This window comes from Rhinichthys klamathensis, unplaced genomic scaffold, assembly GCF_029890125.1.
Source record: "Rhinichthys klamathensis goyatoka isolate OS25496 unplaced genomic scaffold, OSU_Roscu_1.1 h1tg000011l_1, whole genome shotgun sequence".
In the NCBI taxonomy this organism is placed as follows: domain Eukaryota; kingdom Metazoa; phylum Chordata; class Actinopteri; order Cypriniformes; family Leuciscidae; genus Rhinichthys; species Rhinichthys klamathensis.
In genome coordinates, this window is record NW_026606564.1 from 17,227,144 (window position 1) to 17,515,501 (window position 288,358).

General features: G+C 40.3%; 5 protein-coding genes across 5 annotated transcripts; 2 read left to right on the forward strand and 3 right to left on the reverse strand.

Moving 5' to 3' along the window:
- The first annotated feature begins 16,265 nt into the window (after positions 1-16,265).
- On the forward strand, positions 16,266-21,508 carry LOC130100367 (uncharacterized). Its single transcript, XM_056265800.1, has one exon. The coding sequence runs from the start codon at positions 16,330-16,332 to the stop codon at positions 21,400-21,402; it is 5,073 nt and encodes a 1,690-aa protein (XP_056121775.1). The 5' UTR covers positions 16,266-16,329; the 3' UTR covers positions 21,403-21,508.
- Positions 21,509-42,254: 20,746 nt separating this feature from the next.
- gpaa1 (glycosylphosphatidylinositol anchor attachment 1) lies at positions 42,255-61,957 on the reverse strand. The gene is made up of 12 exons (XM_056265813.1): positions 61,835-61,957; positions 61,507-61,686; positions 61,164-61,275; positions 60,599-60,746; positions 58,640-58,741; positions 54,674-54,870; positions 53,504-53,700; positions 52,405-52,558; positions 48,475-48,546; positions 46,826-47,022; positions 45,144-45,314; positions 42,255-42,570 (listed from the first exon to the last, which is right to left on the reverse strand). Exons 1-12 carry the CDS (start codon positions 61,906-61,908, stop codon positions 42,327-42,329), a joined length of 1,848 nt encoding a protein of 615 aa, XP_056121788.1. The 5' UTR covers positions 61,909-61,957; the 3' UTR covers positions 42,255-42,326.
- A 2,123-nt stretch (positions 61,958-64,080) lies between these two features.
- Positions 64,081-95,435, reverse strand: si:ch211-188c16.1 (uncharacterized protein LOC562677 homolog). Its single transcript, XM_056262800.1, has 16 exons — positions 95,366-95,435; positions 93,963-94,755; positions 92,651-92,815; positions 91,008-91,332; positions 90,024-90,139; positions 89,926-89,951; positions 89,639-89,679; positions 89,013-89,057; positions 86,068-86,200; positions 85,732-85,891; positions 84,545-84,668; positions 68,436-68,470; positions 64,989-65,052; positions 64,860-64,894; positions 64,727-64,790; positions 64,081-64,165 (listed from the first exon to the last, which is right to left on the reverse strand). The coding sequence occupies exons 1-16, from the start codon at positions 95,372-95,374 to the stop codon at positions 64,093-64,095; spliced, it is 2,208 nt and encodes a 735-aa protein (XP_056118775.1). The 5' UTR covers positions 95,375-95,435; the 3' UTR covers positions 64,081-64,092.
- Positions 95,436-96,462: 1,027 nt separating this feature from the next.
- c8a (complement component 8, alpha polypeptide) lies at positions 96,463-120,452 on the forward strand. Its single transcript, XM_056265825.1, has 11 exons — positions 96,463-96,587; positions 96,657-96,768; positions 97,078-97,225; positions 100,923-101,070; positions 101,324-101,513; positions 102,495-102,677; positions 108,203-108,443; positions 108,590-108,709; positions 108,802-108,959; positions 114,365-114,590; positions 120,266-120,452. Exons 1-11 carry the CDS (start codon positions 96,487-96,489, stop codon positions 120,412-120,414), a joined length of 1,776 nt encoding a protein of 591 aa, XP_056121800.1. The 5' UTR covers positions 96,463-96,486; the 3' UTR covers positions 120,415-120,452.
- A 1,954-nt stretch (positions 120,453-122,406) lies between these two features.
- On the reverse strand, positions 122,407-220,055 carry c8b (complement component 8, beta polypeptide). Its single transcript, XM_056265837.1, is given in 25 exon segments — positions 122,407-122,562; positions 123,357-123,425; positions 125,776-125,926; positions 128,462-128,625; positions 130,337-130,465; positions 130,573-130,813; positions 131,611-131,808; positions 137,547-137,679; positions 138,143-138,284; positions 143,422-143,572; positions 164,885-164,999; positions 175,949-175,967; positions 175,970-176,051; positions 176,330-176,424; positions 176,509-177,030; positions 177,160-177,259; positions 179,488-179,544; positions 180,790-180,849; positions 181,062-181,121; positions 182,286-182,324; positions 183,745-183,864; positions 183,945-184,076; positions 192,270-192,368; positions 192,872-193,011; positions 219,825-220,055. Coding segments are annotated over 25 exon segments (3,240 nt in total). The 5' UTR covers positions 219,892-220,055; the 3' UTR covers position 122,407.
- Between the last annotated feature and the right edge of the window lie 68,303 nt (positions 220,056-288,358).

Sequence of the window (288,358 nt, forward strand, 5' to 3'; positions counted from 1 at the left end):
TCTAGCACTCGCAATGGTCTCCTGAACGTCAGTTGGGAGACCAGAGCTTAATGCTGACGGCCTCTGATCGGCCAAACATACAGCTTCCACATGTCTGGGCGAGGATGCCATATCCTGCCCTGTAGCTGGGACAGCAGATCTTCCCTGACCGGGATCCTCCAGGGGGAAGGTTCCAGTAGAGGAATTAGCTCCGAAAACCATGGCTGAGATGGCCAGAACGGAGCTACCAGGAGGAGGCGGACTCCGCTCTCTCTCACTCTGGCCAAGACCGCCTGGATCAGTTTGATGGGCGGGAAGGCATAGAGTTTCTGCGTTGGCCAAGGGTGAGCGAACGCATCTATCCCCAATGGGGCCGGGGGACTCAGGGAGAACCAAAGCGGGCATTGGGACGACTCTTGAGATGCAAAGAGGTCCACCTCCGCCTCTCCAAAAACCTCCCAGATCAGAGCCATCGTCTGGCGGTTCAACATCCATTCCCCCGATCTGAGTTTCTGTCTCGACAGAAAATCTGCCGCGAGGTTCAGAACCCCTGGGACATGAACCGCTCTTAGAGATAGGAATCTGCTCTGAGACCACAGGAGAAGGTGACGCGCATGCCTGTCTAGGGTGCGCGACCGAGAACCTCCCTGCCGGTTCACATGAGACACCACTGCTATGTTGTCTGTTCTGACAATGACATGGTGACCCTCCAGAAGAGGGAGGAAATTATGCAGAGCCAGAAAAACGGCTCTTAACTCCAGGCAATTTATGTGCCAAGAGAGAGCCTCTCCGGTCCAGACCCCACACGCTGGTCTGCCCTCGAAAACCGCTCCCCAGCCGGTGAAAGAGGCATCCGTCGTAATCATCTGGCGTAATCATCTGGCGCACCCATGCTGACCCCTTTCCGAAGAAAAAGAGGGTCCCGCCAAACTGACAGGGCTCGAAAGCAACTGCGCGAGACCTTCAGTAGGCGAAGGGTTGACCCGGAGGGTCGAACCCCTGAGAGTTTCACCCACCACATGAAGGGTCTCATGTGGAGTAGGCCCAGCGGTAGCACGGAGGAGGCCGCGGCCATAAGGCCCAGCATCCTGCGGCAGGTGCCCACAGACACATAATGGCCTAGCAAAAAACGAGCCAAGCATGTCATCAGGCTGAAAATCCGTGCAGGGGCCAAGCGGGCCTGCATGAGAACGGAATCCATGTTCACCCCCAAGAAAACGGTGCTTTGAGCCGGAGCAAGAACACTCTTCTCCGAGTTCAACCTCAAACCGAGAGACTGGATATGACTCAGAACGATGTCTCTGTGGTGGGCCACTAGCTTCCTGGACTGGGCTAAAATGAGCCAATCGTCTAGGTAATTTAGAACACGGATGCCCTGGAGCCGCAATGGGGCCAGAGCTGCATCCATGCACTTTGTGAATGTCCTCGGGGCCAGAGATAGGCCGAAGGGAAGGACCCTGTACTGGAACGCCCTTCCTCCAACGGCGAACCTGAGGAACTGCCTGTGTTGCTGTACAACCTGGATGTGAAAATAAGCATCCTTTAGGTCTATCGTCACGAACCAATCCCCTGGCCGAATCTGAGATATGATAGCTTTCAGCGTCAACATTTTGAATTTCCCTTTGTAAAGGGCGAAGTTCAGTCGGCGGAGGTCCAGTATGGGACGCAAACCGCTGCCCTTCTTCGGGACCAGGAAGTAACGGCTGTAAAAGCCCCGCTCTGGGCCGCCGGAGCAGTCGGTTTGTTGGACCGCCTCAACTGGAGGCGCTTGTGAGGCCGTTGACGGGGAAACGGGCGACCGCGGGCTCCCCAAACCGTGGTAGGTGGGAGATGCCCTGGTTCGCTTCTTCTGGAAGAGAAATCCGGTCTATGAGAGGGACGTTCTCTGGGTCGCACCGGGGCGGGAGCAGAAGGTTCCCTAGCCCTCCTGGGCATGAACTGTCTGAACGCGGCCGATTGGGATTTGGAGGAGCGGAATTTCTCAACCACTGTGTTGACCGCCTCACCAAACAACCCCGTTTGAGAAATGGGGGCGTCCAAGAGGAAAACCTTCTCTTTGTCACGGATCTCCGTGAGATTAAGCCACAAGTGGTGCTCCACCGCAACAGAACCAGCCATAGAGCGACCTATAGCGCGTGCGGTATGCTTGGTGGCTCTTAAGGCTAAATCCGTAGCCTTACTAAGCTCCTTGACCGCTTCAGGAGTCACGCCGTCGCCCTCGTCCATTTCCTTCAGGACGTCCGCCTGGTAGGCCTGAAGAATGGGCATAGTGTGCAGGGTCATGCCTGCCTGCCCAGCCGCCATGTAGGATTTCCCAATGAGAGAGGAAGTAGTCCTACATGCTTTAGAAGGGAAGAGGGGGCGCGACTTCCAGGACGGCGCAGACGACGGAGCAAGATGGTCGGCTAAAGTTTCCTCAATCGCCGGAATGGCGGAATAGCCCTGTTCCACAGAGCCTACCAGGTTGGTGAAATCAGCAGCAGCCGCATTAGTGAGGCGCGAAGAGAAAGGCTGCTTCCAGGATCTGGAGATCTCATGATGCAGATCACTGAAAAATGTCAGCTTCCTCCGTTGAGGCCTAGAATTAGGGCCACTGAGAAGCCTTTCGTCGAGTTTCGACGACTGAGACTCACGTGGCTCGTCGGGCCAATCAATAGTGAGCTTCTCCGTAGCGCGCGAAAGCACGTCAACGAGCTCCGCATAGGCCGCAGTAGGCCGGGCTTCCTGGCCGCTCGGCGGGATAACCTCGTCGGCGAGAGTAGGCCCAAAATCCTCGGAGTCGGAAGCCTCGGTAAAAAGTATATCCTCCAGCCCGAAAGAAACCGCCTCGCGTGCTCCCGGGCTGGGGCGCAAATAATTGTGTGAAAATTCGACTGGCATGCCTCGCGCGTGCCGGAGGGAGAGAAAGAGCGGGGCTCGTCTGCTCGAACTCCACATCCTCAAGCTCTACATCCGAACCCCATGTCGCGGATCCTCGAGAGGCCTCGGGAGCGCGACGGGGAGACGAATGATTCCCTCTCAAAGACCGCGAGCCGCGATTTGAGGGTTTTGAGCAACAAATTTTCACAGAATTTGCATTTAGACGATCATATAACTGCCTCACGTGCATGTGAAAAACCCAAACACTTAACGCACTTACTGTGTGGGTCGTCGTTAGCGATGTAACGAGCACATGGCGGAGTACAGCGTCTGTAATCCATGGCAACTTCACCGTAAGGAGAAACAAGAGTTCCGCTTGAACAGTCGCAGAAGCGCCGAGAATAATCCAGATGTATTTGTAGCTCAGAAAAATCACGAGCGAAGGGCAACGTGAACGCTTCGCTCTGAAGGTAGAGAAATCTGAGGAGCAGATGGCGCGCACGCGAATATGTAATGATGCAACGTAAGAGCATCGGGGCGGAGCCATATCGCGCGGACGCCATCAGCCAATGAATTGGTGTGATTCTATAAGGCTTCAGACAATCGGCACATTCAGAGAATATCCCACTGCGCTTTCCGCAGCGTTGAGTGAACCTATGAAAGAGAACAGATTTTAACACCGGTAACAGTCAGATCTCTCTAGATGGAAGGTTTAATGTATTGTAACTGCAACGTTTACAGAATGACTGTAGGGTAAAACTGCCTGGGCTATTCTTACTTCTCCCACTTCTCCATTAAAACTCAGATGATCAGAACAGAGGAAGTTAAAATCCACAGGAGGGGCTGATGATGTTTAAAGGAAGAGCTGTAACTATATAATGAAAAGAAAGACTGTCAGACACAGAATGATCAGTTCCAGCAGACATGGATCACACTTATCAGACATTTTCTTAGTTTTTTGAAAACGGTTTATTCAGCATCACAAACTACAATACCATACAAACTGCATGGTGCTTTAAGCAGTTCTTTCAGGCCAAAAGTGCTGGATCCAGGTAAGAGGGATGCCGACACTCGCATGATTCCAGAGGTATCTTCTTGAAACTGATTGCTCAGCTCTGCCATCATCATTGCTTTTGACAACGGATATTTTCCCTAGTGTTGCGGTTACGACAGACTCGATTGAATTTAGCAGGCAGCTTGCGCTCACGAGAAGTAACGTCCCAGTTTGCTATGTCATGCTTGGCCATTAACTCCTCCGTTAGTCTGAGCACTTCATCAAAGTCAAAATTTGAATCATCCCGGAGAGCTGCAAAAGTAGCTTTCAGTGTTTCAAATAGACTTCATTGTCAAAAAGGCCCAGCAGAGACTGTGCTTCCCATCTTCGAAGTTCAACCTGCCACTGGAGCTGCTGACACAATTCTACTCTGATACAATTTCTTCTTCTATTTATAGTATCTGTGTCCTGTCACTGTCATTCTGTTAGTGCGTCTGTCACCAAAACAAATTCCTTGTATGTGCAAACATACCTGGCAGTAAAGCTCTTTCTGATTCTGATTCATTTATTTGTACCATATTAACACAAGTAATAAGATTTTCCTGTTGTTGCTGCAGCTAGCTTTGTTGTGGTAACATTCAACATGAAGCTAATGAGGAAATTACTTAGTCTTTTATTGCTTCCTTTGCCAAGTGCGTTCCATTTGGCTTCATCATGACACACAAGTGCCCTGCTCCCTCCAAAGTCCCCACCTCAAGGGCTCTGCCATGGGAGTAGGGCATAGGGATGCTCACTTCTGATAGGGATTTGCCCCAAGCGTGCTACACATGTCCTGGAAGGTGAGGTCAAATTTTGATCGCCCCCTGGTGGCTGAATGCAGTTTGGTAAACCCTGCCCTCTCCATGTAAACAAATGGGAGCCAAACTAAAATATGTAATTACATATTTTAGTTTGGTTAAACTAAACACCTCCAGGTGTCGAAGTCAGGCTCGTTGTTTGGACGAGGGCTCCTCCCAGAGAAAGCTTTCAGGCGGAATGAATGATCACTATTCTCTGGATGCCTGAAGGGTTCATAGCAGACATGGGATGCTTCACTGATATTGTCTCAGCAGAGTTGGCATCTGCATCGTTCGAAAAGTGAGGCGACGTTCCGCCTATGCTCACCTTGACTGGGTTTTCAGGCTCTATTCTCAGTTCAGAGGGTGACTTGAATCATTCCAACCGTGAAGGAGTGCTAGTCGCTAGTCGCACAAGGGGCTTCTTTCTAGAGGGCCTTGCTCTTGCCCAGGTCCTGCTCTACGTGGCGCATTAGCTTGAGCTTTCACTCCACTAACCTTCATCAATTCTCATTGGAGAACATCTCGTAGGGTTTCCCCATTGGCGCTTGCTATTGCTTGTAGTTTCTCCAAGCACTCAGCGGTGGCGCTACTAGTGGTGGGGGTGTAAACCGTACCAGAGCACGCACATGGAACACAGTGTCTGCATCAGTAGGGCTCACTAAGATTAGAGGCAGCTGGGGCTCAAGATCGCACATGGCTGAACTGTGCGTGAACTCCACTACTGCATTACGATGAAACTCAGATCGTGGATCGTCAATCAGTAGATTGCGTCATATGGAGCCAAATCTCAAGAGGCATGTCTTTAGTGCTTGATCTGATTCAGTCAGTGTTATGCCACTAACGATTACTGCATTTTGCACATTAACGCCTTCCCGTTCCACAACATCCATTTCTGTCAGATTCTCTGTACGTACTTGTATCGATGATTATTCACCTCAGTCGCTGCTGCGCCCTCTCTCCTGGCTGGCTCGCCAAGGTTGTAACGTGGTCAGGTGCCAGGTCTGATGTGTCACTTGTATAGGGTTCAATATGGTTCGATATGGGCCAACTGATAAGAGGGTAAGGAGCGCCTATTGGAGAGAAGGAAGCAACACAGCAGGTAGGTGAAAACCAAGAACTTCGTTTACTGGTTGGAATCTTGCATTCATTGAAGAAATTCTTAATTGCTATTTGTCTGGAGCATGTAAATCTCAATTCGGTCATTTAACAACATACAATTGCATAGTGTGCGTGTCACAGACCTAGCATGTCTGCTGGCCACTCTTTTGTATTTGGTATTTCTTTTTTACACTCTGGGTTATATCTATAAATTTTCATTTTTGTTTCTCCCTTACTTTGATTTGGTAAAATTGCCTCTGTCGATTCTTCCTCGTGGGCTCGTTTGGGTTTGCGTGGATCACTTGAAAATAGAGCTTAATTTTCTCGTCAACAAGCAGCTGCGTAGAAATTATTGAAATGGAGTTGGACAAAAGGACTCAATGCAGCCGGGACACAAGTTTTAATAACACAATAGACTACAACTAGTAAGTATAATAGCAGTGTGCCATCAATCTCACACGCAAACAAGCACAATCACTTCACACTATTACCCCTTATTTACACTGCACACGTCTGTGGCGCATTACGGCTCGACAAGACTTCATTCCGTCCTTCACGCGGTGCCAACTCACACCAGGAGCATTTCAGAAGCGAAGCGACTGGATGCGCGAGACCACGTGATTTGCCTGTCCGACGTGGTTTTTCTTGATTTTTGGGTTTCTACCTTACAGTCTATGGTTTCTACCAAGGATATATTGGTGTGCAATACAATTGGGAGTCTGCAAAGGGTGTTTATTTTGAAATTGACAGTGTTTTTTTACTTTTATTTTGTATTTACTGTGAGGCTTGGAGGTGGTGTCTGTCGAAAAGAGACTCGGTGCCTTTAGCGAAGTGTCGCGGAGAGTCGCTTCTGGGACGCTTCTGAAACTCGCCATGTTGCGGCTGATGTAAACACAAGCATTGACTAGATTGGCCGCGATCAGCTCCGGTAGCCGTGTCGCAGCAGTAATGTGCCACAGACGTGTGCAGTGTAAATAAGAGGTACATTTATTCATCGCACAGACCAATTTTTTTTGTAGCATGTGCGACATATACATATTAACGCAATCGGACCAAGACTGAAAGAAAGGGTGTATGGAAGTAAAATAATGCCAAATGTTTTTGAAACAAAAATGCCTGTTGAATTGCACTACTTGGAAAAATATGCATTGCATTAACCATGCATTGTGTTTTTAGGGCTTGCATTTTTATGGGCTGAAATTCAGCATGGTTGAATATTTAAGCTGTGAATATTTCAATTCAAAACATTTCAAACACATTTTCATTATTAAAAATTCAATAATCCATATTCACCTTTCATATTTCACTTCCAAAATATTCAAACTGTTTAAAAGTACAACCTATAATATTCAACAGGCAATTTTCGGTCCATTTAATTTCGCTTTGCAAATTCGCTTCCACAAATTCAGTGGTTGAAATTCGACAGTAAATTCAACGTTGACATCCAGGAACTGCAGGAAAAGCAGTAGATTACCGAGCATAATCTCCATCTGCTGTTAGTTTACCTCACCAGCAGGGGGTGCAAGCGTGTGTTGTTGATGAAGACCAGAGCAACAGTTAGAGCAAGCCATTCATTCATAAAAACTCATTTACCGAGTGGTTAGTGGTGTTCGTTGATGTTCCAAAACAAGTAGCGTAGCGGAATACAGTGGGTGCTTCTCAATTCTTATTTGTGCATCCTCGTTTCCTTTCCTCGCTTCCTTTCCTCGCGTCTCAGCTCCACCCCCTGCAGGATGCGAGGGAAGGCTGCAAGGAAAGAGAATAAGGACAGAGGAATCAAATGAAAGTTTTTTTTATACTTTGGAATGCTTGACCACTCGAGCGTCACTTCACTGCGCCATCAGCAGCGCTCAAAGGATCTGCCCTTAAGTTGTTGAAGTTTGGTTATTTAAGAAATTAGTAATAAATAATAATAAAGCAAGATACCCTGTTGAAATATGTGAGATGTGTGGTTTATATAAACGGCAAAGGTAAAGTATAATTTAAAATGATTGTGACCGACGTGAAGGGGGAGGAGAATGTATACGTGCGTCATGTTTAGTCGATAAAACACTTCCACAAAGCATACAACTGTGCATCCTCGCTCATAGCTCCTCTGGAAGCCTCCTCACTCCTCACTCCTCGATCCTCGCGGTGCAATTAGAGAATTGAGATGTCCTTCAAGATGGCTGAGCTCGATCGGTTTCCGGGTCATAGGATGGAGGACGGAGGAGCGAGGAGACGAGGAGGGATATTGAGAAGCACCCAGTTTCTGTCGTGTTTTATTTTGCATTTTGTAACATCGCATTGATTTATGTTGGAGGATTCGTTGCTCGTTGATATTACTGCGCTACCATCAAGTGGTCGGGAGTGTGCTAACGCTTCAGACTCAAATATCGAGCGGAAGTTTATATGCGGTTGTGAGGTATCTGAAAAAATAGTTCCACTATAGCAAATAAGACGGATTGAAATCATACATTGCGCCGATATATTTGTTTTTAATCATCAACGAACACCACTAATCACTCGGTGAGTTGCACAGTTTTGAAAACTAACGTTAAGGGTTGTTTTAAGGTCATGTTTGTGCATACCCGTAGACAGCCACTCTGAAGCGGTCAAAGGCGATTCTAAAAGAGAGTCAAAAAGTCGAGACAGGACCCATCGTCAAAATTTCTGTGTCCACCACTCTAGTTCATCCAAAACAAACTAGAAAATAGACTCAAAGTGCTAAATACCGGAACTGTCCTTTAAATAGCAAACAGAAATAAGATAAGATAATTAATCAGACACGGCTGGGACAAATTAACTCATAATAACAGTAACGATAGAAACAAAGCAGAAAAAGGACAAAGGAAAACAGGAACCAATCAAAATACAAACTGAAAATCCAAACATAAACTGAAACGTGACGCCACCCTCTTCGCATACATGCAACTAGCACAACCTGGAATTATACAGGAAGTACAGGCAGAAGTATATGGGGTAAGAATTCGTTCACAATTCTGCGCGCACAAGATCACATTTTGAGCGCGCAAAATGACATTTCGCACGCGCGTGAACTGAGTTTTGAGGAGAAATGTTCGTCTCGCAGATAAGAAAATATTTCGAGCGAACGAAAATCAATTTTGCATTTAAAATAAGTATTTGGATGTGCGCAGACGTTCTCTTTCGCATGTGCAAAGTTTCACTTTCTTGCTCCTCTCATACCAGCCATAAGCGCTCTCGAAGCGCAGACGGCTCGCGTGCTCAACACAACCCAGCGTTACAATATGCCATAATTCCAGCCAATCAGAGATGAGGCTGCTAAATTCTGATTGGCTGGCTTGAAAACCAATCACAAGACTCCCTGCAGCTGTGGACTAGGAAAAATACATGGTGGAAGATATTTATGTTTAATTTGTTTAATGGATTGAACACTTCAATTTAAGTTCAAGTAAACAAAAACATTAACAGCAGAGATGTTCTGGAAAAAGAACTATCTTACTAAAAAAATATACTGTATTTTTATACTATTTTAGGATGGATAGTGTGCACATTGGGATGCAGGCTTGTTCCCCTCACTGCAAAAAAAAAATAAAGAAAGACATGGGTAAAAATGCAAACATATATGCAAATATAACTGTAAGTGAAAACTTGGATGTGTGACCCACAAGACTTCTATATAATTACTCGCATAATTAGATTTTTTTTTTTTTTTGCAGTGAGGGGAACAAGCCTGCATCCCAATGTGCACACTATCCATCTTAAAATTGTATATAAGAAAATACAGTATATTTTTTTTAGTATGATAGTTGTTTTTACATGACGTGAATGTTTTTGTTTAAATAATTCCAAGGATATGAAGTAGATTGATTATTATTTTAACGTTATTACATTGCATTTCTACGTTTATTTGATGGCTTATTTTTTATTCTGATGTGAGTGATGTACCGTTTTTACACACTTATTTCATTAAAAGGGGAAAAGTCTCTTCATTTCTGAAAATGTGTAACATTTGAGACCCCAGCTCGGTCACATTCATATTTCACTAATGTTAATTACATTAGAAGTTAGAACTACCTCTTGAGGTGTAGCAAACACTGGGGCATGCCATTATGTACAGTAATAGTACGATTTGATTTTGATTAAAAATAAGCTAAAGAAAATTAGCTTAAAATAAGCTAAAAAATAAACTGTGATCGTCGAGTGGTAGACAATAATGAACTTAAATAGAAGTGTGCAAGCTAAACATAAACATATTCCACCATGTATTTTTCCTCGTTCACACTCGGTGATGCAGGGAGTCTTGTGATTGGTTTTCAATCCAGCCAATCAGAATTTAGCAGCCTCATCTCTGATTGGCTGGAATTATGGCATATTGTAACGCTGGGTTGTGTTGAGCACGCGAGCCGTCTGCGCTTCGAGAGCGCTTATGGCTGGTATGAGAGGAGCAAGAAAGTGAAACTTTGCACATGCGAAAGAGAACGTCTGTGCACATCCAAATACTTATTTTAAATGCAAAATTGATTTTCGTTCGCTCGAAATATTTTCTTATCTGCGAGACGAACATTTCTCTGCAAAACTCAGTTCACGCGCGTGCGAAATGCCCTTTTGCGCGCTCAAAATGTGATTTTGCGCGCGCAGAATTGTGACCGAAATCTAATCCCATAGAAGTAAAGCCAGGCAGACCCAATAGACAACGAAATAAGTTATTGGTTTGGTCATACAAGAGAGTATCCTTTGAATTAAAAATATTTATAATTTTGATAACTGATCACTTTCAAGGAAGCAATAGCAGTGTCTTTTCTTCTAGCCTGGCCTGAAACTTCAGATCATGAAGGATAAGCTTGCATTAATAAAGGGTAAACAACCTTAAAAAAACAGCCTTGGCAGATGTGCAAACTCTGGTCAATCATAAATGATTTTTACACTGAGCATGACTGAGTGCATAAATATTTTTTTTTGGTCACACTTCATCTTTATATCAAGGTTGTGGTTCGTTCACACCTTTTTTCACTTCCACCTTCGCACATACATAGTTTATAAGCTGAATGCTTCCAATAAAGATTTGACTTTGAGTGAACTACACTTCTGTGTCTGTGACATTCTTGGTCCCTGATATCAGTGTCACTCACTGTATCTTTAATTCGACAAGGAAGATCCATAATTATTTATCTAACACATACATACATGCATGCATGCATAGATAGATGCACACTTTGTGGATAATTGTCATAAAAAGAAATGTTCCAATGTTTAGTTTAATGTACAGTTCAAATAATTGTTCAGTTGCTTTATTGACTGCTGTCATTAAAATAACCACACCATGATTCCTTTAGGTGTTACATAATAAAACAAACAAAACAAAACGTAAAAAACAGACCTGGGGGCTGGGGTGCTTCTCAATTCTTATTTGTGCATCATCGTTTCCTTTCCTCGCATCTCAGCTCCACCACCTGTTAGTGGTGTTACATTAGACACTGAAGCTTCAAAGCACGTATCGAGTATGCGGTGCAATTTCTCATGAAGCTCCATGCAGGAGCGTGTATTGTTTTCAGAGAAACAAGTGGTCAACGAGAAATGAAACCTCACTTTCTTTCCAGTCACGTGAATGCTTCACTTTGCGTGTCGGAGTGTTTGAACCCAGACCACTACTCTACAGGTTTGTGGAAGTTTAAGTCCATTTACTATTTTTTTTAAAAAATATATATAATAAACATATACAGTATATAAATAAGCCTATAGCCTATGTTACATGATCATATATTCTGACACATAAACAGCATAGAAACCATAAAATAATTAGACCAACATTTACTTGCATCAAGCAACTCTGTTGGTATTTTTATAATTAGTCAAATATAATTGTTACATTTATTTTATTGCCACACTTTAATATGTGAATTATCAGAATTATCAGAAAACTGAACATTTAGCGTTGTCAGGCTTTTGTTAGCGCTTAATGGATAAAACAATGGCCCTGTGCACTCAGCTGCTCATAAACATGGCTGCTATAAATTTTCAACACTCTTGATGCTTCGAATCTTTTCCCGAAACATTCAGGGGAAAGCCTCAGTGCTTCATGACGCTTCATTTGCCCATCCCTACCCCCTGTCGGATGCGGGTCTAATAGAGTCCACTGGAGGCAAGCTGAAGTGAGAACCCAAGTGCAGCTTTAATTCCAAAACATGATCAAACATAAAATAAAGGCGTGGCATGGAACTCAAAACATGAACTTACAGGAAACAATACTTGACCAAGACACATGGCAAACATGAGGGCTTAAAAACACCAGACTAATGACTAGACAAGGGACACCTGCTTCCTCACTCCTCGTTCCTCGCGGTGAAATTTGAGATGTCCTTCAAGAGGGCTGAGCTCGATCGGTTTCCGGGTCATAGGATGGAGGAGCGAGGAAACGAGGAGGGATATTGAGAAGCACCCCTGGTCCTTTAATGTTGTCGCTCCTCCTTTTACGCTTCTGAAGCTCCTCCGTGAGAGATACGAGACCGGTGCTGCGCGGAGGTGGCGCTTATCAGTAAAAAAGTGAAACCACCCTCCACGAACGCCACCGGCCTCGTGACGTTCTCTCACGGCCCTCGGCCTGCTTGCCACATATTAAAAAAAGCAATTCAGGCTATGTTTACACGGAAACGATCTGAAGAGAAAACGCAAAAGTGGCGTTGCGTTATCACTTTTTTATTCTGCGTTTAGACGAGTGTTATGGGTGGGAAATCCGCGTGCATATGGTGACGTAAAGGTGTGTGAAATTTGATGTAGTACTCCAGGCGGCAATGTGAAGCACTGCCACACAACAACACCAAGTCCATGCTCCTGCGTACATCCAGATCTGTGCCTTCACTGTCTAGCAGACTTTTGCGTTTTTACCCTTTAGACGGGAACGCGATGGTGGAGCGTTTTTAAGATTTCCACTCTGGATGAAAAAAACGAAAATTTCCCCCCTATGCTGGGTCACATTTGTAGGCTGCATACGTCACCAAGGATGTCTTATTTAAAGGGATAGTTCGGCCAAAAATGATATTTAACCCATGCATTACTCGCCCTCAAGCCGTTCGAGATGCATATGTCAATCTTGTTTCAGACGAACACATTTTCAGTTATTTTAGAAAATGTCTTAGACCCTTCAGTGGATATAATGTGAAGCAATGGGGTCCACCTCCTTCAAGTCCCAAAATGTGCATATATCCTTCACAGAAGTAATCCATCCGGCTCCAGGGGGATAAACAAAGGCCTTATGAGGGTAATCCGTGCGGTTTTGTCGTAAAAATATACATATTTAAAACTTTATAAATGAAAATATCTGACTTCCGGCAACGATCGACGCGCGTCCACGGGTGATGGAAGTCGGCGTACGAGGTAGGACGTAGCGTCGTGACGTAGAACGAACGCGCCCGCGCAGCCAGAGAGCAGAGCAAAACATCACCCGTGAACGTGCGTCGATCGTTGCCGGAAGTCAGATATTTTCATTTATAAAGTTTTAAATATGTATATTTTTACGACAAAACCGCACGGATAAGGCCTTCGTTTATCCCCCTGGAGCCGGATGGATTACTTCTGTGAAGGATATATGCACATTTTGGGACTTGAAGGAGGTGGACCCCATTGCTTCACATTATATCCACTGAAGGGTCTAAGACATTTTCTAAAATAACTGAAAATGTTTTAGTCTGAAACAAGATTGACATAATGCACTATCCCTTTAAGAAAAGTAACCATAATAAAATGTACTGTTAATCTTTGTGAGGTGCAAAGTACTGTAAAAAAAAAAAAAAAATTCTTTAATTTTCTTTAATGAGACCACATAGACATGGCTATTGAGAACATGAATGCAGTCAATAAGAGGTGTTTAAAAAAGCCAAAGAAAATTATTCAGTTAAAAAATCAATTCTGACTAATTTAAGCAGCCTGAAAACTTTGTTTAAAATGATCCTTGGTGAATTATTATAATTTATAATAAATAAAATGTCACCTTTGTAGCTACTCATCTATGGAAAGTCTGCTGGGACAAACCAAGGTCTCAACCCCCGGGTTGCTGGCATGGGAGGCAGGTGCGCTAACAAGGATGCTAAAGACTGCAGTCTCTAGTGTCAGTCGCTAGTGCGCCTCCTGAGGTCAGGGAGTGAAGTTTACCAAAGTCCTTTTAGGCAAGTCGTGCCACTCGGCCGCCATCTTGGTAACGCCTCCGGGCAGCTATTTCGGACTAACAAGACCAGGCTCCTATCTAAATGAATGGGCAGAGAGTCAGAACTGCATTTTCACTGGTCACCGGGACATAAAAACTGCATGTATAGAAACAGCAGTAAAATATGATAAAAATCGCTGAAAAAGTTTGATGACTTTGCCCCAAAATAAGGTTTAAAAGGCCTTTATACTTTATACTTGTACTGCGTATGCGCATCCAGAATGCCGGTGTTGTGCTCTACAGCACATACTTAGAATGTAAGGAAACATATTTGTGGTCGATATAAAATGCTTTAACTACTAACAAGGTTCAGATGTTATGGAAAGAAGGAGGCGGGAACCGGCGAACACTCAACCATTTTAATAAATAAACAAATACAAAAATGGAAGTATGTCAGCAGCCCTTCACGGACGACTGCTGGCCACACAAAACAGAAACAAAACACAATGTATGAGCCATATTCATTCTGTATTATTTTATGTAATTTTGTCCTGTGCCACTAGGGGGCTGTATGTGCTTTGTGGCTCAGCTGATCTCGGGTCAGCCGGTTAGGCCATTTAACTTGGAGGAAACTCAGACACAGGTGTTGCTGATTTGGGAAGCAAACAGTTTTCGAATGTGCCTAGTGTCTTGCCTTTGTGGTGATCAATACGGTTTGTTGTTTTTGTATGTATGTATTATGAGTTAAGATATTGCCGCTGTATTATATATGGAGGAAAATAAACTTACTAGATAATAGTAACATAACTGAACTCTGCGTTTGATTTATGTAAGACAGCACGGGCACACGTCTAAACTTAATTCGTTGTATTAGCAACCAGTACTAGACTTCGTTTAGGACTTAGTCAGTACATAAGGTCGAAAACTGCTTCAATTTGGATATTCGTTTATCGTGAGGACGCGGACCTGTTATACTGTGGATTTAACGGTGTTCGTTTGGAAACCACGCACGGATGTGAGGTGGGCAAATGTTTGGAGTTGCCGATTGCTGAAAGGAGCTGCACTGGAGCGAGCTAAAGGAATCGGGAATACCAGCATCATCACTTCACATCGGAATATCATTCATCAAGCCGGCCAACGCTCTATTGGGGTATGTGGTGATCAGCGCTGATATTATGAATGGCCATGGTAATTTGTGTGCACACATTCGCGTAAAACCAATGCATTGGTAGTAACTCGCAACCGTCTAAAAATAACTTTGCGCGTCTAGACGAATGTTGTTGCGCAACACAAAACTATTTTGCGGGCTTATTGATTAATAAGCCAATTCGCTTCGTGTGGTCATTATGGCTGAAAAGGAAACAGGCCAGCTTGGCCTTGAGACTGAACTTTGTGTGGGTGTAGGGGAAAAATCTGTAACTGAAAAACGTGTGGTTAAATTAACACCCAAAGCTCTGTTGGAAAAAATAAGCTCTTTAGAAAAGGAAAGAAAGTCTAAATTTAGTAAACTGTCAAACGCAAAAAATTATATTGCTAAATTGATTGGTGATAAAGAGCATGTAAGTGAGGTTGAAAATGAATTTAACACGTTCAATAAGTTGTGTGATGAAATACAGCATGTACATAGATCTTTATTGGGTTTTTTGCCTGCTGATGAAGCAAACAAGCATGAAATATGGTACCAAGCTAAAATGTTGAATTTCAATGAGTTTTTAATGGGTACAAATCAATGGTTGTATGACACTAAAGCTTCTTCAGTTACTAAAGTGGATGATGATCATGATGATTTGCCGGTTCAAATTGAAACTCAAACTGTTGATGTCAATGCTGAAAATGGAAATGAGATTGATGCCAGCAATGGAAGAACTGCTGGTGGAAAGGATGAGGAAGAGGAGGATCAGATTCAACCTCAAGACAGCATTTCAAACGTGCAGTCAAGGCACCGTGGCTCAAGTAGCGGATCCTCCAGTAGCAGATCCTCCACTTCTTCAGCCAGACGCAGGGCGAGGGCGGAACAGGCCGCGCTCTTGGCTCGAGCTGCTGCCTTAAAGGACAAACATGCATTGGAGGAGCAGGAGCTCATCTTGAGGAGAAAGAAGGAGCAGCTTGAGCTGGACACTGAGATAGCTGCCACTTCTGCTAAGTTAGCAGTGCTACAGGTTGGTAGTAGCGTCCATTCAAGACAATCTGATGGAATGGCTTCCTATATCAGGAAAGGGGCTCGATCTAAGCTCCCACCCACCTCTCTCAATCCACAGGCCTCAGTATTTCTGCCTCTGCCCTCACAGCAACATGCATCTCTACCACTACAAAGCAATGCTTCACCATTAGCCAAGCCATCTATCTTGCCAAAGCCAACTGTCATTCAAAGCTTTCAACCCCTGCATGACCAACATCAGACAGCAGGTCTCTACAATTTGCTGCAACAACAGAATGATATAACAGCTCTCCTTGTTAAAATGCAAACTTTACAACTGCTGCCGCGCCGAGAAATTCCAATTTATGATGGAGATCCTCTAAGGTTCAACACATTTATGAAGGCGTTTGAACACTGTGTGGAGGCAAAGACCAGCTGTAAAGGAGACTGTTTGTACTATCTTGAGCAATTTACTAGGGGGCAGCCAAGGGATATTGTGCGCAGCTGCCTTCATATGACTGCAGATAAAGGATTCACTGTTGCCAAAAAATTGCTCAAGGAGCACTTTGGAAATGAGTTTAAGATAACAGATGCCTACATGGAAAAGGTTACAGGATGGCCAAGTATCAAAGCTGAGGACCCCAAAGCGCTCAAAGCTTATGGACTCTTCCTCCGTGAGTGTTCCAACGCTATGGATGATCTTCAGTACTTAGAGGAACTTAACATGCCAGCAAACATAAAGATTCTGAGTCAAAAGCTTCCGTATAAACTCAGAGACAAGTGGAGAGCAAGGGCATGTGACATACTGGAGAAAACTGGGCGAAGAGCACGATTCTTAGACATTGTGGAGTACATCGAGCGCCAGGTCAGAATCATTTCAGATCCAGTCTTTGGTGACATACAGGACAATTTACCTGTTATCAAGGGAGCTACAAAAGCAAACAAGTTACAAGTAAAACCTCAGTTTGGAAGAAACAGCTTTGCAACACAGGTGATCATTGAGGATGGATACAGCAAACCAGATAGTAAAGAGAAGGAAAAGGCTCACAACAAAGTGACATCCTTTACCAAGACTGATTCTATTTCCTGCCTGTATTGTGCTGCTGGTAATCATGTTTTGGAACAATGTTTTAAACTGGGAAAAAAGACACACAGGGAGAAACTGGACTATCTAAAGGAGAAAGGTCTGTGTTTCAGTTGCTTTTGCACAGGACACTTGAGTAAGAATTGCGACAGGCGCATCATTTGCAACAAGTGTAACCGAACGCACCCCAGTGTTTTGCACATAGGTGAGAAGGAAAGGGTTTTTCCAAAGAATCAGAAGGATGGTGAGCAGAAAATTACTGAGCAGTCAAATACTTCCGACAGCTGTACAACATCCTCCGCTTGTTGTCTTACAGGGGCTGGCCACTGCAATGGAATTCTTCCCATTTTGCCTGTTAAGGTGAAGTGCTTAAAAGGAAACAAGGTTATTGAAACCTATGCTTTTCTGGACCCAGGGAGTACAGGAACTTTCTGCACCAAGAAGCTTATTGACAAGTTGAACATGGAAGGACGCAAATGCAAAATTCATATCCGCACCTTGGGCCATAATAACGCAGTAGAAAGCTCCGTTGTTGACGGTCTGGAAATTTCAGGAGTTTCTGGTGAGTGCTTCTATCCACTTTCCAAAGTGTGTACCCAGAAAGAGATGCCTGTCTCTACAGCCAACATAATCAGCGAAAGGGAGCTGAGAAAATGGCCTTATTTAGAGGATGTAAAGATTCCCCATATAAATGCTGATGTTGACTTATTAATTGGCACAAACGCCTCCAAGTTGATGGAGCCTTGGGAGGTGATTAACAGTCGTGAAGGTGAAGGACCCTACGCGATCAGAACCCTACTGGGATGGGTAATAAATGGTCCGTTACGGGGAAGTAGCGACTGTGGAAGTGACCACCCTTTAGTTTATGCCAACAGAATTGCCATTGACAGAATTGAAGAACTGTTAACCAGCCAGTACAACTACGACTTCAATGAGCAAGCTTCTGCAGAACAGGAAGAAATGTCAAAGGAAGAAAAGAAGTTTGTGGAGATAATGGAAAGCTCTGCTCAGTTTAAAAATGGACATTACACGTTTCAAATGCCTTTCAAAGTGAAAGATGTTTCGATGCCGAACAACCTCAGCGTTGCCATGCAACGTGTTCATGGTCTAAAAAGAAGACTTCAAAAAGACGCAAGCTTTCATGAAGAGTACAACAACTTTCTTGCTGATGTTATTAGCAATGGCTATGCCGAAGAAGTGCCGCAGCATCAGTTGGAAACGCCAACAGGGAAGGTGTGGTATATCCCGCACCACGGCGTGTACCATCCACGGAAAAGAAAGCTACGAGTGGTGTTTGACTGTGGAGCAGAGTACAAAGGGATCTCGCTCAACAGTCAGCTTTTACAAGGACCGAACCTCACCAACTCGTTAGTTGGAGTTCTTATGAGGTTCAGACAGGAACAAGTGGCAATAATGGCGGACATAAAGGCTATGTTCCACCAGGTTCAGGTGGCAGAGAAACACCGGGACTACTTAAGATTCTTATGGTGGCCTCAAGGTAATCTGGAGCAAGGTCTTGTAGAGCATCGCATGACTGTCCATTTATTTGGAGCGGTTTCATCACCAAGTGTCGCCTGCCTTGCTCTTAGAAAAACCGCTGAAGACAATCAGGCTAACTTTCCAACAGAAGTGATTGAAACGGTCAACCGAAACTTCTATATGGATGACCTACTGAAGAGTCTGCCCTCTGAAGAGGATGCAGTCACCATGGTTAAGAACCTTATAGCCATTTGCAGCAGAGGAGGGTTTACCCTCACTCAATGGATTAGTAATAGTCGAGAAGTGCTTCAAAGCCTCCCAGAGGATCTCAAGTCCAAGAACCTGCATGAGCTTGATCTGGACAGGGATAAGCTGCCATTGGACAGAGCTTTGGGTTTGCAGTGGTGTATCGAGACGGATACTTTCAAATTCAAGCTGAAAGTCAAGAAGAAGCCGGCAACCAAGCGAGGCATGCTATCCATCATCAGTTCCGTCTACGATCCATTGGGGTTCCTGGCACCTCTTGTTCTCCCGGCCAAGCTGCTGTTGCAGGGGTTATGCAGGACGAAGTGTGATTGGGACGATCCAATACCTCCAGCTTTCCAGCAAAAGTGGAACAAATGGCTGACAGATCTTGAGAAGGTGGCATATTTTAAGATCCACAGATGTGTGAAGCCTGCAGGATTTGGAAGGACTGTCAGCGCCCAATTGCATCACTTCGCCGACGCGAGCGAGAATGGCTATGGTACGGCTACTTACCTGAGGATGCAGAACATGGAGGAGAGGGTTCATGTTGCTTTCTTATTTGGCAAAGCCCGAGTGGCCCCCCTGAAGACTGTCACCATTCCCCGTTTAGAGCTCACCGCTGCCGTTGTTGCAGTACGAGTGGACAAGATGCTTCAATCGGAGCTCCAGTTTCCACTAAAGAAGACTTGCTTTTGGACTGACAGCACATCAGTTCTTAAGTACATAAAGAATGAGGACCGAAGATTTCAAACCTTTGTAGCAAACAGGGTAACCACCATCAGGGTCAACTCGGAAATTGAGCAGTGGAGATACGTTCCCACATCCCTGAACCCTGCAGACGATGCTTCACGTGGATTGAAGGCAGAAGATCTTGTGAAGCAAAGATGGATAGAAGGCCCGAAATTCCTGCGAGAACCTGAAGAAATGTGGCCAACATTTCCTGTGGATACAAGTGTCACTGCCGACGACCCAGAAGTAAAGAGAAGTCTAACGGTCAATGCGATACTTGTTGACATCAACGCAACATCGCAACTGATGTGCCATTTCTCTGATTGGCAAAGATTGAAAGTTGCAGTTGCGTGGCTCATTAAGCTGAAAGGAACTCTGCTCAAACTGAAAGAAAAAAGAAAAGAGTTGGAGCGTGAAAATATCAGTGCTATTGGAACAGCAAGGTTGGATGTGCAAAAGCAGATGCAAGCTTTCTCAACATCGCTTGGGAATCAGAAGGTGACGCTGGAAGATCTCTTGGAGGCTGAGACCTCCATAATCGCTTTTTGCCAGCAAGAGAGATTCCCCACTGAATTTGCTGCGCTAACCTCTGGCAAGCCACAAGTGCCTAGAAGTAGCAGCCTCCTCAAATTGGATCCGGTTCTAGAAGGAAGACTTCTACGAGTTGGGGGACGGCTGAAAAAGGCAGCAATCCCTGAGGACATTAAACACCCCCTCATCTTGTCAAAGGACCAACATATTTCCGATCTTATCCTCCGTCATGTCCATTTACAGCTTGGACATGGAGGTAGAAATCATGTTCTTTCCGCTACAAGGAGAAAATACTGGATCACAAGTGGACCTACTGCGGTGAGGAAGATCATATCAAGATGCCTCATTTGCAAGCTTCATAGTGGAAAACCTGGTGAGCAAAAAATGGCAGACCTGCCAGAGGAGAGAGTGGTTCCTGATCTACCGCCGTTCACTAACGTTGGCGTAGATTACTTTGGGCCAGTTGACGTTAAAAGAGGGCGTAGCATCGTGAAAAGATATGGAGTAGTATTCACTTGCATGACAAGCAGGGCCGTGCACCTGGAAGTGGCCTATTCTCTTGACACAGACTCGTGCATCAACGCGTTGCGAAGGTTCATCTGTCGAAGAGGACAAATCTCGCACTTGAGATCTGACAATGGCACCAACTTTGTGGGTGCAGAAAGGGAGTTGCGAGAAGCCTTGGCCTCTTTGAATCATGACCGCATTGAAAGAGCCTTGTCCAAAAAGGGAATCAAGTGGAGCTTTAACCCTCCAACTGGGTCACATCACGGTGGCGCATGGGAGCGCATGATACGGATGATCAGGAAGATCTTGTGCTCTGTGCTCCGTCAGCAAACCTTGGATGATGAAGGGTTCCATACCGTGCTCTGTGAGGCTGAAGCTATGCTTAACGATCGCCCCATCACAAGACTGTCAGAGGATCCCAATGATCTTGAGGCGTTGACGCCAAACCATCTGCTACTCCTCAAAGGAAAACCAGTTCTCCCACCAGGACTGTTCAACAAAGGGGATGTTTATGCAAGGAGAAGGTGGAAACAAACCCAGTACATTTCGGATCTCTTTTGGAAGAGGTGGATCCGCGAGTACTTACCGCTTTTACAGGAGCGTCAAAAATGGAACCAGGAGAAGAGGAGTTTTGTTCCTGGAGACCTGGTCATGGTTGCGGACTCCACAGCACCACGTGGGTCATGGATGCTAGGAAGAGTCCTGGAAACCTTCCCTGATAAGAGAGGTCTGGTACGTGTGGTTCGTTTGAAGACCAAGACAAACATCATTGAACGACCCATAACTAAATTATGCTTGCTTAATGAAGCTAAAGAGTAATTGGTTCCCATGGGGTATATTTTCGGTATTTATGGCTCTTTTGAATTTGGTGTAATTGCACTGGCAGACGCAATTAGGGGCTGGAGTGTATGAGCCATATTCATTCTGTATTATTTTATGTAATTTTGTCCTGTGCCACTAGGGGGCTGTATGTGCTTTGTGGCTCAGCTGATCTCGGGTCAGCCGGTTAGGCCATTTAACTTGGAGGAAACTCAGACACAGGTGTTGCTGATTTGGGAAGCAAACAGTTTTCGAATGTGCCTAGTGTCTTGCCTTTGTGGTGATCAATACGGTTTGTTGTTTTTGTATGTATGTATTATGAGTTAAGATATTGCCGCTGTATTATATATGGAGGAAAATAAACTTACTAGATAATAGTAACATAACTGAACTCTGCGTTTGATTTATGTAAGACAGCACGGGCACACGTCTAAACTTAATTCGTTGTATTAGCAACCAGTACTAGACTTCGTTTAGGACTTAGTCAGTACACACAATATAAAATCAGGCCTGTTCCTCTCTCGATCTCCACTGTCGTCGCTCCTCCTTTTATGCTTCCGCTTATGTCGCTCATCAGTAATCACGCCACCGGCCTCGCGCCGCTCTCTCACGGCCCTCGTCCTCGTCCTGCTCGCCACAACTACAGTACCTTGGTAGTCCGGTGCCTTCGCGTTGTTATCACCCTCTTCCATCTGATCTTGCACACAACACAACTCGCTGTCGCCAAATCGTCAGTGGAACCAGACGATAGGCTTAAATGTTTCCCGGCTTGACTGTTAAAAGCAGACGATTGGCTTTCCAGCGGGAGGGGCGGGACATGTGCATACAACCGCCATATTTGGTGTTACAGGTTTTCCCTATATAGTTGTATTGAGGATTGAGGAAGTGGCATGTCTCTATATAAATTGTCTCTGGGTTTACTCACACAGCTCTTTACCAGCTGGCCTCCGTTACTCTCGTTTTTTTTTTACTCTCAAAGTGGCAAAACCCATTGACTTCCATTTTAATGAATCAACAAGGACCAGGTTTCAGCTAAAAATCTTCTTTACTGTTCTACTGAAGAAACAAAAAATCAGATGACCTGAGGGTTAATAGATCAACAGTAAATTCTCGTTTTTGGATGAACTATCCCTTTAAAAAAACTTTTTTATGTTTTATGTTACCCGAGGTAAATAGCGTTCGTCAGCTCCAGTTTGTATCCAGCCTCTCACGGAGATTTCAGATGCCCCAACACCTGTGAAGAGACGACTCAACGCCGGCGATATTTTATGCCCTAAATTAATACATGATTAACTAACTGTATTTTTCTATGTACATTTGTGAAATGCACTTTCTGTAAAGCTGCTTTGAAACAATATGTATTGTGAAAAGCGCTATACAAATAAATTTGAATTGAATGTTGCTGGGTTTACATGTAAACCAGTAATGCGGGATATTTCAATGAACTGATTTGTGTCAGCGTATTGCTGTGTATGAAAACATACTGTAAATATCCAATCCAAAAACCAAAATGGTTCTTTAATGAAAACAAACTAAGGTAATCCACAACGACAAAGAGAAAGTAACAGCGTGTGTAACATGCACACAAACAACAACTGACGAACACAGAGTGAAGGTGAGGAACTTTGGGTAAGTTTCCGTTTGAGTTTTCCACGTAGAGACGACACAATTGTCAAAACGATCCCCATTAACATGGATCCACGAAAATCACTGTATTCTGCTGCCAGGCCATTAGATGGCGATGAAACACTGTAGACTGAACACGTAATACGCGTGTGCATCACGTCATCGTCTTCAGAGATTAGCTTTTTTGTTGTTTACGTTTGCCCTTTTCAAATATTTGCGCTTTGAAACACGTTTTCAAAAGTTTCAGTTCAGGCACCCAAAACACTGTTGTCGTGTACACCAACCGCCAAAACACATTAAAAGGTATACGTTTTTAGTTGAAAATGGTGTCGTGTAAACAGACCCATAAATACACCGTGATAATGAGGAGATGATGAACAGGTGTGATGATCTGATGAGTGTCCATGGCAACTGATTAGTGGTGGAAAAATCAAACAGTCCATGAAAGAGAAACTAAAGATGAATAAGTCCAGATAACTGTGAGAGTAAGTACGGCAGTGGTAGCTGATTTTAACCCTGGTTGTATTGAAACAGCCGTTGTCATGACACTCGTTAACGGTAGATGATCTCTGCGTTGCGTCTCTCACTCAGTCTGCAACTCAAGCGAACCTAGAATTTGTGAAATAGTGGAACAAACAATGGCAAATGTAATTGTAAAAAGAAAAGTCGAAACTATGTTTTGGTCTGTACAGTAATTATTTCATTCACAGATATACAAAGCTTAAAGGCGCTCTAAGCGATGTCACGCGTTTTTCGGCCAAAACATTTTTTGTCACATACAGCAAACATCTCCTCACTATCCGCTGGCTGCCTGTCCCCTGAACACACTGTAAAGAAACGCGATCTCTGTAGACAGCCCAGGCTCCACAAACAGCAACAATAACAAACTGGGCTTACCCGCTCCACGAAACATGACAAACTGTTCCAGCCAATCACCGACAAGAAGGACTTGGGGGTGGGGTTTGGGGGGTTAGTGTGCGGATGAGGAGGAGGGAGGGTCTAGCTAGCCTCCGTTTTGTTTGACAATACTTTAAACGTCAACAAGAAGTGACGTCACCCGACATCGCTTAGAGAACCTTTAAAGTTATTCAAGAATGTAATGAATGTTCTATTGGGTATCATCGTTTTTGTGATAAGCCTGCCACCTTGTGGTGACCTATAGGCTATAGTGATGTATTGAGAATTGAGCTCAGTTCAATAAAAGAATAACGTGAGTTGCACAGCAGACGATTGTGTTGCGTTATTATTTATCTGCCAGCATGACAACGAAGATCACCTCAGGAAGTTTTCCCTCAGGACAGAAGACAAAATGACTGTTACCAGTCCAGTTTATTCCAGTTTGGCAAATCACCAGCAGTTGGTTACTACCCAGCTGTGTAGTTTATGAGGGGGTGCATCGTTTCTACTGAAATTTAGTACAATTTAGTAAATTTAGAAACTTAGTACATCGCGCAGGAATGAGAGTATAGTTCCTAGCCATATCAGCCTAGAAAATCGCAACTTTACATTTTCCGTCGGTCTTAGTGCACTACAGAAGAGTCAAATTTTAAATAGGAAAAATATCGAAACTCTTTGGTCATTTTTTTATGAGAAATGCTAATGGTCTTGTCCACTTCAATGATGTATGCTAAGCTATGCTAAAAGTGGTACCACCAGAACCGGAGATCGGCTGAATGGATTCAAAAACGGTAAAACTCAACAGTTTAACTCTGGGGGAGTTGTAAATTGAGCCTATTTCCCAAAAAAGTGGAGTATCCCTTTAACCCAACAAAATGACTCAACAGACCCAGCAGTCTGGTTAAGAAAATAACCCAGCACATTTTAGAGTGAGAGGAGACAGAAAGCTGATATCTTCTAACAAAGCAAACGTGAATGGTGTCGTCTGTTGAATAGACAGTTCTTTTCTTCCCACAGATGCCAGAGGCACACAGAGTTTGCTCCTTTTGCTGTCACTTAAAGAGCATATTGCAGGTTAAAAAAAAATCTAAATTAATATCTAACCTTGTATGAAAATACAATATGAAAAGGTAATGCAGGATTTAAAATGTTTTAAAACGACATAAGGGCACACATTTAGTAGATAAAGTGAGCGTTTTTTTGACTGCTTGTAAAAACCGGTTTTTTTCAGCATCGCGTCATTTTACGTCACCAGAGGGAGGGAGCCTCAGCAGCGCAGATAGGTTTGTATGTACGAGCGGGTAAATTTGCTTTTTTATACTCAGAATGACAATTTGGAATGTAAAGAACAACATATTATACAGTTATTCGTTTTATTAGGAAAATACTATATACATAAAAAGAATTGGGCTTTTTTCACGTTTTATAAATGACTTCACATTATATGTACATCTTTTGGAACAAACAAACTAAAAACAAAAAAGAAATGAAAACATGTAATGCTTTGAAACCACAGGATTTTATGTAAAACTTTTTTTTGTATTTTTTATTTCCTGGCAGCTAATGTTAATGTGATATTGTGAATATGTAAAACCTCTTGTTCTTGTGGCATCGAATTAAAAAAAAAAGTCAATAAGAGCGGTCGTGAATCAGTGTTTTCGGTAGTTTTTATATTTTAATTTATCATCGTCATCATTGTAAATTATTGTGTTTGTGGAGGTTGCAAAAACTCTGGCCTGTCAGGACATCGTCCACAGGTTTCCTAACAAGAAAAGGGACGGTGCTGTCTATCGTGCCTGTGTGCGGTGTGTGCAGCTGCGAGACAGGATTTCACTTCTGCATCGGCTTCGAAAAACGCGGTCGTGTGTAGCGTACACCAGATCGGAGGAACAAAAACGTGTATATCAGGAATAAAAATATCTATCTGTCTCTCGATGAGCTAAGTTATATTACGTAACGTAAGTCTGGACGGATATTAATGAGCATGACATACGCGCCTGATCAAAGCTTATATAGTTTATTCTGTTATTGGTAAAATCCAATACTCCTAGATGACCAATAATAGCTTTGCTATTAACTGATACGATGGTAATAATCGATATACACCTCACATTTTACCAAACAGAATGAACGATGCACTATTAACTCTATTACACTATTAATTAAAACTCACAGTGAACAGCATTAAATATAAAAACACATATGCCTTACCTTTTTATTGCAGTGGTATAATGTTTTGCCGACAGCACTACAGTCCTCATTTTTTTATTGCTGCTTCCATTCTCCTGATTGCTATTATTTAATTTCTTCGTTAAAAAAACATCCAGGGAAGATTGAATAGGCCTGTTCTTTTAATGTTTACTCAGTATCTGACAGCTAGGCTAATCAAAAATACGCGTGATGAAGTGATGCAATAAACTGCGGCTGCGCACACTCACTCCACGCAAGTTTTTTTTATAATAATACTTTTGCAATAATGTGTGTCTCCTCTGACCGTTGTTCTGTCTAACATTAATCCTGGCCTGTCCCTGCTCTCTCAGCAGCATAGCAGGCTCATAATTGTAAGGCTGTCGTCCGTGGTCTGTCATAGGAGTAAGTCCGAAATGTCATTGCGATCCATTGTTTTCCTGTTGTTTGAATGGTTTGAATCGACCGCTCTCCCGCCCGTTACGTCACGCCCGTCACGCCCATTTTCAGATGCGGAAGTGAAATTATCTCACAAAAACGACTCCAGAAGCCAATGTAACGTATTTATAAGTATATTTTAAAGAAAATCTAATTACTACATTGTTTTTCTATACATTTACTCGTTGGGTCCTCTAACCTGCAATATGCCCTTTAAATGTTTTATGATGCTGTTAGTGTACTTGCCGTTAAATACAATTATTTGATTTAGACTGTTTAATGCCCGTTCACTTCCTAAATTACCAATATATATAATTAAATAATTTATATAGCCTAAATAAAATATATAAATTACATTTCCTTGAAATGGAAATAACTCATATTGAGCTAAAATTAGCCCAGCGTTTAGTCGTAGTGCAAAATATGGGTTGTTTTGATCTGTAGAATGGGTTTGCCAAAATTATTTCTTGTTACACTATAATTGATTTATCTCAAACGATAACCTCAATGTAAAACATTTGTGTGAGCATATTCAGATTTACTTTTCTTAGTAACTGTCATAGTGCCTAGGGGACGTCACAAAGAGTCCTAAACCCACCCCTTTCTGAACAGACATAAAAGAAACTGAAGCATTACTTCTGTTCAGTCATTCAGCTCCTGACACAAGATGAATCTGCAGGTCTCCATCGTTCTTCTTTTCATTTCTCTCACTGGAGGTACAGAAAACAGCAAGAATTGAAATGTATTATTTGCTGATCACACTGTAGAGCGCTAACTCAATCTCTCTCTCTGTCTGTAAGGTTATTCTCTCAAGTGTTACTCCTGCACATCTCTGACGGGTTCCTGTGAAGTAAAAGAAGAGACATGTCCAGAAGGAGTTGCTAAATGTTCAATCACTACAGTTGGTAAGTCCAGTATAATGTGGAAATCTGCTGTATAAGTGATACCGCTGGAGAGAACGTTTCCACTTGTTAATCCTGGAATTGGTTTATTATCTTATTATATGGACATTTATGTCTTTTTTACAGGTTCCTCTAAGGTGTCTACCATAAATAAAGGGTGCGCAGCTCAATGTGAACCAGCGACAACAACGGTACTAGGAGTGAAAACGACTACGAGCTGCTGTAACACTGATCTATGCAATGCTGCAGGTATTGGCCTTTGTTTGATCATGCGCTAGCAGTTTGATTTCATCCACAGTAACTTAAAATGAGGAAATTATAAAAAACAATAATTCAATATGAACTAGTGATTGTTAATAAGCAGCACAATATCAAAAGTAATCAAAAATAGTGTAAAGCTATAGCAACATGAAAAGGAGAAGCTTATGAATTAGTCTAGCACTTTCTGAGATTTTATTGTTTTTTAAAAAAATGTGAGAAATTGATCAACAATGAACATGCAGTTTTCATAACTATTATTATTATAAGTATTATCAGTGGAGTGTTATACTAATGTCCTTCCTGTCTTGATTAGATGGAGTGTATAAGGGAAGCTTCCTCTTGCTGGTGTCTCCTCTGCTCTTCTACTTCCTGTTTCAGTGAGTTCAGCTGAACTTCAGATTCTTCAGCAAAGACCATCAAACAAACTCAATATGAGACACAATCTGAATAAAGCTTGTTTGTTGCTCTGCTGTTCTTTGGTTTAAGGAACTGAAAATATGTACTTTTTTAAATAAAAAAAAATACTGCATTAGAACTACCACATTCATTTTCTTTGCATAAAGGAAAAGTTCTTATATAATGTAATTATGATGTTGGAAGGGTGAAGGGAATGAACCCAATCGCAGACAGTAGTCACAGCACACAGTTTATTATGAACAAAAAGGGAAAACAAAACCCACGAGGGGGCGAAACACGGACAGGACAAGGACTCTTAGGCTGACAAGACTAAACTAGGACTTCACAATAAACAGACAATAATTCTCATGAATGCTCACAATGACAATAATCTCCACAAGGTACTCACAGGTAACATCAGGCAATGAACCGACACAAGACAGCAAACACAAGGGGATTAAATAAGGAGACTAATCAAGACATGACAGGTGACACGGGTAAAGCAATGATGACTGAATCAGGATAACAAGGGGGCGGGTCTAAGAGACGAGACAACACAAGCACATGACCAAAACACAAGGCCATGTGCTTGCACACAGAACATGGGTCTGTCATGATCCTGCCGCAATACTAAGAGAATCACGGACATGATGGCAGAATCATGACAGTAATAAAGAATTAAAGAAAAAAGTTGCCGTTTTAAAAAGTGTGATGAACGTCTGTAATAAAATATTTACTTATGTGTAAAAAACATCTCTCTCAGTGAGTGACTGGAAATTTGTTTAACTTTTGTTTCAATAAGTAAGTGTCATGGGAGGTAGTATATAAGTCTGTATATACCTCTATGTAGACCTCCGGAGTATATAAGTACAGCACGAAGACAAAGACAGCAAGAACACAAGCCCTGTGTTAGACCTGCTGCTACTGTGATTTACAAGCTTAGATGTGGGCCAAGGAAGGATGTCGAAACTCATGAGCTGAATAGGTTAACATTACCAGCTACCTCTGCCTTGATGATTGAAATAGAAAACATCTGTTTATCCAATTTAATTTTTGTAAACATATACAGAACTTCATATACAGATACAGAATATATATAAAAACTGTGTTCAATATATTATATATAATGTGTATATATATACAGTGGGCAGAACAAGTATTTGATACACTGCCGGTTTTGCAGATTTTCCCACTTACAAAGCATGTAGAAGTCTGTAATTTTTATCATAGGCACTCTTCAAGAGTGACAGAATATATTAAACACAACTCCAATGCAGCAATTCACAAAAAAATGTCACATAAAATTTTTATCAGACATCAATTTTAACTTAAGAAATCTACACAGACAAAGAAATATAATAAAAAAAATAATAATAATTTTACAATCCTTAAAAAAGTTATGTGAAATAAAGTGAAATGACTCAGGAAAAAACTTTCAGGCACACAAAACGCTGTTGTCACAAAACGAACGGCCAAACCGCATATAAAGTTTTACGTTTTTTGTTGAAAACGGTGTTGTGTAAACAGTCCCTTCGTTGGACTACTTTAACTACTGGCTACCCAACCTGTTTATGCAGTGCGCACACAAGTCTGTAGTTATACAATATTCTATGAAAGTACTGCAGTAGGTACAGAAATATTGTTTTATTTTGAAATGCATTCCAGTGTATACTGTCCATGTACTGAACAAACTACAAAAACAACTATCCTTATTTATGTACATGCAAGAGCATTGTTTTACTGTAAAATTAAATAACATTTTTGACAGGTCCTTTGTCAGTAGAGCATAAACAGTCCACATCTGGATCAGTGAACCACAAGGTGAAAGGGACAAGACGTAGCAATCGTTGTTGTGTCTGATGGCGCTCTCAACATGTATCTTCAAGAGGGCAGTCTCTGTCTGTGTGATTTCATCTAATCGTGGTCATGCGTCCTCCTCCTCTTGTTTCTCTTCTTCTTTTTCATTCTTTCCACTGATGGGGAATCCCATGTCTTTTACTATTCTGTATTAAAATAAAATAAAAACACAGTACACCGCCAACTGTCACCAGCGCGTACATGAGAGTCGAGTTCACTTTGACCTATTGTGAAGCACAAAGTGAAGTGAGACGTGAGCGGATGTCAAACTCGTGCAAGAACCGGCGTGTCTGTCTTGTTGTTTCTCATTGTTATTATCTGTTACTGTTTGTATTATGTTGTGAGCATAAATTTTAATTAATTTTAAAACAATAATATCTTAGTAAAAAACTTAAGTAATATTGACAAACTACAGTATATATCATTTGAAAGCTTACAATCTCTAGTTTCCATATTTGGTGACTGATTTTCCAAATAAATTACAGAGGAGCCGTAATTTATCAATTTGCAACAAGAATATTTTCATACTCCTAAGGCGTGTTCAGACCTTTATTTTAAAATAGCAATGGTAGCAAAAAAATGGTAGTAACCTCAGTTTGTTTTCATGCCAAAAGTTTAAAAGATAGCATCCATTCAACTATTTTAGACAAAAAGCTCTGAAAATGTTTTAAATATAAAGAAAAAAATAATAAATTCACCATTTGTGATGTGGCAGCGAGCTATAACGCACATACGTGTTCTTTGTATGTGTTTCTTAGAGATTGAATTCATGTCAAAATCTGCCAAACTTCCCATACTACTTCTGAATAGGATGTCTACTTCATAAATTGTATGAAAATTGTGGAAATAATGGTTCAGATCACTCAAAACACATATGGAAATGGCCAATCACCGACAGGGGGCGGGTGTGAGGTTTTGCGCTCGTGCACGGCTGCACGCGAAGGCGGAGCTGAAGAAGAAGACAGCGTTGGTGATTGGTTGGAACACTGTTTATTTTGGTTTTGGTGGTTGGTGAACCCCATTGTTTTTGTGTGCAGATCCCAGAGCCTAGGCTGCCTACAGAGACACGGTTTTTGGACGGCCTGCTTATGGGGTGGCCAGCTAGCGGATCGTTAGGAAAAATTAGATGAATGTGATAATTTATGTTTTGGCCTTTTTTGGGCCTGAAATCACTGATAGCACCTTTAAAAAGGAGTATTAATGAAAAACAAACAAACTGATGTTTCTCTGAGTTTTTCGGCGCACTTCAAGTCATGTCAATGTCACACTTACCCTGTAACTACACGGAACAAGAGTATATTTCCCCAGTATAAAAAAAAAAGTTGCAATAGGGTTAGTTTCACTAAACACAGCCCACACTAAAACAGCTGCACTTTTGCTATCAAAACAAATTACTGTATGCACTAATATGTACAATTTGTCATTTAAAAAAAAAATAGCCTTTATGTATTTGTACACTATTATTACAAAAAGCTACACAGTGTATGTTCTCGCTAAATTGCTCCCAAATGTAAGATTGTTGCCTTTCATAATAGTATAATAACTACCCCTTAGTTCTAAAATAATTACAGTATAAATAATTTGTTAATTCTCCTGGTTGTTACCCCTTCATTCCCTAAACTTTACATATTGTTCCCGTAAACCTACACAAAGTACTTTATAGGTACACTATAATTACCGAAAGTTACGCTGTAAATTCGTTTTACTTAAAGCTCCAGTAGGGAGTTTTGAGAAAACGTTGACTTAGCCTGAAAATTTGAACAAGCACAACTTACAGGTCCCACCCCCTTGCTCTCTGCTGCGCTACAGCCCTCCCTCCACAGCGGAGCCTGTCGTGAACGCGCAGGCTAGTAAACAGGGCCACTCATAACGGCGGATAAAAAGTTATATGGCACATTCACTAATAGGGACTAAACGTCAAAAATATGCTTTACATTGACTATGGCCTGCCCATACTTTGACTACTAACTTGGTCCTCAAATCATTATGTATTTTCCAACAGCCTAATGTAACTTTATAACGTTGCACTCTTTCTATAAGTTATAAATAGCTAGTAAGATAACGTTAATATAACAGTAACTAACGTTACAGTATGTAAGTAATTATTCTAGCGATATATAATGCTAGATAAGGTGTGCTAGTACATTATTTCAGTAACATGACAAGCCAGTGAATTAGCAGGTTTCAATTGTTGCTTAGCAGAGTGCGTGACATTTTATCTACATGTTATGCGCTAGAGTTTTGACACCGAGTCAATGGGCTCTGTGTAATTCTTTCTTTTTCGCTTGTTTATCGTCATCAGTCTTTTTCCTTTTACCTCTTTGTTTTATGAGCAGGTGTCACTCGAGAATTGGCAGTTTAGGTTGTTTCTCCGTCATAAGCACAGCTGCAGCACGCCGGCAATCTTGAGTTTGAACGACAGCTCGCGCTCGCGCTGTGCAAGAGAGGGGTGTGATCAGCGCGTACACGAGTGTGATTGACACTGCTAAGACATTCCTCCTGGCTCTGATTGGTTGTTTCTGACCGGGAGCGTGTATTTCTTGCAAATGGCAATTGGACCACTGGGAGGAGCCAGAGGAGCTTGATTTTTACACAGATTATCTGTCTCATATTCTACTGTCAGGACATAATGACAGTATTAACAAATACATGTTTTCAAAAGTTACCTACAGGAGCTTTAAACAGTACTTTCTGGGCTGTAATCTAAAGCGTTACCAGAAAATCCCCAACCAGAGTGGATTATATGTGCAAAAGTACTCTCTCATGCATGAAACCAGCATTTTTGCGCAGGCATTCAGATAGAGTTTTTTGAAAGACAATTAAAGCAACTCGGAAGTAGCAAGGCCCTTTTACCAGCGTCAGAAAACCTTAATAAGAAGGATCTGGAAGCATCCTACATGCTGAGTTACAGAGTGGCTAAGACGGTCAAACCTCATACTATTGTGCAGAAGTAAAAAAACAAAACAAAAAAACATAAAGATGATGCCATCATCAAACAGCACTGTTTCACGTCGCATCGCTGATATGGCAGAAGACATTTTAAAACTATTGCTTTGCATAAAAGCCCGAGAATTCAATGCTTTACAAATTGATGAATGAACGGATGTAGCTGGTTTAGCTCAACTGTTGGTATATACATTTATAAAGTTACAAATATGAAAGATGTACTTTTCTGCAAACCATTGGATGGCGGGTCAACTGGGGAGGAGATTTTCAAAGTCTTAGATGGCTTTGTAACGTCACATAGGCTTCTGTGGACAAAATGTGTGGGCATCTGTACTGATGGAGCAAAAGCTATGACAGGAGAGCATAGAGGAGTGGTAACATGCGTGCAAGCAGTGCGACCTGTGTGGCTTGGGTACATTGGGTACATTAACCAGAGAGGCGTTGTCCACCAAGGGAATGCCAGGCCGTCTGAAGGAGGTTTTGGACGATGCTGTGAGAATAGTAAACTTTGTTAAAGCAAGGCCTTTAAATTCCTGTGTGTTGTCTACATTGCGCAATGAAATGGGCAGCAACCAAGTCACACAGTTACTCCATACTGATGTCCAGGAGAAAGGTACTGTTTGAATTGAGGGATGAATTAAAAGCTGTTTTTCTTCCGTCCTTTTGAATTGTGTCACCGCATGCACGACGAAGAGTGGCCCACAATACTGGCCTATCTGGGTGATGTTTTTCCCCGTCTGAATGAGCTTAACCTCGGCTTACAAGGGTAGCTATTAACAATTTTCAACGTCCAAGAATGTAACCCCCAGGGTGCGCTCTTAAGCGCACAATTTGAATACATAAGCTAGACTAAGCTAGAAAAACCAAACAGCTATCTATAATCTATAAGCTATCTAGGCAGGTTATGTCCAATGAAGGAACAGAAATGGGACTGATGTACTCAAACATATAATATATAACATATTAAACATTTAATTTTATTAAACACCAGACAATAATATACTGGTTTGCAATCAGAGCAAGCAAATGTCCCCCATAGGTAACAGTGGACCAAATTCTACAATTAAAAGTCACAGTGTATAAAGTCTCATAGTAGATGAGTTACAGTGTATAAAGTCTCATAATACATAATCTCCGTCAGCGTCACCGGTTGCGGATGTGATTTCATGTCAAGTCCAGTCATCTTCATTTATATAGCGCTTTTAACAATGTAGATTGGTTCAAAGCTGCTTTACAGTGATCATAGTAAATTAAAGTAACAGAGATTGTTTTGGCTTCATGACAGCTCTGGAATAAAGTTATTTTCCAGCTAAAGTTAGTTTTTATTGATTCACTTCCGTCACAATGATCATTAGTTATTAACTTAGGGGCCGCTAACACGACACCGTTTTAACAGAAAACTCTCAAGTTCTCTCTACGCAAACTTTAAAAACGCGAACCTGTGAGAACGCTGATGGCGTACACATGCGTATTAAGAGTTCATTCCATATGCGCATTTGAATATATGTGCGCAGGCATGTAGTCCTTCCCTAAAAAACCAACCCTCAACAAACTACTTGTCTGGCCTTAAAATTTATAATACAGAATTATATCGCTTCGGTGTAGCCACGTGAACCGGCATTATCCCGACAATGATTATCTGTACAGAGGTAAAGGGAAGGAGGCCTTCACAGTGAGGGACTAGTGACACTTCAGGACTGCTTTGTCGTCGCGTCCAGGCGCGGCCTGGATCCGGTGGACTGCGATAAACCTCGGGATAAACAGAGAGACTAATATTAGCGTAGATGCCATTCTTCTTATGATGTAGCGAGTACATCAGGATTTATGGGAATTGTACCCGGTTCCGGCTGACCTAATCTATGCAGCCTAACATTGAATTATAGAAGTCTATAGTGTGTTATGTGTATGCAAGGTCAAAGAGATGTGTTTTTAGTCTAGATTTAAACTGATAGAGTGTGTCCGCTTCCCGGACAATGTTAGGAAGACTGTTCCAAAGTTTTGGTGCTAAATAGGAAAAGGATCTACCGCCTGCAGTCGATTTTGATGTTCTCGGTATTATCAACTGGCCAGAATTTTGAGATCGCAATAGACGTGAAGGAGGAGCTAAACCTTTTAGTGCTTTGTAGGTAGTCAGCAATATTTAAAAATGTATACGATGTTTAATAGGGAGCCAATGCAGTGTTGCCAGAACCGGGCTAATATGGTCATACTTCCTGGTTCTGGTAAGAACTCGAGCTGCTGCGTTTTGGACCAGCTGTAGTTTGTTTATTAAGCGTGCAGGGCAACCACCCAATAGAGAATTACAATAATCTAGCCTTGATGTCATGAACGCATGAACTACCTGTTCTGCATTTTTCATTAAAAGCATATGTTGTAATTTAGATACATTTTTAAGATGGAAGAATGTGGTTTTACAGATGCTAGAAACGTGACTTTTAAATGAAAGATTGGTATCAAAGAGCACACCCAGGTTCCTAATCAGACATAGTAACAGCTTTCTCAGGTTGTGGTCTGATCTGTCTGACCCCAGCGCAACTCACGGATGTGGTGATCACCTTTCTGATATTATTGATTTTCTCAGAGAAGAAAGAAGCAAACTCACTGCACTTGCTGTCTGAGAGCATTTCACTGGGAATCTGGCTTGGGGGGTTTGTCAGTCTCTCTACAGTAGCAAAAAGAGTGCTTGTGTTGTTTAAGTTGCTGTTATAATATTCGAGAAGAAAGTCTGTCTAGCTTTGCCTAGTTCCATATTGAAAGCATGGATGCTGTCTTTGTAGATGTTATAATGGACTACAAGTTTTGTCTTCCGCCACATGCACTGCATTCACTGCATTGTCTTTTCATATTTTACACTGCTGTTGAGTTTTTCCAAGGTGCTTTTGGCTACCATGGTTGATGGAATATTTGTAAATCAGTTGCGCCCCTTCTTGGAACGTAGTTGGATGTCCCACAAACTGTCAGATAGTTTATATTAATTTCATTGTATTCTTTAACAATTATTACAAATTGGATCCTGTATGTTCATGTTCCAATGATACATGATGTCTCTCCACACCTCATAACCTACCTCTGTTTGCAAGAGTGGAAACGCTAATCTGACTTGTCACATGACATCAGATACTCGGTTATTTTGTCATGATCAGATCAGTTACACTGCTGATAACTGTCCCGTTCCCATGCAAATCATGTTATTTTTAAACAAATTCATATGAATATTGCTTGCTATTAAAGACATACTTTTATTCATAGAAATGCCGTAGTATTAGTAAACTTATTGCACAAAAATGCATTTAACATTTAATTATGCAACACTCTTTACAGTTCTATATAAACTTTCTACTTGCATGTAATAAATTTACCTTCCTTTCTGTCTTGCAGGATTACAACATCAAACTCAACAGCTCTTTTAACAACCCTCACAAGAGTTACAAGTGAGTCGCAGTGAATCTTGCCGTGATCAGCCCTTACCAGGTAAAGTTTCTACAATATTTCAATCAGTATTTACTCATCAAATGCTCTCTCCTGAATCGTATGGTAAATTAACTTATTTATAACTGTCTTAATTTATATTTCAAGAACAATAGTAATTATACATAGAGTAAGTAGAGACTTTCTTGTTTTACAGCAGAGAAGGAAGACCAGTCCTTATATCAACGCAAGCTAATCGAATAAGTCCTTTGTTTAGGGCAAGGAAGAAATATCTGGTGCCCAAATAAGACAGAAATGTGCGCAAGTCCATTGGTATGTCTTGTATTGAAACAATGTTTTAATATGTAGTACATAATTTGATGTTGACAATTTTACATTGTACAGGATATCACTTGGTTTTTGACCAAGTGAAGCTCTTGAAACAAGTGTCAGAAGAGTATGTTGTCTTGAAAGAAATCAAGCATCATTGGTGAAGGCTCAAAAGAGACCATGCCTTTCTAAAAGATCTTTTAAAATAGGTTGCTGTTGATATGGGTAACTTAGCTTATATTATGTGCTAAAATATTATATATATAATACTTCAATGTGTATGTTATATGATGTACTGACTGCTGATTTGTACATTTAAATCAGGAACGGGCAACTCTGGCCCTTTTGCATTCTCCTTTTTGAGGTGGAGAGTTTACCTCCAACCCCAATTGAGCACATCTGATAATGTTATTTTAACCAAAGTCTTCAGGTTTCATCTAAATCTGCAGGACAGTGGACTCTTAGAGCCAGAGTAACCCATCGCTGCTTTAAATCATGCAGAACATAAGCTGACCTGACTCTCCATTAAACAACTTCATTTGAGTTGTTTGTGTTTTTTGCTTTACTTTCAGACCAGGACTGGAGAACGTCTTACAATGGGATGTTGACACTTCTTCCTCTGGTTGAGAAAAGGCTACACCACATCAGTGACCACATCCTCTGTTTATCAGGTGTATTGTTCGGTACAACTGAAAAAACTGTTTAGACGAGGAAGAAGAACATGAACATAGAAACGTACAGGGAAGAGCAAGAAACCTGTTTAGCTGTGATAATGAATCATTATTTTCCAACACAATATCAAATCTGTTTTCTGTATTGGTGACTGGACAGGATTCACGTGGCAGTCATTTTTATTGCTTCAGCAGCTGCGAATGGATTAATATGATGCTTATTTATTATGTAGACACATTTTATTTATCTTGAATCTCATTTGTCTTTATGCTACTTTATCGACTTTATGTTGTGTCCTCCAATAAAGTGTTGTGTAATAAAGTATGGTGACCATTGTGTATTCAAAGTGGTGTTTGGTACAGCAAATATACAATTTTATTGTTTAGTTAATTTAAAAACAACTACATATAATTAATTACCATGATTCTTTTACTTAGGACATAAACATTTTTGATCTGGTTAATGATATTTGGGACAGAAATGCACCAAAAGTTGCACATACTTGGATGTTGTGAGAAGTATGCCAGTGTTCAGTGAAATAAAGGGAAGGTGTGTGAGTAGTACATCTAGTACTGCATTTAAAATGAAAGCATGGATATTACTGATGTCAGGCATATAAGAAGCAAAAAAGAGGGGGTGAAAAGGAAATGTTGGCACTGTTTGTTTGTTGTTTTACTGAATGGTGCATTATCCTTGTGTAATAGTGAAGTGTAAATATATAAATTGATTTTTGTTTACTGCCAACACTGTAAATTGGAAAATGGCAAGTTGTTGCAGATTCATCCATTATATTTATTGGTGTAAGAAATAATAATAATAATTATTGTTATACATTACAGCATTCTTTAAAATATTCATATCAGATGGTCTCACAATACCCATCAAAACTAATACAAGCATGATGTTAGAATAGAAAAGGGGGGAAAAGTCTGGTTAGTGTATCAAAGAACAAATATGCAGGATAACTGCTTATGCTATGTTTACTAAACAATGTTGGGCAGTTTTCAGACATATATGGAAAGCTGGCATAAAGGTTTTTTTTTTTAAAGTGCTCACAGTAAAATATCAAATTTCAGGCTGTCGATCATATATGTCATAAAGGTTTGCACAATGAACATATTTAGATATCCAGTCGTCCATTAAATATATTATTTATTTAACATGTATTGTTTCATTGCTAAACGTTTTAAACTACATTACCCACATATCGCTGTCATAATGAATGCACACAATTTTGAAAGCATGTTCCAATATTTAATGTCAAACTGTTTAAAGACAAATGTGTAAAAATCAGTTAATTATATAAAAATATAGCCATATACAGAGGCAATCTATTATAGTGACACAGTAACGTTAAAAAAAAATCACTATGATGAAGTAATAATATTTCTTACAAAACAAGAGATGACATTCAACTTTATGTGGAAATATATTTGTTTCTTCCTCCCTTTAAAGAACAAGGCAAAACCTTAAGCACGACATTATTCTCAACTTTCATTTAGTTTCAATAAAAGTGAACAATAATCACAATGATATAGAATTAAAGGAAACTTAAAATAGTTAGATTATAAATGTCAGCAAGAAAATGCTTCTATAAAATACATTTACATTAACCATGCAGTGATATAATGATACCAGATGTAGTTATGGTGGACATTTACTATAGTGACCACTGTAATGAAAGGTTTAATGAAGCTAAATGCAAGACATTAAGTCCATCTAAATGTAAAGGTTCTTTTTTTTAACCTTTGGTTTTGTTTTCAAAGAAAAGAAACGGAAACACACTTGCGTCTGTCTGCCGCAAAAGTCAAGGTGAGTGTACACACACACACACACACACACACACGCACTGATGACTGTCCTGTCGACCACATTATACATTATACTTCATCAATAGCGGTTCACTTCGGCGATTTGGTACAATTGCGTTCATATCTGCAGCGAACCGGCGATATGTTATGCCCTAAATTAATACATGATTAAATAACTGTATATTTCTATGTACATTTCTGAAATGCACTTTCTGTAAAGCTGCTTTGAAACAATATGTATTGTGAAAAGCGCTATACAAATAAATTTGAATTGAACCGTACTGGAGTTCACATAAACCGTACCACAGACCAGCCTTTTTAAGTGCGATTGTACAAAATTGTTTTCAACACTGATAATAATCATAAATGTTTCTTGAGCACTAAATCATCATATTAGAGTGATTTCTGAAGGATCATGTGACACTGAAGACTGGAGTAATGATGCTGAAAATTCAGCTTTGATCACAGGAATAAATTACACTTTACTATATATTCACATAGAAAACAGCTGCTCCTTTTCCTTCTTCAGGGTAGTCTAATGGCACTATCCACCCGCCATACTGGGCGACGCTGGTAAGATGACGCCTCCCTCTTGTTCACTGGTCCTCTACCTGATATCTGCTCCTCTCATAATAATAGCTTTGTAGGACTATATTTTGATAAAAGGTCAAAAAATAAATCTGTTAAATCTGATTCTGCTGCATAGAACCAAATGAAGGATAATATATTGATATATTGATATTCATATATTGGTATTTAATATTATTTTAACATTTTCTGTCCAATTTTGGTGTGTTACTTTAAATAAAAGTGGTTATTTAATTTTTTGGCTTGTATTTTATAAATTATTATATTTTATAAATGACAGACTCTGAATTTGACAGACTCTGGACTCAGTCCGTTTTGATTTATTCATAAGTTTTGGTTTTGGCCCAAAATTTTAATTTTGGTGCATCCCTAGTTTAAATGACCCTCTCATTAAGACAACTCCACCTACTGGCGGTTTAATCTCATGTTTAATAGTAGGCAATCATTCTTTCCAACTTTTCTTATTTGTATATTCAATATATTTTTGTATATATTTAAAAAAAATCTCACAACATTATTCAATGCAGGTAATTTTTCAGTCTAAATTATTTAATTTGATTGGTAAAAGTCCTCTGGTGTCTTATTATTGTAATTGAATTTGATTAAATGTATGCTTCATCTCTCATTTTAAATTCTTTAATTTAATCAGATTAGGGGGGGAAAATTCACTTTTTTTTTTTTTTTTTTTTTTATTCCAGAAAAGCAACTTGTTTTACTCGTCATGAGCTTGTAAATCGGTCATTCACATGTCCAAGGCTTAAAGTCGAGCCCTGAGTTTCCCCAAAACCTTAACACTGTCTCCTCAATCCACACCTTTAAGACTGAACTCAAAACTCAGTAATTTACAATATGTTTCATTAACTGATTATTATACATTTTTCGGCTTGTCTTGTATGTTACATGATCTCCGTCTGACTAACTGTTCACTTCGTGTTCCCTGATTTTACATCTGTGTTTGTGTTATTTAAAGGCACTAATAAAACATTAACTAAAGCTTTTATTCATTATACTGCTTTAACTTATACTGTGCGTACAGTTTAGTACTGTACGAGAGTTAATGTGTGTATGTTAGAATAGTTTAAGTGTTTAGTGTAGTTAATAAAGTCTTAATTGTATCACACACAATGATGTTAGTTTATGCTCATAAACTGCAGATATTAATCATGCTAACTACTATTACATGCTCTTAAAAAGGTCTTGGATCAGTATTGCGGTATTATTTACGGCCAAGAGAGTAACATCTCGTTAAACATCTGCTGGATTTGATCAGTTATTGATCCAAATGTTTTTATTGTTTGTGCTAATATTTCCACCTGACACCTCGTAACACAACTACTGCCAGAATTCAGAATATCTCCCATCCGTCCTATGCGTCACAAAGCTGTTCATATTCATCACATCAGTTTATTGAAATCACAACTTAATCCAATGAATGCTTTCTGATTTTTCTCAATTCAAACGGTTGTTTTATTAATATTACCACTTGAGACATGGGAAACTTGATTTATATATAAATGAACAAATAATTAGGATGCAGTCACTCTGACATTTTGTTTAAAGTAATTTTATTCAACTTTAATAATCAAAAAAGATCCATGCCATGTGCATAATTTACTGGAGGATATGAAGACAGAGTTTCCTGGCACACATGAAATAAACTCGTAATGCATTAAAGACGAGGGTCACAATCCTGTTGCAAACTTTATGAGTATCATATCATAGTAATAAGAAGATTCCAGCACCCATGAGTTCAAAACTATGTAAAACCTTTTCTATAATGAGATAATGCTAACACTTTACAATAAGGTTCATTAGTTAATATTAGCTAATAATGAACAATACTTCTACAGCATTTATTAATCTTTGTTAATTTCAACATTTACTAATACGTTATTAAAATCTTGTTAACATTAGTTAGTGCACTGTGAACTAACATGACCTAACAATGAACAGCTGGATTTATTAACAAAGATTAACTAATAATGTAACATGTATTGCTCATGGTTAGTTCACACATTATCTAATGTTACCTAATGAACCTTATTGTAAAGTGGGTTACACTTTATTTTAAGATGTCATTGTTACAGTGTAATTATATATTAGTACTGAGTAATATTAATTAACTACATGTACTTACTGTAAGATTAGGGTTTGGTTGAGTGTCAGATGCATGTAATTATGCATAATTTACTGTTATTACTACGGTAACATATGTAACAAGGACACTGTAAAAAAAAAGTGTTACCGAGATAATTAATTAACCAATATGTCCACTCATCTAGTACAATATTGCAATGTTTCTGCATTTGCTTCATTCATTCTGTCCTACTTATGTCTTCATGCCATATTTTGTGAATTGGTTTACAACGTTGGGCAAGAAATAAATCCCTATATTCCCCCAAACACACTCAATACTTGAACCAAAGAACTCTCACCGTTGAAGTCACACCATTAAACTCTTTATTCGTACTTTCTCAGCGCCTGACATCCGCCTAGATCTTCCTCCCGCCAACCAATGACAGCAGACAATGCCCACAGACGGACAGCGAATCCTTGCGATTGGCACAACGTGTGATTGTTCTGAAACCGCTCCAGCACAAGCTGGTTACTTCCAGAAGAGGATGTTCCAGAACATCAGCCAGCAGGGGTACACGAACAGGGCCAGCAGCGGGTACACGAGCGAGCCGTACAGCGCGTGGTCCAGAATGCCCTGCGAGATGACCGAGAGGAACAGCATCCAGCCCTCGTTGATGCTGACGGGCTCCTCGATGAGCTCCTGGTAGATGAAGACGCAGTAGAGGATGGTGAAGGCAGGACTGAGCAGCACCATCACCACAGCACTCAGAGCTCTACACACACCAAACACAGCATTAGAGGACAACAGGCACAGGACCAGGAACACAGGAAACACTCAATAGCACATTCGAGATGTAGAATTTGGTTATATCTTAACACGATATGCTTAAAACGGAGATGTTTTTCCTTTGAGTTTTCCGCGTACAGTGAATCCTCATTCACACGGATCCGCGATAACGGCTAAAAACGCTGTATTCTGCTGCCAGGCCACTAGATGGCGATGAAACACTATAGACTGAACACGTCATACGCATGAACATGACGTCATCGTCTTCACCATAGACAGTATAAGAAGTGGACAGAGCCATCTCATTGGAACTCAGTTGAGACAGTTGAAGCCCATTTTTAGCGATTTCTGAGCACTTCCGTTCCTGACGCGCAGACTCAAACCGACTCAAACTAAGCTTGATGACGTGAGCAACCTGTCTGACAGACGTTAATCTTCTAGTAGCTGTGCGTGAAAATTGCCAACGTTAATCTTGCAGAGACGGGGAACTTGAGCAAAGAGTTCTTTGGCGTGAGTGAGCAGGAGTAAGTATTCCGTTGCTTTTATGGACTCATTATCTATGGGCTTCTCCCTTGACGGGACGTCCCCCCGATTGCCTGCGAGCTTCTCCTCCTGTCTGTACGGTAATTTCTGTACAGCGCGACAGAGAGTCGAGTGGTTATGACGCAATCGTTAGCCTATTTTTACTAAATCTGTTTCTACGGGGCCATAATGTAACATAGAAGGTAATGGAGCCCTTTATACATTGTCGTGTTTCTTTAGAAATAAATAATGGACAAATGGAGTCTTTAAACGCCTCAGATGTAAAGTTATTCGCTGTCAAAGTGACGCCAAAATGAATGGGAGTCAATGGAAATGCTAACGCAAGTGAAGTTCTGCTACAAGATGGCGGCACCCGGCCAGCTTCAACTTCCGGTCGATGGATTACCCCCTTGGGCTCGTCACACTACAGACCTTATACGCCAGAGAAACGAGGGCGCAGCCATCTTTAGAATATTGTCTTTGAACGTCCGTTTTTGCGGTCGCTCTATGGCATCGCTGTCCAGGAGTAATTAGCTTTTGAAGTGGATTTACTTAATGTAAAAGTTAACGAAAGTTTTCACGAGGATTGTACTGTTTAAAGCAGATGTCTTAACAAATGTCAGTCGACCGGGAAGATTTTAAAACGAGCCGTTCATTCATAAATACGCAAGATCGCTGTGAAAATACAGACCGGAAGATAAAAGACAACGAGCGCAGCGCTGAAAAGGGGCGGGGCCACATAAGGTCTATAGACTGAACACGTGATACGCATGTGCATGACATCATCATCTTCACAGATTCACGTTTTTGTGGTTTACACGGAGACCGTTTTCAAAAACTTGCACTTTGAAACCCGTTTTAAAAACTTTGCGTTTTCAGGCTCCCAAAACAGTGTTGTCGTGTAAACGAACGGCCAAAACGCATTTAAAGTTTTACGCTTTTAGTAGACGGTGTCGTGTAAACAGCCTCTAAACTTGTAGAGTATTTTCAGCAGTTATCGGTATCGCTGACCACAGACTGATGAGGCAATGAAATCAACATGTAACGTTAATACTGCAGTCTGTGAGACTGACAGCTAGTGGTGGAAATCGGTACTGCAGTCCAAATTCAAGATATCGGAGAGAGTCGTTTCCCCGCCTCCTCAAACTCGACGCTCACACGGGTTGCAAGATTGAGACACGCAACAGGAACGAGCGCAATTGACAATGAAAGCCAAGGACACTTACAGACTAAGTTAATGAGTTGATTTATCCGCTCTCGTTCATAGAGATTTTCAGATGGATACCGAGGCTTTTTATGTTGGTTAGAATCTGCGATCTCTGACCCGGTTTGTTTGCTGGCTGCAATACGCTGTGTTTCTGCTGGCAACCCGGGGTGTGGAAATACTATTGGGTGAACTGGCAGTGAGCGAGATCACACAGACCAAATCAAAAACAGACTTTACGACACGGAACGCACATTTCAGAGTAACATAACGGGCTGTCGAAGAGTTTTTCAGAGAAACGAGTATGTGAACTCAGCATGTTTCCTAAATATCATTATGGTATTTGTATGCTTTACAATATTTAGACTTGCAAAAGTTTTGTGCAAATCTGTAAAGGAAACGCGCCTAGTGATAGACGACGCACGTTAAACTGGTTAAAACTGCTTATTTCTCTGGATTTAAACATTCTTAGAAACATTTGACAACACAACAAAATATATAACATTGTTCTAGGGGTTTTCAGATATTTTGATCCAAAAACTACTAGCCTAACTAATTAAACACAATCTGTTATAAGCCGTTTCATATACTCGCCTTCAATGCCGAATTTTACTTGCGTTTGGCGAGTGTTGATTTTAGGCTCTATATAACAAGGGAATGTTTTTCAATTTGATGTTCATTATAATGGCCAGTGGGTCTTAATCTAAGCAAAAAAAGATTTGCTTATACCGTCATTTCAACAAATTCCGTCAGATTTCACCTAAATTGCTTCAGATTATCTTCAGAGCATTCTTGACAAATATAAAAGAGTGTTTGCTGAAACTGTTTTGTACTTGGGCATGTGTGGCGTGATGCTGGCGGTGATGGGCACCAGTGTGACAGCCAAGATGAAGCCCAGAGAGAAGTTGATGAGGGCCGTGCAGCCCAACAGCGCTGCTAGATAGAGCAAAGCGGTCAGTTTCAGCACTTTCCAGCCCTGCTCGGTTCCCTCTCCAGACAACAACCTGTCAGACACAAGAAAACACACCATCAGGGTTGGGGAATAAACATCTGGCACAGTGGAGAGAGCATTAAGGCCCGGGTATACTTCATTTTCCGTGCTTCGCTCAGCTTTCAAAGTATACTCAACCGTGGATGGATGAGTTCAACACATGTGCAGTTATATTTATTTTCTGTACTCTACCAGACGCCAGCACTGAGTCACATCACTTACAGGACCGCAAGCATAGAAGAAGAAAAGTAGCGGATCCGCCATTACATCCAACGTTTAGAACAAGAACCGAAACAAAAACGATGGAGAATGATCCGCTGCTTTGTGTTGTTTTGTATAGAGAGAGAGCTGCTGTATGACAGGGTGTACAGCAAACAAGCTAAAATAACTCAGAACTAAGTTTTTATAAGCTACCGAACCGTAAAAACGAGCCTTTAAGGACACAAAAGTGGATACAGGCAGTAAGACGTGAAGCATCAGCAGGGAGAATAGGTTAATTGTGGGATCCTGACACTCAGTGTGCACTAAAAATACACCACACTTGCAGTAAACATTGTCACTGGTAGGTCAAACATCCAAATGTCAGTTTTATATATATTATATTTCTGTAAGCTAAGCTATCCTGTCGCCGATTACGATCCCCTCCAGGGTGCGTGAGTTAGTTCTCAGAGTAATATGACACGTTGCGCTCCACTTTAGTGTCCATAAACGCTCGGTTTTTGGGTCGACAGCTTATAAAAATTTAGTTCTGGGTTTTTTAGCTTGTTTGCTGTACACCCCGTCACACAGCAGCTTTTAGACATTTTGTTATAAGTAAGAAGAGACAAGGAGGCAGCTTCTCGCAATACAAAGTCAATGGAGAGGGTTGACGGTCGCTTTCAGATTATGCCGCTATATGTGAACGCTAAGCGCACCGGGACTACTTTTGAACCAAGCGAACTGAACTTCAAGTGTGAACACACCCTAAAACTTTACATTTAGGACTATATCTTGAGGAATTTGTATAAAACAGTTTGAAAACATGCTATCAAAACAGTGTCTATCACAAACGTAGTCTCAGACGTCACGAACCGTTGGCTGAACGTCTGATGCACACGGTACACTTTTCTGGAAACACTTCAGGAGTTTCGAAGGCGCGATCTGATTGGTTGAACTCTACAGGAAGTCCGGGAGACGTGCGTGTCGCGTTCTTTACCGGTCCGCCTGGAAACAAATGCTGTGACGCCAAAACCCCTCGTGGAAGAAGAAAGCCGTTGTGTTTACAACCGTGACAATGAGCGCTTACCAGGATCAACTAAACGCTGGATTTTCAAACGTATGTGAAGTTCACGGCTCCATTGTTGCAGGAAACTAGCACGACGTTCTTGAATGAATAATTTAAACATGATGCAGAACAAAACTAACTGTGATTGGCTGTTACATGTCAGTCAAACGTCCATCCATGTGGACCCTCCTGATGGCGGAAACTAGGTCACGCGGACAGTGCAGTGTACTTCGGGCTTTAAGAGGAGTCAGTGTGTGTACCGTTGTGTGTTGTGTGGCAGGGCTAGGCCTGCGGTATAGATGGCAATAGCAGTGAGCACCACAGCTTCGGTCTCAGACACAGGGAAGTGCTCGACAGCGATCTCCTGCAGATGAACAGGTAGCAGGTACAGCGCCACACCGGTCAGGTGACTTATCACCACTGGGGTCAACACTGACAACACGCCCGGACCCGGCGGCTAAAGAGAAACACAGGAAACAAGCGTCTCGCTACGAGCAACTGGGAATCCATCACTGACACATTAAACATTAAAAGTGAAAGTCAACACCCAGACAGTGACCGTGTCGGCCCAGATCCGGGATGTGTGGATCCACGTGTGCCAGATGTGGGCCGGATCTGGGCCGACTCTATGTTGCTGTTTTGGCATGTAACAATTGTAGTGAAGCAGAATGAGAAAAACTAAAAGCCGAGGCAGAATTGTATTCATCTGGAACTGACTGGATCGTGAAAAATGGAGCGAGACCTCAGTGTAAGAAACTTGACTGTAAACTCCTCACCGACCAGTGTTATTTTAGTTTTATTAAGATTTTGAATTAGTTTTTATTGTTACATTTTTAGCTTTCATGTTAATTTTAGTTTAATTCGTAGTAATTTCGTTATGAGCTTTTGTCATTTTATTCGTTTTTTTGTAATATTGCCATTTAGCTTTAATTTATTTTTATTTAATTTATTTCTATGTGATAAGTTTGAACTTGAACTCAGTTTATTGCCAAGACAACATTTCTAATTTTCGTTTAAAGTTTTAGAACTAATATTTATAATTTATTTTATATTGAATTTATATTTTATTTCAAAAAAGTTAACGATAATAACCGTGTCACCAACACATACTCCAATCCAAACCTTCTTTTTTCAAACGGTCATCATTATTTTTGTATTAATGCCATAGGCTTTATTACATAAACATTATACATTATTATTTACTGTGTAAGATCTTGGCAACGTTTTAGAAGAGCATCATATGTAATGTATAAAAATAATGTAGACTGGATTTTTGTATTCTCTCATGTTGTACTTCTAGAGACTGATGCATTTACAATTAATACAGATTTGTGCAAATAATATCTCATGTATAGCCTGAGTTATTTCAGCAATGCGTGATTCTCAAGCCCAAAAGACAGAAGAGACCTACTGTACTGAAGTGATCAACAAGAGGAGATATTATTCAGTTTGTCTACAAATATGAAAGATTGCAGACGCTAAAAACAAGATTTCATCAAGATTTTGAGAAGTCATATTCGTATGATATAGATGCTTTCTTGTTATTGATGATGAATAGATGAATGAACTTTACAGTTATTGAACCAAACTGAATCAACACTGATTTCACCAGAATAATGACTATTTACTATTGTCTTTTAGAGTTTGCATCACTAATTGTTTTCCTCTTTAACACTGTAAAGCTGCATCTGTATTGTATAAAGTGCCATATAAATAAAGGTGACTTAACTTGTAATTTTACTTTCTTTGCTTAGACTTTCGAGAAGTTAAGAGAGTGCAGAAACTTATCCCACTGTCCTCATCAACATATTTGTCAATTATCAACATTTAAATTCTATTAATTTCTTTAGGTGTAAAACTAAGTGGGAAACAAATGACTCTGTGTACCTTAAAATAACAGGAGACTTACTCGCTCTGCTTCACTGACTCCATCGACCGCGGCCAGATCCGGCGTTCCCAGATGAACCCAGAGATCCAGCGCCTGAGGGCAAGTTAAGGATTCGCACAAACACATCATCCTATTCTGGTGAAAAATAGTGTTCGGTCCTGAATTATGCCCCATTGGCTTTGTTCAGAAAAAAATCTTAAAAAGTTGCACCACAATAATTATCACACAAGCAAATTTCCAAAGGTCCCTTGTGTAATTGTTAATAGTGTAGAGGATCATGAAGCCGGCTCACACTGAAGTCCATTACAAACCAGGCAGCTATTGTCAACATGGCGAATCCGCGGGACCAACGTTCGCCCTCGCCCAATCATGTTGATTCCTATTGAACTGACTAGACAAAATACAAAACCAAAATGCTGGATTTTGGTCAGCATAGATAATTCTGAATGGCTTCTAATAGAGAAAATTTAATTATATCCGCACTGATTTGATTGAACTGTACATTCAATTCAATGATTCGTTCATCATAATTGCTCAATGTTTGTTTACATGGCCATTTATCAGTAAGAGTTTCTTGCCTTCCTCGTGTTCATTTAGTGGAGTCTTCGAAAAGTAGAAAACAGGCCGTTTTTCCTGTATTTGAGAGGCTTTTTACATGACACCGTGCAAAGTGCGCGTTTTTGAAAACGGTCTCCGTGAAAACAACAAAACCGTGAATGTCATCGTGAAAGACGATGACGTCATACACATGCGTATGACGTGTTCAGTCTACAGTGTTTCATCGCCATCTAGTGGCCCGGCAGCAGAATACAGCGTTTTTTTGTCAGATCCGTGTGAATGAGGATTGTTTTGACAATGGTGTCATATGAAACAATGTGCTCTATACACAAACAACACCAGACATAGAACAGAGCAAACCGAGGGCAATAATTACACAGCAAACTGATGAACCAAACAAGGAGCAGGTGACGGAAATCAATCAAACAATGAGTAACTATGACAACGAGCATAGAACATATTTAGAAACCAAGACAACTGAAAGGAAACACAGAAAACAATATGAGTAAAACTAAAGGGCTGTTCACACGACACGGTTTTCATGCTAAAAACTAGGGATGTCCCGATCCGATCACGCGATTGGAAATTGGGCCCGATCACGTGGTTTCAGACTCGATATATGTAAATTAGGGGTGTAACGGTATTCGTAATAATTGAACCGTTTTGGTACGAGGCTTCCGGTTCGGTACGCATACAAACCAAACGATTCCTTGGACCATTTTTCCTGCAGACAAAATCCGCGCTGGCGCGATCACCACAACGTTGCGCATCATCAAATGGCAAACGTAATGAAAGCGGAACGAAGCTGCGCTAGTCATCATATTGTGCTTAACGGACCATTTATCAGTTCGGACCAGCAGCATCTGTGCAGCGCGAGATCAAGCGACACTGCTAAGAGATCCAGTGAAGAAAACATTTGAATCCGCCACTGAAGTAATAACATCGCTGCGAGATTTAGTGAGAAGCGTTCACATTTCTCCGTTATTAACCGTAGATCTCTATTAGATCAAACAGCGCTGACGTGGACACCAGGAGGAACATTGTGAACATGGATTTAATGTTGCACATCAAAACTCAAATATTATATAAATATATATTTAATTATATTTAATTAATGATTACCAAAACATTATTTGTTCATCCTTCAAAGATTACCCACATTTTTAAACCTGAAAGTTTCAAGATGTAGGAAAACTCAAACTTATTTAAAAATAGTTTTCTTTTAATAAATAGGAAATTTCTCTTGCATTTCTTTCTTTTTGCTGTATCGTATCGAACAGAACCGCACATTTTGTGAACTGTTACACCCTTAATGTATATATATATATATATATATACACTCACCGGCCACTTTATTAGGTACCCCATGCTAGTAACGGGTTGGACCCCCTTTTGCCTTCAGAACTGCCTCAATTCTTCGTGGCATAGATTCAACAAGGTGCTGGAAGCATTCCTCAGGGAGTTTGGTCCATATTGACATGATGGCATCACACAGTTGCCGCAGATTTGTCGGCTGCACATCCATGATGCGAATCTCCCGTTCCACCACATCCCAAAGATGCTCTATTGGATTGAGATCTGGTGACTGTGGAGGCCATTTGAGTACAGCGAACTCATTGTCATGTTCAAGAAACCAGTCTGAGATGATTCCAGCTTTATGACATGGCGCATTATCCTGCTGGAAGTAGCCATCAGAGGATGGGTACATGGTGGCCATAAAGGGATGGACATGGTCAGAAACAATGCTCAGGTAGGCCGTGGCATTTAAACGATGCCCAATTGGCACTAAGGGGCCTAAAGTGTGCCAAAAAAACATCCCCCACACCATTACACCACCACCACCAGCCTGCACAGTGGTAACAAGGCATGATGGATTCATGTTCTCATTCTGTTTATGCTAAATTCTGACTCTACCATCTGAATGTCTCAACAGAAATCGAGACTCATCAGACCAGGCAACATTTTTCCAGTCTTCAACTGTCCAATTTTGATGAGCTCTTGCAAATTGTAGCCTCTTTTTCCTATTTGTAGTGGAGATGAGTGGTACCCGGTGGGGTCTTCTGCTGTTGTAGCCCATCCGCCTCAAGGTTGTGTGTGTTGTGGCTTCACAAATGCTTTGCTGCATACCTCGGTTGTAACGAGTGGTTATTTCAGTCAAAGTTGCTCTTCTATCAGCTTGAATCAGTCGGCCCATTCTCCTCTGACCTCTGGCATCAACAAGGCATTTACGCCCACAGAACTGCCGCTCACTGGATGTTTTTTCTTTTTCGGACCATTCTCTGTAAACCCTAGAGATGGTTGTGCGTGAAAATCCCAGTAGATTAGCAGTTTCTGAAATACTCAGACCAGCCCTTCTGGCACCAACAATCATGCCACGTTCAAAGTCACTCAAATCAACTTTCTTCCCCATACTGATGCTCGGTTTGAACTGCAGGAGATTGTCTTGACCATGTCTACATGCCTAAATGCACTGAGTTGCCGCCATGTGATTGGCTGCTTAGAAATTAAGTGTTAACGAGCAGTTGGACAGGTGTACCTAATAAAGTGGCCGGTGAGTGTATATTCTCATTATTTTTTTTATACACTTTTAAAACATTTTTATTTTTTGTTTACATGCCTGCTGGGTATTTTAAGTTGAGGTGCTATTTGTTTTTATATTAGACTTTTTCTATATTAACTGTTGCACTAAAGTCCAAAAGTGAAGATTTTATTACTTGATTGTTCAAGCTGTTTGTTAACAGAGTTGTTGAATGTTAAAATAAGGTGAATTAAATAAAAAATAAGGAACATCCTGGATCTGTTTTTTCTCTCTTCTTTATTCTTTTTTTATGTATTATATAAGTATCGGATCGGGACTCGGTATCGGTAGATACTCAAAATCAAATGACTCGGACTCGAGGGCAAAAAAACCTGATCGGGACATCCCTACTAAAAACGTAAAACTTTTTATGTGTTTTGGCCGTTCGTTTACACGACAACGCCGTTTTGGGAGCCTGAAAACGCAAACTTTTGAAAACGGGTTTCAAAGTGCAATTTTTTGAAAATGGTCTCCGTGTGAACAGCAAAATCGTGAATCTCTGTAGACGATGACGTCATGCACATGCGTATGACGTGTTCAGTCTATAGTGTTTCATCGCCATCTATTGTCCGGGCAGCAGAATACAGCGTTTTTAGCCCTTTTTGACAATGGTGTCGTCTCTACGTGGAAAACTCAAAGGAAAAACTTATCCGTTTTAAGCATATCGTTGTCGTGTAAAAGTACCCTTAGTTGCTGCTGTCGAAGGGATTTAAGGCTGTTTGGCGTTTAAGGCTGTTTTGGTTATTCATCATAATAACTGGACCCAGACCTTACAGACGGTTAAAAGCAAGCACACAGACTTAAAAAAAGGATACTCGAAGCAGTAAGATGACAGCCAGGAGGCCAAACGCCGGCATATAGTAGCCAATGGACACAAACCGAGAGAGAGAAGGCAAGAGGTAGAAGAAATATGACTGATGAAGACGCTCCAGGAGATTGTTCAGTTTACGGGCCATTCCCTCCAACAATCTGAGGAGGTGAAAGAGAAGAACAACAGATCAGGATGGATGGTCAATTTATCTGATTTCCCCAATACTGGCTTCAACCCTGATCCTAAAGTAAGAACAATTGCCATAAAACCGTGTTTGACTGCTTAGCATGGGCCATGGCTCTCAAAGGTAAAACGGTTGTGACATCAATAGAGGGAATGCATTTACGTCACTTCCCCGCCGGAACACGCCCCCCTCAGCCGGACTGAGTGGCAGAAGAGCTGCTGCGTGACTGGAGTTAATAGGGGAAACTGCATTAACGCGAGTAAAACAAACTATTATCAGTTTAAACTAAAAGTTGGACTCGATATAGTGTTCCTTACAACTTATCAAAGATCCAGTGATCCATGGATATTGACATGCAGCCAGGAATCGTGTTTCCTGACATTTATATGTGCCTGATTTCGACGCCGGGGAAATAAATGAAGACATTTTGCCTGTAAACGTTTTATATAAATACAATATAGATAGGTCTAAATCCGTGTGATCACTTACATTAATGTTATACTGTATATCATCATATCGTCCAGCCCTAAAACTTGTATAGTTTTTTGTCAGTGTTTATTTAAAAACATCCAATTATGCAGAATATAGTCTGTTCTGTAGCTTTTTGCAGTCTGTAAAAATATACAGTACCTCAGATTTCTGGTCAAATCTAGTTGTACAGTCAATCGCAAAGCTCTTTCCCGTTTTAGATGTGTTTTGTGTGATTTTCACGGCATTCACGCTGAAAACAAATGCTGCTGCTCAGTCTTTTTGCCACTTGTGGGCGTGACCGCATTCACTCCGGCCGACGGTGACGTCATGCGCATACCCTCTATTGCGAATTTCTTGTGTAATACAAACTAGGGGTGTGCAATTCAAATATTTGATCTGTAATTATTAGTCGTCATTATTCGACTTATATGAGCCCGAATTTCCCAACCTGCCAATGGTGGTGGCATCCATCTTGTAGTGTCTGAAACTGTTGATGCCCCGGATAGAGGCGGCTTCGATGTGGTATCGCAGGAAGAGGCCGTGATCGCCCCACGAGCGTCCACACGCCTGCTTCAGCACCATCAGCATCATGGTCTGAGCCGCGTGCGTGTAGCCCTCCGCCGTGTCCCAGTCGTTCCTCTGGAGCTGTGGAGACACGAGCAACAGCGATCCTGACGTGTTCAGCAATATGTGTTATGTTGTGTGTTTTTACACGAGATTAACATAGGCAGAGTGATTTTTGTAGAGTAGAGCCTGTGGTCGGGTTAAAGATGGGCTGTAAAACCTTAACCGTTTCAGGGCAGTGTATAGTGATAAGGTGCGTCCCAAATCACATACCTGTTCACTATTCTACGCCATTTTATAGTATAAATAGTGCGAGTGGTGCGTTCAAATCCCAAAAGAAAAAGTGCTCTTTAAATACCCGGATGATGCACTTATTTAACCGGAAAAAAAACGACGTGTGGAACATTAGACACAGTCACAGCTTTAATTACGTATGGAGGGGGAGGGGCATCAGACTCCGATGTTGAAAGACAAAATAAACGTATAAAGTTCATACACTACACGGTTGAGTACATAGTGTATTAGCATATACAAGCGTCCTATTGCTAGCTAACCGTTTACAACACATATAACTAGGGATGCACGATATTTCGGCCACCATATTGTTATCGGCTGATATATGTTCATCTTTAATGTTATATTTATGGGCCTGATCAAATTTGGCCGATATATTAAAGATAAATAATGTATTATTTCCTCCAGCTGAGACACTTCAGATGCGCACTGTTCAACATGATGGGTTTAAATTGGTTGAAATATGATTGAAATCACTTCAAAAAAGAAAATACAGTTAAGGGAAACATTTGCTGTCATATAGGGTACATACACTTATGAGAACATCATTATAATTGTGTGTTTGGGACACGGCTTCTACTGTTTATAGCCTCCAACACGCAGCGTTTCTGTAACTCTCCAAAGCACGTGGATATGAGGCACACGATTGCTAAGCATCTAGCCTTAACATTGTAACGCCACATCCTTAATTATGAATATAAGTTCTATCTAACATAGTGACAGTGTAATGGAAGACGTGGGCTTCCCCAGTGTGTCCCACCTTCCCCTGGATGGTGCAGAGCACTCCCAGCTTCTGGCAGAAGGCGTAGAAGAGGTTGGCCAGGTCCAGGTTGGGCAGCTGCCCGTTGAGCCCCTCCAGGACCAGGTCCAGGCTGGTGATGACGTCACTGCTGAGCTCCAGCGAGAGGGCGGCTTGAATCGACCCGGCGCGGCCCTGCAGGGGCGAGTACTCCATCCCTGAAGCAGAGAGAGAGCCGGGACAATGACCACAGACACAGCGGCCGATTCACTCCTTGAAACGGCTAGAATGAGTGCAACTGTGAGATTAGTAGGGGTGAGACAAGATCTCGCGAGACCAAACGCGACGAGAGTGAAAAGCTGATTCGCGATATCGCCATGACGGAGCGCGAGGGTGAAATTAGCATCGATTATGCCACCGCTACATTCACATTACACTGACGCTTTGATTACAAATAAAGACCATTGTAAACTATGGTAAACATCTGCTCTGCTCATCCAGCATGAGCTGGAGTCGCACACAGCGCAGCAGGAACCACAGGTCACCGATCGCATCGAGTACCTGCAATCGCGAATCCGAAAGTGAAAGTAAAACTGATGCGCGCAAAATTATGCTGCATGCAATAGCCTATCTCTGGACTGTGTGCTTGTGGATCTGGTCTCTGTTTGCACTTTCTGAGAGAGTACTTATGGTTTTTATGGATTATGGTTGCACTATAATATTTATACCCTAGCGCGTCTACTCGTCGACATCGGCTGTGTCTATACTCCTGCGAGTCTCCAGTCGACTACAGTTCCCTACCTATACTCAAACTTACTTGCTTACTAACTCACTTGCTTCCCTAAACTGTCCTACGGCGCAGCAGTAATAACAGACAGATCTCAGCAGACGTCCTCCAAATGCTTTAAGGCCAGGAGATCTTCCCGAGCAGTTCTCAGGAAATCTCCCAAAAAGAAACAAGGCCGGTGGATCTCAGACAAAACTAGGGCTGGGCAAAAAAAATCGATTTTTCGATTAATCATTTTTTTAAATGTGGTCGATTCAAAATCGATTCTCAATGGCCACGAATCGATTTTTTCCATATTCAGGGCTCGCGGTGCTGCGTCTTCTCACTCTGCACAAGGCAAGCGTCAAGCGCTGCAGGCGTCGATACACACTCGTGTTTAGGAGTCGGGACATGATTCACTTGCACAATCGGGCCAGCAGTGCATCGTAACTAACGTATCATTTTCACGTCTTTTTTAAGTTTTACCAGTTTAAACATTCAAGCAATTTTAAACTATCCTGTGCTCGCGCACTCGCGAGTGTTTTTCACTGCGTGCTCATACAGTAAAGCCTAAATCCGCCTCACAAACAGCTCGCCAGTAACAAAAGTTATTTTTCGTGGATTATATCGCTTTAACAGTTAAAAACACACAAAATGATGTCAAAACTCTGGTCTTGGTGAGTAACCTCGTAAAGACAGTCGGTTATGTCTTAAATATGCATAAGACGCGTGTGACAGACAGTATAATGAAACAGTTATGGATCCGTACACTAGTTCTTAAAGTGAACGCAGCCATATGTGTCTGTCATTAATTTTGTTGTCAAAACAACATAATATAGCATTAATTGTAAGGAATCAGCATTAACAGCCTATGTATTTAATTCAGTCAGGACTAAAAGAGTATCCAGTGTTGTTTTACATTGGATTACTTTATTCAGTTTCTGTAGTATTTCTGACCTACCCAAAAACTTTTCTTTTTATGTCTCTTTATTTGTGTCTTTATTCTATTGTATTTATTTGTGCTACTTTTTTCAATTTAATTCAAAGATTGAAATCAAGCTTCCATGTGTTGCATAAACTCTTAACAAAAAAATTACCCCATTGTAAAAACAAACATTTAGGTGAGATCAATGTAATAATAAATTGTCTAAAAAATGATAACTGATATTTAGACTGAGATTTGTATTACATCTATATTCATTATAGTCTAATCGAGAATCGAAATCGAATCGAAAATCGAATCGAACTGTGAGCTTGTGAATCGAAATCGAATCGAATTTGAACATCTGAATCGATACCCAGCCCTAGACAAAACCCATTGAGAATCCCTCCAGTAAACATGAACACAACAGTTTTTTTAGAATAGGGGTATGGCAAAATGACACACCTTGATTGGCTCTTCATAGACAAGCCCTCTTGTAACCAGGTAACCAAAAGGTTTCAAGGTTGGACATCGGTCTAGTTACATTTCCCATATTTGTAATTTTTACAACCAAAGTCATGAGTTTTCACTAGTTTCGAAAACTACATTTTGTTCAAATGTTAGGATGCCTAAAAGGGAAGTAAGGTAAGATTTGGTCATAATATTATACCCAAAGGGGAAGTAGGGTGAAAGTTTATCATAAGGTTAGATCATCTAAAGGTCAGATTTTTAGAGTCAGAAACAATATTAGTTCTGAAGATAGTTTACTATCTTATCTATTAAACATCCTCCATAAGACTCATGTTAAATCATACAGGAGAAAAGCCAGTCAGTAGGGTTTGTGGCAAAGCCTTTTACAGTGCTTGTATATTGTTGTCTTTCAATGCATTTGATAATTCTGAACTGAAATGAGCAGGGCCGTAGCTAGAGGATTCGGGGCCCCCTGAAAAAATATTGACGTGGGCCCCCACCACCCTCCACCAATATCATATACTGTACAATAGATGAACATGGAGGCCCACATAACAGAAGATGGTGATGTTGTTGTAAAACCTTTATTTTAAAAGTTAAATGTTTATATAAAAATTACAACTAATAAAAACTAACAAAAAAGCAAGAAATTGTTAAATAATAATAAAACCAATTTTTAAAAAGTAATAATTTTTTCCCCATCAGTCTGTTATAATTCATAAATCAAAAAGTAAACATTTAAAAAATTGACAAGAATGCAGTCTAATTAAAAAAATAAAAGCATTCATTGTCTTATTTTTTAATAAAGATAATATGGAACTGGTAATATTATTAAATAAAGCGAATACATTTATTCATCCAAGTGCAGTGTGTTGTATTCGTGTTTTCTCGATGTTTTAAATATCATCACCCGGCAGGTCAGATGCATAATGCAATGCGTCGTGACTCGTGTAATTTTTTTTAAAACTCTAGTTACAATAGTGTAAAAAGACAGGAATTTAGACCAGGTAATCATTCGGTCGATTGTGGCGCGCACCGATAATAAAAAATGGCTGTACACGGCAGACTTTAGACACAAGTTTTCTAATTCCCAGCGAAATAACAATATAAAACCGGTCTTTAAGAACGTCTTGATCGACTGGGATACAACCACTCTCCTTGCCTCCCTCTCCGTCCTTTCCTGGCATTTCTGGTTCCCTGATTTATGTTTTCTTTTCCCCAACATTTTTCAGTCAGTCAGTCTCCTGCTCTTCCACCAAGTTCATCGTTAACTTCAGGCTGCCGCCTCAACTCTGATTGGTTCTGTTCACGAGCTGGGGCGGGACTTACAATTTTATTGGGTCCATCTGATGTTTGTCACTGACTCTGACTGAATAATTAATACATACTTTAGGTCGGACTAAACCATTTTTATGGAGGTAAGAGAAGCAGATATTTGGAAAAATATTTACCCAAATTGCACGTTTTTGTGGTTTTCATTTAAATCTCAGGCATACAACTAATATAAAAATTAGAATTATTCATACTACAGGGGCCTAAATAGTATAACTGCTGGATTTTGGGGGGCCCCCTGGGCAGCGGGGGCCCCTATAATTGTCACCACCTTTCACCCCACTAGCGACGGCCCTGGAAATGACATTCATTACACGATTATTAGTTAAAAAATTTCAAAATCCACATGCAGACAATTCCAGTTATGAATTTTGTCATTGAGGATTTCTATAATTCTGTGCAAAAATCTCGTCTCGTTCTCATGAGGATAAGCGTTTCGTCACACCCCTATAAAAGAGGTAATGTTTCATGAGATGAAGCCTGTGTCTGTGCACACCTGTAATGTTGGTGTGGTGGTATCCCTCCAGCCAGGCCTGCATGCCGATCAGATCGTGCTCGTTCACCAGGAAGATGATGTCTTTGGCCCAGTAAACCTGGTCTTTGGGGAAGAAGTGGATCAGTCAATTATTTAAAAAAGAAGATCAATCTCGTCATTGCAGAACATTGTGATTTTAACAGGGGGTGTTACACCTAAAGCAAACTTACTTCTAGTCTAAATCTCTCTCTCAGAATTCACTTCCATCTAGGGAAAACCAACCATATATATAGGCAAAAAAAAGTCCTAGAACGGTTGCCCAATCAAAGCTTATTAATCCTATTATTAATCATGCTGAACTGTAATTATTGTAGATATTTTGACAATTTTTAGTTTATCAATGCAAACGCAACATTATTTTGCAGGGCTTTGCCACTTAGTGGCACAATCACAAACATAAATAGGAACCACAATTATTTATAATTTTCTTGATTTATTTTTTGCAGAACAAGTGCGGGGAGATTTTTGGAGACCGTATTTACCAAAAACATCAAACTTTGAATTCCCCAGTAAATGGCCTAATTCCTTTATATTATATCTTGAACAAAATGCCCTATTTTCTAAATACTGTGTAAGAAGTGATTCATGTAAAAACTGGTGCCAATCAAACACCAGGTGGTGCAATAAATCTGATAAACACACCATTCTCAAAGTTAAGCACATGTTTCAGTGTCTCTTTTTTAATGCATCACAGAAATGTGGATATTTTAGGGCCGATCGCAGTCGTTTTATTCTTGACAGTCTACGTCTAAAACTAAAAGCTTTTAATATATTGATGCTTTTCATTAGATTAAGGGAAACATGTGCAGTCAGTCAGTCAGAAATCAGAGCTTTCTCAACTAAAATACTATATAATACTACATCATGCACATTATCTACTACTCGATGTGTATTTAAATGTTATAAACCTTGTACAATATGATACATTTCTCCGTCTCACTCTCTCGAAGAGCCGACATTTATGTATCCTTTTTTAACTGTTCAGATTTGCATTTACATGTATAGTAAAGATGGTTTTAGCTGAATATGTCCATGTTCTCTGATCAGCTATTGTACATCAAGTCCTCTTATTTAAGGCGGTAATTCAAAGTTCCAATTAAAAGGAAAGATTTTGATCCCCTTTTTATATAACATTTCATATTATTGTTTAAATTAGAAGATATTTAAAGAAATATAATAATTTAAAAATGTTATTTATTATTTTATTTAGTTATTAAAGGCATACTTGTTAAATGTAAACTATGGAGGGAAGAGGATTACATTTACAACTGGTTTCTCATGTAATTCGATGGGCTTTCGTCTTAAGCCCCGCCCACTTCCGGCTGCGCCCGAATACACATACAGGCCCCGCCCACTTTCCCAGCGGCATTGAGATCAGCACAGACACTCAGGCTCTGTTTACAGCTGGTGTTAGGATGCGTTTCAGTCAATCGGATCACTAGTGGACGACACTAAACACAGCTGTAAACGGGGTTTACATGTTTTGAGCTTGTCCACTTCCGACCCAAGTTTGGTTTGAAGATGAAAAACGTCCCAAACACAATGTTTCTCACCATTCCTGATCTCTAACACACACTCACAGCGTTCGGCTGGTCTTGAGACTATCAGAGCAGAAACTAAAGCTGAAGCTCTGTGTGTGTTTCTGTCGTCTACGGTCGTGTTCATGTGTGAATTGTCGAGCTTATTTCGTCCATTAGACTGATAAATCTGAAGAAACCCACACATTTACCCGCCAATAGACCCTCCCCTCGAAGAAATCAGGAGAGAAGTGGGTGAAAGTGGACAAAAGAGATGGATTTAAACACCAGGTGTGAACGGGAACGTGTCTCTCGTCTACTTGTGATCCGATCCACCAAAACGCATCTAAATAGCGAGTGTAACCAGGGCCTGAGATATCTCCCAGTGTGAGCGGTGTCTTACTCCTGAAGTACTGCGCGAGCGCCAGCAGGAGGCCGACCGCCTGGTTGTTGCTGTGTCCGGGACTGCAGGGGGCGCTGATGACGAGCGCCTCTGTGCGAGGAGCTCGAGGAGCGCGCAGGATCCCGTACACATTCGTGCCTCGAACCATCTGGACAAAACACACAGGAAAACAGCTTATATTCCCTTATACCTCATTACTGAATCATTCGTGTGACTCTAAACATGAAAGCAATGCCAGTCTTGCCTTTTGTTATGTAAAAAAAAACAAAAGTAACAAAATTATTGGTAACACTTTATATTAATGTGTCCTTGTTAAAAACGTTACATGTAATTGCTATAGTAATAACTATAACCCAGGCATAATTACATGCAACTAACTCTATAGGAAGTACATGGATTTAATTATTATTACTCAGTTCTTACATCTATAATTACACTGTAACAGGGACACATTAAAAGAAATGTAACCGAATTATTTAATGCATAATATTCCCCAAATAAACCCCAGCTTAGAGTCAGTACAGGTATTTTGCATGATTTAGGGTTAAGCCCGTGATAGACTCACATATCTTTCCTTGTTCTCGTCGGGGAACGGCAGCTTGCGGGAGAAGCTCTGGGTGAACACCTCCAGTCCTCGAGCCTGCATCGTCTTCACTAACCAGTCCACCGGCATCCCTCTGCACACACACACACACACCAGTTACGCCCACTCACTACACACACATCGGCTCATTTAGAGTCCGCGTCAAATCAACAATGGTCAGTTCTTGCTCTGAAACTCTGCAACCTTTTACAGTCACAAACAGCACTATTACACACTGCACGAAAGGAGACATCCAAAAAAGCATAATTATACAGCAAGCACTGGTGTTGCTCAGACACTGCGATGGTCTCCATGATCGACTCACCCTGCCTTCCTCTTGTGAGCGCCGAACTCCTTGGCAGTGGCCAGCGCTCGCTCCCCAGCGGAGAAGCGCTCCTCCACCATGGTGGAGCCCATGGCGTTCTCCGACATGTACGTGCGCAGCGTGAAGGGCTCGAACGCCAGGCCCATGAACCACACTATGGCCGCCAGGTAGCACACCATACTGAATAAACACAGCGAAGAGAACCACATGTGGGACAGGAAGTGATGACATAGCATTTCAAAGGCAAATCAACACAGAAACTCAATGAAACAAGAATTTTACTTTCGTAATACCATATTATACATTCGTCTGGCTGGCAGACACGTACCATATGGGTGTGTTGAGGCGGGTCAAGAGGTTGGTCAGGGCTTTTCTGCGATTCGGGTCAGACAACAGACCCATGGTGATGATCTACTGCTCTGCTTCAATACACACCTAATGAATGCGAAACAAATATCTCCATCTTAAAGAATATGGAAACACAGTATAATAGCCTTTACAGTGTCTTCAACAGAAGGTGTTTATTCACCTTTATTGCCCAGGAAATAAAAGACATCTTCGCATGGCAATGTTTTATAGCAAACAATATGTTGAAATAGGACATTTAGTTTAAAGGACAGAATTCATTAAGGTGTTTAAAACCATTATATTTCCACGTGTTTAAAACCAACACACAAAACCACTGAGGGGAAAACAAGCAATTTGACTCGAAAAGCTGCAGTCCAATGTTTCCACATAGTGAACCAATGCTTTAAAGAAAGAAAAACACACATTAATAATAATAATAATAATCGTGTTCTGCAGATTTGATTCATATGGTCTCAGTTTCAGGAGTTACAGCTCTGTAACTGACCCATATGTCCGTGTAATGCTTACAATAATGTTTTTGATTGAAGTTATTATTATAACGTATTAATAAATCTATTAAATGACGATGTCAAAGCTAATAATGAAAGGGAGTCGATTAGGCAACTAAAACACCAGCAGGAGACATCCACAGCAAATGCATTGAAATGAAGACATTATTGCGATTAAAATGACCAGAATGTTCTCGTTATTAAGGTAAATTACCTGAAGTATCAGTGGGATTTATTCATATGCTGTATGAATGCAGACACTGGCTCATCCCCTGCGAACATACATTTTAAAAGCCTTTAGGACAATCACAAAATTTGTGTTGGCTTTCAGATTACCTAAATAATGTTAACGTTCCTTTATATCGTGTCCTTACCTTGCAATATAAAACATTACAGTTCAGTTTCATCTGCAGCTGCAGTAATTCATTTACTCACACTGTTGTTCCGTGTTTCTGCCGGAAGTAATACGGTGCGCACCAACTTCCTGCGAGCGATCCTAATGGGCGGGGCTTAGAAAATCGGAAGATTCTCGGTTAGTTTTGTTTGTTTATTTTTTCATGTTCCAGTGTGTCAAAAATTATCATTATTATTATGGTGCATATGGGTTTAAAAACAGTGCCGCCCTAAAAATTAATAAAGTCATCAAATGAGAGTATTTAAAACGGCGAAATTTATAAATAGAGGGAATATTTATGATAATAAATATTTTTACAATGTTACAATGGGCAATTATATTTTAACTTTTAATCTACTTTTAAGGGATAGTTCAGCCAAAAATGAAAATTGTGTCGTCATTTACTCACACACGTGGTTTTCCTTCATTTTATTAGCTTATTTCATTCCTCAAATCAAGCCTCAAAATTGCAGACATTTCCTTCGATAAAAGAGGAAAATTTCTCTCTTGGTTTTATTTGGGAAATCTTCAATATGTTCTATCAAAAACTAAACCAATTTCATTAATGAAATGTATTTATTTTTAATCATCAAATACATTAATGAAAATTATAAGACTCATTTTTTAAAGTGAAGTACAGAATAATTTTAGTATAATTATAGTAGACTATCACACTTCATAATGCAGTTTTATCACAGATTCATTCCAACCATCATTCAATAGAAAAAGGAAAAAAAAGAAGTCAGAATCACTGCTGGATCCATTTATTTCACGCCAACATTTACAAGTTATGTTTTAATTTATAAACAAACATGTAATCAAACCACCAACTTCCAAAGTTCCCACACAATGAGATGCACAACGACAAAAGCAAAGTAAAGGTGTATTAATCGATAACATGCACAAGTTACTCTCAATCCTTTTGCAATTCATTCAATAGTTCATATGACAAAGTGCCACACCCTCGTTTCATTAAAACCCCTAAACTGCCATTGTGTTATCCGTCCTCGATCGAGCCCTCGTCGCTCAGTGCCAACGTTTCAAACCTCAAGTGTTCACTTTCATTAAATGCCACAGTTTTTCTCTTTGCATTTGTAATGTTAAACCGAGTCTTCAGACACAGGACTGACGAACTGTAAAACTGAAGCCCAGAGCCTAACGCCAGCTTCCATGGTCATGATCGAGGTGTGAAATCAACATCACTGTGGAAGCAAGAAAAAATTATGTCAGAGACTTGCGTATTTCTAAAATGTTAGATACGCAACTCAATTTTTTGATGGTTCAGTGGCTGACAGGAATATCCCATCAAATGATCAGATAAAACTCACCACAGGCTCAGAGAGAGTCGGCGTAAAGTGCCGGAGGAGGCAGAAGATCAACGTCTGCAAACTGGAAGTGTTCTGCCTCTCTGTCACGAACACAGAGAGACGGGGCATTATCACACACACACACTGCATTTCTTTAAAAGATATCAAGCTCAGATTCAAACACAGAATAGCGATAGCATGAGTATCATTACTAGCAAGGAATCGATGGGACAAGAAATAGTTACTATCACTTACTTAGATCATCAGTGCTGACAAAAAAGTTGCAAATGTTCAAAGAAAGAAATATACTATACATGATTTGCAATAAAACGTATAACTATGAATAAAATAACACCTTATATTGATAGTCCACTTTAAAGATACTAGTAAATGTCAACTTATTCCACTAACCTGAACCTAGACTTGTAGTTACTTATAGCTAGTGGAATGTGAAAAGGGAACTATCGAATTCCCGATAAAAGCATATAACTTTGGGAGAGTCTTTTTGAGCTTCATGTCTAACGTATGACCTTTCCAGATTAATGAACACTACAACACTTAATCACTACTGGATATTTGTGTCCTCAATCAATCCTGTGGACCGACCGGAGAGTAACACATGATTCTACAGCTGTAGTATATCCCTGTGGTGTGGAGCTCACTGTGTGTGGACGTCTTCAATGCTCCAGTCACTGAACGTCTGATGAGCAGAGGAGGTGCTATCGACTGAGGAGAGAAGAAACAAACATAAAGTACATAAAGCTCAAGGCTGAGACAGCAGAAGTGCACACTTACAGATCTCAGGCATAGAGGCCGCTTTAACCTGACTCCTGCAGATAAAGAGAGAGAGAGACACGAGTGTAGAGATCTGTGTAAAGTTCAGGTGAACTGAGGCCATGTTTATGAAACGTAGTTCAGGCTCACGCGTTTTCAGCAGAGAGAGACAAGGAGTCATCCTCATACATCCACTCTTCACTGTCATCCGTGACTGGAGGAAGTCAAACACAAAGAAACAAAATGTAATACACACCATTTTACTTTTCATTGACATGCGTCTACAATAACGGCCCGAAATATTGGCAGCCTTGCACTTTTTTTCAAATCATCCACAGTCTCTTCCAGAAACTGCTATCCACATGTTTCTTCTGTGTGCAACTGAACAAAAACTATCACAAATAAATCATAATTTCACAGAAAATGCTAAAATGGCCCAGACTATGTTATTAGCACCTTCTTAAGGTACCCAAATCCATTACATTTTTAAAACAGTAATATCCTATACTAAACCTAAACTAATCTTGACAAACTATATATCATTTGAAAGCTTACAATCTCTAGTTTCCATATGTGGTGATTGATATTCAGAGGAGCTGTAATTTATCAATTTGCAGCAAGAATATTTTCATACTCCTAAGGCGTGTTCAGACCTTTATTTTGAAATAGGGATGAACATGAAAAATCATGAAAGAAGGGTAGAAACCTCAGTTTGTTTTCATGCCAAGAGTTCAAAAGATAGCATCCATTCAATTATTTTAGAAAAAAAAAAGGTCTGAAATTTTTTTTAATATAAAGAAAGAAATGATAGATTCACCATTTGTGATGTGGCAGCGAGTTATAACGCACATACTTGTTCTTTTTATGCGTTTCTTAGAGGTTGAATTCATATCAAAATCTGCCAAACTTCCCATACTACTTCTGAATAGGATGTCTACTTCATAAATTGCATGAAAATTGTGGAAATAATGATTCAGATCACTCAAAACACATGGAAATGGAGGCGCCCTTATATGGGCAGTAATGGAGTCTGGCTGTGCCCTAGTGGAAGCGTTCGGTACTGCGCCCAAACACACTCTCACTGAAAGCTCATTTTTTGAGATATCAACCTAAAATTTTTAACAACTTGTTCCGATTTTTGGCTTTGGTTTTTTGCAGTTTTAGAGTCGCCCAGGTTTTGAAAATATATATTTTATATAAAATGAATAATTTTTTTTTTTTACATTGTACACTTTCATAAACTCAAACTTCTATAACTTTATTTCTGTTTCTACAAAAATCTGCCAAATGTCTTTAAAACGAGACCAATCTTAGATCTATATTCCAAAGCATTCTTGAATTACAACCATTTAAGTTCGAAATGTGCATTTTCATGTATATAAAAAAAAAAGGGGGGGGGGGGGGGGTGACACTTAACAGGTTAAAAAAGTAGTTAACCCTTTGATGCACAAGCTATGGATACCCCCTCAAATGCACAACATGGGTCTAAAAAGACCCGTATTCATTTCCTATGTTATTTCATGCATGGCTCTGCATTTTTTTGTTTCACCTTTTGAAAACACCTTATTTGAGCATTTTATATTTCATGATCTATAAATTTCATGATTTATGAATATTCAAAATATCTTGTTTTCAATTATCACAAATTCATATTTTAATATTTCCTAGGTTTTGTTTAAATACATCAAGTTTACACACATGGGTCTAAAATGACCCATCTATGCAAGCTGGATAAAACAAAAGAATAAAGAGAACTTTGTTAAAATAACCAATGTCACAGTTGTTTAGATCAACACATTTACTGTAACACTTGAAATATGTTTATTGGCCACTTTGTCACGCATAACACACATATAACCGATAACACTGAAATTGAACTGTAGTGTAGTGCAACTGTAGGGGGATCTACCCACCACCAATGATCTCCCCACCACCAATGTGCAGCATCCACCCGGATGATGCGACAGCAGCCATAGTGCACCAGAACACCACCACACGCCGGCTTGTGTGACCGATAGCATTGATTTATGACCACAAATAAAAATTAATATGGAGGTACAAGGTTTCTGCCGAACAGCGACAATATATACTTGTATATATATAACTTTCTATTGCAACTTTTATTTTGTTGACCTAGCTAACATTAGATAAAATAAAATATGTCGACCGCAAGCTAGCTAATAGTATTGGACATGTTTCTCTTTTGCACTAGTAATGGATTTCAAGGTCAAGGTAACCTTAGCCTAAACGTTCAAATTTTAGGCTATATCTAGATGTCTTTCAGAAAATATCAAATATTTTCTGTGACAAAAAATGTATTAAATAAAACTTACATGCATGAAATATACAAAAGCAGCCGTGTTGAGAAATGTGTGGCAGGTGAATAGTTTTCTGCAGTAAATATATTTATACTATTTATAAATATCAAAGGTTCCTATATGGGTCATTTTTGACCCATGTGTGTAAAAGTGATGTAGAAATACAAAAAACGTGTTTGTTTATAAAGTAAGAAAAGGAAAAATAAAAATAGTGATTTGTGGAAATCAAAAACAAGATATTTAATGAATACCTGGATTAATAAATGATAAAATAAAATAATGATAAAATTTCTTTCAAATATTCAGCAAAGAAACATGAATACGGGTCTTTTTAGACCCATGTTGCGCATCAGAAGGGTAGTGAAACAAAAACTATTTTTATTCGAAAAGTAAGAAAGGAAAAATTTAAATAAGGATTTGTAATGATCTAAAACAAGTTAATTGAGGAATACCTGGAATACTGAATGATGAAATTAATTTCTTGCAAAGATATAGAAAATGAAAACTCAGTCGGGTCTATTTAGACCCAAGTTGTGGATCAAAGGGTTAAAATAGATTGAGCAAGTACAGTGGGAGGTTTTGAGTCTTATTTACTTGTTCAACCAGTTTGAGAGCATGAACAAAAGAAAGAAAACTAGAGAAATTGTCTGAGACGTCGTCAGACAAATAATTAATAGTATTATCAAGAAACTCAAGGCTGTCAAGGCTCATATCTGCCTTTGTTCTCCTGGGTTTTGCCCTTTGATTATGGTTTGACTTTTTGCCTTCCTGTCACCACTTTTCCCTATTAAACATGAGGCTGCGACTGGATCATGACTTTGATTACGGTTTGACTTTGACGGATGTCATAGAAATGAATAAGTAGTGCTGTAAACCGAGTTCTACCTGCCGCTAAGTTGTCTCGCTTCCCTTGTGAAACAATTATTTTTCAGTGTAAACTTCCTAAAAAGTCCATCCAAAACTAATGTTAAATGGCGAACATGTTGAAGATTCCCTGATAATCACTCACACTCTTGGATTTATTATGCTCCTCTGATGGGAACTCACTCACATACAGTACATACTGCAACTTGTTATTCATTGTTGCATATTCGTTTGTTTTGTCGTCTATGGACCTAATAAAATGAACTATTATTGAAATGTAGTTTTAAAAAGTTTGAACCCGACCCAAGCCGATCTGAGAAAGCACACAGGATTATTTCACCACCGGGTGTTAAAGAAAGTGCCAGGCTGCCAACACACTTACCCACAGCAGGATAAAGAGAAACAGAAGACTTACAGCTACTGGTGAACACCGGATTCTGATGAGACGACCTGCAAACATCAGACCGCTTACAGTGATTACTCTGACAAGCTGTAGATACAGTGTTTAAAGCGTGTACTGGATTGCAGTACGTGTTTTGAGTCTATGATACGAGTAGGTGTTTTGGGTCTATGATACGAGTAGGTGTTTTGAGTCTATGATACGAGTACGTGTTTTGAGTCTATGATACGAGTAGGTGTTTTGAGTCTATGATACGGGTACGTGTTTTGAGTCTATGATACGAGTACGTGTTTTGAGTCTATGATACGAGTACGTGTTTTGAGTCTATGATACGAGTACGTGTTTTGAGTCTATGATACGAGTACGTGTTTTGAGTCTATGATACGAGTACGTGTTTTGAGTCTATGATACGAGTAGGTGTTTTGGGTCTATGATACGAGTAGGTGTTTTGAGTCTATGATACGAGTACGTGTTTTGAGTCTATGATACGGGTACGTGTTTTGAGTCTTTGATACGAGTAGGTGTTTTGAGTCTGTGATACGAGTACGTGTTTTGAGTCTATGATACGAGTACGTGTTTTGAGTCTATGATACGAGTACGTGTTTTGAGTCTATGATACGAGTACGTGTTTTGAGTCTATGATACGAGTACGTGTTTTGAGTCTATGATACGAGTACGTGTTTTGAGTCTATGATACGAGTAGGTGTTTTGGGTCTATGATACGAGTACGTGTTTTGAGTCTGTGATACGGGTACGTGTTTTGAGTCTATGATACGAGTAGGTGTTTTGAGTCTGTGATACGAGTACGTGTTTTGAGTCTATGATACGAGTACGTGTTTTGAGTCTATGATACGAGTACGTGTTTTGAGTCTATGATACGAGTAGGTGTTTTGAGTCTATGATACGAGTAGGTGTTTTGAGTCTATGATACGAGTACGTGTTTTGAGTCTGTGATACGGGTACGTGTTTTGAGTCTATGATACGAGTAGGTGTTTTGGGTCTATGATACGAGTAGGTGTTTTGAGTCTATGATACGAGTACGTGTTTTGAGTCTATGATACGGGTACGTGTTTTGAGTCTTTGATACGAGTAGGTGTTTTGAGTCTGTGATACGAGTACGTGTTTTGAGTCTATGATACGAGTACGTGTTTTGAGTCTATGATACGAGTAGGTGTTTTGAGTCTATGATACGAGTACGTGTTTTGAGTCTATGATACGAGTACGTGTTTTGAGTCTATGATACGAGTACGTGTTTTGAGTCTATGATACGAGTAGGTGTTTTGGGTCTATGATACGAGTACGTGTTTTGAGTCTGTGATACGGGTACGTGTTTTGAGTCTATGATACGAGTAGGTGTTTTGAGTCTGTGATACGAGTACGTGTTTTGAGTCTATGATACGAGTACGTGTTTTGAGTCTATGATACGAGTACGTGTTTTGAGTCTATGATACGAGTAGGTGTTTTGAGTCTATGATACGAGTAGGTGTTTTGAGTCTATGATACGAGTACGTGTTTTGAGTCTGTGATACGGGTACGTGTTTTGAGTCTATGATACGAGTAGGTGTTTTGGGTCTATGATACGAGTAGGTGTTTTGAGTCTATGATACGAGTACGTGTTTTGAGTCTATGATACGGGTACGTGTTTTGAGTCTTTGATACGAGTAGGTGTTTTGAGTCTGTGATACGAGTACGTGTTTTGAGTCTATGATACGAGTACGTGTTTTGAGTCTATGATACGAGTAGGTGTTTTGAGTCTATGATACGAGTACGTGTTTTGAGTCTATGATACGAGTACGTGTTTTGAGTCTATGATACGAGTACGTGTTTTGAGTCTATGATACGAGTACGTGTTTTGAGTCTATGATACGAGTAGGTGTTTTGGGTCTATGATACGAGTAGGTGTTTTGAGTCTATGATACGAGTACGTGTTTTGAGTCTATGATACGGGTACGTGTTTTGAGTCTTTGATACGAGTAGGTGTTTTGAGTCTGTGATACGAGTACGTGTTTTGAGTCTATGATACGAGTACGTGTTTTGAGTCTATGATACGAGTACGTGTTTTGAGTCTATGATACGAGTACGTGTTTTGAGTCTATGATACGAGTACGTGTTTTGAGTCTATGATACGAGTACGTGTTTTGAGTCTATGATACGAGTACGTGTTTTGAGTCTATGATACGAGTAGGTGTTTTGGGTCTATGATACGAGTACGTGTTTTGAGTCTGTGATACGGGTACGTGTTTTGAGTCTATGATACGAGTAGGTGTTTTGAGTCTGTGATACGAGTACGTGTTTTGAGTCTATGATACGAGTACGTGTTTTGAGTCTGTGATACGAGTACGTGTTTTGAGTCTATGATACGAGTACGTGTTTTGAGTCTGTGATACGGGTACGTGTTTTGAGTCTATGATACGAGTAGGTGTTTTGAGTCTGTGATACGAGTACGTGTTTTGAGTCTATGATACGAGTAGGTGTTTTGAGTCTGTGATACGAGTACGTGTTTTGAGTCTATGATACGAGTACGTGTTTTGAGTCTGTGATACGAGTACGTGTTTTGAGTCTGTGATACGAGTACGTGTTTTGAGTCTATGATACGAGTACGTGTTTTGAGTCTATGATACGAGTAGGTGTTTTGAGTCTGTGATACGGGTACGTGTTTTGAGTCTATGATACGAGTACGTGTTTTGAGTCTATGATACGAGTAGGTGTTTTGAGTCTGTGATACGAGTACGTGTTTTGAGTCTATGATACGAGTACGTGTTTTGAGTCTATGATACGAGTAGGTGTTTTGAGTCTGTGATACGGGTACGTGTTTTGAGTCTATGATACGGGTACGTGTTTTGAGTCTATGATACGAGTACGTGTTTTGAGTCTATGATACGAGTAGGTGTTTTGAGTCTATGATACGAGTACGTGTTTTGAGTCTATGATACGAGTACGTGTTTTGAGTCTGTGATACGAGTACGTGTTTTGAGTCTATGATACGAGTACGTGTTTTGAGTCTATGATACGAGTAGGTGTTTTGAGTCTGTGATACGGGTACGTGTTTTGAGTCTATGATACGGGTACGTGTTTTGAGTCTATGATACGAGTACGTGTTTTGAGTCTATGATACGAGTAGGTGTTTTGGGTCTATGATACGAGTACGTGTTTTGAGTCTATGATACGAGTACGTGTTTTGAGTCTATGATACGAGTAGGTGTTTTGGGTCTATGATACGAGTAGGTGTTTTGAGTCTATGATACGAGTAGGTGTTTTGAGTCTATGATACGAGTGCGTGTTTTGAGTCTATGATACGAGTAGGTGTTTTGGGTCTATGATACGAGTAGGTGTTTTGGGTCTATGATACGAGTAGGTGTTTTGGGTCTATGATACGAGTACGTGTTTTGAGTCTATGATACGAGTAGGTGTTTTGAGTCTGTGATACGAGTACGTGTTTTGAGTCTATGATACGAGTACGTGTTTTGAGTCTATGATACGAGTAGGTGTTTTGGGTCTATGATACGACTACGTGTTTTGAGTCTGTGATACGGGTACGTGTTTTGATTCTATGATACGAGTAGGTGTTTTGAGTCTGTGATACGAGTACGTGTTTTGAGTCTATGATACGAGTACGTGTTTTGAGTCTATGATACGAGTACGTGTTTTGAGTCTATGATACGAGTAGGTGTTTTGAGTCTGTGATACGAGTACGTGTTTTGAGTCTATGATACGAGTACGTGTTTTGAGTCTATGATACGAGTAGGTGTTTTGAGTCTGTGATACGGGTACGTGTTTTGAGTCTATGATACGGGTACGTGTTTTGAGTCTATGATACGAGTACGTGTTTTGAGTCTATGATACGAGTAGGTGTTTTGAGTCTATGATACGAGTACGTGTTTTGAGTCTATGATACGGGTACGTGTTTTGAGTCTATGATACGGGTACGTGTTTTGAGTCTATGATACGAGTAAGTGTTTTGAGTCTATGATACGAGTGCGTGTTTTGAGTCTATGATACGAGTGCGTGTTTTGAGTCTATGATACGAGTGCGTGTTTTGAGTCTATGATACGAGTGCGTGTTTTGAGTCTACGATACAGGTACGTGTTTTGAGTCTACGATACGAGTACGTGTTTTGAGTCTATGATACGAGTGCGTGTTTTGAGTATGATACGAGTGCGTGTTTTGAGTCTATGATACGAGTAGGTGTTTTGAGTCTATGATACGAGTACGTGTTTTGAGTCTATGATACGAGTAGGTGTTTTGAGTCTATGATACGAGTACGTGTTTTGAGTCTATGATACGAGTACGTGTTTTGAGTCTATGATACGAGTACGTGTTTTGAGTCTATGATACGAGTAGGTGTTTTGGGTCTATGATACGAGTAGGTGTTTTGGGTCTATGATACGAGTAGGTGTTTTGGGTCTATGATACGAGTGCGTGTTTTGAGTCTATGATACGAGTACGTGTTTTGAGTCTATGATACGAGTGCGTGTTTTGAGTCTATGATACGAGTAAGTGTTTTGAGTCTATGATACGAGTGCGTGTTTTGAGTCTATGATACGAGTGCGTGTTTTGAGTCTATGATACGAGTGCGTGTTTTGAGTCTATGATACGAGTGCGTGTTTTGAGTCTACGATACAGGTACGTGTTTTGAGTCTACGATACGAGTACGTGTTTTGAGTCTATGATACGAGTGCGTGTTTTGAGTATGATACGAGTGCGTGTTTTGAGTCTATGATACGAGTAGGTGTTTTGAGTCTATGATACGAGTACGTGTTTTGAGTCTATGATACGAGTAGGTGTTTTGAGTCTATGATACGAGTACGTGTTTTGAGTCTATGATACGAGTACGTGTTTTGAGTCTATGATACGAGTACGTGTTTTGAGTCTATGATACGAGTAGGTGTTTTGGGTCTATGATACGAGTAGGTGTTTTGGGTCTATGATACGAGTAGGTGTTTTGGGTCTATGATACGAGTGCGTGTTTTGAGTCTATGATACGAGTACGTGTTTTGAGTCTATGATACGAGTGCGTGTTTTGAGTCTATGATACGAGTGCGTGTTTTGAGTCTATGATACGAGTGCGTGTTTTGAGTCTATGATACGAGTACGTGTTTTGAGTCTATGATACGAGTGCGTGTTTTGAGTATGAAACGAGTGCGTGTTTTGAGTCTATGATACGAGTACGTGTTTTGAGTCTATGATACGAGTACGTGTTTTGAGTCTATGATACGAGTAGGTGTTTTGAGTCTATGATAGCGTGTTTTGAGTCTATGATACGAGTGCGTGTTTTGAGTATGATACGAGTGCGTGTTTTGAGTCTATGATACGAGTACGTGTTTTGAGTCTATGATACGAGTACGTGTTTTGAGTCTATGATACGAGTACGTGTTTTGAGTCTATGATACGAGTACGTGTTTTGGGTCTATGATACGAGTGCGTGTTTTGAGTATGATACGAGTAGGTGTTTTGAGTCTATGATACGAGTACGTGTTTTGAGTCTATGATACGAGTAGGTGTTTTGAGTCTATGATACGAGTACGTGTTTTGAGTCTATGATACGAGTACGTGTTTTGAGTCTATGATACGAGTACGTGTTTTGAGTCTATGATACGAGTAGGTGTTTTGGGTCTATGATACGAGTAGGTGTTTTGGGTCTATGATACGAGTAGGTGTTTTGGGTCTATGATACGAGTGCGTGTTTTGAGTCTATGATACGAGTACGTGTTTTGAGTCTATGATACGAGTGCGTGTTTTGAGTCTATGATACGAGTGCGTGTTTTGAGTCTATGATACGAGTGCGTGTTTTGAGTCTATGATACGAGTACGTGTTTTGAGTCTATGATACGAGTGCGTGTTTTGAGTATGAAACGAGTGCGTGTTTTGAGTCTATGATACGAGTACGTGTTTTGAGTCTATGATACGAGTACGTGTTTTGAGTCTATGATACGAGTAGGTGTTTTGAGTCTATGATAGCGTGTTTTGAGTCTATGATACGAGTGCGTGTTTTGAGTATGATACGAGTGCGTGTTTTGAGTATGATACGAGTGCGTGTTTTGAGTCTATGATACGAGTACGTGTTTTGAGTCTATGATACGAGTACGTGTTTTGAGTCTATGATACGAGTACGTGTTTTGAGTCTATGATACGAGTACGTGTTTTGAGTCTATGATACGAGTACGTGTTTTGAGTCTATGATACGAGTACGTGTTTTGAGTCTATGATACGAGTACGTGTTTTGAGTCTATGATACGAGTACGTGTTTTGAGTCTATGATACGAGTACGTGTTTTGAGTCTATGATACGAGTAGGTGTTTTGGGTCTATGATACGAGTAGGTGTTTTGGGTCTATGATACGAGTGCGTGTTTTGAGTCTATGATACGAGTACGTGTTTTGAGTCTATGATACGAGTGCGTGTTTTGAGTATGATACGAGTGCGTGTTTTGAGTATGAAACGAGTGCGTGTTTTGAGTCTATAATACGAGTACGTGTTTTGAGTCTATGATACGAGTGCGTGTTTTGAGTATGAAACGAGTGCGTGTTTTGAGTCTATGATACGAGTAGGTGTTTTGAGTCTATGATACGAGTGCGTGTTTTGAGTCTATGATACGAGTACGTGTTTTGAGTCTATGATACGAGTGCGTGTTTTGAGTCTATGATACGAGTAGGTGTTTTGAGTCTATGATACGAGTGCGTGTTTTGAGTATGAAACGAGTGCGTGTTTTGAGTCTATGATACGAGTACGTGTTTTGAGTATGATACGAGTGCGTGTTTTGAGTCTATGATACGAGTGCGTGTTTTGAGTCTATGATACGAGTGCGTGTTTTGAGTCTATGATACGAGTGCGTGTTTTGAGTCTATGATACGAGTGCGTGTTTTGAGTCTATGATACGAGTACGTGTTTTGAGTCTATGATACGAGTACGTGTTTTGAGTCTATGATACGAGTACGTGTTTTGAGTCTATGATACGAGTACGTGTTTTGAGTCTATGATACGAGTACGTGTTTTGAGTCTATGATACGAGTACGTGTTTTGAGTCTATGATACGAGTACGTGTTTTGAGTCTATGATACGAGTAGGTGTTTTGGGTCTATGATACGAGTAGGTGTTTTGTGTCTATGATACGAGTAGGTGTTTTGTGTCTATGATACGAGTGCGTGTTTTGAGTCTATGATACGAGTATGTGTTTTGAGTCTATGATACGAGTGCGTGTTTTGAGTCTATGATACGAGTACGTGTTTATGATACGAGTGCGTGTTTTGAGTCTATGATACGAGTACGTGTTTATGATACGAGTGCGTGTTTTGAGTCTATGATACGAGTACGTGTTTATGATACGAGTGCGTGTTTTGAGTCTATGATACGAGTGCGTGTTTTGAGTCTATGATACGAGTAGGTGTTTTGAGTCTATGATACGAGTAGGTGTTTTGAATCTATGATACGAGTAGGTGTTTTGAGTCTATGATACGAGTAGGTGTTTTGAGTCTATGATACGAGTAGGTGTTTTGAGTCTATGATACGAGTAGGTGTTTTGAGTCTGTGATACGAGTAGGTGTTTTGAGTCTGTGATACGATACGAGTAGGTGTTTTGAGTGTGATACGAGTACGTGTTTTGAGTCTATGATACGAGTACGTGTTTTGAGTCTATGATACGAGTAGGTGTTTTGAGTCTATGATACGAGTAGGTGTTTTGAGTCTATGATACGAGTAGGTGTTTTGAGTCTATGATACGAGTAGGTGTTTTGAGTCTATGATACGAGTAGGTGTTTTGAGTCTATGATACGAGTAGGTGTTTTGAGTCTATGATACGAGTACGTGTTTTGAGTCTATGATACGAGTACGTGTTTTGAGTCTATGATACGAGTAGGTGTTTTGAGTCTATGATACGAGTACGTGATTTGAGTCTGTGATACGAGTAGGTGTTTTGAGTCTATGATACGAGTACGTGTTTTGAGTCTATGATACGAGTAGGTGTTTTGAGTCTGTGATACGAGTAGGTGTTTTGAATCTATGATACGAGTAGGTGTTTTGAGTCTATGATACGAGTAGGTGTTTTGAGTCTATGATACGAGTAGGTGTTTTGAGTCTGTGATACGAGTACGTGTTTTGAGTCTGTGATACGATACGAGTAGGTGTTTTGAGTGTGATACGAGTACGTGTTTTGAGTCTATGATACGAGTAGGTGTTTTGAGTCTATGATACGAGTAGGTGTTTTGAGTCTATGATACAAGTACGTGTTTTGAGTCTATGATACGAGTACGTGTTTTGAGTCTATGATAGGAGTAGGTGTTTTGAGTCTATGATACGAGTAGGTGTTTTGAGTCTATGATACGAGTAGGTGTTTTGAGTCTATGATACGAGTAGGTGTTTTGAGTCTGTGATACGAGTACGTGTTTTGAGTCTATGATACGAGTACGTGTTTTGAGTCTGTGATACGAGTAGGTGTTTTGAGTCTGTGATACGAGTAGGTGTTTTGAGTCTATGATACGAGTACGTGTTTTGAGTCTATGATACGAGTACGTGTTTTGAGTCTATGATACGAGTAGGTGTTTTGAGTCTGTGATACGAGTACGTGTTTTGAGTCTATGATACGAGTACGTGTTTTGAGTCTGTGATACGAGTAGGTGTTTTGAGTCTGTGATACGAGTAGGTGTTTTGAGTCTATGATACGAGTACGTGTTTTGAGTCTATGATACGAGTACGTGTTTTGAGTCTATGATACGAGTAGGTGTTTTGAGTGTGATACGAGTACGTGTTTTGAGTCTATGATACGAGTACGTGTTTTGAGTCTATGATACGAGTACGTGTTTTGAGTCTATGATACGAGTACGTGTTTTGAGTGTGATACGAGTAGGTGTTTTGAGTCTATGATACGAGTACGTGTTTTGAGTCTGTGATACGAGTAGGTGTTTTGAGTCTGTGATACGAGTAGGTGTTTTGAGTCTGATACGAGTAGGTGTTTTGAGTCTGTGATACGAGTAGGTGTTTTGAGTCTGTGATACGAGTAGGTGTTTTGAGTCTATGATACGAGTACGTGTTTATGATACGAGTGCGTGTTTTGAGTCTATGATACGAGTACGTGTTTTGAGTCTGTGATACGAGTAGGTGTTTTGAGTCTGTGATACGAGTAGGTGTTTTGAGTATGATACGAGTAGGTGTTTTGAGTCTGTGATACGAGTAGGTGTTTTGAGTATGATACGAGTACGTGTTTTGAGTCTATGATACGAGTAGGTGTTTTGAGTCTGTGATACGAGTACATGTTTTGAGTCTATGATACGAGTAGGTGTTTTGAGTCTGTGATACGAGTACATGTTTTGAGTCTATGATACGAGTACGTGTTTTGAGTCTATGATACGAGTACGTGTTTTGAGTCTATGATACGAGTAGGTGTTGAGTCTATGATACGAGTACGTGTTTTGAGTCTATGATACGAGTACGTGTTTTGAGTCTATGATACGAGTACGTGTTGAGTCTATGATACGAGTAGGTGTTGAGTCTATGATACGAGTACGTGTTTTGAGTCTGTGATACGAGTACGTGTTTTGAGTCTGTGATACGAGTACGTGTTTTGAGTCTGTGATACGAGTACGTGTTTTGAGTCTGTGATACGAGTACGTGTTTTGAGTCTGTGATACGAGTACGTGTTTTGAGTCTATGATACGAGTAGGTGTTTTGAGTCTGTGATACGAGTACGTGTTTTGAGTCTGTGATACGAGTACGTGTTTTGAGTCTGTGATACGAGTACGTGTTTTGAGTCTGTGATACGATACGAGTAGGTGTTTTGAGTCTGTGATACGATACGAGTAGGTGTTTTGAGTCTGTGATACGAGTACGTGTTTTGAGTCTGTGATACGATACGAGTAGGTGTTTTGAGTCTGTGATACGATACGAGTAGGTGTTTTGAGTCTGTGATACGAGTAGGTGTTTTGAGTCTGTGATACGAGTACGTGTTTTGAGTCTGTGATACGAGTACGTGTTTTGAGTCTATGATACGAGTAGGTGTTTTGAGTCTATGATACGAGTAGGTGTTTTGAGTCTATGATACGAGTACATGTTTTGAGTCTATGATACGAGTACGTGTTTTGAGTCTATGATACGAGTAGGTGTTTTGAGTCTGTGATACGAGTACATGTTTTGAGTCTATGATACGAGTAGGTGTTTTGAGTCTGTGATACGAGTACATGTTTTGAGTCTATGATACGAGTACGTGTTTTGAGTCTATGATACGAGTACGTGTTTTGAGTCTATGATACGAGTAGGTGTTGAGTCTATGATACGAGTACGTGTTTTGAGTCTATGATACGAGTACGTGTTTTGAGTCTATGATACGAGTACGTGTTGAGTCTATGATACGAGTAGGTGTTGAGTCTATGATACGAGTACGTGTTTTGAGTCTGTGATACGAGTACGTGTTTTGAGTCTGTGATACGAGTACGTGTTTTGAGTCTGTGATACGAGTACGTGTTTTGAGTCTGTGATACGAGTACGTGTTTTGAGTCTGTGATACGATACGAGTAGGTGTTTTGAGTCTGTGATACGATACGAGTAGGTGTTTTGAGTCTGTGATACGAGTACGTGTTTTGAGTCTGTGATACGATACGAGTAGGTGTTTTGAGTCTGTGATACGATACGAGTAGGTGTTTTGAGTCTGTGATACGAGTAGGTGTTTTGAGTCTGTGATACGAGTACGTGTTTTGAGTCTGTGATACGAGTACGTGTTTTGAGTCTATGATACGAGTAGGTGTTTTGAGTCTATGATACGAGTAGGTGTTTTGAGTCTATGATACGAGTACATGTTTTGAGTCTATGATACGAGTACGTGTTTTGAGTCTATGATACGAGTAGGTGTTTTGAGTCTATGATACGAGTACGTGATTTGAGTCTGTGATACGAGTAGGTGTTTTGAGTCTATGATACGAGTACGTGTTTTGAGTCTATGATACGAGTAGGTGTTGAGTCTATGATACGAGTACGTGTTTTGAGTCTGTGATACGAGTACGTGTTTTGAGTCTATGATACGAGTACGTGTTTTGAGTCTGTGATACGAGTACGTGTTTTGAGTCTGTGATACGAGTAGGTGTTTTGAGTCTGATACGAGTAGGTGTTTTGAGTCTGTGATACGAGTAGGTGTTTTGAGTCTATGATACGAGTAGGTGTTTATGATACGAGTAGGTGTTTATGATACGAGTGCGTGTTTTGAGTCTATGATACGAGTACGTGTTTTGAGTCTGTGATACGAGTAGGTGTTTTGAGTCTGTGATACGAGTAGGTGTTTTGAGTCTGTGATACGAGTAGGTGTTTTGAGTCTATGATACGAGTACGTGTTTTGAGTCTATGATATGAGTAGGTGTTTTGAGTCTGTGATACGAGTACATGTTTTGAGTCTATGATACGAGTAGGTGTTTTGAGTCTATGATACGAGTAGGTGTTTTGAGTCTGTGATACGAGTACGTGTTTTGAGTCTGTGATACGAGTAGGTGTTTTGAGTCTGTGATACGAGTAGGTGTTTTGAGTCTGTGATACGAGTAGGTGTTTTGAGTCTGTGATACGAGTACGTGTTTTGAGTCTATGATACGAGTAGGTGTTTTGAGTCTATGATACGAGTACGTGTTTTGAGTCTATGATACGAGTACGTGTTTTGAGTCTATGATACGAGTAGGTGTTTTGAGTCTATGATACGAGTACGTGATTTGAGTCTGTGATACGAGTAGGTGTTTTGAGTCTGTGATACGAGTACGTGTTTTGAGTCTGTGATACGAGTAGGTGTTTTGAGTCTGTGATACGAGTAGGTGTTTTGAGTCTGTGATACGAGTACGTGTTTTGAGTCTATGATACGAGTAGGTGTTTTGAGTCTATGATACGAGTACGTGTTTTGAGTCTATGATACGAGTACGTGTTTTGAGTCTATGATACTAGTAGGTGTTTTGAGTCTATGATACGAGTAGGTGTTTTGAGTCTATGATACGAGTACGTGTTTTGAGTCTATGATACGAGTAGGTGTTTTGAGTATGATACGAGTAGGTGTTTTGAGTCTGTGATACGAGTAGGTGTTTTGAGTCTATGATACGAGTAGGTGTTTTGAGTCTATGATACGAGTAGGTGTTTTGAGTCTATGATACGAGTAGGTGTTTTGAGTCTGTGATACGAGTAGGTGTTTTGAGTATATGATACGAGTAGGTGTTTTGAGTCTATGATACGAGTACGTGTTTTGAGTGTGATACGAGTACGTGTTTTGAGTCTATGATACGAGTAGGTGTTTTGAGTCTGTGATACGAGTACGTGTTTTGAGTCTATGATACGAGTACGTGTTTTGAGTCTGTGATACGAGTAGGTGTTTTGAGTCTGTGATACGAGTAGGTGTTTTGAGTCTATGATACGAGTAGGTGTTTTGAGTCTATGATACGAGTAGGTGTTTTGAGTCTGTGATACGAGTACGTGTTTTGAGTCTGTGATACGAGTAGTTGTTTTGAGTCTATGATACGAGTACGTGTTTTGAGTGTGATACGAGTACGTGTTTTGAGTCTATGATACGAGTAGGTGTTTTGAGTCTATGATACGAGTACGTGTTTTGAGTCTGTGATACGAGTACGTGTTTTGAGTGTGATACGAGTACGTGTTTTGAGTCTATGATACGAGTACGTGTTTTGAGTGTGATACGAGTAGGTGTTTTGAGTCTATGATACGAGTAGGTGTTTTGAGTCTATGATACGAGTAGGTGTTTTGAGTCTGTGATACGAGTAGGTGTTTTGAGTATATGATACGAGTAGGTGTTTTGAGTCTGTGATACGAGTAGGTGTTTTGAGTCTATGATACGAGTACGTGTTTTGAGTGTGATACGAGTACGTGTTTTGAGTCTATGATACGAGTAGGTGTTTTGAGTCTGTGATACGAGTACGTGTTTTGAGTCTATGATACGAGTACGTGTTTTGAGTCTGTGATACGAGTAGGTGTTTTGAGTCTGTGATACGAGTAGGTGTTTTGAGTCTATGATACGAGTAGGTGTTTTGAGTCTATGATACGAGTAGGTGTTTTGAGTCTGTGATACGAGTACGTGTTTTGAGTCTGTGATACGAGTAGTTGTTTTGAGTCTATGATACGAGTACGTGTTTTGAGTGTGATACGAGTACGTGTTTTGAGTCTATGATACGAGTAGGTGTTTTGAGTCTATGATACGAGTACGTGTTTTGAGTCTGTGATACGAGTACGTGTTTTGAGTGTGATACGAGTACGTGTTTTGAGTGTATGATACGAGTACGTGTTTTGAGTGTGATACGAGTACGTGTTTTGAGTCTATGATACAAGTAGGTGTTTTGAGTCTGTGATACGAGTAGGTGTTTTGAGTCTGTGATACGAGTAGGTGTTTTGAGTCTGTGATACGAGTACGTGTTTTGAGTGTGATACGAGTACGTGTTTTGAGTCTATGATACGAGTACGTGTTTTGAGTGTGATACGAGTACGTGTTTTGAGTCTATAATACGAGTACGTGATTTGAGTCTATAATACGAGTACGTGATTTGAGTCTATAATACGAGTATGTCTTTTGAGTCTATAATACGAGTACGTGATTTGAGTCTATAATACGAGTATGTCTTTTGAGTCTATGATACGAGTACGTGTTTTGAGTGTGATACGAGTACGTGTTTTGAGTCTGTGATACGAGTACGTGTTTTGAGTCTATGATACGAGTACGTGTTTTGAGTCTATGATACGAGTACGTGTGTTGAGTCTATGATACGAGTACGTGTTTTGAGTGTGATACGAGTACGTGTTTTGAGTCTATGATACGAGTAGGTGTTTTGAGTCTGTGATACGAGTAGGTGTTTTGAGTCTGTGATACGAGTAGGTGTTTTGAGTCTATGATACGAGTACGTGTTTTGAGTCTATGATACGAGTAGGTGTTTTGAGTCTATGATACGAGTAGGTCTTTTGAGTCTATGATACGAGTAGGTCTTTTGAGTCTATGATACGAGTCTGTTTTGAGCTTTATATTACTATCATGAGATTTAAAACAGCACTTCAGTTCGGTGACAAACGTGAAGCTGAACGCTCAGACCGCAACATCTACGGACACAGAATTACTTTTGAATGTTGACTTTTTTCATTCGCTATAATGATTATACATAATAGCCACAAATGTAAACCTATATATATGCATGATGTGCATATCTTAGAGAGCAGGTCGATGGCTGATGTGTGTGATAAACAATTTAACAATGGGAATTAATACATGCACAGCGTTGCTGCAATCAAATAAATATAATTTACTAAAATTATTTGAAAAAAATGAATCAGTGTTGATAAAATAATGAAATCATTTGTTTATAATTTGTATATTAGTGAATATGAGATTAACATGACACAGCAACTAGACAAAGCGTTTGAATCCTAGAATTTAAAGTTTCTCTTTCATATCCACCCAGTGAGAGCAGAATATTCATCTTGCTTCACGGGATATTCATCTTGCAGTTATTCTTCTATTCTACTATTCCTCAGGTGTCAATTAATACAGATTTACAACACAAGGTTGCCAACAGGGGTGTAAATCGAACGCTTGTAGCGATACGATACAAAATCGATTCTCTTAGCCAGCTATTCAATATGTGCCAACAGCTTAACTGTGCGTTCACACCGGACGCGAATAGCGCGTCAAATTCGCGTCTAGTTTGACGCTTGACCACTTTGTGTTAATTCGCGCGTCAAGAGTGAAACTGACGCGCGTACATTTTTCTTCAAACTTTTGTTTTTACGCGCGTCAGTTTCACTCTTGACGCGCGAATTAACACAAAGTGGTCAAGCGTCAAACTAGACGCGAATTTGACGCGCTATTCGTCGGATTCGAAACCCTTGGCGGCCATTTTTATTTTTATTTTGATCGAGCATTCATCGGGAGAGTCACCGCTCTGTATTTGCTCTGGAGAGCAGAACAGCGGCGTAGGGGTCATCGTCGCCGTATTTGTGTCCACCAGACCCTTCGGAGGCGAACCCAGTTTGGCGAGTTTCACCATTTGCTCGCTCCAGGAGCTGCGTCTGGATGACAGCCGCTTTCAGCGGTACTTCCGCCTGTCCTGCGCCCAGTTTGAGAACCTGTTGTCCCGCATCGGAGCGAGGATCACCCTCGCCCTCACACACCTAATATGTAATTTATTTTTGTGTTGATGATAAATGGAGCCAGCCTCCAAAAGTGATTAACCCCCCTGTGATTTTTTCTCTCTCACACAACACTGTCCAGACACGAATGCACTATATTATGTTGGTTGTCTTTACATTATAATAATATTTCATATAATCTAGATATGGAATAAATAGCATTCAATACAAAATGAATGTCTCATATATTGAAATCAAGTTTTATGTGATAAAATATTTGCTTTGTTGTGCATTAGAACCACACCAGGCATTTAGTCATATTACAACATAATTTATTGAAGCATCCAGATACTTCACCATGTGACAGCAGAAAGCAGCTAGGCTCCTGATTGGTTAACGCGGCGCGAATTGACGCCAAAGTTTAGATTTTTCAACTCTGGCGGCAGACGCGAATTCGCGTCAAACGCATGAATGCACAAAAAGCACTTAATAAAATAATTTGCGCATAACGCGCGAGACACTCAAATCGCACGAACTTGACGCGAGAATGAGGCGTATTCGCGTCTACCGCACCGCGCTCTACGCCTCATTCGTGAATCGTGCCGCAGGAATTTTTTACACGCGTAAAGCCCAATTTATACTTCTGCGTCGAACGCACGCCGTAGCTACGTCGTAGGCTGTGTAGCGCTTCAGCGTACCCTGACGTGCACCTCTCCAAAATTGTAACAACGCGTCAATTCTACGCGAACCGCAAGCGCTGTGATTGGTCGCTGTGAAAAAATCGTGCATATTTGTGCGTTTACATGTGAGCAACAAACTCCGATGTGTCAGATGTGTGTAAAAAATAGGATTTTTTTGTGCCAGTGTAAACACAGCCAGAGACGCCGAGCGTCAGAATAAAGGTGTTGCATCAATACATCGTATCATTAGTCTTTGATCGTAACACCCCTAGTTGCCAATCCATGGTTAACTGAGCTTTATTTCATATGCATGATGTCATCGAGTGTGTCTGGGTATGGATATGCTGTCCGCCGAGAGCTTGTTTCCTCTTACCTGCTGCTGAAGCTGAGGTTATCTCCATCGGCCTGGCCTCGTCCGGCGGCCTGCGACGCCTTCTTCCCCAGCTCCAGCATCTCCTTAATGTTCAACTCCACATTCATCACGGAGATGTAGCCGTCTGCACACACCACAGCAGAAGGAAGACCGTCTCCTGTCAAAGCCTCAGAAACTACAGCGCTTTCACAGTAAATCCTGAAGGAGATTTTCTAGGACACTGGGATGACTTTCAGAAAGTGGTCAACTTTACTTTAATTTATCATTAAGGGGTGGTTGATTATGAGTTCACTTTTCTAACTTTAGTTAGTGTGTAATGTTGCTGTTTGAGCATAAACATCTGCAAAGTCACGACACACAAAGTTCAGAGCAAAGGGAGATATTTGCTTTTACAGAAATCTCTTTATAAGGACTACAACAAACGGCTGGTAGGGACTACACGAGCTTCCTCCCGGGTTAGTGACATCACCAACTGCAAAATTTACTTATAAAACGGTTAGTTCCAGTCCTTGATTCTGATTGGTCAATAGCTGTGTTTTATTCATGATAAAACACAGCTATAACCGCTTCACCCAACGGCTCTATGCATCACTACACAACACCCCTAGCAACCACTCTTGGCAACGTAAACATATGTTTGTTCTCATTGATATTGCTTAGATAATCCCCGACCCCGGGAACACGACTCATAGATAACCATGACAGAATATGCTAATCAATGACTAGAAGACTGTTAACTCCACATCAGCAACTAACCATTCAGAAACGTCCTTCTTGAGTCTCTTCATTTTTGTCCGACTCCGGTTTAAACATAAAAGGCTAAAAGTTTTTGATATTTTCAGTGCGTGTGTGTGTGAGGTAGTCGGAGCTACTAACACACACACACACAAGCTCTTGAAGCTCCGCCCTCTGTCCCGGGAGCAGCAGCTCATTTGCATTTAAAGGGACAGACACGAAAACACCACGTTTTTGCTCACCCTCAAAAAGTGACCATTTTAACATGCTATAAAAAAATTATCTGTGGGGTATTTTGAGCTAAAACTTCACATACACACTCTAGGGACATCAGAGACTTATTTTACATCTTGTGAAAGGGCATTACAGGACCCCTTTAAGGAGTGGGGAGGGAAAAGAATACACATCCAGTTTCTGCTACAGTATAAGCCATGACGAGAAGATGTTCTCACATTTGTTGTTGGCGTCTCTGGCCAGCCATTTGCCCTTGGGGCAGTTGACCGTTCGGATGATGCTGATGAGATCCCCACTTTTGACGGGCAGGTCGTATTTGCGGAGTTTGCTGGCCGCCAGCACTCGGGCGCGATACATGGGCTCTTCCAGTCCGGTGATCTATTGGGGAACATGGGAAATATATCAGGACCTGGAGAAGTTACACTAATGTACGTCACTACATTAAAGATCAAAGCAAACGCCATCTAGAGAAGTGAGCGTGTGCGATCCATCTTTAAAGTAAACACCAGTCAGTTTGAAACTATATCTATATTAAGTTATGCATCTGAATTCACTTTAAATTTCTTGTGCAACATGTTTCTCTTTTTGTCCTTCTCTTTCTGCTCTTTCTTCTCCTTCTCCAGACGCTGCTTCTCCTTCTTCTTCAGCTCTTTATCCTCCTGGTGTTCAGGGCTCAGCATCTTCTTTCTGAAACAAACACACATTTTATTAGCAGGTCAGTTTCTATGAGGAACAAGCTTTGCTCAGTCTCAATTGGTAAATATGGTGGCTGTGTTTTTAGCAATGAAACATTTACATGTTACAAGTTACGCATAGAAGCGTAAATCTCATGTCCAAGTGAAAAAACTCCCAATAATGAGAAATTATAAGATATAAAATAATCATATTTAATATAATTGAAATTAATCCAGTTATTTTAAAGTAATAATTATATATTTTTCTTTGCTCAGACAACATTTTCACTGGCCTCAACACAAAAGCCTGATATTTTATTATTAAGATTAAGATATTTATATTTTTACTCCAATAACTTCAATTCATAAACACACTTTTGCTGGAAAATGATGGAAAACAAGGCAAAACATTGCTGACTGATACATATTAAAACACATTCTTACCGAATCTTGCGAGACTATAACAAGTAGTTTTTGCAAATTCAGCAATACTCCTAGATAATATCGTTGTGACAAATCAACAGAATTTGAAACAATGAAAAAAAGTGTGTCACAGAAAACTAAACCTGATGTACAAGACCAATGAATCTAATGGCATTGCATGGCTAGGCCGAAGGCCATGTGACCGTACTATAACCAGTCCCGATGAGCTATTGTCATGACTATAGTGTGCACTAGCGCCCGCTTTTTTAGCGGCGCTGGTTACGGAAGTATTTTCTTCATTTATTTCTCCCATAGGGATTTTTTTTAAAGTCTTCGCTAAAGCGTTATAAGCCATGAACCAAACCAACCAGCTTCGAGAATCACATTACAAACTTTCATTTGAAGCAAAAACACTAAGTACAAAAAGTACAAGACCGTGAACTTAACGGCTTCAGTGAGAAAGAACTACAATCCCATGAAGCATTGCAGACAGCATAACTGAATTAATATTAAATTAATATAAAACTACTTTCAAATATTGTGAAAAAAATACTCACACACCATGTATTTTAAGTTTATTGCAAAATGCGCATGTATATTGGAATATATAAATATCTTAATAGCGTAGGAACTCGATGCTTCATAGAACTGGCCGGATCCTTTGGTGAGTTTTGCTTGTTTCGAGCCTTTTTTTTTTTTTTACAGTCTATGGTTTCGAGACTCTGATTGGTGTAATTTTCTGCACAGCATCATGGGTAATGTAGTTTTCACCACCATACAATCTTAAAAATAAGCTGAAATAATGTGGACTGACGGCTTCAACAGAAGCAAATACCATCGATTAACAACCCCGTAACTCACAGCAGGGCTGAATTTAAAGCTTTATAAGCTATCATTAAAAATCTATTTCCCTATGGAGAAAATGGATAGAGTTTTTGCTTGGGAAACCCGACTGTTGAGCTCTATAGTGACAATATACACTCACCGGCCACTTTATTAGGTACCCCATGCTAGTAACGGGTTGGACCCCCTTTTGCCTTCAGAACTGCCTCAATTCTTCGTGGCATAGATTCAACAAGGTGCTGGAAGCATTCCTCAGGGAGTTTGGTCCATATTGACATGATGGCATCACACAGTTGCCGCAGATTTGTCGGCTGCACATCCATGATGCGAATCTCCCGTTCCACCACATCCCAAAGATGCTCTATTGGGTTGAGATCTGGTGACTGTGGAGGCCATTTTAGTACAGTGAACTCATTGTCATGTTCAAGAAACCAATTTGAAATGATTAGAGCTTTGTGACATGGTGGAAGTAGCCATCAGAGGATGGGTACATGGTGGCCATAAAGGGATGGACATGGTCAGAAACAATGCTCAGGTAGGTCGTGGCATTTAAACGATGCCCAATTGGCACTAAGGGGCCTAAAGTGTGCCAGGAAAACATCCCCCACACCATTACACCACCACCACCAGCCTGCACAGTGGTAACAAGGCATGATGGTTCCATGTTCTCATTCTGTTTACGCCAAATTCTGACTCTAACATCTGAATGTCTCAACAGAAATCGAGACTCATCAGACCAGGCAACATTTTTCCAGTCTTCACTACCCTAGAGATGGTTGTGCGTGAAAATCCCAGTAGATTAGCAGTTTCTGAAATACTCAGACCAGCCCTTCTGGCACCAACAATCATGCCACGTTCAAAGTCACTCAAATCACCTTTCTTCCCCATACTGATGCTCGGTTTGAACTGCAGGAGATTGTCTTGACCATGTCTACATGCCTAAATGCACTGAGTTGCCGCCATGTGATTGGCTGCTTAGAAATTAAGTGTTAACGAGCAGTTGGACAGGTGTACCTAATAAAGTGGCCGGTGAGTGTATATATAAAACAAAAAACTATAGTACAACTGTGACTACTTCTGCTTCTGTGACAAGGGTTCATATAATGTAGGGGTGTAACAATATGTCCTGTCAAAATATATCGCGATACAAAAATCCAACAATATGTATCGTGGATAGTGACAATGTGTTGTTTAGTTAATAGTAAAATTTACCGTGTGAGAAAAAAACAAAATCACGTTCCTCGTAGCTCACAGCAGGGCTGAATTTAAAGGTTTATAAGGTTTCTGTAAAAATCATTCATCATTTGGAGAAAATGAATACTAGTTCTTACTTGAGGAACCCATAAAGCATGTTTTCTCATAATTTACATCAACACGTTGTTCTCAAATTTAAACCTAGCTAAATTTAAGTCTCCATTTCTTCACAATCTTGTCCTCCCTCATGTGTTTTTGAGTTTATCATTAGATTCTTTGATGGCATTTCTTCCCAATGAGATTTAGTTTTCACAGATTACAGTAGAGTAAATGAACCTTCAGTCAGAAAACAGATATCATGATACCTTTCGTGATGACTGTGGCCGTTGTGATCTTCAGCTGCATTAGACCTTCACACCGTGAGGGGGAAAACAACACAAACTAAAGTCTGCACTGCAAAAAAATACTTTTCTCACTCTGTATTTTTGTCTTGTTTCCAGTCCAAATATAAAAAAAGATCTTAATTCACGAGGCATTTACTAAAGTAGTGAAATGCAGTAAGATATTATATCTTATTTTCTGGGGAAATAATCAAAATCAAGTGAGTTTTTGTTTAAAACAAGCAAAATTATCTGCCAAAGGGGTAAGAAAAAATAATCTAGTTTCTGTTTGAATTAAGATTATTTTTCTGACCCCATTGGCAGATAACTTAGCTTGTTTTAAGCAAAAACTCACTTGATTTGGATTATTTCCCCAGAAAATAAGACACAATACAGTATTTTCTGCCATTTTAGTCATCTAGTAATACCTACAGTAAATGGGGTGCATTTACCAGATGAGTAGTACATTTGGACTGGTATATTTTTAGGCATATTTGGACTGGAAACAATACTAAGAAAAGCATTTTTTGCAGTGTAGTCTTTACAGCATTTGAAAACAACATTTATCATGAGTTTCTTGACAACAGCAGAGAAAACAAGTGCTGACAAACCACTGAGGGACATGCCATATATTCTTCCAAGTCTCTTCTTTCTGTCAAACAAATCAAGAGATCAATATAAATAATGTACATCATTATTAGCATTGCTCAATCTGGCAAAGACACATTCACAGCATTAGCACTTCGTCCAGGATTCCCAGAACAGGCTTTCCATGAACACCAGTTTAAGGATGTTTCCGAGTATCTTTTCAAGTACCTATCATGATATATCAGACATAATCTTTCACGTAAATTAGCAATTCTTAAATAAATGGCAATTATAAGAAAGAATCGCTCACCACATGGCCGTTATCCGCATATGGGTCTGAAGGAGAAAGCGCATCAGTCATTGTCCTCCACCCATTGACTAGAGATGCACTGCTAGCATAATACTCACTTTTAGGAGCTGCTTTACTCTTGAACGAGTTTTGAGCAAAAGAAAATTTGGGAACAGTCTCCACATCCTCGTAAACATTGTCAAATGTCCCATGCAAACGCCTTTCCTTGGAAAAACTGAGGGCAAAAGAAGAACATATTGATGAGATGAAGTCTGATCTATCGCATTATAGAGAAAATTACATGGCGATATTAAAGATACAAGTTTAAACCGAACTCTCATCCTTCCCTCGGGTCATTCTGACCCGAAAGTTTTTTTTTTTGAGTGTTCATGAGAGGGGTCTAAGACCCCAGGACTTTTGTCGCACTTGATCCATGAATACACACACACAAAATTATGGATTTGAGGAGTTTTGTGGTTAAAAAAAAATAAAAGTCACAATCCTTCGCTCACGGCTCAATTTGACCCCCATAGGAATGAATGCGAGGAATGCTTCAGTACACATAGAAAAATGCTAAAAATGCTAAAACTTTACCAAAAAAATTAATGTATAATGTCTACATGTGTATCTGAATGCACACTGAAGAGAAACTGACTGTAGGACCCAGAGGAACAGCTCATTTGCTCCATTTAGAGATACAAGGCCCTCTAGTGGCAAGAGTCATAAAATATCAGGTTACATTATTATATTATATTATTAGGTAGGCAAAGACATCCAATAAAAAGATATTTTGAGCTGAATTAAAAGGGTTATGCATGAAATTGTGAGTTATTTTGAATTTAAGTTGAAAGAATGTGAGGAATGTGCTAAAATTAGTATTTATTTATTGATCAAAGTGATTTAAAGGTAAATAAAATAGAAAATAAGAAAAATAAAAAATAATATCACAATGAAATAAAATAAGCTTTCTGGACAAAAAACTAAATAAATAGTATAATTTTAGGGCTTCAGCTCATTTTGACCCGTGAGGGAAGGATACAATTTACCATTTTTAATTCATATTTCCAGAAGATCCCACATAATGAGACAAATGAAAGGTTTACACTGGTTGCTGGTGTTCAGTGTGTGATCCGTTCATCTTGAGGTCAGAGGTGGCCAAGACGGCTGCGCTGGTGGCCTGAGCGAGAGCGTCTCCTGACGGCGTGTCCTGTGCGCCGGCGTCCCCGGGGGAAAATGTGACCGGGCCGTTGTGTTCCTCTGGCAAGGAGTCGGGGAACTCTGTGGCCTCCAGCTCCAGGGCTGCCAGGTCGATGGCGTCGCTGTCTGCCGCTTCTGCCGCAAACACGTCAAAATCGGGGAATTCGGGAGGAGGTAAACTCGTGTCCTCTAGTGGCGCATCAGCGGGGGCAGAAACCTCAGGCTCCGGTTCTGGGAAAACAGAGAACAAGACTGAAACCAGCTCCCGAACGGACATCATTCTGGGTGGATGAGCTGCAATAAGAATTCTTTTAAAAGTATTTAAAATCGTACCGACCCCAAACTTTTGAACGGTAGTGTATATATATATATATACACTACCGTTCAAAAGTTTGGGGTCGGTACGATTTTAAATACTTTTAAAAGAATTCTCTTCTGCTAACCATGGCTGCGCTTATTTGATTAAAAATACAACAAAAATCAGTTATAGTATTAAATATTATTCCAGTGTAAATCAGCTGTTTTCTGTGTGAATATATAGTAAAGTGTAATTTATTCCTGTGATCAAAGCTGAATTTTCAGCATCACCAGTGTCAGTGTCTTCAGTGTCAAATGATCCTTCACAAATCAGTATAATATGAGGATTTGATGCTCAAGAAACATTTATTATTATTATCAATGTTGAAACAGTTGTTGGTCTGTCAGTTGTACAGTTTTTTTTTTTTTTTTTTTTTTTGGATTCTTTGATTAATAGGGTTAGGGTTAGAATCTTTTGTAACATTATAAATGTCTTTACTGTCACTTTCGATCAAATTAATTATTCCTTGATAAATAAAAGTATTGATTTCTTTCCTCCAAAAAATAAAAATAAAATTCTCACTGACCCCAAACTTTTGAACGGTAGTGTATATACACACACACACAGACATATAGACTACCAGTCAGTTATCAGTTAAGGAGTTTTTTTATGTTTTTGAAAGCCTGCATTTATTTGATCAAAAATACAGTAAAAACAGCAATATTGTGAAATTATATTACAATTTAAAATAATTTTTCTATATCTAAAATTTAATTTATTCCTGTGATCAAAGCAGAATATAAACATATTTTTTTTTTAAACTTAATTTTTTTCTGATTAATTGCAATTAAGAACAATTAACTTTTTATACGTTTTTTATATATTTTATTATGCAATAATTAATCTCCAAATAAATGTAGAAACAACACACAGTATATTTTAAATACTTGTGTAATGACGTATTTTTAAGAATGAAGGCCAGTATCACTGATAGTATATACACACACACATATATATATATATATATAAATATATAAATAAAAGGAAAAAAGACTTTCAAAAACATTTTAAAAACCTGAATAATTCCTCTTAGTCAGAGCGCTTCATCATGAATATGAATGAATATCCCCTAATTTTACTTCTCATAGCTTTAACCATGTTATTGTTGTACTGAGGTAAATTGCTATATGCACAAAAATCAACTCTAAAAAGCTCAAAAGTAGTGATGTGTGTGAAAGAAGTTGTACAAACCAGCAGTGAGCGCTCCAGTGCCGTGTCGTGCAGCCTTGTGCCTGTGGAGGTCCACACGCGGGGGTCGCGGCGGCTTCGAGGGCCCCGGCCCGAGGGACGCGGGGTCAGGGAGAGGTTTGCGTGGTCTTCCGGTCTGCAGGACTGAGCCGAGCTCCATCACAGCGGCTACGGCACACACAGGCATGTGTCAATCACAGATGCACTCACGAACTAACAGGACAGCCTCCACAGGACCAATACAGCCTTAACTTCACAGCTCGTATCATGCACAGTGAAACTGTTGAGTTCATACAGTACAGGTCAAAAGTTTGGAAACATTACTATTATTAATGCTTTTGAAAAAGAGTCTCTGCATTTATTTGATCAAAAATACAGAAAAAAAAACATAATATTATTACAATTTCGAATAATGGTTTTCTATTTTAATATACTTTTTAATATAATTTATTCCTGTCATCAAAGCTGTATTTTCAGCATCATTACTCCAGTCTTCAGTGTCACATGATCCTTCAGAAATCACTCTAATATGAGGATTTATCATCGATGTTGGAAACATTGTGCTGCTTAATATTTTTTCTTTATAACTGTGATACTTTTTTCAGGATTCATTGATGAATAAAAAGTTCAAAAGAACAGCATTTATTCAAAATAGACAATATAAATCTTTACTTTTGATCAATTTAACATCCGTGCTGAATAAAAGTATTAATTTCTTTCAAAAAAAGAAAAAGACTAAAGCGTAATGATGCTGAAAACTCATCTTTGATCACCAAAATAACATATTTAAGTCTTCATGCCTTAAAATATCTTGAATGTAACTCGACACCCTTGCCTCATTTAGTATGCGCGGTTCTATGCATATGCAAATGAGCCCCGCCTCCACTCACTCGCTCAGCTCAGAGATCCACTGGTTGACGATCACACGTTGATCTGATTGGTTACAAGGTCGTTTGTGACGTCAGAAACACCAGCGATTTCACACCGTGTTTTTTGAGACTGTCTTTGGTTTTAAGCAGAAAATACTCAGCAATGCTGTCGACTTATGAATTTAGTACACATGGCTTGTCTTAAAGCGTATTAAAAACACCACATAGACACATAAACAACATTAAAAGCTGGATTTTCACCACAATAGTATATTAAAATAGAAAACCATTATTTTAAATTGTAATAATATTTCACAATATTACCGTTTTTTCTGTACTTTGATCAAATAAATGCAGGCTTGATGAGTATACGCCATTTAGAAACAGTATAGTTTGGACCGGTGCCGTATGCATCCGTGTGAAAGACTGCAGAGTTTGCGACTCACTGTGTGCCGCTCTGCTGCTCTTCAGAGGAGAGGAGGTCTCTGGACGGTCAGCGGGAGATGGAGGACTCTCGGGGGGTCTACTGATGTAGAAGCCCTTGGGTCGGCCACACACCAGCAGGCTCTTGTGGGACAGCTTCCTCTTGGCTTTCTCTAGCGTGCTCAACACATGCTGGTCAAAGAAGTGGCTAACACTCCCCGTCCCAGAAGACGAGTCCGTCAGGGACGATCCGTCGCTCGGGGAAGGAGTAGCAGAGCGCTCGAGACTCGCACACGGGTTTGACTCTCCGGTCTCAACACTACTAAGAGTACTTTTAAGACCATTTTTACCCATTTCTTTGCCACACGCTGAAACTTTGGTCAAGCTGAAAGGTGTAGGGAATTGCTTCCGGATGCATTTGAGAGGTGATGTGATTCCCTTTGAACAAGGAGCTGAGGAATCACGCGTTGGCTCGTTTGAAAGCGGCAACACGAGGGGCAAATGCCGAACTTTGAGCGACTGCCTGTTGTGCCCATCCTCACCAGACCTGCTGACTTCAGATGTTGTGTTGGGAAAGCTTGGGAAAGATACAGGCCGTCTTCCTGAGGCTGTTTTCAGGTCTTCTCTGAAAATGGCCCGGGGTAGACTAGGGGTCTTGGTTTCCACAGCTGAACTCCAGCTCATGGTTATCGGACCAGAGCGGCCCACGCCGGCTGTTGGGAGGCGTCTGGGTTTCTCGGGAAGCACAGGTCTGTTCCTCACCTGGAGCTCTTCCTGAAACTTGGCCCTTATGGATCTGAAATTGCTGCAGGCTTCCTATAGTCGACATGAAACGCAAACGGTAACAGATTTAATCGGTTAGTTGTCATACGTATGCATGTAAGCACCCACATATCAACACATTTCAAGAGATAGTGTAATATTCAAGTAGGCAAACACATCCCTTATGAAAATTAACCATGGTTTTACTAGTACAAATAAAACCAAAACAACATGGATACTGTAGTTAAACCACGGTTTCACAAAAAATAAAACCAAAAAAACATGGTTAGTATAGTTAAACCTTGATAACCACAAATTAATTATGGTTGTACTACAAATAATAATAATAATAAAACATGGTTAAGTGTAATTAAACCATGGTAACCACACATTAATCATAGTTTTGCTACACTAACCATAGTTTAACCATTAGGCTACTAACGTTACACTTTTACTAATTACAACCCACGTTTAATTTCATAAGGGATTGATTGAAATAGCGTATATCAGTATAAAACATCAACTCCATAAACAAAATACACGTAGGCTATTTGTGATTAAACTACGCATACTTTTTGACCCATTTAAACCCATCTATCTATTTGACAAAATAGGATCTGCTTGGCGTTTTTATTTTGTTTGTTATCCCAAACAATTTATTTACCTGTTCCATCGTCGTTCAGTCTCCTTCTTGGGCAAGAGCAGATTATATAAGCATTATAATATCTTGAAAATAATCGCAAAACACGTTTAGGCAGCGGGGCATTGTTCTTATTGATTGATCAAACCGACTCTGTTGAAGGATTGGCTCATGAATATTAATCACGTTGCGTGTGGGTTGCACACCTGATTGGCTGAAATTAAGTAGCGGGCAAATGAAAGAATCCTACATTTACTTGACGACGTTCGAGGAGAAACGAAGCTTTTCTGAACTTTGAATCAACTGAACCAATGGCTTGATTCCCTGTTTGGACGCGCTGGAAACGCCACACCCTGGAGACCCCTGCTGGACAGAACAGTGTAAATGCAGACCAAACATGCATAACAACCAGACGTTTATTATGTAGCTTATGCAATCAAGAAACCATCAAATACGATTAAATGTCAAGTGTTTTTATAATATGAGTTATTTTATTAACTTGATTTGTTTTCATTTTAGAGAGCTTGCTTAATCAGGCTTTCAGCCACAAATAAAATCCTTATTTTTATTATAAAAAGGTGTCATTAAATATTTACAAATTTATAAGACTGATCCGAGATCAGGTAAAAATCGCATATAGACACTGGTTCATGGGTTAATAGAGATGGCGTCTATAGCGGGGAACCATTTAAAACATTTTTTTTTTTTGCGAACCATTGACATTTGTGACTCACCGTTTTGAAACAAATTAATCGGAAATGTTTCGAAAGCGCCCATTACTAGGCTACATCTAGGCTATAATTTGCTGGTATAAGACTTTAGATTTGTAAATGTGTGCTGTGGTAAAAGCCTTAGGGTTAAAGAGTTATTCGTTTTTCTACAGATTTTTTATGTGTGAAAAGTGACATAATAATGGCCAGAAAACATGGAATGCAATCCGGTAATAATTACTGTTTATTTTCACTCAATGCCAGTCAACCCTAATTCTCCATGTAGAGCTTGTCATGTATTTGCTTAGAGGTGGAGCATTCGGGGCAAAAGTGACTAGAGTTTTTCCCCCCCAAATCCTGTCAATCATTAATAATACTGACAAACAGTATGTAGACTGGACCCAGGTCTCAGATCAATCTCTAACCATCTCAGCTATGTGCCGATTTTTGTTTTCTGTTTGCACATTTGGACTTTTTTTTGAATGTTTCAGTCACCATGTTTCTGCCAGATTTACTGATGAATCATCAAGCAACAGGTAATAATAGATACTGTACTTTTAGGAGATTTTTTCATGTTGTACTCTTCACATATTGTGTCTCTTCAGGGCTAATGCATCTTCGAGACACACCAGAGGAGTCGATACCCCCTCTCCTATCGACTGTAAACTCAAGAGCTGGACGGCCTGGTCACCCTGTAACTCATGTAGCGACAGGATGGTAAAAACATAATTTAGACACTCATACAAACCAACAAATTTGGAAAAGAAAGTCTGTTTTTGTTCATTGTAATGAGGTTAAAATAAATAAAAAATATCTGTCCACTCTAGTGGACTTCATGCATTATAGGATTATTATTATTGCATTATTGATGCATTATTATTTGCTGGGCAACAAACAAGTGTAGCTCTAATGCAAACATAAGCAACATTTTGAGGTGATCTAATTGCGATTGTTACATAGCTGATGTGCATTGAACATAAACATTTAAAATGTGTTTAACATAAATATGTTTGTGATGTTTCACAGTTTCGCTTCCAGTACTTGGAACGGCCGTCTCAGTTTGGTGGTCAGCAGTGTGTTCACAGTCAGTGGGACGAAAGACTATGTCCACAAGAGGACGAGTGCCAACTCCAAGAGGACCACTGTGGGGACATGTTTGCTTGTGGGCCCGCTGGTAAATATTTCTGTCTGCCTTCTTTTCTACACTTTTGTCTGTGTGTATGTTAAAGGGGACCTATTATGCTCCTTTATACAAGATGTCTCGGGTGTCCTCAGAGCCCATTTTTGAGTGGAAGGAAAAACATGCTGTTTTCGTGCATGTATCTTTAAATGCAAATTAGCTTTTGAGTCCCCGCCCCCCTTTCCAGAAGAGGGCGGAGCCTCGGATACTCTGCCAAAAAGCTGAAAAAGCCGGCTTCTACAGCCCGTACTTCATTGTCCCGAAGAAAACCGGTGGGTTACGGCCAATCCTAGACCTGCGCGTGCTGAACCGCTCCCTTCACAGGATGCCGTTCAAGATGCTCACCGCCAAACGCATTTTCGAATGTGTGCGGCCCCAGGATTGGTTTGCAGGGATCGACCTGAAGGACGCCTACTTCCATGTCTCCATTTTCCCTCGACACAGACCGTTCCTACGGTTTGCTTTCGAGAGGCAGGCATACCAGTATCGCTGTACGTCTTGCTCTGCGCCGATTCCAGGCCGTGCTCAAGAATCAACACGTACTAGTCCGATCAGACAATACCGCCACTGTAGCATACATCAACCGTCAAGGTGGTCTACGCTCCCGCCGTATGTCGCAACTCGCCCGCCACCTCCTCATATGGAGTCAGAAGCATCTGAGGTCGCTTCGTGCCATTTCTATCCCCGGAGCCCTGAACTGTGCAGCCGACGAGCTCTCACGGCTTCAGCCCCTCCCGGGAGATTGGCGACTCCATCCCCAGTCGGTTCAGCTGATTTGGGACCAGTTCGGGGACGCACAGATAGATCTGTTTGCCTCTCACGACTCGACCCATTGCGCCCTGTATTATTCCCTGACCGAGGGCACGCTCGGCACAGATGCACTGGCGCACAGCTGGCCGCAGGGCCGCAAATATGCGTTTCCCCCAGTGAGCCTTCTTGCGCAGACCCTGCGCAAGGTCAGGGAGGACGAGGAGCAGGTCATTCTGGTCGCGCCGTACTGGCCCACCCGGACCTGGTTCTCAGAACTTGTACTCCTCGCGACAGCACCTCCTTGGGCGATTCCCCTGAGGAAGGACCTCCTTTCTCAGGGACGGGGCAGGTTTGAGTACCCTACCACCAGCGGTGGTGGCTACCATCACTTCCGCTAGAGCGTCGTCCACGAGACACGTCTACGCGTTGAAGTGGAACCTCTTCGTCAACTGGTGCTCTTCTCACCGAGAAGACCCCCGGAGATGTTTGATCAGTGTCGTGCTTTCCTTTCTTCAAGATGGGTTGGAGCGAAGGCTGTCTCCCTCCACCCTCAAGGTCTATGTTGCCGCTATTGCCGCACACCATGACCCAGTCGAAGGTAAGTCTGTGGGGAAACACGACCTGATCGTCAGGTTCCTGAGAGGAGCGAGGAGACTGAATCCTCCTCGCCCTCCTCTCGTTCCCTCTTGGGACCTCGCTGTGGTTCTAACTGCCCTGCAGAGTGCTCCCTTTGAGCCTTTGCAATCAGTGGAGCTTAAGTTCCTGTCTATGAAGACAGTGCTCCTGGTTGCATTGGCCTCCATCAAGAGGGTAGGGGACCTGCACGCATTCTCCATTGACGAAGCGTGCCTGGAATTCGGGCCGGCCTACTCTCACGTGATCCTGAGACCCCGGCTTGGATATGTGCCCAAGGTTCCTACCACTCCCTTCCGGGACCAGGTGGTGAACCTGCAAGCGCTGCCCCTGGAGGAGGCAGACACAGCCTTGGCACTGCTCTGTCCAGTACGTGCTCTCCGCGCCTAGACAGAACGCAGTGTTTCAGGACCTCAGACCAGCTCTTTGTCTGTTATGGTGGGAAGCTGAAGGGAAAGGCTCTCTCCAAGCAAAGGCTGTCTCACTGGATAGTGGACCCCATTGCTTTGGCATACCAGCAGCAAGGTCAACCGTGCCCCCTTGGTGTGACTGCCCAATCCACCCAGAGTGTGGCGTCCTCTTGGGCTCTAGCGCATGGTGCCTCGCTAACAGACATCTGCAGAGCTGCAGGCTGGGCGACACCCAACACATTCGCCAGATTCTACAATCTCCGAGTGGAGCCAGTGTCCTCTCATGTACTCGCTTCAACCAGCTAGTACTGGACCCACTCAGGTGTCTTCGCTTGCTCGACTCTTCCACTCACATTCCACTCTTCGGACTGGATACGTGCAATATTCTCCTCAGGTGAGCTTCTCCGTAAGCCCTGAGTTCCTCCAGCACTCCTGACGTCGGCGCCAGTGTCAATTGCCTGTGCGTCGGCTAGGTGCCTCCCGTGTGCATGGTCCCTCCTCTGAGCGACCCCCACATGTGTATTTCCACTGTAAGCCTCTCTGAGCATGTGTCTTTCCCTTGGCAAGCCACCTTGCCACCCCTGGGGTTGAAATATTCCACCTTCGGCTGGACACCCTAGTGTTCTCCATATGCATCCCTCCGGGACATATGTGTATTCTCTAAGTCCCCCCCCCCCTCTGGGTTGGCAGTAATTGCATATTCTTCTAAGCTATGGGATATGCTCCCCAGTGTACCTTGGTATTCCTGTGCTAAATAGGAGTCCTTCGTCCGTGCCAGTCTCACGACAGGGATCTCAGATTTACGCAGGGCACTGGAAGAGAGCCAAGAAGGTGGCGTGATTAGACTGGTATCCCCATTCGTCGTCATCCGACGGCACTCGGAGTGACAACGAAAGGGAACGTCTCGGTTACGAATGTAACCCTCGTTCCCTGAGTAGGGAACGGAGAGGTTCGTCTTCCTGCCACTTTCCGCTGTACCGCGGGGATCGCCTGAGCTCAGTCTTGGCTCCTCAGCGAAGAAACATATCTGCATTCTGCCTGGCTTCCTCCTTTTATACCCACGAGGTGGCATTTCTTTGTCATTGGCTCGTTTTGTAAGACTCGAAGTTGATAGGCTTTCTAAGCGAAACCCCATTCGTCGCCATCGACAGAACGCCTCCGTTCCCTACTCAGGGAACGAGGGTTACATCCGTAACCGAGACGTTCTTCATCATGATGTAAGTTTATTATCAGCATGTGTTTTATCAGTGTAAACTTCTGATATATGGTTTTCTGAGTGCACAGAAAGCTGAATGTCATTACTGTCACTAAGTTCTCTCTCACTATCCACATACACACAAGGCTGTCAAAAACACACAAAGTTTATATAAACAGTCGGTTATGTCTGTGAACGTCAACAGCAGGTAAAAGAAATCGCATGTGAATATTAGATCTGTGTATTAAAGTGACAGCAGAGTAATATACAGGACCTACTGCTATAAATGCTGTTAATATGAATCAAACAACAAGAGAAAAACAGAAAATCACTCACTGCTTTTGACTGAATAACTTTAGTAGCTATAATAAGAATACATTTCTTGCTTGAATGCTGCTCTTAAATGCTCTGGCGTGGAGGTAAACATGGCGGACTGTGTACAGCTCACTGATGGGCGGAGCCTATGCAAATGGGGCGGAGTCTGTCAGCGGTTGTGGGCGGGGCCTAAGCATGTGTGACTCACATTGCATAGAAACTGAAAATGGCTTAATCTCAGACATTGTTTATTATTTATGAGTGGGTGGATTTTTAGCATTGTTGGGTGGTTGTGTACACACACTGATTCAACACACGTTCAAACACCATGTAAAAGTGGATTTTGCATAATAGGTCCCCTTCAAATGTGTTGTCTGTGTTCTCACAGGACGTTGTATTGGACAGCCGCTCCGTTGCAATGATGAAATAGACTGTGTAAATCAGAAAGATGAGATTGACTGTGAAGTGTTGAATAAAAGAGAAACCAAGTGTACCGACATGTTGATCATACCAGGAGCAGATAAAGCCACTCGAGGGTAAGAATCAGCAAACCCATGTAGAAATGCATCGGTCTGCACATGAATGAGAGTCAATGATCTCCAATACGGTTTGGTTAACAACATTCTTCAAAATATCTACAGATATTTGGAACCACAAAATAGTATGCGTTTAATGCTAAATATCAGAAAATTACATTTTTGGCAGATAATCTAGCTTTACATTTCACTATATTTTAACAAGTTCAACATGTATCCAAATCCTGAATTATTTTTTGTTTAATTCCCTCAGATATAATGCTTTAACGGGAGATTTTATGAATCATGTTCTGGACCCGAGATACTTTGGAGGTGTTTGTGAATACATCTATAATGGAGAGTGGCGGAAACTCACGTATGATCCTTTCTGTGAACACCTCAGTTATGATGATGCTGAAAAATATTACCGGAAACCATACAACTTCCTCACATATCAGATAATGGTGAGCGCTGATATCTCCGGCTCTTTAATTAGAACTTCATTACTTTCAATGTTTATTATGCTGCACATGATTGTGTGTGAAAATTACGTTTGAACATTCAAGAAATCATATTTTCTGTATGAAAACAAAGGTTAATACAAACCTGTTCCTCACATCTATGCAATGGCTTTAAGAGGCTTACAATACCAATCATGAAGCATTTATGGACTAATATGGACATTTGGATAATTTATACTAAACTTGGCTTTATTAAGCAAAATGCAACCTCTTACAATAAATAATCAGAATGGACACTATTTTGACATATTTATTTAGGGATATTGTAACTGAAAGCAACAAAGACACTCAACTTCTTTCATATGTTATTGTCATATTTTGTGCGTTAAGGCCACCAACTTGGTTCAGACTGCAATTTTCATGTTTTTAAACACTGATTATTCTCTAGATTATTGCTCAACCAATATGGGTTTTTCCAATGACTGATTCTTAAACTAGTAACCCGATTCTTAAATATGTGGTTAGAACAGTTAGGTCAATTTGTGTTTAGTTAGGATGTTGGAGTACATTTTACAATTTTTTACATTTGAGTTTACATTTTTTTTAACATGTCCATTCATTTCCAGAATCTAATCCATGCTCTTTTGTTTGTAGCATAATTCTATTATTAGTAAGTTTTGGGGACACACATAGTGCATAAATGGCATCGTTTGCTGAGAATGACTAACATTTTATGCTACCAAACAAACAATCCTTAAATATTAATGTTAGTGAACACAGATGAACATTTCTGAATTCTTTTTAAAGAATTTGAATTTCACATATTGGGTGCTTCTCAATCAGAAGGCTGTCTCCTATAAGGCCCATGCGGACTCATTCTTCTGTGTAATGCTGAGTAGGACTGGGTGAAGAAGGACACAGCCTAACTAGGATGCAACCTTACGATTGAGACGCATCCGCTGACTGTGCTTTTGTCCTCGCCAGGCACAAGCAACTACTGAGGAAGCCTCAGAATATTTTGAGGATGCTGTCAGCTTTCTCAGAGCAAGCCAGAAAGAAGGATCCTTCAACTTGGGTATAACACTGAGAGTCTCTTTTGTGGAAGTTGGTCTGGAAGGTAGTGACCATCACAAGTTTCTCAGCAACATATCACAATACAATAACAAGGTAAAGCAATACATTTGGATATCTACTCAACTCTCTTTATTGTCACCATGTACTAGTGTTGCCAAGTCTGCTTATTATATACTGCTTTTTTTCTTCTTCAAGAAGTCACTTATATAGGCAGTGGCTGGTTGGGGGGGGGCTTATTTCCAGAAGAACAGTTGCATATTTGGGCTTGTTTGAAGTGTAAGGCTCCAGCTTAAGATTCTCCCAGCCACTAGCTGTATTGTACACTTCGGTCTTGTAATGTCTCTCCTGGCCACTGAGAATGCTGTAGAATTTAAGAGTGCTCTGATTGATTGTGCGTTGATTGTTAACAGCCAATAATAGCTTTACATAGTTGATCGGTCTCTATGATGCAACCCTACAGCAAGCAATTAGAACTGTGTGATTTTATTGGATTTCTATCCTTCACAGCGGTGAGCTTTTGTTCACCCCCTTGCGAAAAAGAAGTTCATTTTATGTATACTTTATGTAGTAAGTATACTAATATCAGTTTACTAGTAGTAAATTGTAAGTGTCCTATTTCAATACTGCATGGGACTAAATTAGCCCACCTAGTAGTATATAAAGTATACATTTAGGTGTACTATAACTGTAATAGTAGTAAACTTTAAGTGCACAACTACGTTTCTCATTTGTACTGCATCTGTACTACAAGTGAACTTATAAGTATACTAGTAGTTTACTATTTTAATACTTGTAGTAAATGTTTTAGTTTATAAAAGTACACTTTTAAAGTATATTCTCAATAAACTAGTTTAGTAGTTTTATACTGCAATTGTTCTTGTAAGCATTCTTTAAGTGAACATAACATCATACTTATAGTTTACTATTCAAATGTTTGTTTGCACTTTTAGTATTCTACTATGTTCTTATTTAGGTTTTAATTTTTTATACTTTAAATACACATTTAACTATACTTTAACTTCCCATTTTGAAATAAATTTATTTTAGTTTCATGCATCCTTTTTATCAACACCTGAATGAGGGTAAGTGTCACTAAAAAAAGGAACATTTTAAAAAAAAGCTGAGAAAATTGCATTTTAATTTATTTATATGTATGTAAAACTATATGAAGAATATATTTAATAGGCTACTCAACCAAAAGATTAAACAACTACAAGCCAAGTACAGTATACTTAGAATACTTTATTAAACTTTAAAGTATTTTGATCAAAAGATTGAGTACATTATAATCCAAAAATACATACACACCTTTCTGTCAGTATTAGTCAAGTATACTTAAGTGCATTTTTAAGTCTGAGAAGTACATAAAAAGTAGACTGAAAGTAAACTTTCTTATTATTTAGTTTAAAAGAAGTTACTAATAACATACTTGAATAAACGTATTTTTCGTAAGGGTATAGATTGATGTGTGGGGAAAAAAAACATTTAATAGTTTTAGCATACGGCTGCAGCAGTCTGAATACTTTCTGAATACACTGTGACCATTTTTATGTTCCATTGATTACCCTGAAAAATGTAAACAATTCAATTCAATTGAATTCACATTTATTTGTGTAGCGCTTTTCACAATACAAAGCAGCTTTACAGAAAATGCATGTGTCTACATTACATTGATGGATTGTAGGCCGATAGAAGATCAGTTAAATACACAGATGCTAAACCATTTAGGGCCTTATAGGTCAGTAGCAATACTTTGTAATTGAGACAGAACTTAATAGGTAACCAGTGTAGAGATGATAAAATTGGTGTTATTTGTATAGCAGCTGCATTTTGGACTTGTTTATTGAGGATGAAGGACAACCAGCTAGTAATGCATTACAGTAATCTAGTCTAGAGAAATATAGCGCATAATATACGATCTAAACCACCTGAATGCCTGTCCCTGAATACCCGTGTAATTTTGTAATCGATCTAAGAGTATTTCATGATCTATAGTGTTGAACGCAGCACTAAGATCAAGTAAAACTAGTATTGAGATACAGCCTTGGTCAGAAGCTAGAAGTAAGTCATTTGTGATTTTAACGAGTGCAGTTTCTGTGCTATGATGTGGCCCAAATCCAGACTGAAATTTTTCATAGATATCATTATTTAGCAAAAAAGAGCACAATTGAGCTGACACGGCTTTTTCTTATATTTAAGACTGAATATTTAAAGATTTGAAAAGGGGTCTGTAATTTGCCAATTCACTTGGATCTAATTGTGATTTCTTTATGAGAGAGAGAGACTTAATAACTGCCAGCTTGAACGATCTTGAAACATAACCTAGAGATAAAGACGAGCTAATAATATTGAGAAGAGACTCTTCTTCTACAGGTAACACTTCTTTCAGTAGTTTAGTGGGTATTGTATCTAATAAACATGTTGTTGGTTTAGATGCAAAGATAAGTTTATTTAGCTCTTCCAGTCCTATAGTTGTAAAGCACTGCAATGGTTCTTGAGGGGCGATAATTGAGGTGAATCATAAAACACTGTCAAAGATTGTACATTTGCTTTCAATTTTCTCATTGAAGAAATTCATAAAGTCATTATTACTAAACTGTAATGGAATAGTTCAGGTGATGTCTGTTTATTTGACCTTGGATTGTTTTGGTTATTTTCTATTAGTTTGCGGAGATGCTCGGCTGCTTTTATAACGGGGAATGCTGTCTTTCCACGCGACTCTAAAGACCTCTTGATGAGTTTGTTTCCACTTATGCTTTTTTACCTTTTTAAATCTGATGGGTGCAACAGTTTCTAACGTACTAGAGAAAATGGTGCAAATACTGCTAGTCATTTCCTCTAGTTCATTTGTGTGTTTGGGTTCACTGAGCGGCTGAGACAGATCAGGCAGGTTATTTGTGAATCTATCGATAATATTTGGGAGAATTGTTCTACCTTGCCGCTAACACAGGACATTAATATTATAAATTATATTAATAATATTAATAAAATTACAAAGAAGGAGTGTAAATCTGTTCAAAATTGGGTAATAAACGAACAATCAAAAGTAATAGAAGATAAAGGAAAAATAGCTACGATCTTTAATTCATTCTTTGTAGACTCAGTACAGTGTCTGGTCAAGAATTTTGGTATAAGACCAAGAGTACTTGAATTGGCAAATACTGACTTCCCTGTTTTCACAATCAAAAATGTCTCGGAATATACAGTGATGAAAACACTCGATTGTTTAAAAGGGTCCAAGTCTAAGGATGTTTTTGATTTTGATGCAAAATTCTTAAAAAATTACAAATTAATACTATGTAAGCCTTTAACTTACCTGATAAATTTGTCAATAACACAATCCTATTTTCCCTCATCCTGGAAGGCTGCAGTAGTGACCCCTATCTTAAAATCCGGTGATAGAACAAACAAATCCAACTATAGGCCCATTAGTATACTCCCAATAGTTTCTAAAATTACAGAAAGGGTCGTTTGTGACCAGTTAGTCTCTCATCTAAATGAAGGTGAATTTACTTTGCACCCGATGCAGTTTGGCTTCCGAAAGCATCACTCGACAGAAACAGCAAATTGTTTTTTTGTGGAACAAATCAAAAGTCAACTTGATAAAGGCGGTGTCGTCGGAGCTGTGTTTTTAGATTTTAAGAAGGCATTTGATACCGTTAATCATAACGTTTTACTTTTGAAACTTTCTAAATTTAATTTATCTGCTAATACCATGACCTGGATGGAATCTTATTTGAATAACAGAAAACAATGCACAAGAGTGGGTGATAAGTGTTCCTCATTTGCTAACTGTATTTCAGGGGTCCCTCAAGGGTCTATTTTAGGACCTCTTTTATTTAGTATATATATAAATGACCTCCCTCAAGCATGTCCGGATGTTAACATCCAAATGTATGCTGATGACATTGTGATTTTTACCCATGCAAGATCTAAAGAATACGTTGCAGCCAAACTGACAGCCTCGATGAATAAGGTATCGGATTGGCTGGCAAATTCATGTTTGACCCTTAATTTAAGTAAAACAGTTTGTATGTATTTTACAGCCAGGATCAATAATTCAGTTAATCCTGATATTTTAATTAACGATGAAGTTATTACATCCGTGACACATGTTAAATATTTGGGCATTATAATTGATGCAAATCTGACTTTCAAAAAACAACTTAGTAAGGTAATCAAGACTGTTAAATTTAATCTGAACAACTTTAAGAGTATCAGACATCATTTGTCACTGTCTGCTGCAAAACTTTTTGTACACACAATGATTTTTCCCCATTTGTCTTACTGCATAACAACCTGGTCACAGGCAGGTGTGACTACGCTCAAGCCCATGTATTCACTTTACAAACCAATTTTAAAAGTATTAGACAAAAAACATAAGGATTATCATCATTGTAATATTTTGAAAAAATATAATCTTCTCAATTTTGAATTTTTTTTATTTTATTCAGACACATGTCTAATGTTTAAAGTTGTTCATGAACTTGCACCCCCTCCTCTTAGAGGATGCATAGTTTTTTCAGGCAGTGGCAGAGCCGGTAGAACTAGAGCATCAACTAGGGGTGATTTGGTGCCGCATTTTAGAAAGTCAACCTTTGGTCAATCCGCCTACTCCGTTAAAGTAGTGGGGAAGTGGAATTCAATACCCACCAACATTAGAAACTCAGGAAGTTTTGCAGTATTTAAAGCTAGCCTCAAAATTTATCTAAAATCAGCACAAGAGTGTCGCCATTAATTGTTGCATTGCATTTTCTATATTCTGTATCTGGTGTATTTATCAAATTATTTTTTTTATCAATTTTAAATTGATGGATAAAATGTCATTTGTAAATTGATGTAGTGCATTTGTTGTTTAGTGGTTGCTTTGTCTTTTGTTATGTTTTGTCTACCTGCCTAGAGACAACAGATGCAAATTAGCTGTTAGCTAACTCTGGTGCAATTGTTTTAAATTGTGCGCTGTCCCTGTCAAATAAAAACAGAAATAAAATAAAACACGATAATCAAGTGTATGATTTCGACGATGAGTGGGTTTAGTGACGTTTTGCTTGACCCAAAAGGAGTTTAGTAAATCTTTAAATGCAGCCCCCAACGCATCAATTGTATCATCTACAGAGAGAGCCCGCACATGCGCTCTTCTGATTGGCTGTGATTTTTGGTTGATTTTGTCAAATTGCTGGAAATCTTAAAGCATCACGTCTGGTTAAGACACGGCGTTAGGCTGTTTAAATTTGCTTTTCAAAGTGCCAATTTCTGCCAAAGGCAAACTCAAGCAAGAGAATTAACGAGCAGCATAAATGCCATACTCTGCCATATGTAAACGCCGCCCATGAACAATAACTCTTTTTGGAAATCAATGTAGGGCCCTGGAGGTCTATAAGCAAAAGCAAGAGATAGTATGGATTTTCATTTTCTTATGAAAGTGTAACATTTAGCACAAGCATTTCAAATTATTTAATCCTGGGTCCTGTTTTCTGAGTAACATTAAGAATATCTCTATAGATTGTAGCAACACTGCCGCTACAGTTAATCAGACGGGGCTCGTGCTTATATCCATTGGCCCTTGCCAATTATGGCCTCCTAATAACCCCCATCCATTGTTTCCTTTTCATGTTCAGGAGATGGGTTTTGTCAGGCTGCTGTCAACAGTGCAAACGGCTCAGTTTAAGATGAGAAGCAGAGACTTGACTCTGGATGAGGACATGCTCTGGGCTCTGGGGGATCTGCCAGATCAGTACAGTTTTGGTGCATATTCCGATTTCTTCAATCAATTTGGTACACACTATGTCACAGAGGGAACCATGGGTGGGGTCGTTGATTATGTTGCTGTTGTGAACAAGAATGCCATGGAAAGAAATGGTAAGTAAATTACATACACAACCCAAATAAAGTATCTAAAATAAATGACTCAACTGTATTTAGCTAACTTTATTCAAGTTAGAAAATCTAATTGGTACTTGTGCCATTTCCCACAAAAAAATTTTGAAATTTCTTTTCACTATTAGAAAAATCTGGGCAAGAGATTGGAGGGTGCATTGGTGGTTCTTTGGGCCTGACATTGAACAAAAAGGTCAAAATTAAAGCAAAAGCAAAATCATGTCAAAAAGATGCAACAATGGATGAGAGTACGTAACTTGGAGTCCCATGCATTTTCTTTTCTTCTTTTGGTTTTATACTTGTTAAAATTCAACACTTATTATTATTTTATTTTCAACAGTTCGTGATCAGTCCAACGGTGCTATTCAGGATGTCTTGGGCTTTGTGAAGGGTGGAGACACAGGCTCCAGCAGTGGAAGTTTGGGTATCAGAGATGCCAAAAGTTATAAGCATTGGGGGAAGAGTCTCAAATATAACCCTGCGCTAATTGAGTTTGAGGTGCATTGGCCTTACTAACTTAACCTGCTCTTCGCAGGTCGGTCAAAAAGTACAGATTTTTTTTTATTAAACGATTGTACTATATTTTAGTTTGATAAAGTTTTTATTTAATATTTTGTATTTTTAGTGGATTTTTTATACTAAATTAGTATTAATACTGTATTTATAATCCATTTATTCACTTTTTGAGTATAGACCTGACAATTAAATGTCCAACTTAAACTGTCATAAATCTTGAATGGTTTTTAGAGCGACAGACTGAAGTTTGATCTCTTTTCAAAGACGACACTTGGCAGATTATTGCTGAAGTGAAAAAAGTTTTAAAAAGTGAACTTTACGTGTATTGTTATGGAAAATGCACAAAAATACACTTTACATTTTTTAAATGAAATATATATTTTCAAAATCACGTTTTACTCTAAAGCTGCAAGAAAATCAAAGCTAAATATAAAATCGAAACAAGTTGTGTTCCACATTTGAGCTTGATATCTCAAAAAATGAGCTTTCAGTAAGATTTTGTTTGGCCACAGTATCAAAAGTTTCCACAAGATGAAATTCGTCTCCCATTCATTTCCAATGAAATTTCCAAATTTTTCGGTCAAAAATGACAGAAGAGCACCAGAGGATACTTAGCTGTTTCAAACTTAAGTTTCATCAACTCTGGCCCTTGAGGTCCACTTTTCTGCAGAGTTTAGTGTAATTTAAATGTAACTTGACGGTAAGCTATAAATATATGCTTTAGGTAAATAATTTTCCGTCATGTTCTAGGAAATTTGATTAGGAAGGAATACAAATGCAGGGTTAAAAACAACACAATTTTGGTCATTTGGCAACCCAGCGCTGGGTTGAAAAGGGACAAACACAGCACTTGGTTGTTTTAACCCTGGGTTAAATGTAGTTTGACTCAACATGCTGAATTGGTTTTTTTAACAATTCAAACAGTTTTAAAAAAAATGTCTAAAACAAACTCTAAATAGGTTGTAAATGAAAATCACTCTAATACTCACAGAATGACTACAGGAACACAGGCAACAGGAATAATCAAAAGGTGAAAAATATTATTGACAGACAAAATAAATAAAGGCAACAGTTTTAAATGAGAAAAAGTGCAGAAAACAATGGCAACTTAACAGTTAAACAGCTTATACAGGTAGACAAAATTGCTTTATAAAATATTAATATTGAATAACTTACATTTAAAAAAAAAATTCAAAAGTTATTTAGTGTTTCTTCTATCATTGAAAATAATACCACTAACCAATGAAACCATCCGACTGAGTGCTGAAGAAACACACAGACTGAGAACCTAAATGTCAGGAATAAAATAAAATATTATTGATTATTAACCCTTTGAGCGCCAAAGTCGCAAAATTGCGACAAGACGTCATACTTAATAAAACAGGCTGTAGCTCCTAATATGGTGTAATATCTATCTTTTTCTCCCTACCACTAGATGGCAGACATGTAATACTTCGATTCAAGATCAAAATGACGGGTTTTTTTGAGAAATGAAGAAGTGTATCAGGACTGGATCAAACACTTTGATGAGCCTGTTGGTTATCTAGGAGAGAAAGATTTTACCAGTGCTGCACCCTTAGACTTTCTGTCCCTTTTTCTGACTGATGACTTCTGGAACCTCATTACAAATGAAACCAATAGATATGCTCATCAGTTTCTAAACTCCCAGCAGCTGAAACCCAATTCCAGATTTCATAATTGGTATGTGTCTGTCTCAGAGATGAAGGCCTTCCTAGCACTGCATTTGTGTATGGGGCTGGTAGAGAAGGCAGAAATTGAGGATTACTGGGCAGAATTTTGGCCAACTTACAAACCTGGGTTTGGCAAAGTAATGTCTAGGAACAGATTTGAGATCATTCTGTCTTTCCTTCATTTCACAAACAACAGTGAGTATGTGGGGAGGGGTCAGCCAGGTCATGACAGGCTGTTCAAGGTGCGTCCAGTAATTGAGCTGATAATTCCGCTTTTCTCCGCAGTTTATGGTCCACTCAAGGAGCTTTCTCTTGATGAAATGACCATAGCATTCAAGGGAAAGTCCACCTTGAAACAATACAACCCTAAAAAACCTGACAAGTATGGCTACAAGGTGTATGTTTTGAGTGAGGCCAGCTCAGGTTATGTTTTGCAGTGGTCCATGTACACTGGCCAAAATGCTAATGCTGATGCTGATGCTGATTTAGGTGCCACCCATCTAATTGTTCGTCTGCTGATGGCCCAATACACAGGGAAAGGGCATGAGGTTTACATGGATAGTTACTACATATCACCAGCCATAGCAAATGAGCTGGCACATAATGACACTGGTATGTGTGGGACAGTGAACTGCAAAAGGCGTGGTATGCCGAGGTGTCTGAGACAAACTGAGTTGCCTTTGAGGAAAGGAGATGACCCAGTGTTCATGAGAAATGGCAAACTGTTAGCTTGTGCATGGCATGACACAAAGCGTCTCACTATGCTCTCGTCTCTTCATGGGAACTCATGTGTTCGGAAACGTATCAGGTCAAAGCAAAGCGACACAGGTTTTCGTGAGATAAACAGACCTGTGTGCGTTGACAGGTACAACACCTCCATGGGAGGAGTAGACACCTCTGATCAGAGGATGAAAACCTACCTCTTTCCACACCGTTCAAGAAAATGGTACAATCGCATCTTCAATGCGATTCTGAGCATCAGTGTAGTGAACTCCCATATAATTTACTCCAAGTGTGCACCTGGTCCGCACAAGCCACTGAAGGCCTTCGTCCAGGACATTATTACTGCTTTGCTTGAGGGCTATTCCAAGAGGGAAAGCAAAAAACCAGGAAGGCCTTCAGTGGAGGGGGGGGGGAAATGCCACAGAGGCTCCCTGAGCGCCACTGGCTCCGCGTTGCAGATGATCGGCCAGATTGTGTCGTTTGTTCTGATCGCACACGCTCTAAGGGCCGCCGGCAGACAAAGTACAGGTGCAGTCAGTGTGGTGTAGGTCTTTGCGCTGTGCCATGCAATGAGAGGTACCATACTCTCAAAAACTATAAACTGTGTCACCTAGATACCTGATTTAGCAGATAGCTGGTCAACTGATCAAAAAATAGGCACATGCATTTTACTGCTACTGTTCACATGTGTTTTACTAAAGTATTGTAATATAGTAATAATTTAGTACTTTCTCCTATTTTATTGTTGGTTTCCTCTTTTCCGATCATTTGGAATGAGGATTTAAAAAAAAAGCAAAAAAAAGCATGTAAATAAATTCCAAAATCAATTCAATATCTACTATTTCCTGAATATTACTGATGAACTGATCAAAAAGTAGGCTACTGTTCACATGCGTTTTACTACTATATAGTATAGTAATAATTTAGTACTTTCTCCTGTTATTGTTGGTTTCCTCTTTTCTCATCATTTGGAATGAGGATAAAAAATAAAAAATGTAAAAAAACATGCAAATAAGTTCAAACATCAGTTCAATATCTAGTATTTTCTGAATATTATGAAATTCAAGAGGGCCGCCCCCTGATGATGTCATAATATGCAAATTAGATGAGTATATTTACACCCCACATAAACTTTCAGTCATCCCCAACATTTTTCTAATTCACAGTAGATCTCTATCTTTAATCCCTTTCAAGCCACAAGCTTTTGAAATTTTGATGTCAAAATCCACCATTTTTTTCAAAAAAACCTTGGCGCCTAAAGGGTTAAAGCAAATCGACAGGATTTTACTCTCTCCATTTAATGCCTGGTACACATTGTATGATTTTGGGCTGTCCCAGATGAAAGATGACCAATCGTGGAGATTTCTATGGTCGTGGCTCCTAAACTCTGGCCCTACGTCCCACAGTGAGAGAGGTTCAAAGACGGCCGTTCTCACGGTCTTGCAACCAAAGATAGTCTGCGATAATTTTCTGACAGTTATAAACTCAGCATGATCATCTCACAGTGTGTTTGCTTCTATGACCTGCGTCTACTGACTAGCCAATACAAATGCAGCATGAAATGGCGTATTGATCAACACGACATGCCGCTAAAAATTAAACGTACTTACCTCAAGCTGCAGAATTGTCATGCCAAGTTGTCCTCTTTTCCCAAGCTATGACCACGTCCATATTCTCCTCTTTTGCTTCCTCTTTTTTTCATCTCATTTTGAAAATCGCACCAGAACTGAATGTGGACGTGGGCACCCTATGATCTGCGCTGCAAGAAGCTCGTCAGCTTTGGTTAAAAGCATTATTGTAATGTGTGAACACACTGGCAATGCGAGTTGCTTGTTATTTTTATGTTTTAGTCAAAAAGTTAGAAGTGTATCTGTCGCATTAACCGCTCAATCGCCATTTTGAGTTCTTTGCACGCACATGCTTAATGTGTGACACGATGCAGTACATGTGAAACGGTGTATGATAAATTACGTTATTAATGTTCTAAACGCAGCAGTAGTTTATGTATTTCTCTTGTGTGTATTTGAGCGACACATTATTTCCGTACGTTTGCTCTTTCCACTTTGTTAATGGCAGACCCGCTGAAGATCATCCCTTTAATATTTGCCCACTTCTTAATGATAAACATGTTACAGCCACTGTAATTTCTTGAACAATAACATGTGGACATCAAAACACGCAGACTCATGAGGGTTTAAACTTTAATTTTGAAATCGCGATGAATGAACAGTTTGCATATTTAGAAACATATTGATGGATCCTCCTGTGTTGGCGTATGTTTATAGATAATTTACGTTACAAATCTGGTGAAATGGCGCACATTGAGAAAGACCCGTCCACTCCGAGTCACAACAAAAATGATGGATATATTGAATAAATGTTCTCATAAGATGTCAGGCCACTTCTTCATTACATCCCCCACTGTGTTATACACCACGTTTAATACTATGTTTAATAGTGTTTTGTGCGTGCTCCCATAACATGGCTTCTTCCCCACCGGCTAGCGAAGCATAAGTCTAACACATTAAAAGAAAGTATTTCATTGTATTTACTTACGCGTTGCAAAATAAGCGTTTTTAATCACTCCGGTCAAGCGCTATTCCAGCTTCTTTAGTCTCTGTTCACCAGTCAATGCTTGAGTGATTTGTGTGAGAAAACACAACCCTCCAGTTAAAAAAAGTATCAAAGTTGAAACTCTCTAAACGCTCTTATTAGTTTTCTTCTATTTTCCGGACATATTCCTTTAATTAGCACCACTAACACCGATAGGAAAAGAGGTATGGACACAGAAATTGCGTGACATGCATGCTGTCCTTCCTTCCTAACCCAGCACCATTGGGTTACTCATTATGAACGATTATCAACCCAAATTTTGATCTCTGTCAAAATTCTATGTTTGAAATGTTCAATTTAAGCAATATACTATTTATAGTTATTTCTTCTCTATTTCTGGTCATTGTGGTCCTGTCATAGATTGCACCGATATACGAGTTGGTCCGCTTAAGCACATCAGCCGAGCAGCTGCGCACGAAGTTGCCCCACCTGAAGATGGCGTGGGAAGAGTATATGGAGAACTTCAACCCATGTCACTGTGCCCCCTGCATGAATAATGGCGTCCCCATGCTCTCCAGGACAGCGTGCAGTTGTATATGTAAAAGTGGATACAGAGGTAATGCCTGTGAGGAGACTGAAAGAAAAGGTAATGTACTTTGCCAAAGTATAACTCTTTTTTTTTACAAATGTATGTGGTTTGAGTCCTGGCAGTGTGTCAGAAGAGGCGAACCTCTATTCGAAATAAAAATAACTGCTGCGTCTGAAACCTGAAAAATGGTGCCTTCACAGTTTAGTTCCAACATACACACCTGTAGTTTTCACATAAGCCTGAAGAGCTGGATAAGGTGTGTTAAATATGGGTTGAAGCTAAACTCTGCAGGGCTGTGGCTTAAGCTTTCAGACGCAGCCAACATCTAAAGCAGTGCTTCTGAACCCTGTTACTGGAAGCCCCTGCCACTGCTCTGAGACAAGAAGGTTGAGGATCCAAACGCAGTATTTATTGAACAGGGTAGTCCAAAGACATAATCCAAATCCAGGCAAGGGTCATACACAAACAAGCAATCCTAACAATAACAGAAAAGGACTGAGGCAAGGAAAGAAATCCAAGAGAACAGGCAGAAAATCAAGGAAACCAGGACACAAACACACTCATAATTGCAGTACTAACACTAAACAAGGCTTCGCAGATAATGAATGAGAAATCCAGGCTTATATGAGGTGAGCTAAACAGGCAGTGAGTTATGGGAGATGTAGTTCGTGAGGGAATGACAATAGTCTGATAGTCTTCAACAAATTGAAGAGAGACATACAGTAGTCCAGGGGTTCTCAACTGCAGAGGTTTGCTCCAATCTTGATCAAACTCACCTGCCTGCAACTTTCTGGTAACGCTGGCTACACAATTTAAGCCCGATTTTGAGCCCAATTCGATCTGACCACTTCGAGGCTTGTCTTTCTGGTAAGGCTGGCTACACACTTGGAGATTTTAAGCCCGATTTGCACAGGGCTTAAACGCGATCTGACCAATTCCAGGCTTGTCGCAAATGACTTTTTGTCCAAAAATCCTCAATCGTTTGGTGTCATTATGATTATTTTACTGCTCCGGATGGCTTCGGAGCCCGCACTATCCCAAATCGAACATGTATGATATTAATGACTCTTGATCTGGTGCCTCTGACGTATGATCAGGGCCGGCGCTCCGCACACGCACATCACGCGCTGCGCGTAGGGCACCAAGTGCTTGGGGGGGCACCAAAAAATCTGGGTCGTGAAAAATCATCACAATAGGCTACTAGTATAAATAACAAATAAAATATGTCTAAAGCATGTTAATATACAAAAGCAATACAAAAGTAATATAGGCCTAGACCAAATTAGTCGAGAAAAAGGTGAATCTCATTTTTCGTCTCCCTCTGGTGCCCCCCCCCTTCCCCACCTCCCAGTGGTCTGTTCGATTATGCCTCAATCAATGTCAAATTTGGCAGACACCGACCTCAGACATGGCCTCGGAAAGGCACCAAGAGTCGGGGGCGGAAAAAGGAAAAAGAAGAGACAGCGGGATGATACTCGCGCGTCGCTTTGCAGGTAAGACAATGTTTTAAATAAAAATGTTAGTTTTGTAGCGCGGGCGCCCTTGCGTCGTGTATGCATGTCCAGGGGGGCGTCGCCAGTAGTGCAAATGAAATGATCCGTGGCTTTTTTAGCCCTGCATGTTGAATCTTTTATTTTAACGGGGGTCCGGGGCTTTCTCCCCCAGACATTTTTTAAACTTGGGCTGTTTAAGATGCAGTTAGTTTGTTTGAGAAGAAAAGGAAGACCGCTTAGATACGTTTTTTCGTTGTTGTTTTATGCGGATAATGCGTTCATTTTCAAGAGGTTCATAGGCCAAGGCCCAAGGGCGACATCTGTTGGTGAAACTGCAATTAGAAAAAAAAAAAACCCCACAATCTCAGTGTTTGTATATTTTCATATTCACAGAGTTGTCAAATTATTAGGGCTGGGAAAAGATTAATCGCATACAAAATAAAAGTTTGTGTCTACATGATATGTGTGTATACTGTGTATAATTATTTTGTATATATAAATACACACACATATGCACGTATATGTTTAAGAAATATTTGCATGTATATACTGTATATATTTATATATAATTTATATTATATATAAATTTAAATATTTTATATATAAATAACAAATATTTCTTAAATACATACATGCAAATGTGTATTTATATACACTACCGTTCAAAAGTTTGGGGTCAGTGAGAATTTTAATTTTATTTTTTGGAGGAAAGAAATCAATACTTTTATTTATCAAGGAATAGTTAATTTGATTGAAAGTGACAGTAAAGACATTTATAATGTTACAAAAGTCTTTTGAACTTCCTATTCATCAAAGAATCCTAAAAAAAAAAAAAAAAACTGTACAACTGACAGACCAACAACTGTTTCAACATTTGATAATAATAATAAATGTTTCTTGAGCATCAAATCCTCATATTATACTGATTTGTGAAGGATCATTTGACACTGAAGACACTGACACTGGTGATGCTGAAAATTCAGCTTTGATCACAGGAATAAATTACACTTTACTATATATTCACACAGAAAACAGCTGATTTACACTGGAATAATATTTAATACTATAACTGATTTTTGTTGTATTTTTAATCAAATAAGCGCAGCCATGGTTAGCAGAAGATAATTCTTTTAAAAGTATTTAAAATCGTACCGACCCCAAACTTTTGAACGGTAGTGTATATACAAAATAATTATACACAGTACACACACATATATCATTCATGTAGACACAAACTTTTATTTTGGATGCGATTAATCGCGATTAATCTTTTCCCAGCCCTACAAATTATGTACAGAATTATTATATTGTGCTTCATCAGACTAAGAAATTCTGAATGGTTGTTATTCCTTGGGTGGGTGAGGGGGTGAGTGGGGTGGGGGGGCACCACCAAGCATTTGTGCTTAGGGCACCCAAATGGCTAGCGCCGGCCCTACGTATGATAGCCAAGGAGAGCGAGCGAGCTTCACCAACCAGATGTTGCGAGCTTCTATAGACAAAACTTGGCTGCCACAAACACGCCACGAAAGTGTAGTATTGAAAGAGAAGATCACACACATCCTTTTTTCCTCCGTTGTTTAACAAAACTCACGCCAGGAGAACCAGCTGACGACGTCGATATTCCTCCTGTACGAAATCAAATCTGATCATTTAATAAATGTAAATTAAATTTAAAATGTTCGGGCACCAGACAAGTCAAAACTTGTCAAGTTAAAAAAATATATGTAATGATGTTCAGTTTCCCAGAAAATAGCTCAAACCATGCACCGATACACAAAATGAATGCCTTCCAATACCCACAATAACATAGAATAGGGGCTTAAATGACACACATTCACATTGAAGGGTTAGAGTCAAAAATTGTTATTTAGGAAAATATTTTTCACACAAAAAACATACACAAAGTTCAATTTTCACACAGATTTTTTCTTTTCTTTGCCTCACATGACAAATGTCAAAAGAATTAATGAAAACAAACAGTAAGGAGATTGCTGTCCAAGTTCAGTTCAAGTAGATTTCACCGAATAAAGTAGATTACATCCTCCAGTCTCCATGAGATCGCGTCTCACTGTGGAAATGTTACTACAATCGACAGGTGTGTGGTCTCAGACATAACTCCCCTTATGTCTGTTGCCTCCCACAGTTTTAAAATCTTCTATTGTGTCCCAGGCCTAATCCTAAAGACTTTGATTATTTTTCAGGTGTGTTTAATCTTTAATCTGCAGAAAAGTGGACTTGTTGAAAGTGTAAAGTTGAGAATCCCTGCAGTAGAGGGTGATGTAACTTCTGTGAATACAACAAATGACAATATAGCTGTTGTAGGGCTGCATGATTAACTGCAGTTAACATGAAATCGAGCTTAAACCATTTTGGCTTAGTGCGATTATGAAATGGCAAAGGCTGTGATAATGTTTTCTGTGCAGCTTGTCAGTGAAGTACGGCTCAGTGATCAGTAGTAAACGCTGCTTCATCTGAAAGCATGAGTTTGAGTCGCTTATAACGTCCTTTTGAAAAATCAACACGCGTCAAACATCTTTCCAAACATGAGAAGCATTTCTGAACCTCTTGTCCAACACAAGACAACATTTAATAACATGCTTTTACTCCAAACTCACTTCATAACGACAGCTGAGCTCATCCTTCTGGGAGATGATGTGCTTCTTACACAGAATAAGGCAGTTGTGTGTTTATTAGTCATGTTTAATCAATCAAAGCGTTTCAATCTTCTGTTCATTCAGCTACAGATAGTATGATGCCCATAGGGATTTCCTGGAATGAATCGTGCAGCCCTTATCAGTTGTGAGGGTCCAAGTTATGCTCAACCATAATGCAAAGTTACTCTATTACAGTGTTTCTCAGCTCTGGTCCTGGATCTGCCCTAAAAAACATTTAAGGAAACTTATGGCTGTTTTGTAGGTGGAAGTGATGTGCCCATTTACATGTGAATGATTTTAGGATGATTTGTGATTTATAAAAATGCACTTAGAAACATTTGTTTCATGTATATTAACAAAAATACATGGTAAAAAATCATAATGTGTTGAAGCAATCTTCCCCAGTGAAGCCCTGGTTTACTTTGATTTTAGAAGAGCTCATAATTTGTTGAAAGCAAATAATAACGTTTCTGCCCAGTGATGTAGTTCTTCAGCGATGTTTAGCCGTATATAGTCTGCCAAATTCAAGTAAAAAGTAGAAGTAAAAGTGGGATCGGGACATTAGCGCTTTGGGTATGAGAAAAGCACATAATACATAGTGTATTATTATTATTATTATTATTATTATGACTAATCAGACTCGACCTTGGGTTTCCCAGTGTTTCCTAACTCTGTGCTTCCAGGAACAGGGTTGGGAAACACTGTGGTTCACATTTATAAAATATGCATTTGCACAGATTTGAACTGTAATTGAATCCTAACCAACGTTTATATATATCATTTTTTTGACGTGGAAAAGTGCGTCAGGATCTAAGCAGATGTACAGACATTTCCTTGTGGCAGAGAGACGAAGAACTGCAGGTATTTGGAAATCTGAGCAATTTTTACCGCTGGCCGTTCTTAAGTAAAGTGTTTAGAAGTTGACTGATGCTCTTTTATAACTTAATGACATTTATTAGGCAGCGTTTACAAGGCGGAGATCTATAAACCATTCAGCATTTGCGATTTATAACTTCACATCCGAAAGAGATTTTTTTTTTTTTTTTTGCGTATGTTCGTTCTCTGAATCGTACTGTACATTTAAGAAATTATGTTAATATCAATGTAGGACAGTTTCTTTGCCACATCTTATAAATGAGGCGTGTTCCAATAGCCACGCTTGTGGTCTTTGCACTTGACTACTTGTCTATTTACATGTCTACTTGATATTCACTACTTTGCACTTTAAAAAAAACATCTTAATGTCTGTTCAGTAGTTACTTTGCAACACAACTAATTGAATTGTGGTTTATCTAATTAAGTGGTAAAAAGCAGTTACACATACTCATCTCTGTACCAATAAAATTTGTAACACTTTATGTTTTACAAACCAATTATATGTAATCTAGCTAATTTGACTTGCACTGTAAGGTTTTCTTGTGCACTTTCTGTCATTCGCACACACTCTCGAGTGGCCAAGAACGCAAGTGTTGGGACAGGCCCACTGCACTACACACTTGAAATGCCTTTCACATTGGTTTTATTGGTGTATATGATCTGTCCCACCTGAGCACGATGTTCACAGAGCACACACTCCCTCTGACAGGTCCCACACATGGAGTCTGGAGCTGCTGGAGCCCCTGGTCCCCGTGTGTGTCGGGAGCAAAGACACGGACACGAGAGTGCAACAATCCCCCGCCTAAAGACGGTGGTCTGGCTTGTCAAGGAAGCAGTAATCAGAAGAGAAGTTGTTAAGAATCTGACAGTTTTCTTACACAATACCACTTCTGTCTGCATAAAAGATGGAGTCTGCCATTGATGTTCATTTTGGTTGCAAGACAAGCACTAATTTGAATGACTAATTTGGATTTACCTTTAATTTTTAGTTCAAAAATGTTACTTTTTTTGTCAGATGAATGATTTTGAGTGCCGGCTTGTGGCCCATCATGTTCCCCTTTCTCCTCTTCTATTGTTTATCACTATACTGTCCTATCAACATAAGGCAGACAACTTTTTTTTTTTTTTTATTGTTACATTTTAGGGAAAAGTTGACCTAAAAATGGTATGGGATCAGTTGTAATAAGGTTTGTGAGAAGTGTTTATGAGATTTGAAAGCAAGATATATATATATATATATCTTGCTTTCAAATCTCATAAACACTTCTCACAAACCTTATTTTTTTTCATCTTGCATTTCAAAATTTCGATAATGATCAAATTCAAACATACAAAGAACACAAATGACATCAGTTAAATTTGACTAAAACATCATGTCTGTGTTTAATGTTTCATGAATGTAGGAAACATAATAAATTCAGTCGAATGTGTCCAAACCTCTGACTCGTATGTTGGTTATTTATCATTCAGTTATAATATATTATTCATATTATTATCTTAAAATTAGAAACAACAGACCAGAATATTCGCTAGTAGCAACCACAGTAAGATCATTCTGATGGCATGTACACTTGGCTATTCATACTGTATATGCAGAGAAAGCCACAAAATACATATTTCATGTATGCAGGTATGCTTTAATTTTGTGTACAGTCCTTCGTGTTGTGTTTGTTCCATTTTGTGTTATGTTAGCTTTATAGTAAGCAGGTTAACTCAATGTGCGTTCATATATAAAATATCTCGCTCAGTTCAGAGGTTGTCTCGTGGCTCAACAAGCCATCGAATGGTACTATATGCAGAGAAAGTCACAAAATACATGTTTGCAACTTATATTTCACAATTATGCAGAAAATAAAAACAGTGCTGAACAGCAAGAGGGTTGAAGTTTCTTTATTCAGTCCATCAACACACGCAACCCTGGACCGTTACACTGGCTAATTTCAATGTGCGCAAGTGTGAATACTTATGTGCATGAGATTTTTTCATTTTTAATTTGCAAAGATTTCAAACAACTTCTTTCGCATTGTAATTATGGGGTATTGTTTGTAGAATTTAGAGGAAAATAATGATTTTACTCTGGAATAAGGTTGTAACATAACAAAATGTGGCAAAAGTGAAGCGCTGTGAATACTTTCCAGATGCACTAGACCAGCAAAAGTGCTTCACAAAATGTAAAGTACCACTTTTTTGTGTGTTTTTGTATTAACATTAATCTCTTAACACTAAATTTCCCCCAAAGCAAAACATCTGAAAAATTACAATAATGAGAATATACTTAATTGTCATGACAAAACTCACAATTTTGGGGAATAATACAGACATATTTTCATGTTTCACACATATAGAGAATATCAGTGAAAGAATGACTTTTTTCAAGCAATTATTACAGCTCTGGTCAAAGGAATTGATTTATTGACGTAGGCTCACCATATTCGGCAGAAAGGAATGTTTTTACAACAATGTGTAAGTAATTGTTTTTATGTTAAGTCTTTTTAATACTATGGATCCTTTTCACAGACTGTGATAACGCCTTTCCACTTATCAACATTGCAAATGTTATTTTTGCTTTAAAAAAAATGTAATACACATTTATAATGCTGTATTGTGTTATATTACCTTGGCAGTAAATGAAAACGAAAATGCTGCGAATGCTGTAATCAGTAAAAGCATGGAAACACTACCACAGATTTTTTTTTCATTCTTTTGCTATTAAAGCAAATACAAAAATGATATTTGCTGTCATCTCCTGTTCAGCACTATAGACGTTTACCCAACTATCCGCTTCTGATAACCCTGGAAATGTAAAACGATCTCATTGTGTGTGAACTCGAGAGATAGAGAGATACAGATGTTAGAGGCAGACGGCTGACTCCTCCTGGGACCCGAGGCACGCTGCTCCTCCGTTCTGCGGGGCTGGATTGTCACACTGGCGGGTGCGGAGCTGGCTCCTCCTTGAGCAGGCGGACCATGAAGACCAGCAGCTCCAGCTGCCGTCCACTGCAGATGCTGTGCGTGTGCGGATAACAGGACACATGCATGAGTTAGGTGTGTGTGTGTGTGTGTTTTCAGTTAGCACAGCTTTAGTCCTCCAAAGTCACTTACAAATGAAAAAAAATAAATAAATAACATGCAATTTGTCATAAGAGCCAACAATATTCATATTACGCAATGCCAAGTTTACACTAAACTAGCTTAATACGCAAACTATAGAGCAGAGGTGAAATGCAGAAGAGAAATAGAAGACAAATTGTTCTCTTTTTTGCATATATATTCTGTTATGTAAGAGTCTATATTCATTTTTAATCTGTTAAAAACAATGTTTAATATTTTTAAAACGTAGTAGCTGCAGAGATGCAATGACTTTATCAATCAGCGGCTCTTTTATTTAGAAGGCTGGACTTACTCTGCTATATTGTGTGTTGCACTTTCTCCCATTCATTGTAATATGAGTGTATCGGTTTTGTATATCTAAAGACTTTGATAGTAACTCTATTGCACACGGTGCCTGAAACACCAATTTTAACATGGCCTCTAGTACCTTTTCTCTTAAATTTGATATAGTGGTCAGTTGACTGTCACTATCAAATGCTAATAAAGTACTTTAAAAACTGAATTTGAATATATTTTTGAGTACAATTTCTATTAAGGAAAACGTCATACTCTGGCATTAATACAAGCCCAATCAGAACCTCTAAATCACAAATGAACAAATGGGAAAGTTCTTGAAACGAATGGGCCTCCACATCAAGTGCAGCGTTTGAGACAGGGCCAAAGCTTAGCTTTCTTATAGATAGACAAACCTTTTCGTTGGGTGATCTCACAGCTCACTCCTCTGAAACCAGCTGGACAAATACAAATACACCTGGTGCCTGTCGAGAGAAACAGTTATTACACATCTCATACGGATCAAAGGAACTACATACATATGTAATATTTAGAATATTTACAAATTATGTGAAAACAATAATTACCTCTCATTACCTCTCAATTGTGTTTCAATAATTCAACAATCCAGAGTCAGTTTTTGCATTTGTATTCCTCGTTACCACAACAAGACATATTCTGTCATAGTTGTTTCCCATAACACATTCGAGCCCGTTCTCATCCCAAGGCGTAATATACTGACTCTTTTTCCAAAGCGTCTATATCCAACGCACATGGCACCCTTTAGCGTCAGTATGAGACGCAGATATATGGCGCCTCCTAGTGGTCTAACCCTAACACTACCCCAGACCTAAACCTACCCAAAACCGAAGCGTGTTATATTGACGCTAAAGGGTGCCATATGCGTTGGATATAGACGCTTTGGCAAAAGAGTCAAAATATTACGCTTTGGGATGAGAATGCGTTGCACATTCTTGTGTGTAGAACTACTACTGTAGAAATAAATTGGAAGTGCTCCAAACTAGCACATATGAGACTGTAATGTCCTGCACGCTTCAGCATACTGACTTCATTCCCCGTCGAAACGAGTGTGACGCTTATTTCAAGTCTATACACCGGCCGAAAGGCTCAGACCTCGAGCCGCGAGGCGTTACAGAAGTGGACATTTGGTCTTTTAAGACTTAAGACTCCAGCATTGATATTTGACCACTGATTTAAATCTGGGTTCACACCAAGGGCGTAGCCAGAATTGTATTTTTGGGGGGTCCCGTCTTTAAATGAGGGGGCAACATATATATATATATATATATAGCCAGAATTTTATATATACAGGCCTATTCTGGTGGGTGCGGTGATGCGGTGGCGACTCATAACATTGGCGGCGCTGCCAATAAAGCACCTAAAAGCTGTCACAAAAAACCGGCAAAAGTAATGATTATAAATATGTAAAATATAGCAAGGAGATATTTTAATTGTTTATTAAAAAACAAGTGTTTTCTTTGTCAGTGTCGGCTAAGATGAAGTTGACGATGCTGACTCGCGATCTTCAGTAGTGAACGCGCCAGAGAGAAATGCACATTTCATACGGATTTCATAAGCAGAGAGCAGTCTGTAGTCTGTTTTCTTTCGTTTTGAATTGTTCTGTTTAAAAGTAGACATGTCTGTGAGGCGAGTAGGCTACCTTATACACTGAGTTTCGGTTCATTTATGAGACGAGCTCCAGTTCACGCGCCGGCGCCTACGTTTCTTATCTATCGTCTGCTATATTTTCTTCTTATTTATTAAATCCAGACAATTGGTTGATGAAACATTGATTCAAATTAAGATACAATTAATTCAAAACGAAATTCAGGTTAAAGAAAGGTTTTGTGCTTTCTGTTTGATGTCTCAGTGAAAGTTTTAAAGCATTTTTTAGTGCCGCTTTCAGAGCGCTCACGTCTGTAACGGAGAACACGTCTGTAACATTGTTTTTTCCACATAAATGCGAACACGCAAAAAAATAATTAAAAAAAAAATATATTTGATGCACTGTGGAGACTGAAAGCCAATGCTTCTTCATCCGGTGGGTAGTATTACTTTGGTTTGCGCAGTGTAGGCTAATTCACATGCCTCCTAAAGTTTTTTATTTTTAATTTTTTTTAAGCAATCAGAAATCTGAGGGGGCCGGACATGTAAATGAGGGGGCCTAGGCCCACCCAGGCCCCCTCGTGCCTACGCCACTGGTTCACACTGTACGATTTTGGCCACGATTTGGCGGTCTGAGACAAAGTTAGCAAATTCCTCTGATCCAAGGCTAAAATCAGAAGTCTTTGATCGTTAGTTTGCCATGTTCACCGACAGCCGGTTAAAGAATTCAGCAACAAAATCTGACATGAATTGTCCTATAAATGATGTTTCTTATGCTCAAATAGCAGTAAAAAAGCTTACTTTTCAGGCAAGACGAGCCACTGCGCATGTTCCGTTTTAAGCGCGAGTCTCAGGTTTCTATGGGAACCGGAGCTTCTAACGGCAGCTGCAGTGATGTAATGACTTTGCCAATCAGCGATTGGCTCTTTTACTTAAAAGGCGGGACATATTGCGTGTTGCACTTTCACACATTCATTGTAATATAAGTGCACCATCTTTCTATATCTATAGTCTTTGGTTTTAATAATTTCTCTGAATCCAATCCAGAAGAAGTCTGAAAAAACATGATCTCAGCCTTTTGTTCGAAATGTTTTTATTTTTTTATGAAAATTACCAACATTCAAATGTTACTAAAAAAGAATGAATATAATAGGAAAACACTCAACACTATTTATAACGTTATTATTAGTGGTGTCTGATTCCTCTCACCTTTGAGCACCGCCATGCCATTATTGAGGCAGGGGGAGCAGCGACAGGAGCTGATTTCCTTCAGGTACTCGGACAGAGCTCTCCTCAGGTTTTTCTTCAGGATGTTAGCATTCGATTCTTGTGATGGCACCAACTCATAAAGTGGTTCTATCTGTAAACATTGTTTACATTTAACATTACAGGATTTTGCAAAAGTGAAATCAATAATCAAGGACAAATGGCTGTGTTGAAAACCCTGTAACACTTGCGATGTTTCCGGTCAAAAATTACTGGCCTGCAAAAAATTGCTTATAAACCTCTCGTTATGCTACATCCCCAAATATTGGATTCAATCTTTTTGTCAGTATGTTTTCTTTCGATTAGGACAGGTTTTGTATTTATTTTTAGAACTGATAAATCATAGGTCTTGTTTATCTGAGCTTATGTACTTTGGTCTTTGAGTGAAAAATTTGTGGATAATTTTGTAAATTTTACATAAAATATGAAAATAAATTTGCACTGTTTATCACACTAGTTAGCTCTCATGTTTAAGCTATACATTTGTTTTGAAATGTTTTTTTTTTTGGTACAAAATGGCACAAAGTCACACTTGTGGTGTTCATGGTCAAAAATGACCGGCCTACAAAAAAGCTTACAAATCACTCGTCTATTTAATCACCAAATATTGGATTCAATATTTTTGTCAACTTGTTTTCTTTCAGTTAAGACAGGTTTTTATTTTCGAAACGATTGATCATAAGCCTCATTGATCTGAGCCTCACTGATTTGAGAATAAAGTTCATCTCTGTGTAAAGAAAGCCTGTAATACTCAAAATAGTGTGTGTGTGTGTGTGTGTGTGTATGTGTGGCCTGGTAAACCCTACGTTATGGGGACAAAATGTCCCCACAAGGATGGCAATATCCGAAATCCTTGTTCGTGTGGGGACATTTTTTGGTCCCCATGAGGAAATCAGCTTATAAATCATACTAAGTGATGTTGTTTGAAAATGTAAAAATGCAGAATGTTTCCTGTGATGGGTAGGTTTAGGGATAGGGTTAGTGTAAGGGAATAGAATATACAGTCTGTACAGTATAAAAATCATTATGTCTATGGAAAGTCCCCATAAAACATGAAAACACAACATGTGTGTGTGTGTGTGTGTGTGTGTATGTGTACATGTGTGTGTGTGTGTGTGTGTGTGTGTGTGTGTGTGTGGATGCACGAGTATACATATCTACATATGTGAACATGATAAACACACTCCTGAACACTAATTGTTTCTCTGATTTTCGACTCCACCATTCATTTTCAATGGGCAGTCATTTTTGACCAATAAAAGCATTTCAAAACGAATTTCCTAGTTAAACATTAAAGCACACTAGTGTGATAAACAGTGCAATTTTTTTCTTAATTTATGTGAAACTGACAAAATTATCCACAAATAACGCTTTTTTTCACAAAAAAACTGAGGTATGTAAGATCAGTGAGACCTACAATCAATGAATTTCAAAAATAAATATAAAACCATTCCTAATCGAAAGAAAACAAGCTGGCAAAAAAATTGAATCCAATATTTGGTGATGATGTAGCCTAATGAGAAATTTATAAGCAATTTTTTGTAGGCCTCTCATTTTTGACCGGGAACACCACAAGTGTTACAATGTGGAAAAAACCCCCACAAAAAATTACAAATATTTTTGGGAAGTTGTTTAAGACTCTGGGTGAGTAAAGTCAGAAAATTTAGTCCAATGCAATAACATTAAGTAGCATTTTCAGGTACTAGAATATCCTCTCCGGGTCAAAATGACCCGAACACAACCCGAGGGTTAAGAATGCAACCCTAGTTCCCTGAGTTGAAAACGAGATGCTGCAACAGCAGTTGACTCTATGGGGAACACCTCCCAGGTGTGATGATTACATGACACCCATATAGAACCACAGAAATAAATATCGGCTGATGCTACTTGGCGGCGTACAGAAGTCACTTCATAATCAAACCCTTCTCAGGGAAATGCAGCAGTGGCAAAATGCTCTTTTCTCTCAGACAGTGTTGTATAAAGTATACAATTGTCATACTTAAAAGTAAAGAGATCTTTATAGAAACTGATTCAGGTAAAAATTTAGGTTCGAGTAGCTTACTAAAATAAGCAACAGACAAGATAGAAGTTTGACCAAGATACAGTTGCTGACTAAACTAATTAAGGAAACAAACTGAACATCAGCATCACATGTTGGCTTTCCAAAACACAGCATATGCAGGTGATCAGACATTCTGCTCTTTTCAACAGGGATGACACAGTCTAAAGAAGCATTTGAAGCTCTTTTGTATAAGATACCAATATGCACAAAAGTGATCTTTACCTGTTCAAGCAAGGTCATAGATTTTATTCCCAGGGAACACAGATACCAGTAAAATGTGTACACTGAAAGGTTTCTTTATATAAAAGTAAATGCCAAATGTAAAAGGCTTTGCCCAAAGAGCAGAAGCTTTTGTTGTTGGAGTCTATCTAGCATTCTAAGAATGTAAGAAAAGTGTTAAAATTTTGCATACAAATTTTATTTATTGGTATATTATTGGTTTATACGATTTTTGGTTAATTGAAGACAACAGTTTAATGTCTGGTCTATAGCGATATAGAAATATTCAGATTTAAGTTGACAAGTTGAGGCTTTGTAAAGAAATGTATACTGAGTGAAAAATGTCACCTTCTTGTGAATAAAATCTGGATTGTAGAACACGGCATCGCCCCACAGCTGCATGATGTCTGGAGTTGGTAGCTGTTTTGCAGCTAGACGTGACACTGTTTCACTGTCACCCCCTCTGACCTCAATAAAGACATCTTCCACCATGTCCCTTTCTTTACTGGAATCTGAAATGTCAGACAACAAAACAGGGTGTTTAATTAAACATTAGTAACATTAATTATCTGCTCTACAAGCAGCAAATGGATTTAATGACTGTTTCCAAACAGGCTTTCTAAACACAAGTAGAGAATTGTTTTGATAGTGTTCAAACTCCTTATGAATTCAACCATGTCTATGTGGAGTTGTCACGATATCTTAAAATTGACATTAAACACAAGTTGCTATAGTCTTTTTTTTTCTTTATTGCGATGTATATCCGAATGAAACGTCTTCTTGAACAACTTTAAGAAGACTTGATTTTGTCCATCAGGAATCGTTTGTATTATTGGATCATTGTTGTTCGCAACTGCTGCAATTTTATGTGAGTGACAGGTTGTCCCACCCTTGTGACTGAAAACACATCATCAGAGAAGATAAGAGATGCTGAAAGCGGGAGGCAGGGCTCTGGCCAGAGGGGTGAATGGTGATGACGATCGAGGGCCCCCTTGATTCCCCTGGAAAGTATTTTCAACCGACTTAACCGATATGTAAACCAAGCCTTCTGGGAATCTCCATTCAAAGATGCAATACAGCGAATTGCTATTTATAACTCCAGTTTCTTGCTGAACTAGTGCATTTCTAAATTCACACACACCACTCTGAGTGGGATTTGAGCCCGCATCAACCGGCATGAGTGAGTAGGTTGGTGCACTAAAAAGAAGCTGCACCCCTTGAGGCCAGTCGTGGGCTGGTCAGGGTATTCAGGGGAGCCTCGTGGTCAGAGAGCCAGACTGGTAACCCAAAGGTTGCAGGTTCGATTCTCGATACCGGCAGGAAATTACTGAGGTCCTCTTCAACAAGGCTCCTAACCCCAAATTGCTCCCCAGGCGCCACAACAAAAATGGCTGCCCACTGTTCTGGGTGTATGTGTGTTCACTACTCACTACTCCTAATGTGTGTTTTCTAACTTTGGTTGGGTCAAATGCAGAGGAAAAATTCCGAGTATGGGTTACTCTACTTGGCCTTCACATGTGACTTTCAGTTTTCTTTTTCACGCTCACCCAGGTTACACTCAGCATTACATTCACTCACCTAAACCCCCACTCCCATCCAGGGCAAATCATCAATATAACTGGTCCTACTTGCACCACTCTAAAAGAAGTCAAACTACAGTCAACTCCACTTTCAACAAATACTCTTTCATGGCTGGTTGGTGAAGCTTGCTCGCTCTCATTGGCAAACATTGGCATGTCAGAGGCAGCCTGATCAAGAGCAGTCAAATAATTGTAATGACACCACACAATTGAGGATTTTTTGGACAAAAAGTCAGTTGCCAGAAGCCTCGAATTGGGCCACACCCCCGATTGCTTGGGGGGTGCAAATCAGGCTAAAAATCTTCAAGGTTGTGGCCAGCCTAACACATCATGCACCTAACACATTGCAGTGAATAGCCGTAATTCAATAAAAAAAAGGGGTAGGGTAATTTCTGACTGTAAGGATTACAAGATTATTTTACAAGAGACGGATTTTGTTGCACTCCTGACCTTACTCCCATTGGCAGATGCTGCTGAAATTTGCAGTTAAAATAAACTTTTCTCAACTTTGTTGTGTCACTGTTCTCTGGTGCAGTCTCTGCACATTAAGCTGAGGCTGGATAAATTGATTTAAAAGCAAAGAAATGCTTGCTTCAAGTTTCAGGTTATTTGATCTGAACTGTGTAATTGTGGATTTGCTCACCTCCAAGCTCTTCCAACAGGCCTTTGCAGCTACCACCTGAAAATCCTGCACCCACATACACTTTCTTAATTTGGGCTCCAATTTTCAGCCCAGCCTGGACACATTTCTTGGTTTCTTCAAGTGTGTATCCTATAATAAAAAAAGAAAACCCCTTAGATTCAGTGTAGGCTTATCTTTTGGAATAACAGTGTAGTCCTTGTTTTGATCACATAATATTTTTCCTTACTTTTACCTACCAGATTTTTCAAGTCGCTCATCATTGAGGACAACAGTATATTCAAAATCTCCACCGAGAGTTGCCTCTTTGATGAAATGTGTCCCATAGTCACTGTAGATCTGGCGATATTCTCCATATGTGTATTCCAGTGGCAGGGCGCGCAAGCGGGACAGGAATTCAGGGTGTAGCACCAGGTTTGCGGTCTTTAAAGCATAGCGAGCTACCTCAAGCTCAGAGTATGCTCGGATGAATTTTTTTTTCTGAGGACAACACAGAATAAAGTCATGGTTTGCTCCAAATGATAGATTTCACAGTCTGGTCAAGAATTTCATGTTGTCTTATCATTCTTCTTTTATTGATATTATTAATATCCAACTATTTTCTCATAGTTAGTGGTGTCTGCTAAGACCAGCATCACTATTACAATTATTTATACTTGGTGAACATAAAGGAATCTAATCATACCCCTAACCCTGAACTTTATTGTTATTCCTCCTGTAATGTTTTTGCTACATATATGAAATATGTCTCAAACCATGTGGCTTATTTCTATCTGACCAGACTAAGTGGCAGATAATAAAATTGGTAAAAAATCCAACATATTTACAGTGAAGGACCTGATCCACTATTCTGCAAAGTTTATTTCCAACTTAAGCTTAACTAAAACAAGAGCGTAATTAGCTGGTTTTTGTTAGCTGTGTTTTTAATTAGGATTGGAGCTAAACTCTACAGTAAGAAACCACCTAACATCCACTCAAAACGTCCAAGCAATGCTCTAGCAACCAGCCACAGCACCTTAGCATAAAAGATTTCTGCAAATGCAAGCCAGAAAATTTAAAAATCTAGTTTAATGTTTTGTTCTTCATAGTAATGGCCATTTTCTGATTTCATAGTGGTGGTTGAGGAGATTCCCCCTTCTATGTAAAGCGCTTTGAGTGTTGAGAAAAGCGCTATATAAATGTAATGAATTATTATTATTATTATCTGTTGTCATCTCACACATTTAGTTAATATAGTTCAAATGAAGCTTCACCTTTGTGACAGAAAAACAACTTACCGTCCCTGAAAAGGTGCGCATCTTCTTCACTGACTTTTTGTATTTGTGGTCATTGTAACTAAAACTGAATTCAAACACCTGAGGAACAGCAATTCCAAATGACACGCTGGTCTTGGATAAAGTTGCCTTGCTTTCACTCTTGGAGTATTCATTGTAAGACTCGTATGCCTCCAGCGTGAAATCATAGGAGCCTTTTGTCTGGGAACAAAGTAAATTACACTAAACAAAATTATAAACACAACACTCCTGTTTTTGCCCCCATTTTTCATGAGCTGAACTCATAGATCTAAGACTTTTTCTATGTACACAAAAGGCCTATTTCTCTCAAATATTGTTCACAAATCTGTCTAAATCTGTGTAAGTGAGCACTTCTCCTTTTCCGAGAAAATCCATCCACCTCACAGGTGTGGCATATCAAGATGCTGATTAGACAGCATGATTATTGCACAGGTGTGCCTTAGGCTGGCCACAATAAAAGGCCACTCTAAAATGTGCAGTTTTACTGTATTTGGGTCCGGGGTGGAAAATCCCAAACACATTCATTCATGCTGACTGCAGGAATGTCCACCAGAGCTGTTGCCCGTGAATTGAATGTTCATTTCTCTACCATAAGCCGTCTCCAAAGGCGTTTCAGAGAATTTAGTAGTACATCCAACCGTCCTCACAACCGCAGACACGTGTAACCACTCCAGCCTAGAACCTCCTACAGCCACCCGAACAGCTGCTGCAACAATCGGTTTGCATAACCAAACAATTTCTGCACAAACTGTCAAAAACTGTCTCAGGGAAGCTCATCTCCATACTCGTCGTTCTCATCGGGGTCTCGACCTTACTGCAGTTCATCGTCGTAACCGACTTGAGTGGGCAAATGCTCACATTCAATGGCGTCTGGCACTTTGGAGAGGGGTTCTCTTCACGGATGAATCCCGGTTTTCACTGTACTGGGCAGATGGCAGACAGTGTGTATGGCGTCGTGTGGGTGAGCGGTTTGCTGATGTCAACATTGTGGATCGAGTGGCCCATGGTGGCGGTGGGGTTATGGTATGGGCAGGCGTATGTTATGGACAACGAACACAGGTGGCAAGGCAAGGCAAGGCAAGTTTATTTATATAGCACATTTCATCGAACAGTTCATCGAAATTTCACACGATCGATCGATCTGGCCCCAGATCTCAACTAATTCCAGATTTTCACGAGAACTCAGTGTCCGCTTGAAATCTCTTGACCTGCTCTCAGGTCTCAATTAATTTTGGACAAATCTTGTACTCGCACCACAGAAATAGACTCAGCCACTTATAGTTCACTCACTTTTATACAGTTTAGAATACTGGTGTTTAAAAATTAGCTAGCTTACTGTTAGATGACCCCATATTGGCTGAAATCTCCCCAGGATTTTCCTTCGACGCACGTCTAATAATCTGTTAAACGTCTTCAACAGATCCGATTTTTGCAACCTCAAATCGGCAAGGTTAGCAAAAAATTGCTCTGTATTCAGTTTTGACTTTGTTCTTACTGAATCAGTACCTGCGAGCTAACTTTCAGAAAATTGACTTGTTACAATTTTCTCCTTGAAAACTTTCTCTGCCCGCACCTACGAGCCAGTTTTTGCGGAAAATTTACCTGACTTCCTCAGATTATAATTTTCCCCTTGAAGAAACTGCTTTGCCCGCACCAAAGGGATAGTTTCAGCCACTATGGTTCACTCACATTTATACAATATAAAAGAAAATACAGTACAAACAGTCAGACACAGTGGCACAGTGCTCATTCAGTAAATGCACAGCTAAACAGAAGTGTTTTGAGTCTGGATTTGAATGTGACTACTGTAGGAGCACATCTGATCTCCTCTGGAAGCTGGTTCCAGCTGCGGCTGGCATAGTAGCTAAAAGCAGACTCTCCTTGCTTAGAGTGAACCCTTGGTATTTCTAGCTGATGTGATCCTAATGATCTGAGTGATGTTACGCCCTTACTAGGAAGCAACAATGAAGGAGGAAGAAACGTTTACGGCGGTTACAATACTCTCTTTATTTTACACTTTCTTCATGACAAAGACTGTCTCTCAAGCTCTCGCAATACGCCGCAACGCCGATCAACATCTCGGTCCTGGCCAGGGATCGATGTGACAGAATGGAACGCTCCATGAGGACGCCAAACAGGAAGCTTTTATTGACAGGCACACCTGTGCACCGGTGCACCCAATCCACCTGATTACTCCCTCAGCTCCGCAGCGCACCTGTAGGAGGAGCAACACACACCCAGACACGGCAAAACCACAATACAAAGTATACAGCCGTAACAGTGATCTGTTGGGTTTATATTCAGTGAGCATATCTGCAATGTATTGAGGTCCTAGGCCATTAAATGATTTATATACCAGTAATAATACTTTAAAATCAATCCTAAATGTTACTGGGAGCCAGTGTAAAGCCCTGAGGACTGGTGTGATGTGTTCATATTTTCTGGTTCTGCTCAGAATCCTGGCAGCAGCGTTCTGTATGAGCTGCAACTGTCTTATGGTCTTTTTAGGAAGGCCAGTGAGGAGTCCATTACAATAATCCACCCTGCTGGTGATGAAAGCATGCACAAGTTTCTCTAAGTCTTGACTGGAAACAAAGCATCTAATTCTTGCAATATTTTTCAGATGATAGAATGCTGATTTAGTAATTGCTTTGACATGACTACTGAAACTAAGATCTGACTCTAGAGACACACCGAGATTCCTGACTTGATTTTTAGTAGTTAGACCCCTAGCGTCAAGGTATGCATTCACCTTGAGAACTTCATCTTTGTTGCCAAACGCAATGACTTCAGTTTTGTCTTTGTTTAGCTGAAGAAAGTTTTGGCACATCCAATTGTTTACTTACTCAATGCATTCGCACAGGGAGTCAATAGGGCTGTAGTCTTTAGGCGATAGGGCTAAGTAGATCTGTGTGTCGTCTGCATAGCTGTGGTAAGAGATTCGGTTCTTTCTCATTATTTGGCTCATTGGGAGCATATACAGGTTGAATAGGAGTGGCGCAAGAATTGAGCCTTGAGGGACTCCGCATGTCATGGACGTCCATTCAGACTTATGGTCTCCTATACTCACATAATAACCTCTCCCTTCCAAGTATGACCTGAACCATTTTAGGACTATCCCAGAAAGCCCCACCCAGTTTTCCAGCCTGTCAAGAAGTATGTCGTGATCGACAGTGTCAAATGTAGCACTGAGGTCGAGTAGTACCAGCACTGATAATTTGACTGTATCAGTATTTAAGCGAATGTCGTTTATTATCTTTATGAGCGCTGTCTCTGTGCTGTTATGCGATCTGAAACCAGATTGAAAATTGTCAAAGTATCCGTTCGAGCTTAAGAATTTGTTCAGCTGATTGAAGACAACTTTTTCAATGATCTTGCCTATGAAAGGAAGATTTGAGATCGGTCTATAATTGCTCAAGATGGTCTTATTCAGATTGCTCTTTTTCAAGAGGGGCTTGACAACTGCAGTTTTCAGGGAGTTTGGAAAATTCCCAGAGATAAGTGAGGCATTTACCACTTCTAGGAGATCTGCTTCTAAGCTGTTTAACACACTTTTGAAGAAAGATGTGGGAAGTGTGTCAAGGGCGCAGGTTGATGTTTTAAGGTGCTGTGCGGTTTCTTCCAAAATTTTGCCATCAATTTCTTCAAAATCAGACATAGTAACTGCTTTCTCAGGTTGTGGTCTGATCTGTCTGACCCCAGCGCAACTCAAGGATGTGCTGATCACCTTTCTGATATTATTGATTTTCTCGGAGAAGAACGAAGCAAACTCACTGCACTTGCTGTCTGAGAGCAGGGGTTTGTCAGTCTCTCTACAGTAACAAAAAGAGTGCGTGTGTTGTTTAAGTTGCTGTTTATAATATTTGAGAAGAAAGTCTGTCTAGCTTTGCCTAGTTCCATATTGAAAGCATGGATGGTGTCTTTGTAGATGTTATAATGGACTACAAGTTTTGTCTTCCGCCACATGCGCTCTGTTTTTCTGCATTGTCTTTTCATATTTTGCAGTGCTGTTGAGATTCTCCAAGGTGCTTTTTGTCTACCACTTTTCTTCCTGACATTCACAGGAGCAATATCATCAATTACACTTTTAACTTTTGAGTTAAAAGAATCAAGGAGAAAATCAACAGAGTCAGCAGATATGCTTGGTGTTAAAGATATAGCCTTCATAAATAGCACACTAGTGTTCTCATTTAAGCATCTCTTCTTGGCAGACACAGATCTAGCTTCAATGGCTGGAGAGATCAACATATCAAAGAAAATACAGAAAAGATCAGACAGTGCTACATCCTTAATAACAATCGATGAAATGTTTAGACCCTTACTGATAAGTAAATCTAGAGTGTGTCCACGATTGTGTATCGGTCCATGTACATGCTGAATCAGGTCAAAAGTTTTTAAAACAGTTTTGATTTCTTTTGCCATATTGGTTTCTGCATTATCTATGTGAATGTTAAAATCTCCAGCAATGGCAAAACAGTCAAACTCTGAGGAAATTGTTGATAACAGTTCTGTAAAGTCCTCAGCAAAGGCTGGAGAGTATTTTGGAGGCCTGTAAATAATGATAAGTAAAATGCGTGGAGCACCTTTTAACACAATACCCAGATATTCGAAAGACGGGTAATTACCAAATGATATTTGCTTACATTGATAGACATCCTTAAAAAGAGCAGCTACTCGGTGAATTTTATTGATGGCATTTTGAATGCACAGATATACCGTGACGAGATCCTGAGGCCCATTGTTGTGCCATTCATCCACGACCATCACCTCATGTTGCAGCATGATAATGCATGGCCCCATGTTGCAAGGATCTGTACACAATTCCTGGAAGCTGAAAACATCCCAGTTCTTGCATGGCCAGCATACTCACCAGACATGTCACCCATTGAGCATGTTTGGGATGCTCTGGATCGGCGTATACGACAGTGTTTTCCAGGTCCTGTCAATATCCAGCAATTTCGCACAGCCATTGAAGAGGAGTGGACCAACATCCCACAGGCCACAATCAAACAACTTTTTTTTTCTTTTTCAATACAGTAAAACTGCACATTTTAGAATGGCCTTTTATGGTGTCCACCCTAAGGCACACCTGTGCAATAATCATGCTGTCTAATCGTCATCTCGCATATATGCCACACCTGTGAGGTGGATGGACCATCTCAGCAAATGAGAAGTGCTCACTAACACAGATTTATGAACAATATTTGAGAGAAATAGGCCTTTTGTGTACATAAAAAAGTCTTAGATCTTTGAGTTTAGCTAATGAAAAATTGGGGCCAAAACAAACGTGTTGCGTTCATAATTTTGTTCAGTGTATGTCACACACATTCGTTAAAAACAGAACCCAAAGTTCTGAAACAGACATTATTTGTTACTAGTGTAATTGGAAAAGCTTTTATTGAAGAAGTACTTAAAGTAGGGATGGGCAAATCCAGTCCTGAAGGGCCACTGTCCTGCAGAGTTCAGCTCCAACCCTAATCAATAACACCTGAAATATCTAACCTATGCCTTCAGGATTGATTGAAAATAACAGGCATGCGTATTTGACTTGAGGTGGAACTAAACTCTGCAGGACAGTGACCCTCCTACATCGGCAGACTAATTTGCCTTATCTTCACGGTACTTTGGACGGTGGTGGAAACGCAGAAAGCAACAGGTTTGGGGGAAAAAAGTTCCTTGGACAAATTGTTCCAGGTAATTTCGGTGGAAACGCGGCTCTAAGACTGAACCACCAGAATTTCGAGACAGTATGGCGTTACAAAGCATCGTTTGCTGTAATTACATGACTTGGCCAGTTTAATGCTACGCTCAAAACCAAGGATTCGTAAAGGTTTCAAAACTCCATAAAGCAATGTTTTGAAAAAGCACATCACGAATCTTACGTACTGCAGCTATAGATTTTAAAACATGCAACATACCTCTATTGTGTACTGTTGTATGTTATATGGCTTCCTGAAGCGAACATCCTGGATAAAATGTGGCACGCAGCCACCAGCATAGTATCGGTTATCAAGCACCACTGCTTCCAGTTTACCATTCAAAATGTTGATTCTAGGAATGAAGAACAAGTTATCTCTGATCTATGGCAGTTTTTACATTTGGCATCAAGTACAAGAGCAACAAAAATGTAGTAAAGGACACATTTAAAAAGTGGACTTTGTAATAATGTGCAATTCATTTTTTTGTTGTTGCTTTAAATAGATTTTAAATCATTGTTTTTTTAATAATCTTGTGTTGTGTTTTGCGGATTTACCAGCAAATTCTATTAAGAGGTTGCAATATATACAAAACTCAACAATTTGAATTTTGGTCTGTTCTGCTCACAATGCTACAGGATGCACTATAAACATGAGGGTAAAACTTGCCAAAGGTCAACATGGCATAACCAGAAAGGAATAAAGGAAATTCAGGCCTGTACAACAATAACAAAGTCGAGATCCATCAGTGAGCTGCAGTTTTTAAAAGTGAGTGCAATAGGAATAGGTGAGTACAGGAGTGTATTAAACACACGCACCCTTTGGCAAGATTCTCGATTCCATAATATTCCTCAGTTGGCTGTTTGCATGCTTTGTACACTTTAACACAGCCCTGTTCATCAGAACCATCGCCACAGTCATCATCGCCATTACAGCGAAGACCCTCCAGCACACAGCGACCTGTTACACGAGACACAGCTGTCACACTTGTGTCCTTTGTTTAATTATTGCATTGCAGGAACAAATGAGTAATGCTGCATTACCATTCTAGAAACAACTAATGAACAATAAACTCATGTTTTAATGTAACCTTATTAATGTTAAACCTGTATTTCTGTGTAGTTATTCATTAATGGTGGAACTGTAGTCTAAACTTTTGAATATATATATATATACAGGGCCTAGATATTTATATAAAATCTGTCTTGGCGAGTATATGAAAAAGTGTCGTCGCCAGTTGGCCGGTAACATTTTTATGAATTCTAACAATACAATGTTGTGCTGCATTGTCACGAAAGTTTAAGCCTTGTCAATTAAAATATTCAAGCCCAAGAAGAAGCCAAAGGTAATTCAATTCATTGCTCGTGTGCTGTGTGGAAAGTTTAAATATCCGAAGCACGCATGTCTCAGACAGCACACAAATACTGAATTGAGCTCTCTTTCTCGTCTTCTTGCGCTTGAACGGATAAATACACACACACAATTATGTTAAAAAATATGGTATGGTATGGTATACTTTATTGTCCCCAAAGGGAAATTTGTTTTGGGCTCACAAATACAAGCACTGCAGCACCAGACATTTAAAACAAACACAATACATAAAAAACAGAGAAATACACATTTAAAATCAAGTATTTGGCCTCACAATACTGTGTGCACCAGAGGGTACCCGGCATACTGCCACTAAACACTGGAAAAATGTTTGGCATCACACCATTCTACCCACTGTAAAATGATTGGCATCTCATCACTCTCTCCCTCCACTGGGACGCAAACGGCATCACGCCACTCTGTATGCTAAAAATTAATAGGCATCACGCCACTCTGTCCACTATAAAGTAATCGGCATCACACTACTCTGTACACTAAGAATTAATTGGCATCACGCCACTCTATCCACTATAAAGTAATCGGCATCACGCCACTCTGTCCACTATAAAGTAATCGGCATCACGTCACTCTGTCCACTATAAAGTAATCGGCATCACGCCACTCTGTCCACTATAAAGTAATCGGCATCACGCCACTCTGTCCACTATAAAGTAATCGGCATCACGCCACTCTGTCCACTATAAAGTAATCGGCATCACGCCACTCTGTCCACTATAAAGTAATCGGCATCACGTCACTCTGTCCACTATAAAGTAATCGGCATCACGCCACTCTGTCCACTATAAAGTAATCGGCATCACGTCACTCTGTCCACTATAAAGTAATCGGCATCACGCCACTCTGTCCACTATAAAGTAATCGGCATCACGTCACTCTGTCCACTATAAAGTAATCGGCATCACGTCACTCTGTCCACTATAAAGTAATCGGCAACACGTCACTCTGTCCACTATAAAGTAATCGGCATCACGTCACTCTGTCCACTATAAAGTAATCGGCATCACGTCACTCTGTCCACTATAAAGTAATCGGCATCACGTCACTCTGTCCACTATAAAGTAATCGGCATCACGCCACTCTGTCCACTATAAAGTAATCGGCATCACGTCACTCTGTCCACTATAAAGTAATCGGCATCACGCCACTCTGTCCACTATAAAGTAATCGGCATCACGCCACTCTGTCCACTATAAAGTAATCGGCATCACGCCACTCTGTCCACTATAAAGTAATCGGCATCACGCCACTCTGTCCACTATAAAGTAATCGGCATCACGTCACTCTGTCCACTATAAAGTAATCGGCATCACGCCACTCTGTCCACTATAAAGTAATCGGCATCACGTCACTCTGTCCACTATAAAGTAATCGGCATCACGCCACTCTGTCCACTATAAAGTAATCGGCATCACGTCACTCTGTCCACTATAAAGTAATCGGCATCACGTCACTCTGTCCACTATAAAGTAATCGGCAACACGTCACTCTGTCCACTATAAAGTAATCGGCATCACGTCACTCTGTCCACTATAAAGTAATCGGCATCACGTCACTCTGTCCACTATAAAGTAATCGGCATCACGTCACTCTGTCCACTATAAAGTAATCGGCATCACGTCACTCTGTCCACTATAAAGTAATCGGCAACACGTCACTCTGTCCACTATAAAGTAATCGGCATCACGTCACTCTGTCCACTATAAAGTAATCGGCATCACGTCACTCTGTCCACTATAAAGTAATCGGCATCACGTCACTCTGTCCACTATAAAGTAATCGGCATCACGTCACTCTGTCCACTATAAAGTAATCGGCATCACGTCACTCTGTCCACTATAAAGTAATCGGCATCACGTCACTCTGTCCACTATAAAGTAATCGGCATCACGCCACTCTGTCCACTATAAAGTAATCGGCATCACGTCACTCTGTCCACTATAAAGTAATCGGCATCACGTCACTCTGTCCACTATAAAGTAATCGGCATCACGTCACTCTGTCCACTATAAAGTAATCGGCATCACGTCACTCTGTCCACTATAAAGTAATCGGCATCACGTCACTCTGTCCACTATAAAGTAATCGGCATCACGCCACTCTGTCCACTATAAAGTAATCGGCATCACGCCACACTGAACACTAACAATTAATTGGCATCACGCCACTCTGTCCACTATAAAATAGTCGGCATCACGCCACTCTGTACAAGATTAATTATTATTTCTACTTGATATTATTTAATAACTTAACCGCTGAAGGAATGAATGAGTTCTTAAACCGGTTTAGTCTACAACTAGGCATTCTAAGTCTTCTCCCCGATGGCAACATTACGAACTCAGAGTGCAGGACATGTGTTGTATCATACATAATCTTATTTGCCTCCCTTAATATAGATTTTTCATATAGGGTCTGCAGTAGAGGCTGACATTTTTTCGGGAATCCCACGGGTCACGGGATTCCCGTGGGATTCCTGCAGGATGGGAGTCATCTTTGCTATTAATCACGGGATTTGGACGGTACAGGATAAATGGTTAACGGGAGCAGACGGGAGCGGGAATCAACCAATAGCAAAGACGACAAAAAAAGAAAAAAGTAAATGCACCATTTTGTAGTTTCCTTTTAATACGCCTACAATGTAACGCAATTAAAAAATAACTACTCGACCCAGCCGTCCCAGAAGCCATCGGTGCTTTTTGTCATGGCTTACCGCCGGAATTCAAAGAGCAGTGATGGAGGGAGCTAACAGCCGCGGAGAAGTCGATGTGGCAGAAAATGATTTACAGCGCAAAGTCAGAAGTAATGACATGTCTATTAAGTTCACAGAACTGGTCGGAAAGTCTGAAATATTAATTAAGTTTATGAGAGTAGAATGTGACGGTGATAGCACGATGTACGCTGCTCGTAAGACATGCTTAGTCTTAGTCAAGTACGCAAGTGATTCAGGGACGAGCGGTCTGAAGAGGCACACTTGCAAGGCAAATTCGGGAAATAATCAGCCAAGCATCGCTTCGTTCATCAAGCGAAAATTGCCGTCAGGTGTCAAGTAAGTAAGTAAGTTTTTAACATGTAATTAAAAAAAACTATAAATGTAAACTATAAATGTATTGTTTACTCAACAATAAATGAGTAAAATGCAGCTTTATGTGCTGTCTGGGTTTATTAAACTATTGTAGACATGGTGTGAACTATGTACTGTTTTTCTTTTATTTGCTGTCTTCCATTTTCTGGAGAAAATCTAGAAACGGGCTCAGCAGCTGGTCTAAAACAGGATGGAGAGCAGATTAAATCAAATTCTATGTATTAACTAAGCACTAATTGAAGAAAAACAATATATGGGAGCGGTACAGGAGTGGGAGTCAGTTTAAACAGGAGCGGGATGGGAGTGGGAGTCAATTTACCAGGAGCGGGATGGGATGGGATTATTTTTTAAACTTTGGTCTGGGAGTGGGACGGGACAAGATTTCTTTCTATGGGAGTGGGACGGGACAGGAGTGAAAATCCACTCCCGTGTCATCCTCTAGTCTGCAGACAAAGGGGTTCTGTTCTGCCCATGACCTTCATGGCCGTTCGAGTAAGACGTCCGAGCCTAGCTTTCAAATGTACTGTTAAATTACCGTACCAGAGATGTATTCCATAAGATATCACATTCTCCAATACAGCCTGATAAAACAACATCATAATCCTGCTACTGACCCCATAAAGTCTCAGCCTTCTCAAAAAATACAGTCTTTGTTGTAGCCGAGTGCACAAGGTATCTATATGAGCCTGCCACGTAAGAGAACAGTCAATGTAAACACCCAGATATTTATAGGAGGACACTTGTGTGATAGGAACATCATGGATATAAATAGAGCTATGGTTTCCAATTGATTTTGGATCAAAAATCATCTCTTCAGTTTTCTTCACATTTACAATCAGGTGGTTAGCATCACACCACTCTAAAAACTGATTAATCTCAGAGCAGTAAGGCAAAATGTCTTGATCTTTATATAACAAACTAAGAATCGCAGTATCGTCACTAAATTTCACAATGTAATTGTTACTATTAATCCTCCCACAACTGTTTGTATACAATGTGAAGAGAACTGGGGAGCTCACACACCCTTGAGGGGCTCCTGTACTAATATCATGAGAGTCAGAGATCTTCCCATTAACCCTAACCCGTTGGGATCTCTGGGATTGATAAATAAATGTCTATCTCGGCGAGTATCCTAGTAAACATAGTTGGTTATGTCTTGAATGTAAATAGTTGAGAAAGAAAACGTATGTACAGTAGGCCTATGTATCAGTATATTGGTTCCGTACATTCGCTCTTAAAGTTAAAGCAGCCTAATATACACCTGCTGCTGTCTGAGTTTTTAATGTTTAAAAACACTCCCTGCTCTTGACTGAATAACTTTTGTTACTTTAATAAAGATTTATCTATGTTTAATTTATACAGTGAATATGCCGTGTTATTTTACATTTGATTTGCCTACTTTATTCAATTTTCTGTACCTAAAAACGTAGAATTTTCACTGGAAATTTTGGTTTCAAAACTGCCTCTTTTTCGCAAAAACAGTTTCATGGCTGGTTAAAAATATTTATGGCTGGTACATTTTCTGCAGTAAATGGCGATTGGCAGGTGTGGCAAAAAGTGAGTTTAGGCCCTGTATATATATTAGTTATTTGCAATGCCCAGGGACTATGGTGATGTGAGGGTCACCTGTGGTAGTACAACGGAAGCCTTGGCATGGAGGAGTGGGTTTCTGGCAGGAGTATCGTGATGGAGCAGTGCAGGATTCCTCCTCTCTGCCGTGATCATGACACGGCTCTCCTCCAAACTCAGACGGCTGGATAAGTGTGGCATAGCGGTACTGAAGATAAAGAGAGATAAAAATATTGATCAGCGAACATAAACCGAAGCTTAACTGCACCTGCTTGACATGCAAGAACAAACCTCATTGGTTCTTGCTGAAGCTCAAACGTGCTGTGTAACACAAGAATGAACCTCATTGGTTCTTGCTGAAGCTCAAATGTGCTGCGTAACACGAGAATGAACCTCTTTGGTTCTTGCAGAAGGTCAAACGTGCTGCGTAACACGAGAATGAACCTCATTGGTTCTTGCTGAAGCTCAAACGTGATGCGTAACACGAGAATGAACCTCATTGGTTCTTTCTGAAGCTCAAACGTGATGCGTAACACGAGAATGGACCTCATTGGTTCTTGCTGAAGCTCAAACGTGATGCGTAACACGAGAATGAACCTCATTGGTTCTTTCTGAAGCTCAAACGTGATGCGTAACACGAGAATGGACCTCATTGGTTCTTGCTGAAGCTCAAACGTGATGCGTAACACGAGAATGAACCTCATTGGTTCTTGCTGAAGCTCAAACGTGATGCATAACACGAGAATGAACCTCATTGGTTCTTTCTGAAGCTCAAACGTGATGCGTAACACGATAATGGACCTCATTGGTTCTTGCTGAAGCTCAAACGTGATGCGTAACACCAGAATGAACCTCATTGGTTCTTGCTGAAGCTCAAACGTGATGCGTAACACGAGAATGAACCTCATTGGTTCTTGCTGAAGTTCAAACGTACTGCGTAACACGAGAATTAACCTCATTGGTTCTCGCTGAAGCTCAAACGTGCTGTGTAACACGAGAATGAACCTCATTGGTTCTCGCTGAAGCTCAAACGTGCTGTGTAACACGAGAATGAACCTCATTGGTTCTTGCTGAAGCTCAAACGTGATGCGTAACACGAGAATGAACCTCATTGGTTCTTGCTGAAGCTCAAACGTGCTGTGTAACACGAGAATGAACCTCATTGGTTCTTGCTGAAGCTCAAACGTGCTGTGTAACACGAGAATGAACCTCATTGGTTCTTGCTGAAGCTCAAACGTGATGCGTAACACGAGAATGAACCTCATTGGTTCTTGCTGAAGCTCAAACGTGCTGCGTAACACGAGAATGAAGCTCATTGGTTCTTGCTGAAGCTCAAACGTACTGCGTAACACGAGAATGAACCTCATTGGTTCTTGCTGAAGCTCAAACGTGATGCGTAACACGAGAATGAACCTCATTGGTTCTTGCTGAAGCTCAAACGTGATGCGTAACACGAGAATGAACCTCATTGGTTCTTGCTGAAGCTCAAACGTGATGCGTAACACGAGAATAAACCTCATTGGTTCTTGCTGAAGCTCAAACGTGATGCGTAACACGAGAATTAACCTCATTGGTTCTTGCTGAAGCTCAAATTTGCTGCGTAACACGAGAATGAACCTCATTGGTTCTTGCTGAAGCTCAAACGTGATGCGTAACACGAGAATAAACCTCATTGGTTCTTGCTGAAGCTCAAACGTGATGCGTAACACGAGAATAAACCTCATTGGTTCTCGCTGAAGCTCAAACGTGATGCGTAACACGAGAATGAACCTCATTGGTTCTCGCTGAAGCTCAAACGTACTGCGTAACACGAGAATGAACCTCATTGGTTCTCGCTGAAGCTCAAACGTACTGCGTAACACGAGAATGAACCTCATTGCTTCTCGCTGAAGCTCAAACATGATGCGTAACACGAGAATGAATCTCATTGGTTCTTGCTGAAGCTCAAACGTGCTGTGTAACACGAGAATGAACCTCATTGGTTCTTGCTGAAGCTCAAAGGTGATGCGTAACACGAGAATGAACCTCATTGGTTCTTGCTGAAGCTCAAACGTGATGCGTAACACGAGAATGAACCTCATTGGTTCTTGCTGAAGCACAAACGTGCTGCGTAACACGAGAATGGACCTCATTGGTTCTTGCTGAAGCTCAAACGTACTGCGTAACACGAGAATGGACCTCATTGGTTCTTGCTGTAGATCAAACGTGCTGCGTAACACGAGAATGAACCTCATTGGTTCTTGCTGAAGATCAAACGTGCTGCGTAACACGAGAATGAACCTCATTGGTTCTTGCTGAAGCTCAAACGTGCTGCGTAACACGAGAATGGACCTCATTGGTTCTTGCTGAAGCTCAAACGTGCTGCGTAACACGAGAATGAACCTCATTGGTTCTTGCTGAAGCTCAAACGTACTGCGTAACACGAGAATGGACCTCATTGGTTCTTGCTGAAGCTCAAACGTGCTGCGTAACACGAGAATGAACCTCATTGGTTCTTGCTGAAGCTCAAACGTACTGCGTAACACGAGAATGGACCTCATTGGTTCTTGCTGAAGCTCAAACGTGCTGCGTAACACGAGAATGAACCTCATTGGTTCTTGCTGAAGCTCAAACGTACTGCGTAACACGAGAATGGACCTCATTGGTTCTTGCTGAAGCTCAAACGTACTGCGTAACACGAGAATGGACCTCATTGGTTCTTGCTGTAGATCAAACGTGCTGCGTAACACGAGAATGAACCTCATTGGTTCTTGCTGAAGCTCAAACGTGCTGCGTAACACGAGAATGGACCTCATTGGTTCTTGCTGAAGCTCAAACGTGCTGCGTAACACGAGAATGAACCTCATTGGTTCTTGCTGAAGCTCAAACGTGCTGCGTAACACGAGAATGGACCTCATTGGTTCTTGCTGAAGCTCAAACGTGCTGCGTAACACGAGAATGAACCTCATTGGTTCTTGCTGAAGCTCAAACGTGCTGCGTAACACGAGAATGGACCTCATTGGTTCTTGCTGTAGATCAAACGTGCTGCGTAACACGAGAATGAACCTCATTGGTTCTTGCTGAAGCTCAAACGTACTGCGTAACACGAGAATGGACCTCATTGGTTCTTGCTGAAGCTCAAACGTGCTGCGTAACACGAGAATGGACCTCATTGGTTCTTGCTGAAGCTCAAACGTACTGCGTAACACGAGAATGGACCTCATTGGTTCTTGCTGAAGCTCAAACGTGCTGCGTAACACGAGAATGGACCTCATTGGTTCTTGCTGAAGCTCAAACGTACTGCGTAACACGAGAATGGACCTCATTGGTTCTTGCTGAAGATCAAACGTGCTGCGTAACACGAGAATGAACCTCATTGGTTCTTGCTGAAGCTCAAACGTTCTGCGTAACACGAGAATGGACCTCATTGGTTCTTGCTGAAGCTCAAACGTGCTGCGTAACACGAGAATGGACCTCATTGGTTCTTGCTGAAGCTCAAACGTACTGCGTAACACGAGAATGGACCTCATTGGTTCTTGCTGAAGCTCAAACGTACTGCGTAACACGAGAATGGACCTCATTGGTTCTTGCTGAAGCTCAAACGTGCTGCGTAACACGAGAATGGACCTCATTGGTTCTTGCTGAAGCTCAAACGTACTGCGTAACACGAGAATGGACCTCATTGGTTCTTGCTGAAGATCAAACGTGCTGCGTAACACGAGAATGAACCTCATTGGTTCTTGCTGAAGCTCAAACGTGCTGCGTAACACGAGAATGGACCTCATTGGTTCTTGCTGAAGCTCAAACGTACTGCGTAACACGAGAATGGACCTCATTGGTTCTTGCTGAAGCTCAAACGTGCTGCGTAACACGAGAATGGACCTCATTGGTTCTTGCTGAAGCTCAAACGTACTGCGTAACACGAGAATGGACCTCATTGGTTCTTGCTGAAGCTCAAACGTGATGCGTAACACGAGAATGAACCTCATTGGTTCTTGCTGAAGCTCAAACGTACTGCGTAACACGAGAATGAACCTCATTGGTTCTTGCTGAAGCTCAAACGTGCTGCGTAACACGAGAATGGACCTCATTGGTTCTTGCTGAAGCTCAAAAGTGATGCGTAACACGAGAATGGACCTCATTGGTTCTTGCTGAAGCTCAAACGTACTGCGTAACACGAGAATGGACCTCATTGGTTCTTGCTGAAGCTCAAACGTGCTGCGTAACACGAGAATGGACCTCATTGGTTCTTGCTGAAGCTCAAACGTGATGCGTAACACGAGAATGAACCTCATTGGTTCTTGCTGAAGCTCAAACGTGCTGCGTAACACGAGAATGGACCTCATTGGTTCTTGCTGAAGCTCAAACGTACTGCGTAACACGAGAATGGACCTCATTGGTTCTTGCTGAAGCTCAAACATGCTGCGTAACACGAGAATGAACCTCAATGGTTCTCGCTGAAGCTCAAACGTGCTGCGTAACACGAGAATGGACCTCATTGGTTCTCGCTGAAGCTCATACGTGCTGCGTAACACGAGAATGAACCTCATTGGTTCTCGCTGAAGCTCAAACGTGCTGCGTAACATGAGAATGGACCTCATTGGTTCTTGCTGAAGCTCAAACGTGCTGCGTAACACGAGAATGAACCTCATTGGTTCTTGCTGAAGTTCAAACGTGATGCGTAACACGAGAATGAACCCCATTGGTTCTTGCTGAAGCTCAAACGTGCTGCGTAACATGAGAATGGACCTCATTGGTTCTTTTTGAAGCTCAAACGTGCTGCGTAACACGAGAATGGACCTCATTGGTTCTTGCTGAAGCTCAAACGTGATGCGTAACACGAGAATGAACCTCATTGGTTCTTGCAGACGCTCAAACGTGCTGCGTAACACGAGAATGGACCTCATTGGTTCTTGCTGAAGCTCAAACGTGCTGCGCAACACGAGAATGGACCTCATTGGTTCTTGCAGACGCTCAAACGTGCTGCGTAACACGAGAATGAACCCCATTGGTTCTTGCTGAAGCTCAAACGTGCAGCGTAACACGAGAATGAACCTCATTGGTTCTTGCAGACGCTCAAACGTGCTGCGTAACACGAGAATGGACCTCATTGGTTCTTGCTGAAGCTCAAACGTGCTGCGTAACACGAGAATGAACCTCATTGGTTCTTGCAGACGCTCAAACGTGCTGCTTAACACGAGAATGAACCCCATTGGTTCTTGCTGAAGCTCAAACGTGCTGCGTAACACGAGAATGAACCTCATTGGTTCTTGCAGACGCTCAAACGTGATGCGTAACACGAGAATGGACCTCATTGGTTCTTGCTGAAGCTCAAACGTGCTGCGTAACACGAGAATGAACCTCATTGGTTCTTGCTGAAGCTCAAACGTGATGCGTAACACGAGAATGGACCTCATTGGTTCTTGCTGAAGCTCATACGTGCTGCGTAACACGAGAATGAACCTCATTGGTTCTCGCTGAAGCTCAAACGTGCTGCGTAACACGAGAATGGACCTCATTGGTTCTTGCTGAAGCTCAAACGTGCTGCGTAACACGAGAATGAACCTCATTGGTTCTTGCTGAAGCTCAAACGTGATGCGTAACACGAGAATGAACCTCATTGGTTCTTGCTGAAGCTCAAACGTGCTGCGTAACATGAGAATGGACCTCATTGGTTCTTGCTGAAGCTCAAACGTGCTGCGTAACACGAGAATGGACCTCATTGGTTCTTGCTGAAGCTCAAACGTGATGCGTAACACGAGAATGAACCCCATTGGTTCTTGCTGAAGCTCAAACGTGCTGCGTAACACGAGAATGAACCTCATTGGTTCTTGCAGACGCTCAAACGTGCTGCATAACACGAGAATGGACCTCATTGGTTCTTGCTGAAGCTCAAACGTGCTGCGTAACACGAGAATGGACCTCATTTGTTCTTGCTGAAGCTCAAACGTACTGCGTAACACGAGAATGGACCTCATTGGTTCTTGCTGAAGCTCAAACGTGCTGCGTAACACGAGAATGGACCTCATTGGTTCTTGCTGAAGCTCAAACGTGCTGCGTAACACGAGAATGGACCTCATTGGTTCTTGCTGAAGCTCAAACGTGCTGCGTAACACGAGAATGGACCTCATTGGTTCTTGCTGAAGCTCAAACGTGATGCGTAACACGAGAATGAACCTCATTGGTTCTTGCAGAAGCTCAAACGTGATGCGTAACACGAGAATGGACCTCATTGGTTCTTGCTGAAGCTCAAACGTGATGCGTAACACGAGAATGAACCTCATTGGTTCTTGCTGAAGCTCAAACGTGCTGCGTAAAACGAGAATGAACCTCATTGGTTCTTTCTGAAGCTCAAACGTGCTGCGTAACACTAGAATGAACCTCATTGGTTCTCGCTGAAGCTCAAACGTGATGCGTAACACGAGAATGGACCTCATTGGTTCTAGCAGAATCACAAACGTGCTGCGTAACACGAGAATGAACCTCATTGGTTCTCGCTGAAGCTCAAACGTGATGCGTAACACGAGAATGAACCTCATTGGTTCTCGCTGAAGCTCAAACGTGAAGCTCAAACGTGATGCGTAACACGAGAATGAACCTCATTGGTTCTCGCTGAAGCTCAAACGTGATGCGTAACACGAGAATGAACCTCATTTGTTCTCGCTGAAGCTCAAACGTGCTGCGTAACACGAGAATGGACATCATTGGTTCTTGCTGAAGCTCAAACGTGATGCGTAACACGAGAATGGACATCATTGGTTCTTGCTGAAGCTCAAACGTGATGCGTAACACGAGAATGGACCTCATTGGTTCTTGCTGAAGTTCAAATGTGCTGCGTAACACGAGAATGGACCTCATTGGTTCTTGCTGAAGTTCAAATGTGCTGCGTAACACGAGAATGGACCTCATTGGTTCTTGCTGAAGCTCAAACGTGCTGCGTAACACGAGAATGGACCTCATTGGTTCTTGCTGAAGCTCAAACGTGCTGCGTAACACGAGAATGGACCTCATTGGTTCTTGCTGAAGTTCAAACGTGCCGCTTAACACGAGAATGGACCTCATTGGTTCTTGCTGAAGTTCAAATGTGCTGCGTAACACGAGAATGGACCTCATTGGTTCTTGCTGAAGTTCAAATGTGCTGCGTAACACGAGAATGGACCTCATTGGTTCTTGCTGAAGCTCAAACGTGCTGCGTAACACGAGAATGGACCTCATTGGTTCTTGCTGAAGCTCAAACGTGATGCGTAACACGAGAATGAACCTCATTGGTTCTTGCTGAAGCTCAAACGTGCTGCGTAACACGAGAATGAACCTCATTGGTTCTTGCTGAAGCTCAAACGTGCTGCGTAACACGAGAATGAACCTCATTGGTTCTTGCTGAAGCTCAAACGTGCTGCGTAACACGAGAATGGACCTCATTGGTTCTTGCTGAAGTTCAAATGTGCTGCGTAACACGAGAATGGACCTCATTGGTTCTTGCTGAAGCTCAAACGTGCTGCGTAACACGAGAATGGACCTCATTGGTTCTTGCTGAAGCTCAAACGTGCTGCGTAACACGAGAATGGACCTCATTGGTTCTTGCTGAAGTTCAAACGTGCCGCTTAACACGAGAATGGACCTCATTGGTTCTTGCTGAAGTTCAAATGTGCTGCGTAACACGAGAATGGACCTCATTGGTTCTTGCTGAAGTTCAAATGTGCTGCGTAACACGAGAATGGACCTCATTGGTTCTTGCTGAAGCTCAAACGTGCTGCGTAACACGAGAATGGACCTCATTGGTTCTTGCTGAAGCTCAAACGTGATGCGTAACACGAGAATGAACCTCATTGGTTCTTGCTGAAGCTCAAACGTGCTGCGTAACACGAGAATGAACCTCATTGGTTCTTGCTGAAGCTCAAACGTGCTGCGTAACACGAGAATGAACCTCATTGGTTCTTGCTGAAGCTCAAACGTGCTGCGAAAACACGAGAATGAACCTCATTGGTTCTCGCTGAAGCTCAAACGTGCTGCGTAACATGACAATGAACCTCATTGGTTCTCGCTGAAGCTCAAACGTGCTGCTTAACACGAGAATGAACCTCATTGGTTCTCGCTGAAGCTCAAACGTGCTGCGTAACACGAGAATGGACCTCATTGGTTCTTGCTGAAGCTCAAACGTGCTGCGTAACACGAGAATGGACCTCATTGGTTCTTGCTGAAGCTCAAACATGCTGCGTAACACGAGAATGGACCTCATTGGTTCTTGCTGAAGCTCAAACGTGCTGCGTAACACAAGAATGGACCTCATTGGTTCTCGCTGAAGCTCATACGTGCTGCGTAACACGAGAATGAACCTCATTGGTTCTCGCTGAAGCTCAAACGTGCTGCGTAACACGAGAATGGACCTCATTGGTTCTCGCTGAAGCTCAAACGTGCTGCGTAACATGAGAATGGACCTCATTGGTTCTTGCTGAAGCTCAAACGTGCTGCGTAACACGAGAATGAACCTCATTGGTTCTTGCTGAAGCTCAAACGTGATGCGTAACACGAGAATGAACCTCATTGGTTCTTGCTGAAGCTCAAACGTGCTGCGTAACATGAGAATGGACCTCATTGGTTCTTGCTGAAGCTCAAACGTGCTGCGTAACACGAGAATGAACCTCATTGGTTCTTGCTGAAGCTCAAACGTGATGCGTAACACGAGAATGAACCCCATTGGTTCTTGCTGAAGCTCAAACGTGCTGCGTAACACGAGAATGGACCTCATTGGTTCTTGCTGAAGCTCAAACGTGATGCGTAACACGAGAATGAACCTCATTGGTTCTTGCAGACGCTCAAACGTGCTGCGTAACACGAGAATGGACCTCATTGGTTCTTGCTGAAGCTCAAACGTGCTGCGTAACACGAGAATGAACCCCATTGGTTCTTGCTGAAGCTCAAACGTGCTGCGTAACACGAGAATGAACCCCATTGGTTCTTGCTGAAGCTCAAACGTGCTGCGTAACACGAGAATGAACCTCATTGGTTCTTGCAGACGCTCAAACGTACTGCGTAACACGAGAATGGACCTCATTGGTTCTTGCTGAAGCTCAAACGTGCTGCGCAACACGAGAATGGACCTCATTGGTTCTTGCAGACGCTCAAACGTGCTGCGTAACACGAGAATGAACCCCATTGGTTCTTGCTGAAGCTCAAACGTGCTGCGTAACACGAGAATGAACCTCATTGGTTCTTGCAGACGCTCAAACGTGCTGCGTAACACGAGAATGGACCTCATTGGTTCTTGCTGAAGCTCAAACGTGCTGCGCAACACGAGAATGGACCTCATTGGTTCTTGCTGAAGCTCAAACGTGATGCGTAACACGAGAATGGACCTCATTGGTTCTCGCTGAAGCTCATACGTGCTGCGTAACACGAGAATGAACCTCATTGGTTCTCGCTGAAGCTCAAACGTGCTGCGTAACACGAGAATGGACCTCATTGGTTCTCGCTGAAGCTCAAACGTGCTGCTTAACACGAGAATGAACCTCATTGGTTCTCGCTGAAGCTCAAACGTGCTGCGTAACATGAGAATGAACCTCATTGGTTCTTGCTGAAGCTCAAACGTGCTGCGTAACATGAGAATGAACCTCATTGATTCTCGCTGAAGCTCAAACGTGCTGCGTAACACGAGAATGAACCTCATTGGTTCTTGCTGAAGCTCAACCGTGCTGCGTAACACGAGAATGAACCTCATTGGTTCTTGCTGAAGCTCAACCGTGCTGCGTAACACGAGAATGAACCTCATTGGTTCTTGCTGAAGCTCAACCGTGCTGCGTAACACGAGAATGAACCTCATTGGTTCTTGCTGAAGCTCAAACGTGCTGCGTAACACGAGAATGAACCTCATTGGTTCTCGCTGAAGCTCAAACGTGCTGCGTAACACGAGAATGAAGCTCATTGGTTCTTGCTGAAGCTCAAACGTGCTGCGTAACACGAGAATGAACCTCATTGGTTCTCGCTGAAGCTCAAACGTGATGCGTAACACGAGAATGGACCTCATTGGTTCTCGCTGAAGCTCAAACGTGATGCGTAACACGAGAATGAACCTCATTGGTTCTCGCTGAAGCTCAAAAGTGATGCGTAACACGAGAATGGACCTCATTGGTTCTTGCAGAAGCTCAAACGTGCTGCGTAACACGAGAATGAACCTCATTGGTTCTCGCTGAAGCTCAAACGTGATGCGTAACACGAGAATGAACCTCATTGGTTCTCGCTGAAGCTCAAACGTGATGCGTAACACGAGAATGAACCTCATTGGTTCTCGCTGAAGCTCAAACGTGCTGCGTAACACGAGAATGGACATCATTGGTTCTTGCTGAAGCTCAAACGTGATGCGTAACACGAAAATGGACCTCATTGGTTCTTGCTGAAGCTCAAACGTGCTGCGTAACACGAGAATGGACCTCATTGGTTTTTGCTGAAGTTCAAATGTGCTGCGTAACAAGAGAATGGACATCATTGGTTCTTGCTGAAGCTCAAACGTGCTGCGTAACACGAGAATGGACCTCATTGGTTCTTGCTGAAGCTCAAATGTGCTGCGTAACACGAGAATGGACATCATTGGTTCTTGCTGAAGCTCAAACGTGATGCGTAACACGAGAATGGACATCATTGGTTCTTGCTGAAGTTCAAATGTGCTGCGTAACACGAGAATGGACCTCATTGGTTCTTGCTGAAGCTCAAACGTGCTGCGTAACACGAGAATGAACCCCATTGGTTCTTGCTGAAGTTCAAATGTGCTGCGTAACACGAGAATGGACCTCATTGGTTCTTGCAGAAGCTCAAACGTGCTGCGTAACACGAGAATGGACCTCATTGGTACTTGCTGAAGTTCAAATGTGCTGCGTAACACGAGAATGAACCTCATTGGTTCTTGCTGAAGCTCAAACGTGCTGCGTAACACGAGAATGGACCTCATTGGTTCTTGCTGAAGCTCAAACGTGCTGCGTAACACGAGAATGGACCTCATTGGTTCTTGCTGAAGTTCAAACGTGCTGCTTAACACGAGAATGGACCTCATTGGTTCTTGCTGAAGCTCAAACGTGCTGCGTAACACGAGAATGGACCTCATTGGTTCTTGCTGAAGCTCAAACGTGCTGCGTAACACGAGAATGGACCTCATTGGTTCTTGCAGAAGCTCAAACGTGCTGCGTAACACGAGAATGAACCTCATTGGTTCTCGCTGAAGCTCAAACGTGATGCGTAACACGAGAATGAACCTCATTGGTTCTCGCTGAAGCTCAAACGTGATGCGTAACACGAGAATGAACCTCATTGGTTCTCGCTGAAGCTCAAACGTGCTGCGTAACACGAGAATGGACATCATTGGTTCTTGCTGAAGCTCAAACGTGATGCGTAACACGAGAATGGACATCATTGGTTCTTGCTGAAGTTCAAATGTGCTGCGTAACACGAGAATGGACCTCATTGGTTCTTGCTGAAGCTCAAACGTGCTGCGTAACACGAGAATGGACCTCATTGGTTCTTGCTGAAGTTCAAATGTGCTGCGTAACACGAGAATGGACCTCATTGGTTCTTGCTGAAGCTCAAACGTGCTGCGTAACACGAGAATGGACCTCATTGGTTCTTGCTGAAGTTCAAATGTGCTGCGTAACACGAGAATGGACATTATTGGTTCTTGCTGAAGCTCAAACGTGCTGCGTAACACGAGAATGGACCTCATTGGTTCTTGCTGAAGCTCAAATGTGCTGCGTAACACGAGAATGGACATCATTGGTTCTTGCTGAAGCTCAAACGTGATGCGTAACACGAGAATGGACATCATTGGTTCTTGCTGAAGTTCAAATGTGCTGCGTAACACGAGAATGGACCTCATTGGTTCTTGCTGAAGCTCAAACGTGCTGCGTAACACGAGAATGAACCCCATTGGTTCTTGCTGAAGTTCAAATGTGCTGCGTAACACGAGAATGGACCTCATTGGTTCTTGCAGAAGCTCAAACGTGCTGCGTAACACGAGAATGGACCTCATTGGTACTTGCTGAAGTTCAAATGTGCTGCGTAACACGAGAATGAACCTCATTGGTTCTTGCTGAAGCTCAAACGTGCTGCGTAACACGAGAATGGACCTCATTGGTTCTTGCTGAAGCTCAAACGTGCTGCGTAACACGAGAATGGACCTCATTGGTTCTTGCTGAAGTTCAAACGTGCTGCTTAACACGAGAATGGACCTCATTGGTTCTTGCTGAAGCTCAAACGTGCTGCGTAACACGAGAATGGACCTCATTGGTTCTTGCTGAAGCTCAAACGTGCTGCGTAACACGAGAATGGACCTCATTGGTTCTTGCAGAAGCTCAAACGTGCTGCGTAACACGAGAATGAACCTCATTGGTTCTCGCTGAAGCTCAAACGTGATGCGTAACACGAGAATGAACCTCATTGGTTCTCGCTGAAGCTCAAACGTGATGCGTAACACGAGAATGAACCTCATTGGTTCTCGCTGAAGCTCAAACGTGCTGCGTAACACGAGAATGGACATCATTGGTTCTTGCTGAAGCTCAAACGTGATGCGTAACACGAGAATGGACATCATTGGTTCTTGCTGAAGTTCAAATGTGCTGCGTAACACGAGAATGGACCTCATTGGTTCTTGCTGAAGCTCAAACGTGCTGCGTAACACGAGAATGGACCTCATTGGTTCTTGCTGAAGTTCAAATGTGCTGCGTAACACGAGAATGGACATCATTGGTTCTTGCTGAAGCTCAAACGTGCTGCGTAACACGAGAATGGACCTCATTGGTTCTTGCTGAAGCTCAAATGTGCTGCGTAACACGAGAATGGACATCATTGGTTCTTGCTGAAGCTCAAACGTGATGCGTAACACGAGAATGAACCTCATTGGTTCTCGCTGAAGCTCAAACGTGCTGCGTAACACGAGAATGGACATCATTGGTTCATGCTGAAGCTCAAACGTGATGCGTAACACGAGAATGGACATCATTGGTTCTTGCTGAAGTTCAAATGTGCTGCGTAACACGAGAATGGACCTCATTGGTTCTTGCTGAAGCTCAAACGTGCTGCGTAACACGAGAATGGACCTCATTGGTTCTTGCTGAAGCTCAAACGTGCTGCGTAACACGAGAATGGACCTCATTGGTTCTTGCTGAAGTTCAAATGTGCTGCGTAACACGAGAATGGACCTCATTGGTTCTTGCTGAAGTTCAAATGTGCTGCGTAACACGAGAATGGACCTCATTGGTTCTTGCTGAAGCTCAAACGTGCTGCGTAACACGAGAATGGACCTCATTAGTTCTTGCTGAAGCTCAAACGTGATGCGTAACACGAGAATGAACCTCATTGGTTCTTGCTGAAGCTCAAACGTGCTGCGTAACACGAGAATGAACCTCATTGGTTCTTGCTGAAGCTCAAACGTGCTGCGTAACACGAGAATGAACCTCATTGGTTCTTGCTGAAGCTCAAACGTGCTGCGAAAACACGAGAATGAACCTCATTGGTTCTCGCTGAAGCTCAAACGTGCTGCGTAACATGACAATGAACCTCATTGGTTCTCGCTGAAGCTCAAACGTGCTGCTTAACACGAGAATGAACCTCATTGGTTCTCGCTGAAGCTCAAACGTGCTGCGTAACACGAGAATGGACCTCATTGGTTCTTGCTGAAGCTCAAACGTGCTGCGTAACACGAGAATGGACCTCATTGGTTCTTGCTGAAGCTCAAACATGCTGCGTAACACGAGAATGGACCTCATTGGTTCTTGCTGAAGCTCAAACGTGCTGCGTAACACAAGAATGGACCTCATTGGTTCTCGCTGAAGCTCATACGTGCTGCGTAACACGAGAATGAACCTCATTGGTTCTCGCTGAAGCTCAAACGTGCTGCGTAACACGAGAATGGACCTCATTGGTTCTCGCTGAAGCTCATACGTGCTGCGTAACACGAGAATGAACCTCATTGGTTCTCGCTGAAGCTCAAACGTGCTGCGTAACATGAGAATGGACCTCATTGGTTCTCGCTGAAGCTCAAACGTGCTGCGTAACACGAGAATGAACCTCATTGGTTCTTGCTGAAGCTCAAACGTGATGCGTAACACGAGAATGAACCTCATTGGTTCTTGCTGAAGCTCAAACGTGCTGCGTAACATGAGAATGGACCTCATTGGTTCTTGCTGAAGCTCAAACGTGCTGCGTAACACGAGAATGAACCTCATTGGTTCTTGCTGAAGCTCAAACGTGATGCGTAACACGAGAATGAACCCCATTGGTTCTTGCTGAAGCTCAAACGTGCTGCGTAACACGAGAATGGACCTCATTGGTTCTTGCTGAAGCTCAAACGTGATGCGTAACACGAGAATGAACCTCATTGGTTCTTGCAGACGCTCAAACGTGCTGCGTAACACGAGAATGGACCTCATTGGTTCTTGCTGAAGCTCAAACGTGCTGCGTAACACGAGAATGAACCCCATTGGTTCTTGCTGAAGCTCAAACGTGCTGCGTAACACGAGAATGAACCCCATTGGTTCTTGCTGAAGCTCAAACGTGCTGCGTAACACGAGAATGAACCTCATTGGTTCTTGCAGACGCTCAAACGTACTGCGTAACACGAGAATGGACCTCATTGGTTCTTGCTGAAGCTCAAACGTGCTGCGCAACACGAGAATGGACCTCATTGGTTCTTGCAGACGCTCAAACGTGCTGCGTAACACGAGAATGAACCCCATTGGTTCTTGCTGAAGCTCAAACGTGCTGCGTAACACGAGAATGAACCTCATTGGTTCTTGCAGACGCTCAAACGTGCTGCGTAACACGAGAATGGACCTCATTGGTTCTTGCTGAAGCTCAAACGTGCTGCGCAACACGAGAATGGACCTCATTGGTTCTTGCTGAAGCTCAAACGTGATGCGTAACACGAGAATGGACCTCATTGGTTCTCGCTGAAGCTCATACGTGCTGCGTAACACGAGAATGAACCTCATTGGTTCTCGCTGAAGCTCAAACGTGCTGCGTAACACGAGAATGGACCTCATTGGTTCTCGCTGAAGCTCAAACGTGCTGCTTAACACGAGAATGAACCTCATTGGTTCTCGCTGAAGCTCAAACGTGCTGCGTAACATGAGAATGAACCTCATTGGTTCTTGCTGAAGCTCAAACGTGCTGCGTAACATGAGAATGAACCTCATTGATTCTCGCTGAAGCTCAAACGTGCTGCGTAACACGAGAATGAACCTCATTGGTTCTTGCTGAAGCTCAAACGTGCTGCGTAACACGAGAATGAACCTCATTGGTTCTTGCTGAAGCTCAAACGTGCTGCGTAACACGAGAATGAACCTCATTGGTTCTCGCTGAAGCTCAAACGTGCTGCGTAACACGAGAATGAAGCTCATTGGTTCTTGCTGAAGCTCAAACGTGCTGCGTAACACGAGAATGAACCTCATTGGTTCTCGCTGAAGCTCAAACGTGATGCGTAACACGAGAATGGACCTCATTGGTTCTCGCTGAAGCTCAAACGTGATGCGTAACACGAGAATGAACCTCATTGGTTCTCGCTGAAGCTCAAAAGTGATGCGTAACACGAGAATGGACCTCATTGGTTCTTGCAGAAGCTCAAACGTGCTGCGTAACACGAGAATGAACCTCATTGGTTCTCGCTGAAGCTCAAACGTGATGCGTAACACGAGAATGAACCTCATTGGTTCTCGCTGAAGCTCAAACGTGATGCGTAACACGAGAATGAACCTCATTGGTTCTCGCTGAAGCTCAAACGTGCTGCGTAACACGAGAATGGACATCATTGGTTCTTGCTGAAGCTCAAACGTGATGCGTAACACGAAAATGGACCTCATTGGTTCTTGCTGAAGCTCAAACGTGCTGCGTAACACGAGAATGGACCTCATTGGTTTTTGCTGAAGTTCAAATGTGCTGCGTAACAAGAGAATGGACATCATTGGTTCTTGCTGAAGCTCAAACGTGCTGCGTAACACGAGAATGGACCTCATTGGTTCTTGCTGAAGCTCAAATGTGCTGCGTAACACGAGAATGGACATCATTGGTTCTTGCTGAAGCTCAAACGTGATGCGTAACACGAGAATGGACATCATTGGTTCTTGCTGAAGTTCAAATGTGCTGCGTAACACGAGAATGGACCTCATTGGTTCTTGCTGAAGCTCAAACGTGCTGCGTAACACGAGAATGAACCCCATTGGTTCTTGCTGAAGTTCAAATGTGCTGCGTAACACGAGAATGGACCTCATTGGTTCTTGCAGAAGCTCAAACGTGCTGCGTAACACGAGAATGGACCTCATTGGTACTTGCTGAAGTTCAAATGTGCTGCGTAACACGAGAATGAACCTCATTGGTTTCATGCTGAAGCTCAAACGTGCTGCGTAACACGAGAATGGACCTCATTGGTTCTTGCTGAAGCTCAAACGTGCTGCGTAACACGAGAATGGACCTCATTGGTTCTTGCTGAAGTTCAAACGTGCTGCTTAACACGAGAATGGACCTCATTGGTTCTTGCTGAAGCTCAAACGTGCTGCGTAACACGAGAATGGACCTCATTGGTTCTTGCTGAAGCTCAAACGTGCTGCGTAACACGAGAATGGACCTCATTGGTTCTTGCAGAAGCTCAAACGTGCTGCGTAACACGAGAATGAACCTCATTGGTTCTCGCTGAAGCTCAAACGTGATGCGTAACACGAGAATGAACCTCATTGGTTCTCGCTGAAGCTCAAACGTGATGCGTAACACGAGAATGAACCTCATTGGTTCTCGCTGAAGCTCAAACGTGCTGCGTAACACGAGAATGGACATCATTGGTTCTTGCTGAAGCTCAAACGTGATGCGTAACACGAGAATGGACATCATTGGTTCTTGCTGAAGTTCAAATGTGCTGCGTAACACGAGAATGGACCTCATTGGTTCTTGCTGAAGCTCAAACGTGCTGCGTAACACGAGAATGGACCTCATTGGTTCTTGCTGAAGTTCAAATGTGCTGCGTAACACGAGAATGGACCTCATTGGTTCTTGCTGAAGCTCAAACGTGCTGCGTAACACGAGAATGGACCTCATTGGTTCTTGCTGAAGTTCAAATGTGCTGCGTAACACGAGAATGGACATTATTGGTTCTTGCTGAAGCTCAAACGTGCTGCGTGACACGAGAATGGACCTCATTGGTTCTTGCTGAAGCTCAAATGTGCTGCGTAACACGAGAATGGACATCATTGGTTCTTGCTGAAGCTCAAACGTGATGCGTAACACGAGAATGGACATCATTGGTTCTTGCTGAAGTTCAAATGTGCTGCGTAACACGAGAATGGACCTCATTGGTTCTTGCTGAAGCTCAAACGTGCTGCGTAACACGAGAATGAACCCCATTGGTTCTTGCTGAAGTTCAAATGTGCTGCGTAACACGAGAATGGACCTCATTGGTTCTTGCAGAAGCTCAAACGTGCTGCGTAACACGAGAATGGACCTCATTGGTACTTGCTGAAGTTCAAATGTGCTGCGTAACACGAGAATGAACCTCATTGGTTCTTGCTGAAGCTCAAACGTGCTGCGTAACACGAGAATGGACCTCATTGGTTCTTGCTGAAGCTCAAACGTGCTGCGTAACACGAGAATGGACCTCATTGGTTCTTGCTGAAGTTCAAACGTGCTGCTTAACACGAGAATGGACCTCATTGGTTCTTGCTGAAGCTCAAACGTGCTGCGTAACACGAGAATGGACCTCATTGGTTCTTGCTGAAGCTCAAACGTGCTGCGTAACACGAGAATGGACCTCATTGGTTCTTGCAGAAGCTCAAACGTGCTGCGTAACACGAGAATGAACCTCATTGGTTCTCGCTGAAGCTCAAACGTGATGCGTAACACGAGAATGAACCTCATTGGTTCTCGCTGAAGCTCAAACGTGATGCGTAACACGAGAATGAACCTCATTGGTTCTCGCTGAAGCTCAAACGTGCTGCGTAACACGAGAATGGACATCATTGGTTCTTGCTGAAGCTCAAACGTGATGCGTAACACGAGAATGGACATCATTGGTTCTTGCTGAAGTTCAAATGTGCTGCGTAACACGAGAATGGACCTCATTGGTTCTTGCTGAAGCTCAAACGTGCTGCGTAACACGAGAATGGACCTCATTGGTTCTTGCTGAAGTTCAAATGTGCTGCGTAACACGAGAATGGACATCATTGGTTCTTGCTGAAGCTCAAACGTGCTGCGTAACACGAGAATGGACCTCATTGGTTCTTGCTGAAGCTCAAATGTGCTGCGTAACACGAGAATGGACATCATTGGTTCTTGCTGAAGCTCAAACGTGATGCGTAACACGAGAATGAACCTCATTGGTTCTCGCTGAAGCTCAAACGTGCTGCGTAACACGAGAATGGACATCATTGGTTCATGCTGAAGCTCAAACGTGATGCGTAACACGAGAATGGACATCATTGGTTCTTGCTGAAGTTCAAATGTGCTGCGTAACACGAGAATGGACCTCATTGGTTCTTGCTGAAGCTCAAACGTGCTGCGTAACACGAGAATGGACCTCATTGGTTCTTGCTGAAGTTCAAATGTGCTGCGTAACACGAGAATGGACATCATTGGTTCTTGCTGAAGCTCAAACGTGCTGCGTAACACGAGAATGGACCTCATTGGTTCTTGCTGAAGCTCAAATGTGGTGCGTAACACGAGAATGGACATCATTGGTTCTTGCTGAAGCTCAAACGTGATGCGTAACACGAGAATCGACATCATTGGTTCTTGCTGAAGTTCAAATGTGCTGCGTAACACGAGAATGAACCCAATTGGTTCTTGCTGAAGTTCAAATGTGCTGCGTAACACGAGAATGGACCTCATTGGTTCTTGCTGAAGCTCAAAAGTGCTGCGTAACACGAGAATGAACCCAATTGGTTCTTGCTGAAGTTCAAATGTGCTGCGTAACACGAGAATGGACCTCATTGGTTCTTGCAGAAGCTCAAACGTGCTGCGTAACACGAGAATGGACCTCATTGGTACTTGCTGAAGTTCAAATGTGCTGCGTAACACGAGAATGAACCTCATTGGTTCTTGCTGAAGCTCAAACGTGCTGCGTAACACGAGAATGGACCTCATTGGTTCTTGCTGAAGCTCAAACGTGCTGCGTAACACGAGAATGGACCTCATTGGTTCTTGCTGAAGTTCAAACGTGCTGCTTAACACGAGAATGGACTTCATTGGTTCTTGCTGAAGCTCAAACGTGCTGCGTAACACGAGAATGGACCTCATTGGTTCTTGCTGAAGCTCAAACGTGCTGCGTAACACGAGAATGGACCTCATTGGTTCTTGCTGAAGTTCAAACGTGCTGCTTAACACGAGAATGGACCTCATTGGTTCTTGCTGAAGTTCAAATGTGCTGCGTAACACGAGAATGGACCTCATTGTTCTTGCTGAAGCTCAAACGTGCTGCGTAACACGAGAATGGACCTCATTGGTTCTTGCTGAAGCTCAAACGTGCTGCGTAACACGAGAATGGACCTCATTGGTTCTTGCTGAAGTTCAAACGTGCTGCTTAACACGAGAATGGACCTCATTGGTTCTTGCTGAAGTTCAAATGTGCTGCGTAACACGAGAATGGACCTCATTGTTCTTGCTGAAGCTCAAACGTGCTGCGTAACACGAGAATGGACCTCATTGGTTCTTGCTAAAGTTCAAACGTGCTGCTTAACACGAGAATGGACCTCATTGGTTCTCGCTGAAGCTCAAACGTGATGCGTAACACGAGAATGGACCTCATTGGTTCTCGCTGAAGCTCAAACGTGATGTGTAACACGAGAATGGACCTCATTGGTTCTTGCTGAAGCTCAAACGTGCTGCGTAACACGAGAATGGACCTCATTGGTTCTTGCTGAAGTTCAAACGTGCTGCTTAACACGAGAATGGACCTCATTGGTTCTTGCTGAAGTTCAAATGTGCTGCGTAACACGAGAATCGACCTCATTGGGTCTTGCTGAAGTTCAAACGTGCTGCTTAACACGAGAATGAACCTCATTGGTTCTTGCTGAAGTTCAAACGTGCTGCTTAACACGAGAATGGACCTCATTGGTTCTTGCTGAAGTTCAAATGTGCTGCGTAACACGAGAATCGACCTCATTGGTTCTTGCTGAAGTTCAAACGTGCTGCTTAACACGAGAATGGACCTCATTGGTTCTTGCTGAAGCTCAAATGTGCTGCGTAACACGAGAATCGACCTCATTGGTTCTTGCTGAAGTTCAAACGTGCTGCTTAACACGAGAATGGACCTCATTGGTTCTTGCTGAAGTTCAAAAGTGCTGCGTAACACGAGAATGAACCTCATTGGTTCTTGCTGAAGCTCAAACGTGCTGCGTAACACGAGAATGAACCTCATTGGTTCTTGCTGAAGCTCAAAAGTGCTGCGTAACACGAGAATGAACCTCATTGGTTCTTGCTGAAGCTCAAACGTGCTGCGTAACACGAGAATGAACCTCATTGGTTCTTGCTGAAGCTCAAACGTGCTGCTTAACACGAGAATGAACCTCATTGGTTCTTGCTGAAGTTCAAACGTGCTTCTTAACACGAGAATGGACCTCATTGGTTCTTGCTGAAGTTCAAACGTGCTGCTTAACACGAGAATGGACCTCATTGGTTCTTGCTGAAGTTCAAATGTGCTGCGTAACACGAGAATCGACCTCATTGGTTCTTGCTGAAGTTCAAACGTGCTGCGTAACACGAGAATGGACCTCATTGGTTCTTGCTGAAGCTCAAACGTGCTGCGTAACACGAGAATGGACCTCATTGGTTCTTGCTGAAGCTCAAACGTGCTGCGTAACACGAGAATGAACCTCATTGGTTCTTGCTGAAGCTCAAACGTGATGTGTCACACGAGAATGAACCTCATTGGTTCTTGCTGAAGCTCAAAAGTGCTGCGTAACACGAGAATGAACCTCATTGGTTTTTACAGAAGCTCAAACGTGCTGCGTAACACCAAAATGAACCTCATTGGTTCTTGCTGAAGCTCAAACGTGTAGCTTCGTTAATGTTGTGTTTACTGAACTGACGCAAACCTCACATTTGTTGACCCTTGCCGTAAATCACTGCCGTAAGCCTTAAAGGCACCGTAACCTGTCACTCGCAGTGCATAACATCACAGAGTCCAACAGGAAACATTACTGAACGTTTTCAGACATAACATTAAGCCCGCCCAACGACTCTATACATGATGTGATTGGCCTGACTAGAGTTTGGTTTTTCCAGTTCGAAAGCCAACGGAGAGTTGCTATATGACCCTGGCTGCCAATTACATTGCTGCCGCTAAGGTGCATCTAGATTTCTAGGCTAGATGAATGTTTCTTTGTGAATAAAGCCTGTTCATCAAATAAATGGATTGTGTCTCTTCAGAAAATAATATAAATAGAAAATATTTATAACAAAGATATATTTTATTCCTCTGCACACTCCAAATGTCTCAGTGTCGTTTTTGGTGATAAATAAATTAATAAACAGAGTATAAAAGACCAGACAGAAAACCAGACAATATTCAGAAGTCTGTGCTCACCCTCTTCTTATAGCAGGGGTCACAGCGCGTCCATGAAGACCATTCAGACAGTGAACAGTCCACGGGGTCTTTAGGCGGCTGAACAGCGTCTCCTGAACTGCAAAGCACTACAGCACTGTTGGAAGCAGATTTATGTTTTTATTTTATTTTATTTCATAAACCATCAAGCATGGTAGCACTTTACAATAAGGTTCATTAGTTAACATTGGTTAACTCAACGCTATCTCATGAACAATTCGTACGAGTGATTAAAAGGTGGCTAATTCGTACTAATTCATACGACCTCACTCGTACGAATTTGTACAATTTGTCTAAACCCACGTGATGGGTAGGTTTAGGGGCGGGGTCAGGGGTAGCTCATTCGTACGAATTCATACGAATTTGGTAACTCGTAAAATATGTACCAATTAGCAAAAATCGTACGAATTTGTACGAGTGAGGTCTTATGAATTAGTACGAATTAGCCACCTTGTAAAATTCGTACGAATTGCCGTGAGATCGGGCTGGTTAACTACATTAGTTAACATGAACAAATAATGAACAATACTTCTACAGCATGTATTAATCTTACTTCATATTAATTTCAACATTTACTAATACATTATTAAAATCAAAGGTTGTATTAGTTAACATTAGTTAATGCACTGTGAGCTAACATGAACAAACAATGAACAGCTGGATTTTTATTAACTAACATTAACAAAGATTAATAAATACTGTAACAAATGTATCATTGTTAGTTCATGTTAGTTAATACATTAACTAATGTTAACTAATGAACCTTATTGTAAAGTGTTACCGATCATTTTTATTATTTTATTAAAGAGGGGTTTACTGTTTTTTTTTCTAAATTATTGGTATTTTTGTATATTTGTATTTATTTTATAATAACAGATTGATAATGTTGCTGTCTACAGTCCACTGAACACTACAGTCACAAAACTAAATGGTCAACAATTCTCTGAATGGTGCACAATGACCAACATGATTACATCAAAAAGTGAATCATTCAAACGGAAACATTTATTTAGATCACTGGAAACCAAGCAAATACACTGTACATTCATGCTCATGAAGTAAAATGTTCCTACGTACCATATAATGCCCAGACAAAGTATTGTTTCTCTGTAAGCTGAATTAGCTCTTAGAAAACTTTGCATTGTAATGTCAGGTAAACCTAGATAATAGTAGACTAGATAACCCAGGACCAGACCTTAAACCCTCAGACCTACCCAGCAGCCCCTCCTCTACTCTGTGACGACGTTCATACACATCGGCTTTTATACACAAGAGACAATGCTGCAGTTAAATTGTGCACCTCTATAATATTAAATTACTTGTATTAGAGAGCATTTCATTTTTCATACTTGCAACGTTTTGCAATAAAACTATAAATATTTATTTTGAGCCATCAAATAACATACATTTTTTAAAAACATAACATCTAATGTATTTTAATGTGTTCTCCTTTTAAGGGTAGAACAAATCAAAAACCTACGGGCATTCAGGCTTTTCCAGGATGTGTTATTTCAAGTCTTGGTTTCTCGTAAATGAGTCTCATCAAAGCGAACAGACAAAATCAATAGAAAATTGTTTGTTTTGAGCTGCATTCAATGTAACCATTGGACTCTCTGTTAAACATTAATGATCTTATTTACATTAACTGACATGTAATTTTCTTTGTTTTTCAGACTTTTTAAATTTTTTTTTACAATTGACATGCTTTTCGCACAGTTATATTCTAATATGCAACTTAATGCACTGCTTAATCTCTCTTTCCGAATGTATAGAGTTTTTTATACAGGCCTAAAAAAACAGAACAAAAACAACAACATAACAATGACAGACAAAATGGCTGCAGTTGTACAGTATGTCCACAATCAGTGTTGGGGAAAGTTACTTTTAAAATCAAGTAATGCATTACAATATTGTATACGTAATTGTTACTATAATTGGGGTTTAACAAGCGTTTAACAAAAATGCTAACATAACAACAACCAGGAAAGACAAAGAGCATAGAGAACGTACACATGGGAAACACCAAAGACTGACTAACAAAGCACAAGAGAAGGGCTATATATACACAGGGTCAAACAAGCATATCAAGATAACAGATTAATAAGACACACCTGGGGAGACGAATCAACAGAGAAAAACTACAAAGGACTACAACAGGGCAGAGATGTTCACAAGTCATTTTTTGGAAGTTCAAGTCAAGTCTCAAGTCTTTTGTCAAGAGTCCAAGGCTCAGTCCACTTTTAGAAACGCGCTTGCGATCTTCCCCCTCGGGGGAATCCCTGCGGCCATTTTGAAGTGCGTTCCACTTCGTGAAGTGGACGAGGGAAGTTTATATGGACAGACACTTGTTCCCTCGATTTTGACCGAGGGAGCGAGTCTACTTCATATGTACACTTCAGGCAGCTCCATATACCACAATGCAACACGATTGTGACGTCACCGCAGATCTCGTCTAATCACCACCACGACAAACAACTCTGATATATTAATTATATATATTTTTAATTTAAAACAACCCAAACACACCTATATACATTTGGATGCTGCATTAAACAAATTCTTAAAGGAAATTTTTTTTAAATAATAAATCAACTCCATGGCTGATTCCAAGTGATCAAGGGCTTCCAATTCAGCCAATTGCAGTTTCCGCAGTAGTGGGCACTCGTGCAACGTAAGCAGTGACGTACATCCAACCAAATTTTCTATACTACTTTCTAGCAAATCAATTACAATATTTATTTAAATGGACTCAAAAGCACAAGTTAAGCAACCCATGGCTAGAATTAGAACAAAATCATTGTACACCCACGTCAATTGCAGACCTTGCCTTTTTACCACCTTCAATAAAAAAACTGAATTATTTTAAGTATATAACAATCTCTTCAACTCTCACAGCCTGGTGGAAAACTAATAAAATTACCAGATCACTTATAACACCTTGCAAATATACTCCAATTTGGCATAATCCAGATTTTAAACTGCAAAACACTCAAGTGTATTTCCCAGTATGGCAGCGCAGCGGAATCATCCACCTCCATCACCTATTTGAAAATAACCAACTCATATCATTCAATACACTAATACAAAAATACAGGGTTGGGAGAGAAGAGTTTCTACATTATCAACAACTAAAATCCTTAATTAAATCCAAAATTAATATTACCAATAACACATTACAAACCTCAAAATTAAGTGATGAGATAACAAAAATTACAGATACAAAAAACATGATTTCTAAACTCTATCAACTCATATTCTGGGCAAGTGTGGAGCCTGGGGCCTTGAGATAGTACCTTCACTCCGTCTGCCTGTACTCTTTTGCCCTGCATCTCTGGTTTTCTGTCAGGTTAAGCACTACATGTATTACCTTTCTTAATGCATTACATTTCGAGATACATTTAATTGGTTGCTTAAAACAAGGAAAAACAAAAAACAAAACAAAAAAAAACACCTAGGCCTAAGCAGGATAAGCGAGGCATGATCGTGGTGACCTGGGTTTGCATGGAGCTGGTTCCACGCTACACGTCTCGTTTTTTTCTTTTAATGCAACACACTAGCTAACATGCATATACATCTATCACGAGCAAAAAAAAAAGAGAAGAAAAAAAAAAGGAAAAGAAAGGGAAGGAAAAAAAAACACACACACACACACACAAAAAAAAAAAAACACAACAACAACAACAACAACAAACAAACAGGGTAAGCATGGCATGTGTGTGACGGCCGGAGGTGGGGAGTGTTCTTGGTGGTGAGTGATGGGGGGTCCTTGGGCCCCAGGCTCCGGTGCACATCGTCTTATCGCCTATAGCCCATTGTAGTGTGTCTTGGCCAAGGGGAGATCAGAGACATCTTTTTTTTTTTTTTTTTTTTTTTTTTTTATCATATTAGCCTTAATTTTTTTTTTTTTTTTTTATTATTTTTTTTTATTATTATTTTTATTACTATTTAGTTCATTTTTGATCATGTCTGTTGTATCTGTAAGATTTTCTTCTGTTAAGTTATTTCCACTTACACACCCAGTAATACATGCACACACACATACACACGTTTATGTATGTTATTTTCATGTTTATATGTTAATGTCTATGTATGAGACCTTTATGTTTTTTGTTGTCATAATATAATAAAAATAAATAAAAATAAAAAGCAGTGACGTACATCCGAGTGAACAAGACGGAGGGAAGTTTGCGAGTGAAGAGCATGACCATTTTGGACTGGAACGCAGCCCAAGTCAAGTTGCTTAGTTTGGTTGAATTGGATCACTGAAGATCAAAGCAAAGACATTGGTTAATAAAGTGAGATTAAATACATAAATTATATTTGTGTTATTTAACAAATTATTGCAGGTTGGGGGATAATAAGGGGATGTTTATTTGATTTTCATATACAAAAGTAAGGGAATAAATCTTCAAGATAGAGCAAAAAAAAAACAGAGACAATAATAATACCATTTATTTACCTACACAAGGCAATAAAGTAAGTCAGTAGCAAGGACAGTTAGCAACCACTGCAGGCTCACAACTAACAAGAGTTAAAGCTACATCTAACTCATAGCCATCAGCCACTGCTCTCACTTCAACACACACACACAGGCACCAGTCTGGGGTCGAGGAGAAGTGTTCCTCACGGCAGCATTGTCACGGCGCTCTTGGTTCTCCGAAGCTCATCCCAGAGTTGCTGTCAGCAACAGGTCCGTAAGATCAAACTTTCTGAATTCAACGTGTAATGTGGGATAGATTGGATATTTCAGTGCAGAGCGATAGTTTACTTTTGGAAAGTCATGAGGGTATTATGTACCTGATTCATTTGTTGGACCTTTGTATTAAAGTTCGACTCGTCAGAGTCGGGCTTTAACAACAACAAGCACAGACTGTGTGCTTTGGCCTGAGATTATTTGCGAGTGGCACTTTCCTGTACACTATTGGAGAAAAGTGCTGTCTGTCATGCCATTCGCAAAGTATTCCTGGCACTTGAGAGTTTTTGTGCAATTTCAAAGCCACTTAAGACCCCAGGTTGTAAAACTCCATTGCAGGTACATTATTCTGTAATTGTTATTGAAGATCATGCAATCATGATCATGCCAGTAAGCATTACTTATGTTTCCCCTGGCTTCCCTAATGTAGTTGGTGCCATAGACTGCACCCACATTCCTATCAAGGCCCCATAAGGGGACTTTGTGAACAGAAATGGGGTTCACGGTATAAATATGCAGGTAGACTACAATTAAGAAGTGTATTATTTCAGATTAGTAATAGAAGGAAATGAATCATCAATAAGTACCATGCAGTTGACTTAAATCTCTTGTGCCATATCACAAACAGAAGCCGAATGGCCTAGATCTGTGCAACACTCAAGGATCTGCAGAGAGTCACATTTATGCACACTATGTAAACATGGTAAGAGAAAAATAAATCTCAAGCTCACTGTATTATGTACACTAATGTTGTGCCTAACTGAACTGCATTTTTCTATTGCACAGGTGATTATAATGGGATCCTGCTTGGAGACAGGGGCTATGATTGCAGGATTTATTTTATGATGCCATTCCCTGACCCAAACCCCGCTCCACAAACCTGTTTAAATGCACCTCTAGCCAGAACAAGGGCATGTATTGAAATTACCTTTGGGCAAAAAGTCTGAGGGTTGCACCTGACAGTGGCTTGTACCACACAACATTGCCACCATCCGAACAGAGAGGACCCCTGTGGTGCAGCCTGATGATGACCTCCAGCCAGTGCACTTGGACCAACCTAGTGGCAGAGCTGCATGAGACAGAATTGTTGAACACTATTTTATGGATACAAAATACAACGAAATGAGCGGTGGAAGAACCAACATGGCAAAGGGCCAAGAACATCTTGAGTTTGGAGGTGGAGAGCGGGGGTGAAATTAGGACGCTAGTTCCCCCGCCGAGCCCCCTCGAGATGTCATGGGCTTAAATCGATGAAACATCGAGGAAGGTGGTGCCCATTTGATAACCCGCAGAAGCCTAAACTCAACCAAGTTGGAAGAAGATGTCTTGAGAGAGGAAGAGGGACTGTCAATGCCACTGGTTCACAGATGGTGTAGAGTGAGTAAAAGTGAAAAAACTAAAAACTGAACCAGATTACTGATCATCTCACGCTTTACACCACTGCATCCCACGTTTTGCATTGCACTTGGTGATGTAAGGCTTGGATGCAGCTGCTCGGCGATGGAAACCTATTCCATGAAGCTCTACGCCCTGTTCTTGAGCTAATCCGAAGGCCACGCGAAGTTTGGAGGTCTGTAGCTATTGACTGCAGAAAGTTGGCGTTTTCTGCACACTGTGCGCCACCGCTCTGTGATTTTACGTGGTCAACCAAATTGTGGCTGAGTTTCTGTTGTTCCCAATTGACCCTTTGCAGGTAGTTTGATTGACAGGCGATCTGACCAATCATAATCCGCCGAATCCGCCATTTTTGTCCGACAAAGCAGTCAGGAGAGTTAGTAGATTAACATGGGAGGATTTGAACTTGAAAAACGGTGTGTACTGACGTCTTTCCACGAATGAAACAACATTCCTTCTGATGTTCATTCATGTTTTTTTAATGCTATAAATTAACTAGAAGGAAGAGATGATCAGTTCACAAGCAGCTTTAACTTAGGCTCTACAGCGATCTGTCAGACACATTAAAGAGCCACAAAACAGTATTTATTGTTTTAATTTCTTTATTTCTCAAATTTGAAAGTTGAGACTTTCAAACCTGGCCTGTCCTGTCTGTCAGCGCATTGTCAGTGTCCTCTCTGCTTCGCGATGTAGCGGCGTGGCTTGTCGGACATGGCAACAGTAACTAAAGGGGTCGGGTCTTTGCAAATGGTCAATTGCTTCCACTTTGTTATAATACTACTAACAGTTGACCGTGGAATATTTAGATCATGAATGGACTTATTGCCCAGGTGGCAACCTATCACGGTACCACACTTGAATTCACTGAGCTCCTGAGAGCGACCCATTCTTTCACACATGTTTGTAGAAGCGTCTGCATGCCTAGTGCTTGAGTTTATACAACTGTGATTGGAACACCTGAATTCAATGATTTGGAGGGGTGTCCCGGCCTTTCTGTTGATGTGGACTTGTTAGCTAAATCAGTACATGCAATATAAGTTATTTAAGCATTTACAGATACTTCCTCCAAAGGACAGTCAACTGAGAGGGCTTCTGCAATGAACACAAAGGAGTATTACAAACTATCGCACGTTTTACCCTTTTGATGACCCTCAGGAGGACTTCTAAGCTGTTAGGAACTAATTTTAGCGATACAAGGCTTTGTTCATTACTCTTACATGAAGGTGGTCTGTTTTGTATCTCTATCGTGGGATCAAACAACCTCTGGCGTTAACTCATGATTTTCTTCGTGCGAGTCACGATGTGTTGTCTTTTCAAACATGAGTCTTGGGTTAACTGCCTAACATTGACAAGTTCTTCCTTTAGCTAGGATCATCTCTTGCAAGCTTGCATGGTCATAAAGTACTTAGCTAGGGGTTTCTAGACTGAATGGCGTCCCAAATGGAAGATCATCTGATTTAGGGTCCGGAGTTCGTTAGTTGGCTCAGACTATTTGAACGAATCATGTCTGTCCGATCTGGGGTGTGTTTCCCGTACAACAACGTAACTCGCTGTTTCACTACCATAGTACGATGCATTGTTGAAGAACTTAATATGGACTGAAAGACTGAAGGACTCTGGAGTATTGTTGTTTTATGTTATGACAAGGACAATACTTGTTGTTAATGTTTTTTTCTTCAAGCATTTAATAAAATAAAAAACGATGTGATAATAAAAAAAAAAAATGATGCATCGTTGAAGAAATGAACTAGCTAGTCACGACTGTTTCCCAAAACCATATTATTGCAAAGTGGTCGTTCAACCACGTCGGTTTATGATGTCACTTTCGGGAAACGCACCCCTGCTCAGTTCCTACACTGATGACATTTACTGGCGTGAGGGCGGGACAAAACTGACACTCAAATGAGATTGCAGCATTAGCAATATCGCAAGAAATAAAAGACTACCGCAATGTCCGTTTCATGCAGAATTTTTAATCCAGAGATAAAAATAGTAATAAAAAGCAGAACTATAGCCAGCTGAAAATATGACATCCAAAAATTTTAGGATGTTCAGAAAATGTACAATTTCTCACAAAATGAAACAATTGCACTCCTTTTTCTCAGACAGAGAGTGAATTTTAATGAGCATGTGCTGAATGAGTTATATACAGTCTGTTGAGTCTTATAACGCATGTTTGTGGAAGAATCAACCTAAACTTAATACAAAATCTAAAATAATGACATCAAGAATGTTCAATGGAGTGATTTATGAAAACATACATCAAGGTCATATTTAACCAATACCAAATGATAATGTAAACAATTATATTTTGCCCAATGAAAAAGTAAAATCATGTGGACAGTAAATATAAAAAGAAATGTGATGTAAACATATCTAACCAATGACACCAACATATTTGCTTTATTTCAGTTGATTTGCTGTTAGTCTTCAGGATTTATCATTGAACCAAACTTAATGATAATTAGCTACATATAGTCATGTTTTTTAGTTAATCAAATGTTTATATCAATCCATTAATCCCATCATTACTCCTTTTTCTTACTTGACAAAATAAGGCAAACTAAAAATGCACCAGTACAGAGTAGGACAAAACTTAAAATGGCACTTTCTTACATTTTTATCATCAAAAAGGGTCACTTGAGAAAATTACTACAGTACAACAAAGAAATTAAACTGATTCTAGTGATATTTTTTGTAATAAAATAGACATATCCAGATAGTAACTGTCTTTGAATCGCTTTATCTGCAACACTTCTTGATTCAATGAAACTTGAAGCCATTAACAAGGACCTTCTACTCCGACAGATTCACAGAGGAAAATGCAGAATGGAATAGTTTGTCAGTAAAACAAACATTAACCCTGAAGAGGTACATATGTATACAGTATAGCTTATGAACCACACTGAACTTTCAACATAGAGTAAATCAAACCTCAAAACAGAAGAAAGAAAACTCCAGAGCAGATATTTTACAATTCAACAAATATGTTTAGACATTCAAAAACATATAACATTGAAAGTATCATTATACACACTGAAGCTAGAAAATGTTAGATATTTTAATTATTTGAAAACTCTTATTAAAAATGTTCATTTTTAAATAAACATATATCATTGTATAAAATCTAAAAGAGAATGTCTGTCAAGTTGCTTTAAAAAAAAAAAAAAAAAAAACATTGTAAGAAGCCTCACCACAATGCCAACATACAGTATAATTCCTTCCAAGAAAAAGAAAAGCAACATTATTTAAACCAATGCTTTTTGTCTTCTTTATATGCAGATTGCAACTACACAGCTTCCTAGGTGATAAATCAAAACTGGAATGTATCTGTGCATTACAAATATCAATTGAAATGAATCTCCAAGTGCAGTTAAACTTTGATCTCACTGGTCCATTTTCCCATATTGTGACAGCTTAGTAATATTTTACAAAAAATATTTCATTTTGAAGTAATTTGAATAGATAGTGGCTACTTGTAGACAGTCAATTTTCAAGTCCATTGCAAACTAAAGGTCCACTTTATTCATTAAAATAGATTTTACTTTCTCTGTTATCAGTCATCAGAGTTTGTGAAATGTCCCACAGAGCTTAACACAGTTATTTTACGTCCCATCTGCATCACTGGGATTTTTGGATTCTCTCAGTGCTCTTCTCTTTGTTCAGGGTGACTCTTCCTAAGGATGAACATGCAAATACAGGTTTAGTCAGCAAAGAAATTAAGTTAAAGTAATAAAGTTCATAGACACGAGAGACCAAAAAAACGTAGCGATTTACAAACGAGGGATGTGATTAAAAAAAATGAAAGCCCCTTTGAGGAACTGGCAAACCAAAGTGTGTTTTTCTAACAGTATTATAAAAATGAGAGACAGCTGTAATTTAAACCTTTATTGTGTTAACCATTCTACCCGAGTCTAAAACTGACAGAAGGAACGTCTACTGCTGTAAGACACTTTGGATCCAAGATCTGCACAAATTGTGGTTAACATTACTAAACAGGGCAAATTAGCGCCGATGGGAATGAAAAGTTCTGCGCGTGATCTACTGCACATTAAACAACACAGACGCAGCCAGATCATTTCCATAATGACCAACTCAATCTACCAAGAGCAGCGCAAATCAGCATCTGGTTTAAACCACACACCAAGAACAATAACTATGAAGATAACTATATTATCTCGTTCTGTTTATTATAAGCGTGTGCTTGTCTGTCACTTTAAATGCTCGAGCTCGTTACAGCAAGATGGATTCTGATTGGCTGTCAATATTTGTATCATTCATCAGCTGGATAAAATCGTTCTGAAAGTGATTCCAACGATATTGTTTCTCTGTGCCGTTATCGTTATAGCTGTGGTGTGAACTCTGCTATTCTTTAATATTGAGAAAGATTTTTAGAACTATATCTTTATCGGGCCTTACGACATGCTTTTTGCGCAGTAAATAATGCTGCAAATACCAGTAAATTGACTAGCACAAACCTTAGTAAATCACTTTGCATGATTCATTTAAATACTGTCCTCCCATAAATTTTGCGTCTGAAAGGGAAACTCCTACAAATGCATATGCAATAAGGTCAGCCGCAAAATTAACCCTGCCCACGCCTTTTCAGCACTAATTTTTCACTGCTTGTCTTAAGTAAACCCTGACAGTAGTTTTTTAACGCAAAAAGAAGGTTTGCGCTGGAGTAAGCTGTTCGTAAATCTGGCCCTAAGAGGCAATAGCTTGACCTGAAGACTGCCACCTTTCTTGCGGGTGTTCAATCCTGCTCTATTGGGGGCCAGTGTCCTGAAGAGATTAGCCCCAACACACTCGCCTAGAAGGTTTAAAGACTTTGATTAGCTGGTTCAAGTGTGTTTAATTAAGACTGAAGATAAACTCTGCAAGACAGTGACCCTCCAGGAGGAGGACTGGAAACCCATATATTATTTTGAAGGAAGTGAGCAAGAGAGGAAACCAACCCTGAAGACATCTCTCTTAGGCGTCTAGCTGTGAAGTGTCTGGAAGGCTTATCTGAGCTTCTGGTGGCATCTCATCAGTGCTGAGAGTTTGAGCACAGGCCTCCTGTGAGACAGAGAATGAGATGATTGATTAAAAACATTAGAGTATTAGTTGAGTATTAGTAGACTATTAAAAGTTGACATGTAGTTCCAAAGTTACTTATAGTCAGTACAGTAGAATGTCTGTTGGAGGAGCATCACAATAAAGAGTTAGCAGATATTAAGCAGAGAGTCTACTAATACTCCAATGAGAGTTAGTTGACATGTAGTTGCAACTTTACTCATTGTCAACAGAATGTCTAAAGTCCAAAAAATCTCTTGTGATTCAAACATAACCATTACCAAAACTTCTGTCTGATTGACTGAGCTGTCTTCTGCAGCCAGTAATGGCTCTGTTGAAGGGGACGTGGTTTCCTGCTCAGGACCAGGAGTAGCACCTATGGAAAGGGAATCGAAATGAGTAAGAATAATGCAAGTCACATGATAAATCTCAATCGTTGGCCGTAGTGTTTTGAACTCACAAGAGTCAGTTGGGGATGGTGGTATCGATGACCCTGAAGTCAATTTCATCTGTGAAAAGTCAAGCTCAGCAGCGCAGTCCATGATCTGTTTCCCAGAGGGCTGTGCAGTGTCTTGTTTGCTTGTGCAAATGTGAACAGCTATGGATTCCTCCTGGGGGTCCGTGTTTAGGGTGTGCTTAGAGTCTCCAGAGTGCTGAGGACTCATGATGTTGGACGAAGCCTCGGGAGGTTCACAGGAGTGAGGGCGCATGGCAGCAATGGGGACCAGACCCTGAAGCACTGCGGCTGGAATCGGATGGGACCCCATGCCAACTGTCTGGGCTGGGACGAATGCCCATTGCTGCTGGCCAGTTGCTGGAGAGTGGAAGAGGTTAGCCTGACCCCAAATCACAGGCTGGCCTCCAGGAAGCATCTGGGCCACCTGCAATGGGGCCTGAACACCGAAGGCCATTGGACCAGCCTGGGAGGCGAACGATTGTTGGGTCCAGTGAGCAGCCTGGATAGTACTCATGGTCATATAACCTGAGAAGCAAGAACAACCAGTTTCATTAATAGCACTGTTTTTAAATTGGCTGCACTTTGATGAAAAATGCATTTTACAGTGGAACGAAGTAACTCTCAATAGAAAATGGGATTTGCCGTGTTTGTTACCCGAGGGCACGGCCGGTGGGCTAAAATGCGTAAGGAGTTCTGGGCGGAGCTGCCGGCGTCTCCTTCCAGGATCCACTGTGGTAGCAGGCGACGCTGGCATCTGGGATGAATATTGATGTCATTTTTGATATTTGACTCTACAATAATTTACATTATTGTATCATAATACATTGCACGCTCAATAAAACATATTAGAGCATTAGAGATATCACAGTGATATTACAAGGAGAGCCAATCAGAAAACAATTATTTAAAATTATATAAACTATGTATATTCAGAATTTACATTTAAATGGGTCATCACGTTTTTATTTCAATATGTTCCATGAGGTTCACTGGTAATGTTAATTTTTGCACAAAAAACAAATAAATGCGTACAATTTTTTTTATTTTCAATTCTGACAGAGCTGAAATGGTCAGTTTTTAATGGGTATCTTCTCCTATAAGGCTAGTCAGTAAAGGGCCACTTTTATGATTGGCTAACATCATTCCATAGGGAACAGTATCACCGCCAACTAGCTATTGCATGCGAGTAAATTGTCCATATAAAACTAATTTACAGAAAATGTAATTACTTTACTAAAGTATGTACAGAGATGTAAACAAGCTGTTTAAACTGGACAATCAAAGCAAGCGTTCTTTCACTCTTCTATTTGTCCTGTTGTCAGCAGACTTGGGTGTGTGGATTACGTCTCGGTTAAAATAAATGCTCTGACTATAAAGCAGAGGACGTTTTAAGCTATAAAATGTGCAGGATGTTTTACAAAAACCTCTTATATGTCAGAAGAAAAATGTGACCACTTTAAAGGGATAGTTCACTTTGAAATTAATTTTTGGTATGTTTTAGCTTACCTCAAGGGCATCCAAGATGTAGGTGTCTTTGTTTCCGCAGTAGTTTCAATTTTGATATTTTTAGGTCAAACCGTTCTTGTCTGTCAGTCATATAATGCAGGTCTATGGTCACCACCTCAAAGAGCATGCACAGAGAAGTCCAAATTAAATGAAGTTCCTAAACGTAAGTTAGGGAGGAGCGAGCCCATCCAATCTTTCAATCAACAAACAGAGTATATAAGCAGCCGCTTACCTCTCCCTAGTATCAGCTGTTCCAGTATCCCTCCACCTCCCCAAACTCCACCTTCATCTTAGGTACCTTGCCCTTTAATTAACAGGTCCTACATTTAGCCACTGGGGGGTATATCAGAGCTCGAGTTGAAGCTGCTTCATCGAGCCCCTCTCCAGCGGACAGCAAGCCAAATAAGTTTAACCTAATATCTTAAAGATTTTATGGGCAAACGAACTCGTTAAACATGATTTAATGACTCGTAAATGTAAGTACACATTGATGGCCTAAGACACGAAACGAGCGGTTTGTGTGAGAAAACGAACAGTATTTATATCGTTTTTACCTTTTGTAACCACAGCCACGTCCAAGTGATCTGAGGGCGCCGGCGCTTCGGTCTTTTCCGGAAAGTGCCGGAAGTGATCTCTCGCGCGTGTACGTCACTCATACAATTGTTTTATTTTTAATTTTTTTAATTGTTTTCTTTTACTATGGTTTAAACATCCCAGATAAGCGCAAATTAGTACCATTTTAATTAGCCGTCTTACCTACTATCTCTGTTCTGTGTAAACAATGAGTGACGTACACGCGCGAGAGATCACTTCCGGCGCTTTCCGGAAAAGACCGAAGCGCCCGCGCCCTCAGATCACTTGGACGTAGCTGTGTTTACAAAAGGTAAAAACGATATAAATACTGTTCGTTTTCTCACACAAACCGCTCGTTTCGTGTCTTAGGCCATCAATGTGTACTTACATTTACGAGTCATTAAATCATGTTTAATTTGGACTTTTCTGTGCATGCTCTTTGAGGTGGTGACCATAGACCTGCATTATATGACTGACAGACAAGAACGGTTTGACCTAAAAATATCAAAATTGAAACTACTGCGGAAACAAAGACACCTACATCTTGGATGCCCTTGAGGTAAGCTAAAACATACCAAAAATTAATTTCAAAGTGAACTATCCCTTTAATGTCATGAGCCCTTTAAATTTATTCTGACTTGTAACTATATATGACTGGAATTACAACAATTTCTTCAGATGTATAAATATATATTCAGTTTGACAACTATATATCAGATTTATTAATATACTGTATAGTCTCAGATTGTATATAATTAGGTCATCGCAAACTGGTGGTTTAGTGGGGGTGAGGTTCTTTTAGTCGTATTAACAAACATAAGTTGGGAACTATTAAAATATCTTTATGTATTGCATTAAGTGGGGTTGACCACAAGGTTGATGGTTCTCCTGGGGTTTACTTACTGAAAGGATGTCTGGGGGGGTGGCCATGTCACCGAAAAGATCAAACTGGCTTATATTCTGCAATACATTCAGGGAGAAAGATAAAGAAGATATACTGGAAGGCATTCTACAACACACAACTACAACTATCTGCATTAGTTCAAAGATTACGTTATGATTTTGAGTTAGTGTTCACTGAGGAGGGCAGTCCACAAATGGAATAGTTATTAATCAGTAAGTGGGTCGACAATGAAATTATGATTCAACACAGTAGAAATACAGTAACTACTACACATGCTATAGTGATTAACAGGGGAAGGCTTCAATGAAGACATTCGAAGGACACCGACAACTGAAGGGAATCAGCCGACAAACATTTAAAACAACGAAACTGAAGGTACAAGCAATGAGGCGGATGATCAATGACCGTTTAACCAGAACCCAATGTGTATGAAAAACATAAAACAAGAAAACCAACACAATGGTCATGTTGCAAATCACACCAGAAGACTCAAAGATTCAAGCAAGATCAATGTTTGGCGCGTGTGAGCAAACATTGCAGAAGCGTGACTGGTATTTATGCACAGATTAGCTCCAGGCACTCGATAGGCTCCGACTGAATGAACAGACAAGCAATAACACTCTGTGAAATGGATTGATAACAATCATTTAACATGGATTCATTCTGGTGAAAGCAATGCTCTGTTTTTGACTATCCTAGATCTGTCTCGGATTGTGCAATGTATGCGTGGATCTTAATTGATAAGATTGTTATAAAATAATAACCTCTAGAAATCCATCTTTCTGAAATTTTCAATCATATGACTGTTGTTGTTCAAGCCAATCATCATCTTTATTTCATTGGGTCCAAAAAACCTTTATTAAAAATACTTGTCATTAATGTAAGTTGCACCTTATTTCAATGGTCCAGTTCAGACATTCTACTAACTTTGTTGACATGTACTTGAAAGTTGCTTATAGTTAGTATAATATCTAAAGTGGACAATCGAAATAAAGTGTAACCATAATGCATTGCAATTGTCACATAAACCTTTTCTAAATCCATGCAGTGCATCCATTCTAGAGGTGAACCCCAAAAACAAACCTCTGTTTTATTCCCCCCTCATCCATTTCCCTCGTATAATGAAAGACTCGCATGGTGTGCAAGAACAAAGAAGTATTTTTAGTACAGTAATCGCTTTCAATTCGCTATGGGATTCAGAAATAATCCCTTGAGATCTTAAAGCGAAGAAGGGGGGAGGACACTGAGAGGTTTGTTTGATGGAGGAAAGGGACGAATGTTTGAGATATGAGAGAACCTACAGTCATAAGATGGTGTTTTGGAACATCATAGATCCCGTCTTTCTGATGACTTGTGGGGACCTAAAAATTATAGTGAATTAACAACACAAGGCTCCTGCACAAAAGGCTATGTGTATTGTAGGTATGTTAGAGCATCTGACAGATTATTGGATATTTTAAATGTTTAATTTGGGGAGACATTATTAGAGGAAATCTATTTTTAGATCCTCCCTTCTTTGTGATGCTATATCTGTAGAAGTGTGGGCGAAGAGGGGAGTGGCTCGAGGAAGTACCTGGTAAACGCTCTCCTCTGATTGGTGGAGGGGCTCGTGTCCAGCTTCAAACACAATGTACTACAAGGAGTTGGGAAAGAAAATGAGAAAGGCCCCATATGGAACCAATCAGACAGAGACAACACTAAGAACATTCAATGATGACTCTTTATCCATAAAAAAAATTATTGTGTATCTTTATCCAGAACTGTAGGGTGGCCCTCTTTATTTCCACAGGATAGAAAATCAACAATATCTCGTCCATTTCTTAGTTATTTTTCTGTGGTTTCTCCTACTTCTCACAAAAAAGACCTCAGTAATCTCACAAGTCTCCCATTTTCAGAAGAGATGCCAGTCAGCAATCAAAGTCAGAAATCTCAATGTCAAATTTTCCTAAAGTGATCGGAGATGCTTCTCTATACTCTTAATGTATGTTTGTTAGTAATATCCCATTAATGTAATGGAGACATCTATCTACAAATATGAGAAGTTGATACTTTACCAACAATTTCATTAATACTGCCCACACACGACACACTGTTAGCCCTGATTGCAGTTAATAGAGATTGAAAGCTTGAAATCAGAGGCAAATCATGTCTAGTTCACATGAGTGATGTGTGAAGTGTCAAAGACATGATCTGAGAGATGCCCGACAGACATTTAGAAGTTGAATATCTAGACCTGCCTTTGATACAAATGCTTTGACTGGAACTGACATCGGCGCAAATTGAAAAGCAATCCAACAACTTTGGAAGTCGTGTAGCGTATGGGCAATCATTTTCTCTGATAATATAATACAATAATTATATAATTCAACGGGGAAAAACACTGGACTTTTTCCATCACAAACTGATGCAAATGCTTCAAAGCTTAACTAAACCAATTGTGAGAGCTTCTATCTTAGGGATTCTGTTTGGGGATCAAATGTGGATGTTAAAATGATGGTTAAAGTTGTCTGTATTCAGTGTGAGCGCGAGAGCACTGGGTTCAACACATCAGTGCATCCAGTGGGGCTGTTTATGACTCTCAGTAGAACACACACACACAACCACAAAACATGACTGCATATCAATACACTGCCAATGACAGGAGCTGAATGGTTAACAGAAGTCGTGTAAGCATCAAGTGCAAACAATATCAGCAACACTTAAATGGAGGAGTTAAATGAAAATAAAATCACATAGAATGCCAGTTCTTAATAAAATCAGATTAAGATTATGGTAACTGAGATTGACAATTACTCACCTGATAGACTGGATCATCAATCTCATCTTCCAGAATCGTCTGTGTCAGTCATTAAGAAAAACAGGCATTATTGGAAGTGGCATTTTTCTCAAAAACTTCATGGCCCCCAGAATATTGTGTGCAATCTGAACATGCAATAAATTAAAAGAAAGAACAGAGCCTCTGCTAAAAAAATGTTGCATTTTTTTAAATCAACACTTGAACCTGGGTAAATTTCATAAAAAAAAACATCATTTTGAACTAAAAGCTGAGGAAATCGTGTTTTTGTCAAAGATTTCGTCCACAGATGAAGTAGATCGAGATCATCAACACCCCTCAAAGTTTCACAGTCGTTCCTCTTCATGGATTCGACATTTCATTCAGCAACGTTAGGGAGTTTTGATTTATATGTTGTTTAATGTTTGATGATCACGATATTTTACATGTGCGTAAGTAATCTTCTATCATTTGTTTCTGCTTCTTCACCTGCGTAACAGCGCCCCCTACCATATAACAGTGAAAACATGGATTGAAGACCATTTCTGTCAATGGCGGGGAAAGACTTAAAGTCCCGGTGTTGAAAATCAAGCTTTAAATGTTGTTTATGTGTCTATGTGGTGTTTTTAATATGCTTTAAGACAAACCATGTGTAAATTCATAAGTCGACAGCATTGCTGAGTATTTTCTGCTTAAAACTGCAGTGAACCAAAGACAGTCTCAAAAACACGGTGTGAAATCGCTGGTGTTTCTGACGTCACAAACGACCTTGTAACCAATCAGATCAACGTGTGATCGTCAACCAGTGGATCTCTGAGCTGAGTGAGTGAGTGGAGGCGGGGCATTTGCATATTCATAGGACCGCAAATACTAACATTTCAAGGGGAAAAACTCTTAAATATGTCTTTTTGGTGATCAAAGATTAGTTTTAAGGGATACAGTTGTTATCACAAATAAACAGTTTGTTTTTCCGCCTCTCTACAAAATCTTCAGTGACATAAGTGACGAAACTGAAAGATCCCACTATCTTCAGTAAAAGTTGTGCTGCTGTAAACATAATTTACAGGAAACTTATTCTTTAGTATTCTTAACATGTTGGTATACAGTCCTAACAGTGGGACAGTTGTTCAGCCTGCAGTCAAGTTAAAAGGAGTTGTAAACTTTGATAAATCTCTGAGCCATCTCAATAAGTTGGCCATGTATCACTGCGGCCCTACATAGATCAATCGTTCTGCAAAATGGATAGGTGGATATCAATAAGTTGTCAATGTTTTCTTTAAGGAATGTTTTACAGCAATTGTGTCCGAGGAAATGGTTGTTCAAAACACCCTCTGGAATGATCATAATTGAATTATATGTCTGTCATTTCTGGAAACCTCGTATGGCGTGAAGCTTATGGACAGCAGAAATACATTCAGAATTTTGCCAGAAAGAGTCATCAGCAATTAATAAATGACGTTTTTGACTTAGTTCGTGATCTTACCTGATAGATGGCTTGTTCACAGTGCTTGTCCTTCTGAGCCTTTTTCTGTGACTCCTCCCTCTGTTTGATGTCATAGACCAGGGTGAAAAGGTCACGCAGGTCCAGTATAACCGGCTCTGCCTACAAGAGGATAACTGAGGTTAAAGGAAATAGTCCCACTTTTAACAAGCAATATTAATTTAGGATTATTAACAACTAACCGAATGGCTTGTCTTGATTGCCACAAATTTGTGGTTGCCTTTTTTACCGCACACATAGCCAAAGGCGCGATGGTCCCTTGTGTCTTTGGCAATGTAGGAGATTTCGTGTACAGAGTGATGGTGTTGTAAGACCTGAGGATTGGGGATGTTATCACATCATTATATATGTAAGGAACAGTTACTAAAACAAGACCATTTTCATATTACAGGGTTTCATGTGAAATATATATATATATATTTTTTAAACAGCCTCTATTCACAAGTCCACTGGTTTTTTTTTTTTTTTTTTTTTATATTTTCTTTATTGGGTTTTTAACAGTAACAATTACAATCATCTTCCCATCCCATCCCCTCCCCCCTACAGCTTAAAAAAAAAAAAAAAAAAAAAAAAACTGGGGTATTTCCCAGCAGTGACAGTGAAGAAATTCAGTATTCCACGTTTGCATAGTCCACAAGTTTTCTTTAAGCATGAAAAGCTCGGCAGCAGTTATGAAACATATAATATGAAACATAGTCAATATGCAGAATATGACAAGAGAGACGAAAAGAATTGGCACATCTTCATAAAATATATAAATCACACTTTATAAAGCTACTTGTCCAGATAACAAAAATAATGATACAATAATAATAAAAATAGTAAGAATAATAATATAGTGGTTTCAACAGAAACTTATTAAATATATATATATATATATATATATATATATATATAAATAAAAAATAAAAAAACAGGCATACACATTACAAAAAATAAAAAATAATAAAAAAAAAATTATAATAATAATAATAAATAAAAAATAAAAAAAAACTTAAAAATGATATAACAAGGGGAAATTGAGGCAGATTATTCCATCATTGAGGCAGATTATTCCATCTTAGAGGCAGGGGAGCTCTTCAAAATATCTTATAAAGGGGGACCATGTGTCTTGAAACTTACGTTTCGAACCTCGAATCATGTATTTAATCTTTTCGAGTTGAATGTAAGACATCACTTCTTTCAACCAGCTTTTATGTGTGGGAGGGTCTGCCTTTTTCCACTGAAATAATATTAAACGCCTTGCCAGTAATGTTGTGAAGGCAATAACAGAACGAATATCTTTCCTGAGTTCTATACCCTCGGGAGCAACACCAAAAATGCACATTAAGGGATCTGGGTCAATCTGGATGCCATACATATTTTTATATGATTCGAAAATCCCTCTCCAAAATTCCTCCAATCTAGGACAGAGCCAGAACATATGGGCAGTTGTGGCAGGCGATTGCGAACACCAATTGCATGCAGGGCTAACATTCGGGTAAATCTTAGCTAGTCTGGAGTTAGTGAAATGAAGCCTATGAAGAACCTTAAATTGAACTAAGCCATGCCTCGCACAGGGTGAGGAGGAGTGCACCTGATTCAAAGCACCTTCCCATTCTCCATCTGTAATTTCTCTCCTTAAATCACTTTGCCAAGCTTTGCGGATCTCATCCAAGCTCTGTGGATCTATAGATGTTATAATAGAGTATATGCTTGAAATGAGTCCTCTACTATGCGGTTTCAGATTAAGCAATGTATCCATAGGCGAGGTAGGGGGTATTCCTGGAAATGGGGCAAAAACTTTCTTGATGAAACTCCTAATCTGCAAGAATCTAAAAAAGTGTGATCTTGGTAAGGCAAAATTACGTGCAAGCTCTTCAAAAGAGCAAAAAGTGTTATCAAAATATAAATCTCTTAGGAGCCTAATCCCCCTCTCCTCCCAGACACGAAAAGCAGAGTCCACATAAGATGGTGGGAATAGACAGTTAGAGACCATAGGACCTAGAATGGAAGCTGATTGCAGACCAAAATGTCTTCTAAATTGGGCCCAAATTTTTAAAGTATGAGTCAGTACAGGATTGGCGGCGGAGATATAATTTTTCCCCACCAGGGGGAGTGAAGAGCAAATTAGTGAGCTAAGTTTGAAGTTAGCACATGATTGTTCCATTTCCACCCATAAAGGGGTATTTTGAGGATCTACACTAGATAGCCAAAAGATTATTTTTTGAACGTTGCTTGCCCAATAATAAAATAAAAGATTAGGCAGCGCCATCCCTCCCTGACATTTTAATCTCTGCAAAAATGTCTTTCTAATACAAGGGGTCTTATTCCCCCACAGAAAGGAGGTGATTAGACTGTCCAGCTTAGTAAAAAATTCTTCCTAATAAAAACAGGTATATTCGAAAATAAATACAAAAACCTTGGTAAAACAGACATTTTGATCAGGTTTGTACGACCTGCTAAAGACAGGGGCAGAGAGGACCATTTCACAAAATCATTTTTACATCGATCCAAAAGTGGACAAAAATTGGCCTTAAACAAATTATTAAACGATCTTGTGACTTGCACACCCAAGTATTTGAACCCCTCACGTACTACTCTGAACGGGATAGAGGAAGAGTCTGTACAAGAGGCCGGGGTGATCGGGAAAAACTCACTCTTACTCAAGTTAAGCTTATAGCCAGATAACTTGCCAAACTCCTTTATTAGTGAAATAATTTGAGGTATTGAGGAGGTTGGGCTTGATACATATAATAAAACGTCATCTGCATACAATGAAATTTTATGCTCTGTACCATGCCGCGTAATACCTTTAAAATTTGCTGACTGACGGAGGGCCGCAGCCAAGGGTTCAATTGATAGGGCGAATAACAAGGGAGAGAGAGGACACCCTTGCCTGGTGCCTCGATGCAGAGAGAAGTATTCAGAGTATACATTGTTTGTGTGCACTGAAGCAGTCGGGGAGGTATATAACAATCTAATCCACGAGATTAAGTCTGCAGGAAAACCAAACTGTTTAAGAGTGTTAAAAAGGTATTCCCACTCTACTCTATCGAAGGCCTTTTCAGCGTCGAGGGAGATTACTGCTTCAAGTTCGCCTGGGGGAGAATTTGTGTATATTATATTATATAGTCGTCGTAGATTGTTAAATGGGTTACGGCCTCGAATAAATCCTGTTTGGTCAATCGAAATTATAGTAGGGACAATGGGTTCAAGGCGTAACGCAAGAATTTTGGATAAAATTTTAAAATCCGCATTCAGAAGAGAGATTGGTCTGTATGATTCGCAACGAGTAGGATCCTTACCCTCCTTTGGGATAAGAGAAATTGAGGCCTGTGTGAGCGTTGAGGGAAGAGTTCCTGTATTGAACGACTCATTATAAACAGCCACAAGAAGCGGGTCCAGTAAGGCTGTAAACTTCTTGTAAAATTCTATCGGGAATCCGTCAGGTCCCGGAGCTTTACTGCTCTGCATTGCCGCAATAGCCTGCGCGACTTCTGCTGCAGCCACAGGTCTGCCTAGGTCAGAGTTAAGGTCAGAATTAATAGTTGGTAAATCTATTTCTTTAAAGAAGGAATCTAAAATTGCAGAATCATTTGGGTACTCTGAAGTGTATAGGGCAGAATAAAAATGAACAAAACTGTCATTAATATCCTTCAGATTATGTACCATGGATCCAGATGGGGCCTTAATATGAGTTATCATTTTAGAATTATTTAATTGACGAGACTGAAAAGCCAATAATTTACTGGCTTTGTCCCCAAATTCATAAAATGTATGCCGCATTTTTAACAACCTCTTCTCTTCATGTGCAGTTGACAGCAAGTTATACTCGGACTGAAGACTTATTCTTTCTTTGTATAAGCGAGGGCAGGGAGAGATGGCGTACTGTTCATCTAACCTGTTAATAGCTTCTGAAATATTTCTGAGTTTAGAGAGTTCTTGCTTTTTAGCATAAGAGGAGAAAGAGATTATTTTGCCCCGCAAATACGCTTTCAATGCCTCCCATAATACAGATCTAGATATACCATGCCTGTCATTTAGCTCCAAATACATATTTATCTCTTTAGTTAGAAAAATAATGAATTCTTCATCTGCCAAAAGCAAAGTATTTAGTCTCCAGGGTTTAAAAGAAGAATGCTGAGTTGGTAAACTAAGCACAAAAGAGGAAGGAGCATGATCAGATATAACAATGCTATGATACCTACTAGATGAGACAAGGGGCATGATACTCTTATCCACTAAGAAAAAATCAATGCGACTATACGAGTGATGAACAGGAGAGAAAAAGGAGAATGTTCTGGAGGAAGGGAAAAGAAATCTCCAGGGGTCTAATAATCCAAATTGGTCACAGAAATGTTTAATGTTTATAGCTGCCTTAGAAGGCTGTATGACTCTAGAGGAGGATCTATCCAGTGCTGTGTTCAGAACGCAGTTAAAGTCCCCACCTATAATTAAAGCATAATCATCAGCAGGTCGGATAGATGTGAAGACTTTGCTGAAAAAATTGCTATCATCAAAGTTTGGGGCATAAATGTTAACAAGGATAACTTGTCTGTCGAGTAAGCGCCCTGTGACGATAACGTAGCGACCAGAGGAGTCACTAATAACCTTTTCACTGGTGAAAGAAATGCTCTTCTTAATAAGAATAGCAGTGCCTCTGCCTTTTGCATTAAAGCTCGAATGGAATACCTGTCCCCCCCAACTCCGCCTAAGTTTAATTACATCTGAGTTAAGAATATGGGTTTCTTGTAGAAAAACAATGTCTGCGCTTAATTGTCGCAAGTGAGAAAAAATCTTGTTTCTTTTAATGACATTGTTCATGCCTTTAACGTTCCATGTTATAAAATTTACATCACATTTATTAAAGTTGGACATGTTATCAGAAAGTAGTTGTAAATGAATAAGGCAAATATAGTGAATCTGTTACAACACAACGCATGAGCACCTTGACTCCGAACAACATATGCTGAGAAAAAGAGAAAGAAAAGAAAAAAAGAGGAAAAAAAAAAAAGAAACGAAAAGAGAAAAAAGAAAGAAAAGAAATAGAAAAAGAAAAAGAAAGAAAAAAGAAAAGAAAACCCATTGATTCCCCTCCCGCCCCCCTCCCTCAAACAACAAACATCTGCTGGTATACTACGAACCATAACTCACCAGCTCGTGTTCCTGCTCCTTGAAGCTAAGTTGCTATTGAAATAGCAAAAATAAGTGACATTTATATGAACAAAAGAGTGTGGATCAGTACAAACTTAAATGAGTCTCTTCGTTCTCATCACCCACTCGAGCCATACAGAACCTGCGCTCAGCGGGAACCAAGGTGGAGTCCCGTAGATCTACATTATCTGCAGTGATGTGAATTCCTACTCACTCGTTGAAGGGGGGACAATCCCCCTCACAAATTCCAAAGCCCGCTGCGGAGAATCAAAAAATTGTTTCGTTCCATCAATGCTGATCCGTAGACGCGCAGGGAAAAGGAGGCCGAATTCAATTCCCGCTCCTCTAAGCTCAGCCTTTACCTGGTTAAATGCCGCTCTCCGCTTTGCAACATCGGCGCTGACATCTGGGTAGAAGTGTATTCGCGATCCTTTGTATAACACCTGTCCCCTTTCTCGTGCCAAACGAAGAATCAGTTCCCTCATCTGGTAGTGATGCATTCGCACGATGAACGGCCTGGGGGCTTGATTAGCTTTCGGCGGGGGAGCTAGAGAGCGGTGAGCCCTGTCCACCTCCGGTTTTTTGGAGAAACACTGTTCACCGAATACCTCGAGTAACAGCGTTTCAATGAATGCAGAAGGATGAGAACCCTCGGAGCCCTCGGGGATACCGATCACACGAATATTGTTCCTCCTGGATCGATTTTCCAAGTCATCGAGTTTGGCCCTCAGTTTTTCATTATCTTTCGACAGCACTGAGCACATAGATTCCAGGGCAGTAACGCGACCATCCACGTCGGTAAGGGATTCTTCCACATCCTTCAGTTTCTGTTCTTGCTCTAGTAATGAAGTTTTCACCGCAGAGATAGATGATTTAAGCTCTGCAAGGATCTCCACTCTGAGCGCCGCTACCTCAGATCTAATCCCGCCAAGGAGTTCTCTGATATCATCCTGGCTCGAGGCGGCCTCGTCCACACTCGGCAAATCGCCAGCAACCTCAGTAATATCGGCCGTCTTTTTAGTGTTGTTTCTCGGCATGATTCTACTGAGGATCGCGAATAGTAGTTCAAACTATGTCACCCAATAAATGTTGAATAAGTCGTTAAATAATAAGAAACGCGAGGAGCAGAAAACTTTACGACTTCTCACGCCGCCATCTTACCGGCTCCACTGGTTTTTGATAAAGATGAAATTGAAGATTGAAAAAGACAGCACTTTCTGATTGCACTGTATAGCTGTGTTTGTGCATCACTGCCAGTAATGTAGGAAGCTTATCAAAATACATCATTAATATTCATCAGTCAATTCAACACGCAGGAAAGTCATTGAATTGACACTGAGGACAAATCAGTTTTGATTCAGCATCCTTCCGTCCTCTGTGGGTTTGCAGCGAGACTCGCCTGTGTCATACAGAGATTCACAATCTCCTTAAACGCAACAGAGATCGTTCCAAACTGTGAAGCCCACAAGGGGTTTTACAGCCATGTTTTTCATCCATCCCAAGCCTTTGATGTGCGTTGTGTGTGTACAGTGATTCTGTGAATGACCGATAGATAGCAGTGTAACCCAATGAGCTGAGACGTGGAAGGAGACTAGAAGTAGCTCAGTTCAGTCATGGAGTTTCAGATGATCCGTTTACATGCTCCCATGCTTTAAAAGATTGCTGTCTGGATTCAGTTCTTCCGTTATTCTTTAACACACCTTACAACATAACATTATGCCTTTTAAATGCCATGGCATGCATCAATTTGCATGTGCCAGAGCTTTATAGACAGTGTGTGTGTGTGTGTATGACTGGCCTGCAGTCCAGATTTGTCCTTATTGAAAACGAATAGCGCTAGCCTGACTTCGTCATATTCATATTCTAGTCAGATGTGAGTCTGATACTGCTCCATAGGGCTTTGATTATGAGGCGTGTCTTAACCGAACCAGGGGAAAAAAACTCTGCACTCAATTGGATAGACCTACAACCAATCAGAGCAACGGAGTAAGTCAACTACATAGTTGCATAGCATAGTTGTCAACAGAACTCAACTACACACACGCTAGAAGAAGTAGTAATTGATTCAGTAGTAATTGAGAAGTAGTAGAAGAGTGTTGCTTCTTTTACTTGGTCCTCTATGAGTGCGACCAAAGGAGAAACCACAACGACCACAGGGTTTTCATTGCGTCCCATCTTCTTAGTTACCATCGGAGCCAGCTGATAAAATAAACTTTTGCCGAATCCCGTAGGAAGGACGGCAAACACATCTTTCCGATCGACAAATGCCTTGATTGCAGTTCTCTGTTCATCTTTTAAAATGAATGCGCTGTCGATTTATTTTACAACAGACGCGATAGCGGGATCTCTACATCTCAGTTCTCCAGCTGCAGTCATCTCTGAGGGAAACCAGTTCAACCCAAGCGCTCTTTGATAACGGGATGATTACGTAACTGCAGATCATCTGTCCATCATCGAATAAAGCCCGCCCTGGCAATTTGATTTGACTAATTCTGAACTGATCATAATTACTCCTCAATGGATCGAGTCCAGACCGAACTTCCCAACCAAAAAAATGTTGTAGGCGGGGTTCGGGCTGGCATCCAGGCTAGAATAGTGCATCATGGAGAGGAGAAACAGACAACGACAGCCATGGGCTGTTGTGCAACTTAGATTTTGTATCAATAATGAATGGGTAAACTGGCAAAACTGCAACAACTAGTATCCTCAGGTCCCAAATGAGTACAATTGAAAAACGATAGGTGATGTAACAAACAGTGGTAAACATGCCTTCCTTTCCAACTGTTTTTTTTAGTGTTGCAGACATATCTACTTAAGTCATGAAAGTCTAGATGTAATCTTACATGTAATCGGCACGCAATCACATAATTTACAGCACGACACAAGCTGATTGGCCTCTGCTGATTCAGCAGCCAATGAGGTTCCTTGGTCAACATTTAAATAGCCTGGTTCAGCATTTTCTGTAAACTAGCCCATAAGTTCCTCTGAAACCCTCCACCTCCCCCAGCTCCACCTGCCTAGATCTGCTTCAGGATTTATGTTTGTGTATGCATATCATACATGCTCACAGCAGTGTGTCTGTGTATCTATTGGCAGTAGCAAGTCCATACTTGCTCTGCAGAAGAAAGTAGTTCCACATGAAAAAAATCCTGAAAAGCGCCCTAAAAGACTTGACCTGAACCCAGGATTGTGCTGTAGTGTTGAATATCAGCATGGCTGTGATTACCTGCTGTCTCCTATACAGATCAATCACAGTCATGCTGATATTCAGTACTTGCTTACATAATTGCCAGATATCAGGAAATTATTTTTTAGAATCAGAGCAGTGTTTACCTGGCACAACAACACTAATAAAACTAGAAAACTCTTACCCCGGATCTCTCATCATAAATCTTGATTCCACCAAAAGACACAGTTAGGAATATTCTCTGTTTGTGGTTTCCTTTTGATCGTGCCGAGGCAGCAATTCCCTGCAGCAATACACAGATAAAACATGAGCATGAGAAGAATTACAAGCAAGCAAGGATAAAAACGTAGTGTAAAGGTACTTTATCAGCAATATGTTGACAGACTTTGAATGGTGATGCTTTGTATATGGTACATAGTGTTCTGTTCTGCAGTTTGTAAGGTCACTCTTGTTACTCATTCAGCACTTTTGAAACTTTTAAACATTTGAAAGGGATGAGTCTAGTTTGCTATTTTCTCTGACTTCTGAGGACAGAAAAGAAACAGATTATTTTATTCACTCTGTTGAATTATTAAAAGCAATTCTAAACACATTGCATGGTCACTTGGAGCAGGTTTGAAACCTCGATCTGTCTCAAAGCAATGCTAAATGGCTTAGCTACACATAGAGTGTGCATTTAGAAAGTATTCAGACCCTTTAATATGTCCACATTTATCAACACTGAGTCTTCAACACTGAGACAAGACCGTAGGGAATACTTCAACTTATATCCAGCCGAGTCTTTACCTTTAGCTTCATCATGGAGTCCTGACACAGCTTGTCTCCACGTGTGGTCGTCACATCATCAATCCCAATCAGCTTGGCCTTGTACCTGATGCCATCGCCTCTGAAGCGCTGAACCAGGACCTGCTCGCTGCGATCCTGACCTACACAAACAGGAGAGATAGATGGAGTGAGTCTAATTCATTTAATCTGATGTATCATGTCACCTTTAACCCTTAGAGATAGTGTTATGCTGGGATATTTAGCATGCATATGTGCACATGGATCATTGTGTGGTAATGTGATAAACGCTTTGGTCACTATGACATTACTTTCTGACAATGTTTTGACAAATCTTCCTTTTTAAAATTAAAAAGTAAAATTCCTTTTTTATATATATCTTGGCTGACTAGGGACAATTTTCAACAACTACCGAATATTTTATTTGGTAAATGCTGATGGAAAAGAGATCTCAACTCTTTTAAACGCAGACCAGCTACAAAAGAACAGGTACTATGTGTCTTCCATAACAGATGTCATTGGCTATTTTTGTGGGGGGTGGGGAATCAAAAACCTTTACATGGGAAATTGGATGCTTTTGACAACATGGCAGAAGGAGGCGGTGGCCCTTTCCTTTATTTTCTGGACTATACAATCAAAAATCAGTTACATTTGGTGCAGTACACGTGATGTCAGCGGAGGTAGCTGTACTGGATTTTTTTTAAACGTGTGTAACGCCTTGTAGAAATATTGCAAGAAGCCCACGATAGCTCTGCACTACAACGGTGAGAGACTCAAACAGCTTCTTGAACAAAGCTTAACAGGCCATTTAGCCACAGTGTCCGTCGTTCTGAATAATTTCAATGAGATCACATCTCTTCTGACTGAAACTGATTCTGTAAAAGCTCATGGTCCAGAGCTGCGAATGAAAACCAATGAGAACCAACTCCCAAGTGCCTGTTTTTGTGAACCTTGTGCATGAAGTGCTGGCATTGTTGGATCCACCAAATAAGCTTCTGTAGAGAGAGGACACTGACCCTTTGACAGGTCTGGGCCTGTGTTTGTTTGGGCATTGTGGCCAGTTTAAAAGAGTGTGTGCAGAAACTTCGTTGTGATGAGTGATTTACAAAAGTGTGGGGGAAAGCCACGGCTGCTTAGTAGATCCACGACCCCAAAGCCGAGACACACAGCAAACAAGAAAATGGACAATTACTTTGTGGAAGAAATGACGGGTCAAAGAGAGGGTTACGTAGAAAAAGCACTTAAGAGACTGTACTACAGCACTGAGTGATTCATTTCTGGATCCTGAGACTGTGAAGCATATCATGGACCTGATACAATCACCAGCTGTTGATGCTGAGTTTGTTGAAAACACTTTTTGAGGTCGCAAAAGGAATCAAATTCAGTCACAAATACAGTTATAAACTCTAACAATAAATACCGTTTTGGCGCTTTTAAATGTGACAGATCGCTGTAGCGCCTCAGTTCAAATGGCACGTGATCTATCATCTCTCGTCACTAGCCTAGTTAATAGTAAATAAACACGAATGATCAATAGGTGTGTGTTGAAAGATACAGTAACTTACCGAAATGTATATGCCTCATACATACTGTATTATCGACCAATCAGTGTTTTTCAACCGCGGAAAGAGGTCAATAAAATAGCTGAAGTAGACTACAATGTCACATAACGTTACATTTACCTCAGGAAAGCCATTTCACGAGTTTACATGTTAATGAAATCAGATGTAATATTATAATGCGTATTTGGCTTGCTGTCCGGGGGGAGGGCTCCGAGCTCAGAATTCGGCCCGACCCCAGAGTACTCCCCCCATAACTTTAGAGATCATAGGTAACTATGAGCGGACCCAGCCGAATGTGGGGTGAAGGGGTGGTGGTGGGATGCTGAGAAATTAGTCATGAGACAGGAGGTAAGGGAAGGCTTTATTTATACTGGCTTCTTCTTGCGCTGATTGGATGATTACCTGAACATGCTCCTCCCGAACTTTGTTTACATAAAACTTCATTTCACGAGTTTACATGTTAATGAAATCAGATGTAATATTATAATGCGTATTTGGCTTGCTGTCCGGGGGGAGGGCTCCGAGCTCAGAATTCGGCCCGACCCCAGAGTACTCCCCAAAATGCCAGATAAACGAAGGACAGCGAGCGTAGAATTTAACCCCCCAAAAAGTGAAGGGTATGTATTTACCAAGGAACGAGCTTGCCTGTTCGACTGGGAAGGCTCTCGCAACGACCGACGGGAACTTGGATGCTCACGGCATCGGACGGATAAGCCCATTCTGCAGTTGAACTGACAGCTCGCTGACGCAAGAATTATGCGAGCGTGAATTTGTGGACGAGTTTAACCGTTCACCCGGGAGGGCTCTCGCAGCGTCCGACGGGAACTTATATGCTCACGGCATCGGACGGGTAAGCCTCGCCAGGTTGGACGGAGGGCGGCCGCTGGACTCGGTCGGGAGGGCTCGACCGGCGCTTCGAAGGGGGGCTGGGGCACGGGAAAGACCCCTCACGTCCCGACGAATGGGGAGCCCGCCTGGCGACACGAGCGCGGTCGTCCGGCGACGACTAAGACGGGCAGACTCTCACTGCAATTCGAACGGGAGGTTCAACCAGCGTTTGGAAGGGGGACGGAACCCGGCCTTCGAACGGGTGAGTCATCGCTGCGTGCGAACGGGGGAGTCTGCATATGATTGAAAAACGTACACTATGAATATTAAGCGAGCGTGCAAGCGGCGAGCCCAGATGTAATCGGAAGGTTTGGTGTAAACGGATGTAACTGAAATGAGGCGCAGCAGGTGATAATTATCATTAATTAGTTAGGGCTTGGTGAGCATTTCTGATGAAAAACCGGCTAGACCTAATATAGGTTTTGAAGGCATTCGATGACCAGCGACCGAGGGTTTTGATTTGTTGTTGGGAGAGACCTTTTTGAGCGGCTGTGGTAGCTGCTCCGATGCGGAATGAGTGGCTAGAGAAATGCTCTGCTGAGACGCCGGATTTGATGAGGACTGCTTTAAGATGCTTTTGGAACCAGAATCTCGTCGCTGGATGATTGGAGTCGTTAGTGAAAAGAGGGTCGAGTGGGGATTTGGACGAGGAACGTTTATACTGCAGGTAATTAAAAAGCGCATGGTACGGTTGGATGGGAGTTTGTAGATTGAAAATATAAACGAAGTGACCTCTTTTATCTCTGTCCGTTTTGCTTTGTTTAATGAAAAATGATATGGTTTCATTATCTACGATCTGGAGGTCTGAAATGGAGGGATGGATATTTGGGTCGAATAAGGAAGTAATGGTCAGTTCGGAACAGCGGAGGAAACCGAAGAATGCTAGGATGAACATAGCTTCTAATGTATATGCGGTGTTGATGGAGTGGTATCCAAGACGGAGTGATGAGATGCATCTGGTGAGTATATCGATTGTGATTGGTTGTCTGGTATCTGGGCGCGTGGGGCGGGATCTTTGGATTCCTTTAACTAGAAGGGACGTTTGGGAGTTATTTATTGCAGGTGTAGGTTTACCGTGGATTAATTTATGGAAGAATTGAATGCCGCTTAGATAGCTTTTAATGGATCCGGCTTGGAGACCTTTAATACTATGAAGATGAGATATGAATGAAGTAACTGTTAAAAGAGAAAATTCGGGAAACGACAGGTTGTGAGAGAGGTGGAATGATTTGAACGATTTCCATGCGGTGTAATAAGTTTGCAGGGTTCTGGGAGAGACGGCTTGGAGGATGGATTCGATGGACGTGTCCAGGAGGGATTTTAGCGGATGGTTTATGGGAAGATCAGCTGAAAATAAGGAGGTACTGGAGTTGGAGTGGGGTCTGCTTCTGGTGCCAGCATCCTGAACTTCTGAAAAGAGAAACGGGAGAGAGAGTCAGCAATTTGATTTTGAGCCCCTGGAACGTGACTTGCAGTTATTAAGAACTGGTCGCATGCGGAGATCCATATGAGGCGTCTGAGGAGTGGCATAAGCACAGGTGAGCGAGAACGACCTTTGTTGATACAGTGTACAGTTGCTTCGTTGTCGCAATGGATTTGGATGCTTTTGGTTGACCATTCTTTCCCCCATAGGGAAGCTGCGACGACGATTGGGTAGAGCTCGAAAAGGGCAGAGGAGGCTGAAGCCTGGGGTGTGTCCAGGAGCTGAGGGGGCCAGGGAGACGCGAACCAGCGTCCTTGGTAATAGCCGCCGAAGCCGATCGAGGGAGCTGCGTCTGTGAACAGTTTGATATCGAGGGGGAGAGAGATAAAGTCGTCGTAAAAAAAAGTTAAGCCGTTCCACTGATTGAGGAAATTAATCCATAATTTTAGCTCGTTTTTTGACTCGTCAGAAAGGATGATCCGATCTTCCAGCCCATGAACAGATGAAGAGAGGGCTAGGAGATGCGCGATAAAGGGTCGGCCCTGTGGAATAATGCGCATCGCATAATTTAGGTGGCCCAGCAGCGAGAGAAGTTCGCGTTTTGAACAATCTGTGCTGTCTGTAAAATTGGATGCGATTAAAATGATGCGATCGATTTTTTCCTTAGGCAGTGAGGCCTGGAATTTTGCTGAGTCCAGATTGATGCCCAAGAACTCGATGGATGTAGTTGGACCCGATGTTTTCTCGTGGGCTAACGGAATCCCTAGTTCGGCGAAAACTTTTTTCACTATGAGGAGGTGAGCCTCGGGGATGATGTCGTGAGGTGAAATTATTAGGAAATCGTCGAGCAGATGGAGAAGTTGAGGAATTGCATAATTATTGGAAAGGATCCAACATATGGCTTCAGAGAGAGTGTCAAAGATTTTTGGGCTGCTTTTGCAGCCGAAAGTTAAGCGCACGGCGAAATAATACTTTTTCTGCCAGTTTACGCCGAATAAGTGCCATGAATCGGGGTGGATTGGCATTACTTTAAAAGCAGAGGAGATATCTACTTTTGCAAGCCATGCGCCTCGTCCAGCTATTTTAATCATGGTTATGGCTTGTTCGATATCGTGATAGTTAAGAGAATACTCTTCGAGGGGGATGAGACTATTGATGCTCGGATATGGAGAATTATGGGGGGCTGAAAGGTCGATTATCAGCCGCTTTTTTCCGGAGAATTTCCTGGTAGCCACGCCTATGGGGCTGATGCGAAATTTGTCGAACGGGGGGGCCTCGAATGGACCGATCATGAAACCGGATTCAATTTCTTTTTTAATTAGCTTATCTACTACTCCGGGCTCTGCTAAGGCGGACTGAAGGTTAGCGCAGATAATATTTTGCGTGGGATGGCTTTCTACACCGGGTTTAAAGCCTTGATTAAGACCTGTCAGTAAATAATTTGTGAAGTTGGCATCTGGGTGGTGTGATAATTCTTCGGCTAGACGGAAAACATTCACAGGAGTCGAGAGATAGTTTTCAGCATTTTTATTGACAGATTTTTTGACTGGGCATATCACGCGGGCGTGTGCGCCGCCGCAGAAATCGCAGACGTGGAGAAAACGACAGCGTTGTCTTGGGCATCTCCCTTCGTTGAAGTTCCTACAAACTTGTCTATCGGGTGCCGAGTATGGTGCTCTGATTGAAAAATCTTCTCTTGCGTGACGCGGAACGTAACTTGTGGATTTTATGGCATTCTGCTCTGGGCCGGGAGGGATCGACGGGTTAATTTGTGGGCATGCCGTGGTGGCATGGATTGTGGATCTGCAGATTGCGCAGGAGATATTTCTGCACCCAAGGAAGACTCGGTTATGGAGATCGGTGTCCAACGCTCCCCAATAGGTACACTGATTCCATTGGGAAACGCGGACGGCGCATTTTGCGGAAAACAGCTTGTGGTACGTATAAAAATGACTACCCCCGTAAGACAACGCGAGCTCCGCTATGATAGACAGATAGTCGTTCAGCTCGCGCCGTCTATGGGGAAAAGACGAGCATATGATTTCTGTATAACGGCTGAAGGCAATACAGAATTCGGCTAGTGACAATGAACGTGATGTAACCTGTGAGTTATTTTTTAGAGTGACTGAAATGTCGCCGCAGTCTACTTGGCGATTGGACTCAGCCGGAGGAAACAAGGACAGGAGAGAACCCAAATCAACATCTGCACCTGCAAGGATTTGAGCTCTGATGTTGTTCGTCACTGGAGGAGGTTCAGATGCTACTGCATTCGGAGGGGCTGGTTGAGGAGTGGCTGAGAAGAGAGAGAAAGGAGAACGCACTTGGAGAGGGTTAAAGGGATGGGAAATCGGGGCTGTGGCCGTTTGCGGAGGCATCCTCACGCGGAGATCGGCCCCCGGGTTAGGTGGAGGAGGAGGAATAGGAGGAGCATAGTGTGGAAGGGGAAAGAAATGCGCCGGTGATTGACCGGCTAACGGAGGCATCCTCACGTTAGGGTAAGCACCTGACGCTTGGGAAGGAGGAAAACTGAAAGAAGTAGAAGGGAAGAAAAACGTTTGGGGATCGTGTAAGAAAGTGGAGCTGCCGGGATCTAGAGTGTGAGGTACCACGATGGGAGGGGCTGAGGAAGGGATTTGACCTGGAGGAGATTGGCGCCCATCCGTGACTGGTTCCGGGGCGCGGCCCATGCTAGCGGAAGGTCTGTGACGCCGTGGCGCGGGGGCGGAGCCTAGCGCTGCAAGTGAGGAAGGAGGTACTGCGGGACGAGCGATCGGGGCCCGGCGAGCCTTGCTCGTTCGAGCCGAAGGAATTGGAGCTGAAACAGAAGGGTGAGAAGATTGTAAGGTGACATATAAATTAAATAATTCTGCTTTTTTCATCCTGCGGGAGAAATTTGTATCAGAATTAATTAGGGCTTGTCTTAGCCCCTTAACTGTCCACTTCCCTATGGGAGGGATGTTAGGGGGAGCTGGCAGGTGGGAAGGCGCGGAGGAAGACGATGATGAAGATGATGAGTTCCTCGCTGGCGGTGGTGAGGGGAGTCTTCGACGCCTTGGAGTATGTGGAGAGGATCTGGAGGGCCGACGTCCCCTGGTTGAGGATGGAGGCTCGATGTTGTCGTTGGCTGCTGGAGAAGGAAGGGTTGCTGGATCTGCGTTTTGCGGTTGAGATGACTCCGAGATGAAAGATTCATCGTCGGAGGGGAAGAGCTCTAACTCGGACATGACTGCACGGAGGCGGAGTCAGATGCTGAGAAATTAGTCATGAGACAGGAGGTAAGGGAAGGCTTTATTTATACTGGCTTCTTCTTGCGCTGATTGGATGATTACCTGAACATGCTCCTCCCGAACTTTGTTTACATAAAACTTCATTTAATGACCATATGTGCACTATATTATATATTTATTTTATTTTTTACTTATATCATTAAAATATTATAAAGTTGTTGTAATAAAAAAACGCATTAGGCCTATATTTAATTTGAGTTGTTATTTTTAACCTTTAAAAATACCAGCTGACAGGGCTCTCGGTAGTCTGTGTTTACAGCATTAGGTGTGATTTTCTTTCTTGAGAAAAATGAACATCTACTGTAGCCTATATGTATCCAAATTGAATCAAGATCGGAATAAAACCACAAGAATTAAATTGATTTTGCAAATTCCCCCTGTGGAAAAGGTACTATCTAATTTTATTCATAGTTTTTGCCAATGTATTGTTAAATGTCACTTGTGTGTGCGTACTGTTTTTAAAAGGAACACAGCAAGACAATAAAGAAATTTCCTATATTTCCCGCACTATATTTGGACTCTACTTCTCTCAGAACTTTCTCACGTCTTTCTTTGTGTCTATCTTTATTTCTCTTGGGGAATTTTAGGAGAAACATCACTGTTGATACTAAAATATGAGATATCTGAGAATCACCACTAAGGAAAAGCAAATACAATTTTCCCTCCGTGTGACTACCGGAATAAAATCAGCAACCTGCAGGTTCACCCTCAAACGGTTCACAACAATCTCAGTCTCTCCCTTTATACAACCTCGCTGAATCATAAAGGCACATGGCTTCTCTTATCACTACTATGCAGATCATATAGCTCTGCCTTTCGTTACAACCCAACAACCCTGTCCTCTCAGATTATATCTCTTTCTGCCTTTCAGATATCTCAGTTTGGATGAAGAAACTTTACTTTCAGCTCAACCTTGTTTAGTCACTGTCCAGATGAGTTCTACAGCACTGGGAACCTGGTGGTTATGTTTGATGACATGTTAAGCTTTACTAACCCCGTCTCAACAGTGGCCTGGTCGTGCAGGTTCACAATTTCAACATCAGGAAAATCAGTACACTGTGCAGTTTCTTGTGCAAGTTCTACTCAATTCAAGAATGGGCAACTGGAAATCTATATTGTCCAGCATGACTAAGTCTTCATTCAGCCTTAATCAGTCACACCTCTCCTGGTCACATCAACCTTAAAGTTGACGGGACCTGTTGATAAAAATCAACTTTTTATGCCCTTCAAGATGGCGCCTGTGTGTTTGGCTTGCCGTCTGTTGCTCTCGTGGTTTCTTCTCTGGTTGTTTGCTGTGTCTCTAACCTGCTGATCGCGTCTAGTCTACGCCCATGTGGCTCTCCTAGACATCTGCTTCTCTGTTGTGGACTCATCCACGAACTCTCACACCTTGGACGTGGACTGTCCCTTCAACAAAAATCACACGAGTCGCTCCGAACGGTCATCTTGCACGACACCTTATAATCCAACAGTGTACAAAACAATCGTTGCAAAGTGGCAGCATCTGCGTTTGTATGAAACAAGAGAGAGCGAGTCCACTATACTGGATTGCATAATTAAATAACTGTCCACAAAATGGTGATTTTAATATTTTAATTAGCTCACCAAACGCAAAACTTTAAGTAAAAAACCTTCATAGCAAGCGTAAAGCAGCGACTTCAGTTACCCGGATAAGCCTGTGTTATCAGTTTTTACCAGTTGTTTTCGGGGAATAGCATTCACGATTGACCAATCAGACCAATCAATTATTCCACAGAGACGTGCAATAATCAAAAGATAACCAAAAGATAATTGAATGGAAATTACTCCAGAGAAAACATGGCCTTTACCGTTTTTCTTCCATTAATTCATATAATACACCAGATTTTTCAGATTCATACAATGTCAAAGGTTGTACTGTACATATGTCTACTCTTGTCTTTTAAGAGACAGTTCATTGATATGATATTATATATTTTACACACTCCTGGGCAAAAGCAAATGGACCAAGCCCAAAAATGGCTAAACACTAAGCTTTTAAGTGTCTAAACCACAAATTATTAGTCAGGAAATTATCTAAATTTAAGCAACTTAAAAAGCCATTTCTGTCTCAAAACATCAAAAGGCAAATTCACACCACACAGACAAACGCCAACAAACAAACGCCAACAAACAAGTTCAAGGCTGTTGGATTCATAATTTTATGAGAAATAACTGTCATGTTCCCACTGCCCTAACAGACACTGTCAAACACTGATTGAACATGGTCATTCGGGTGAAAACAAACCCCAACCAACGCCAACAGACACCGACAGGGGGTAACACACTGATCCTGCAAAAACCCAACAATCATGTTTCTTGGAGTTCGTCTGTGCGGCGTGAATTGGCTTAAAGACAGAACGAAGTTTTTGGCAGAATATGGGAAGTTGTGTGTGTGGAGTGATGAATCACAATGAAACACGAGTTGCATGTTGATGCTCCAGAGCGGGGTCTTTGAAAATCTGCTGGGAAATATCATAATAAATGTATCTCTAGCACAGTAAAGCATGGAGGAAGACAGGCCTTTAATCTGCTGGTGTTGCTGAGCTACTTCACTGTGAAAAGTCATTTAAGGCATTGGAGGATAGGAGAATACTGGAGGATGGCTTGCTTCCCACAAAAGAAAAGTTGTAATCTAAAGAGGAATTATCAGATGCTATTTTTCAATGCTCCTGCTTAAAGTGCAAAGACAACCAAGAGTCTTGAGAACAAGTCCATCAGGCTCATGTTATGGCCAGATTTGAACACTATGGTGAATATTTAAACTCAAATGGACGGGGAGACATTTTTCTGTCTGTTTGAAGCCATTAGCATTGAGTGGAACAACACTGACTCTACTTCCTGAAAACAGTTGTCTTGCTAATTTCCTGACCAGTGATTTGTGATTAAAATGGTTAGGACCAATAAAAGACCATTCAAGTCCAGTCAAGTCACCTTTATTTATAAAGCGCTTTTTACAATACAGATTGTTTCAAAGCAGCTTTACAGAGATAACAGGAAAATAATGTTGTAATAATATTGTTAAATATAAAATAAAATTTCCCCAACTAAGCAAGCCAAAAGCCAATGGCGACAAAGGCGAAGAAGGGCAAAGAAAGGCGTAAAAGGCGTTAAATATTTTGCCATGACCCGGTTTTCTTTTTCTTAGCTCAGAAACTTTAACTAAGAGACCAAGAGATTCAGCTCAGCACATTCTCTGAATAGTTAAAAGTGAACTCACTACAGCTGTTGGGAGATAAACAGCTGGAGGAAAGTGCAGAAAGACTAATTTTGCCCAATTTGCACAAGAATATAAATGCTGTCATTATTTACTCCTTTTCGTGTAGATCTGAACCAAATATAAATAAAATAAAATTTTCATTTAGGACACAGCTGCAGCATGTAGAGAAAAATAAATAAACAATAAATAACATGGAAGGGTAACACTGAACTGACATAAAGGAAATAGCTGTAGCTGTGCCAACTTTTATGTATTCCATTAAATTAAATCTGCTCAACACTAAAACTAAAACCCATTAATTAAACATGATATACATTTATTAGGATCAGAACATATAGGTGAACCTAAAGGAGAAATGCCAAGGCCATATTTCCTCCATAAATAAAAACAAAGACAATATAGCTTATTTTAGGAAAATTCAAACCATTGTCTTGTTTTTAACAAGACCATTGTTATTAACATTATTTTTCAAGCAAACAAAATGATGTGATTCCTCCATATAAACTGTGCTACGGTTTGAAATATTTTGTTCCATGCTCACATGAAAATGCATAATCCTATTGGTTCCACAGTAGTGAAAGTAGATCAGTGGCTCTCCTAGAGGACCATGTGTCAGCCATCAACTGTTCAAGCGTTCTGTGAGAGCGGGACAGATGGCAGCATATGGGGAGGAGGAAGACACTCTCTAGACGCCCCAATCTGTCAACAGGCTGTTTAGTTTTTGGAGGCCTGACACAGAAACTCATTGACCTTTTTAAACCCCCAAGAGACAAATTACCAGATATGCCTCATATTCAATGCAGAATATTCAGCACTGTTTTATAACCAATCAGCTGGGCTCCAGAGAGAAGTTAGGACATCAAATCGTGTTTTGATTATTACTGGTGGCATTATAGACGGCGTGAGATCCGATAACCTGCGTTCACACTAATGCACAGATCTCTTTTGAAATATAAGATGTGGTTTGTCCTGTCTGTTTAATCCCTTAAGATAGTGTTTACATTCATATCACATCTTAAAAGCATTTTTAAACTCAAGTACATTTAACAACATGAAGTCGCTCTTCACAAAGCACACATGAGTATTTGAAATTGAAAGCAGCCTCCTGTCAGTGAGTTTCATAATTTTAACATACTAAAAATTATATCAAGCCCACTGCATTCCAAACAACATAAATGATGCTTTGGTAGAGCATGTGTAAAGAAAATGCAGGTGTGTGAGACAACACACTGCAAGAGTAACATCAAGCATGAGCTTCCTCACAGCGCATATCCTGTGCAATGAACACTGCGAATGTCCTTGCAAATTCACTTCAACCTTTCCGAACTTTATGAAACATTATTTTACGAAAGGTTCGAGTGGTGTGTGTGTGTGTGTGTGAGGAATTGGAAGCAAGCAGAAAACGGATGTTTCTATAACACACACAGCGTCATCGCGCACCTGTTGTTAAAAACTGCTCAGAATGGAGAGAGAATCATTTCTCCCACATTGGCCATCTGACCAATCAGAGCAGAGTAGACCAATCACAACAGACTGGGCCATCTGACCAATCAGAGCAGAGTAGACCAATCACAGCAGACTGGGCCATCTGACCAATCAGAGCAGAGTAGACCAATCACAACAGACTGGGCCATCTGACCAATCAGAGCAGAGTAGACCAATCACAACAGACTGGGCCATCTGACCAATCAGAGCAGAGTAGACCAATCACAACAGACTGGGCCATCTGACCAATCAGAGCAGAGTAGACCAATCACAACAGACTGGGCCATCTGACCAATCAGAGCAGAGTAGACCAATCACAACAGACTGGGCCATCTGACCAATCAGAGCAGAGTAGACCAATCACAACAGACTGGGCCATCTGACCAATCAGAGCAGAGTAGACCAATCACAACAAACTGGACCATCCGACCAATCAGAGCAGAGTAGACCAATCACAACAAACTGGGCCATCCGACCAATCAGAGCAGAGTAGACCAATCACAACAGACTGGGCCATCTGACCAATCAGAGCAGAGTAGACCAATCACAACAAACTGGACCATCCGACCAATCAGAGCAGAGTAGACCAATCACAACAGACTGGGCCACCTGACCAATCAGAGCAGAGTAGCTCTCGGAAAGGAGGGATTTGGAGAGACTGATTCATCCATTGAGTCATTTGAGAATCATTGAAAAATGTGGTGATGTGTAATGTTTATTATGAGAAAATGAAATCTTTTTTTAAATATTTGATGCATGTAAACCTGTTGTAGGAGACTCCAAAACAACATTAGGAGACATAAGCATAATAGTTAATCAATATTAGGCATTATGCCGCTATCGCATTCATTGACTTTGCAAGCAACGGAATTGCTCAATAAATAAATAAATGAATGGGAGATTGTTGTCACTATGTGGTTCATGGATATTCTGATTTGATCAAAGGAGAAAGCGTTGAGAACCTTTGCTCAGGAGGAAGAGGTCACCAACTGACCACATCTGGACACTAGTTGCATAAATGAATATTCATGAGGACTGATTCACACTTTCACTTTCCTGCAGAGTTTAGCTCTAACCCTGATCAAACACACCCGCCTCGCAATGGATTGTGGGCAATATTAGCCATTGCAGTGTGAGCATGCATAGATATATTCTGGTTGTAAAAACCACAGAGATTTAAATTCCTGAAGAAACGGGATAACCTTTCACAGGTTTGAATGTGATGGTTTGTGTTTTTAACTCGGCATTACAGGGTTTTAAACTATGGTAACTTAGCTGATGCCTTTGTCTTGTTGTATTGTCTTAGATTAGCAAAATCATCTGCTGAAGTATATTGCTGATATAGATATTCATATGCGTCTGTTACTCTGGGGTTGGATCTGAACTCTGCAGGAAAGTGGACGTCGAGGGCCGGTGTTTCCCACAATCTGTGACTTCTGCTCTACTATGTAAACTTTTTAAAGCACCTTTTAAAACAGTTTATAAAGTGCTTTACTGAAAACACATGAATATCATATAATATTATTAACATTAAAATGTAAATAATAAAATATAAGACAAAGAAATAGAATGGAATTTCTGTATGGAAAAGAGCAGTGTGAATATTACGCATATCTCATTTTATAATTACATAAGTTTTTTTTTTCCATTCATATGGTACTTTGGAATTAATAAACACAATTTTTCAAAATGTATACTAATGGTACCAAAAACTACCACTTAGTAGTAGAAAAGTTTCACTCATTTTTCAAGTGCATTGCAGTCAACAGGATTTTGTATCGCAGGTTTAAAGAACATTGATGAGAGTGTCAACCCAGAATGTCATTTCTGTTGCCATTATTTCACAGGCCGTGTTCTTTTAATACACGTTTGACATCTGCCATAGGTTACTATGTGTGCTTGCATGACAGCTGTGTTTGAGAATCAGTTTTCACATGGATTTTTGTCCGTGAGCTGCAGTTGCTATGGAGATGGAAAAATTCAAGGATGCGCCATTTAATTGATCATTTATGGGCAGTGAGAGCAGGACACAGATATACTAAATCTCTCATCAGAGACGATATCAAAACATGACAGCTAACAACCAATCGTAATATGTTCCCTTTCAAAGTGGAACTCAACACTGCATCTTGTATTGATGCAACGAGGAACGTCCTCAGCGCGACCGGTGTCGGAAGCACCCGTGAAAACATCATTGGCCGACGACGCTCCATGACGTCATTAAAATATAGTGAGTATAGAGGGAATGCATTGACGTCACTTTCCCTCAGCCGGACTGAGTGGCAGAAGAGCTGCTGAGTGACTGGATTTAACAGGGGAAACTGTGAAAAAGCCAGTAAAACAAACGATTACCTTAGTGTCAGTTTAAACTAAAGGTTGGACTCGATATAGGGATCCTTACAACTTACCAAAGATCCAGTGATCATGGATATTGTCACGCATCCAATCTTAAAATAGATTGAATGCAACTCGACACCCTTGCCTCATTTATTATATGCGGATCTATTAATATGCTAATGAGCCCCGCCTCCACTCACTCACAGCAGCTCAGAGATCCACTCGGCCAACTTACTGAGGTAAACGCTGCACAGTGGTGTCGCTCTTTACAACGTCGGACACAAAACGGTAATTAATATGATTAGCCTTTTGCTTGACTATGTTATTAAACCGCTAATAATGTGTTGCTAATGTTACACACACAATGTTCCCGTTCTTCATCTCAGTCTGCCTTCTAACAATCATCAGAAATCCTTTTGAACAACCCAGAACATCAGTGGAGAAAGGCATAACATCATAATATACATCATGCAACCACTATAATGCTAAATAGAAAATACTCAGCAATGCTGTCTACTTATGAATTTACACATGGTTAATGATACAGTATGCTAAAGCCCGCCGGCATGTACGTGATTGGTTACAAGGTCGTTTGTGACGTCAGAAACACCAGCGATTTCAAACCGTGTTTTTGAGACTGTCTTTGGTTCACTGCAGTTTTAAGCAGAAAATACTCAGCAATGCTGTCGACTTATGAACTTACACAAGGCTTGTCTTAAAGCATATTAAAAACACCACATAGACATTAGCCTGGGAAAACCCAGACAACTTCCGGCAAATTTAGATTTGCTTTGAAAGTTAGTCTGGCAAAGAGCTCATTCAAGCCCATTTCCAATCCGCCGAAATCGAGGCACCAATCAGAAGCGTTGGGGTGGGCTTTACACGATGACGACAGCGCTGGGATTTTGAAGCAGATTTTGTGGCCTACATTACAAAGATGGATGCCGCCGTCGAACATCACTCGTTCCAATCAGCTATCGCGTCTGTTTTAAGCGATTTGAACGTTTCCTTTTTGTTAAAAACCGAGCAAAGAACAACACTCGGAGATGTGTCTCCGCCGCTCTGCATACGTCATCTCCTTCATCGCTCTGATTGGGTTTTAGGTCTATCCACGACGTCCGTTGGTGACGCCCCTCTGGAAATGATTTGTCTATGACGCTTTGCCAGACCATAACTCAGTTACAACTGAGAATGCTCTGGTTTTAACCAGGCTACATAGACATCTAAACAACATTAAAAGCTTGATTTTCACCACAGGGGGACTTTAAAGTTAATATTGTAGCGACATCGAGATGTGCCTTAATTAGCTCAAATTACGCATAGGGAATTTTAATAATTAATCATGATTAATATATTGCATATTACAGTTAAATTATCGAAATTGAAAATAGATCGATTGTATATATGAATGATCAATCATAACGAATTATAATTCCTCATTCATATATCAATGGTCTCATTACAGATCGATTATATGAGATAACTTTGAGGGAATCAATTGGCTATCAAACAATCGGTTTGTCCAGCAAACGGCTGTAAGATTAACCCATCAATTAATTCAACAACGTTATCCCTTTTTATAAACTCCAAGAAATCTCAATGTTCCGGCCGTGAACATTAATTTTCTCGTGTTTATAAAATTTACGTTACTGATATAGTAACAACTTGTAAAGCTTTGTAGCTATAGGATCGCATTTCATTGACTTGTAAAATATGAGCATTCAAAACAATCAAGAATATAATGGTTTTAATAAAATGAAACTACGGATACAGAATTTTACATTTAAACACGGGATACATGTATGTACAGTAAACAGTAAAACTAATGAGACAGACGAACAACAAACAGGAGTGAGAGAGAGAGATTGCGAGAGCGCAAGATTGGGAGTGAGAGAGAGAGAGAGAGAGTGAGAAGATGAGAGATCTTCTGGTGTGGCGAAATTCATCACAGACACAGAACCTTTTTAGACACCAAGAATCAACAGATCTTAAACCTTGAAAGAATGGTAAACGGTTACTTGCACAGGTAACGCTCTCTGGCGTGATGTGAAGAAAGCACGTGTCTGTGTCTCTGTCCTTGCGTCATGCGTTCACGTGGTCTTTCAGAGCGGGCAAAGCGCGTTAGTTTGAATGCAGGCTTAAAGGTCTTTGGTTCTCCTGGTGTTGCTGAGGAAAACTGTGTCTTGCGTGTATGTCCTTAGGAGCGGGTGCGTGCTTTCTCAGCTCTTCTGGGCGAGCGTGGTCGCTGCAGATTTGAAGAGTCTCCTTCAGGTTGAAGTTGCCGATTACGTTCATTTCACTGAAACTAAACGTAAGAAGAGTCCGAAGACGAAAATAAAGAAAGATTAAAGAAAACGGAGAAAGCTCCCCGAAGGAGCCATGGATCCTCTCACAGGAAAAGCTCTCATGTGGCGTAGAAACTGCATCGAACAGATTGTGGCGTTCGAGTTTTTAAGGAGCTAGAGGCACGCCTTTCTTGCGTGTCCTATCCAATCGTTTGGGGAGGAGGCGTGTTGTCAAACTTCTGTGTTTGCGAAAACACACGCCCTCCGGGTCATGTGCATGGAAGATAACATTTAGTAAAAATACACTTCTAAACTGGTATTGATAAAAGTATGCCTCATGTTGCACTTTGGTTCAGTGATTCGATCTTATTCGATTCCTCTGATTCCAATCATACCAAGCGCGACATTCCTAGGGCTAGTAAAATGCAGATACATGATTTTCGTGATTAACCGAATGTCAAACTGATTACATACCATAAAAGCTTATAGTTACATCAATTTGGTCACATGGGGATTGTAAAACACAACAAGAGAAACACTTCATACGTTTAAAGAGGTAGGCATTTAAAAGTTCATGAATGAGTGTTTCTGCGTGTGTGTGTGTAGCAGAGTTCAGTTAGAGTTTGCCGGGGTGGTGGACTCTCGCTCACTCCCCCTCCGGGGAGTTTCGTGTGTGTGCGTACTCCTCTGAGTTGATGAGTTTAATCATTTGAGTGGTGGTGATCACGTTATTACACTTATGCTCTGTGTGTGAGGTGATTAAAACAGAGGAGACCCTAAGGGGTCGCGTGGTCTTTGGCCGGACTCACGAGATGTCATCTCGAGTCACATGTCCCGAGCTGGCTCGATTAGTAAGCAAAGCACTTCGTTGTTCATTCATCAGAGAAGACGCTGCATGTGCGAATGAGTCAATGATTTAATCAATTCAAAACACTGTCCCCTTTGTTTCACGAATGGAAGAGACTTTAGTAAATTAGAATCTAGTTAATTTACTCCACATACCAGAGCTGGCTCGATTACCTATCTGATTATCACTACATTCCCCCTTTTGGCGGTTTGGCAGGACCCGTGTGGGCGGCCTCGTTAAACCGTCACATTGGTCAGATGGTAGGTAAGTCATGAAAGTAGGATGGCAGGTGGAACCTGATGGTAGGATAGCAGGTAAGTCATGAAGGTCGGATGGCAGGTGGTTGTTAGGACTGAGGGCTCAGCCCGATGAGGTTCGGCGTGGTCTCTGACTTGGCTCCCCCTTTTCCGGGGATGCTGTCTGAGACCTTCAGGCACGGCTTTCGTGAGCTTGGCTGAAGATGTTTGCATCTCGTTGAGTCTCCTTTGCAGAGTGGAGGCCAATTACCGTAGGGATGTACTCTGTGTTGTGAGTTGCAGTCTTAGCTGTGGGACCTCAGTCCGAATTTCAGTCACATGGTTCACTGCGTTGGCACTGGGCATACCAATGCTTAACAGAGTTCTGACAGCAGCGGCGGCTCCGAGCAAAGCTCCCAGGAACCGTTTGGAGCGGCGGTTGTGTCCATCTAACTCGGCTTGTGTGACAGTCATTTTATCAAGTTGGTTGAGCATGTGCTCGGCCTTGGCGTGAGCGAGGGAGTCCTCTGTCCATCGGGCACGGGTCCAGCTGTACAGCTGGGCTGCTGTGCTGGGGTGAGGTGCTCTGTAGACGTTGCGGGGGTTGCGTTGAACACACACTTTCTGGGTGTGGGTCCTGCAGTTGGTGATCAGGAGTTGTTGTCCTCTCCGGACGATGCCTGCTGTCGGACCTGGTGAGATGTCCGATTGCGGCTGTCCTCTGGTTGGCTGGAGGCACAGGCATCGCGAACCACAGCAGCATCCTGGTAAAAGTGAAAGGGAGAGAGAAAGAGGAAGGGAGGAAAAATTTCAGCGAGTGTCGTCCTCGGTTGGCTCGGACAGTCTTTTCGCTTTGAGGATGCCGGTATGCCACTTGCTTCGGTGTCTTGCAAGTGTCTCTGGTGCTGCGGCGTGCAGCGGCATACATTGGCATTACCCCCCTTTTGCACTGTGGCATCACAAGCTGTGGCGCGGTGATGGCATCAGGTGCAGAACGCTGAATGTTGTTTAGTGCACGCAGCATGTGCTTGTTGACGCAGGTTGGCTGAAGCACCGGTCGTCGGTTTTTGCAGACGGCGTCCGTGGGTGGTTGGAGGGGATGAGAGGTGGTTTCTCATAGTGTCCATTGTTTTGTCATAGTCTTTGGTAAGCTGAAAGGTTAAGGTAAGGTGAAGCAGGGGCTCTGTGACTTTTGTCACACTTGTGGGGAGAGACTAATGCATGACCCTAAAAGTTCAGAACCACGGTTTAACGGGTTCACTAGGTATGTAGCATAAAGCTAGGCGTTTCACGTGTGGCTAGCTAGTGAAGTGTGTCTTGTATCCTTATCTTAGCTGTGGATGTTAGGAGGCCAAGACTTTATGTGGTTCCGAGAGTATGTCCTGTGAAGGGGATAGCCGAGATGAAATAATTGTCTTAAGACGAAATTATTTCTCTGGACTTAACTAGTGGGTCACTCCGGCTTGACGAAGTGAATGATAGGGGGAAAAAGGACAGCTGTCCTATTCGAATAATGCTTATTATCAATTCTCTGGACTATAGTTGTGCCCTAGTGAAGTGCTGAAATACTTGTGTTTCAGGGTCACAAAAATGAGTGCGCTTGTTGAAAATAAACACAATCACAAGTACAGGTGTCTCTGTTTCCTTTCTGGGCCCTATGGGGACTGGAACCACATTTGAATAAGAGAGGAAATTAAAATAAAAACTAAAGCAAAATGGAATAAAATGATCAAACACAGGAATGATCTGAAGTCGAGAATAATCAGTGGCATTAGTGACTAAACTTTGGATTTGCTTTGATCAACACTTTATAGTGGGTTGTAGCGGTTGCATGTTCAAAACCACATCGTGTGTGTCCCTCCAAAGGTTTAGTCAACATGCAGATGAAAATTCCTATGGTTATACAAATTCTTCTGTAGTTAGTTACGCAGTTTACATGTAGTTAAACTTAAGTTTAATTAACAGGGGATCTGCGAAGTTAGTCTTCAACGGTTAGCAAGGAGTATTCCTAAACCAGTGAAGGTGAACTTTAGCTAATAAGAATTGCAAACACGGAAAGTGGATAATTAGAAACCCTAACTGGTGTTGAGGAAAGTATTCTAGAATACTTTGCCCTGTGGAACACAGGCGGTGATTAAGGGTTCAAGTAAATGATGCTAGCTGCTAACTGTGGAAGTTATTTAACTTAGCCTATGCTGTACGGGAGCTAGGTTAGGTTAGCTTAGCCTAAGTTAGCTTGATGCTAAGCTAGGTTAGCTTAGCCTAAGTTAGCTTGATGCTAGGCTAGGTTAGCTTAGCCTAAGTTAGCTGGATGCTAGGCTAGATTTAGCTTAGCCACCCAGGCTGGTTTGTTTACAAAAGTGACATTATGAGTTAACACTTACTGTGGCAAGTTGTTGTCATGGGAACCAGAGCATGTCAGAACAATTCAACAGTACTTGAAGAATGTCTGTACATTTTACATGAATCACACACGTTTTAACGGGTTAACAGGAGGCGCCTATACTTTGTTTTTCAAGAACTTGATGTTCCATTTAGTAAACTGCAGATGTGTTTTGGCATTTGCTAATTGTACTAATGGAACTTTGCTCTTTACTTTACATGACTTATTCTATTTGTTTACAAAGTAAGGAAATAGAATTGCTGCAAGTCAAAGCTTGTCTTATTCTATTTGTTTACAGAGTAAGGAAATAGATTTGCTGTAAGTCAACGCTTGTCTAAGCGTATGTAGTTACGTCCCTTCTCGTGCATAAATGCTGATTTTTCAGCACGTGACTTGGTTTGATCGCTTAGTAGCTTTCTGCTTGTAGATGCAGCCAAAATTTAGGTGAATTACATCAATCTAGCAACAAATTTTTTTTTCTTTTTTTTTTCTGAGGGCCTTTACATCGTAGAAAGGGGAGCATCACCCGGGTCTACATAGATAACACTGTTCTGAGTTTTCTTTGTCAGAAACAGGTTTTAGTCATACCGCGATTTGGATTTCTTTTTAACCAAAGCGGAATGGATATCGGTACAGATTACAAGCTGCTGAGATGATACCTTTTTCACACAGACTTACGCTTTAATGCTGAAGTTACTGATACCAGTTGAGAATCTAAGGCTCTTTTACTTGAAGTAGAGATGTCAATTCCAGCTATTGTTTTATCGGCATTTAGACAAGCCAGCGATCGAAACACGTATTGCACGTTTTGTTTTAGTTGGATCGCGATGATCAAGTGCACGCCCGTGGGCTAACGGTAGTTTAGAACTCAGGTGATTTTACTACACTCTGGCGTCAAGGTAACGTATACCCTATTTGGAGCTGGTGTTCTATGTAACTCTTCACTGTCACGGAACCTAATGTTTAGCGGTGCCGATTTACTCAACATCTAGAAACCGTTTGTTTCAACAGAGTCGTGCATAGTCTGTCGGCCGTTGAGGCTTACATGTCCGTCTAAGATTCCTTTAAATCAGTAAAATTCTCATTTTACAGATGCAGAGTCTTGCAACTCTTTGAGCACACTTTCATCTACTTTTAAAAGTTTTATGTCCGATGTTGATCAAGGACCTTTTAGCTGAGTCTTGCACGGTGTTCGTGCAGTGTGTCTTCTGGTTTTGCAGTTCAGGAATTTGGGGTTTTAGGAATTCTTACTGAGGGGATCTTCACGCATCGTTGAGTGGGCATTGCGTGGGGGCAGAAGAACTATGGTGGCTGACGGGTTTTTGAGGGAAAGTTTCTTGAAACTTGTGTCCTCAGTCACAGGTTCGTTGTAAGTTCCACAGCAAACTCGTTCGGAGCCGGTGGTGGTAGCACAGGTTCTTCTAGGTCTGTGCTGCTGGGTGTCTGTGACGTGTGTTCACCGGTTGGAGACTGCAGGTGAAAAATCAATGCCCTGTAGATTGTCAGAGATGTGTGGAAGGCGGGCTTTTTCACCCCCCCTTTTCAGCTCTTGTGCGTTGGCTGAAATGTGCGGACCGGTCAGGGGAAACTTGTGGTGTGTGTTTCCCCTTTTCAGGTCATGCTGCAGTCTATAAGAGTGTGGCAACTCTGTGTGATCGGTGCCAAGTTCGTGTTCGAGATCTTGTCTCTGTTGAACGGGCTTGTGGATGGTCGCACGGGCCTCTTTAGAGTTTTTCGCAGGCCGTGCGCTTTCGAGTCTCTTTCAGTTCGGTCTCTGCTCTTTGCAAGAGGCTTCACTTTGTCGGAGTTTCTCGTCGAGTTCCTCTCTGGTTCTTTTCTCTGACTATTCACTTCGGTCTGTGTCGATGAAGGTTAGCCAGGGCAGTTTGAAGTCTTTCCACTTCCTTTTGTAGCTCGGGGTCGTTGTCATCCTCGGCGTTGCAACCTTGTGCTCCAGGGCGATGCGGCTCCTTTGTGGAGGCGTGCTTGCGCGGTGAGCTGGAAAGCGAGGTTTTGACGTGTTTGGCCCAGTCTTTGTCGTGGGAGCTTTGGCTGGGTTGGTGCGACATTAGCGTGTCCACGTCTGCGTCCAGCTGCTTTTGGCTCGGGCTCTGTCACTGGCGACCTTGGGCAGGAATGGAGGTGTCATGAATCTCAGCCATGTCTCCATGTTGTCCCAGCGGGTTGTGGGACTGTAGGACCGGAACATACTGGCTTCACTGTGGGCGAGAGGAACACAACACACACAGAGAGACCAATGCAAGTTCGTCTACGAGCTAATGAATTATGCTAATACGGCCTAGGCCGTCTATGAGAATTTTGGCTAACTGATGCAGACAGTTAGATTGGGACAATTCGCGTAGGTCAGCGCAGGGCCTAAATAAAGATTTTGACAGGGCGGCAGCCTAGGGAGTCACGTGGTGACGCTAGCTGCTCGGTGGTCGATCTGTTATTTAGCCTTTCTGGGTGTCTCTCGTAGGTTCTGTCTCTAGGTGAACTGAAAGGAACAGAGCCCAACAGAACAGAGCAATGGCAAGATAGCAAAGTTTGAAGTAACATGCAACCATCAAAAATGGAAAGGTCTGTAATGAAATGGCATTAATAGTACACGAGAAGTGTTAAGAGGGGAAAAGGAGGCCTAAGCCTGCAGTTTGTGGCTTTGAGAGGGAGCCAAACACTCCCATGACCGGGGAATCTCTAGATTCTGTGGCCAATATTAAGTGGATGGGTTTAATACCTTTTTCTAGTTTGCCTGGGGTGAAATGAGGTCATTCCGCTCGAAGTCAGCATCGTGGTTGGTCCTTCTGTCGCCCCAAACACTTGACAGCAGTGTCCCGGGCCTTTCGGTGCATCTGTACCTAGGTGCGCCCTCTCAAGCAACTTGACCTGGAACACAACCGGCGGTGCCGAATTGGTAATGTCGTGTTGCGGGCCGCACGAAGGGAAAGATACAGGAAAGTCCGAGACCCGTGCTCAGTCAGTGCTGGTGACGCAGATCAGATGAACCAGCCCGCCGGACCTCGAGCAGAGCTGACTGTCAAATCGCCACAGCCCGAGAGAGATTTCTACCTACAAACACAAAACAGGATGAAGAACAATTGAACCTCAACGTGAATTAAAGCTCTTTTATCTAAATCAAATTGAGTGTCTCTTTTTTTTTTTTTTTAGAAAAATCAAAGGCAACGGCTTTACTAAAATGATGGTAAAAACAAAGGGAATTATGACAATGTTAATTATCAGAATAACCTAGTCTCCCTTCGGAGGAGAGTTTTAGAGCCGCAGGAAGAGCACAGGAGGAAGCAGGCTGTAGTGGCGCGTTTGGGCCACAAAGGGGTTTGGGCCACTTCCTCTTAGTGGTCAAGCTGGCTGACAGAGAACTTGATTTAAATTGCATTCAAACTGGTTTAAATACGATTCAAATCAAGCATATTCATAGATGTTAAGTAACTTCTAGAACAGCAAGGAGACAGTTGTAATAAAATCAAATCAAAATTATTAAAAATAATTTGAAAAGGGAAATATAGAAAAAGCCATAAAACAATTCCCAACGGGCAATGAGACTTAATTCAAATTAACCTTGAAATCTGTTTGCTTCAAACCAAATTTGAATAAGTGTAGGAAATTAAGGGTTGGCCTTATATTTGATGATCACGACCACAGTGAGGTGTCAGTGGTAGTAACCAACATAAGATCAACTGGGAGAAAGCCATTTCAAAACAGAGCGGTCATCAGAAACTGCTAAGACATAATTTTGAATTTTTAAGTTCAAATGTGGTTTGAACCAAAATCCAAAACAAGTGCACACAGTTAAGGCAGGGAAAATCATGTTAGTAAACGAGGCTGTAAATTGCCATGCATTGAAAGTTAAAACACGAGTTCAAAATCTCACTGGTAAACTTTGAAGTTGTGGGAAGAGAAAATTGAAGAAAAGACACTTTACCGCTAGTGTCCACACGATGGCGCTATTTCGCTCATGGAGGGCGTGGAGGCAATCTGATACTGGAAAACACTCAAGGGCGCACCCTAGCGTTTGGCAGTAGTATTGCAACCAGCCCGCTTTCGAGTGTCTCGGGGGACATGCACTGTCTCATTTAAATCTCGACGGATTTCTTTCCGGTGCTATACTTATTTTAAACACATTGGCAGGTTTTCTTCGCTGCGTTGTGCAAGGAAACAGGAATTATTCATCTGTTTTTCAACTCCAAATAACATTTATCAAATGGCATTGATTAAAAATGTTTTCAGTTTTGGATTTTTATCGGTGCTATATTTATTTAACACGTTAGCAGGTTTTCTTCGCTGCGTCGTGCAAAAGGAAACAGGAATTATTCATCTGTTTTCGACTCCAAGCATATATCAAATAGCACTTGTGATAATATGCTTTTCGTTTTTTTACAATTGAGTAGCTAAGTCAATGTTTTTTCAAACCAGGAGTTCATCGTTACTCTAACGATTATAATATCAGGCCTTTTACTACTGAATCAAAGGAATCTCGCTCTGATCAGATTTACGTCTCACACTAAAAAGAGATTTCTTCGTCTTAATAGGCGGTTTTAAACATATTAAAATGTATCACCTGCAGAGAGTTTTCTTCATCTCTTAACAGGACATCTGCAATATTAATACTGCAGTGTACTCAGCATTTAACAGTGATAAACATGTCTATGCATATTTTAGCAGCTGTTAAAATGTAACGTTACTGACTGACGTCGGTTTTTGCCTCAGTCAGTTAGGAGTGAGTTCGCGTTGCGACTTATCTCACAATTTCAAAATTCCATATCGTGCGTGCACAAAATTATTAATAACCATATAAACAGATTGAAACTGAATTTGCTCATAAAACAAAGTTTGAAATGCCCGCATTCTCCACCAAATTGTAGCGACATCGAGATGTGCCTTAATTAGCTCAAATTACGCATAGGGAATTTTAATAATTAATCATGATTAATATATTGCATATTACAGTTAAATTATCGAAATTGAAAATAGATCGATTGTATATATGAATGATCAATCATAACGAATTATAATTCCTCATTCATATATCAATGGTCTCATTACAGATCGATTATATGAGATAACTTTGAGGGAATCAATTGGCTATCAAACAATCGGTTTGTCCAGCAAACGGCTGTAAGATTAACCCATCAATTAATTCAACAACGTTATCCCTTTTTATAAACTCCAAGAAATCTCAATGTTCCGGCCGTGAACATTAATTTTCTCGTGTTTATAAAATTTACGTTACTGATATAGTAACAACTTGTAAAGCTTTGTAGCTATAGGATCGCATTTCATTGACTTGTAAAATATGAGCATTCAAAACAATCAAGAATATAATGGTTTTAATAAAATGAAACTACGGATACAGAATTTTACATTTAAACACGGGATACATGTATGTACAGTAAACAGTAAAACTAATGAGACAGACGAACAACAAACAGGAGTGAGAGAGAGAGATTGCGAGAGCGCAAGATTGGGAGTGAGAGAGAGAGAGAGAGAGAGAGAGAGAGAGAGAGAGAGAGAGAGAGAGAGTGAGAAGATGAGAGATCTTCTGGTGTGGCGAAATTCATCACAGACACAGAACCTTTTTAGACACCAAGAATCAACAGATCTTAAACCTTGAAAGAATGGTAAACGGTTACTTGCACAGGTAACGCTCTCTGGCGTGATATGAAGAAAGCACGTGTCTGTGTCTCTGTCCTTGCGTCATGCGTTCACGTGGTCTTTCAGAGCGGGCAAAGCGCGTTAGTTTGAATGCAGGCTTAAAGGTCTTTGGTTCTCCTGGTGTTGCTGAGGAAAACTGTGTCTTGCGTGTATGTCCTTAGGAGCGGGTGCGTGCTTTCTCAGCTCTTCTGGGCGAGCGTGGTCGCTGCAGATTTGAAGAGTCTCCTTCAGGTTGAAGTTGCCGATTACGTTCATTTCACTGAAACTAAACGTAAGAAGAGTCCGAAGACGAAAATAAAGAAAGATTAAAGAAAACGGAGAAAGCTCCCCGAAGGAGCCATGGATCCTCTCACAGGAAAAGCTCTCATGTGGCGTAGAAACTGCATCGAACAGATTGTGGCGTTCGAGTTTTTAAGGAGCTAGAGGCACGCCCTTCTTGCGTGTCCTATCCAATCGTTTGGGGAGGAGGCGTGTTGTCAAACTTCTGTGTTTGCGAAAACACACGCCCTCCGGGTCATGTGCATGGAAGATAACATTTAGTAAAAATACACTTCTAAACTGGTATTGATAAAAGTATGCCTCATGTTGCACTTTGGTTCAGTGATTCGATCTTATTCGATTCCTCTGATTCCAATCATACCAAGCGCGACATTCCTAGGGCTAGTAAAATGCAGATACATGATTTTCGTGATTAACCGAATGTCAAACTGATTACATACCATAAAAGCTTATAGTTACATCAATTTGGTCACATGGGGATTGTAAAACACAACAAGAGAAACACTTCATACGTTTAAAGAGGTAGGCATTTAAAAGTTCATGAATGAGTGTTTCTGCGTGTGTGTGTGTAGCAGAGTTCAGTTAGAGTTTGCCGGGGTGGTGGACTCTCGCTCACTCCCCCTCCGGGGAGTTTCGTGTGTGTGCGTACTCCTCTGAGTTGATGAGTTTAATCATTTGAGTGGTGGTGATCACGTTATTACACTTATGCTCTGTGTGTGAGGTGATTAAAACAGAGGAGACCCTAAGGGGTCGCGTGGTCTTTGGCCGGACTCACGAGATGTCATCTCGAGTCACATGTCCCGAGCTGGCTCGATTAGTAAGCAAAGCACTTCGTTGTTCATTCATCAGAGAAGACGCTGCATGTGCGAATGAGTCAATGATTTAATCAATTCAAAACACTGTCCCCTTTGTTTCACGAATGGAAGAGACTTTAGTAAATTAGAATCTAGTTAATTTACTCCACATACCAGAGCTGGCTCGATTACCTATCTGATTATCACTACAATATCATGCGCACCCCCGCCACTGAACTGACCTTTCCTCCTGGACTCCTTCTTAACAGTGAGTTTGACGTCTGCTTGACGGTCTGCCTCTGTTGACATCCTCCTGTGTCTCTGTTCCTCTCAGAAGCATGGAGATGGTGGTCTCGTAGTTTCCTCTAGTCATCGGAGGCTAATTCAAAACGCTGCATTATTGTCCCAGTCGTCTGAGGTTTATGTCCAGTATTCAAACACAAGGATCTGCTCCAGTTAGTGCGATTGTATATTTCTTCTCTGCATATAATTTAACAGTGTTCCTCTGGTGTGTGTTCGCAGCTGATCCACTGGCATTCACATTATTTCATTATTCTTCATCTGCGTCCAAACCGCTTGGCTGTGACACTATGGAGAGAGACAGAAATAGAAGAGGTATTCATCACAGATTGTACAGATGCTGCCATTAATCATCATTGTACTGCAATGCAATACAGATCTTTAAATCATAAAACTAAGCATTAAATATCATCTTACTAAGACATATTATTGGCAGATATAGAGTGACTGCTGATGTGTATATGCATTTTATGTAAGCTATACCGTTATAAAGATCTTGTTGATCTTTAAGTATTTTCCCATTGAAATGAAATGAAAATCCTATTTTCTTTCTTAACTCTATAAAGCATACTCTATCATATTTGATAAGCAAATTTCTAAGGCCTCTAAATTATCAACCTAATCAAAACTTTGCTGAAAAAAGTGTTGCACAAAATCTACCTGACCGATGAAGCAAAGTAAAAGGCCTTTTAGTGTAATTGTACAAATGTTCCCCTCAATTTTCATTCATTGTTCGCAACTCTCCTTGCTGTGAAATCTTTACTGATATTTATAAAGTAAATGTAAGAATAACTTATATATATTGTTAGATGAACACTTACTGGACTGAAATAACTTTGGTTTACTTGATTATCCAGACATCATTTATTAGAAAAATCATGAGTATCAAATATGATCATCAGGCTTTTGAGGACGTTTTATTTGTTCATCTCTCAATCATCATTATATTGCATTATATGTTCTAAAAGTACATTTGATCATAAAACTAAGCATTTAAATATCATCTTACTAAGATATACAGTATTATTGGCAGATATAGGGCCCTATCTTGCACTCGGCGCAAATGACTTTGTACACTGACGCATGTATCATTCCTATTTTGCACCCGCGCAAAGCGGGCTTTTCCCTCCACAGACGCACGTCGGTTAACTAAGAAATACACTTGCGCTCCCCGGGGCGGTTCAGCGCAAAGAGGAGGCATGTTCCGGCGCAAACTTTCCCTCATGCTATTTTGCTGTTCTATAAAACAATTGCGCCACTGACCAGAAAAAAACTAGTCTAAAGTCAGTGGCGCGTTGTTCATTATGGTATTTTAAGGGCGCATGCTTGGCCATAATCAATGTAGCGTGTGCACAACGCGCATACACGTTGATTCTCTCATCTAAGCAGCAGTTTTCATTTTTGCAAATCATACATTATTACGATAGATAGATAGATAGATAGATAGATAGATAGATAGATAGATAGATAGATAGATAGATAGATAGATAGATAGATAGATAGATAGATAGATAGATGATAGACAATTTATTATAAAAGCATGTAGCTTACACATTTACCCAAATGATCATACGCCTGTTTAACAGAAGTTAATTTGGGTGGGTTTCTCCATCCCCAATGTCACTTCTCTGTGTTTTACGGCCCTGACGAGAACGTTGCTCTCCTCGGCTGTGAACCGCTCCTGTCGCGCGCCTGGCAAATCCGCCGTTATAATAGGAATCCGCTTTAGAACAAGCGCGCCTGCTCTTAAAGGGAATGTGAGATGACGCTCTGATTGGTTTATTTCACGTTACGCCCAAACCACACCTATGAATAATGAAGCTACTTCAGACCAACCCCTTTTAGATTTGCGCCAGGCGCAAGAGGCATTTATCCCGCCGGGAAAATAGCAACAGTGTTGAACATTGGTGACCTTGAATGTGCTCTTATTATGACTGTTGACTAAGGGGGTGTGAGTCTAAAGGGTGTGGTTCGTTCATAATGTTTTTCAGGTGTTGCAATTTAATAAAATGACTGCATGCTCCTGTGTGAGTGTGCACGACAGTCAAACGAAACCCGATGGCTCCGTGAGTTTATTCCTCCGTCATGTTTTAGCCGGTTTTCTACCCTTTATGTTATGATGGCGAACTCAACAGGTTATGGGCCCAGGAAGGAGTTTGGAAGCCGGTGGAACCGTTTATGTTTTGACGGGGATGAGAAAAAGTATGAACTGTGGGAAACTAAGTTTCTTGCGCACCTGCGTCTGCTCAGTTTGAAGAGCACCATACTGAGCGAACCACCTGATGATGACGGTGTAGAAGAAGACGCGGAGAAAAATGAGGACGCGTATGCAGAACTGATTCAGCTGTTGGATGATAAAAGCCTTTCCCTTGTGATGAGAGATGCAGCGGATGATGGAAGAAAGGCGCTAAAGATTCTGAGAGAACACTATGCTGGTAAAGGGAAACCACGAGTGATCAGCTTATACACAGAGCTTACGTCTCTTCAGAAAGCTGTCAATGAGAGCGTCACAGATTATGTCATTCGCGCAGAGACCGCTATTACAGCTTTGAGAAATGCGGAAGAGACTTTAAGTGATGGCTTGTTGATTGCAATGGTTCTGAAGGGCCTACCGGACTCTTTTAAGCTATTTTCCATCCACATAACCCAAAGTGATGAAACGATAACTTTCACGGAGTTCAAAACAAAGCTGAGGAGTTATGAGAGCACAGAAAAGTTTAGTGCTGCTTGCTCAGAGGATGACAGCGTGATGAAGGTGAAAGCAAGAGACGGGTGGAATATGAAATTGACCTGTTTCAACTGCGGACAGGAGGGACATAAGGCTGTGGAGTGCATTTCTACTACGAGTGAGCATAGAGAACAGCGACAGTGGTGTAATTTTTGTAAAAGTTCCACGCACAGGGATGTGAATTGCAAGTGGAGAAAGCGGGACAACGTGAAGCAGGTGATGGATGAGGAGGACCACACCTTTGCTTTTAAGGTGGGCCAAGTGGATGCCGTCCTGGCCAGCGAGGTGAGGGAAAAAGGTCTCATGGTTGATACAGGAGCCACGTCGCATATCATCCGGGACATGACACAGTTCAAGGACTTTGATGAAAGTTTTGAGCCACATAAGCACATCCTAGAGCTGGCTGATGGAGAGAGGACCAGCGGTATCGCCTTGAGGAAAGGTACGGCCAAAGTTCGCCTGAGAGACAACAATGGTCAAGTGGTGGAAACGATGCTGATGGGGGCGTTGTACGTCCCATCTTTTCCACAGGACATCTTCTCAGTCAAGGCAGCGACGTCCCAGGGAGCGACGGTCATTTTCAAAGAAGGTCAGAACAGACTTGTTCATAAGAACGGTGTAACATTTGACATTCAGGTGTATGATAGACTGTTCTATTTAAGCACGGTTACAGACGATGTTGATCAATGTCATGTATGTTACGATATCCACACATGGCATGAAATTCTTGGTCACTGTAATTATGAGGATGTGTTGAAGCTGGAAAATGTTACAAAGGGGATGAAAATTAAAGGTAGAACTGAAATGTCTAATTTAAAATGTGAAGTGTGCATACAGGGAAAGTTTGCTCAGAGCAGGAACAGGGAGGCAGATGAAAAAGCAAAAGTTCCCCTTGGACTTGTGCACACAGACTTAGCTGGACCTATGGAGCCGGTAGCAAAAGATGGTTTCAGGTATATCTTGGCCTTTACTGATGACTATTCAGGTGCAATCTTTACATATTTTTTGAGAGCAAAGAGTGATACAGTCAAAGGAACAGAGAAGTTCATTGCTGATGTTTCACCTTATGGTAAAATTAAATGTATGAGATCTGATAATGGCACCGAGTTTACATCCAGGGAATTTCAGTCCCTGCTCAGTAAAAATGCAATTAGACACGAAACCTCAGCTCCCTATTCACCCCATCAGAATGGGACAGCTGAGAGGAGCTGGAGAACTTTGCTTGATATGGCAAGGTGTATGTTAATCGAGAGTAGCTTACCAAAAATGTTATGGACGTACGCAATCCAGACTGCAGCTGTTATTCGCAACAGATGTTATAACAGACGTGTAGAACAGACCCCATACTATATGCTGACTGGAAAGAAGCCTGATCTTTCAAGAATGAGAATATTTGGGTCAGAGTGCTATGCATACAAACAGAACAAGAAAAAGTTAGACTCTCGATGTGAAAAAGGGATTTTCATTGGTTATGACAAGAATAGCCCTGCATATCTAGTTTTCTATCCAGACTCAGGAAAAGTGAACAAAAGTAGGTTGGTGGAGTTTATCACAAAGAGTGGGACAGAATGCCACACTCAGACAGATCAGTTAACGTGTGAAGATGATGTGTGTAGGGAGAGCGCCGAAACTCACCTATCAAAACCTGAGAAAATAGAATTAATAAATCCCCAGGACATAAGATCTGAAACGTGTGACCCAAACCCCAACACAGGTGAAAGGGAAAGTGTTGAGAGCAGGCGTTATCCACAGAGAGAGAAGAGGCCTCCACAGTATTTGAGGGATTATGAGTGTGGAATAAAATGTGATGATGACCATGCACTAGCCAGTATTGATTATTGTTATAGAGTTGCATGTGATGTACCCCACACTCTAAAGGAGGCTATAAGTTCACCAGAGTCAGAATTGTGGAGTAAGGCCATGCAGGAGGAGATGAACTCTCTTAAGGAGAATGATACGTTTACCCTTACAACACTACCTGAAGGTAAAAATATAGTGGGAGGTAGATGGGTCTACACATTGAAGGAAAACCCAGTTGGGACAACATACAAAGCTCGGTATGTGGCGAAGGGGTATAGTCAAGTTGCAGGCATTGATTATAATGAAACTTTTTCTCCAACTGCTGACATGACATCAATACGTAGTTTAATGCAAATTGCAGCTCAATATGGTTTAGAACTGCATCAAATGGATGTAAAGACTGCATATTTGCATGCCCCTATTGATACTGAATTATATATGGAACAGCCAGAAGGGTTTGAGGTCAAGTCAGAAACAAGTGAGAGGCTTGTCTGTAGACTTAACAAATCACTCTATGGTTTGAAACAGTCAGGGCGGAATTGGAATAAAATGCTAGATGATTTTCTGATTCAAAATGATTTTATTCAAAATCCTGCTGATCATTGTGTTTACAATAAACAAATTGGAGGTGAGAGAATCATACTGATAGTCTGGGTTGATGATCTTCTTATTGCAGCAAGTGATAGTCAGATACTCAGAAATGTGAAAAGAATGTTGGAGGAAAGATTTAAAATGAAAGATCTTGGTAAACTTACACATTTCCTGGGTATTGATTTTGCACAAGGAGATGGTGAGATAAAAATGAACCAGAAAAGGCGTATTATTAAGATTTTGGAGAGGTTTGATATGATTAATTGTAAACCAAGGTCAACTCCATGCGAAAACAGAATGCAATTTGATAATGAAGGTGAACGTGTTGATCCAAAGCGGTATCGAGAAGTGGTTGGTAGCTTGATCTATCTAATGACTTGTACTAGACCAGATCTAGGTTTCATTGTCAGTAAGCTGTCACAACACTTTTCTGAACCAAAGAACCAACACTGGGTAGCAGCTAAGCATGTATTGCGATATTTAAAGGGAACTGTGAACAAGGAATTGTCTTATAGGAGAAATGATGTAAATCTTAATCTCTTTGCATTTAGTGATGCTGATTGGGCAGCAGACCAAAATGATAGAAGAAGTACAACTGGTTACTGTTTTAGTTTGTCTGCCACTGGTCCTGTTATTTCTTGGAGATCTAAGAAACAATCCACAGTTGCTCTTTCCACATGTGAGGCGGAGTATATGGCTTTGGCAGCTACTGCACAGGAAAGCCTATATCTTGTCCAGTTATTAAACAAAATGGACAATGAATGTGTTTACACACCAGTGACAATTTATGAGGACAATCAAGGGGCAATTGCTTTGTCAAAGAACCCCATATGCCGTCAAAGGTGTAAACATGTTGACATTAAGTATCATTTTGTTCGATCTGCACTTGAAGATGGAAAGATAACTATTGAATATTGTCCTACAGCAGCCATGGTTGCAGATATTCTGACCAAACCTGTTACCAAAGTCATGCTTGATAGATTTGTGTGTTTTATTTTTGGTGTGATGTAAATGTACATGATAAGTGTATGTTATTCAGCCTAAGAGCAAGTGGGGGTGTTGAACATTGGTGACCTTGAATGTGCTCTTATTATGACTGTTGACTAAGGGGGTGTGAGTCTAAGGGGTGTGGTTCGTTCATAATGTTTTTCAGGTGTTGCAATTTAATAAAATGACTGCATGCTCCTGTGTGAGTGTGCACGACAGTCAAACGAAACCCGATGGCTCCGTGAGTTTATTCCTCCGTCATGTTTTAGCCGGTTTTCTACCCTTTATGTTATGATGGCGAACTCAACAAACAGCGCCGGGATCCGCCCACAAAGTTACTTGCGCTTTACGCTTTGACACTTGCGTTTCAGATCGTTAAAATAGGGCCCATAGAGTGACGACTGATTTATGTATTTTATGTAAGTAGTTGCTATACTGTTATAAAGGTCTTGTTGATTTACATTACAAGCATAAAAATTGCATCTTACATTTTATGGAGCTAGAAATGTGTCTTTAATACATGCGAGAAAATAAATGATCTGAGAGAAAGAAAAAAAAGTTTGAGAGAAAAAGTTATCACACTGATAGCAAAAAAGCATTTCATGAGAGAAAAAATAATATTTGAGAGAAAAAGTTTTCATATCAATAGCAAAAAATAATATTTGAGACTAAAAGAAGTTTTGAGAGAAAGTATTTTCTCATAGAACATAAAAAATATAAATTTGAAATTTTTAAAATTATTTCTGAGAGAAAAAATCTCTCTCAAAATACTTTGAAAAAAATGTTAAATATATATTTTTTGCTATCAGTATGAAAACATTTTCTCTGAAAAAAAAGTGTTTCTCTCAAACCGCTTTTCTTTGCTCTCAATGCAATTTTTTGCTCTCGTGTCAGGATTTTGCTTTCGCTGTGAAAATTGTGTCATGGGCGGGGCCACATTCTTTTTTTCCTATTGGAAGGTTCCTATTGGCCAGTCGGGTGAGCATCGTCTTGTCTTGGGAGTCAAAATGTGATTACTGTGAACGATTGATCAGTGCACCAAAGAAAAAAAATGCATTAAAATATAAAACTTTTAGAATTTAAAGTCCCTGTGTCAATAATTTGATCCCTTAAAAACTCATCTTTGATCACCAAAATGACATATTTAAAATAGCCTTAAAATAGCTTGAATGTAACTCGACACCCTTGCCTCATTTAGTATGCGCAGTTCTATGAATATGCAAATGAGCAAAGGTGTCAAAAGTATTCACATTCGTTACTCAGGTAGAAGAATAGATACTAGGGTTTAAAAAGACTTCTGTAGAAGTTGAGGTATCAACTCAAGCTTTTTACTCAAGTAAAAAATGTAAAAGTACTGGTTTAAACTACTTAAAGTATAAAAGTAAAAGTAATGTAAGGAAAAAAATGGCATTAAGGACAAAAGCTTAGGCCGCGCCACAGGGGCCTATAGTGCACTACCACCTCCTCAAAAAAAAACATTTTTCTAAAGGCCATAATGTTATATTAAAATGTTAATGTTGAAAAATTTGGGATGCACTAGGCTACTTGTTTCAGCCGCATATATGCCCATTGAAAATGAACGCATTTTAGTACAATACAAATACATTAAATAACCATATATGTGTACTAATGTGTTTCATGGAGCGGAAGATATGATGACTAGTTGCCTTTAAGTATTGTAATGGTGCAAAAAGTCAAACTTTAGAGGCATTTATTGGACTATAAATGTACATAAGCTTAGCTGCAGGAATCTGTGAGGGCAACGGACAAGAAAATTGGTGTACCCAGGGCAGGCTTAGTAACAAATACCCTTGTATGGTTGTCTATATACACTAAACATTAGTGCTGTCAAAATGAAGTGATTAATCAAAAAATAAAAATAACTCATAATCCTGATTGATACCTTCCTGGTATGTACTATGCTCAATTATATAGCATTCTCTCAAGTTTTGAAGACAGACAAGAGTGACAGAATCACGTGAACAATTCCAGGATATGCTTTTTTTTTCATTGGTTGTTGCGTTGAATCTTACCCAGATACAATAGTGCTATTTTCTGATTGGCTATTGTGTAGCCCCTTTCTTTTTTTTTGATTGGCTGATAAGTGGCAGGCTCGACTGCAGAACTCCAGGGGAGACGCGCTTGATTCCTGCCGGTTCCAGTGAGAGCGGCACGGCCAGAGAAATCTTGGGCGCTGCGGTATATTAAATATATTATAAACAGTTTTTCCGGGTGAGAAATACAAAAGACGGAAATGAGTGACTGTCATGCTCGATGCGTGACACTTGAGAGCCCTGATATAGCAAATGGCAACAATGTCACATTCCTGGTGCGATGGACCGTGTACAAACCAATAGGGTGTCAAATTCATTCTATCTGGATGGCACGATTTATCTGGATAGGGTTTTTTTTTTAACGATGACAAGCCGGAATGAAAACAAGCCGAAATGAAATAGGAGTAACGAGGCTATTTTGAAAATGTAAGGAGTAGAAAGTACAGATAATTGCGTGAAAATTTAAGGAGTAGAAGTAAAAAGTCGGCTGTAAAATAATTGCTCCACTAAAGTATAGATACCCAAAATTTCTACTTAAGTAAGGTAACAAAGTATTTGTACTTTGTTACTTGACACCTCTGCAAACGAGCCCCGCCTCCACTCACTCCCTCAGCTCTGAGATCCACTGGTTGATGATCACACGTTGATCTGATTGGTTACAAGGTCGTTTGTGACGTCAGAAACACCAGCGATTTCAAACCATGTTTTTGAGACTGTCTTTGGTTCACTGCAGTTTTAAGCAGAAAATACTCAGCAATGCTGTCGACTTATGAATTTACACATGGTTTGTCTTAAAGCACATTAAAAACACCACATAGACACATAAACAACATTAAAAGCTGGATTTTCACCACAGGGGGAATTTAAGTTGTATTTAATAAATAGTATTCCTAATTTATTCCGAATACATTTCAAGAGATCTAACAATTCTGGCCAGTCACATGTAGAACGTTCTTCTCTATCCTCAAAGACTCGAGCGCTTATTCGGCTGGTGAAATCATGCATCATTCATAAACACGCTTTCATCCGCATAGAACTGATGAAGGTTAGGAACTTGTGCATGTCCATCTTTGCATCAAAAAAGGAAAAGGCCGGCATTGTCAATCTGGGACAATGCATTTTTCATTATGAACATGCCAGTGTCTGACAAAAGCATGATTTAATGTAATGAATGACTGCTCTTCTAAGTAGGTCACCACAGCGCTCAATCTGCTGTGTGGTGAAAGAGCTCCAGCACTGCCTCTCATCTGGGTCAGAAGCTCAGAAGCTTTGCTATTGCCAAAACCGTCTCACAAATATGCTTGCGTACATTTTTCATTCGAGGCAAATTTGACAGGATTGTAATCTGCTATCCGACCGTCACACGTCTTCAGGTTTTATTATCGTCTCATTTTGATTCATGCCATGTGCTTTTCATTCTTCTGTCTTGATTGCCTCTTGTTGTTGGCTATCATTCGCTTCCTGTGTATTTATAGCCATCATGTTTTGAATATTGATCAAGTTTATCCATTTCATGTCTAGTTTTTCTTCATTTGTAGACGTCTGTAATCTTTTCCCTTAGAAGGCAGCTGGAGGAAAACCACCGTCTCAAGAGACTGATGGCTTTGAGGGAATGCTGAAGACAACAGGAAGATGAGGAGAGAAAAGGTTTCAAAAAAGCAAGCATCAAGCGCACTGTAGTAAACCAAGCATAGTCGTAGTCTTTCGTTACCGTGGCATCGCTAACTACTTATCTGGCATGCAGAATACAGCGTCATTAGTCGTTTTGGTAACACTTTACTTGAAGGGGTGTGCATAAGACTGACATGACACCTTAATAATCATGACATGACACATGTCATGAATATGAAGGAGGTTTAATGCATGTTTATGACAACTGTCATTAAGTGTCATTCGCTCAATTATTACATTTTTAATGCAAATATGACATTGTTTGAGATGTCTTTGTAATGACAACTTGACATAACTAAGACGGCACAACCTGTCATAAATATGTCATTAACATGACATAGCAGATTAATTGATGTATTGGTTTATGTCAAGTTGTCATAACAAAGACATCTCAAACAATGTCATATTTGCATTAAAAATGTCATAATTGAGCAAATGACACTTAATGACAGTTGTCATAAACATGCATAACATGTCATGTGTCATGTCATGATTATGAAGGTGTAATGTCAGTCTTATGCACACCCCTTCAAGTAAAGTGTTACCTTAGTTTTCACAGATCCGTGTGAACGGGGAGCGTTTTGATAACATTGTCATCTTATTAAAGAAGTCCCGTTTTTAGCTCATCGTTGTCGTGTAAACGTACCCTAAAACAAGACAGAACGAATCCTGACACTAGTCAGCACATGTCACTGTGAATCTGCGTGACTGTGTAAATGAACGGCACAGTTGAGTCTGATACACACACACGTGACGCTCACAGTGTCTTCATATATGATGAACACATCTCCAGCGCTGCTCTGAGAGCTTTCACTGAGTCATTTGAGGAAAATCTACCGTCAAACACACACTGAAACTGAAAGATCTTCACGACAAACCGTTTGGTTTAACCTCAAGAAATTAGGACAGAAATACATCACCACTGTATACTAAAATGTACTTCACAAAGTATTATTAATAATTCTAAGGAATATCATACAACCAAGATTTTTTTTAGTTGTACAGCAAATGCAATATTTTGTTGTAAATTGCATTTTAAATTCAGCTTGATGAATATCTTGATGAAACCTTAACAAAGTTTATATAAATTTGTATTAAATTATAAAACACATAATGCCCATAACGAATTCTGTAGGTTATATCTTTTGAAATTGACAACAGGTTTTCAACAAATGTTTAACGATTATTAACAACTGACAGTGACATAATCACATATAGGCCGTGAGACAGAGGGTTGATTGGTACCCTTTTGAGGGATTAAACCGAATGGTGATTTTTGTGTAGATATGACCCTGTATTTGAAAAATGTGTGATAGCATTAGATACAAGGTAGTTTTTGATTACGGAGGATGATTTTCAAACATATGTCAAGAAAAAGGATAAATTAATTTATCTTTAAATAAATTTTACATTTTTAAATTGTATAAAAATTTTATAAAATTGTATACATTTTTATAATCAAAAAATTATAAAATTTTTAAATAAATTTTTTAAATTATAAAAGGATACATTTTTCTCTCTTGTAGTCTTGTACCTTGAGGTAGGATGATATAAGTGTTGATTTCTAATGAAAGCTACCATGGATCGGATGCTATCACACATTTTCCAACACTAGAGATGTGTACCTGCATGAAAATCTAAAATAAATTTAATCCCTCAAAATGGTACCGGTAGCCCAAATTTGGGGTCCCGTCTCATGGCCTAATATGTGCATTTCTTGTTTTTCAGCTACTAATAAGACCAACATTAAAAAAATAAGGACAATTATTTGGCTAAAAACGGAACTTATAAGCCTTTAAAGAAAGACACATTTATAAAAATGAATTGCAGCAGGACATAGCAGTCATTTTTATTTGTTCCTATGCCTGGTTTTCTACATATTTAACTCTATATGAAGTATTCAGTTATGGTCTTCAGTTTCAATGATGCCGATGAATATTACATTTGATTGCAATTTTAGAATTCTCTTGTTAGATTTTGAAAGAGTTTAATATGCATGGCTATTTGTATTCAGCAATTATGAATTGTCCAGATCTAATAAGATGTGAGTGAGTTTACTGTAACGAGTCTACAGTGAGTCTTATTGAATACATTAACCTATTAGAGGAGAATTATTTTATATACAGTCGCGCTCAAAAAGTTCACATTGCAGAATCTGCCCAAAAATGTTTTTTTTTAAATAAGAGGGATCATACAAAATGCATGTTATTTTTTATTTAGTACTGTCCTGAATAAGATGATTTACATAAAATATGTTTACATATAGTCCACAAGACAAAAAAAATAGCTTAATTTATAAAAAATGACCCAGTTCAAAAGTTTAACTGCTCAATGTTCTTCAAAAAAAAATCCTGCAAACGCTTCAGTTTTTCACACTGAGGGACTCAAACACAAGTATTAAAAAAGGTTCAAACTGATGCTCCAGAAGGAAACACCATGCATTAGGACCATCACAAGTTTTTAAATTTGAAGATCAACATGTAAGTATCTTCTGTTACTTCTGGAGGAAAGTACTAAATTAAAAAATAAAGACAATTTTTGGACATCTTCATCCTGTTCAAAAGTTTTAAAATTCTTAAATTAAATGTGCTGAATGACATTATTGCTTAATAGTTTTGTATAATCGTGTCTCCAGTAATTATACGGCATGCAATATTGTGCTCTTATTACTGCATGACTAATAGCCCATGTTGTATCAGTCGTGAAGAGAGCGCCTGAACCGAGGTCATGTGGTGCGCTTCAGTAGTAATGAGATCAAGCGTGATGTCGTTCCCCTGCAGGGTCTTCTGCTCACTATGCATCATATCTATCTGTGCTTCTCTTTTACCTTTTGTGGCAAACTGTGTGAATGAGAAACGCACCATTTTTGGAGAATAGAGGGAAAAAGATATACGGTGAAAGCAACTCATATTTACCTACTTTACTGACTACTTCACAACTAAACAATGTTGAGATGTTCTGAAGAAATGTGTGTAACAATGCCACATGTATTCTCTTAATTTGTAATGATCATGCTAAATCTGCCTTGACAAAAAAGCCATGCTGCCAATACACGTATGTTTGAAGCTCAAATAAATAATGTTTTACACTATTGGAGAGAGTCTGCCTTGTTACCTTGCACATTTTCATCAGAATTTAGATATTTTTATGTTATATTGTAATTCCAGATTAAGAACATGTGCTTTGAAAACACCTGCTGGCGAAACCCCACAGAGGCAAATGAGAAGAGAGGCGGTGTTTCCCAACCCTGTTCCTGAGGCATCAACAGTACATCCAACCCATCCAACGCTTTGAGGAAAATAGTAGTAACCATTTCATTAAAGTGTTTGTGACTTTTCTTTGATCCTAAGAGGTCATTGTACTAAACAACACTAGTTAAATCAACTATCAGTTAAAATCAAACTCCCAAAACAACTACTTTTCTACTTCCTCCGCATGGTAATGTCATGCTAGATATTTTAATAGAGAGGTACGCACAAAGATTATGATGTTGGGGAATATCAGAGAAGAAGAAGCTCGTGTTTTGGTCATGGATGTGGAAAATATGACATGAACTATGAGTCATGAGTATGAATTTATGAAATATGAAAAGACATGACATATGAGTCATGTCAAAAGCAAAGAGTACCCATTGAAATCAATGACGCTGATACGGACAAATACTCACTTCAGTTCTGTACTCTTGAGAAAACTCCCATTAACTATCAATGAAGCTTCATAAACTGCACAACGTACAGTATACCTTGCTTACAGTGTGTCTAAAGGTTTGTAGTTTGTGAGAGTGCAGAACTCACTCAGTGTTAATGCATGAACACAACTCTGGCTTTTTGAGTGGAATTCTTCTGTGCAGTGACTAACTTAAACACTTCTGATTGGTCATTGCATTCATGTGCTCAACAGGCACGTCTGTGATTGGCTACAATGCTTAACTCTGCAAAAACAAGTTATAAACCGAAACCAGTGACGCCTGTTGCATGAAGCCGGTTTCAGTTGATACCCAGGAGTGTGTTTCCCGTACAACACTGTAACTGGAGCTGAATATTCGAATATTCATTCGGTGTGTTGGTATTCGATTTGAAAATGTGACATTCGAATATTCTTCTTTTTTTTTTTTGCACACCTGGCATCCCCCTCGAACCGGTTCTCATGCGCGCTTGAATATGTTTTACACTATAAAATCTGGTGAAATATAATACTAAACATATAACTTCGTTATAGCTACTTAATAAATATATTTGCTTCTTCTTGGACTACTAAAAGTGTTCCTGCGACGGGAGTATTCTCTGGCTAGAGCGCAGAACAGCGGAGTGTGTATGGACAGAAGTGCATGAGCTTGTGTTTGACATTGTGGAAAATAGAATAATAGAAACAAAATGTATTATCCTTTTTACCCTTATTAATCTAAATTAATCTACAGCTAAATATAGGAGACATTGAGATTTTACTGGGACGTCACGTTTATTTTTCGTTTTTCTTTATTTAAATTTCGTTTTTCTTTATTTAAATTTCGTTTTTATTTATTTAAATTTCGTTTTTCTATATTTAAATTTCGTTTTTATTTATTTAAATTTCGTTTTTATTTATTTAAATTTTGTTTTTCTTTATTTAAATTTATTTTTTTCTATATTTAAATTTCGTTTTTATTTATTTAAATTTCGTTTTTATTTATTTAAATCTACCCTACTTTGTCAGTGAGAAAAATATTATAAGACTATACCTTGGAGCATATAAGCCCTGCTCGCGTGAGGCGCGCCGCTTCTTTATTTAAATCTACCCTACTTTGTCAGTAATTTGTTAGTGAGAAAAATATTAGACTACCTTGATAAAAAAATTGCTTAAGTTAACAGACCTGTGTGTGTGTGTGTTATATCACTAGTGCAGTGTCCGTTCTCGGAGCATATAAGCTCTGCTCGCGTGAGGTGCGCCGCTTCCCGCTCGCGCTGTTCTGTAGTTTATTTAAAGTGTATTAATTCTGAACGTGTCGCGTCTTGCCTGTCTATCTATATTGCACCAAATACGACACTGCACTCCTTGTGAAGTCGTTTGGATGAACGGTTCTCGAAATAATCAAAATGCAAACGGACACAGACAGACATAGAGAGATTACGAAGCTTCGAATATTCGGTTCATTACTACCGAAGCTTCGAAGCTCAAAAAATGGTATTCGGACCAGCCCTAACTGTAACCCACTGCTTTACTACCATAGTGCGATGCAGCGTTTAGGAAATCAACTCAATACAATGATAAAAGATATAGATTGCACTGAATGTCAGCTTGCTTATTTTGCTCTCAAGATAAGGATTTATTGAGTCCACATGTGATGCACACAAGAACCACAGGTCGAGGTCTGTCGTTCCAAACACACAACTTTAAGATGATGTTCGCGAATGTTTGTTAGACCGATGTTTTCGGGAAACACCGACTCGTTGAACTGCTGATAACGGCAGAACTTGCGACCATAGTTGGCTAACGCTGCTTTCGGGAAACACACCCCAGGTACGATTGAGATTAGTTTGAGCAAACTCTGATTTTCAGGCTTAAGGAGGTATATTGGTCTTTAGCTCCGGAGAAGGTTTTATTCTGGGTTAGAGATCACAGACCAAAACTGATGCAATAAAGCCACTCCCCCTGTGTCTCTTGCTTTAAAATAAAGCAGTTTGTAGGGAAAACTTTTGCTGCTAATTATTTATTATATTTATGATATATTAATTACATACAATGCATATAATAATTATTATATGAATTGATAATATTAAACCTTGCATTTAAATGAATACATGTATAAATACAAGCTTTAATGCATCAAGTTTTTAAATAACTAAGCGTAAGTGTTTACTTTTGAGCATTTTGTGAACCTACATTCATTATTAATTAAATTTCATTGATTCACATCATGCATTGATATAGTCAGATATTTTCTTTCGGCTGCCTTCTCAAACTTTTTATTTTTTATTTATTCGACAGTTTTTATTCCTGCCTTGTTAATGCGTAATGATCATTTTCCAAATGATCTCTTAATCTTCAGAGGAGAGAAGTGAATTGCGCCGTCTCTCTGTTCTGTGTGATTGACACTTTCAGCTGCACACGCTTCAGAGTTAATCACAAACTCTGGATCAAACTTTTAGTTGACAGAGAAAGATTATACCGAGCTTTTGAGAGCCTGTTTAACCTGATCTAAACCATGGTTTTGCCAAATCTAAACCTACTCTAAAACTTGGCTAGCTTCATGCAACAGGCCTCGGGTGAGTTTATATTTATTAAATAAGCTTAGTTATTTGCAGTCGCCCTAAAGCATAATCTTGATTTATGCAGCCCTTTTTTAATTACTGTGCAAGGAAAAGCCATCCGATCAGTTATCGGGATACAGGAGCTGTTTGATGTGGATATCTGTAAACAAGATGTGTTTTGATGTTGGCTGATGTCTGTGTTGATCGGATCATGGGGATCATGTGTTAATGCCAAGTGTGCTGTAAACCGGGCCAGAACTATAGTGGAACCAACTATGAAATATCTGAAACATTTCATGTCAAATATAAAAGTATCAGTATCAAATATCATGAATTAAACATCTATGAACCTCAAAGGATTAGCAAACTTTTTTATATCTCTAAAAATATTTATACATAAAAGGATCTGCATTTTGCTCTGCATTTAGTTGACATGGTACGTTTTATCCATTCATCTCTTCTCCAGACGGCAGTGAAGCTGGAGCCTATCCCAGCGTCTCGGGCCGTAGGCAGGGAAACACCAAGGCCAGGACTAACACATTCACACAACTAAGCACAATTGCTCCATTTCACCTATGCTGCATGTCTTTGGATTGTGGGAAAACATGAGGAGCCCCACAACAAAACAGGGAGACTGGAAGAACTCTTGGATCTGCAGTGAATTGAACCCTCTTGCTGTAATGTGATAGTGCTCCTACTGAGGCACCTTTCAGGGTTTACGCAAATGTACAAAAATGCATGTGGTCTAAAAACACTCTTTGTATAAAAACCTATGCACACTAATGAGATCACATTGGCCCCCTATGAAGACAGATTCCTGACCGAAACAATCGTTATAGGGTCTTGTAATCATCTATGGAGTGGAGATACAGAATTTTTGAGTTGACTTGAAGTGGCATTAATGCCTACTGGTCAACAACTCTTTAGTACAGCAGATAAAACAAAGTATACACACCCCTGTTAAAGTCCCCCTGTGTTGAAAGTCCAGCTTTTAATGTTGTTTATAAATATGTCTATGTGGTGTTTTTAATATGCTTTAAGACACACCATGTGTAAGTTCATAAGTCGACAGCATTGCTGAGTATTTCCTCCTTAAAACTGCAGTGAACCAAAGACAGTCTCAAACACACGGTTTGAAATCGCTGGTGTTTCTGACGTCACAAACGACCTTGTAACCAATCAGATCAACGTGTGATCGTCAACCAGTGGATCTCTGAGCTGAGTGAGTGAGTGGAGGCGGGACAAATCATAGAAGATTCATGGCAGTGGTTTCATTTTGAGTTTATATCCAGACCGCTAGATAGCAGTCTTGTAATCTCTGATCTTAAACAGTGACAGGAAAGAGCGTAAGGGCACGTCGCTAATGTTAGCGTTAACAAACATAGTTCGCTGCTAGTAATGGAAGACGGAAGTATCGTTCAAGCTCCCGCCGCGATGTGCAAGTGTGGCGTCCAATTTAGCTTCATTTCATAAACGCGTGCAACCAAAAAAACTCACTCAATAAGATTGCAAAGAAATGTGCCCTCTCAGTGTCGTAGAGAACGAAGGCATGCGTAATATGGTGAAAACAGTACATGCTTTACTTAGCTATATAAATGGGGACATTCCGTAGCTTTTATACAAAGCTGGTTATAAATACTATAATCTAACACCCTATTGTGATGCAGCCATTTTACCTGGTTTTAGAAAGTAGTCAGTTAATTAGTAACTTCATTTTTTTTTCATCCATCTAGATTGCTAGATCATGCATTTGTTATATTTTGTGTGTCCCAAGATCCAGACAGCAACGTAGGGGAGGCCGATGCTTTGCAGTCGCCGGCCTCAAGCTGTGAAATATTATATAATTGAGTTGCTCCCACCATGTCTGAGGATCCCGACTGGGACAAAAGCACTTTGTTTGTAACCAAAATGTGGTTAAGTAGGCAACACACACACACACACACACACACACACACACACACACACACACACACACACACACACACACACACACACACACGCACACACACACACTGTGATTGTCTATAGACAGCCTCAGAACCTTCTTTGGCCCTTGGAAACATATTGCCATTTAACTGTGTGACTTTATTACATTTTCAAACACCTGGCCAATCCTCTCAATAGTATATACTAGTCCATATTAATTACTAATGCTAGCCACAGAAAGGAAAAATGCTGCAATAATTGCTTTAGTTATTTTGAATGTGTTAAACAGCACACATTAAATGCAGGAATTCACATTAAGTGTAAAAAGAAATATGTTCTTTAAAAAAATAGATGAACTAAAAAGCAACTTTATGTGTATAACAGGGACAAGCTGAAGCAAGCTGATGTTCAATTGGTGATAGGTCTTGGCTCGCTTATCAAAATTTTTGAATTTTTAAAACATATGGTGACATTAATACTGCTGTTTTGTCCAGAGCCTGTAATGCTTTTCTCCTCACTGGGAATATGAACACACCAACAACATCTGGCATGTGCTGTAAGGTAGGGTGAACATATGTCATCTCTTCTCCCAGACATGTCCTCCTTTTCAGACCTTAGAAAAAGCACCAACTGGGATTTCTAATTTCATAAAATGTCCAGATTTTCAGTCATCGTAGGCTACATACATTTGAATGTGTAAAATAAGCATCAAAGATATATATATATATATATATATATATATATATATATATATATATATATATATATATATATATATATATATATATAATATGTTAAGGCTATAGTTTAGGGTCAAATATATATATATATATATATATATATATATATATATATATATATATATATATATATGTTAAGGCTATAGTTTAGGGTCAAATTCTCACTATTAACTAGTTTATTAGCATGCATATTACTAGGATATTGGCTGCTTATTATTACTTATAAAACACATATTAATGCCTTATTCTGCATGACCATATTCTACATCTCTTAATCCACACAATACCTACATTTAACAACTACCTTACTAACTATTAATAAGCAGTAATTAAGAGTTTATTGAGGCAGAAGTCATAATAGTTGTATAACTCAATAACAATGACACGATAATTGTACACTAAAGTGTGACAAAAAATGTTTTTCTTCATTGAATTGGACAGCAATACTTCACATAATTGTTTAATGATGCATATGGAGATTTAGGGTTTGGTATAGCAGCTTGACCACACTGAATCACCAATCCTGTACAGACTGACTGATTTATAAAATGACATCAGAACAAGGATCACACACCATCTGAAGTTTACAGAATCATTTCCCTGAAATATTCTCCATTTGTAATGCTCTTTAGGCAACTCTGTACTTTCACCAAACAAGCACAAAAACAGTAACATTAGTGTCTGGATCCTGAAGTATATAAGAAAACCTATAGTCGGAGGACTAGTCCTGAGGATTGTGTTGCAACGTTAACACAAGTTAAACGTTAGTAATTATATTCAGGTAAAAATTCGCTGTGTAACAAACTAACTGTAATAAATGCGCACGGGCTTATAAATGTATGCCACATTAGGCTGATAAAATCGAAAGTTATGCAATGTTTCATGTTTCTCCTGAAACAGTTCAAGCAATGCACGGGAAATAAAACATGTAGGGCCTAATTAATTAACAATAGCTCTGATAGATAAACACGATGTGTTTTTAATATTTCCTACATGATTTCAGTCTTATAAAAAACTGCTTCGGGGAACCCCGGTCGTATTAAAACTGTCAGTCGCTTTAAATGTGCTTGTCAACAGAAATGAAGCGAAAATAAGCGCACTTTACCCAAATAAAGAGTTACATTTCTAAAAGTTCATGCCTGTAATCTCGCCGCCGATGCAGTGTGAAACACAGCGCACCTGTAACAGCGAACATCGCGTTACATTACTCACCTATCGACACGCGTCGCGATTACTGCCAATGAGTCGCGTTTATTCCAACAATCATCGGTGTCTAGCAGCTCCCATGGTCAAATCATGAGTCAAATCATGAGTTAAATCCAGTTTGTGCACATCGTTCAGCACATCTGCATGTGTGCCGGCAGTTGATCAAACCTTACCCTCGAACCCGATGATCGCAGTGACGCTAGACAGACATAACATGTTTCTTCTCAGCCAGAATAATCAGCTATGAAGAGAAATGGGGCGATGGGGTGGGAGGAGAGAGAGAGAGAGAGAGAGACCCCCGTGACAAAATAATTCAAATGCACGGAGGATAATGCGGGGATGAGTGAAGGGGGATGGGAGAGGATTAAGTGGGAATGGGGAATCAGAAGCCCACCGTTACATGCACATAACAGATGCCCACTCTTTTATTTGTGTAGTGCTTTTCACAGTCCGTGCTTTTCAAAACACGTTTGTTATGTGTGTAATGGTGTAATCTAGAAGCACAATGTGTGTGTGAACTGTGAGGATAATGTTTAGTTTGTTCTCCTGAAGGGTTGCAGACAGTGGTCAGTGAAGCATCACTCTCGGCTCGATGTAGTGCCAGTTGATCATAATGTTATTAGTCCACCATTAAAGACTGGATCAGATGCCTAATCTTATATGCAAACATCAGTGACCTATTCTCACATACTGTGTACTGATTATACTGTATGTATGTGTATTCAAATAAAAAGCCTACAGGGTCACTGAGTTCACAATGATTGGTCACTTCTGTTGTAATGTATTTTTGAAGCCCTGTTTTCAAAGCAGAACTGTGACATCACTGACATGTGACTTGACATGACATATAAACATATAAACACTAATCCAGAAATGTAACAGATGGTTGCAGTCTCAGTCTCTCGCAGTGATGTCATGTCTTAAGCACATGTGTTGTTTTTATTGAGTTTTAATCCTGCTGCACCTTTCATTTGAATTTGTTGTTATTATGAATATAGTCTAATCTAAAAGTTGTCTGATTTCTAAAACTGTGATATGGTCCTTTTGAAAAAAAAAAAAAAAACATCTAAAATTTACTCTCAATAAGTGAACACATAAACAACCCATTTTTTTAATGAGCACGTTATTCCTATTTTTATTTCATTCTTAAAATCTTGTTCCTTATGGTTTTTTTTTTTTTTTACAAACTTCTCACAGAATATATCAACATATGAAATACAGATCACCAATACAGATCGGCCTGACCGCAACTGGCAAAATAACAAACTATGCTAAGAATGAATGATTTCATTGAGAATAAAGCAAGAAATTACTTTTATTTTATTTTTTTACAATTATTAAAAAGCTGTCAAATCTATATGAAGAAACCCTACGCTGTTCTGTAAAGTTTATTTAGGTCCATTGTGAATGGTTTTCAGGCAACTTGAGCAATAATAGGATATTATGTCAAATAAATGAGCAGTTTTCTCACTTGGGGTGTCGTGTCCCTCATGTGAATAATCTGAGCCTGTTCAAATTCATCTCCATGTGAAATTGCCATTGATGGAAAGGAACTGACCCTTGACTCTGCCTCTTTATAATTCTTGCTGCTCCATTGCTCCAATTCAGAGTGCTAATAATGTTTACAAAAAACTCGGAAATGGCACATTTTCAGCTTGCTGTGCCACAGTTACATCAGATAAATATAACCTAAAGAACCTTAAATATATAATCAATATGTGCACAAAGCTATCACTATAGTCATGTTTGGGCCCTACCATTACCACTACAATTATAGCATCATTATGAAGCACAAAATACACAAAAATTCAAATGCAATTAATATGCCTAGCCATGCTTTAATATGTCATGCCTAGCCTAGTCAAAGTTTAGCAGTAATATTCAATAGTCAGAGTACAATACAATACAGGATGTGCTCTATTAGTTGAGAGAAGTTTAAACCCTGAAATAACACTGAGAAATAAACCCAGAGATGAACAGTATTTTTTTTAATTTATTGTCATGCGTCCTCTTATGTCAGATTTCTTAGATTTAATCAATAAATTCAACCAGACACTGTATGGCTATTATTACCAATAAAATGAAGTCACTATCAATAAAATCCATCTTTGGATTTACATATAGGCTACTGTTTAATTCTGCTCAGACATGGCATGTATGGATTTACACAGCAAATTATAATTGCATAAAGTATGTTGAGATTAATGTTTTAAATGTAACATTTTACTTTTGAACTTTTTTACTATGAAACAAGTCACCATCTTAATGAGTGAGTTGAATCCTTCATTCAACCGATTCGTTAAAAAAACGCTAAATAAATTAATTTATGTAGTATCCTGGAGTTACCACTAGGTGTCACACTCACTCCAGGCTCTCCCTACACAGTACACACACACACACACACACACACGCACACACACACACACACACACACACACACACACACACAACCATCACAATCACCCGGGATAATCACCCGCACCTGTCCCTCATCACCACTGCGATCACTTTTCAATCTTCAATCTCAACGTTTGCAACGTTTGCGCAAAGGAGAAGTCGTGCAGCTTCTCGAAGATCTCGCCTTTGGAGAAGACTGTTGATTTTATAGGCTACTCTAAAAATGTAAGTTTTACTACTTAAATTAAAATTACCCCAGAAGTAAATGCATTGCTAGCCCACCCCAACACAACTACACACAATAATAATGATAAATGCTGACCAATACTTAATTATATTATTATTATAAAAAAAAAATGTTACTGAAAATTTTATATTTTAGTTATACCGAGTCTGAATACTCTATTCTGATTGGCTGGAAGGTGTGAAGTAAAACCATGTAGTTCCAAGTCAGTTTAATCACTGTTCTATATTAATGCACTGCTTTCATTGAACCACACACATTCATGTTAGTTGCACACAGAAAAGGGAGTACAAAAACTGATTAACGCTGCCCTGCTACTTTTAGTAATACTACATTATATTGCTCATCAACGATGATTTACATTGCTAAATCTGAAGTAATTAAACTCACAGCTTCGCGGAGGCAACCACACTCCGCTTCACTCGCGGTTCTCTTTCTCCACGTCATGCATTAAAATAATTTAATGCACAGCTAGCCATTGATTATCCCTTACAAAACAAACAAAATATAATTTAATTGTATTGTTATATGACGTACCTATGCATGAACTAGACACATGCAGCCAATGTGAATACATCCATTTTCAGTCAAGCAATGAATGAATGCATTAATTAATAAAATTATTATATTTCTTATTTACTGACAACAACAGTGAAACATGTGAATAAAAATGAATAAAAGTAACCATCAAAATAAATAAGTCAACAACACATGAAACAAAGCTTTATTCAGACTTATTGTTCTAACAATCATACAGGCGGTGACCCCACATCCTACTGCCATCTCGACACAGCGGCTTTATTCTGATGAATTAGCTGACCAGCGTTCCCACCTTCTGTCTGAGGGAGATGAGGGACAGCAGACTGGGATCTGATCATGGATGGGAAAGGGACATCGAAGTGCTTGTGTTCCTCTACTGGTTTGCCCATGCTGCCTCCTCCAGGTGTCACAGACCTTCCATATTCCTAAGTCTTCTGTGCCTGATGCTGTGCACAGAGTGAGCAAGGTAATCATGGGGATTTTGAGAAGGGTGATTTGCTTTCTGACCAGAGAGGACGCAGAAGGAGCAGGATTTCACCAGCTCGCTGGTCACCAGCTTCAGCAGAGCAGTTGGTGCAATAGACGTCTGTCTATCTGAATTAAACGTTCCAGCTTTACAATCTCGCTGTTCTTAAAGGGGACATCGTTGATCCAGAGGAGGAGGAAGACCATGATAACAGGCCCCCTGAACCCCACAACCTTGAAGCAAGAGTGGGAGAACACGTGTGGGACAATCTGGCTGCCGCTGTGTCTGATCTTGATGAGCACGACTACCTGTAAAACATTTAAGCAGATTAAAACGTTTTACAAATCATGTTGTCAGCATTCCATTTCTTGCCAGATTTCATATGTCTACAATTGCTAATTTTCTTATAGCTTTGTTACTTTTGTGGCGCAGTGGGCTAAACCACTGAACTGGTTCGATCTCCACAGCCGCCGCCACCAGTGTGTCCTTGAGCAAGGCGCTTTACCTTATCGCTTTGGATAGAAGCGTTTGCCAAATGCATAAATGTAAATGTGATTTTTGTAAATCCTTTTTTGAAAGTGTCCCGGGCACAAACGCTCAAAGCTGATTATTTATTGAAGTGTATTTCTTCAAGGTACTACTATAATATGTAAAAATATGAAATGCATACTTGCACCCCGCATCCCTGTATGCTAAACAGTTACAGCGGCTAGCTATGGCTATCAGAAAGATAGCCTACGTCCTCTGAACAGGCAATTCCAGCATCTCCCCTCGGGACGGAGGCTAAAAGTTCCTGGTTACAGAACCACAAGATTTAAAAACAGTTTTGTACCAGCGGCAATCACTCTGTTAAACAAACAGTACAATTATTTGCACAAAACGCATAAGCAATGCGTCATGTACTGTTTTCTGTTCCTCCTTTCTTTTTCTTTTTTACTACCTGTTTTAATGTTTTGTATGTTGCATGCTATGTTCTGGTCAACAAAGTTTTAAGGATGTCCTGCCTCTCAGACTGTAAAACTAGTTTACCTATGGGTACCAATAAACTAACCTAACCTAATACATTCCATACAATTTGCAGCATTCGCTTTATTAGCCAATCTCCACCGGATAAACACACGTTACTGCTCATCTGTCCCAGTAACATCCAGACAAGATTCAAGTTACCTCTGTGATTTATGAGCGCTATATTTACATGTTGAGGTTGTTGCTGATGTGTTAACTCACTTTTTATCCAACACAAATGTTCCTCAATTTATCAACAGTACTATTGGACAAATAAAATAGATAACTTATATTTAGCTACTTTAAGTAAATTTGTTGATTTACATTACTTTGATTTATCTAGTCATTAGTGTAAGCAGTGCTGACATACATATATCACTCAGATGTCTATTTCATGTTGTGACGTGCTCATATGCAATTCTTATCGAAGATTTTCCTGTCAGATGCTAAATAGACATTTAGTAAGCGTCTTTAAGATGTATATGGTTTAGAACAGTGATTCTCAACTGGTGGGCCTCGGAGCGCCATCTGGTGGGCCGTGTAGGCAGTGGGAGACTACCCCCAAATTAATTGTAATTTATTTTTTAATTGACAAATCTTCTAATTTTCTAATTATCTAATTGTTCTTATGAATTTATATGATCAAAAACACTCAAGTCAATATGCATTATCTAAAAGCTAATTTATGTTTAAATATCGCAACACCAATCACATCACAACGTCAGATTGAACGTTTGTTCGATCAGATGCAGTAACATTACGTTACTGTAAAGGGCCGTACACACCGGGATGAATATCGGCGTGCGTTATTCGCCAGCGTTTTTTTATGTTCACACCCAAGCGATTTTCGCTGACGATGAGCCGAGTGAACATGCAAATTCATTCCCTGACATTAGATGGCACCCATTTGCTCTGCAATACCATAACAGTTCTCTTTTATCAAGTTTTTTGTAGTCACTGTCGCGTTTGTCATATAGTTCTTTATGTTCCGAGACCAGCAGCTCTACATTCATCCTGCCTTGCATCTTCCTCGTCTTATTTCTTCCCGGCAGTGTAGCGCTACTTGGCGTAAATCTTCTTCATCGTTACGTATGTGTGCAAGACCGTTTTGTGTTTGAGCGCCCCCAAGTTGTGTTTTACTGTAACTTCAGAAGCTCCAGACACGTGAGCAAAAGCGCCAATCTCATTGGCCGGATAGTTTTTGACGCGGCGCCTCAAACAAAAAAAACGAACCCGAGGCGTTTAAAAAAAAAAAAGACGCTTTTACGCTTGCCGTTTTTCGCGTCGTGTGCACACTCACATTGGCGCCCTTTGTTTAGTCACGAGGCGTTAAACGTCGGCGAATATCGCGCACGAAATTCGTCCCGGTGTGAACAGGCCTTAACCCTCAGGTGCTCTTCGGTCATTTCTGACCGAAAAAATTTCTGTTTTAAATTTTTAAAAATCACAGCTTCATCGGAATGTTACGAAACTTGGTGACTTTTATGGCATTGGGTATGTGAACACACAAAAAAATTGAGGTCATGATCCGAGCAGGCTAAGTGGTCGTAAAAAAAATAGTCACACTTGTGCTCTTCGGTCAAAAATGACCGACCATAGGAAATGAATGGGAAATTGACAAAAACACAAAAACTTTAAGAATTTTTGTGTGTACAATCTACAAATCGGCCACGATGCAGAAAAAAAGTGCTCAGCATTGAAGGGGTGACACTCTAAAACATCAAGAGTGCAAAACAGACATACCCACCCACCCACACACACACACAAACACACACAAACACACTTTTATACACAAAAACACCAATAAATTGTGATTAAAGAAATCTGTTTTGAATATTTAAAAATCACAGCTTCATCAGAAAATTACGAAACTTGGTGACTTTTATGGCAATAGGTATGTGAACACACAAAAAAATTTAGGTCATGATTCGAGCAGTTTAAGTGGTCATAAAAAAATGAGTCACACTTTTGCTCTTCTGTCAAACATGACCGACCATAGGAAATGAATGGGAAATTGACAAAAACACAAAAATTCTGAGAATTTTTGTGTGTACAATCTACAAATTGGCCACGATGCAGAAAAAAGTGCTCAACAATGAAGGGGTGACACTCTAAAACACCAAGAGTGCAAAACAGACACACTCACCCACACACACACACACACAAACACACTTTTTATACACATACACACCAATGAATTGACCAACCATAGGAAATGAATGGGAAATTGACAAACACAAATTCTCTACAAATCGGCCACAATGCAGAAAAAAACCTCAATAGTGAAAAACATAACATAATTAATAATTATAATTAATATATATATATAATATACAAAATAATAATTATTAAAATTATTAAAATAATAATTAATATAATATCAAAAAATAATAAATTAATATTTTTTAAAATAATAATAATATAAATAATAATAAGCTGTGAAAAAGCATTACTGTTCATTTTTGTATTTTTCTTTTATTGAATTGTAATGTTACCTGTAACAAAATGCTTTCTCTGTATTCAGGTTTGACTGTAGTAATAATGCAAAAACGTGTACACTTCACATCAAATTTATTTAAAAAAAAAATATATATAAACCATGGCAAAAAATATTATTTGAGAATAAAAAAAAAAACACATTCAAATCCACATCTTAAAAGTAAGTAATTTTGTCCAAAAACTATTAGAGAATTCACAAGCCTCTCCATAGAGAGCTATACAGGCATCTAGTGGTTACACTATGAAACGACAGGTTTTATTTTAATTTCTCTCAACAGATGGCGCTAATCTGACTTCAAAAATTGGATTTAAAAGGCCAGGTCTCTATATTAATCTGAAATACTGCAATAATTGAAGAAATATTTGTATAAATTAGGGGAAAAAAATTGTATTGTTTTCAATAGCAAAAATGGACCATAAATATTGCATAAATATTAATAAGTAACATCAAATTGTCTCAAAATACAAAATTAAAAAGAAAAAATATTATTGAACAAAAATAAATTGCATTGGTTTTACTGGGATGGAGAAAGTTTCATTTTTAGGTGTCCGGTCACTTCTGACCGGGAAGATAACAAGTGTGACTCCGAAACGAAGAGCACCTGAGGGTTAATACAGATCGTATTCTGAAAAGAAAAGCAGATGTGGGAGACAGACCTGTGCAAGGAAAAGCTTTGAAGTGTGCGGTGAGAAAATACGAAGCTGAATTCATTAAATGTGGTTTTATAAGGGCAGGTACTGAGTCTAAAGGGGGTCGCACACGGACGAGAAGCGTCGAGTCTAGGACAACTCGAGGTATCGCACACCGGACGTGCACTTTCTCAGTTTATGGCCAGCAATATTGCTATGGTTAAGGACATTACGAAATTAAGATAATGTCTGTACTATGTTATGATTGCAATTCAATTTACAATTACAATTAAATGCAATCGTTGCTGAGTCTGCAGTCTGAACACTTTACCTCAGAAAATCCGATAATTTTCATCCTCGCAGCTGATTTCTGTAAATGAATATAAAACTAAATGTATCCTGCAGCACAGGGTGAAGTCAGTATATACATTAACGACGCTTTGAGACAAATATAATGTAGTAAATTTAATATAAAACTATGTAAATGGCGCTCTGTGGCGGCGGCGCGACAGGATTTTGACCGGCATCCCGAACCGTTGCTGGCGCTGCGGACAGACGCTGCCGGTGTGTGTTAGCCTGGCATGCCAGACCTACATCAAGATGTTAGGTCTGGGAACTCTCCATTGACATGCCTCAATCCGAGGGGCGGGATAAACGGTTACCTTTCAAAATCCCTCTGCACGCAATAGGATAGCGCTACAACCAACCAGAGTAACGAACGGTTGTGGATGAGTGAGTCCCATGCGTTTTTCCACCAGCGAAGCTAATTGATATATTAAACTTTTGCCGTATCAGGTCGGCAAAACTCCGAACACATCTTCCTTTTTAAGAATGACTTAAGTGGCGTTCTCTTAACTCCAAGTCCTCCAGAGTCGCGGCCAAAGCCGATTCGAAAGACCGCTGCATCTTCATTGTTTTCAAGTAGCAGGGAAATCACCTATGGAAATTACGCGGAACGTCATGAACTGTACCGTCATTGTGTTAAGCCCGCCCGCCGACTCTATACACGATGTGATTGGCCTGACCAGTTTTTGGTTTTTCCAGCTCAAAAGCCTATGGAGAGTTGCTAGACCACACTGGCTGCGAAATAATTTTCGCTGCCGCTAGGGTGCGTCTAGATTTCTAGGCTAGGTGTGTGTGTACACTCATAGAAAATAATGTGTTGGCGTTGCGCTTCTCGTCTGGTGTGTGACCCTCTTAAGGTGCAGTGTGTTGAATGTGGAGAAATATTGTCAAATGAGGCGCTAAACCATCAAAGCTGCAGAGACCTTTGAACAAAACACCTGGGCTGTGTTGGGAAGCCAAAATAATATTGTTTTAAACAGTCATGTTAATAACGCTAATTGTATTTGATAAATTACACTTAACAGTATGTAAATTGGGGTGAATGAACTTTGTTGAACATTAGCTAATGAATAGAGAGAATCCCTCTCTTGTGTGTCTCACCTGTGTTACAGTTAGCCTGTTATTGTTACAGGAATGGTAACTGAGTAAGCCTGCCAAGGCTTTTTTATACAATACAAGGACAGTTTTCATTTATATATCTGACTTGACCTAGTCTGCTACAGTGGCATAACAGATTTACAGCAGAGTATATCATTGTACTTTTTGAATTTTCTGTCATTCTGTGTTCATACTATCATATGTGGAAAGGTGGTCCTCGAAATGTTTTTACACACTCATTGGTGGGCCATGAGTTGCAAAAGGTTGAGAACCCCTGGTTTAGAACGTGAGTAAATCCAATTTGGAGATGTATGTTTGCTTACTGGAGCTCCCCTGTTAGTTATAAATAATAAAACATGTTTTTACAGCAAAATCACAAATGTACTATATTATCTAGCATCTTTACACCTTCAACAATTCAACAATTTACATTCCAGTAGTTCAACAAATGCGATTTTAACACAAGGAACCAAGTTTTTGGTTTCTAATACTCACATTTGAAAACACCCAGGTCGCTTGCAATGTTTGATTATGACGTATCCTCTCCCGCGGCCTCCTAGGAAGGCTGGGATAGAGAAGTATCCATCGTGAGTGCTTCAGAATCTGGGCGGCAGCACTAGGTCATCCGGGAATATCTCGCCTACAGCTTTATGAAACTGAGGATGCGGACATACCACTCTTTTCACGTATCGTTTTCCCCTACTGTATAGTAGGCAAGTGGGCATATTCGGACGCAACATTAGTTTACGCACGTCCGAATCTCGCAAGAAATAGGCTAGTACACCACCCAGGTATTTCTCGCCTACTGTTTTATATTTACTAAGGATTCGGACATAATATTTGTTTGCCTACTACATAGTAGGGAAGTATGTGGTTTCGAACGCAGCCAGTGTCTAGCCTCCTAGCGTCTAGTGTCTACTTATCAGTTTTTGTTTCATAAATATTCAATCTGTGACAGAATAGCAGACCTCTCAACATGTACTCAACTGGGTTTTCACATTCATCTCCAGAAGACACACTGCTCACTGCTTACCATCACCCAAGCCGGCCACCCCCTGGAAGACTACGTGGATGAGTTCTTCCACTGCTATCCTGGAACGACGGCACGCTCAACGTATGCTTTTGGAGTGGACTGGATGACCATCTGTTCTGCCTGATGCCAGCAGGAGAAACATGTTGCACCCTGGCACAGTATTGACAATGCGCTGTGGCTGAGTGGCTCAGCCTTTACCATTGGTGAGTCGGAGAACAACAATGCCATCCACTTACAGCCTTCCCAGTCCACTCCCGTACTTCTGGTTCCATTCTGCATCTTCCAAGGCCTCTGTTCTCGGTTATTCTTGTTGCATTATAGTTCATTATAGTCCCACTGAAATGAGCAGATGCTGGGGGCAGCATAGCTTGCCCCTCACAGGAAGGAAGTGGTGATGGAAGAACTGACCCTTAAGAGGGACAGTGCAGGGGTGTTCTTCTGTTTCAAGCAGCAGAGAAGAGCAGCATGCCCTTTGACAGTAACGGGCAACTTCTCCTTTGAATGCAACAGCGGAGGGTTGATTTTCACTTCTATAACCCAGTAGGAAAGAAGAGAGAGCCCCTCATAAAGAGTTTTAGCAACTTGCCTCTTGAGCGGTGCATGGATATAGTGGCAATTATGCTCAGTAGGGGTGGGGAGAAAATCGGTTCATCTTCTGCCGATTTGCATCGATTCACAAATGTCTTTAAATTCACAGTATTATTTTAAGTTATTTATGCGTAGAGTGTTATTAATCACAATATGCAGTGAAAAAGGACTCAATGCTGTGCTCGCGCTGACTGACAAACAACCGAAGCTCGAGCACAGATGCCGCCTCAGATCAAATATACACACATCATGTGGAGTATTCACATAAACACAGTCTGCTATGTCCTACGCAAACATAAACAGTTAGGAACAAATCAGATATTGGATCCATGCATTCGTTCTTAAAGGGACAGTCTGCAAATAAACTGTTGCTGTCTGAGTTGGTAATTTAATAAAAAAAGGAAAGAAAACCCCCCAGAAAATCACTCACTGCTTTTGACTGATTCACTTTTGTATCTTTATTATGAATCAATTTATATTCCGTACATTTGATTATTCAATTTCTGTATTTTTTCTATTTGTCTCAGGCCTGCCTTGCTTTATTACAGAAGACTGCCAGTCATGTGTGCAATTGTAAATTTTGTGACATTTGTTTTATAATATTTGGTTTATAATATTGGTATAAAGAGTCTTTGTCGGGAGGATTTCGTGGCGTGGTTGCCGTCGCCGTCGGGTGTTCCCGTTTGCTGTTTGGAGTCCTGGAGTTTGTACTCATTGTGTGGCATTCGAGATGCAGTTCGACGCTCATTGCTCATTGTACCCACCTCATGAGGGACTACTCTACCTACTTCACGTTTACTCCGCTGGCCGCTGCTCATTCTGTTTGGACTGCTGGTCAGATCTTTGTGTATTTTTCATTCTGGTCTATGCATCTGAAGCCGATTCCATGATAGTCTGTGATGTTTCATGTGTATATTGTTGTTTCTTGTATTTGTCCTGTTTTTTATGTATTTATGTTTATTAATTGTAAAGCGCTTTGAGCTCGGGAAAGCTGGATCAATTAATTATTATTATTATTCCCACCCCTAATCGAAATCTGATTAAAAATCGAGAATCAATTTTTAACCCAATTGTGAGGTACCAAATGACTCCCACCGCTAATGCTTAGAAGCACATTTGTTTAGATAAGCAAATTTTAAGTGCAAAGACACTCATTCTGGGTTAGAATAACTTTAATTTCAAACTCAGCTTTTTGGGCGAGAATATCTTTAATTTCTGGTCTAACATGACGTTGGTATGCTGATGAAGACCAGCGTCCAGATGGCGGCTACTGCTCCACTGTGGAAGGAGTGACTGGTATAAAACATGGGTATGGTCTAAGACACACTGGTGGCATACAATGCTGAGCCGAGAAGAGAACCATTGTTTTATCATGGCATCCTCCTTCTCTGTGGTAGAAAGAGGCTTGAGAGGATTGGCTTTATTATGAGAGCTCAGAAAACGAGAGATGACTGCTTAAGGGGCAAAATTCAGGATTGGTGCTAGAAATGTATAGATGGTTGTGCCTTTGTTATCGCTAACATATTTTGAATGTTTCAAATGAATGGAAAAATAATGAGGATGCACCGATAAGCCTTGGAGAGTGAGATGAGGGGATCGAAAACCTTATTGATGGTATAGTCACCTCAGGAACCTTTGAAATGCTGTAAGAAATACTGCTTCTGAAAGTGTATTGCTGTATGGACGGGATAAAACCTGATCTTAACTTGTTGACCAGTTGATGCACATGGAAGAGAGATGCATCAGGGACTTTCCTTTTTTAAACCATTAAAGGGAAAGTTCACCCAAAAATGAAATTTGGCCATAAATTACTCACCCTGAAGCCATCCTTGGTGTATATGACTTTCTTCTGTCCTGCCTCTTCCAAGCTTGATAATGGGATTGAATGGGTGTATGACTTTGGAAGTCCATCAAAGCGCATCTATTCATGATTAAAGTGCTCGACACGGCTCTGCTGGCGTTAATAAAGGCCTTCTGAAGCGATGCGTTCGTGTAAGAAAAATATCCATATTTAAAGAGGCGTCAACTGCCATCATTACGTTGTGCGTCAAGTTCAAGGGTTACTTGGCAGAGAGCGCTACAGCATATCTTGGTTCTGTGAAGCCACAAAATCAATGTTACTCACGTATGGAGCAGACCGTTTTCAGGCCTTCCTTTTATGTGTATTACTAATACTAAGTGTATTTAGTGTACTGAATTGGACCAACTTCAAAGTATATGCCTGCGTAGGGACTAATTACATGCTTGATTACTGATATTAAAGTGTACTTTATTTGTGTTACAAGAACATTACAAATTCATTATGAGTGTCATCGAAACATATAAGCAATATACCATAAGTGTATTTATATACATATATATTGTATTTTTATTTGTTAAATAAATATTTTGGGCGTTTTCACCTTTTATAGAAATGAACAAGTCCATGCACTCTTTGGCATCTGCCCTCTAGAACATTGTTTCTCAACTCCAGCTAATATTGTATAGTGGGATCAATATAAATATATACAGTGCCATCGGATTAACATGTCCTTCTTGGCTTTAGTTCATGTCAGCTTTTCAGTCACTTCGGAAATAGCATAAAATGTATGGCATTTGGATCAAATTTGATTGTACATATCAAACACACTTTACACCTCCCCATCATTCTCGTTTCTCTCACACCTCCTGGCAGTGAATAACAGGAACATTCATCATGAGAGATGTCGGATAACAGCAGTGTTGTGGCTTTTAGGAGTGGATTTGTGAGAGAAACACTATTAAGCTTAATTCCTGCCAGTTTTAATTGCAGATTAAAGTACCACTTAATGCTGAAAAGCATCTCAACACTTTTAACACTGCTCAGGATCGTAAAAATCCTGCCCAGCTGTCTGACTCATGCCATTTCCTCCAGCGCAAATAATATAGACTGATACTGGTTTAGCACTACTTGAATGGGACTGGTACATACTCTCCACCTTGAAAGCTTGATGGCTTTGATTTCTGTCTTAGCAATATCTTTAAGAAAAATTATAATTATAATGTGATGAAAAACCAACACCACTAACTTGAAAAAGGTCATTGATAATGAGTAATTTAATTTAGATTCACACAGTACGGACCACAATGAACACACAGTAAAGTGCAAATGAATGGGCTCTGCCCAGGAAGACCATTAGGGCTCCACCTTGGCTTCTGTCCTTCTCCAGCCTCTCCTCCTCAAAACTCTCTCCCTCCATCCACCGATGGACTTGTGCATACGCCGAGAGAACGCGCCTTGCGGGAGGGGGGAGTTCTGTCAGGGTTCTGTTTAGTTTCATCGTGTTTTTGTTCATAGGTTTCTTGTGTATCCTTTCACGTTCGCCTTACCCTTACCCAATCAGCGTTCACCTTACCCTTACCCAATCAGCGTTCGCCTTACCCTTACCCAATCAGCTTTCACCTTACCCTTACCCAATCAGCTTTCACCTTACCCTTACCCAATCAGCGTTCACCTTACCCAATCAGCGTTCGCCTTACCCTTACCCAATCAGCTTTCACCTTACCCTTACCCAATCAGCGTTCGCCTTACCCATACCCAATCAGCGTTCACCTTACCCAATCAGCGTTCGCTTTACCCTTACCCAATCAGCGTTCGCTTTACCCTTTTTAGTTTCCTTGGTTACTCAATAGTTACTCATGCTGTTCAACTGTTTGCTGTTTAGTTCCCTCATTTACTCGGTGTATAAATACTGATTGACTCATTTGTTTGGTTCTTTGTCGGTCATCGTCTGGGTTATTTGAGTTTAATGTTCGTTGCTATTTCCTGAGCATTCGAGTTTCCTATTAAAGACTATTTTGTGAGATTTCTTGTTTAAAGCATCTTTGGATAGTAGATATGTGACAGATGTGTTGTATACATATATTAAACAATAGTATGGTATTGTATGTTGTATTTATTTACAGAAGTATATTATGTCATACCTCAAACTTCGCAACCAGGACCGGGATTGAGAACCACTGTGTAACATGCTGTGATTTTTGTTAGATTTTTTTATTGTCTTTTAATTTTTGGTGTGCTCTTATATATTCCCCTCTTTTGCTAAAAGCTGCAATTAGATACTCACCTTATCTACTCTCTCCTTACTACAGCTGACTTATGCATTTAATTTTGGGGTCAGCTTATTTTATTTTCACTTATTGGTTTGTTATGGTGTTTTTGGGTATCTTCGGATTTTCTCAACCTAACTGTCTGTGTATTGAAAAAGTTTGGTATAGTCCTGAGGCTTTTCAGTTCAATAAATCATATCTAATTTGTCTAATCTTGTCTAGTCTGCAGTCGGACTGCATAGTTCTACCAGAAAGACTCGGGAAAATATAACAGTAACAATTAACCATTTATTAACAGCCCAGCAAGCAATATATGATATAAAGTTCTTTGGCGTAGGCCCCGTCCGTAGCTCGCAATCCGAGGGTCCGGACTCTGCATTTCCTGCCTGAAGACGAAGGCAGGGGCGCAGCCGACCCCCCGGGAGGTATGGGAAGGGACCATCGAGGTGACTGGAAGCGTCAGCATCTGCAAACTCAGACATTAGCACAGTCAAAACTTATTAATCGTTGATTCATACCTCTATCAGCTTTCGGGGACGAGTAGAGTGCAGTCTTGATTAAAAGTTGCAGATGTCCTGACCAGTCCAGTGTGCACATGACAATGGACAGGAGTCATCCCATATTCGTCATTATTTCCTGCCCAGGCATCCTATACATATGCCAAAAATAATGAATAAAAAAGTAAAAGAATAATACAAATATATAGTAAATCGATGTGGAAAAGTTAAATGGCAATTAAAATGCGATCAAAGCTCGTAATGCATCACTACATACATTATTGTAACCACATTGTCCATAAATGTAATACAGCAGTCACAGTCTCATGTAAATCATTAAGTGTGATGGATAAATAATTATGAGACTAGTGTGCTTGGGTATTAACATCTCTTCCATTAAAATTAAAAAGAAATCTTACATTTCTCTGCAACAGCTAGAGTATGTCCATGAGTCGGTGGTGGGGCTGTTGCTGGTGGACCTGTGACTGGAATGGCTGCTGATTGTGGTGGGGCAGGTGATTTTGGTGGGCCTGTTGCTGGTGGACTTATGGCTGGAAAGGCTGTGGGGCAGGTGGTTTTGGTGGGGCTGTTGCTGGTGGACTTATGGCTGGAAAGGCTGCTGGTTGTGGTGGGGCAGGTGGTTTCGGTTGGGCTGTTTTTGGCAGGGCTGAAGATGGGGGATGGGGGATGGAAGGGGGGGTGTAGCTGGTGGGGCTGCTGGCTGGTGTGTTCCTGAGGATGCAACAGCTGTAGCAGGTGAGGCAAGTGGTTGTGATGGGGATGATGTTGTTTGAGAAACCACTGAAGTCTTCCCTTTCTTTTTAAAATCCCAGTGTGGCACTCTGGATGTGTCGTCAATTCTCAACTTCGGTTGGTCAATGTTAATTTTGGGTTTAATATTGCCCCATTGTCATCGTGGAAATCAGCACTTTTACCCTGGATTGCCTTAATTAAGTATGGTCCTAAAAAATTGGCTTCCAATTTCCCCCCTTCTCTGTTGGCTCCTTGTGTTTTGTCTCCAAACTTTGTCCCTGACTTTGAAGTCTGATGTTTTAGCAGTTACCTTTATTTTGCTCATTGAATTGTCTTTGACAAGTTCCATTAGCTTCTGTTGTTGCTGAATGTGCTGTGCCAAATCTTCCTGTCCCACTATGACCTCCACAATGATGTCAAGCTTTGAACAGACATTATTTGCTATTTGAATTAACCACTTACTTCAGTGGTTCTCAAAGTTGTTCTTTTAGATTTAGCAAAACAGCATTGCTTGGTCTGCTCAACAGGCCCCCTGCAGTGGCACTATGATCCCTAGTTTGAGAACCACTGATTTACGTGAAAGTCAGTTTTGCATGTCAGTTTCACCTTTTTCAATGAACAAAATAATAGACAGATAGATACATAGATGATCAACTAACCATGTAGTGTTCCGGGACTTCCGACGGATAACGAGCCTCTCTGCCGAAAATCAAATAGTAGGGCGAGTGCTTGGTAGTTATCTGCTTTTTGGTTCGGAGACCGAACATCACAGTGTCCAGGTTACCAAACAATTTATTGAGGGCTCTGTAAAAATAAAGGCAATTAAAAAAAAATATATCTAATTATATCACTAACATATATCACTAACAAACAAGTTCTGTTCCAAATGTTAGGTTGATATCTTAAAAAATGGGCTTTCAGTAAGATTTTTTTCTGGGTGCAGAACCATACTTTTTTACTAGATGACATCCAAGCTCCATTACTGACGATATAAGGGCGCCTCCATTTCCAAATATAGTTTGAGTAATCTGAACCATATATTTCCATAATTTTCATACAATTTATGAAGTAAACATCCCATTGAAAAGTAGTATGGGCAGTTTGGCAGCATTTGATTAGAAATTTTAAACTTAAGGGGTATTTTTACAATTTCAGTGGACATGCACACATAAAATAAGTATACACACATACGTATTTTATGTCACATACGTGTCAAATGTTGTATGTGTTACATGTTACTGTGCTCTGTTAAGGAATACAAATAAGGACTCACCTCTGAATTGTGCCATTCATTCTCTCTACTAATCCGTTTGTTTGTGGATGATATAGCGAGCAGGCTTATTTTAATGTTGAGAATTTAGCACACGGTTGTGTTAATCTGCAATCATAAGGGAACATTTTTAAAAAAAATATACATTTATAAAAGTAATATAATCTCTCAACAACATAGTGAATTTCTGCATTGGACTGAATGAAGTACTTACAGCATTGACAAATTCTTTCCCCTGGTCAGTCAGAATCCTTTTGGGGGATTCAAACTGATGGACAAATTGAATGATGCATTTTGTTACTTCCTTGGTTGCCTTTGATGTCAAAGGGTAAGCCTGGGGCCATTTCGTAAAGTAATCGATCATCACGCATATGTATTGATGTCCATGCTTGGTTTCTGTCAATTTCCCAATTAGGTCCATCCCCACCAACTCAAATGGCTGAGAATCCTTGTAGCAAAAGATTTTAACATTAAAATAGTTTTCATCCAGACACTTACCTTATACTGGCTGGTGAAGGATCTAAGGGTTTTCAATAACAACCTGTTTTACTTTAAGAGAGCAACCATACATTGGTTTTATTTTCTTTGATTTTATATTTAACATCATAATCATTTATAATCGTTGGTCATTTATATAGTTGATTTATCATTTATTCATATAGTTGATTTATCATTTATTCATATAATTGTTATTTGACTTATATAATATTCATAATCTATCATTTAATTATTTTATGATTATTCATTCATGTTTTTATATTTTATATTACTAATTTAACTTATTTCCTTGTTCTTGCTGTTAAATCTTATGATTCTGTGGTCTAAAGGGATGTGTGTCTTCACGTGTAGCAGATAAGAGAATGTCCCCATTTCAAGGTCTTTATCATCACAGGACGATGTTGTGAAGCAGTCATTTTCCATAGTTTTCCTTTGGTATAACAACACTTGTTGGAATTGTACTTGGTCACACGAAGTCTGAGCACTGAGTTATGTAACATCTAGATGAAGAATTTTGAAACATACACAACGAAGATTAATAAATAAACTCTGCTCTTTTATTATCATCACTTCGCAGGGCACTCAAGGGTCACACATTGAGCGTGACAGTCACTCATTTCAGTCTTTTGTCATGCACTCCCGCCACCCATTGTATTTCTCACGTGGAAAAACTATTTATAATTTAATATGCCGCAGCGCCAAAAATTTCTCTGGCCGCGCCGCTCTCACTATGGAACCGGCAGGAATCAAGTGTCTCCCCTGGAGTTCTTAGTCGAGCCTGCCACTTATCAGCCAATAAAAAAAGAAAGAAAGGGGCTACACAATAGCCAATCAGAAAATAGCACTATTGTATCTGGGTAGATTCTGCTACAACATCTTTGTTCGACAGTTTCATTCACTCACTGAGGAAACCACTGGAGCTCCGATTATCACTTTGAGCACAGAGTAAGTCATGATCTCCTGTTTTAATGTTACAACAAATTCACAAATTGTTTGACACAAACAATGACAACTTGACTGCTGTTAGAGAATATTTCCAACATCCAACAATTTGCCAACAGTTTTACAGCCTGTTCACTGACAACACCTGCTCAGAACAAGTAGTCTAGACCTAGTCATATTTTCGTTATCACACGATGACTGACATATTGTCACATTATAAACATCTCTCTCTCCAAATAGGCTTCATAATTTTATTAGCACTAAATAAATGAAAGTCTATTGCATAGTCGATGTTATAGGTCACTTTTAAAATCATGTGATATTTTATAATTACATCCTGGCCATGGATGCATTAATCATTGCATCTGTCTTTCAAAGGTGTTAGGTTAAAAATCAATTAAGTGTCCTCTCATTCGCCCTGAGAAGAAAAGCCCCTGACTAGCGCTGCGTCGTTTCACTACGTGAACTCACTCGAGGCCCACAGAGAAGGAAATGAATAGTTGAATAAAGTCGTTATTTTTTGGGGGGTTTTGCGCACAAAAAGTATTCTCGTCGCTTGATAAACTTGAGATTGAGCCACTGTCGTCACTTGGACTATTTTAACGATGTCTTTAATAACTTTTCTGGGCCGGCCAGTTTCGATCCCTTAGAAGCCTATGGAGGAGTGATCCAGCTCTCAGATTTAATCAAAAATATCTTAATTTGTGTTCTGAAGATGAACAAAAGTCTTATGGGGTTGGAACAACATGAGGGTGAGTAATTACTGACATAATTTTCATTTTTGGGTGAACTATCCCTTTAATGGACATGCAAGTAACACAAGGTAATAGATTTTTCATCAACGGCAATAAACCTAAATGTTATTGCAATTTTATAGATTTAAATACATCTGCTTAATAAGCCAGGTCACCTAGACAACATATACTTTATTACAACGTTGAAGGGTTGGTCAAAATCCCTTGCCTCTTCAAATACATATATAATCATATATCATTTTGAATGGTTATATACTTCCTTTATAAAAATCAATAATCAAATATATTCATTATCACATAATAATTTTTATATTCTTTGTGCTTGTGAAATTATATTTTCTTAAATGCATGGATGTAAGTAACCAGTTTCTTTTAGGTGCATTCCAATCTTACTTTGAGATTGCACGTAGTACACGCAGGACACGAAGGCCACGTAACCCACAAGGCCGTTTGTCTCTTTCTCTGGGATCAGTAGAAAGGTTAGAGGGTCCTAAAGGCAGCGTGGGCACATATGATTCTTCGCTGGACATATGGTCAAGCTATATTGAGCGTTACTATCAAACTTTAATTGTTGTATTAAAATGTATTCTTTCCAGTATATTTCCTTCCTTGGGAGTAAATGCCAGTGATCTGTTTTTCTCCCAAACGAGTGAATGTTTTAGCATTATGTTTTGGTATACTTAACTGATAATAAGGAGCTCAGACTCTCTTCAGCCTTGATGGGAGCTGTTATTTGCTATTGTCTGTTATTTGTGTGTGTGTGCGTATGACATTCTATGTAGGTTCTGGACGGTCGGACCAGACACCCCAGCGCCCTTCTCTAACCTGCGAGGCCACCACAGACCTAAATCCAATGAGTGGACGACAACTATCTTTACTAATGGCGATAGGCACCCCTATCTCCTCACATGTGTTAAATTGTTTAGGCTTTCATGTTTCTTAGCCAATGAGAATCATTCAACCTGTAAGCAATGACGTAGCTTAGACCTTGGAAATGGTATAACTGCTGTGATCTTTGTAACTGTAAGCGGGGCGGCCTACGAACTCCTGTGTGAGTCTTGAAGCTGACTTCTGCTGATGAAAATGCAAACTATCTTCAGTAAAACTTTTCTTTAATTTTTTATATAATTCTGACTCCGGGTCTTCATTCTTCATATCTGGTTCTGGGTCTTTGACTGTACACCCCTTACAACGTAATAATGTATTAATTGTGTGAAATGTCATGTGTGTTGTCCTGCACAGCTGTGCCATGATAATGTTCGACAGTGTCAATGACTCTTAAGATGTAGCCTAGGGCCTACTTATTTGACCAGTGTATATAAAGGTTGTAAAAGCTTGCTTTGCATGTTCATAAATTTGAATTGTTGGGGAGAAATTGGGAGAAATAAATGAATGAGTGTTTTTGGTGCTATTAAATTAAGCCATCAGGAGAGTGCTCAGATGTATTTTTCATTATTTGTCGATTAATTGATGACATGTAGCCTAGTAAAGGGTTATGATTTTGCTTATCTTACCTTCAGCTTCGTAGAGAGCAGCTTTTCTTCAAAGAAGAAGTTTGTCTCTTTTAGTGTAAAGTGCTGGATATTCCCCTTTCAATGTGTAATTAACTATCTGCACATAATTATTCGGATCCATTGCAGTGTTTGAGTTCAGAAAAGATGACAAAGATAAGCGTAAAGACTGATCAAATGAGCCGATTAAATTTTTATCCCCCAACGAAATCAAATGCTGGACTCGCAACCTATAGGCCTACCTGTGGCGCGATCTTACCTGATTTGCATTATTGATGATGACTAGGGAAACATGTGATATGTAAAATGTTATAAAAATGTATGGTTTGTTGGCGCAGGACACTTGTTATACTGTGCAAACCACTATAACTCCTCCATACTTGTGTAATATAGCCTATGTATACCCAGGTCAATAATATTAAATGTAGGCCTATATAAATATACTTGAAATTCAAAAAGTATGTTTTTAATACATTTGTATTTCCCTACATGCTTATTTGAAGTGCATTAAAGGGGTGGTAAAATGCCATTTTCACAAGATGTAAAATAAATATCTGATGTCCCCAGAGTATGTGTGTGAAGTTTCAGCACAAAATACCCCACAATTATTTTTATATAGCATCTTAAAGTTGCCACTTTTTGAGGGTTTGAAAAAACAAACCGTTTTGTGCCTGGCCCTTTAAATGCAAATGAGCTGCTGCAGAGGGCGGGGTTTCAAGAGCTCGCGTGTGTTAGCAGCTGCGATTACCTCCCACCAAGCGTGCCGCACAAGCCCTCAAAAGTGAAGCCAAAACGTCTCGATCGCCCCCCAGTGACCGGTCCTAGTATAGCTCATAAACCCCGCCTCCCCATGTTATTCAACCAACTTACCGAGACACACTAAACAATTAAATTACACTTCACATATCTTTTTTCTAAAGATATTTTCTGTCATTTACTGTAGTTTCTATCACGTTGATGTAATTTCAAGTGTTTGTTTTTTAAATAAGTTTGTTTTTAGTTAGTTATTTGATGCTATAAAAACGGTGCTGTGACATCCTGATTGACAGCTGTGATTGACAGGTTCTCTGTGCGAAGTAGTCACTGAAGCTGTGAAGCACCAACTGACTTTTTTTCATAATGTTGACTATGTGGTTAGTAGTTGTATTTACCTTATTTTAACGAGGTACTGCAATCAGCAGACATCATTGAAGAGGAACGGAGCGGACAAGGCCACTTAAGAAAAGTGCAGGGCGTGTGCTTGCGATTGATTCAGCGAGAGTGAGGGCGGGGCCTTGATTTCACGGCTTTACTTCCTCACGACTGCGCATGTCTGGTCCCGAAAACGCTACTGCGCAGACTCAAGTTCCAACATGTCAGCGCCATATCGGGACTCTGGCGGCTTCAGTTCTCTCCAATGGAAAAGAGCGAAGGGGCGTCGTCCATCTTTTTTTACAGTCTATGCCTCACACACACACACACACTAAAATGACAGAAACTGTTCTGCCTTTAATGTTAAAACGGAGTCAGACAAAGATGGAGAGACTCAAGAAGAAGTGACAACATGTAGAATGCAACAGGATGTCACTGAATGGTTCGTTAATGAATTTATGTTGCTGATGTGGAGTTAACTATCTTCCATTAGGATTAGAGGTCTGCACGGGCTTTAAACTGAAGCCCGAACCCGGCCCGTACCCGCGATCATTTAACCCGACCCGACCCGACCCGACCCGACAATTACATTTACATATTAAGCCCGAACCCGAGGTCCATTCTGTTTCTCACAGCAATACCATTTTTGCAATATGCTATGTTGTATTTAATGATTGCTTGACTGACATATTAAACAAATACATGTAGGCGCAGCGGCCCTATCAGCAGGCAGCACAGCAGTAAGAGAAAAAACTTACCAAGTAATTTTTTGCTTTATCAGACTCATGGTTTGCTTGTTGTCGTCGGCTGTCTGTATTGTTACTGAAATAGGGCGCGAGAGCGGTAGCACATGCGCAAAACAGTTTTGTGATATAAATGATATGATAAAATAAAACAAATAATTAAAAAAATTATATTTATATATCATTATATTTGAGAGAGAGAAAATCGCGCACATATTGCACATCTGCGCACGTAGCCTATACTTTCTCTCTCGCGCGTGCCGGTCACCACAACACAGCAAGCAGGCAAAGCACACGGCACGCAAACTATATATAGCCTATTTAGTTTTTCTTAGTTAAACCCGAACCCGAGGCTGTTCATTAACATTAACCCGAACCCGACCCGAAACCCGCACATTTTTCGGGACCCGTCGGGCTCGGGTCGGGTAGCAGACCTCTAATTAGGATATTGGAACTGTTGTGAGATGCACACAGAGTGACTTTCTATTGCATGTGAAAAGATGGATGCTAAAGTTTGAGCTGACTCACAAATGTACTCTTATACAACAACTTTTCCTCTTCTCGACATGTCCCGGGGCGGGGTTTATGTAAATTTTAGGGTTAGTGATGTCACTAACCCGGGAGGAATGTCGTGTAGTCCATACCAGCCGTTGTTAGTCCTTTTCTTTAAAAGCAATTATCTTCCTTTGCTTTGAACTTTGAGCATTGTAACTATGCTGTTTATGCTCAAACAGCAACATTTCACACTAACTAAAGTTAGAAAAGTGAAATCATACTTTACCACCCCTTTAAACATATATAGAATTGTATAAAATATATTTCTAAAAAGTAACACAATTTAATATATAAAAATATATTGCAAATAGCTTAAGTGATCTTAAGGAATATCTTGAAATACACTTAATGTACATACAGTTGTTTCAAAATAAAATATTTAATACACATTTAGTATAGTAAAATTAAAGTATATCAAGTATGTCCAAAAAAAGCACAATTTAAATATATTTCCTTTTCACCTGGGTATAATTAACTGTATGTTGTTTTATTGTATTTAAAATATTTGTAGCCCTGTGTTGTACAATTAAAAATAGCCTAAAGGTGGCCTGATATTCACCACTGTTACTAAACATGATGTGAAGTTAAAAAAATTAAAATAAACACACAAAAATACTTGATAGTAGTCCATCATCTGTGTATTATGGAGGAGGGGTACATTTTATGGCAGGGTGAAAATACACTTAACTTTTGTAAGGAAAGAAGACACTTCTTGACAGCTTTATTGTAATTTCAGCATATGTATTAGGGCTGTAGCGATACACTAATCTCACGATACGATACGATACACGATATTCGGCTGACGATACGATATATATCACGATATTCAGCCAACGATACGATTCGATATAATTCGATACACTTACATCATTTTCTGAAAGATTTAAAGGGGACAGAGTGATTTTGGTGACATCTTGTGAGTCTTCCATTTACTTGGATTGAATTAATTGAACTGAAAACTGAAAACATCATTTACACAATATATGTCTCTGACTGGGCAGAGAGTACAGCTTGCAAATGCTGGACAAAATGAATCAAATATGTGTAGAGAAAATTAGTTCTATTTATTGAAAGACAACAGTGCAAACTGTAGCTTATAAGCCTTTGTTAATTGCAATACTGCACTTTATTTACTTTTCAATGGAGAGTTAAAAGGTGCAGCAAGTGGCCTGTTGTGAACAGTTTCTTTGCACTGCCTTTTCTTTGACAGCTTTTTTAGCTTGACACTGAACATGTGACGTGCTTCAGTTGTGCGCGAGGTCAAGCCGTCGCACGTCAGGGAAACTCTCTCCGCGTGCTCTTGCCTGAGTGTACAGCCTGGGAATGCAAACCTTGATGAGGTGTTCGCGGGTTGGAATAGGATAGCGGGGCTCCATCGCGTTCACCATGCGGCTAAAGCCGGCGTTTTCCACCACCGAATACGATTTTTTTTACATTTTTTTTTTTTTACTAAGCCTATTTAAAATCGTATTTGATTGCAGAGCGCCGCAGCGCATTCACGCAGCACTACCTCGCTCTCGCTCTCTCTCTCTCTCTCTCTCTCTCTCACACACACACACACACACTCATCCGTACCTCGCGCACTTTCTCACTCACGGAACACCGCTGCACAAATCTGTCCAACACAGCGCTGTCAATTTCGGAGACCCAGCTTTAAAAAAAGCTACTAGCCAGCATGCAAGGAGCCTAGCCAACAAGGAGAGCTAAGTTGTTGTTTGAATACAGCTGGATTTTCGTCAATATCGATGCACGCGCGCAGCTGGCCACTAGCGGCTGGCTGACCAAATCACTCTTCATGCAACGCGAACGGGTTTAACACGGGGGATTTGAATGGGACTTATGTATCGATACTCGCGGCCTAAAAATCGATACTTTCTTGGGAGAAAAAATATCGATTTATATCGCAGAATCGATAAAATCGCTCAGCCCTAATATGTATATAGTCTATATACACACAAGGGAACGAAATTTCGTTTCGCTTGGACCACAGTGCCGCAAAGAAGAATAATTAGAATCAGAAAAAGATGTGAAGGAATGAAGAAGGAAAGTACAGACATAGTGCAGACATACATGATAGTGCAGGCATACGTAGGAATTAAAATATATATATAACACAATAACAATATTAAAAATTAAACAACATTTAAATAATGCAAGATAGTACAGTAATAGAAATGTAGGCCCATATGAATGTACAGATATGTGATTTACAGGTGTCCAGTTTAAGATGCTATTTACAGATGTAGGCTACAATTTTGTGATGTTATGCACAACAGGACAGTTATGAAAGACAGTGTATAGTTATTAGAGTTGTATCTGTTCAGACTGGTGGGCAACAGTTCAAAGAGAAATTGGGCTGGGTGTGTGGGGTCCAAAGTGATTGGAGGTGTAGAGATCTTGGAGGTTGAGCACTATCTGCTGCGGTCGGAGGCCCTACAATTCCCACGCCAGAAAGTGATGCAGCTGCCTGAAACACTCTCTATAGTTAGTATCTCTGTAGAATGTGGTGATGATGGGCGGTGGGGGGCTTTCCTTGCTTTCTTGGCGCCACAGGAAGTGGAAACGTTGATAGGCCATCATCTGTGGATTATGGAGAGGGGGTACTTTTTATAGCAGGTTTAAAAACGGTCTGAAAAAATCTGTATCCCACTATAACTTTTGTCAGGAAACAAGAAACTTGTCCATATTTACTGCTGTTATTAGACATGATGTAAAGTATTCACAAAATAAAACACTTGATGATAGGCCACCATCTGTACAATTGCTTTTTGTGTATGACATTGACCAGCCTTATTTATTTAAGTTTTGATAATAATTCACCATGGAAGGAGGAGGGGGGATTCAGAACAATTTAATATCCAAAGGCTGTTTGCTTTATGAGTTAAACTGTATGGTCGTCTTGGTTTTTCAGTAACTTTAGACATTCTCAATTCAGTGCAATGAAGTTCGATCGTGAGTCTACAGAAGAATAAAATAATTTATTTTGATAGATGGGCCACGTGATAGCTGTCTTTACTAAGCCTCGTTGATAAAAAAACAATAGTAAAACGATAACTTAAACAATTCACGCGTTATAGTTTCATTTCCTTGGTCAAATGGCCCACCTTCTGCTGAATGCGAGCGCGCTCCCGCGACCGGGGGTATACACTTCCTTTCAGGGGTAAGGACCTTGGCACGACACCGGCATATTTGATAAGAGAGCTGATTCTGGTCCTATTAGTTTACTTGTTGTTTGGCTGCGAACGAAAACGAAATGTCTTTTTCCAACCCGAAAAGGAAGGTGGATGAACACAGACAGTTTCAAGAAAGATGGACATTGCAGTATTTTTTGTGGAGTTAAATGGAAATGCTACCTGTCTGATATGCAAAGAAAAAGTCGCAGTCCTAAAGGAGTATAATCTCAAGCATCATTACTCGACTAAACACAGAGAACAGTATGAGAAGTACCAGGCAGACGAGAGGGAAAAAAGAGCCACGAAGTTGAAGATTATTTCTTGTGCAATTTATACGCCAAAAATTGTTTTTGCGTACATATGATTACTGTAACCCCCTTGGGTAGGATTAGGGGTGGGGAGTGCATGCGTATTACACTACATAAAGTGCGTATCATATGCACGCAAAAACTATTTTTGGCGTATAGGCCTAAATGGCACGAGAAAACTCGTTGTTAGTTCAGTGCAATGTATTGATAAGTTATTTAAGTTAAAATAAAGTAAGGGAAAAAGAGTTGCACTAACTGTTTAATATATACTGACGTTAATTTGTTTTAAGTATGACAAAAATATGTTAGTTACAGAATTTGAAGTAAATGAGAGCTAACATTTCAGCAAGTGAAGTCAATTTTCAGGAAAATATTGCGCTTTCTTGTTGTGATTGAGTGTTAAAATGGCCCTCCTATGTGATGTCATTCACAGCAATGGCCCCCAGCCAATTTGAGTTTGATAAAATGTAGATGTTTGAAAACCCTCAAACTTACCCTAAACCAGCCCAAATTTTGGCCACCGGGCCAAACCCATTTTTACTCGCACAATCAAATTCAAAACCGTCCAATTGGGTGGGAACACTGATGCTGAGAGAGGCTCCAGAATCCTCACGACCTCCCATTGGACAAGCGGTTTGGAAAATGGATTGATGGAATCTTGTGAAACTTAGGATGAATGTTCACACGAATGTCACACCTTATTCAAATGTCACAATTAGTCACAAGATAAGTGAGAGCCGATGTAATTTCACATAAAAGCTATTGCACCTCTTCTTCATGCTGTAATTTTAAAATGTGTCTAGTATTTGAGTGTTAAACTGGATGGGGATGAGGATCAAATTTGGGTTGTTTCTCACACAAAACAATGGTCTGCACTCTTCAATATAAAGGTTCTTTATTGGCATCTATGTTTCAATGAAGAAAATGTAACATCCATGGATCCTATTATATTGAAAAAACAGGTTATTTAGATTTTAAAATGTTTGCATCTGTTGTTATGTGTTTTAAATGGTCAGTGGACAATTAGTTTTAGAGGTAGGGATTATAGCAAACATATCAACATATAATTGTAACTAAAATTATTGCTAAACAGATCAGCAGAGAACAGTAGCCATTCCTTTCAACATAAAAACTTGAGAGAGAGAGTGTGTGTGTGTATGTGTGTGACAGTGTATGCACACGCTTTATGGTTGCTGCCACTGAGGTATAGCCCCATCGATCTAGCCTGTGACATGGTTGTGTATGATTTGGCAATAGGGGACAGCCTATACGCTGGTGAAAATCGGTCCGACCCCTCGAATTATTTAAACGTTTAAAAATTATCGAGAGGTCAGGAGGTGCTCGTATAACGTGCTCGGCTCGTAATTTCTCTCACACGTTGCGAGCCGCGACCAGGCGTGCATCACCGATTTCCACTCGATTTCTCCTGAGTGAAAAAAATAATCTGCGTGCTCGTAAAACAGCAAAAATCGCACCGTGTACGCCCGCCTTAACCTGACCAAAGTCTGTAGAAAACGTAAATTATCCAACAGTCCAAACAATTCCCCATGGACAAAATCAAGTCCTGCGCTATATTTTTTTGAGCTCAGATATACACTGCCCTGACAAAAAAAAATTCGCCATCAGGGGTCAAACCCTATCAAACTTTTGATTGGGTAATTCCTGCATTGATTATTATGTTTCAGCTGGCAAAATGTTATTTAATCTTAACTGACACAGTGGTTACCATTTACCAATTCCTAAACAATCATGTCGGAAGACACATCCCGTGGTCGTGGAAAATATGTCACTGCGTTTAAGAAGGGTCAAATTATTGACCTGCACCAAGCAAATAAATCAACTAAGGAGATTGCAGAAATTACTAAAATTGGACTAAGAACTGTCTGGCGCATTATTAAAACCTAGAAGGATGTGGTGAATCATCATCACAATGGAAAAAATATGGTCGGAAAACAATCTTGAATGGCTTTGATTGGAGATTCAAATCGTAGAAAATCGACTCACAGCTAGGTTTAATAGTGAAAGTAAGAGCATTTCCACACGCACTATGCAACGAGAGCTCAAGAGATCGGGAATGAACAGCTGTGTGGCCTTAAGAAAGCACTTGTTAGTGAGGCTAATCATAAAAAAAGGCTTCCGTTTGCTATAGGAAGCATAAAGATTGGACTATGGAGCAACGGAAAAAAGGTCATGTGGTCTGATGTGTCAAGATTTACCCTGTCCCAGAGGCATGGGTGCATCAGGGTAAGAAGGGAGGCACATGAAGCAATGCACCCATCATGCATCGTCCCTACTGTACAAGCTTATGGAAGCAGTGTTATGATCTGGGGTTCTCTCTCTCCTCATCACCCTCTCTGTAAACTTAAAACCATTTGAGTGTTTTAAGAAACTTCTCAAAACACATCTTTTTAGTAAAGTTTTTAATTTGCTCTGTAGTGAAAGTCTTTAAAAGCCACAAAATAACTTTAAGGAACTGAATCAAATTTAAGAAATTCAAAGAAAATGATTTTGTTCAGGTGTTACATCTGCAAACTGTGCATTAACTTCTTTAGTCCTCATTTGTATCGCCATTGTGCAAAATTTGAATATTCAGACACTAAAATGAGGACTCTGCCCATGGACAAGGTGGATGAGATAAATGGAGTGGACCACAAGTAGTCTGTCTACAGTAAGAGTAATTAACTATTGTTGAACTCTTTTAAAACTGGTGTCTTCTACAATATTGCTATTGCTGTCACTTTAAAAATCAATAAACTAGAGAGGGCTTACACCACGATAGTGCTTTACAGAAATTTTACCATTTTTACCATGGATCAAACTGCCTAAGAACACATACATTGCACTGATAAACCTCATGAAATGTTATTATGTGGCCTAGAGGGCAGGGCAGGTGAGATGGGTAAATAAATAAGAAATAATGAACCTGCGCATGTGTTTAGTTGCAAGAACTATAGTTACAATTTATTAGGGACCGTTCGGTATTTATGTAAAGGGCCACCGGAGGAAAATAGGGGAGGGTCATGTCTTTTTATTCTTTGTTGAGGGGAGGGTCATCCAACTTTTTTTTAGTCTAAGGGGAGGGTCACCCAACGTTTGTATGCATGAAAACAGCAAAATTTCAAAGTGGCTTGTTTGGTGCATATTTTTTCCATGTAGCTCTCTCGGTCTCGGCCCCCCATCGCTATCAGATGGGTCTGACCCAACAAAAATCCAGTTTGGCGCTGTTTGACAGTGCGCGCGCACTTCAGTACGCGCTCAGAAAAAGTGCATTAGAACAGAACGCCAATGAAATGTTTACCCGGCAAAGCTTTAAAGCACGAGCAAATAATGAACTTTTAGGATTGCGAATAAGTGCAGTGTCCTGTGAGTGCTACTCTACCGCTGCATTAACATGTGATGTGAATGTACGTCGAGTTTTACAGTATTGGGACTGAGGTGCCAGAACTGCAGCTGATATAATGTGCGCTGTAGCACGATACTATTTTAGTTTCCATTTTTATTGTGTTTCCACAACAATGTTAGTGAGTAAATCTACTGAAATTGCCACCATAACAGTGGAGTGTGATGTGTTAGACGTTGGGTAGATGTGTTAGGTCATAGTCGTAGACGACCTACCACATTTTTAAATTACTATTAGTATTATTTGAAGTTAACATAATAAAATACGTAGACCTACACCAAAAAAAAAACTAGTTGAGGATAAATTATTTAAAATTGGGCAATTCCAGCATTATGGACGTGACATTTGCAGTCAAAACTTGAAATATAATTTCTCAGAAAATGCATTTAATACGGAACAGTCTGTTTATATATTCATATTCCCTTAATAAAGGAGTCCAGACATTAGAAAAATATCAGTCTACACATTTATACACGTTTTATATTTAATATGAGGGAAATACACATGTGATGTGACAAAAAAAATCTTTAACTTTTAGGTGGCAAAATATTTTTTTAGTAATTCTATGAACTACGCTGCGCAAAACAAAAGTAATACTACCCACCGGATGAAGAAGGGTCGGCCTCCACATAACATAAAATATTCTTTTTATTTTATTTTTCATGTTCGCATTTATGAGGGGAAAAAAAATGCTACGGATGTGACAGTTCTCCGTTACAGACATGACCGCTCTGAAAGTGACTTTAAAACTTTCACAGAGACCTCAAAGAGAAAGCACAAAGCCTTTCTTTAAAGTGAATTTCGTTTTTTATTAATTGTATCTTAATTTTAATCAATGTTTCATCAACCAATTGCCTGGATTTAATAAATAAGAAGTAAATATAATAGAAAATAGATCATCATGACACGGAGGCGCCGGCGCGTGAACTGGACTCTCGTCTAATAAATGAACCGAAACTTAGCGTATAGCCTAAGGTAGGCTTGCCTCACAGACCTGATAAATATATAGAAAGCTTGAAATGTCTACTTTTTAACAGAACAATTCAAAACGAATTGCTTATGTAATCCGTATGAAATGTGCATTTCTCTCTGGCGCGTTCACTACAGCGAAGATCGCGAGTCAGCGTCGTCACCTTTATATTTGCAGCCGACACTGACAAACACTTGTTTATTAATAAACAATTAAAATGTCTTCTTGGTATATTTGACATATTCATAATCATTACTTTTGCCGGTTCTTTGTGGCAGCTTTAAGATACTTTATTGGCAGCGCCACCCTTGCATATTACATGAACGCGTCACCACTGCATCAGCACCAAAAACATGATTTTTTTTTTCAAATCAAAAATCGTGATACGAACCGAATTGTAGGTTAGGTCTATCGTTACAGCCCTAGTAAGATGACAAAGCAGGAGTTTAGTCGTTTGTCATGGTTGTAAAAAAAAAAACAATGGCTATCTGAACATCTTTGCCAAGCGCAAACCAGTACAGAAGTAATCAATAAATTATCGGGGAGGGTCATGCCTTTTTTCACAATCATTTTGGAGGGTCATAGAAAAAATTATTGCTGGCGAAGGGAGGGTCAAGTCTTTTTTGACTACAGGGTTCAAATCTCCTCCGGTGGCCCCTTTAATAAAAAACGAACAGTCATGGAAGATGACAGAAAGAGACAGAAGCCTCTGCATTGTGTAATCTGTGTTTATAACGTGGTGGTACATAGTCAGGCGCTCACTGCATGCCACTCTGACCTACATTCCACAGCCTTGATTTACAGGACATATCCAAGCGACGAAAAGTTCACGTGACACAGTGTCATAATGCTGCTGATCTATAGTTGCGTCCCAATTCAAAGGCTGCATCCTTCCAAGGACACGGACATCAAAGGACACACCTTTGAAGTAATAGATCATGTTACTGACATTAAGATAAAACGATTGCTCAGTCAGCTAATGGCAAATTAGCTAGCTACCTATTAAGCCACTGAAATGTCTGTTCAGCAGAAACAAAGTCACCTCTGATGTAACCACACAAAGACGAAGAATTCACAATCGGAACCCCGGACAGCTCAATTAATACATTATTTTTTATAACCTTACAGTTTTGAATCGGGGTAATGTTGGAAGACAGTTTTGAACATTGATGTTTTATGGACTTGCTCAATTACTTTATACTTGTTTTTTGTTATTTTTTTAAACAAAAAAAAGTTACATACTGCAGCTGTAGTGATGATCTACTAGGGCTAAGGTTTTACTCCAATGAATTATGCTGAAAAATGAACAAGATGATACCATTCACACTCCGACTACGCCACCCTGGGAATTTCACCCAAAATAATTAGAATGAACCCCTTCACCAATAAAAAGTATCACCAATAAAGTATCACGAATAATTTGTATAACCAATAAAAGTCAGAGACATGGGTCATCATACAAAAACTCTTTATTGACGATCTTAAATAAAAACAATGTTAAAATGGATAGGAAAACATTTGTTCCCAACAGGTCACTGAGGCTCTAGGACAAAGTCAATGCCAGGGACTAGAGCAACACAGATCACACAAAATCACATTAAATACAGGTCCTTCTCAAAAAATTAGCATATTGTGAAAGTTCATTATTTTCCATAATGTAGTGATAAAAATTAAACTTTCATATATTTTAGATTCATTGCACACCAACTGAAATATTTCAGGTCTTTTATTGTTTTAATACTGATGATTTTGGCATACAGCTCATGAAAACCCAAAATTCCTGTCTCAAAAAATTTGCATATTTCATCCGACCAATAAAAGAAGTGTTTTTAATAAAAAAAAAAAAAAGTCAACCTTCAAATAATTATGTTCAGTTATGCACTCAATAGTCAATACTTGGTCGGGAATCCTTTTGCAGAAATGACTGCTTCAATGCGGCGTGGCATGGAGGCAATCAGCCTGTGGCACTGCTGAGGTGTTATGGAGGCCCAGGATGCTTCGATAGCGGCCTTAAGCTCATCCAGAGTGTTGGGTCTTGCGTCTCTCAACTTTCTCTTCACAATATCCCACAGATTCTCTATGGATTCAGGTCAGGAGAGCTGGCAGGCCAATTGAGCACAGTAATACCATGGTCAGTAAACCATTTACCAGTGGTTTTGGCACTGTGAGCAGGTGCCAGGTCGTGCTGAAAAATGAAATCATCTGCATAAAGCTTTTCAGCAGATGGAAGCATGAAGTGCTCCAAAATCTCCTGATAGCTAGCTGCATTGACCCTGCCCTTGATAAAACACAGTGGACCAACACCAGCAGCTGACATGGCACCCCGGACCATCACTTACTGTGGGTACTTGACACTGGACTTCAGGCATTTTGGCATTTCCTTCTCCCCAGTCTTCCTCCAGACTCTGGCACCTTGATTTCCGAATGACATGCAAAACTGAGCAACAGTCCAGTGCTGCTTCTCTGTAGCCCAGGTCATGCACTTCTGCCACTGTTTCTGGTTCAAAAGTGGCTTGACCTGGGGAATGCGGCACCTGTAGCCCATTTCCTGCACACGCCTGTGCACGGTGGCTCTGGATGTTTCTACTCCAGACTCAGTCCACTGCTTCCGCAGGTCCCCCAAGGTCTGGAATCGGTCCTTCTCCACAATCTTCCTCAGGGTCCGGTCACCTCTTCTCGTTGTGCAGCGCTTTTTGCCACACTTTTTCCTTCCCACAGACAGCCTTGATACAGCACTCTGGGAACAGCCTATTTGTTCAGAAATTTCTTTCTGTCTTACCCTCTTGCTTGAAGGTGTCAATGATGGCCTTCTGGACAGCAGTCAGGTCGGCAGTCTTACCCATGATTGCGGTTTTGAGTAATGAAACAGGCTGGGAGTTTTTAAAAGCCTCAGGAATCTTTTGCAGGTGTTTAGAGTTAATTAGTTGATTCAGATGATTAGGTTAATAGCTCGTTTAGAGACCCTTTTCATGATATGCTAATTTATTGAGACAGGAATTTTGGGTTTTCATGAGCTGTATGCCAAAATCATCAGTATTAAAACAATAAAAGACCTGAAATATTTCAGTTGGTGTGCAAATGAATCTAAAATATATGAAAGTTTAATTTTTATCATTACATTATGGAAAATAATGAACTTTATCACAATATGCTAATTTTTTGAGAAGGACCTGTATATAGTCACTTGGGTTGATTATAGAGCTCAGTCAACTAGTCAAAACACAAAATAAACAAAAATAAATGTTGCAACTAATGAGTCAGTAAATAAACAGTTGCTTAAAACAAAGCGAAATGTCAACGAAATACAAGAGAGACGGGACGAGAGATACGAGGGAATGTCAATGTTTCAGTGGTGAAAACCAGAGCAGAGAAACAATAATCCAGCAAATGCGTCGGGTTCTCACAGCTGAGAAAAGGAGTAGGTTAGGCAACAATCTTAACTGTAGATCAGCGCTTCCAGAACATGTAGCTCGTACGACTAAGATTTTATTTGATTAATATTTATTTATAGAGAGAAAAAACAGAGAAACATATGCAATGCTTTAATATAGTGGTCAGGTCAGTAGCTCATTAGCAGAGACTCCGAGACCAGACATGGGATTGTGAGACTCCAGGAACAGGGTTGAACTGCACTGCTTTGGAACAGAAACATACAATTTTAGTCTGCTATAATTTTATATGCCTGACTGACCCTTGGCAGAATCATAATCATGCTCCATTTATTTTTTAAATAATTGGTTTAGATGTTCATCCTCTGCCTGAACTAGACACTCGAAACAGAGTCTCCCAGAGACAGATGTGCAGACACATGCACTGTTTTAGGATGTGGGAATTCCACTCTTGAAATTGGAGCACAGAGAAAAAAGGAATTTGCAAGAGGGAGAGAGAGAGAGAGAGAGAGAGAGAGTGGTGGGCAGAGCAAATACTTTGATCTGCAGTAGCTGCAAGCTCAAAAACAGAGGGTTAAAATAGCTCAGAAAGCTTCAGCTTTTTTTTAAACGTCCATTCAGTTTGGGAATGCTCATTAGCATTGCAGATAGTGCTAACAGTATTTTTTTTCCAGTGGCACACCAAAATCCCATTTACTCCAACCTTCAAATGTCTTTTTTAAAGGAATGAAGTGTTTTTTACGGGACCCACAAAAATGGGCAACTGTAACTTGCATTTGAAATCCATCTTCGGTCAGTAGAAAAAAAACGAAGAAAGATTTGCTTGCGGTCTTGCCAGCAAAGATAGCCTGCGATCATTTTAAAAATATCATTATCATCTCACAATGGGTCTCATTCATGAAACACGAGCAGAACGATTTTTTGTGTAAATCGTGTGTAAAGTGGTTCTGGCGTAAATTTTCGGATTCATTAAAATGTTCGTATTTTCCTAATGTTAGTTGGTACGAAAGAAATCTACACCTGCTCCCAGCCACGCGTAAATAGTGCGCTTAACACCCAAACGTTTTGCTCATTAATAACTAAGGCTGCATTTTTATTCACCTTAATCGGGTACATATTTACACAGCATTTTGAAAAAATATTATATATAGTAATTACATACGGTTTTTCTTTTTACTTCTGGGACTGTTTGATTAACAGATGAAACTCCAGTAACTGCATCTGTAATATGCTGCCAAGCTTGCTTTTTTTAGGACCTGATACGCCACTATGTAGCCTACGCTAAAAGTGAATAAAAAATAATAAAATGTGGTGTTTTGAACGAACTTCTGATAATAAAACTTCGATTTCTGCATCTGAGAATTTTTTCTTTTTAATTCGCTTTTGAGAAGACATGTTGAAATCCTTCGTTTGGTGTCATAATATGATGCCCATATATAGTTGTCAGTCGGATTTAATGGGCGGGATTTATGGTAATTGAGAATGAGCGTGCACGCGCGTCCCATTTACGACTGATTGGAATTCATTAACACACACACACATTTCACTATCACATCTGACGTTTACGAAGTATTTGTGAATCAGGAGATGAGTTTTCAGGAAGGTCTCTTTACGCGCAAATCACTCTCATATTTACTCGTATATTTACGAATGTTTCATGAATGAGACCCAATGTGTTTTCTGCTACGACCTACATCTACTGACTAGGCAATAAAAAAGCAACATTAAATGGCCATTGATCAATCTGACATGGCTCTAAGACTACTTACCTCAAGCTCCATTTGCAAGATTGGCATGCAGGATGAGGTGAAGTACCTGTTCAAAAACGGGTTAGCTGTTAAGCGCTTGTGGTAGATTTCCCCCCTACGCACCTGACTTAGGTTGAATCGAGTGTCCCTGACACCTGAAAATGTTATACTCAGTTGAGTTCACCTCTGACCGCTCGGGTTGACCCGTAAGTGTAGCTTTCCTGACCACATAACATGCCTAAGAATTATAGTTACCTGACCACAATCCAACCCCGCCTAAGTGTCTCACAAAGAGTCAAACGACGTCTTGTTTCGTTCAAACACTATCACTTGGGAATAAGGTCTCTAGTATTCTTAACCTGCTCCACACTATCACTTGGGAATAGAAGTAAGATCTTAGTGTTTCGCTAAATAACTTGTTCCACTAACTAACTTGCTGCGCAGCATTAACTAGACAGACTCCAGACAATGCCTTCGAATATGCTTTAATCACAGCCGGAGGATCCCAGACAAATTTCAGAGACAATCCCACCAGCAAAAAGAATACAACAGTTTTTATAGGAGCATGGCAAAAATGACATGAAACATTACATAATTTCCCTGCAATTTGATTGGTTCTTTATAGGCAAACCCTTCTGTTACTAGGTAGGAGCAAACTTAGATCTCAAATCATTAGGAAAATAGAAAAGGGTTAGAAGTTCATATGATTACTCAGTATATGTTTGATATTGTCTAGCCAGCATCTCGGAATTTTCCACTGGTTTCGACACAATCTTCAGAGTACGTTTTGTTCAAGTGTTAGTATGTTAGGCCTAAAGGAGAAGTAAGGTTAGATCAGTGGTCTCAAACTCGCGGCCCGCGGGGTGATATTTTGTGGCCCCTTACTTGACATTAAAATTTAATGTTAGTGCGGCCCGTCGTTGCGTGTGCCGCGTTTAATTTTTTTTTTTTTTTATCCCTTATGGGCTACCATAGATAGTCTCATGACAGCTTACGGTGGATTTGTTGTTAATAGTTGTCATAGACAACCGCGAAGTACAAACATATTGCGCCTGGAAAAAATGAGCGCGTCGCTTCAATTATGAGCGCGCTTACCGCGCGCCTACATTTGAAATAACGAACTTGAGCGCGCAAAATATGTGAGCGCGATATGTGAACGGCCCCTTGGCGAGCTAACACCAATCAGGCCACGAGCTACTGGTAGCAGTTCCGCATCACAATCCGTACACGAAAACTCGCTTCCGGGCACGTAAAACGTCAGTGCGATCCTTACCGGATTAGACCAATGAACTTTTGATGTGTCATTTACTGGGGGAGGGTGTTATCTTCGTTTCTTAGCTTTGATTGGTTTATTTTTGGCCTATGAAATGCTCATAAATGGTGATTTGCTTGAGGCTGTGCTGGGTGGGGAACTATGTTATGCAAAATGGATACAACTAGGCTTACTTTGATACATCGTGAGTTATTTAAAAAATTTCCATCGAAATGGTGCTAAATTGCGTTGTACCGGGATGTACTAGCCTAATGTATATAACACAGCTTAGACTTTCACATTAAAAATATGATGCAAGGCAGGACCATGTCAACAGAGTAGCTTATGAACTGTTTTCCTCCAATTGAAATCACTATTTCTCTAAGCTAATACATTATTTAGGCTAATCCATACTCTAGTAACACTAAAGGTTTATAAAAAGAACCACAACCAATGTGAGTTATAACTTTTAATTAAAAAAACAATTAAAATTAACACTTTTACACTCAAAGCTCTGCGGATTCAGCGATCTTGTCCAGAAGAAAATGGCATTGCTGAGATTGGCGACAGCAATAGGACGCTATGTCTGTTTCCATCGGCGCACACCGAGAGCACTGACACCGCCAGTCCGCCCCAGCTCGAGTCTGGCCGGGCTCAGGTCTCGCTCCGGCCGCCTCTTGTTCCTCCATCTCCTGCAACTGTTCATCGCTGTATTGCGGCTCGTACAGGTAGCCGCGAGCATCAGATTCTCGCAACAGATCTTCGAAATCCCCTTCTGCCATTTCAACTTCAAAACTATCTTCCGCCATCGTGATTAGCCCACTATACAAACTTTCTACACAGAGCAAGAGGCAAGAGCCTGTTAGCTTAGCTTCTACAGAAAGATGGCTGACACTCTCTTTACATTCTGTGAGTGAGATCCCGCCCCATATGGGCGTGGTGAAAACATGCGGGACACTGGCTGTAGTCTTTAGCCTCTGGCACAAAAATCCTCCGATGACGCAAAATGACGATTTTTGCGTCATCAGAGGATTTTTTTCCAGACTAAAAATGAATTTTTTTCTCATATGAGGGGGGGGAAGCACGGTAATTCGAAAATACTACTGGTTTTCTACTGATACAATGCTTAATGCTAAATCCTGAAGTATTCCATTAAGGTGTTTCCATTCGTTTTTGCGAACAAAGTTTTGCTAGACAAAATGGATCGCACCATCTACCAACAAATTATCAATATTGCTCAATTTGTAGCCTTATAGTGCTTATGTGCCAGCTGATAGCGACATAAGGGATAAGTCTTACTCTACTACTTTTGCCACTTTTGTGTGTTTTAGATATGCGAGTACTATTGAATGCGCCGTGTTTCGCGATCAGTTTGGATACACAATAGAACAACGGGATGGTGGGACAGCGTGGATCCAACTTTCACCGAAGCACAGTGGATAAAGAAGTTCCAGATGTCTAAGGATACTTTTCTGTACCTCTGTCGTCAATTGCAGCCCCAACTAGCCATATGGTTTTGTTTGTTATGTGTGTTGTTTTCTTTATTTGTTTTATTATTTCTGTTTTTACTGTGAAGCACTTTGTGACCCTTCTTGTCTGTGAAAGGTGCTATATAAATAAAGTTTACTTACTTACTTACAACTGGAGAGACATGACACAAACTACCGACATTATGTACCCATTAAAAAAAGAATTGCCATTGCACTGTGGAAACTTGCAACCAACTAAGAGTATAGAAGCATCTCTCATTAATTTGGAGTCAGAGTTGCTACTATGTGTCACTGTTCACAATTTCTGCTCATCTGTTGAGAAGGTACTCCCGCAAGAAGCTATCCGGTTACCAAACAGTGAAATGGCAGCATATTTGGAGCGCAGATGGGGTTTGCCACAGTGTGTAGGTGCAATTGATGGATCATACATCCATTCTTGGACCAGAGGAGTACCACACAGAGTACTTCAACCGAAAGGGCTGGCATTCGATCATCCTACAGGCTGTTGTGGATGGAAGGGGTCTCTATTGGAATGTTTTTTCAGGAGCGCCAGTGCTGCGTTTGTCAGGATTGTGGGACCTAGTGGATAGGGGTTTGTTACTACCTGATGTAACAAAGAACATTTGTGGACATGATGTGGGGTACTCCTTGGTGATGCAGCCTATCCTTTAAAGAGCTGGCTGATGAAACCTTTCACCGACAACGGACGACTGACACCCCAACATCTTGTGTACAACCAGAAAACATGCAGGGCTAGGGTTGTGGTTGAGAATGCTTTTGGCAGACTAAAGGGCAGATGGAGGTGTTTGCCAAAACGAAATGACTGCAATACACTTAAAGGGATACTCCACTTTTTTTGGAAATAGGCTCATTTTACAACTCCCCCAGAGTTAAACTGTTGGCCCCTTTTAGTCAATCCAATGCCATTTTTGGATACTCCACGTAATGATATGACGCAGCGCCTGAAAATAGGCTACCTTCCGTCAACACAATGGAACTATTTTCAGGCGCTGCGTCATATCATTACGCCTGCTGCACTCATGGTACGGCAGTAAAGTTTCTTGATTATTACGCAGGAATGAGAGTATAGTTCCTAGCCATATCAGCCTAGAAAATCGCAACTTTACATTTTCCGTCGGTCTTAGTGCACGATGTAACTACAGAAGAGTCAAGTTTTAAATAGGAAAAATATCGAAACTCTTTGGTCATTTTATTTTAGGCCTTGTCCACTTCAATGATGTATGCTAAGCTATGCTAAAAGTGGTACCGCCAGAACCGGAGATCGGCTGAATGGATTCAAAAACGGTAAAACTCAACAGTTTAACTCTGGGGGAGTTGTAAAATTAGCCTATTTCCAAAAAAAGTGGAGTATCCCTTTAAGGTCAAATCCCATGGTGATAGCATGTTGTGTTCTGCATAACCTCTGTGAAATGAATGGTGATGAGTTTAGAGAAGAATGGGTTACGAGTACATTCAACCAGCCTGACGGTGCACTGCCATCCACTGTAGAGGCAGAGGGTCTAGATCAGGAGTCACCAACCCGTCGATCGCGATCGACAAGTCGATCTTGGAAGCATTTTAAGTCGATCGCGAAGAGTTTTCAAAATCAGAGAAAAAACACCAATATTTGTATTCATTATTATTTATTAATTAAAAATGCACCATGTGTGAGCCTACTGTGTGTAGTAAATGGTGTCTAGTGGATGCGGAGGCGCGTGCGCCGTTACAATGATGTCATTTTTGGCTCTTGCGGACGCGTCGAGTATAAACGAGGCTTTACGCTTTAACCATAGACTGTAAAAAATAGCTGGCTTTAACCAGCTCAGCCACTTCACACTACGCTCACATCAAGCTCTTTAAGCTAACGATATGCAAACTAACGAAACGATGGCACAACGGTGAGGGAGTAGGCTATTGCTAGTTTGAAATCTGCAGGGGTTTTCCTGCATAGACAATTATGAGGCGGCCGCCTCCGTCAAATGTATAGTTAAGAAACAATATAACGTTATAGACTACACACGACCAGAGTGCTGTTTTCCTGAATGCAAGCACGATTGAAACCAAGATATTGATTTCATAACAGTTCAATAAACAAATAGTTAAAATTAAGTTACTTACATTTTTAGACGCAATTACTGTTTTTGTTCTGTTTCAGCAGCTAAAATAGTTCCAAACAACAGAACCAGCGCATCTCACAGCAACACTCATCCATGATTCATTACTGAATGATTCAGCGTTTTGACCTAATCGCTCGAGTCAAAGATTCAATTAACGTTACCCATTATTAAACCGCCTCATTCTGAATCAATCAGCCGTTTGAACGAATCGTTTGAATGAATGACTCAATGACTCGCTCATTAACGGCCGCCTGCCGCTTCTACTGGCGGTTTAGTTTCAAAGTATCATTCTTTTCAACATTCCTTATTTGTATATTCAAAAAATATTCAAAACAATCTCATAATCTCATTTAATACAGTTATAATTTTTCAATGTAAATTATTTAATTTGATTGGTAACAGCCTTGTCTTATTATTTTAATTGAATGTATTGATCAAATGTAAGAATTTGAAATGAAATTTAGAGCATACCAGTACATTAAATAAAATTAGGGGGAAAATGCCCTTTATAAAGGTACAAAAAATTATTCCGATAAGAGTGTTTTCAAAAATGAAACATTGACAATTTAAGTTTAAAGGGAGTAGGCTAAAGCCTCTGTTTAGGCTATAAAGGAAATGTAATTTTGCCAAAAGAAGAACTTTTAATTTAAATAAATGTTAATTGTGTGATATGTTACCATATTATCATGCTTAATTGAATAATTGTAATGTGATGATCAGATGCAGATATCTAAATCAAAGAATATGGGTGGTTGGTGGGTGGATTATTTTTTATTTTTAATAACAGATTCGAGTGACTCAAAGTGCACCAGATTAATGAATTTATCTTTAAAATGTACACATTTTTCTCCCGGGGGGCAAGCCCCCGGACCCCCCTAGTGTTACGATTTTACCACCTCCGCCTCATTTTGAGCCAGGAAAAACCCTGTAAAAAAAATTGTCTATTGTTAAAAGGAGATCTGTGTTTTATGTTGTTGGAAAAGGGAAAGAGAATCAGTGCTGTACATGACTGTTTTAGGCCTGTAATTGATTGATTATTGAGGTAATGAATAGTAGGTCTGTAATTTGTGTGAAAATATTTTTGAAGAATTGAAGGATGACTGTTGTCATAATATTTTGTATGCTAGTTGCACTTACCATTTTGATTTGAAATAGCCATATGTTTTAAAAGGGAAAATGAAACAGTACATTATTGGCTTAGGCCTGTTATTGACTGATTATTTTGTTTATATATGAGTAATAAGCCTGTGGATATATACTTAACAATGTTATATTACTGTTGAAAATGTTGAATTATAGTTGACAGTTTGTATAGTTATATACTATTTGTATAGTTAAATAAATATTTTGCTAGTGACTAACAGGCAACAAAGAATGTCAAAGTAGAACTACATTGTGGCCTTGTTTTTTTATAATTTTCTGCAAGTGGTAGATCTTGGTTTACATTTGGACTTGGGATGTGATCTTAGGCTTGAAAAGGTTGGTGACCACTGGTCTAGATGCACGTACAGGTCTAATGACGTTTTTGACTACAATGTAGTAAACTGTGAGAGGTGTGAGAGACCCGGGTTCGAATCCACTGTGAGACACCAATGTGTCCCTGAGCAAGACACTTAACCCCTAGTTGCTCCAGAGGCGTGCGGCCTCTGACATGTATAGCAATTGTAAGTCGCTTTGGATAAAAGCGTCAGCTAAATGAATAAATGTAAACTGCAGTATCACTGGTTACAGACCAGAAACCGTTTTTTTGTTTAAGGGAAAAATAACCTTTAGAGGCTGTAATGTGCTTTTATATGCTGTATACACCTGTTGTACATTGTTTTTCATGCGTAACACTTTCTTTTTGTAAATAAAATTAATACTTCTGAATCATGCTATGGTTTTCATTTATTCTGTTAACAGATAGAGCATAAATGATACGAGTAACATGTAAATCGCACTGGTTAACTTGCCAGTGTCTGGTTGCCTTGCCTATGTCTGTTTTATAAAGCTATGACTTGTATGGGGTCTTCAACGTGTGATCCATGTGAACGGGCATCGTTTTGACATTGGTGTCGTCTCTACGCAGAAAAACTTCTCCGTTTTAAGCATATCGTTGTTGTGTAAACGTACCCTTAGTTTGTAATTCTTCAGTTCCTGTGTTCCTTTGCTTGAGTTTCGCGCCACCTATCTGTAACCATGGACACTAACTATTATCACAGCTGTTGGTCATTCATCTCATCACCATTGTGTATTTAAGTTCCTGCTGTTACCTTAGTCTTTGTTTGATCACGTTCACATTTATTGCTAACGCCTGTTGCTGAGTATATTTGCAATTAAATTTCGTTGGAACTTTATTCATCTGTCTTCGTCTGTCTGCCTGCAAACACCCGGTGACGGATGTACTGTAGTGATGTACCGGCTCTTTTCAAAGATTCGACTCTTTTGGCTCAGCTCTTTGAGAATAGCCGGCTCTTACAGATCCCAAATGGCACTTCATTTAGCATCACTCGTCTCGGAGCCTTCTATTTTAGCACAATTAAGCAATTGTGAATAATTTGTGTTAGTTAAAAAAAAATTATTCAGTGTTTTCATAAAAGCCTTATTTTTATGCATTTTTTAGTTACAAAAAATACACCGTTACTATTATTTAACATTTTAATAAATCTTTAATTGATCAATTGAACAGAACCACAGCAACCACTGCAAACAAATAAAATAAATAAAGGCAAAAGTATAAAAATTAAGACTTTAGTCTAGTGCAGGTTGGCATTCAGAAATATCAGATGCCTTACAGTAGCTTGGATGGGCTGATGCAATTTCTCCTCTCTGTGATTTATTTGTCCTGTTTTTGAGAAGACTCTCTCTAAGGGGACCGATGTTGAAACAATGCAGAGTCTTCCTACCATTACCTTAACCAGGTGTGGGTAGACTGAAGCCTTGCCCTCCCACCAGTTCAGTGGGTCTTCAGCTCTTTGGATGAGGGGCTCCTCAAGATATGACCTCACCTCCAGTAGAGCATCAGCTGTGGGATTTCTCCCGGAGGTGTCTCTTTCGTCAAAGAGCCTCCACCCAGCAGAAGCTTGTGGTTCCTTTGAACCCGCCCCTGCTCCAACTTCTTTTTTTTAAACCGTGGGTCCAGTGCAGTGGTTTTGGAAAGCACAGTGTTGTACTCCATTCTCAGAAATGTTCTGTCCATGGATGAACAAAGAGTGGTGGCCAGCTCCTTTATTTTATCCATTGTTACACTCTGTTGGTGGTGGGCTGTTACCCCTGCAGACCCTTGCAGAGAGGAAGCATTTTGGAGGCTGTGACAAAGAGAAAACGACAAATATGAAAATTAGACTTTGTTTGTTATGTGATACATTGCTCTTTTTACAATTAAGAAATAATTTGTCTGTTAAAAATAGTATATTTACTGCAATCTTTAACTGTATAATAAAGTAAAGTAAAAACAAAATTGTTCATGGTACCTTTCTGCGCTTAAATCCAAAGTCACCTCATCAAAGGGCTCCAGAACGGTGCAGACCTCTTTCATTGTCTCCCATTCCTCTTGACTTAGAGTATCAACAGGAGCGTTGATGACAGCCAGGGTGGAGATGATGGCATTTTTTGACTCAAGGATGCGTTTCAACATATAAAATGTTGAGTTCCACCTTGTAGCACACTCCTGTTGGGGCCTTAGCTCTGGCATCCCCATCTGGCGTTGTGTGGATTTCAGCTTCTCTGTGGCAACCGTGCTTTTGTGTAAAAACTCTACAATAGCCTTCACCTTGTCCACAGTTGGTTTCACCACCTTCAGTGCATCTTTTATCATCAGGTTTATTGTGTGTGCAAGACATGCGTGATGGGTCCACTGCAAATTTTGTATTGCTTTTGTTATGTTTGCTGCATTATCAGTAACACAGCTTCACCACTTTGTTTTCTACTTGCCAGTCTTTTGCCACTCTTAGTAGCTCCTCTGCCAGGTTTTCTGAAGTGCGTCTCTCGGCAAACTCAAAACAGTCAAGAAGGCAAGATGTCATCTTAAAGTTTTCAATCAAGTGACTGACATATATGAGCATGTCGTTCTGGATGTCCAGCAGTCAGTTGTCAGGCAAGCTGCTGAATCACTACACTCGCTATCATCGGAGCTGTGATTGGCCGCATGGTGTGCCATCCAAATAAAGTCCCGTCCCTGCCTCCAGCTGAAGATTCGGCTCTCCCCGACGGGAGTCGCAAACAACACACCACTAATATACTGTATATTGTGGAGATGGTAAAATATCTATCGTTAGAGATTTTTTTGTTTGATGTTTTGTTTAGCCAAGTATGGTATCCCATACTCTGAATTTGTGCTTTGCATTTCACCCAATCCAAGTAAGTATTTAACACACACACACACACACCCAGAGCAGTGGGCAGCCATTTTTAATATTGCAATATCATGTATATTGTAGTATGCAGGGCCTGAAATTAACACCCGACCACCTGCCAAATGCGGGTGAATTTTGCTATTGGCGGGTAACACTGTCAATCTACCTCCCACATTGGCAGGTAGCCAATGAGAATTGAGTGATTCATTAGGTTTTTTTTTTTACGTTTTCATTTTCATTGCGTTGGACCTTAGCTATAATTTGGCGGCACATTACTGGGGTAAAAAGGCCAGCTGAAACAAACAACCAACAAAAAGATGAGGATGAGTCAAAGAAAAGTAAAAGAAGACATTTTAATACAAAGTGGTCAATTGGCGACAACGGCAAGGTTCGTGAGCGGCTGATTTATGACAGCGACTGTTGTTTCGTAATGTTCATGATACGATCAGAAAGAAGATGAGGCCCTTTTCTGACTACGTTTGGATGTGCGAGTATTAAACTGTTGGTGAGATGGGATGAGATAATGTAACGCTGACGTAGGCTCCAGAACAATGACAGTTGCACAGATGTGTGCGTGTGCAAATGTAGTACATGTTGGGAGTTGGGAACCGGTGAGAAAATGTCCGGTACCCGGTAAATTTACCAGTAATAATATTAATTTAGTTCTGCTTAACGGTTCCTGAACGCTGTAACTAAAAGCTGTCAGGACCTAGCTGTCTACTTGACTAAATCAGCCATCAACACAGCCGCGGGTGATTTGTTTACATACGAGCTGCGGTAAGTCTATAGATCTGTTGTGCGTGTGTGTGTCAAAATCAACATATAAAAAGATTTTTAAAAAATATGTATTCTAAGAGTTATTATTACTTATATTGATTTCGTTAATAACTTGACAGCACTTAAATGTGTACAAGTTAAAGAACAATATTGTGAAATTCCCGTTTTTCACCTTTAGGCTATGAGGCAAAAAAAAAAAAGGCTGGTAAAAAGTCTCTGTGGCAGGTGAATTTTGATATCCACCTGCCACAGTGGCTGGTGGCCAAAAAAGTTAACTTCAGGCCCTGGTAGTATGTAAATATACATGTAGCACAGCACTATTGACACTTAGGAGTAATGAAATTCTTGCACTGACTGGCACACTGCAAAAGTGCTCGAACAGAAAGCTGCCTCAGCCTCAGAAGGTGATCGTGAATTATGAATAGTATTATTCAAACTATTGTTATATGGAACCTTCTTCTCCTGTCTTCGTCAGCAATACAATACTTAAGGGCAGAGGTGAAAAGAGTAATAAAATATTCTACTCAAGTAAAAGTACTACTACTTCAATTAAATTTTACTTAAGTACAAGTAAAAGTACCGGTCTAAAAATCTACTCAAGTAAAAGTAAAAAGTAGCTCATTTAAAATTTACTCAGAGTAAAAGTTACTGAGTTACTTTTTTAACAGCGGGGGTGCGGGACTCTCCCGTGTAGGGTTGTAATGGTATGAGATTTTCACAGTATGATAACGTCTCAGAAAATATCACGGTTTACAGTATTAATCAATTATTAAATAAATAAACTGTATTATTAAATTATGGGTATTATTATTATCATCAGTTAAAATGACAGTTAAATTAAAGGGTCACTTCAGGATTTAGCATTAAGCTTTGTATCAGTAGAAAACCTGTAGTATTTTCGAATTACCGTGCTAAATGTAGTATTATTATTGTTGTTATTATTATTATTTGGAGAAGTAGGCTACGTTCTATTGTATGCCTATAATAGTAATATATTTCTGTCCTAATTTCTCCTAGTAAAACCAAACTTTTATTTTGGCGGGTTGTAGTGAAGACCAAAAGTGTAAAAAAGTGTTTCAAAGTGTATTTGACAATGGTTTATCTCAAATAAAATTATGAAAATGCTCATTAGGCGTTCTCTCAGAGCAGCTCTTGAAATGTTCATGTATTCATATCCTCAAATTGTTTGTGAGACTCTGAATGTCACGCGTACTTGAGTATGTACAAAGCGGTGCAGCTCAGAAGAACAAATATGTTATATATTTACATGCAGTATTTTTGTGCTTAGCTTAAATATTCACAGACCATGTCGCGATTGGATTTATTGCACAGTTCTACTTTCCATGTATTCATCCATCCATTATTTTGCATGTTTTACGTGACATCTGCGTTATGTGAATTCCATTTTCATGACTGGATTCCGGGGTTCCCTCTGCATCACGTTATACTACTCTGAGCGATGTCTGAACTTTGTATTTTGAGCACTTCTTCTTGCGTTTTTTTTTTTTGCCTCTTCACGATGACTCGCTTGGTTTAGTCCTCAGTTGTAAGTCGCTTTGGATAAAAGCGTCTGCTAAATGACTAAATGTAAATGAAAATCATCAGTGTAGCAATGAAAACTAACTATATGGTTCTTTATGATATTCCTTGAGGGAAGCATGAAACAGTCAAAATAAGCGGTCCTAGTACTGGGCCTTGAGGCACTCCGTACTAGGGCTGTCAATCTTCCTCTATAATACTATTCGAATTCCATTCCTTATTTTATTTAATATTCGAATAATATTCGAATATTAAATGCTCAAATTCATCCTATTATTAATATTTACGACATTACTCAGGCTTATGGATCGCCAATGCTACTATAGCATGTGGTTGTTACACGTTCTGTCCACTAGAGGGACATCTAACATTACAATAAACATTTTATTCGTGCTGAATATGGTTGAAGCGCTACCGATGGTTCTCGGCTAATATCTCCGCTAAAACACCACCAAAAATTCTGAAACTTATATCGTTCTTT

What these genes read in the sequence shown, in the direction of transcription:
- gpaa1 (XM_056265813.1), bottom strand. Translation starts at nt 61,908, where the DNA reads ATGGGTCTGTTGTCTGACCCGAATCGCAGAAAAGCCCTGACCAACCTC. An exon ending in GCTCACAAGAGGAAGGCAGG is followed by an intron (nt 61,276 to 61,506) that starts GTGAGTCGATCA and finishes GTGTGTGTGCAG; the next exon opens with AGGGATGCCGGTGGACTGGT. An exon ending in ATCACGCCACACATGCCCAA is followed by an intron (nt 42,571 to 45,143) that starts GTACAAAACAGT and finishes TGGTGTGTGTAG; the next exon opens with AGCTCTGAGTGCTGTGGTGA.
- si:ch211-188c16.1 (XM_056262800.1), bottom strand. An exon ending in CACTGGAGCGCTCACTGCTG is followed by an intron (nt 91,333 to 92,650) that starts GTTTGTACAACT and finishes CTGTTTTCCCAG; the next exon opens with AACCGGAGCCTGAGGTTTCT. An exon ending in TGTTGCACAAGAAATTTAAA is followed by an intron (nt 85,892 to 86,067) that starts GTGAATTCAGAT and finishes GTTCCCCAATAG; the next exon opens with ATCACCGGACTGGAAGAGCC.
- LOC130100367 (XM_056265800.1), top strand. Translation starts at nt 16,330, where the DNA reads ATGCAAACTTTACAACTGCTGCCGCGCCGAGAAATTCCAATTTATGAT.
- c8a (XM_056265825.1), top strand. Translation starts at nt 96,487, where the DNA reads ATGTGCCGATTTTTGTTTTCTGTTTGCACATTTGGACTTTTTTTTGAA. An exon ending in TATCACAATACAATAACAAG is followed by an intron (nt 102,678 to 108,202) that starts GTAAAGCAATAC and finishes TTTCATGTTCAG; the next exon opens with GAGATGGGTTTTGTCAGGCT. An exon ending in AGATGCAACAATGGATGAGA is followed by an intron (nt 108,710 to 108,801) that starts GTACGTAACTTG and finishes TATTTTCAACAG; the next exon opens with TTCGTGATCAGTCCAACGGT.